This window comes from Mugil cephalus, chromosome 4 (assembly GCF_022458985.1).
Source record: "Mugil cephalus isolate CIBA_MC_2020 chromosome 4, CIBA_Mcephalus_1.1, whole genome shotgun sequence".
Classification (NCBI taxonomy): domain Eukaryota; kingdom Metazoa; phylum Chordata; class Actinopteri; order Mugiliformes; family Mugilidae; genus Mugil; species Mugil cephalus.
This window is the reverse complement of record NC_061773.1, coordinates 6193974-6430141: the sequence shown is the minus strand read 5'-3', so window position 1 is coordinate 6430141 and position 236168 is coordinate 6193974. Positions and strand designations below refer to the sequence as shown.

The 236168-nt window shown below is 41.5% G+C and overlaps 11 protein-coding genes across 21 annotated transcripts; 4 read left to right on the top strand and 7 right to left on the bottom strand.

Moving 5' to 3' along the window:
* Window positions 1-8131: 8131 nt before the first annotated feature.
* On the bottom strand, window positions 8132-37143 carry LOC125006684 (SLIT-ROBO Rho GTPase-activating protein 3-like). 3 transcript variants are annotated; one of them, XM_047582960.1, is made up of 22 exons: window positions 36634-37141; window positions 30509-30704; window positions 26445-26607; window positions 24426-24488; window positions 21412-21603; window positions 21026-21154; window positions 20714-20935; window positions 20486-20587; window positions 18502-18699; window positions 18306-18390; window positions 16953-16980; window positions 15891-15993; window positions 14663-14723; window positions 13394-13471; window positions 12951-13085; window positions 12770-12875; window positions 12474-12701; window positions 12169-12242; window positions 11872-12052; window positions 11174-11320; window positions 10739-11054; window positions 8132-10354 (listed from the first exon to the last, which is right to left on the bottom strand). In XM_047582960.1, exons 1-22 carry the CDS (start codon window positions 36698-36700, stop codon window positions 9890-9892), a joined length of 3339 nt encoding a protein of 1112 aa, XP_047438916.1. In that variant the 5' UTR covers window positions 36701-37141; the 3' UTR covers window positions 8132-9889. The 3 variants fall into 3 exon arrangements, with proteins under 3 accessions (XP_047438916.1, XP_047438917.1, XP_047438919.1); XM_047582961.1 differs by lacking the exon at window positions 15891-15993 and adding an exon at window positions 15074-15104; XM_047582963.1 differs by lacking the exon at window positions 11174-11320 and having other exon boundaries at window positions 36634-37143.
* A 6861-nt stretch (window positions 37144-44004) lies between these two features.
* ptgis (prostaglandin I2 (prostacyclin) synthase) lies at window positions 44005-50141 on the top strand. Its single transcript, XM_047581993.1, has 10 exons — window positions 44005-44152; window positions 44610-44733; window positions 44993-45168; window positions 45253-45402; window positions 45494-45606; window positions 45715-45899; window positions 48135-48300; window positions 48601-48782; window positions 49154-49305; window positions 49755-50141. Exons 1-10 carry the CDS (start codon window positions 44085-44087, stop codon window positions 49900-49902), a joined length of 1464 nt encoding a protein of 487 aa, XP_047437949.1. The 5' UTR covers window positions 44005-44084; the 3' UTR covers window positions 49903-50141.
* A 1354-nt stretch (window positions 50142-51495) lies between these two features.
* Window positions 51496-79432, top strand: kcnb1 (potassium voltage-gated channel, Shab-related subfamily, member 1). 2 transcript variants are annotated; one of them, XM_047584031.1, is made up of 3 exons: window positions 51496-51698; window positions 53929-54583; window positions 74166-79432. In XM_047584031.1, the coding sequence occupies exons 2-3, from the start codon at window positions 53984-53986 to the stop codon at window positions 76089-76091; spliced, it is 2526 nt and encodes an 841-aa protein (XP_047439987.1). In that variant the 5' UTR covers window positions 51496-51698; window positions 53929-53983; the 3' UTR covers window positions 76092-79432. The 2 variants fall into 2 exon arrangements, with proteins under 2 accessions (XP_047439987.1, XP_047439985.1); XM_047584029.1 differs by lacking the exon at window positions 51496-51698 and adding an exon at window positions 51708-52008.
* Window positions 79272-84389, bottom strand: si:dkey-7k24.5 (somatomedin-B and thrombospondin type-1 domain-containing protein). Its single transcript, XM_047584032.1, has 5 exons — window positions 83992-84389; window positions 83510-83701; window positions 82848-82926; window positions 82539-82721; window positions 79272-80904 (listed from the first exon to the last, which is right to left on the bottom strand). The coding sequence occupies exons 1-5, from the start codon at window positions 84221-84223 to the stop codon at window positions 80787-80789; spliced, it is 804 nt and encodes a 267-aa protein (XP_047439988.1). The 5' UTR covers window positions 84224-84389; the 3' UTR covers window positions 79272-80786.
* Window positions 84390-87297: 2908 nt separating this feature from the next.
* Window positions 87298-92025, top strand: rdh20 (retinol dehydrogenase 20). Its single transcript, XM_047582872.1, has 5 exons — window positions 87298-87867; window positions 88700-88798; window positions 89020-89165; window positions 89699-89830; window positions 89962-92025. Exons 1-5 carry the CDS (start codon window positions 87415-87417, stop codon window positions 90080-90082), a joined length of 951 nt encoding a protein of 316 aa, XP_047438828.1. The 5' UTR covers window positions 87298-87414; the 3' UTR covers window positions 90083-92025.
* stau1 (staufen double-stranded RNA binding protein 1) lies at window positions 91563-99907 on the bottom strand. 4 transcript variants are annotated; one of them, XM_047582868.1, is made up of 15 exons: window positions 99726-99907; window positions 97782-98056; window positions 97399-97520; window positions 97158-97314; window positions 96875-97034; window positions 96616-96787; window positions 96397-96492; window positions 96036-96248; window positions 95804-95947; window positions 95534-95680; window positions 95365-95440; window positions 94950-95269; window positions 94734-94856; window positions 94076-94155; window positions 91563-92393 (listed from the first exon to the last, which is right to left on the bottom strand). In XM_047582868.1, exons 2-15 carry the CDS (start codon window positions 97972-97974, stop codon window positions 92306-92308), a joined length of 2091 nt encoding a protein of 696 aa, XP_047438824.1. In that variant the 5' UTR covers window positions 97975-98056; window positions 99726-99907; the 3' UTR covers window positions 91563-92305. The 4 variants fall into 4 exon arrangements, with proteins under 4 accessions (XP_047438824.1, XP_047438825.1, XP_047438826.1 ...); XM_047582869.1 differs by having other exon boundaries at window positions 96875-97031; XM_047582870.1 differs by having other exon boundaries at window positions 97170-97314.
* Window positions 99908-100014: 107 nt separating this feature from the next.
* On the bottom strand, window positions 100015-110826 carry pbrm1l (polybromo 1, like). Of its 4 annotated transcripts, none has more exons than XM_047583103.1 (30): window positions 110680-110826; window positions 110199-110376; window positions 109981-110078; window positions 109662-109809; window positions 109346-109495; window positions 109047-109163; window positions 108884-108952; window positions 108667-108765; window positions 108504-108589; window positions 108295-108386; window positions 107994-108210; window positions 107758-107899; window positions 107577-107662; window positions 107140-107419; window positions 106943-107048; window positions 105872-106511; window positions 105224-105444; window positions 104919-105110; window positions 104647-104804; window positions 104316-104558; window positions 103774-103919; window positions 103509-103666; window positions 103014-103197; window positions 102686-102893; window positions 102388-102586; window positions 102159-102314; window positions 101295-101456; window positions 100909-100973; window positions 100585-100798; window positions 100015-100441 (listed from the first exon to the last, which is right to left on the bottom strand). In XM_047583103.1, exons 2-30 carry the CDS (start codon window positions 110340-110342, stop codon window positions 100278-100280), a joined length of 4944 nt encoding a protein of 1647 aa, XP_047439059.1. In that variant the 5' UTR covers window positions 110343-110376; window positions 110680-110826; the 3' UTR covers window positions 100015-100277. The 4 variants fall into 4 exon arrangements, with proteins under 4 accessions (XP_047439059.1, XP_047439060.1, XP_047439058.1 ...); XM_047583104.1 differs by having other exon boundaries at window positions 104919-105107; XM_047583102.1 differs by having other exon boundaries at window positions 102243-102314; window positions 102388-102893.
* A 1078-nt stretch (window positions 110827-111904) lies between these two features.
* Window positions 111905-130393, top strand: camk1a (calcium/calmodulin-dependent protein kinase Ia). 2 transcript variants are annotated; one of them, XM_047583201.1, is made up of 12 exons: window positions 111905-112841; window positions 114283-114401; window positions 121998-122129; window positions 123069-123143; window positions 123631-123769; window positions 123885-124011; window positions 124284-124359; window positions 124442-124554; window positions 124643-124721; window positions 126384-126471; window positions 126638-126806; window positions 127576-130393. In XM_047583201.1, coding segments are annotated over exons 2-12 (1086 nt in total). In that variant the 5' UTR covers window positions 111905-112841; window positions 114283-114315; the 3' UTR covers window positions 127578-130393. The 2 variants fall into 2 exon arrangements, with proteins under 2 accessions (XP_047439157.1, XP_047439156.1); XM_047583200.1 differs by having other exon boundaries at window positions 111906-112841; window positions 127738-130393.
* Window positions 130394-130400: 7 nt separating this feature from the next.
* On the bottom strand, window positions 130401-137641 carry LOC125006800 (actin-associated protein FAM107A). The gene is made up of 5 exons (XM_047583203.1): window positions 136448-137641; window positions 134617-134668; window positions 132316-132502; window positions 132071-132227; window positions 130401-131198 (listed from the first exon to the last, which is right to left on the bottom strand). Exons 1-5 carry the CDS (start codon window positions 136490-136492, stop codon window positions 131094-131096), a joined length of 546 nt encoding a protein of 181 aa, XP_047439159.1. The 5' UTR covers window positions 136493-137641; the 3' UTR covers window positions 130401-131093.
* Window positions 137642-137781: 140 nt separating this feature from the next.
* On the bottom strand, window positions 137782-140820 carry si:dkeyp-67f1.2 (uncharacterized protein LOC556106 homolog). The gene is made up of 8 exons (XM_047583202.1): window positions 140388-140820; window positions 140171-140269; window positions 139882-140005; window positions 139413-139471; window positions 139118-139168; window positions 138930-139014; window positions 138717-138843; window positions 137782-138589 (listed from the first exon to the last, which is right to left on the bottom strand). The coding sequence occupies exons 1-8, from the start codon at window positions 140398-140400 to the stop codon at window positions 138461-138463; spliced, it is 687 nt and encodes a 228-aa protein (XP_047439158.1). The 5' UTR covers window positions 140401-140820; the 3' UTR covers window positions 137782-138460.
* Window positions 140821-147495: 6675 nt separating this feature from the next.
* On the bottom strand, window positions 147496-176646 carry cfap20dc (CFAP20 domain containing). Its single transcript, XM_047582230.1, has 18 exons — window positions 176436-176646; window positions 176222-176311; window positions 175531-175624; window positions 175349-175421; window positions 174344-174458; window positions 174025-174172; window positions 173430-173576; window positions 170564-170727; window positions 170292-170415; window positions 169000-169074; window positions 167691-167807; window positions 167464-167598; window positions 165769-166091; window positions 160906-161265; window positions 159101-159340; window positions 154041-154102; window positions 148989-149083; window positions 147496-148109 (listed from the first exon to the last, which is right to left on the bottom strand). Exons 1-18 carry the CDS (start codon window positions 176454-176456, stop codon window positions 147991-147993), a joined length of 2502 nt encoding a protein of 833 aa, XP_047438186.1. The 5' UTR covers window positions 176457-176646; the 3' UTR covers window positions 147496-147990.
* Window positions 176647-236168: the final 59522 nt, after the last annotated feature.

The following is a 236168-nucleotide window of genomic DNA, read 5'->3' as shown; positions in this document are numbered from 1 at the left end:
TAAATAGAAGGGAATACAGAATGTGTTGTTTGTCAATAAACATGAAATGAATAATGACTTAAATACTCATATTTACATATGTACACCAAAATATAGAGTATTTTAAGACACCCTAACCACTCCTGGTCAACCTATTTCCCGCTTCAAGATGTTCTTCTTTACGTCTGTGATCTCGGCAAACAGATGCTTTTCTTTCTCCCCAGCTCCATGTCTGAGCATTTGCACATAAATTGAGAGTGTTTGATTTTCCAGGTTCAGATAAAAGTAGTGAAATAAACAGAATATGACAGAATCGGAATGGTTTGTATGGATTTGAATCGATTTCATGAATTAATATCAGCATATAGAATGACTATCTGTGATCAATACATACGTAAATGACAGAAAGGAGGAAAATTACATCTTATCTGCTGAATGTCATGTTGTTCATTCTCTATGGCTATTTTGTAGTAATTGGAAACACAGTTGCCTTACACACTCACTCAAGAGAGCTGTTTTTTCAGCTGTGTTTTCATTTTGTGGTTTGTAGCACTGTTAAATTGTATTATGTTGTACTGACATGCTTCTATTATTCTGACAGTCCCATTTTAATCAGTCGCCTAGGCTGAATAACACAAACACATTTTTCTTTAATTCAATCCAGCACTAACACAGGCTAACTTATCGTTATGTCATTAATTATGTCATAACACAATCAATACAATTGAATTAAGTATATAGGAGTATATGAATAAAATGATTACATCTGCACTGTAGATGATGAGATTAGATGTCTAAGGTAAATGTATACAAGTCTACATCAATCAGCCACAACTTTATGATCACTAACAGTAGAAGTAAATAACATTGATCCTCTTGTGACAATTCAGTGTTCTGCTGGTAAACCAGGTTTACCAGCAGGTGGGCCAGATCAGGTGGGTGATACACCCCCACCCCATAGCAATGACGCTCCTTGGTGGCAGCAGTTATCCCCAACAGGATGCAGCCTGACTCACACACACAAGAAGAGTTTAGAAACAACAACAAAAAAAACATGAAGAACATCACAAGGTGTTGACCTGGCCTCCAAATTCACTAGATCCCAAACTGATCAAATATCTGTGGGATGATCCACAGAGACCCAATAACAATTAAGATGAAAAATCAATCTAATCATATCACAACATTAATGATCATTGGAAACGTTTGTTATAAACCTTCACTGAGAAATGATTTTCCCGAGAAGTGCTTTTGCCACCGTTGCAGAGTCTTGTTTAGATGTAGAGAAGGCAACATGTCAGTTATCACTAGACTATATTATTTTCGCTGTCTTGGTGTCAGTTTAATGAAGTACATGTGCAGGTAATCAAATGTTTTGAAAAGAGGTGAATTAGTCCAAAGTGTATCCTTGTTATGTCTGCTCCACTTGTTCTCACAGTCAGTGTCTGCTCCCAAGTAAAGTTAAATAAAAAAAAAAAAAAAACAACAACTCTTTTTTGTTGTGACATGCTAATGGAACCATGTCTTTCCAAAGGAAGTGTGCCCGTTGCAAGAAATAATGTTCTTGTAACGTGACGTCTACTCTGCTGTGTCATTCTGTTGCTTCTGAACCGACCAGAAAGTGGATGTGCTTGGTCCCATTGAAATACTTAAAAGTCAGAAATCTTATAGTTAACATACCTGTATTTTACAGATTTAAGATGTTTGATGGTTTATCTTATCAATTGTGTAAGCCTCTGATCATGAATGTCATCATGATGCTGCTTCAGATGTTGGCTTGTGGAGCTGATGGACCAGTGGTGGGCCCACCATCTGACTGCGCTGGTCTTCTGGATGGAGCCTCATGCAGACATAAACGTTTTAGATTCTGAGAATCTGAAGAGGAGGACAGTTTCTCTCCCTCCCTCATTTTTCGTTTGCTTCCTGCTGCCACTTTGAAAAAGCATCCCAGTTTGCCATGAACAGCCGTTTTCTTCCTCCTTTGCTTCTCCTTTTTTCTTTTCTTTTCTTTTTAACTTAGATTTTTCTTTTAACGTAAGCCCGCGTCTGCTTCAGGCTGAAACTTCGCAGGGAAACCACACTCCTGAACCCATATGTTTAACCGATCAACACTGTTTACCATAATTGGCAATGAAGTGTTTAACATTAGGAGGAAGTCACTGAGTAGGGGAACAGTTACAACCGTAGCAGCATACTGCTGCAGGGGAAAGAAAAAATACAAAGACACGCGAAGCAGCTGGCAAAACAAGATCATCGAGAACTAAGCCCCAGCTTCCAAAACTAGGACTATTTATGTGTTTCACGTCACCTGAGTTCTGAAACTCCCCACATTTATTTGAATAATATAAAAATACTGTTCCAAGCATTATCTATTTTACTTTTTTAATGTGTACATATTTTTTACAAGTTTTTAAACTAGTACTATGTCAATTTTAGGGTGGTAATTGTCAAGAGTGTCAAGAGTTGAAAGTATCAACAAAATAATCAACTTGTGTTGTTGTGTTAGAGTACGTCTTTGGAAGCTGTCATCCATTGTATTGTCACATGGCACTGAAGGAAATAATTAAGGAATTACCCCCTTATATTTAGTTATAACATCATCAGCATCTGCTGTTATGAAATCTCATTCTAATTACTGTGTAGCCCATTAATGTAAATCCAAATGTTACCTGGAAATTGTCCTGATATGACTTGTCTTTTTTCAAAGATTACATTTGAGCCTGGGCAAAGATTAAATTTTCCATTTTATCTGACCATAAAATCAAAAGTCCAAAACCCACAGCATTATTTGTTTTTGGATTTTTCCATTGTTTGCTCTGAAGGCAGAGCATTTACTTGTAAAGCTGCATGCACGGCATGTCCCATTCTGTCTTTGTCACCATGATAGAACACCAGAAGACCGATCAGTCATTCATCAGCAGCTCAGCACAGTAAGTGACTTTTGTGACTTGACATCAAGTCCGCACCACACAGAGACACTACCTTTTATTGGTGCCCTGCCAGAATAATCTGTTTCATTGTAGAAAGTCTCTCCAGTTCAATAATTTGCAGCACACATCTCTCACACACACTCTTGCAGTGGAAAACTCACACTCTTCACATGTTCTTCTGGGAATTTAAGTTTGAAAACAAGTTTAATCATTTCAGGTACTTTCAGTTTCAAGCCATGTGTGTGTGAATCAGAAATGTTTCCCTGTCAGGCTGGACTCATTTAAAATGCACTGATCAAAGAGAAACATGGGGTTAATCACACTGGAATGACCGGCTGGTATTTGCACCAAAAAGTGAAACCACTGCAAGAACTCAGCTCAACTCAAACTGGACTGATGAGCATGACAGTATTCCCATAAAAGAGAACAGAAACAATTGTAGTGAGTTACTCACTGGATAATCGCGGTTTCAACACATCGATGTGTGTACATGTGTGCTTCAACTATACTTCCGCAATAATTCAGTCAGATGTTTCCAATAATCAAAAGGAAACAACCCACAGGGTGAAACAAAACTTGACTTTTTTAGTCACGGTTTTCTTAGCTGAAATCCCTCAGCGAGTTAAATCATATACATGTAAGTTTTAAGGTTATAAAGCAATTTCCCCTCTACCACTGGTGTCTGGTAGAGGAAATGAATTATTGTTTTACTTGGAAATAAATACTCTAGGTTCAGTGAAGCTTGCAGAAGTATATCTTATCCATTCGTTGACTTTGGATAAGCATCTTATCAATTAATTGCATGTCAGATGACCCCAGTGAGTCAGTATAATTGATCTGCTTAATGCAGACCAATGGATCAAATGAGCGGGAACTGAAACTTACATGTGTTGGTGTAAAACAAATGTTACCTCTAATACAAGAAGCAGACCACATCTAATAACAAAGTCATTATAATGGAGAGGGGGATTCTCTGCTCTAGCGTCAGTGACAAATTAAATGTGGAAGTAATCCATAGATTTATTTTGCTTACCTTGTACAAGGACTTCATTAATCTCATTATTTATCATTTAGAGAACGGATTATCTAAGGTTGGTGAATACAGAGGGTAGGGGCTCACAACGAGGCACCAGATGATTTTAAATCGATATGAAATTAAGTAGAAATTCAGGAAATCAGCAATCCTTGATATACAATTGTGTTATATTTTCACATGTATCTGAAACCTTTGCTTTTTCTTATTGAATTTTGCATAGTCATATATCTCCTATGAAACAGTCATTTAAGATAAATTGAGATAATACTTAATTGATCCCCATTGGGGAAACTCAAAAGTTACAGCAGCAGAAGTCAAGAAAACCAGTGACCAGAAAAGAAATTAAATAGGACAGAGAGCCGGCAGCAAAAAGACATAAAATACGACAAACACAACAGCCAACAAAAAATACACTACACAAGAACAAATTTGACAACAGTTGTGCATAAAGTGACTATATAAAAAAACTACATGTTGACTCAGTGACGTCAGAGCTGTGTGCTGTTGTACAGTCTAATGGCAGTGGGCACAAAGGAGCGTCTGAAGCGTTCAGGTCTGCACCGAAGATGGATGATCCGCTGACTGAATGCGCTGCCCATTTCACTGAATTGTTTCCAGCTTCCATTCTACAGATTATAAATTCTGCATTGCTTATTTGAAATGGTAAAGATAGTCAAACATTGGGCCAGCAATGGTTCACAACTTAGACATGTGGGGACACATAGGGTTCAGCTGAGAAGAAAAGGGGGACTTCTGGCAGTAACTCCAGTTAAGGAGTAGTGTTAGAACCAGGCTAAGGGGAAAATATGATCAGACTCTTTTCTGGAGTTGCCTAGTTCTGCTCACTCAGTCTCAGTGGTTGTGGATGCCCAGTGTAGGAAATATACTGATTTAAGACTGACATTGTGGAAGATGTGTGGGGAAACACAGTGACAGACATGTCACGTCACGTGTGGTTCATCAGGGATGTCCTAGGTGAATTCACACATTATAAAATTATTCACAGGTATTATTAAACACCAGGAAGGCTCTATAAAATGGGCTTGATGCAGAACAATCTGTGTTGGAAGTATAATACAAACTCATTGTGGGAGTTCACATTGTTATTTTCTTTCTGGAAAGAGGTTATAGGAAAATTGGGTGAATGGATTGGAAAGTTCTACCAAAATTCCCCCCAACTCTGCCTGCAGGGAGACAGGTCAGAGTAACCACCAGGAAAATCAAAAGCACGGTTGACACTGTCATTGTCAATCGTGAAAATGTCGTCTTGCTATATTTTTGGCTGCTAAAACTGAAAAATCAAAAACACTAACTTGAAGTTTTGTCACATACCAGCCACTGCCAGTAGTAGACAACTTCGATTTGACTTTGGCGATTAAAAGAAAGGAATGGAGTGAGACGATCAGCAACTACACGCACACATATCATTTAAAATCATCAGTTTGAGCCTGGATAACGTTGTGACTGAAATCACGTTAAGTTAATCATTATTTGGGGGATTTTTGTTACAGGTTAATGAGTTAATGCTAACCGCTAGCTAACTAAACATTAGTTGTGTGTTTCAGGGCTGTCCAAGCATTAGTTGCATTTACTGTACATTGCCTCCACAGTGGTTCCACTTACTTCTTGTAATATCTTTGTTGAAGATTCTTCACTTGATAAAGACAGACCAGACTTCATCCCCTCTGTTTCCTCCTTTGGTGACGTGAGTGAGAGTGTAGGGGTCGGTGAATGTAGTACCATCAGTCAACTTTTTAAAATAAACTCACATTTTGGGGAGTGAGTGTATTAGTATATTCTCTAAAATATGTGTTTTCCTCATCCATTCATCCCAACACAGTACATTGAAATATGCTAACCACTGTTTACAGGCTATAGTGTTTGAGATGTTTTGCCTCCAGCGAAGCCCCATCCCTCAAAAAACGTTACACTGTTTACAAACTATGAAGGGGTCTATAAGAAACTGAATAAAAACTTAAATGACAAAAAATTGTACAACTGATCAAAAGGCCATAACTTTTTATTTTGTATTGATTCCACTGTATCCCTATTTTGATTCTAAGACTGGAGATCAAGGGAGAAAAATGGGATAAAAAGCTGTTGTGAAGGTAATTGTATGCAGAACCTAAACATTGTTTACTGATGGTTTTAGCAAGTTGAAGAATAAAAAAACAAAACAACAATATTCTGAATTCTGATTCATCCACGGAAGGTTTTGTGATACATCCAATATCCCACAGAGAGACTACTCTCCCTCCTTTTATACAGAAACTGTGACGTTATTTGTGCCAGCTTTGGTTAATTCTACTACAGAAGAATAAATTAAGTTGAAATAAAAAACTTCTGCTGCAGTCCATACTTTTTTTTAGCTCCTACGTGTACTAATATCCATCTAAGCAGGGGTCTGTGTGCTGTATTGTGGTCAATTCTCTCAGCTTGGTAGTACTGAGAGAATTGACCACAATCCCCGGACTTGTGTTAGCTTCAACCCTGGTGGCCTTCCTAATCATATCACAACATTAATGAAAAGGCCTTTTGAACTAAGAGGCCATAGCCGGAAAGCTGGGTGTTAGTCTACGGGTGGTCCGTTCCCTCTTGGCAGCCATTCAGGCCTCGGTCAAGGTCATAATCTGATTATATTCCCACTTTAATCTCAATAAACACACCTAAATGAATTAAACCTGACACTGAGGGCTGGGCACAGACGAAACAAAACAGCCAAGGAAAATTACCTTGATCAGGATATGGAAAACAACACAAATGACAAAGAGGATCATTTACTGTCTGTTTTCATGTATTTTTGTGTTCATGTTCCCAGCACCTCAGAAAAGCTGTTGAGGTGCTGTTGAAGAAAACTGAAGCGAGCAGGTTTTTATCAGTTCATACAAAATATCACTGTAACATCTGGTTGGCATTGGAAGGGAGGCACCACTTTATTTTTTAAGTAAAAACCTTTTTTTTTTCATGCTTATTATGTTCATACAGCAGGTGCAGAGAATACATTATTATTTTAGTATTTTAATATATTTGCTTAAGCGCTCTGTCTGTAATAAGATGCAGTACTTTGATTTTACTTTACACCTCAAATTGCACTTCTTCATTATATTTGCTTCCCAGCTAGAAAACCTGGCAGCTCAGCTTAAAATGAATACAATACATTGCAGACAAGAAGCTTTCAAGAGGCTGCCCCTATAAATACAAGTGTCTCATTAAGGCCCCTTGTCTTGTTAACAGTTCCGCCAAAGACAGATGTCTCCTCTAAACTTCCGAGAGAAAAGTCCAAAAATCAATACAGATACTGTATGTGTGTTTTTGTTCCTCCTTCTCCAATTTGTCTCATGACCCAGTGGAAAGGGCAGTGGCCTGTTTAGGAAGACTTAGGTGTGAAGGTGTGTTTCCTGCTGTAATGAGGACTGATTTGCTGCAACATGCTTTTTTTTCCTTCTATGTCTTAGGGTCCCGCTTCTAATTTAAAATTATACGGTGCCACAGTAAAGTTCGTATTTTTAATTTACTCTTAGGTGTATTTTTAGTGTCCCTTTTAGGATTCACTCAACTCGAACCATGCAAGTAAATATCAAAAAATAAGGAGACACTTTCCACCCCGAGGAACATGTCAGACCAGTGTTTCTAGGATGACAATGCCTCCATCCACAGGGCACATGCAGTAATGAATGAGAACCACACAGAATATTATTACCAGTATTTTGTCGCAGCTTTCAGATCCTAATCCAGAGGATTGTTGATAATTCAGTAGGCGAAAGCTTCATCAAAACACCTACTGTTGAAATTAGTTGTCAAGTCATTAATCACATAGTATGGAATGAGTTGGATAAAAAAAACAAAAACTAAAAAAACAAACACAGAGGATAATCATTAGTAAGTCTTGTCTGGGAGCTCATGTTTCATTTTATTTTGGTGTTTTCTTAACTTTTTGATGCTTTCCAATAAGATGATGCTAAAATCCATGCTGACCGGTAGATGGCACTGCAAAACCACTGTAGTTATTGAATGGATCAATACACTGAGCTGTGTTGAAGTTTTAGTTCATTCAACTTTTGTGCAGCATATAGAAAAACTCTCGAGAATGTCTGCATTTGTATTAATATAATGTTGCGTGGTGTATTTTTAATATGGCCACTGTTCATTTTCAGTCACAAGACATACAAAACTCTGGAGAGACCTATTTCGGGTTTCATGGATTTATTGTTTTGCTAATATCTGTGCAAGGATAAGAATTACAAAAATCTACACACTAGAGATGATAATATATCCCGCTCCTATCATACAATGTTATTTTTTTATTTTTACAAGCATCCTTTAACAATATGTATATATATATATATATATTCATTCCAACGTACCTGTTACACTTTAAAGATATAATGATCATCCCCATGAGACAACAATTATCACCGACGGTAAACAAGTTGGGCTAAACATCCGCGCGGCCTGCAGTGACCGTGTGCAACCTAGACGAGTCTAGACAAGCTGCAATGACACTGATGTGCTATAATCATGTTTCTAGTACAACTTTATCAAAATGAAGACACAGAACCTACAAATGCAGCACAGTTCCCTGTTGTGTTTATAAGTGCATTAGACATTTGAATTGTACAAGAGCGTTTACTTGTTTGTTGAGGTAACACAGCTAATCTTTTGTCTTTTTTTTCAATATATATATATGTATATAGCGAGATGAAAAATATTATAATCTGACCTTTATTCCCTGTTTGGGCATACGGATGGCATATCAATAATGGTTACAACTACTGTCAGTGTTAGCCTGGTCTCTTCTGCCACCAGCTGGCCCATTCAGAAATTAATGTGAGAGGACAAAGGAAGGTAGTTAAGTCTTACAGAATAATTTCATTTTATCTCCATATCAGACATAGGAAGTCATTTTTAATATGACGCCATTATGAACTGATAAAGTAGTAGAATCACAGTGGGTTTGTAACAGTCCTGATTCACTGCCAAACAAATGCGACAAAGAGAGGCAAATGAGCTGCTGAATTGAATCCGCTTAACTCGGCTTGAAATCAATTGAACCGCAAACTCGCCAGACTGAATTGGCACCGCTCTGCCGTGGGCCAAGTAGCCACATTTGTGCTTTAGTTGCCAACCAAATCACTCAGCTGATATGAGTTTGACCAGGACAGACTTTGTTAATTATTATGATTTTATGCAACTTCTTACACTTCAACATTTGGAGCATGTGTCCATTTCATTTAAAGCCACTATGCATAGATTCTCTCTCTCTCTCTCTCTCCCCCCCTTTTTTTTTATCATTTACACAATTCATTATGATACAGTTATGAGTCAGCATCTAGTGGTCATTTTGAGAACAGCAGCTTAAGGCAATTCCATGCTGTCTAAACATGTGACCCTGTGGGAAAGGCTCTCTGAGCAAACTTCTTTCTCAATATAAATGGTGTCCAAGGAGCTATAGTAACAACAGACTATATGAACCACCAGCACAGACTGATTGTCTACATGATCAGTGGTGAAATATCCCCTAAGTGTTCCCTCATAATGGAACAGGAAACCAGACGAAAAGTACAAGCTCACAGCATCTTCGTAACCTAATAACATTTCGACAAGATGTTTCATTGCCATATTTCAGTAAACACAAGTATTTTCCAGTGCATTCTTCTTCTTCTTCTTTTTTTCCAGCATGGCTATTCAGCATGGTCTATAAAATAATCCTATTTCTATTTCTATTTATGTTACTGTAATACAGTATGTCGTAATCCTCCCAACAAGCGTGTGGACGGAAACCAGAAGTAGCCGTCCTACACTACACGAGATTAGTGGTCAATATTTTTCATACAGATTAAATGTCAATTTTTGTTCGCTGTCAGAAAGATAGGTAGGGGCGTGATGGTCACAATCAGTCGTGTCCACAGTGTTCTTCATCCACTTGACTTGTGACTGACCGGAGCTACATGTTACCTTGTTTGTCAGAGGACGAGGAGGAGGTGGACGGTGATGGGGAGGGTGCTTTTGGAAAGACCCTATCAGTTGGGGTGATGCCCGGGCTGCCCAGACCCGAAGAACTAGAGCTGCTGGACCGATGTGGCCCCTGGCCCTGTCCGATCACAGGAGCAGGTCGGACAGGTCTTACAGGCGGGGGCCTTAGAGGCGCACTTGGTCTACGCGCTGAAAGGGCTGGCTTAAAGGTGGTCATGGTCTCGGAGGAGGAGCTGCTGCTGCTGCGTCGCTGGACTGCATCCGGATCTCGGATCACCATGGTGTGGAGGGGGCTGGCAGACGGCTCCTGGCCCGCGCCGGGGTGTTTGAGGGGCTCCAGCGTGTCCAGAACAACATCGGGGGCGTGTTTGGCTACGTTCTGCCTCTCCAGCTCACGCAGCTCGTGTAGAGCTGTGTTCATTGTTTTCTCTATGTCCTGACAAATACAAGTGGCGGTAAAGAGAAATGTTAAGATGTAGAAATGATAATGGCTTAATTAAAACCATTGTTAATGTTAAAGCAGGAGAATTCTACCTATTTTCTCAGCGGTTGTGTATTGTTCTGCTACTCGGGATGGAGGATAGACACCTTCTCATTCTATTCAATGAGAAGCTGTGTCCAAACTTTTGACTGCTAGTGTGTACAGGTAATTTATTTAAAGCTTAAAATTGCTAAAATTAAAACGTCAGCACAACCCATAGATTAAGCACGGGTCCAGATATTACTGTGAAGTGCACACCGCATCAGAAAGTACTTTTATTACAATGAATGAATCAATGAATCCGACTACTTCAAAGTGTATTCTAGTGATAACACTCACTTCGGCGAGCGCCTCGGCCTCGAGGGCTTTGTGGTCTCCCAGACTCGCGTGTCGAGTGGTGCTTGGTGACGATCGCTGAGAGTGGCTGTCCACAAACGCTTTCCTGTCGGGGTGGTTGATGCAGCCTGCACTGCCGAATGTGGTGAGACGCCGTTTCTCTGGACTGTCTGTCGGGCCCCTGCAAACAGCCATTTTGTGCGGGCTGCAGGGCCGAGGCATTACCTTCGGGGGGTGATCGGCAGATCTGGTGGGGCTGAGATTGTCGGCTCCGTTCCTGTGGCGTGGAACTACACCGCCATCTGACCGCACTCTCACCCTAAGAGAAGGTGATGACATAGATTCACATTTTGTCATTAGTAGGAATTTCTTAGCAGAATTCCAGTGCCCTCCCGCAAACAAAGTCCTACCCCCCATGGAGTTTTTAACTAACCCCACCTTCCTAATGCTGGTCCGAAGCGGTTCTCGGGTGTGTGTTCACAAGGTGATTGATGCTCGTGTCTGGACGAGGTTCTGTCATCGTGGTGCGGCCCACTGCCCGTCTCACTATCAGTCCTCTGAATGGTGTCTGAGAATGCATCATCCCTGACACAGACATAACACCAGTGATGGCTCTCGATTAATGGCTTCTCTCTTAATGAAACGTTTCATTGGCTTTTGCAGACAAAATTAACTACGTGATTGCTCCCCAGAAGCCACATTTGGTGCTCCATAAATCTTCTTAATTTGGCTTTAATTGTGTCACCTGCAGTGCGATGCAAGGCTGTTCTAAAAGTAGGACGCTTTTGTGGAGTGACTTAAGTACTTGTCCAGTTGAAGAAAAGGCTCCCCTCTAAACCTCTATAGAAGATTATTGAACTTTAAGGGGTAATTAATTTTATTCCTGCAACTAAAACTATGGAAAGAAAATGGGTAGAAGCAGAGGGAGCATTTTAATTACGCTCATCCTCACTAAGGTAAAGTCTTTTAGGGCCTTTTCTGAAAACACAACTCAGCTTGTAAATTTGGTAAGAAGGGAAACATGTATTTTGGCCACTGGCTTCTTTAATTAAAAATGGGATGAAGTCTTACACTAAAATAACGCCTGCGTAAGTTAATAAAATGTTTTTATGGGCTAAATAAAGCTAAATACTCACATGTCTTGTACCACAATGTACTGATGTGGGATCAGCCCATCCACACCATTGTGTCGGCCTTCCCACCAGTCCTGAGAGGCTCGCAGGTAGAGTAGCAGAGAGGCCCCCTTCTTGAAGGACAGCTCCCTTGGACTGCGGCCCACATAGTCAAATTTCGCTATGGCCTCAATCTGCTCCAGCTCTGCGACACAAAGAATGTGACAGAATCCAATTCGAGAAATCCCATTATTTCCTCCCTCGGCTCCTACAGCTGCAGCTGCAATCTCGACAGAGGACTGATTGTGTTTGGCGACTCACCTTCATCGCTCGTGTTCGGGCCGGTACCATTGTCTATCTCATCAAGAGCTCCCGGCTCACTGTGAGGGCTTTCACTGAGCGGGGAAAAGCAGATGCATAAAAAATGAGAGGCAGACAATGGTCTTTTGATTTTATCTTTCTATCAAAAGACTTCTTAATTAGGATTTTATTTTAGTTTAAAAATGTAATAACTAAAATTAAACAGAACTTCTGGAAACAAAGACAAAGCAGCAGTTAAAGCCATGGCACAAAGTGGATTTTTCCGCCTAATTTGACACATTTTGGCCACTTTGCCTTATACCTACCAGTACTCCTCCCCTCCAGCCATGCACTTCTCATACACAGGTCCATCCAGCTCTCGCAGGCTCGGGAAGATGGCCTCATGGTGGATGATAATTGTCTTGATGACCTCATTAACATGCGCTTGGCAGGACACGGGATCTTGGTCGTCCGGTATGGGCATCAGTGTGGGACCAAAGCAAATCGCTAGGTTGTAGGGGTCCATCATGTTTTCGTCGCTGTACTGCGAAAGACTTGGAAAGACGGAGGCAGTGAACATCACTACTTCAGTGTTGCACACATCTGCTGGGACAAGACTTACTGATTCAGAAATGCAAACAGGTATCTCATGACGATGATCACAGGCCGCTGGAGAGTCACGATTATCTGCTGAAGGTGATGAGCCCTTTCTGCGCCAGAGTCGAGCTCTAAAACAGAATCGGTTGTGGATCAGTTGAGGAGCACGTTGCATATTTCAGAGGTCTTCCTGGAATGTGACTCACTGGTTGTGGATATGAGGTCGAGGAAACGCTCTTTAGGGAACAGTGGGTTTTCCAGGCCCCGAAAGTAGAGCTTGAGAACGCCTGCCACCGAGTTGATGTCATGATCATTCTGATCATCCACCAGTGGATCCTCTCCTGTGGATGTAAAATACTTTTAATCCATCAATTTTTTAAATCACATCACATATTTTGAACTGTCTTTCAAATTGAGGAAGTCAGTATAACCACTGGGAGAGCTATGGGTTTCCTCAGTCATTGTTCTGCTGTGCTGATCTTATGCATTATGCATTAAATGGTTTACATGTCCATCACAGGGTCACATGTGACATACAGGCTCTTTATTTGCACTTTAGACTCCTGTGAGACTGACTGTGGGTTTCCAGGTGGCCAAAACACAATTTAAAATCAATCAAGAAGAGATGGCCATGTGACCTGGGACTAACCTCTTTCAAATGCATTTTTAATATCATTGACTTCGACTTGGGATCCTGGAACTCGAAATATACCTTGCTGCTGAAGACCTGTAGACAGATAAAGCCGTTAGTGTAAAATGAAAGTAAATGGAACAAAGATAAATGAATACAAATGACACATCCAATTGAAACAACACTGCACTACACTGTTGTTCTGTTGAATGTCTTGTGCACAATTACTGTGGACAAATGATGAAGAGCAAATTGTACTAAATTCAAAGATGATTAAAAATCTGATATATGCAAAACACTGAAAGCCAGGAGGCTTAAAGCACATTAGCAAAAACAAACAAATGTAATAATAGTAATAATAGGGTTATGTTTACACACAAACAGTGGAAGGTGCTGAGAGGTAGATTTAGAGGGAAATTAGACGACATATTATTTGTTAATTTGCCATTTTTCCAGATGTTTTATGTGCATAAGTATCTATGTTGTTTGAGGTTTCATTGGGTGTTTTTGTTACAAAATCCACAAGCCTTCATTGGTATGTAGATCCTAAGAGATGTATTTTCACCATGAGCGTAATCATCAGCACTGGGGAGATGCTAATTTATTTATGTGATTTTTGTCTCTTAATCAATTCAGATTGCCCACATGGACTCCTGAGAGCACCATAAATTTAAGTATATTTTAGAAGAAAGAGTATTAAACCTCTGCATGATAATAAATAAAACATTAAATGGACATACTGTAGTATTTAAATGTGATCTAAAGAAATCTAACTGTGGGAAGCAACCAATTCCTATAGTTAATGTCCCTAAACTTTTGGCTGGTGATAAAATTGTGGCCATTTTCATCTTAACCTGTACACATAAATTAATTTACACGATGCATCGTGCATATTATCAATTCACTAATCAAGGTATATTTATTTATAACAGGCCTAACTTTAGATTTCTCAAATGTGCCATCAGAGCCAGTTACATCATCTCAGATTTATATCTGACCTGGCTAAAATAAGGATAAATCTAAATACTAAACTAAAAAAAATGATTGCACTGCTCTATAATGAACTGCTGTATGTTACAGTTGCATGTGCTGCTGTTCTGGAAAATCCAAAAGCAACAGAGAAAAGTAAATTATTTAATTTCTTTTTGTTCTTGTGCTTCATACTGACCATAATTTAAGATTTCACAAACCCTTGGCTCACTTTGAAATATTTCTAACAAACAGAATAGGACAGGTTGGAATGGGAAATTTGTGAAAAGACAACATAAGAACCGAATTGGAACATACCGTACAGGTTGATGTATCGAATGCAGCTCTCAACCACCACTGGTATAGGCTGCCCTGAATCCTACACACAGAATCCATTTATTATTATTGGATATAAATAATAATTATAAATAATAATAATAATAATAGACAACATCATGCCAACAAGGTAGTATCATCAGAAGTTCACAGAGACAGCCCCTCAAGCAAATTAGCCTTACATGGTTTGAGATTTTTAATTACTGACTGGTAAAGTAAAAAATAAAATAAAAGTATGCAGAATAAAATCGTGTTAGTGTTTTCACCATGGAAGTTTGCTATCACTACAATAGTATCACAAGAATGCCAACCGGACAAAGGCTCAGGGATGTGAGATGTTAGCAAACTGAACAGTGTGTGAGATAATCACCGCCCCGCTATAAGACAGAGTACCTGACTCCTGGCACGGACATTCCTTCTTCCCCTGGGCAGAGAGCAGTAAGGCACGTAGACAGAGGAAGAGAGGCAACAACAACCACAACAGGTTAGTGAGAGAGAGAGATCTTACAAGAACAGAGAGAGAGAGAGAAAGAGAGAAGAAAGAGGCCTGGCCTGAGAGAATAGCCAAAGCATAAGAGCCTTGTGGGGCGTGAGACATGAGGATATGGCTTGAGGGTGGAGGGGGGTGGGAGGGAAGGTGGTACCCGAGAGGAGGGAAGGTGGGCAATAAGTTGATTTATCAGCCGAAAAAGAGCTGGTTGACTTCAAGGAAAACACTAAATTTTAAGGGCTTTGAACTGATTGATCTCCCTGTAACTGTCAAATAAGTGCCCATTAAATTACCAGGAGTGTAAAAATTCACAAGAACCTATAACAAGAAAAAATTGATATTTTAATTGAAAAGAGTAACTTATTCAATTTTTAAAAATATCAATTCATAACTAACAGACAAAACATTTTTCTGCATGGCCTAAAATGGTCGGTGCACGGCCGATAAACTGCCATAAAGCAGCCAAATTTATTTGGCACCTGGAGGCTGCAGACTGTGTCAACCTTGCACGGGTATCTGCACAACTTGCCTCACTAGCACTCACCTTATCCTATCATTCCTAAACTGGAAAACTGAGAAGACAAGGCGACGAGCAAGAGGAAAGTGCGTGAGTAGACAACGTTTGGGTAAAAAAGTGGTCACAGGCAAGAGAACCCCCAAAGGACTGCTAGCGAGACAGCTGAGCTCATGGAGAGACAAAGGGCACAGATGGGCTAATACCTGAATGAAGGCCTCCATATTGCCGTTAAACAGCTTTTGCTTAAAAATGGAGCGAGGTCTAGACTTCCGCATTCTCTGGGGTTTAGGGGGAAGAGTGGGGGGCCTGGGGAGATGGTGGGGGTTTTAGCATTGGTACATGGTAAATATATGAATAGTAATGCAATAGGCAAGAGTGAACAACATCATTTTTTAACATACATCAGTAATATTTGTTTTCCCACAAAATATCTGTTAATAGTAATTTTCATTTCCAAAAAACATCAAACTTTAACACAGTTTCATGATATGATCAATACACATGTTTGCTTTCTTGTGGAGCTTTAGGTGAAAAGATTAATACCCTTCTTGTCTGACTACAGTTGGAGAATATGAGTTGTTGAGACTAGCTTAGCACAAGCACTGGAAACAGGAAGAAATACCTTTAAACGACAACTTTCTAATGTTTCATGTTAACAACTGCTGCCCTTTAAACTGTGTGGTTTTAGCATCCGTTTAAGGCTAACTGTTCCCCCACTTCTATACTTTATGCTAAGCTAAGCTAAGGCTAAGGCTCACATGTTCCCAAAATATGAAACAATTCAATTAAACTGAACTGAACATGCCGCTAGTCTAGCTAACTTTATCAAAGTCAATGACAGTGACTGTGAGGAGTTGTCTAACACATTATTCAGTCTATATTTGACTGAATTTAATTAAATTTGCAAGGGATGAATCACAGTCAAAATCTTGCATTAAATTTTTCATGAGCCTTACTTGTCAATATTTGTTCATTTCCTCCTCACCGAATTGTTTTTCTTTAGCAAAACAACCGCAGGACATCAATCTCACTGTCATTTAATTCATCATTTCAGTCTCAACACATTTTTATAGATTGAAGCGTGGAAGAAGAACCCAGAGCACCACCCTCTCTAATTTGGATCAATCCATTGTTCTAACAAATACTGTTGAGACTAAACTCCTATTCCCACACTGTGATCTCATTCATCCAACATCCAGGGACATGGGAAGCATTTTACACATCATCGCCTGCTTTATTCAGCCTCTTGTTTCTGGACGTCTTACCTTGTTGTTCCATATTCAGCCCTCTCCCCTAAAAGGACGGAACGTAGAGAAAGAGACTAAATTAGTATACACTACTTCTACACTCACAGAAGTTTGCTGTACGGTTGAGCGCTGGCTGAATATGCAAGGCTGGCAGATGGAGACGGAAAGGGGTGTTATGAGAAAACGGGCATCTATTCAGCCACATTGAATAGGGTGAGCGCCATGGCTGTATTTGACTCACCGCCAGGCAGCGGTCATTCAGCGGTCGCCCTAGAAACGGCACAAGAGCCCCAGAAGGGGATGGCCTGTCTACTCTCTCTGCAAAGTGAAAGTGTATCCAGGGGCAACTGGAGTGGGAGGCTGTGGGAGCTGATTTGTACAGTGTGATGATTTCATGATATCCGCACGCCACATTAGCGCATGCAAACACACACACGCACATCTCTCTGTACGCAAACAAATTAAGGCCTCACTTTGATCAGTCAATCAGAAATATCTGTCGGAGGATCACGTCATGAGCAAAGCAGCTTCCAGCACAATCCTTCTTTATGTCAGACGCTCATAATTCCAACCTTAGAGCAGCGTGAGTCTGAGGTTGAAGTGTTTTCTCTCTCTTTGGCTGAAGGTAATGCATCATAACACATCAAGGTTGAGTGATTTTCAAGTGCAGTGCTACACTGTATTGTATTGGTCCAAGGTTTTCCAGTCTTTTTAGCCCATGACGTGCCATTAGGGCCAGAAATTTCAGTGCATAATAAAAAATTAAAGTCTTTGAAATGAAATCCATCACACGCCACCGCACACTGTTTACTGCTCTACGTTCACAAAGGTTGAACCACTGACATTAGCTGATCAATGATCCTGAGAGTCAAAAACATATGTAATTGGTTATCCAACCAAATAAGCAAGAGCCTGAAGTAGCAACAGAAAAATGAGGTGTGTGAAAATATAAATCCTCATTCCCTCTTTTGGCTCCCACGTCTCCATTGGCTCCAAGTCAAAGTGCATCACGTAAATGTGTCATAGCTTAGCCTCCAAGCAATGTTATTCTTATCGTGAGCTGCAGGGTTTCTGTTATACCAGTGACCTTGCTGCATGTCAAATTGTCAAGTTGTCAAATGAGTGACAGAGAATGATACACTTTTGTACAATATTTCCAAAAGAAGAACGGGAGGTAGTTTCAGATAGAAAATGCTGAACTAAAACATTTTTTTTTTATTATTTTTCTTTGTTTTATGTCCACCTGTATATTGCAGAATCCTACAGGCTTGGAAACATTTATCATGGTGCTGATAAACTGGTGTTACCCAGTTAATAGTGAACTCTCCACTGCTGTAGTGCTCAACATAAAAGCCTTTCAGTAAGTCTCACCTTCTCCTAGCGTCTGCTTCAGAAGGTCGTGCTTAGCCTGCAATTTGATAATGAGATTGCTGCCATTCAAGTACTCCTTGTATTTCTGCGGGCCAAATGGATAAAATGACAAATTATTAAACCCTTCTCAGTTATATTTGTCATACAGCACAGTGCCTCCGCACCATGCTGCACTCTCATTTGTCTGAGAACTCACAGTGAAGTAGAAGCCCTCCGTCTCTTGCTGATTGGCTCGCCTCTTAGAGATGTTTGCCTTGCTCATGTAAGAGTCAGAGGAGGCCGACTTGACCGACTCTGTGGACTGGCTGTGCTGGAAGGCATCTGAAACGTCGAAGTCCTCCACGGTAAGCATGTCCTGAAGGGTCTGCATGGTGGCGTCAAGAGTCTTCCTCACCTGTCACACACACGAGCAACAGACGAGCAACGTGACTGTAATGTTAACAATGCCCAGGATTACAATTTCTTAACCGTATGAAATGAACACGAAAAGAGGAAGGAGGCTGGCGATTCTTATTCACAGAACAAGAAAGAGTATTTATGCCTATTGTGTACATTTTCAAATACATTTTCTCAATGTCACAAACATGGTTTCGTTCTAAACCACGCAGCTCAGTCTTCGATTATACTTCTGCAAGTCATTTGCTCAGCGGTTTGATTGACACGCCGTAAACAACTGAGTAATTAGCTTCCTAGCATGATGCATCGTGACCTGAAAGATTAACTACATTCCTTCCATGTGAGGCAGACAGGAAGACAGTGTGCATTTCCATATTCATAACAGACAAGCACTGACACAAATATATACTCTGGTGACCTTTAAACAGGTCTGTGAGAGCCAGATCGGCCTTGGTGACTCCCAGCCAGCAGGTCAGGGACCATGCTGGGGTGGACCCCCAGGGGAGCCAGGAGATTGGATGAGAGACGACCCCACAGATCAGTGTCAGATAAGGTGAATGGAAATGAAGGGTGACAGTCGTGGGGACTGGTTGTTACATGTCAGTGAGAAGAAAGCGCAGAAGAAAGAGCTGTTGGCAGTCACTTTAAAATAGAGCGCAGCCAAAATCAGAATGGAAACAGGTGCTATGATGAGTGATAAACTGATCAACATTAAGATGTTTTGCTTCTCCGACAGAAAAGGGAACAGTGCAACATTGTTTTTTCTAAAACCTGAATTAGAACTTAGATACCAGTTTAATGTCTGCACTGCACATACAAAGGTAAGCCGGTTAGTGTAGCTGGAAATACAGGAATATACCTGCTTGAAATCTGCCTTAAAGCAACTCTACAATTTCAATGAAGGGTGAACACGACATGCTGTGGTTTTATGAGTGGTGCAGGACTATTGCTCAATGACTCCAGGAAGCCACTGCGCCCTGTCAATAACTGTGTTTTTTTTTGTTGTTTTTTTTTTGTTTTTTTTTGCCAGAGTCAAACAAACAAGACCATTTAAGAGCATCTGATTGTCTGGAAGGTGTACACAGGGAGACTATAACTCTAAAGCTTGTGGCATTTTATAGACTGGTTTACATACAGAGCAGCAGATACGCATCTTTAAGACACTTTCCTGTGCTGCTACATGACATCGTGACTTGACTGATGCCACAGATGATAAGACTTTGCACAGAAAGGAAATTACCTCTCCATTTTTCACAAACCGTTGTCACCGTGTCGCATTGAAGTTTCACAATTTAGTTTTCACAAACCAATGTGTTTTGACCAATTAAGATATGTTTCCCGTGCACTTTTAAGGTCTCAAGAATACTAATAATTACTGTACTGTACTGCAGAGGTAAAAGTTATCTCCCTGCAGTATTTTCCAGCGGCCTTGGTTCACAAAGACCACCTCTCATTATAAAGTTATAAATGTTAATATATTTTAATGAACTAAAACACCTTGAGGGTTTAGGCAGTCATTAGCTAATAAACAGACTGCTAAAAGGAATGTACCAGGTAAATGCTACATATAGAATATGAATGATTATTCACACTGGCCTTAACACAACTAAGAACTACTATACCAATATGTAACTCAGTCAACCTAATATGTACTTAGCACTGTCCTTTCTGCTCAGAGAGGCACAGATGGCTAAGAATAGCACACTTGCAGAAAGCCTGCTTCGTTGTGAAGTGAACAGCTGACACAGGCTACCTTTCAGACATGGATGCACAGAACCTCTCACCTCTTCATTTTCTATCTTCAGTGTGGCCAGGCGAGACTGCAGCTGGTGGTAGCGCATCAGGAGCTCTGTCTGGACAGGCTGCTGCGCACTGACCTGACACACCTGGGATTACAAAAGAACGTAAGCCATCTTTCAGCGGAACGATTTAACCGCAGACAGCAAACACAATGAGAACTCCAACCAAAAAAAAAACTGTTCTAACATCGCTTCCCCTCTGTGTCGGCTCACCTCGTCCCCCATGTGCGGCTGATAGTCAAAGCGTGCTGGAGGACAAAAGATCTGGCTGTGTGTGTCCATGAACTTCAGCTTGTCTCCCCTGATGTCCATGGCATCTACTGCTCCCTCAAGTAAGTCCAAACCTTCATGGCGAGATGTCTCCAGACTATATTCTGCAGATAGGTAGGTCCTCATAGTGCGCCCCAGGCTTGCGTGGTACCCTAAATCGCAACACTGAGGAAAAAGAAGTAAAACGGAGGAATTACGACTCAATGAAGGACCTGTTGCTGTTAACATTGGGACAATAAATGGACTTCTTCTTACGTCTATCATGTCTGAGACATCGTGAATGTAGTATTTGGCCACCAGAGCATTGGTTGCTGCCAGATTGAGAAGATAGTCGTTCCGGGCCTTTGTGCATTTCAGCTTGTTTTCAGAGTACTTGGCTTGTCTCTAGGGAGACAAAGGAAGAGAGACCCATCAATGCAGGATGTAAAATGGCTCCTAATGTACTCCCAGAATGCATTACTGCATTTAACTGATTTCATCTTATATAATATGGTTATAAAATGAATGGAACAATGTAATGTAAATGTTTCTTGTAATGACATTTGAAATTTCAAATGCCATTTGCTACGTCAGAAAACGGCCAAATCCAAGAATTCCATCAGAAATGCATTTCCAGATATTTATATAGATAACTGCTTTACCTTCTCCTTCAGCTTCTCCATCTTCTTCACAGAACTTCGCCGCTGTGGACGTTCGTCATGGCCGTAACGCAGCAGGCCAGAGCCAATGTCGTTAGTCTTGCCAATGTGCTTCTCTTCCTGTTTCTCTGCCTCCTTCAGCTTGCTTTCAGCACTGATGCTCTCAGTGTGGTACATGTGGTATGTCTTCATCACCTACGAGAACATACAACAGATCATCAAATGGACCACAGCATATGGAAGGTTCATACTCCTATGTTAGATTTAGATTTTACTCTTAGACATTAGTGAATTAATGTACCACAATGTGGCGTGAATCAGGCTGAAATACAACACTAATAGCTATAGCTCAGACAGTGTATGCATTCAACTATCACGGCGGACACTGCGGTCCTGTTTAAGGGGGAGCTGTGCAGCAGTGCTTGGGATTGGGCCTCTCCTGTGTCCATGGCCTTGAGCAAGTGCCTAACACCCAAATTGCTCCCCAAGCAAGAAGCAGCAGCCTGTAAGAAGAGTGACTGCACTAAATTGGGAAATTGTTGAACCGCTGTCACTTGGAATACGGAAGGAGCTGATGACAGGCCTCGGACAGGAGAGGCTGACATACATTGTTAAAGGTGAACAGACAAGAGTTTGTATATAATTGGGATTCATTTCTACCTTAAGTGACAATGTAAAGGTACATATTACTTTTAGCAACTGTCCCAATTTCATTTAGACAATACCTGCCTCCTATTAACTGCAGACTTGATCCCACGTGACCTCACAGTGTTTGAGCTCATCAGGCGTGTAAACATTAAGGAGTGTAGCTCTTTCATCTGTCTCACGGGAGGTGTCATATTTTCACAGATATTTCCTAATCGTGCCTGAGCTGTTGTTCTGGGTGTGTCTGTCGGACATGTCTACATTGTTGTTTCTGAATGTCTGACATGACAGCAATCAGGATAAAACAAAATAATCCTAGCAACAGCAAACAATTGTCTGCTACTACAACTTGAACTCTGACGCGTCACCATTTGTTCGCGGTGTTAGTGAAGAGACAAACATGTTAATGTTTAACTAGGAACTCCTGAGTCAACAGTGCAATTACACAACATCTGCTTCTCCATCACGACTCTCAAGTTCCGGTCTCCTAGCAACCGTGTCTGAAGCGGACGTGCAGAGGACAGAGAGATCGATCAGCAGGGGAGGAAGGAGGTTACATAGTGACAGTGAGCAACCTTCTCTGCTGAAAGAAACCCAAAACTACTCCACAAACAGTCGACAGTGGATCAATACCAGAGCAGCAGCCGGATAAAGAGTGTGTGTTTAACACACAAACCAATAAAATGAGCAAAAGTTGCACAGCCTACACATTTTACATTTAAATGCTATATATTACTTAAACAACTTAACTTCACTAAGTTAAACTTAAACATAATCGTGATATTTCCTTGTGCTGTGTGTAGGAGCTGCAGACAGACCATTTAATAATGCATGAGTCAGGGAGAAGAAAAATCAATATCAGTACAGCAGTGATATACCATGTGCTGTATATTGTTGCATGTGAGAATATTTGGTCCTGGTACGGATCACGATGCTATTCTTAGCTCTGTTTGTACTTTACTTGTTTTCAAACATCACTTTCCAGTGAGCGGTCATCAACAATCACTGAAATTGCGATGCCATCATCATACTCCATTAGGTTTTATTTACTGCTACTCTAAGTTAACTGTACGTAAATTATTTGCAAAGTTCATCCAAGGGATTGTATGAACAATGAGCAGCTTTTCGGTCTTTATGTTGCAATTTTTTTAATTAAGAAATCAAACTAGGATTTCAAACACCACTGAGAAGGTTACACTACACTGTAGTTTGAGTTCCTACTCAATTATACAGGATCATGATAAATGACTCTTACTAAAAGACCCCAATTTGCCCAAGATTTTTATTTTTTTTTAATTATCTGTGATTGATGACCTGCGGTACTTGCCCAATAACAAATAAGATGTAAAGCGAGTGATTAAATATTCAGCGAGGGAGCAGCCACGGGTGGAGTTTCTACAATCAGCAAGGATTAAATGAAATAAGTGAATATACTGAGTGGAAGTGTGTCACTAAATGAACCGTGTTTGTGAGACACTCTTATTACAATAAATGTTATAATTATTACTCTTTTGGAAATGAAAACAACAGCAACGTGTGTGGATATTAAGACCTATGACCTGCAAATATAAGAATGTTCCATTAAATTGGGGACTGAAACATTTAAGGAGCGGATTTTGGATATTTTGCTCCTATACTGTATTGTCACCTAGTCGGTTGGTTTCAAGTTAAGTTTTTTTTTTATATTAATAACTGTTAATAATAATAATAACAATAACTAAAGATCATGAAATTACGCCGCAGTAAGACCCAGAAGAACGCACTCCTCTGTATTTGTCCCACGTTCAGCAGATGATATCACTGCATCAGTTCCTTTTCTTCAGCCAGCGAAAGTCACCGCATCACTGAACACAGATGTTTTCTATCTGCACCACCACACAGACCACTTCTGTGTGCTGCATGTCATGTGTGTGCACACACCACCATGACACCACGGTATAACAATCCAGAAAGAGTGACAACCACAGAGACAGAGGTGTTTGAGTGCAAGTAACATCAGGCCGTGCTCGCTCGCGTTCGCCGTGAGCACACTGCACCTCTGCAGCGCACACTGCTGAGTCCGCTTGACGCACAACCAGAGGCAAGAGCACACTCTCCTTCAAACGCTGTAGAAATTCACAGCAGGAGGAAGAATGTAAATTTCCTCCCTCCGGAGGAGGAAGAAATGACCTGTTAAAGGCTGCTCTGCTGATAAGGCGTATCTGTTGTGTGCAGTGTCAGGCCAGCTGCTCCACAGGTTACAGGGTCTGGTTTGACAACAGCCTGGGCCTCAGGACTGACATGCCACAGGCAGCCAACACAACACAGTGCACGGACACGAGAGCGACAGAAAAGTCAGGTGAGAAAGAGACAGAGATATTTGTTTGACTCACTGTGTAGAGTTCATTGGTGACTTTCACTAGCTCTTCGTGCATCTGCACGCCGATGTCTTTACTCTGAGAGGAAGAAAAACAGAGAGAGTTCTGTAGGTGAGAATAATACCACATTTCACAATCAGGATCAGAATCAAAATCCCTTTAATAATCCCAAGAGGAAATTACTTTTCGTTCCAGAACTAATAAAGACAGGTGTTCGCACGTTTAAGACTGGCCTATTTAACAGTAGAAAAAACAATAACTTGAAGGCTGTGTGCCAGTTTTATTCTTTATGTGAGGGATGTCAGCAGCCATTGAAACGCTGTCATTACTCTGCACCAGAAGAGATCTAATACAATGCCCAAAGTGCACATGTCGACAAAAATAGAACAGTGCAGCAACTGCAGAACGTTTCCCATGGAGCGGAGTCACAGCTTCAGCTCACTTACAGGGGATAAGAGCCAATGATGGATAGGACACGTCCCACAATAGGGCTTAAAGTCCAAGAGGAGGAATGGTGCCAGAGGAGAGTGATTCTGGAAATCCTGTTGAGGGGATATGGAGCGACGCTTAGCCCGATCAATCCTGCTTCTCCTCACCTCTCCAGGACCACTTGTCAAAACAGCAACCTGGCTTTTTCACATGTGATGTGAATTAAACCTCAGCCCATTCAGTGCATTTACAGTTTGTCTTAACAAATGCCAGAGCTGATTCATTCCCTCTTGTGCTTGTGTAATTCATTAACCCCGAGACTGCACCATAGATGAACCAGGACACTAGAGTATAGCAAAATAATTGTTTTGGAGAACTCTCTCTCAGTTTGAGCTAACTTTTTCCAAAGAAAGTTTTACTGCAGGGAGTTATTAGTCCTTTTTCCTCTGTGCTGGCCCAGAGCCATCCCATTCCCATCAATGCTACTGTTGTGAGCCCCCTAGAAAATAGAAATCGCTGCAGACTGTTGCTGCTTTCAAATGATACTGATCTAAATATCCCGAGAAGTTTGTTCGTCACAGCTGCTTTACCACAGGCACTATGCAAACCTTACAATAATGAATAATAATAATAATAATAATAATAATATATATGTTAGGTATATTCTAGGAATAGATTTGGTTAATTTGGTTAAAATAGAACAGAAATAAATTCATTGATGACTACATGACTGAAATGAATTAGCATGTCACATGCGCCAATAATAATAATAATAAAAGTTATAAAAAATAAATATAGACATTCTTTAATAGTAAAATTTGATTTACTGATACAACCTTAACTTCTATTTCTGCTTTTACCTGTGTATGTGTGTACCTTCATAATTCCCCCATTAATCTGCTAAAAAAATATAAATTCATTTGGTTTTAAATTTAATTTATTTTGTATTATTTTCTGTTTTGTCTTTCTCCCTATTTATTTATTTCCAAACACATATTTATTTCCATTTTTTTTCTGGCACAGTATATAATTTAATTCATGCCTAAATTTATTTTTATACTGTTATCAGTGAATTTAATGCCATAAAAAACATTATTGTAGCATTTATTTACTTACTCTCATTTTCAACCGTAGTTATTTTATTAAAGATCTTATACAATAATTCTGGAGGAACTGATGAGTCTAATGAGGTGTGAATAAAACCAAGTGGAACATAATATTTAGAATGAAATCGCAAAGGGAAACAAAAGGTTAAGCTTTACGTCACACTTTCTTTAACTGGTGAAGAAACTTTTCATGTTTGGTTCCCAGAAGACCTTTGCATGTATGACGGATTACATACCTCTGGTCTTAATAAGAGACAATGACATGGTTACTGTACTTATTCGAATCAAAAGTGGTCTTCAAAGGGAATGCCTTGACAGAGGACTGAATGCTGTGAAATACTACACAGCATACGTCCTACATTTAAGCATATTTTTACATATTACTGCTGCTGTGACGTCAAGTTCCCAGCAGTGGTCATCAGTCGTGCTGTCGGATCAGTGAGTTCTGTGACTGTTAGTGACGGTCGGGGTGGCATGCCCTCCTCCTTTAAATTCTGACCTTTTTGAAAAGTCTGATGACATCCTCGCCCACGTGTGCCAGACGGACAATGACGTTGTTGTTGTAGATGTCGCTCAGAGTGGCATGGTCTCTGCTCTCTCGTCGGGTCTGGTCCAGGACTAGATACCAGCAGTTTACAGTGGACAGGAGATTTTGGTCCTTTCTGAAACGGCAAAGGAAATACTCTGTCAGCCTGTGAATACTGTATGATGAATACTAAATAGAGCTTATGGCCTCAAGCGGTACTTTGATTTCATATCCCCTAACCTGAGCTGTCTGAAAGGCTTAAATTATTACCTACAAACTGTTGAGAGCAGAAGAAATCATACACATAGCGCATGTTGTATATACTAATCAGGCATAACATTATGTCCACCTTCCTTATGTTGTGTAGGTCTCTCTTGTGCCTCCGAAACAGCTGTGACTCATCAGATAATGGACGTGGGCCTTCTGAGGGTGTCCTGTGTCGTCTGTTAGTGGGGTCTTTGGGTCCTATGTGTTGAGGGGAGGGGCTTCTGTGGATCATCCCACAGATACTTGATCAGTTTGGGATCTATTGAGTTTGGAGGCCAGGTCAACACCTTGTGCTGTTCTTCATGTTTTTTGAGTTGTTCCTAAACTGTTCTTGTGTGTCTGTGTCAGGCTGCATCCTGCTGGGGATGGCTGTTGCCATCAAGGAGTATCATTGCTATAATGGTCTGGTCTAGGTGGGTGTCACATGTCTAAGTAACGTCCGCACAAATGCCAGGTCATAAAATTTCCCAGCAGAACATTGTGCTGTCACAAGATGATGAATTTTATTTACTTCTCCTGTCAGCGGTTTTAATGTTTTAGCTGGTTTGTGTATATTATTCAAACTCTGATTAGAATACTTGGTCCTTGAGGATAGCAATGATAGTATGTGTTTATAGGAGATAGAGTTTCTTATTATACTCCATCCTATTATTTGGTTACAGTTCTGTAGCTTTACTTATTAGAGACCAAGAGGTCACTGCACATGTGGATAGGAATCAAGTGCTCACACACACTCATCCACAGACTAACACACACACACGCGAAGGCAAGCCGACTGCCTCCTCGTCCAAGGGAGCATGTGAGTTCAATTATCCTCACACCAAGGAGTTTTTTTTGTCTTTTTCTCGTGGTCCTCTGTCTTTAGAGAACATTTCACTGAGTTCCTAACCTCAAATTTTTACTCGTTTTAAAATGTACAGCATAGTGTAGGTTAACTGTGTTAAAAACACATAACGTATGCTGCCACGGGCCAAATCCAAGGTAATTAATCTTTACATGTTTAGACAAAGTGGAAGAGAGAAGTTGTCTGCTGATTTACACATATAAGAAGCCTTCTATAAACCACACAAGGAAAAAAAAGACCATGGAAATGTCCTGATTATTAAGAGACAATATAACAATGTAATGTGAAATGCACACACACAGACACACACACAGCAGGACTCTTATTAACCTCTTTAAGTCACTATACATTACATTAACATACAGCCGCACACAACCAGTGTCTTTGCATTACTTTCAAGAACATTTTATGGACTAGCCTGTACATTCTGTCCCTTAATTAATACTTAACACTGGGAACGTCAGTACATTCCCTAGCTCATGGTGACACACCCATGCACAGTCAAACACACACATATATATATATATATATAAAGTTGACGACACATCTAGGTCAGTCGTTGTCTATAAATTTATGATTTTAACCGATAATTGGAAAATCTGGGATTTTGTTTTATTTTGCACTTTCTTGATAAAAAGAAAAACTTGGTCCGTGATCAAATCTGGGTTTGATGTGCGTGAATTGTGCATACAAGAGTTATTCTTGTCTCCTGTCTTGAAAGATCTCGCTGAAAGAGCAGACTGAACTTGTTTTGTGTCAACTGCTTCGAAACTTTTTTTTTTATCCTCGGAGGATTGTATTTGTGCTTTCATGCTCTCTCTGAAGTGAATTTTGGCTGTTTTTCTGCCTCGCTGAAGGTCGATCTCATTTTCAGCAAATGCTGGTTACTAGACTGTAGCACCCCAAAGCAGATAGAAAGTATCCCAAAATATTCCTTAAATGTAACAAACTTCACCTCATTAAGACCTAAATCTCCCTCTTAATGCATTTTAAAAAATTTACATTTCTCTGCTCACACTGCCTCTGACACGCATACATGCATATGTTGTGGCCAGTCACGATGGGTTGAACTTATTTCTTTGATACGTTCCAGAAGTTAAAACCACACTGTAGAATTACCTTTCTTTATTTTAGGTATACATGCCACATTTGCAGTTTATCCGTATTGTCCTTACTTAGATTTATGAATCTATTGTTCTGTCTTGATCAATAATCTCAGGAAAAACGGACGTGAATTAATAACCTTTTAAACTTCTATTCAGTGCTCATTTTGCAGAGTCGTGTTATCAACAGTGCTGGGTATTAACATCTTCTTTTAGCTTTCCTTTCATCCAAAAATTACAAGAACAACCTATCCCTGAAGGCCCTCCTTTCAAGCAGAGCAGGTGTTTGATCCTGGACATGGGATGGGATGAAATCAGCCTGACTGTAAATGTAGGTGCTGTTTGCTCCTCAATAAAGATGAGCGTGGAAGTGTTCACAGGAGATGACAGAAGGAGGCTTTAGACCTGACAGCCAACAAAAAGTACAGCGATTCCTGTTCCACGACAAGGTCTCTACATCAGAAGGTTGCAACACTCAGCTGAACTCGGGGTAACTGACAGTTCAAACACATTCTGTGTCGGCTGCAAAACGTACCTCTTTTTAAACATGCATAGAGCTGTGTTCCCTTATCATCGCCTCTATCTGCAGATTTTCTTCTATAGGGGGTTTTAAAAATGTGAAAAGATTTGTACAGGAAAGAGACTCAACAGAGGCTTGGACCTTAGTCCCACTGTGGTCTACATGTATGAATCTAGCTTTTCACAGACGGACATAATGACGTCCATTTATTGTGACAAGGGAGAATCTGGGACAGTTGTGTGCAGAGAAAAGTCATGCAATGCAGGGATCTTCCTTAGAGGGAGTGCCCCATTTATCAACGCTGCAGTGACGAGAGCTCTCCGCCGTGATTAGGCTTTATGTCCAATCAGCCAGAGAGACTGAAAGAAAGATGGAGAGACCTCTCTTGAATAAACCAGCGCGTTTCTTACGCGTGACTGACACAGCCAGGTTACATGAAGGGAATGCACAACTGCTTATGAGTCAGTTACTGTCTGCTCTGTGGTACTGTGGATGAATGTTTCATTTCATGCAGTGCTGATCCAACACTACTACTGATATATTTTTGAGATCTGCTAATTCAAAATGCATTTTTATCTATTTTCTGGTATTATTATATAAGTTAAATGAATAGGTTGCATTGCTCCAATTTATGTAAAGGTTTGGAAATAAATTGATCCATTTCCAAGCTTTAGAGTCAACTCTAAAGTGAATATACTTTTTTCTTTTATTTATGGTCAGGCATTCTAACCAAACACATGGATGTTGGCAGCACATACCATCTAAAAGTCATAGTGTGCTGCAAGCTAGTCTGGGCATCTATAGGAAGCAGTTTCTCAATGTGCTCCAGGGTTCAATTGTTTCATAACCAGTGAGCTCCCAAACACTAAAAACCACTTAATTAAGTCAGAGTAAAACACGTTCAACTGTCTGTTTCTTCCTTCAGACTCCTAAACGCAGCTCTGCTTTATTTTCTGCATCCATTGAGAGAATATGAGAATTTTGCTGGCAGTCGAGCGTGAAGTTGTTTGAGAATGGAAATGAAATGACAGCCATGGAGAAAAGACGAGGGGGGGCAGATACAGAGTCTGACCTAGTTGGGAGAAACACAGCAGCCCGAGGCCACAACGTTCCTTGGCCCTGGCTTCATTTCAGGTCATTTCTTCTGCTTTCATCCCGCCTCTTTTTTTTTTTTTTTTTTCCCTGTGTCTGTATTTTAATCTGTCTGTGCCAGTGATCAGTAAGAAATACATAACGGTTGTTTATCAGTCAGACACAATCGATACAGACGCTCCACCGCTTAGCGGAGCCCAGTGGGACTCACTTGAAGTGCTGGTGCTCTCTGGAGGTGCGGATCTTGGCGGAGTATCGCTCGGCCAGTTTGTCCAGGCCTCTGGAGTACTCGAGCTGGAGCTCGGCCTTTCGGCGGAAGAACTCCTGCAGGTCCTGCAGCAGCTGCAGGCGGGACTCAGACTGCTGCTCCAGACAACGGAACTGCTCCACCAGCTGGTTACGGATCTCTGCATGTCAAAAAGAGAGACAATCCTCAGAATAGAGAAGCAGAGGGTGGGGAGGAAGGGTTACACGGCGGGCCTCACTTTTGCTTGCCAAACAAGTGGGGCAGGTCATAATTAAACCTACAATCTTTCGCCATTGGATCGAGCAAAGCGTGTAAATAGAAACATGTGAGGATACGGTCGAGCCAGCACAAGCACTAATAAAAGAACAAAGTCATCATAATTGGATAAAACTGGATGTCAGAGTGCATTTGTCTGCCGTCTGTTATGTGCATGGGTTTGCATGTGCAGTGAGAGGGCAGGAGGGGGGTTTGTGGGGGTGTCTAAATGCTGGGGTAGCACACGTGCATATGAGATGCATGTCTGATGATTGCAGCAGACAGCACGGAAAATACAAAATAGGTCAGCTCCTCAAAATGCATTGTGCTGAGCCTTCAGAGAAGTTTCTCTTGAATAAAAACAAATCGCAAGCGTTCTTTCGATTACAAGATTACTGTGGTTTCTGCACATGAAGTCTAGGAACTCACTGCTCTTCTTCTCAGTCTCAGAATGAAGTAAAGTCAAGTTCTGTACTTAACTGTAGAAAATGTATCTAAAAACGTATGTTTTATAGTTACAGAAACTGATATCTTTGGGAACTGTTTCTTCTTCTGTTAACACTCATTCATTCCTTAAAAGATCTTCTTGGTATCAAGATGACCGCAGTTAAATGACTAGACTCCCGGCCGCATGGGCAGCCTGAGCTGGTATTTTAGTAGGCTATTCCGAAACAGCTCTGGGAATTCAGGTAATAAAAAACAGCCAATAAAGTAATAACATCATTTTTATAGTCTTACATTAATAGTCAAAAAGGACTACAAATCACATTCAATGTCAGCCCATATACTGTTTACTACAGGGCTACCGTAAATCCAGTCGCTAACAGGCTGCTGAATGCTAACTCGCATATCATGTCAGAGCCCACAGGGCTGAGTCACATGGTACATTCAGTATATCCTGGTACTGATGTAATGTGTCGATGCAAATGCAGCAAATACAGATCACATTAGAGCTGTCTTGAAATGTTCAGTTCACATGGCAGATGTGTGTGGAAGAATAATAGCGAGAAATCTTTTACACCATCACAACAACCATTTTGGCTTCCTGTCCGGGCGCCCTTTTTTTTTGTTTCAGCTGATGTCTGAGCAGTTAGTTTAGCATATATCATGCAAAATAAAAATTACTGGTGACTTCATGTCTGTGGATTATTCACACTGGCCTACGTACAGAGGGGGAATAAACAAAACTTGTCTTTGTGCAAGACAATAAGAAGCAGTTGGCTGCAGATCCCACTATGACAGACTGCTACAACCATGCATATGATTGCCATGCACTGAAAAGAACTCTGTATAAATTTATCAATGGAAAAGATTGCCCAGTGAAAGAAAAGCCCCCTTTCTTCATTTCTAAATGCAGTTTCTGTACAAAGGATTTCAAAAGTGCCTCCTCCGACGTCTGTGAGTGTGCAAGTGAAAATGTGAATGAGTGAGCAACAGCGGGACTAACAGTAAATATGTAGTCCCTTGCTATCTGGAGAAGTACCCCCTCACGGTCCCCATAGTTGCCCAGTTGCCTGGTTACATGCCTCTAGAGGCATTTCAATGAGAGCAGGCCAGTTCCCTGTTCTGAAAGTCGCAGCAGTCACTCTGTTTAGCATAATGGCCAAGGACAAGGGCAACTTACTCTGCTTCAAAACACTCAACAAACAGCCTGCGATGATGAATGAGGCAGCAATCAAGCTCAAAACAGAGAGTACCATGCTCTCCTGTACTAAAATAGACCACTGGACAACATAATTTGTTGGCCTTTGCGTCTTGAATCGTTTTAATCATGCAGTGCCAGTGTAATAAAGAGGGCAGACACTAGATTGAGCAAATCCAACTTGATTTCACCCGAGAAATTTAGGAGGTGAAAAGGAAATTATCAAAAGACTCATGATATCTGCATTCACTCTCCAGTGAGTGTGTTATTTTTAGATCTTAAACTGTTACTAGGGAGTGTGCAACACTGCACTACATTTGATGAATGATTCAAGCCCTTACACAGTAATGCGTAATTGCAAAGAAGCTGGTAAGGAAATCAGGTGAATCGTATGTCGAGAAATGAGCCTCAAAATGCAATCCTTCTCTTTCGTGATGACACGAGCGTAATGAAATAATGAGTCGCATCCTGGACCAGGTTCTCTGCCTGGTAACAGCGTGTGGCCAAAATGAATAAAATGTTCCACACCCAAAGGCTTGTGGAAATTCACTAATAGGATTTTAGGCATTTGTAATGTTATTTTGCTCCTAACGCATATGGTTTAAGTCCTGACATGTAGTGACGAATTTAAAAAGAAAATTAATTGCTTCCAGAGACTGTGAGAATAACAATGAAGCCGAACAAGGGACAAAGGGGAAGAGAACTTCTCTACAGCAGACCCAGAGCAAACAGGCTGAGCTGCAAACGTCAAACAGTAGTATGTCTACATATCAGACAGCAGGTGGCCTGCATTGCTTATTAATGTACGTGTTAAGGTTTGGATTCTTAAGAGCAGGTTCCTGCTCTCAGCTGCCTGGTCCTTGTTTTTTTTTTTATTCTGTATGTCCACCCACTATTTCAAACACAGTGTATCTGTGGTGGCTATGCTCCTGGAGAGAATTTAACAAATCACTAAGAAGCCATCTGTCAATGATGCCTTGCAGTGTTGCCAGTAACGCTTGTGCATCACTGTAGCAAAGAGCACCAATCATTGCATCACGAAGAACCATTGTCACCGTAGTAACCTGTTAAAACTAGCTTAGCACAGCTATTGCAATGACCAGTAGCAGTTTCTGGGGCTGTGTCTGCAGTTAGCCACGGGTGGCTAGTCACACGGGGGTCTAACCCAGACTGACACGTTGACATAATTTGGTACAAATCAAGGCTGTGTTCTGTGAACACTTGTCTTCTGGATGTGGTAATAGCTATGGCATGCCTTTATAGTCTGTTTGCCCGAGCGCGTGTTTCTTCCTCTCTCACTCCGCACAAATATTTCGAACAGGGAAAGGCATCAATGCGTGTGCAACCGCAGGACAGGAAAATCGAGGAAGCAGCGTGCAGAATTCCAAGCAGTTCTGTGAGCACGTATGTGTCAGCACGGCAACAATCAATGTCTCATAGATGCTGCCAAAACAGATATTGTTTCGCTGTCGTAATGCAACCCTGACATTTCAAGACAGTATCGGTCTAAGGATTCTTTCATTATAATGGCTACCCACAGAGGGGTGGGTCTGCATGCTCCCCGTGGAATGCATATCGGCATTAAAAAAAATAAATAAAAAAAACTGTCTGTATTAAGATGCTGGTGTCTTGCAGTTGAACTGTCACAATGAGGAAATGTCAGGTTTTTGCTCTATTTGTGTTTGTATATATTTGTATATAATATTCCTTAAAGTCATGGTGAATTTACACAAATGCTGTTGTACCATACTATTCCTAAGCAAAGGTAAATCTAATAAGGGGTTTGAATTATTTCACATTAGAGCAATGTGAGCATAAGACTCCAAACAGATCAAATTGCATTAAAGACAATGTGGCTTACAATTCGAAGCAGAGCACAGCACATGGATTAGAGGCATCCCCTCAGTTTGTGTTTTGGTTTCAGGATGGCTTCGTGGTAACATGAAACCAGGCACACTTTAAAAGGAAAGAATAAGTGTAACTAAAGCCACCTTCAATTCAGGAAGTCAAATATTTCTTTTTGTCCAAAACAAATGAACACGTGACAAATAATCCCAAAGTGATGACTTGATTGATGACACACTGCCATATCTCTTCTGAGGGAGACTATTAAGTCATCAGTGAAACCGTAAATCTCAAAACGCAGACTAGCACGCCAAGCGGAGCAGGGACTCCACTGTTGGCTGAAATGTGGCATGTTGAAAAATGCAGTAAAGTGCATTAGGCTTGTGTCTGATTGAACCGCTGTGCAGTCAGCAACTCAGCATTATTGGAGGCCAGTGTCAGTGTCAGAATAAAGCCCCCACAGCACCAAACCGATCTAAACCCAGTTTGCAAATGAGCTTAAGATGTCAGCTTAAAAGCTTTTCCTGAAACTGAGACGAGAGATGGAGCTGTGATGGCTCTCTCAGAGGCCACAGAGCTGGTGTGCAGACCACAGAAAGAGAGAGAGAGACAGAGAGAGAGAGAGAGAGAGAGAGAGAGAGAGAGAGAGAGAGAGAGAGAGCGTGCGTGCGTGTGTGTGTGTGTGTGTGTGTGTGTGTGTGGGTGCTCGCGTGCGTGGCTGTGTGAAAGAGAAGTCAGTCACATAAACAAAGAGAGTGACAAGGAGAACTCACACCACACCTCTGACAACCAAATTCTAATCATACCCTTCATTCCAGGCAGCTGCTGACCGGCATTTGTCTTTTCCAATCTGTGTATGTACAACAGCACTGAGACCTAAATTAAAATTGTCAAGCAAAATTTAACTTTCACCCCAACGCTTTGCACTGACACCCTGGTCACTCTGAATGTCTTCAACTCTCACTGCCTTCATGTGGCATGCATATGAACTACTTCCTGCAAGATTAAACGAACAGTGAGCTATACGAACGCATACTGTGTTTACTGTGCATTTTGGTACATTCTGGTAACCACCAAATTAAGGGGAAACATCTATAAGTGCAAACCAGGCTGAGTGTTTTACCCTCATTCAGTATTGAGCTGTACACACAGGTGAGTTGAAAAACAAGTCTGCCAAAATTAACTATACCTTCGCTGGAAAAACAGAGAACTGGCACTTGATGGAACATGAGTCACTGCTCAAGATTTTACACAAACAAACAAAAAAATATTTCCGACAAAGAAAAGCACAAAATCCTCAAAAGGAAATGTGAAATTTGCCCCTTTTACCATGAAAAACTAAAAACAAAAAACACAAACAAACAAAAAAAAAACTACTTGAACACTTTCTCATCTCTGGCTGACTTAAAGTAATAACTAACTGCGCAAGGAAGCTATATCCTTTCAGTATGACTTGCAGAAAAACCACAAGTGTAAGAGGTGATGCACAAAGTGTCAAGTTTTGACACTGTTTGTAGTTGACTCTAAAAGGCAGCCCAGCCATATACAGTACATGCTGCTGTTATACAGCATCAGTGTTCCTGACTCCCCTCTCCCTCTCTGGGTGGTTGATCCAGTCACATATTTAGTGGCAGACAGTAAAATCCTTTCATGCTTCATAATTCATACAGACAGCATACATTATTTATGGACTTTCTGAACTGTTGGCTGTGTGACCTTCTCAAGCATTCCCATCCTTTTATCACACGTTATCCCTGAGTGTAAATACTCATATATATACATACGTACATAGATGTTATCTATCTATCTATCTATCTATCTATATATATATATATATATATATATATATATATATAATTTATATATATATATATATATATATATATACGCACACACACACACACACACACACAGATATAGTCATATTGTGTAGTGCAGTGGCTGTATAATGCACCCAGGTCTCTAAATGTCCTTTATCCTTGTAAAGGACATATGAAGATGTGGGGAATTATCTACCAGCTGTACTTTAAAAACAAATTATTACGCTATCAATAGCTTATATAGCCAAACATGAAGGGCTAGTCATGTGGGATTGGGGCACAGTCATCTTCAGTACAGATAAACCGCTTCGGCCAAGTTACACCTTCATCATTGTACCGCTGAGTAGTAGTGATGGCCAGTTAATGCCATGCAATTATGAGACATTTTCAAAGAAAGAATTATGACCCTCATCTGTCCCACCCCACAACACTGCACACTGAAAGCCATATAAAGCTTGTGGTAAAGTTACGCAATAGTGCCTTCATGCAGTGAATAACAATTGCGATCGGGCCTGCACGTTACCAACCTTTCACTTGGGTCTCATATTCAGCAATAATCTCTTTGTCCTTCTTGACTTTCGCCTGAGATGACATTTTGTGTGGAGAGAACGGATTGTGCAATCCTCAGGCAGGGATCGGCGGCTCAGTTGCCACAATGCAGCGTTTGCGCGTCTGCAGTCCTCTCTGGATAGTTGAGCAACAATCAGACGCGAACCGTCGCCCGCTTGACACAACTTCGGGGAGCGAACGCGCTCGAGGTTTTGTCGCTGCGCTGCTTCACGGCCACGTACGATCTAAAAGTGCATAATGATCTCCGTCCCTGACCACTCCTCTTCACCAGCACTCCTCAGTGAAAACATTCCCGTTTCGTGTAGCTACAATTCGCACAGCCTCGATTAGTCTCTGGAAGGAGCACAGCTATATGGCAGCCTCAGTGATAATAGCACTGAGCTCCTTCTGCATAACCCTGTCCAGTCTGCCTCCTCCTGTCTGCTTTTTCCCCCCTCAGCCTCTCTCTGCAAGTTCAATGCTGCTGCAGAAAAGGCTGAATGGATGTGAAAGTCAATGTGAGACTCCTCCCCCTACCCCCTCCCTTCTTCCCCACTTTTCTTTTCATGGATGATTTAAGATTCTTCTGTGTGAAGTCAAATGAAAACCCTTTGCCAATAACAGATATGTTGCCTCGGGTCCACAGCTGAGGGAGCAGTTTGAGGGGAAATCAGAGCAGGATTGCTTTGTGTCAGGAACACCGGCAGCATGGAGAATGAAGCCGAATGCGGCACACAGGAATAGTTGGGTCGTGTGGACCGACTACATATTTACTGGCGATTATTATGCCACAGTATATGTTGGTGATAAAGTATTGTTACTCTGCGTGTACATGCATGCATTTGCAGGGTCGTACTGGCAGCAGAAAGAATGACGTTTGCAGCCTGTGGGGCCGCTGCTTTTCAAAAATAGAACACCGAGTCATTTTATCTCAAAAAGGAGATACTGCAGGATCATGACCTACAAGAGGTCCAACTGCAATGCATTACTGCACTTGCATGAAGTGGTCATTCTCAAGAGACACTTTTATCGACACAATGTAAAACAAAAGCCTTTTTTTTCTGTCTGGTTAATACCTATATTTTAACTCCTTTCATATGTCCATGGAGGCCATCCAAGTGGTCATTCAGCGAGAGACCAGGCAGAGACAAACACTCACACTAAACAGCCCTTTTTAAAATCAATGTGTTTCTTTGAACTGTGGTAGGAAGTCAGACCAACCAGAGAAACCCCACTGCGACACAGTTTGAACGTGCAAACTCCACGAGGAGGTTCAAACCAGAACCTTGACAGTGCTAACCACTTCTCCTCTGCGCTGCAAAGGCTCCTTGTAACATTTTTGTACGCGTGAACTCCAAGCTGAGATGACCCCAGTCACACGAATCTTTCAAAAGTGGAGCATCCAATAAGAGATACAGATGTTAAGAACAGACTGGACAGCGTTGGCTATGTAAGCCGTACAACCACGACACAGTGGGTTTGTTTGTTTGCTTTTTATCATTAATGTACAGCTGTCACATTATAGCTTCTTGGATATATGTAAACAAGCAAACATTTGTATCCTCTGTAAGTAAAACAGTATAGAAAGGTGGTATATGCATTGAAATGACACACTCACATTTATCACGCCCTCATATTCATACAATTAGGGGTGTCAGATCTGGTGCCAGTGATTAGAAACTCCTCATGGGATTTTTTTTCAAAGTCTCTGACATGTTTGTTCTGTTGGCTGTGGTGTCATCCTGCCAACATCTAAAGAGCCCTAAGGCCATCAGAGAGAAAAGGTTGCGTGTGCCTCCGAGTCTGGCAACAGATTTAAGAAGTCCTTCAAGTTATTTAAATGATATCATTCCACTGTTAGGAAAATCATCGTGAGGATTTCAAATGACTGCCAATTTGTTCTCAGCAAATTCGGCTTAAGAGCAGAGAGACCCTTTAATACAAATGGAAGTTTGGCAAGAAAAGTGAAATGTCGTCACAGGATCTGCAGGTATCCCTCGTAATGAGAGATCACAGAAATTTGGCCGGCGTGGGAGGGGAAATAATAATAAATACCATCCAAAAACAATATTGGATAAAAATACAGTTTGCCAACACACATACAAGCGAAGACCTTTTGGATACACTCATCTAAAACGGAGTTGTTTAGTCACAGTAACAGTAGACAGTTTGGCACAGACCGAATGCAGCTTTTCAGAAGAACCTCAAACCGACTTTGAAGAATGGTGGTGGAAATGTTATTGAGTGGGGTTGCTTTGCTGCCACAGAGACTGGGCAGCTTGCAGCCATTGATTCAACCTTGGATCCTGTGTCACATCAAAGAGTGCTCAAAGATGATGTGAGGCCATCTGTCTAAGAGGTGAAGTTGTGCCGGAAGTGGACCTTTCACCAAGATATTGATCTTAAATCTCTCAAAAAGGAGAAATTCTGGGTTATGGAACATCTAAGTTGAAGAGCAGATACAAATCCTTTTGACATTCTGACTGACTGGTGACACTCGTGCAAAACTCCTACAAGAGGTTGCTTTGGCAACCAATTTCATTTATACTAGAGTGCACCTTCTGAGACCAAGAGTGGTCTTACTTTTTTCACAGAAAAAAATAAAATTGTTTCAATAAATGGCATGGAAATGCGGGATGATTTAATCTGGAGCCATTGTATCAGGGAGAACTAAATGGGTGCATGTCCAGATTTGCATCCATGGGATGTGCTTCATTTTTCCCATGACTTTAAATCAGTTTAATGCTACAATTGAAATTGAAAATTCACTTTTGGCTTTGAAATCACTAAATACAATGTTAGTATTATTTTTATTTTAACAGACCAGATTAACATAATCAAAACTTTGGTGTTTCAAAAAGACCTGTTCTGCAGCAAAACACACTGTACACTACAAGTGCAACACTGATGGATTATTTATTTACCCAGAGAAAGTAACAGTTGCTCAGCCTGCCCTTCTTTCCCCCGCTCTGTGTACTTCACTTCAGGACAGTTGCTGACAAATACTGTCAAATAACCTCCTGTATCTTCTCAAGAGAAACTATGCGCTACTGCTTTGATCTCACAGTCTCCCAAAATGTGTATTTTTCTCAGCAGAATGTAAACTGACATGTAGGACAGGGATAATTGAGGCTGTGAGAAGATTGTATTTTGATTTGTGTCAAGAAATCCCGATCCCGCCTTTGCACCACTTTCTCAGGAAATCTGCGGGCAACCGTCATCCTGTGACAACAGTTAAAGCTGCGAAGATACGGCTCCGGAGAAATCTGCAAAAAGGACCTTTTGGTTCTCACCAGGCAATCTGCACTCCAACTTCTAATTTCCTAAGAAAATGTTACTCACCAATACTTGGAATAAAAATGTGCCTGATAAAACTCTGGGGTGGGTTTGAAAATAATGTGAAAAATCTGTGTCTCACCAGGCCATGGAAACTTTAACACCATCCACTTACAGGTCTTTACAGGAGGAGTGATGGTCACATGATGCGTGAAGAAAAGATTAGGTTCCATCAAGAGGCTAGTAAAGACCCTGTATTGTGTAAGTGTAGAATTACTGCTGTTTTTATGGCATAGTTAATCAGGATTATAGGTAATGTTCATGTAATGTAAAGATTTAATAATACTGACTTTACACTGAGTATTATTGTTTTACCTTAAGAACTGAAATATGTGATTGAATGTGTTATATCTCACTTTATTTCCATTTCCACTGTAGCGTACACAGATCGGCCACAACATTATGACCACTGACAGGAGACGTAAATAACATTGACCATCTTGTGACGACACAGTGTTCTGCTGAGAAACTTTTGGACCAGCATTCATGTGGATGCTGCTTAGATGTATACAACCCAACAAAACCAGGCCAGGCACCCCCACCCATAGCAATGACACTCCTTGATGGCAGCAGCCATCCCCAGCAGGATGCAGCCTGACACAGGAACACACACAAAAACAGTTTAGGAACAACTCAACAATGTGTTGACCTGGTGTTCAAATTGATCAAGTATCTGTGGGATGATCCACAGAGGCCCCTCCCCTCAACCCATAGGACTACGATGACCCCCACTAACGACATCGTGTTACCAGACACCACAGGACAACCTACACAATATCAGGCAGGTGGTCATAATGTTATGCCTGATCATTTTATACGTAAAATTGTGAATCAAGAATACAGTTCATCCCACAAAAACAATACCCATGTTGATCTGATTGAGCTCAAGATTACAACAGGTAACAGATATAACTGCAAAAAATGTAAATGTTAGACATTAAATATATATACCCTGAAACAACGGTCAGATATAAAGGTTTTTGTCGTGTGTGGTATCATACGTGACGTTCGTTCCTGCGACAGGCTGTTTGTTTAACGTGACTCGGATTGCAGTGCACCACACCCAGTTTTTATAAAGCAGGCTGTTTAGAGTCATTACCATAATAACAGCATTATAGCAGAGAGCCTGCCCCTGCTGGCTGGGTCTATGCTGCGTCCTTCCCTTCTCATGGGAGAAAAATTTGGAGATGGAGGCAGCCCCATACAGACTTGAAATTGAAAACAATACACAGCGACTGCATCCTTTAAATGTAACACATAGCAGGAGTTTATGTTAAATAAATTGTAGATCAAGCACAATTTAATTATATATATAAGGATTGAAAAGAGAAGGAAGTAATTCCAGTCTGACTGCTAAATTATTTTTTAGGCTTTAGCATTTTAATTTGTTACAGGTCAATTTCCGGTCCATCAGCTTAACTAGGAAAGGAATTCGTCACTCAATCAGTTTATTTCAGTTCAATCAATACATAATGTAGGTACAATAATACAACTAAATAATTTACTCACAATGCAAAATGGAATAGATTCTATCTTTGTTTATGTTGGACATGGCCTGTGTATGGTTTCAGGGAAGAAGGAATGAAAGTTGGTGGTTAGTCCTTGTTTTCAGAGCTCTGAAGGAATAACCCTGGATGAGAGAGTAACCGAGGTGAGAGGGGTCATCCATGTTTTTTTTTTTCTTGCCCTCTTTTCCATTGTGGAAGGGCACGGGCCTGTTCAAGTGAAGACTGGATAGACAATAATTTGCTCTGCACATCGCACACAATGCTGATTCTCAGCTAAGAGATAGATGCTGCAGAGCCAAACCAGACAAGTGATGGAAGAAGTGAACATGGTTTCTGTGGTGGCAGCACGGCACCCAAGCATGTGAGTATGTGACAGTTTGAACTTTTTCAGCTGTCTCAGCAAGTGCATGAGTTAGTGGGCTTTCATAGTGATGGATGAAATGTCTTATTTTAGGCTCTGCTGTATGACAGTTTCCGGTAGTCTGGGAGATTCAACTCTGTGTACTGTGGTTCCATGAACTGTCAGGAGAGGGTGGGTTTCCTTCTTACGTCGATGGTCATTTCTTCTGCAGACTTTCTCTCCAACATGACACCAGACGGCTGAGGTCCGCTCATTATGAGGTTTCATCCACAATGAGAACAAAATCAACCACACGGCATCGGCATCATCAAAAGAAGTTTAACTAATGAGCTACTAGTAATAAGATGCAGTCATTTAACTTTTAGAGCTTGATGTTCTACTGTCATTTTGTAATTTCTGTCAAATTTTCACATTGGATGCACTTTTAAAACAGGCAGTTCAGACACTGCAATATTTCAAGTTCTTGGGAAGAAATAAATAATTTGCAGAATTATTGGAACAAAATTGCAACATATACACACTTGCTTCTTTTCCTCGAGGACTTTATTGTAAACCCAACTGCAGTGACCTGAAATGACCCAATAACAGTTATTGCTTACGTGACACTTACGAATACAAGAGCCTTGATCAAGAGCCAAAATTAAATAAAAACTGTAACACAAACAGGAAAGGTATTTAATGAGCATAGAAATGTGCGCACATCATAGTAATATTATTTGGGATTATATGAATATTTTAGTCATGATGGCGACGTAAAGGAGTGACAGATGGAGATCAGATCCTATGGTTGTGATGATATACGTTATGGTCCCTCTATAATCATCCCATTGAATGATTACACTTTCAGATTAATTTAATTTGTTTTTATTTATTTAATTTATTTATTTTGGCTAAATCATAGCCCGCATATAAGTAGCTACTTCAGCTAGGTGCACGACCCAAAAATGAAACGCTCATTATAGAGTACGTATTTGCCGTAGGAACTAACGTTGTATTTGATGTATCTACTCCGGCCCATTTAGGAAGAGCACACAGAATGTTAGCGCGAAGCTAGCAGCTACTTTGGACTGTGAGAGTCACATATTGATAAATAAAGCTTAACTTACTTTTTTTAACGTGCGCAAAGTAATGTTGTTCATTTCCCGTGCCTTTTACTAGCCCTTTCCTTTATCAAACAAACAAACAACAACAAAAAAATAGGTCGTGCTGTCAGTTAAAGGCAACTTCAGTTAAACGGACTAAAATCTGAAAGACTATCTAGTATATATTTCCGCGAGAATTAATTTTCTAAGGAAATTTCTATTGGTTTATTTTTTTTCTTCTGATGAGACGTATCATTTTGACTTAAAGTAACAAATCATTACAGACACTCCCCTCTTCTCTCTCCAGCTGATAAATAGTGAAGCTGCTGTAAGTGCACGACTACCCTCTGCTGGTACAGTTCACACATGAAGCAGAAAACCTTTAATACTAATTACTTTTGAATACACGATTCATTGCATTTATTGCAGTGTCACTTCTGTTTATGTCGTGATTCAGGTTTGATTTACTGATGATTTATCCTCTTGTAAAATTTTAGTATCGTGTGTGATCACAAACAACTTCTCGTGATGATTAATCACTGGTGTCGGTGGTTTCGGTGTGACAGATAGTCGTGGCCGTCACAGACCATAAGTGTTCTTAAGGGAGATAATAATAGATTATTTCACAACTTCAATTAGGAACTAGGTTGTTGCTAGACAGAGTTCACATCAACAAACCATGGGAACCGGTGACTATACCCTTAAAAATGTGTTTCCTGACATCACTTCTTACTAAACCAACATGAATAGTTTAGTCTTACTGATGTCACTGCTTGGAAATGTTATTGCTTGTGATTTTTCCATGCACCTTATGAAGTGACCCGTAAGGGCCACGTGCTACATGGTTGCTCCATGGTAGCCTGCTCTTTAGGGTGTAACCTAATCCGAATTAAGTTCTGAAAAGCAGACATAGTTCCCCTGTAAGTCACACAGTTCTTTTACAAGGGAAGAAGTTGTTTTGTGGTGTCTGACACCATCTATTGTTGGAAATTGTGCAACATTTTTGTGACAAGCCACACCTTTCCACTCCCCCAAGTCGAAGAAGATTAGTTACAGTTGAGTCAGGCCCAGAGGTATAAGAGAGCCGGGAGCAGCTATGGAGTAAATAATCGACAGGGCAGCTCAAGTATCATCACAGAATCATGCTGTGGACAATATTTCTACTCTTTGGCGGACTACTACTACTTCTCTTTGTTACTTCCCGCAAAAGGTAAAGCTTTTCCTCACTATGTTGTTTTCACAGAAATTAAATTAGTACCTGAGGTTAATTTAAAAGGTTAAATGAGTCTAAAGCTTTTGTAAAATACAGGAACAGAACATTTCAAAATGTTTTAATTTAGAATAGTTGTTTTTGGATGAGATCTACTATTAATCAGACCTTGTTGTTTTTTTTTAGCAGAATTAGATATATTAGCATAAAGCTGAAGATATATCACTGATTAAATTAAACACTCAAAACATAACATATTGTTAATACACCTTTATTTAAACTGTGATCCACATGCTTCATGGTTTTTTACCACGAAAAAAAAAGAAAAGAAAAAAAGGAGCTCTTTTGGCCTCATGTTAACTCCAAACCTGTTTGGTGAGATTCGGGAATATATGAAAAGTAGATAAGCAAACCATGATACCGTTCCATATCTAACGTGTTTCCTTGTGTGTTACAGGCAGAAAAATGAGCCTCCTCTCGATAAGGGTTTCCTTCCATGGTTGGGGCATGCCCTCGAGTTTGGAAAAGATGCTCCAAAGTTTCTGACCCGGATGAAAGAAAAGCACGGAGATATCTTCACTGTAAGCTCCGATTATACCTGCAAACACTGGGATTTACATGAAGTGGTTTAAAAGAGAAGGGGACTGCTGGGATATAGCAACTTCATACAAATGTCATGTTGATTATCACTTTAACCTCAATACACTTGTTGTTGCAGTGTTTGCCAGACATATTGACACACCCAGACTTAAGCTTTTTAGGTCAGAATATCCTCTGATCAGCTGAACAAACAACTGTCGAATTAACGACTAAACCACATCTAAAATGACTTCCTCATAGGTCCGGGTTGCTGGTCTCTATGTCACAATGCTGTTGGATCCGCACTCCTTTGACAGCGTGCTGCACGACACAGTCTCCTTGGACTTCTCCCGCATCAGGGGCCAGCTCATAAAAAAGGTCTTCAGTCTGCAGCTGCCAAGCGTGAAGCCCACGTCAGAGAGGGACTGGATGGAAAAGTAATGAATGTGAATTTAGAACATATCACTTTATGGATTTCCCTGAATTGCATGTATTGAATGAGTGTCGCTTTGATGCCTTAGGCATTTTCAGGATCAACGCAGCCTCTGCAAGCTCAGCAGCTCTATGAACACTCACCTGCAGAGTCTGCTCCTGAATAACCACACAGGCGGCAACTCTTTAGAGTGGAAACAGGACGGACTGTTCAGCCTCTGTTACAGTCTTCTTTTCAGGTAACATTTTACATCATACTGAAGATGAACATTTTTATTTATTTATTTTTTAAAGTCGAAATACACAGGAACATTTTATTGTCTTCCTCAGAGCTGGATACCTTACGCTGTTTGAAAGGGGAGACAATGCTGCCGCAGTCTACAAAGAGTTCCGCACGTTTGATGATCTTCTCACCAAACTGGCTCGCTCCACGCTCAAGCGGGGTAAGCCAAACCACAGCAAATGAGAACAGAAGTCGCTAAACTTTGAAACTTTTGAAATCCGGTCGGACATAATATTTATACAGTTGATGTGTGTTGGTTTGCCAACAGAGGAAAGCAAAACTGCCAGGTCGTCACAGGAGCGACTGTGGGAGCTGCTGTCCCCACGCTGGCTGAACAGCGAGTCAGGCGAGTCGAGCTCCTGGCAGCAGAGCTACTACAACTTCCTGCGGGAAGAGGGAGTAGATGCAGAAATGCAGAAAAAAGCTCTGCTCTTACAGCTATGGACCACACAGGTGAGGGCTGTTTTATTTGTCTGGGTTTCTTTTTCACAACACACGGACACACATGCCTTAAAATGATACAAAAACACACAAACTTCCCACACCCAGACTGAATGCCTGATTTCAGCCTCACAGCCTGCCAGAAACCCAGAGGCAGTAGATTCCTCACGGCCAAGTACCTCAGAGCTGCTTGCCTCAACCTGCAGCTTCAGAGTGGATTTTTGCCAGTTCCAATCTCGTGAATCAGTTTCCATGCTGCCGTGTCAAGCTCGAAGTGCACATTTAACTTGTAAACGAAGGCGTATATTGGGAACTGTGGTAGTCTGTTGCTCATTTGGCTGTGAGCCAGCTGGCAATGTTGTCAAACCAGTGAGCGTTAATATTTCAGTTGTACAAATGTTCACTTCCTCTTTTGCAATACCCGATTTCAGATTAATCTCTGACAGTTCAGGTGGCTGCGATGTAATAAGTTTACATTCTTAGCAATGTTGACACAGGTGTGACGACAGAATTACTGCTTCCTAGTCCAGATCAGCATGACATATTTGCTCCTTTCCGCCAGTTGGGGGAGAAAGAGAGCTGTTAATGGTCGCTGCGTTTGCTGCTCTTCTATAACACGTTTTAGCTGTAATATTTATGTTATTCTGTCGTTCTCACGGCAACGCTGCTTGTTCCCCTTTTACACCGGTTATATTCAAGCAAGGAGAAACCTCGACCAAGCTAACCATTGCGGGCTCTCACAGCTAGGCCGTTTGTTTGGGAAGGACTGCCAGTCCTCAAGTTGTTTGTTTGTTTGTTTGTGCATTATCATGTCTGCTGGGACATCAGAGCACACAGCCTCAGTCTTGGGTGGAAACTAGAGCACGGCTGCAGAGAATAGAGGGATTAGACGTGTGACTAGCGAGAGGTGCCAGAGAGAATGTGGCTTACACATGAGTTTCAGGCACATTGATGTGTTACCATGTTATGCCAGACACATCCTCAGCATCATGAGTCCTGCACAAGCTGGGGGTTGCTGTCCTCTTTCTATTTCCAAACGATCAATCTTATTGACTGAAACATATACTATAGGCTAAAATTCATTTATTGGTTATTTACCTTTTAGGGAAGGTTGCTATTATACGTGTAACAATGCCAGTGAACTCTAAACCCCACACATGTACTTTAATTTGAATGTTTTTGAGGGTTAGAAAAGTAATCTCTGGTGGAAATACAGAATAAACCGATCAGCCACAACATTTAAACCACTAACAGGAAAAGTGAATAACATTAACCATCTTGTGACAACACAATGTTCTGCTGGGAAACTTTAGGACCTGGCATTAATGTGGATGTTACTTAGACATGTAGCACCCACCTGGACCAGACCAGACACCCCCACCCCATAACAATGACACTCCTTGATGGCTGCATCTATCCCCAGCAGGATGCAGCCTGACACAGACACACACAGAGACACAAAAACAGTTTAGGAACAACTCAACAAGGTGTTGACCTGGCTTCTAAATTAACAAGATCCCTCAGATCTCCGATGAGTCACAACTGTTTTGGAGGCACAAGGGAGACCTACACAGTATTAGGATTGTGGATTATTAGAGCCAGCAGGTGATGAGCTTAACATGAGGCTGAGACAGTAATTTGGGAGAAATGGCTAGCCTAGCTATAAGCAATTTTCATCTCATTTGTTTCATCAGTACAAGACATCCGTATATATTTAGGTTAAGTGCAATCTTCTCGTCTTACTTTCGATTAATTTTTCAATTAATACTCCCCAAAATACAAGTCCTTTTCCTTAGGAATCCCCACCCTGCAGGTGTTGGGGCTGCCAGACTCATATTATCATCCGTGGCTTTAGATCTGGTGATCTGACGACCTAAGAGGGCAGAAAGACAATGTGATGTACCTTTAGTCACTTTTGGGCCTTTGCCCTAGCTGTCAGTGGAGATCTAACCTGAGATGTGCAGAAGTAAGAAGAACACCTCCCTTAACCCACAGCAATTACTGTGTGACAGGCTCAGGTGTCTCTCCCTGAGAGGTTTGCTGTCTTCATATCACATCCAGACAGCAGCAGCACAAAAAAAAAAAAAATGAAAGGAAGTATTTTTTAATGGTTCAGAAAGAAAATAAATATTCAGAAATGTTTTTAAGTTGTGTGTTCTGTGGACATGTAAATGCAACTTTTCCAGACTTGAAGCCTATGGCTGATGTAAAGGTGTTTATGTGTGCTTTGTGTTTTTTTCCTTTTAGTGTAATGCAGGACCTGCTGCCTTTTGGCTCCTTGGCTTTCTGCTCACCCACCCTGAGGCCATGGAGGCTGTTAAGTCAGAGATTAGAGGCCTTTCCACTCTCCGGGATACTTCCCTTCAGCGTCCCCCCATCAACCTGCTGGGAGCGCACAACACACCTGTGCTTGGTACATAACAGCTGCTAGCAGCCTCTTCTGTTATTGACTTGAGCTCGTCCTCCTTGGGGTTTAGCCAATGAAACGGAAACAATGGCTCACTTGACTTATATAAACACAATGCACTGCAACCGTAAAAGCGACGATTGAAGTTTGACCTTTGAATCGGTTAAACGAAGACCGCCGTTTTCATACATTCATATCCGTGCAAATGTTCGTAGCTCTCCAAATTACGTCCGAGGGCACTGCTGATGTAATTCAAGGCGACACCCGTCTGACATCCTCCACTCTGCTGTCCTTTCCATTCTGCAGATAGCGTTCTGAGTGAGACCCTACGGCTCACTGCCGCAGTAATGATCAGGCGAGAAGTGGTGCAGGACAAGATCTTGCGCATGGCCAACGGACAGGAGTACCACCTGAGACGAGGGGACAGAGTGTTGTTGTTCCCCCTCCTCAGCCCTCAGATGGACCCACAGATACACCAAGATCCACAGGTACTTACTGTGTAAAATGTTCCCACATGTATGGCAGTCATAGACTAGCTATGCTTTCATGCCTCCATGGTACACTCATAGCACACATGTTGTCCTGAGGAGGCAAGATTAAGCACTGTGACTAAAATCACTGACAGAACACATCCTTTGGGATAAGTAGGTACATGCCCACAATAAAACGCCAAGAGGGACTAGAGAGGGGGTGAGATCATTTATCAGTGTCTGTTCTGTTTATTTGGCTTTTAATGTTTACGAGTGCTGTAATCACTGCACATTATTTTTGACATAATATATAGAGCAAGAGACATCAGACATGTTTGCATGATATTATGAAACACACGTCATTAATGATTTGGTTTTAATTGTTTTAGAATTTCAAGTACGATCGCTTCCTTAATGAAGACATGACGGTGAAGGATACGTTCTACAAGGATGGGAAAAGGGTCAAGTACTACACCATGCCTTGGGGCGCAGGGAGAAGCAGCTGCGTTGGGAAAGAGTTTGCTGTGACGGCCATTAAACAGTGAGTGTAAAAAAAAAAATAAAAAATCTCATATCTTTCCATAATGTATCTTGAGTTTCAAAATGATGCATTCATGATCAAAGAGCTTCCTGCAATTTCATCCTGATTACTAGATCAGACCAGCAAAATCCATCTTCACTTAATAAAGGCCGTTCTCATCATTTCAGTCCTGCTTTCATGTTCTCCATCGTCATTAGCAACTGGCTTTAATAAAGTAATTGCTCATACTCTGTATTGATCAGTATGAAAGAGGCTGAGGGAAATAGAGGAGGGGCAGTTGGGAGAACTACATCACAAAGGTTAAAGGTCATGTAATCCACAACACACAAGGGAAGCTAGTTTGTTCTGTTCTCATTTGAGACAGACATTATTAACATTATCGATAGGTCATGGTGTTTAGTGGGTGGTTTGTGGCCGTTCTGAATGGTTTTACCCCTTTGTGACTCTAGATTTGTGCTCCTGCTCTTGACCCATCTTGATCTGGAGATGTGCAACCCCAAGGACGGACTGCCACCATTTAATCCCAGTCGCTACGGCTTTGGGATGCTCCAGCCGGACGGAGATCTGCAGATTCGATACAGACTGAAGAGGACGTGAAATGTGATCAAAGCGATGATGAGCCTTTATCGATTGAGAAACCATTTTTTTCTTGAATGCACTGTAGCGTTATTTATTCAGTTATATTTAATCAGTCCACCTATGAATCATATTTAAGCTTGTGTGTGTGTGTGTGTGTGTGTGTGTGAAAGAAGTTTTTATTTAATAAACGAAAATTAAGAAAACAAACTAATTTGTCACCTCCATACAGTGAAGAGGGAGACACCTTGTGTCCAGCAGTTTGTTTTTGTCTTTTTTTTTTATCGATGCAAGAGAATAAGTGTAAAAAATATTTAATGTTGTCCTCACAGCAACACAGCAACTTTTCTTCTTACAAAGTCCGTTTGACTATTTATGAAGCCTGAAATTTAATGAATCACCAAATTCAAAAATGTGCAACACATTTATAGAATTAAAATTACGTTACATGAAAATCATGAGAAAATCTATCAAATTTGACCCCAAGGACAACAGGAAGGATGGAGGTCTTCCACATTTTTTCGTTAGTATTTTCCTTTAATGACACCTCTACATTTAAAGTACATTGCAATGTACTTTCTACTGTACTACATTAGTAAATAAAACATTTGGACCTGGCCAATGCGATCCATTGTTAAAGATTAAAGTAGTGGTGGCCCCTTATGACAAAAAAACAAGATTTTTCTCTTCTCATCTTCCGCTACCACTTATCCTCACTAGGGTGGGGGGTTTCTGGAGCCTATCCTAGCTGGCATCAGGCGAGAGGCGGGGTACACCCTGGACAGGTCTCCAGCCTATCGCAGGGCTAACACAGAGACAGACAACCATTCACACTCACATTCACACCTAGGGTCGATTTAGATTCACCAATTAGCCTAACGAGCATGTGTCTGGAGGTGGGAGGAAGCCGGAGTACCTGGAGAAAACCCACAGACACAGGGAGAACATGCAAACTCCACCCAGAAAGGCCCGAGCTGGACTCGAATTCGGACCTTATCGCTGGGAGGCATCAGCGCTAACCACCGTACCAAAATACGTGTTTTTTTTTTGTTTGTTTGTTTTTTTTGAAAAAGTAAATAAAATAAAAATCAAGATGCAATGTGTCATATTTAATGTTCTCTCATCCTCTAACGTCTATTAAATGACTGATTGGTAGAGGTCACATTAAACAATATTGCATCAAAAAGATCCAGAAATTTCAGTATATTACAAATCCACCAATCGTTGCCAAATGTCCGTGCTGCCCTCCAGCCTTAAACAATGGACTGCGGAACATACAGTACCTTTATACGAAACACGTGGAACTGACTTTATTTACTACTGGCTAGGACAGTTAACGGCTGCATTGATATGCAGAAAGGTTACTTCTGCTTTGGATACCTAACCTTTTCCTGAAAATGTGCTTCTCATTTCTTACCTCTTAGTATTAAAATGCAGGGCTTATCGTATTATAAGATTATACATTAGTGAATTAGTTCTTGGAAAACCATCTGAATGCAGCGGTGCGCAAACCTATATCCCAAAATTAAGGAGTACTCGTATAAGTTGTTATTAGAGGATCATTTAATTTTTTTTTTTTTAATGAACCCGCTGTCTTGATTTGCATGTTGTTGGCTTCAGATCACATAGGCCAGTGTGATTATGTGCAGTTATCGTGCGTTACAGCCCGACCTACGCACAGCGGTCTCCTGTTACAGCGATGCGTCAGGACGCGGCGCTGAAGGAGTTAAACAGATGTGGAAGAGAGCGCCGAGCTGCCATGGATCCACCTTCACGGAGATGCGGCGCCTCCTCACACAGCTGACTGGGAAACACAGGTAGTCTGTCCGAACAGGCGCTCGGCATACTTGTTGATCTTCGGGCGAAATGCGGAGCAGGAATCCGGCGGCTAGGCAGTGTAGACCGTGCTGAACATCTCTCTGCCATGTCGGAGGCAGAGGAGGGGGACATGGATTGGGTTAGACCCTGGCAATAGTAAACCAATAACAGCGCCTCCTTTTCTTTTCTTCTTCTTCTTTTTTTTTTTTAAATGCTACTGATTCATCTGCGTTTGTGGCAGCGGATTGATTGTTCACAGAGCGGTGCGTGCTGGTTTGATTCAGTGCAGGATGACAACAACTCACTACGGTATTTTTAAGCTCATTTCCTTCTCAGGACTTTGAATCAGATACAACCTTTCGATTGTGATAGCTTATCAGTGGCATGTAATAACACTCTGCATTCAAGCTGCACCAATATGGAGCAGGCGGTCTTTGAAAAACACGAGAAATGCTTAACGATGGAGGATTTGCATTCTCTATAGGTTACTCCATTGTACATGTTTAAACATCAGCTTATTAGCACAATGTGCGGAGCAGTGCAGTGTGTTCACAGGAAGAAGGATGTTTATTTGTGATCTGTTATGCTAAACGGATTCATGGAAGCCTTGACTTGGATAAAACAGGAGGGTGGAGGCTCTTCACATTCATTTCCTTTTAGTGTTTCCTGCAGCTTGTTAAAGCCAACACTTGTGCGTGTTCAGTTATACACTGTGACAATCTTTATTTTGCATGCACATGCTAATCTGTGTTGTCCCACGGCCTAATTGGGTTTGTGAAGTATTACAAACTTCGTGTGACTATTATCAGTTATCACATCAGCAGGCCTGATGTGGGGGTTTCTGTGCTCTTATACAAATCTAAATACAATAGTATGTGCACCTTGCACCAAATCAGAGGTTGTAAATGATACATAAAATGTTGGCCTCTTTGTGAGGAGCTCTAATCTAGGCTTCTCGTCACTTAGCCTGTCTCAGCATTTCCCCCAAGGGAGCTCACCGTGATTCAGGGAGTGAGCAGCGCTTCCTGGTGTTTCAGCACCACTGGACTGGACAGCGTTCACTCCGTACCATATTCATCACTCTGGTGGGATGAACAACACTGCATGGGCATCATATGAGCAGCCAGAAATCCTGGGGTGACAAAAATACAGAAGAAAAAGAAGAAATGTGGAGAGCTTGGGCTTTATTTTCCCCTCATGATTGAGTGCTGCCATGTTAGACATCCTGGAGAAACAGTGTATGATATGGAGGACATGTCTCCAAAAATGAAGTCGGCACATTTGAAAGTTTTAAGAACTTGTGATATTTCAACAAGGTCTTTCCTAAATACCTGCTTCAGTTGGGACCATTTGTTATGGATCCCAAATATTTCCCTTTTAAACCAATAATAGAAATGCATGACTCTGCTGACTGGCTTCAGGCATGACTCATCTTGCAGGGAATGTTTAGTATTGGTTTCGGAAAGAATTTAAAACAAATTCAGAGGAGATTATGCCATGGATGAAGTGATGAAATTAAATCCAGAGATAACAAATAAATGTCACCCGTTAAGCTCCTGTTTTTGTCTCAGCAACAGACCTGAGTGCATTTTAAAGCAGATTTGTAAGTTGTGGGTAATAGTTTTTTAATGAGGCTTTTCTCAGCACCTGGTTTGATGATAGCAATGCAATAATAAGCCAGGCTTCGGTTTCTTGCCTTGTTAATATGTGTGAGTCATCTCAATAACCTCCATCTGTTCGCCAAAGATAGGTTTATTGTTGATTCGGAAAAGGATAAAAAAAAAAAAATCAAACTGTATAAAGCTATAAATAGAACTACCGATATATGATAATACGATATGCATTGGAAATGCATAGAAAAATTCAGTATAAAGCAGGGGTTTCCTGTGTTTTTGAATTTTTTCAATTGTTTCATTTGAAGGATTGATACAAGTCTGAAATGATACAAGCATCAAGCATTTTACAAGAGACAACCACAGTAACCACAACCACAAGAAAAACCACGGATTAGTTCATGCAATATAAATTACTGTAGTGTCTTTCTTGGAGCATCTTTTGATCTGTCAGGTTGTTAGACACCTTCTAGGGTCATGACACTCCACTGGGAACCCCTGCCCTGGGGCCACAGCCATAACCATATTAGTTTGAGATGCATGTGGTCCCTCATGTCACTTGATATGAGAAACCTCATAATACTGATGACGTGTTTTTGTTTCATGATTCTTTTAGATACAACAATGAATGAAAAGAAGATCAACTGTAGTCCATAACCCTGGCTGTGTACATGCTTCCTCAACCGAAAGTCATCATGGAGAAGTCGTTGGCAGAGTTAAATAAAGCTGGCTCCAGGTCAACATCGTCACTGCCACCTGAACCGGTGGACATCATTCGCAGCAAGTCGTGTTTCCGCAGAGTCAGGCTGAATGTTGGGGGTCTCCCACATGAAGTCTTGTGGCGAACGTTAGACAGGCTCCCACGAACGCGCTTGGGAAAGTTAAGAGATTGCAACTCCCACGACTCCCTGATGGAAGTGTGCGACGACTACAACCTGGAGGAGAACGAGTACTTTTTTGACCGACATCCGGGGGCGTTCACGTCAATTCTGAACTTCTACCGCACGGGCAAGCTGCACATGATGGAGGAGATGTGCGCCCTGTCGTTTAGTCAAGAGCTCGACTACTGGGGCATCGACGAGATCTACTTGGAGTCGTGTTGCCAGGCCAGGTACCACCAGAAAAAGGAGCAGATGAACGAGGAGCTCAAAAGAGAGGCCGACAATTTAAAAGACAGGGAGGGAGAAGAATTTGACAACACTTGCTGTGCCGAGAAACGAAAGAAGCTCTGGGATCTCCTGGAAAAGCCCAGCTCATCTGTTGCAGCAAAGGTAATTGAGACGGGATGTTGGGTGTGAGTGTATGGTTGATTTAAACGATCATCTTCTGACATGATCGTAATATGTGTGGGCCAAGAGATACAACTTCTGTTAGTCTGTTAGTTTGTCAACCACTTTGGTCCAGTGGCTTAAACTTCCGACTTCTCCACAACTACTGGAGGAAGCATGTTGTAAACAGTAACGAACCCCTTAGGATAAATTGTTCCAATCCCTGTTGATCTCCAACATTTGATACCAGAATTTCCGGATGAATTGCCCCCGTCGAACCATATATACTATCTATATTTTTCTGCTCTGTTTGTTTTTGTGGGTTGCAAATTTCAGATATTTGGGGTGTGAAATGCAGGAGAGGGTTACCTTGGCAACCAGAGCCTGGAATGTCTACATTCTACAAAACCAAAGTGGCAGCTACGAAGCGTTGGCTGTCAAGCAAATTACTTCATATACAGGGAATTAGTCTTGTGCTATACGTGTATTTAATCTTCACTGAGAGAGCAACCATAGATTGTTTGCACACAAAAATATCACCTTTGTGTGACTAGAACTCCAATTTTGCATCCATAAAATTGACGCTTTTTAAAGGCCATTTACAGTTGCACAAGATTGGCCAATTAGGACAACTCACGAAACTGGTTTTGATTTTTACTTATGTTGTGAATGCTTCAAGCATGGGGAGGAACGAGGTTAGAGAGAACCTGTCAACATGATTTATTAGTACGGGATATGTGTGCGCTATTATCCATTTGTGCCATTAGTGTTACTCAAGAGCAGGGAAGAAAACGTCTTAACAGTCAGATAAGTTTAGCAACAGGAAAATAAAATGAAAATGGCTGTGCGGATAGATGGACTGCACATAAGATTCATCATCTGTCTAATGCTCCTAATATCAACCCCAGTGTTAGGTGTTTACTGTACCCACAAAACAGACTTTCGAATACGCACAGATTTAAATGCACAGATGTGTGCTTAGACTGGCCATACATCAATGTATTATTTTAGTGTCACATAGTTTCTAACACTCTCAACCTAAAATACATTTCTGACTCTTGAAGTAATTTCTTCGCATTATTCTCCGCATTCTGTTAGCTGTTGTCTGTGACAGCGACACTCATCATTCTCAGACAATTGGATTTGAGAGCCTTCGCAGAAGGCTGGGATATTGAATTATATCTCGGTGTGGACGTAAACAAAGAAGTCAGAAATAATTTAGAACCATTGGAATCATTCAGATAAATCAGTGCATGTGAAAAGACGACTTTGACATGACATTATTGTACAACTAGCACATTAGAAAAGGTTAGTTGCTGCGCTTAGCTTAAGATTAAGTCTGAGAAGGCAGCCAAGTCATACTGAGCAGCCAGGGTATGCACAGTATGCGGTCGGGGCATACTGCTCAAACACTTTATTAGCAAAGAATATATAAAAAATCATTTGACAGCACAGCAGCTGTTAGAATTAAAACACCTTTTGGCTGTTAATATTATGCAGTATTTGGTTGAATGGGCACGTAGCCCTGCATTTTGTTTGTAACAGCCATCTGTTGAATAATTATGCCCCTCACTCTAGTGCACATTGTTTCTTTATCTGAAGGCTGCATCTGCCGACTCCCATCAGCTGTGCTCATGTTTAGTCGCTGCAAAAGCTATATTTGACCCCCTTACAGAGAGCCACACCTGCCTCTGCAACCTGGGAGTCCGCATCAGCACTAAAGACGAGCAACCTTTGATCGCGCTCTTCTAGGATGGACTGGAGCAATCAAAGAGGAGGCTGTCTCTTTCCACTGCCGTGTTAGGGGAAGAGCCAGAGCTTGTTTGGTGTGCGGGAAATGGAAATGTAACTATTAGCAATTTGCGCTGGCGTGATGCTTTGCAGCGGGGATTTGTGAGAACTGTCCGCTCTCGGCCACAAAAGGGCTGAGACGAGTGCTGCCAGTCTGTCAGTGAATTGTCTTCTTCATAGGAATCGGAGAGACGCAAAATCAATGATCATTGTGTTAGAGCTAAGAAAGTGCTGTAGCCTACAAAAAGCAGATGTCCGCCCTGATTCAACCACACGTTTGCTGCGTCCATTATCACACCCTGATAAATGCAGTTCATCAAAATATCTGTGGCGAAGCGTTTTGAAGCGCTTGACCCAGATGGATACGCCACTTCACTTAGAATAATGACACAGCAGATTATTCATTGTGCTTCCTGCAGATCTATAGCTCTAGATATCTTCCCACTGATAAGTATGTCCATTAAAAAGTGTTTAGCCACGCCGTTAATTCGAATCATCTCTTGGTTTGGCATCATTAGAATAGAGGAGAGGATAGTGTGCCAGAGAAAAACCTCGACATCACAGGTCGCAGAGTTTATTAATTCCTAATTAGCTTAAAAGGGCAACGTGAAACCACAGACCTAGCTGATAAAAGCACTGGTGGGGTGTGATGCATTGTCTTGGGTATTTTCTTAATAGACTGGGGCAAACTGTGGGCTAGTTGAGTGGTCCAGCTTCAACCACAAACTGTCCCGGTGTTGGCTCATCAACCGTACTCTCCTATCCTGGGTCGGAGATGGGAAGGCATGTGCAACAGCCCATAAACAGTTGATGAATGGTAGAAATGAGCACAAAACAAGTGGTAACCAAGCAACAAAAGTACAATTTTATCATTATTGAAGGAGTGTCTATAGAACATTAGAGTAGGTCTATTTGTAGGTCTGTGTCTGTGTGTATGTGTGTGTAATTGCACGTCTGCTCAGTTCCTGTCTGCACAAAGCAACACTAGAAGGTGGATAACAGCTGTGATATTTCTCAAGATGTTCAGGGAAAAGGAGCGTGCCTGCGTTCTTTCTTCCCCGCCGTCGTCCCTGTCTTCCTCTTTTCCATTCGCTGCCTCATATCTCTCCTTCCTGCCTTTTCTTCAGGCTCCTCTGCTATACCTCTGACTAAATGTCAGGGAAATGTCACATTAATTATTCTCCAGGAGACTCTGGGCCCAATTTGAAGCTTCCCTCTCTCTGTTTACATACTTTGGAAGCCATGGCATTGTCTGTCTCTTGCTCAAATCAGATTTGAGTCATCGTGAAATAAGATTGTGTCTGACCGCTAGGAAAGCAGCTCCAAACAGTCAGGTGGGCACCAAGAAAAGCCTTTCCACCTGCTGTGGCATTCATGTAACATCACCTAAAAGTTGGGTTTATGCCTTTAATAACACCAAAGTACTGTGTTATTGGATTATGAGAATGAGTTTTCATTAATATTAGATTCTGTTGGATGCTTATATGAGACATGGAATTCAGTGTTATCAAGGGGTCGGCTATAAAACGATTTAAAGAAGAAACTGAAGCTCAAACAAATATCTCTGTCATTTTTGTCCTTCATGCACCTAGAGACAGAGAATTAACAGTGCCTACTCCGTCAGTGGGTATTGTGTATCAGATGGCACGCAACAAATTTCAATTACGCTCCTCTCATGTCACACTTAAGATGAGATATAAACGTGATTTGGCTATGGTCCTACTCATAAGTCAGTCTGGAACAGAATCTGTGACATGAAGCAACCACGCTAGAATTTATCACTGTTTCTGAGAGCTGGGAAGTCACAACTAGTCAGATGATGTATGGGAAGTCATAAAAAATGAGACATATTTGTGGGCTGGATCCTCCAGTGTCTGAATCCTTAGAGTGAATAGCTTATAAAGGACCAACATCTTCTTTTTTTATATATAAATATTTTTTTTTAATTTTATTCTATTAATTAGTTTGCAGGTTTTGAGCATTTGTGCATTCTTCAGTATCTATTTTCGGTGTCTTTGAGGCTAGATCGCCTCATTTGGGAAGGACACACAGGTTCAGCCCAACCTTCAGTTCTATTTTAAGAGCCCTAAGTAGTTTTTAACAGCTATGAGATTTAGCTTAGAAAAGCATTAGGACATCATCTGACAAGATTTTGTAGTCTGTCTTTGTTGCTTTCCATTGCTTTGTACTGTAGATGCCACATTGTTATATGTTCCAGTGCAACCCACCTAGCAGTCTAACTCGTGGAATGGGTTTCCATGACTGAGCAGATGCATCCAAACCATACATCACCAAGTGCAATGCAAAGTGTTGGATGCAGTGTTGTAAAGTACCACCACTGGACTCTAGAGCAGTGGAGACGTTCTCTGAAGTGACAAATCACACGTCTCCATCTGATGGATGAATCTGGGTTTGGTGGTTGCCAGGAAAACAGTACTTGTCTGACTGCATTGTGCCAAGTTTGGTGGAGGGGGGATTATGGTGTAGGGTTGTTTTTCAGGAGTTGGGCTTAGCCCCTTAGTTCTAGTGAAAGGAACTCTGAGTGCTTCAGCATACCAAGAGATTTTGGACAATTTCATGCTCCCAACTTTGTGGGAATAATTTGGGGATGTACCCCTTCCTGTTCCAACATGACTGTGCACCAGTGCACAGAGCAAGGACCATAAAGACATGGATGAGAGAGTTTGGTGTGGAAAAACTTGACTCCTGGTCTCAACCCAGCAGAAAAAGCTTTAGGAAGAATTAGATGAAGGCTGTGAGCCAGGCCTTCTCAGCCAACATCAGTGTCTGACCTCACTAATGAACTTCTGGAAGAATGGTCAAAAGTTCCATAAACACACTCCTTAACGTTGTGGAAAGCCTTCCCAGAAGAGTTGAAGCTGTTGTAGCTGTAAAGGGTGGTGACGTCATATTAAACCCTATGGATTAAGAATCGGATGTCACTTAAGTTCATAGGCAGATGACCATGATGATCTTTCTGCCAATTTCAGTTTTATTTAATTTTTTGTGTCTAAATGGAAATACTTAGTGAAAAATACAAGAGTTAATCAGCCTTACCTTGTGAATATTCATCCTTTGCAGTTTATTTATCTAGTACATGAAACATAACCATCTTAATGGCAGTACTTCGTACGGAATAGTACGTTTATGTGAGGCAAAAGCAAAGGAACTTATATATGGAGTACAAAGCACATTCCTAATCTCGTGCATCCTCACAACCATTTCAGGGACTGCTAATGAATATTTTAAGGCACACTGTCAAGTATTTGTTATCCAACTTAGTGGAGATGGTGCTTCATTATCTGCTTTAATGTTGCTGCGATTTAATCATATCATCATTGTAAGATTATCATCATAACATAATGCGTCGATGAAGTAGCTGCAGGTGTACTTTTTAGTATAGATGTGTCTCAAAGACCACAGAGAAAGAGAAGGCAAATATCAAGTCATATTTGTCTCCAGCAAGAAGCTGTGGCTTGACCACGCAGTACTGAACTCATCAATTGTGCGATAGGAGATTAGGGGAAATAACATATCAGGGTTTCCCAGGTTATTTGTCCGGGTTGTATGGGTTTGTGCGGTGCAGAGATGTAAGCTAGGATCATATGCACTTGAAGACTGAGTGCCCCAGCGATTGCTTTCATGCTGGTTGCTCTCTCCGCCTGTCACACCGTCTCCTTTTCAACAGCAGTGCCTCTTATTGTCTCTTGTTACTTGCCCCGAAGTCTGATTAAAAAGCAGCTTTAAACCCTCTACTGCAACCTCTGAAGGTTAAAGTTAAAATAAACCATATATGTTATTTGGCCCACATTAGGTTTTTGCCCGTAATAGCTTTATTGAAGAGGGAGAGCTAAGGGAATTGATTATCCACCCTCACTTTTGAACGATTTTGTTGTCATGATTATGCAAACTCAGATGCACACACACCAAAATTTGCCAAGTGTGCAGTTTCTAACGCAGTGAAATACAATCTGTGGAGTTAATAATGGAGTTAAATGTATAAATAACTCACTGTCTCCTCTACTGTCTCTTACTCTATACCCCCACCCCTGTTACACATGCACTCACAGCCAGCCTTCTCAGGCACAGACTGAAAGGCTCAAAAGATTAATGCTGACATCCAGACTGAAATTGTCTTTAAATTAATACAGTTATTAGCATTACTTACCTTCCTAATGTATGTGTCAACATGTATTAATGAAGTATTGTGACAGTAAAATTACTTACACATCCTACTCACCTACATTAAAGGCTTAAGGACTAAAGTGTAGGAGTGAGAGCTGCTGGTTTTAGACTCAGTGAACCATTTTGGAAAAACAAAACAAAACCATATTTTTGGACTAATTTAGAATTCTTAAGTGTCCAAGAAACTTTTGAGCCAGAGAGTGGCATAACTTTAAGCCAGATGGACGATGGAACACAGAGGACTTGTATCTGCTGAGAAATTATGCCGATGATCTTTTAATGCAGGACGATGGCTCCCTTCCTTATTCTGCATCCTCAGTGCCAAAGTCATTTGCATATCTCAGTCAACAACAGTTTGGAGTTTCAGAAAATCCAGTTTTAAAAATCACATCAACGACGCTTCTGCTCATTTAAAGAGAAGAGTCTATCAACTTTGTTGGAGAACAAAATATCAATAATAAATAAATTTGCCCGTTACTTTGATTGAATTGACAAGAACATATTTGTTGGATATTGTGTCTTGAACTTGAATTTCCAGCTTGGTCATTCTGAGTAAGTGGGACATGCTGGAGACACAACACAGTATTATGGTGTCTCTGTTCACAAATAGTTGCCTATTCATTTGTGAAATAATGCACAGGTAGCAGTACATTGCGCTGCGTTGCTCTGACTACTAAGTGAACAAATGGATGAGTCAAATGCAAAGAAAGAATTTCTCTGTTTGAGATCTGTACAGTAAAATCAGCCACAACATAATGACCAAAGACAGTCAATAACAATGTTCTGCTGGGAAATGTTTGGACCTAGACCAGACCAGACATCCCCACCCCATAGCAATGACACTCCTTGATGGCAGCAGACATCCCCAGCAGGATGCAGACACACACACACACAAAAACACAAGAACAGCAAAAGGCATTGACCTGGCCTCCAAATTCACAGATTCATAGATCCCGAACTGATCAAGTATCTGTGGGATGATCCACAGAGGCCCCTCCCCTCAACCCATAGGACCCAAAGACCCCCACTAACAACATCCTGTTACCAGACACCACAGGACACCTTCAGAAGACCCATGTCCATTCTCTGATGAGTCACAACTGTTTTGGAGACACAAGGAGACCTTCACAATATTTGGTCATAATGTTATGACTGACTGGTGAATTACTTATTGTATAATAGTAACTATTATTGTGTAGTGTGTCTTTAGTGTGGAGAGGGTGTTCGTTGCATGTGGATTATTTTTTAATAAAAAGGGTACATACATTCATTATATCTCATTATAAGCATAAAATTATTTTATTCTACAGAGTAACTCCACAAAATCATAGCAATTGAATGAAATATAATAACATCCACAATCCTGGGAACCCTACTTGAAATGAAACAATATTTCTTCAATTAAAATGAAACTCTAATTGTCATTACGAAGTTCAAGTCAACACTGTTCTTTCCAAAGTGAGTTTCGTGACATCAGGACACCGCAGTTAAGCCCAAAGATAACTCTGTGATCCATTAATCTTGCGTCATGGTACAGGGCCCTGGAGTTGCGTTTCAGTCACCTGATACACATGAGTAAATTTTACGCACCTTTCACACCAATTTTAGTCCCCTCCAACCTGATTTGGAGTTGGAATTGGCATTTGATACATTATGGACAAATTATGCGATACTATTTGGGGCGATATGACCAAGAACAGCGAAGATGGTAATCATTCATGTTATGGATCTAATTTTTATAGTTGTTACTGGTGAACAGGCATTTTGTAAAGGGTTTGGGATCATGCGGTAGCTGTTTTAGCAGTGTGTTACATATTTTATGTTCATTCACTGGTGACTTGCAGAGGTCTGAAGTTGTAAAGCTTGAGCTGTTGTTGGTGAGTGCTTTATAAGTCATGTCATGCATTTTGTAGCAGATTTGTAGCGTCATCTCGTCTTTTTTAGGCTTGCTCTGAGGTGCAGCTTCGCTCTGTTACACTGCAACAGAATAGTTTTAGTGATGTTGGTTTGCTCTATTTCTAATTGGAGGATTTATTTCAGTGGATATTTTCTGTTTGTTTGGACAAAAATGAATACATTGTGTAGTGGTGGTCATCAGAGCAGCAATCCTACATCTAATGCAAAACCCCTTAGCTGTGCTCCAGTTGCATCACTGGTGCATTCAGCGGTTGTAGATGACGAGGGATGGGAGGTAGAGTCAGAGTTGTGCACTGCTACTGCAAAGCAACTTCCATTGTTCATTCAGTTTGAAGTTGAGCTGTTATGTGAGCACTGAGTGAAAGACACTAAGACTTCAGTGTCCCCAAGAGGAGGGAAGCTTGAGGGCCAAAGGCTGTAAGAACTGGAAGAAAGAGACAAAGGGATCTGGAGAGACAGTAAACATGAAAGAGAAAATAACATGAGACATGTAGGCTGCATGTGAGCCAGGCAAATGGAACACGAAGAAGCTGCTTTATGACTACAGGAAAAAAAAATAAATAAATCCAATCTAGAGCTTGAAAATAGCTGAATATCTTCTTTTAGCCTGTGGTAAGAACACATCAAATTATGGCTTATCAGTGTGTGGCATTCGGCAAATTTACGTTTCCTATAGAATCAATGTGCATCATAGGATTGTATCTGTGAGGCTTCGCATGACAGCAAGAACTGTCTCTTTCATATTTCCCTCATTTAACATTACAAACAATAAATCCTTATTTAATTACTGAGGTCCAGTTAGCCTTCTAGTCTTTAGGCCTTCACATCACACAGAGAGTATTTCTGTTATATAAAACATCTTTACGTAAGTAAACTTTGACAGATATCTGGTATTTTAGTATTTCATTCAGATTATGTTTGCTGTGTTTAGTTAAGAATACCAAATTGAACTTTATAATAAGACCTTAATCTGCTTCTAGGCACATTAAAGACAGTGAAACTTACTAGAACATAGAAAATGTCCAGAACATTTACTCCATTTAATCATTGTAAGATTCAATAACATCACTATCATTGGACTACTTTGCACAAGCTAGGATTCTCTGAGCTCACTGCTAATTTGCGGGAAACCCTTACATAATCAGTTTCACGGAGATTGTTTGCCAGTGGAGTTTTTGGTTTCCCTCGGACGAGATTAAATTCTAATGGCTGAGGCTCATATGCGGGACACTCATCCACATTCCCGGAGGTGAAGAGAACAAAAGGTTCTGTTTTGTATCTGGCTTCTGGTATGAGCAAAGAAAAAACAAATCTTATCTATTGATTTCCATCTCGGGGTACCCTGTTTGCAGAAAAAAAAACACCAATCTGGGACACAGATGCTCTTGGGAAAACACACGTATGATTAAAATAATAATTAGGACAATGTGAAGGAAAGAACAATGTTTTTTTGTGTCCTTAATGTGATTTATACAATAAGGCTAATACAATGTGTTAGGTGTTCTTTCCTTTGTGGAAAAAGGGAGTGCACACCACTGTGGTGTATCATATGTTTTTTTAAAGAGATGGTCCTTTCAGTTTTTCAGCTGGAGAGAAGAAGAGGTCATTCACTGAAATGCTGCCTCACTCATAGAACTAAAACCGTGCTGTATAAATCTGTGAGAGTGATTAACACTGAACCACTGCTGAACTGCTGAACCACATGACGTGGTCACGCACCGTTCAAGTCAGAGCTGGAAAGCAGTAAAGGAAAAGATGCATGCGAAGTTCCCAGAAATAAAATCCAAGACTAAATTTAAATTTGTTTGGTTTTACTTCAGTCGTTCACACAAAACTCTTAATTGATAAGTTGCTTAATAGTGCCAAGTGACAGAATGAGTACCGAGAATATTACCAGCAAATGGTAAAAGATGGACATAGCCACCAGGTCTGGAAGGACATGGAAATAGCTAGTGATAATGATCACTGGCTGCCGAAACTCAGTCAGCCATTCAAATGATGAACTAGTCATTATGACGCTAGTGAGTAAATTCGTTTCCTTTGAAAATAATTTCCTAATTCCATGTTAGCTTTCAAGGATGGCTATGTTTGGGTGTGTCCCTGGCTTCATTGACGTGTCTGGACTGGAGGGACTGACACAAAGTTCTTGGGTCCTTAATCAGATCCACGCCTCGCTCGTCCCCAGCTCCTCCCTCTCAATAAAATACAAGCACCTTTGTCTGTAAGGAAGGTTAAAAAAAGCAGGAAACTCAGATACTTAGGTCAACCTAAAACTGGGTGACGTGACTGTGGCTATAGGTCCGTCTTTTACATGGAGGTATTCCTACAGATATCCTGGCATGTCACAGTTGGTTCATATGGATCCACCATGTCATGATATGTCATGTGTAGATCCCCATTCAATCCACTGTTCAACGAAGTAGAACAGTTAGTTACTTCCGTTGGTTACCTGGGGCAAGGAGAGAAAGTACCATTGCTGACTGACTGACCGAGACTGACAGTGCGTAGAAGACGATAAACCCGCTGGGAGTGACTGAGTGAGGAGGTATCTATAATTACAAGATTATGAAAGATTTAATTAAAGGAGGAAAAGGAAGGCATGTCTGTGAAACGGTGATTTTAAGTAGAGGTGCTGAGCCTAGGCTAGCAAGTGACAACTGAAAAGTGGCTCTGACACAGTCGAACAGCTGATTTGCATCATGATAAGCAAATAGGGAACGCAAAGAAGTGGGTCAAAGTGAATGCATAGTATTTACACTATATACAGAATACGTACTCTGATCCTCCACTCCTCACAAGCCCACTTCTCCAGAGTTGATTCCCATGAAAGCTGAGATGGTCTGAGCAGCCGTAACAGTAGCAAGTGTTTGCTGCCACGTGAGCAAAGTATAGCTGTACAGTGTGTAGGGTACTGTCAGTTCCATATGGATACACTGCACGTTGCATCAAGTACAGCTTGTCATGCGCCTTATGTATCAGCACAGCTCAAAGTTGTTCATCTGAACTAGCTCAAAAGCTCCATTCTGCAGCATACTGCGTTATGTCTTTCCTGCCACCCAGTATGAGCGTAAAAAGTGAGGTATATATCGTGACATTTAATGTGTCCCATGGTATGACTGGTCTATAACTGCTGGCATCTGTTAGCCAGGGCACCAGAGAGAGGCCATGTCTTCATTACCTTGGTAAAAGTTATTTGATATATGAGTCTCTGCACGTCACATCCAATCCTCAACGTCTATACATGCGCACAGAACAACAGTTCTTATAAATCAGGAGCCACAGGAAGCTGCTCCGCTTGCTGTAGCTGTTGCTGCTTTGTTCGTCGTGGATTTTACTTCTCTGTTCTGTCTGCGCGGAAAGGTTGGGTGGATGACTTTGAAGAAAGTGAGAAGGCCAGATAGAAATCCACTAAGGTGAAGGGGAGACATTCATCAAGCCAGTGGCTGATTGTTAGGGTATGGAGAGAGCACTTGACTGCTGGTGTGAGAAGCCTTTCACCTTGATCAGCAATTTCACCAGCGCATTCGACTATTTTCAGGTTTCAACATGTAAACCGAACAAAGGCGCACACACGTTATCACCCGCAAATCATAAACACATCGCCACCACGGTGGGATTTTTTTTTTTTAAGTGTAGCCTGTCATCAGGAGTTACTTATGTCTTTTTTTAAATTGAAATTGACTGTCTGATAAACGCTTAATCCACACAGTGATTATTCGATCAAAGCAACTGCAGCTGTGTAGGCATGACAGACCTGTCATGCTTTACCAGAGTGCATGTGGAGTATAAGTAGTTTTTAAGTTTAGACAAGCTGTTATGCTTTTTGTTTTTACACACACACACACACACACACACACACACACACATACATATATATGCAGGAAACAGATAATTAGAGAAAATGTTACCATATCATACTCATTATTAAATACTAATTATGTAAAATAGAAACCTAGATTTAAGTACTACCAGACTTAAATGTTTATGTACTGTACCAGATGGCTTGTACATATATAGAAAGAAGTCTTGATTATATATTAAAGCAATATATTGTTCATTTTGTGGTCAGTTTTGCTACACCAGTATCTAGGCCGACAGCTACATGTTGGATCCTTGTTATACCTAATGGTATTTTAGGAGTATAGGAAAAAAACTGATGACACATCCTGCACTCATTGGCGTAAACTAATATTGCATCCAATTAAATGATTTCTCAAATTTTTGTGACCCTCTTTAACCTTGAGTCTTTCCTTCACCGGCAGCACTGCTGGATTTCTGATTTCTGGGGCAGTGTTGCTCTATTTTTAAAGGAGGCATTGTAATATGCGAAAACAAAGCGCTCTCTTCTAGCTGTGTCACAGGGACATAATAAGCGCTAGTATCTCCAACATCAAAGAAATTCAAACCTTCGCTTTTGAGAAAAATTGCATCTGGCACTGCATAAATGCATAGCAACTGTAACTAAGGGAGGGTGGGTCGATTATCTTCATGTAAGCTAATTTACATTATTATAACACAGAGCCACATGTACTGTGTGCAGCAGTAATTGGATCATGGAATGTTCATTGTGGATACCCCGGTGCTCCATGCTCTCTTGCATGTGTCACATGCTGACATTATGAACTGATACTAAATTGTAGGACACAACAGGGGCTGTTTTAAACGCAGAAATCGCATGCTTATAGCTCGCTGTCCAATTACCAAATCCTAAAAGATTTGCATGTTAATTTGAGTGTAACTCTCAAAGGGATTAACATCGCTGAGGCTGAATGGCCACTGAGCAGAACTCTCTCCAACTGTGAAATATGCAGATATGCTGTTAGTAAGTTGAATATCTGCAGTTAGCATGTGTTTGAGTGCGGGATTAAGAGCAACCTCGCCTTTATTGCTCTTTCCCCGTGAAAAGAATCACATGACGTTCACGTCTTTCAGTCCAGCTCACGTGCCTCTCGTCTTTGTTTCTCTGATTTTTAACGTGTTTATGCTCCGCCCGTCTCTCTCCTTCCGCAGCCATTACTAAAATGTTTAAAAGTTCACTGTCACTATCACCATGGCAACTGTCATTTCTGTGAGACTTGCAGCTGCCTTCTATTCAGGCGTCATTGTTGATTGACTGTGTGTGCAGCGTCTTTCTCTCTCCGCATCTCTCTGCGTTTCAAATCAATTTTTGCTTTTCTTGTGTTTACCTTTTCCCAGTGCTGATGTCTGCAGAGTAAAACCACGATTTCTGTCCTGAATAAATGATCATGGATTGCAAGACCGGGTGAACTAGTAGAAGCAATATCCACGAATGATGTTATCATCTTTATGTTTAAATCGTTGCTAAAGATAAATTATGTTGCTGCTTTTGTAATGGCCAACAGGAATACATTACAACGTTCAAGGATTATCTTTTATTTCCTCAATCTAGATGTGATTCTTCACAACACTGATCAATGTACCTTCCAATCTCCCTCCAATTCTCATAAATGCTGCCCTCTCAAAGCTACAATTCCTGATGCAAACAGCTTCCTTCGGTGCACCAAACCAGACCGTATACTGTTTCTATTTATACAACCACCATGGACCAGTCAGAGTTTAAATATAGATGCTGAGTCTGGATTCTCTTCTTCATCTGAAATGCATGAATAATTGAGAGGGAGAGGAGATGAGGTGGGATTCATTCAGGAGATGGATGGTACAGGCATAGATTTCCTATGTACATTAGTGGTTTACTGAATGGGGTTGTGGTGCACTTTGTGCATGCAAGCATGGCACGAGTTAGGGGAAAGTTTGATGAAGCCCCTCCTCAGAAATGACTTGCTACATACAGTTGCACAGAATTACTAAATTATAAAAACGTAGAAATACAAAAAAGCCAAGATAAGAAAGTCTAAAGAATCAGTTCCCAACACAATATTTCATGTGGAATGTACTCAATAAAAATGTACAGATGATGCAGCCAAAGAGTCTGTGCAAATCAATTAAATTTAATATAATTAAGTCTAAACATTGTTTACATCACGGTAATTTGGTAATAAACTCTTAACTATCACATGATATTGACCATCTATGAAATGCATATAATAACTAGAAGTGCAGTAGCTTTAATGTCCTAAAGAAGCAAGGTCATGATCATGGAGCCACATGCTGCATCCCCCAAGATGAGGCCAGAGGTACAAGTTATTCATTTTGCCAAGTTGTGGGAGGTTAAGATAAACGAGGCTCCGCTGTTCAAAGTTAAGAAGTGATGTCGGGTGGAGAGATTACAGCTGAGCCTCGTTGTGCGTGCGTGTGTGTGTGTGTGCATTTCAAGCTATCATGCTGGGGGAAATGTGGAAGACACAGTCTCCTCCCGTCTCCATGGAAACCCCGTCTCTTTCACAGGCAGAGAGGCAGAGCCAGTCTACATTCAGAATCAGGGGTGTGATTTAGTCCACATTATTTAACACTCACGCTATTACTCGCATGCTATTGACCGTTGACAGTAACATGTCGGAGGAGGTGAAGAGCAATAGTGTGTTCATGCGAAAACATCTGCAAATGAGGGTACTGCCTTGCAGAGTCCTTTAAGACTCCCTCTTTCTCTTTTCAAATAATGATGGTGGCTATTAATTTGGTTTCAGTAATGGGGGCACGGTGCCATGGGCTAATATTAGCCAAGTGAACTGACAACCTATGCTGAAATTCAAAAAGCCACCTGACACACATAAGAGAAAAACCAGCAGAGACTGGAGCAGTACAGATTCAGTACAGTTCAAAGCAGGGTGAGCTCTGAATCAGGTACAAATGGGCGATACCAGGAATGAAAGGGGGGAGGGAGGGTGAGACAGAGAAGGAGACTCTGTCAGACTTGCTTTTCACAAGAAGGTCCACGTAGCCACCTCCTGTCGAGCTTCAAGGGAGTTGTCATGGTGACAGTGGCTGGCAGTCGAGGCCGGGAGAGTGCTGCACGGTATCCCTGTGGCCTCCGGTGTGGCTCAGGGGATGATGGGAAAGCAAGTCAGCTGTCAGTGGGTCTTGGAAATCGAGCGAATCCTGGATTTACTCAACCGAAAATAGATACACCTTTGCAAAAAAGAAAAAAAAAAAAAAACAACTCTTCGGTCAACACCTATTTAAGTGTTAAAAGTTTTAGAGCAGGTTCCCCGGGTGAGCACAGGTGACGCTAACAGAAAACTCAACTGGACTGGGACTCACAGGAACAGGAGCTCCCACTGTTGAAGCACAGCTGTGTGTCTCTTGCATCTGCTGCCGCTAATGAGGAAAGTGCTGCTCAGAGCACTGGGAGCCTGGGAGTTCCTGAGCTCTTGGGATGCCACCAGACTTAATGCAGTGTCAGAATACCAACCCAAGCTGCACCTAACCAAATAAACAGCCCCATGTCAACCTGACTTAACCACCCCTAAGAGTGCAGGAAGATTTAAAGGGGCACTATGTTACTGCTGATGGAAAAATAACATGATGTTCCTCTTACAAAACAAACATTTGACCTCTTAGCAATAATTAACACTCTGGTTTGGAGCGTAATACTCATCATTTTGACATGATTTTAGTATTTTCCAGGATATTGTTTGGATCTTCGCAACTTGGTTGAACTCAGGCTCAAATCTCTCGTCAGTTTTATTTCCAGCCAGGAGCAAGCCTCTATTTTTTAGTTCAAACGCTCTTCTGAGATCAGCAGACAGAAAGATCCTGTGATGAGTTGGTGAATACAGGTTTTTAGCAGTTAAACAGACTCATAGTTCATTGGTGAAGGCAAAATAGAAGCAAAAAGAAGGTGACAAATTGACTTATACACTGAGTATGCCAGAATTATTTTAAATTCATTTATTTATATTCTGCACATTAGGTCATGTGACTAGCCTCGATGACCAGAAAAACTAAATCCTTACTCACATTTGCACCACTGATTTTATAATAAGATTTATAAATGTTACTCGGTTTACTCAAGTCTATATCTATACATAAAAACTGCAAAGTTCAGCGCTCTGTCCCCGTTGGGTAAGTGCCCAGATGAGCAGACCTGACCCCGACAAAACTGGTGTAGCAAAAAGAAAATTAATCACAGTTGTTGGGGCAGAGCCAACATAAAACCAGGCCACTGTGTCTGAGTGAGCTGGTGCCGGAGCAAACGGAAGGCGCAGTCAGAAATAATTGTAAATGAATGAGGTAACCCCTTTCCTGAGCCTTGTATGTGTACACCCCTGGAGGGAGGAACATGTTGTGGTGTACGCATATATGAGCCAGTATTCCCTCTGAGCTGAATGTCACATCTGAAAGGTTATTCCACTCTCCCACTCGTATGTTTGGGTTTGAGTTTTGAGAGCATCCTTCACACCAGTTGTGTCTGGAACGTCTCCTCCTACTGCCTAATGAGGACTGCTGTCACCTTGTCCTGAAGACGACGGTGCTCTGTGTCTATTGTGTCCGCTGGTCCACATGACAGTGTGTCGTGAGAGACACAGGCCAGTGCGATCGGGCTTTGTTTAGTGTCACAGTAGGATTTCCTGTCAATCTGGTCTCTCTGTCTTGCACACATGTTGTCCTCTCCTCTCCTCTGTATATAAATATATCTCCCTCCCTTCATCCTTTCTTCCCTTTATTAGGACACCAAGAAGCATTCACTGATAGCCACTGGCATTTCTGTGTCCAACTTGCAATAACAAAGCATTTGTCGCAGACAAGACATAAAGGGCATCGTCTTGGGTGCGGTCGGCCACTGTGAACATCTGTTTTGTTATGTGGGCCTCCACGTCCGCTGAGAGTCTATAAATAGCCAGTAATTCTGTTGATGCCATTAGAATCATGTCTGGCACTCCATTCAACCTTTTTTCTAGACATGTGTTTGTTTGTGGTTTCCTTTATATGCAGTGAAAGGTCATCTCAGATTTGCAGCTCGGTCGTTTTATGAAATTAGCGCCCTGTGACATTAAACGTCTCAGGGAGAGGAAGAGATAAAGACAGGCCAGACAGCGTGAGAGAGTCCCTGTAGGTGGTTAGAGGCAGGGGCAAAAGGGACATAGAGGCCGGTGGGAAATGTGCAGGATTTCCTAGTGGAACTTAACCTCATAACCATAACGTTACACAGCAGCAGCACCAGTGCGCCTTCATTAAAGGCCTTTTTATAGCTTCTCAATCCTATTAGCTCTGTCCTTTTTTGCCCTGCTTTTCCATAGCTACAATCTCCAATGGCTCCAAGTTTGGGATTTATCAGCAGCATGTCTCTTGTTTATTGCTCATTACAGTTCTGTGCACAGTCTGTTTATGAAGATACAGTAGGTAATGCAACACCTTGTTATTAACTTTATGAAAACAAATTTCTCTTTAGCAGCATCATAATTGCGCTGCCCCCTCTCTGCCCCCTTCGCTTTTGTGCTGCCCTCATCAGCCCACCATCACTCTCCAGTCTGGGCACCTCTCCGCTCTTCAAGGGTTTGATTCAAGTGGATTTTCTCCAGGGCAGGGCCGGGGGAGAGGAGCACAGAGGGAAGAAAATAAACAGATAGGGTCATTATTCAGGTCTGCCATGACGCTATGGCAACAGTGCTCTCCTGCTCTGATTGGTTATAGATAAAGTTGCCTTTTTAGCCATCACATTTACACCTGGGAGTCTGAATTATTAGACCGTTGTCAAGGATCTGGCTGTCAAATAACTTTGTAACGACCCCTGCTATCGCCCCTTTTATGTCACTGTAATTTCCTCTGGACTATTTGTAGGGAAACCCTGTATCAATTGCCGGCCTGTGGTCTGTTTGTTTACACCAGGAACTGTGTGTTTAACCAGTAGAACCAGTTCACCGCTGAGGTTTTGATAAAGCTCAACAAGGAGGAGTGTATTATTTTGCACAGTTTTATAATTCAAATGAAACTTGTACTCCCCTATATTAAATGTTAATATATGCTTACATAGGTCTGAGGCTCAGCTGCATCCATTTTTTCCAAGTACTTTAAATGTGTTCTGATTTTTTTTCACCGTCCCAACCTCTTTTTGTGTGGGCTATTGCCAAAACCGGCTCACTGTAGCTACAACCGCCTACTCATCGTCTAAATTGTTCTGTTTGGAGTTTGGAGTCATTTAGGTTTAATATAAGAAGTGTAGACTATAGTCCATGAAGCAGTCCCGCTCTTGACCCTGTAAATGAGTAGAGGATCAGCTGTCAAATGTTAGTTTATACTAAATACACACAATATAGACTGGATTACACCATGACTCATTGTGACTCAGGCCAGGCAGGCGCTATTCTCTTATACCTCAGCATTATGATCACAAGAGAGCTGTGTGATTTGCGTCCTTCGCAATCGCCAGTTTTAGAGGAAATTTATTAATGGCAACACTAATGTCTGACTGATGTTTTTTCTTCTATAAGCGTGACAAAATAAGACCATTAAAAGAACTACCCTCAGTGTCTCCAGAAGCAAAACACTGACTCGTTTACCCAAAACACATAAAAAGCTCTCTGTAAGCATGCATAGTTAAATGTGTCTTGGTAAGATGACCTTTCAGTCTATGACATGGCATTGATAACACAGAAATATTCTGGTAAGATGTAGATAAGATAATGTAAGATGGCAGTGTCACATGTGGTACACTGTTACTTATTTAGCTCAAACATGCTCAAAACTGCAGGATTAAAATACTTCAGAGCAAGTGAAATGATTTTTTTGTTCATGTTTTGTTTGCTGTTTACGCCGCGAAAGCTGCTAGAGAGGAGAGCTGTCATACAGCGCTAAAAGAGGTGTAGTCTGCCACCACGTACTTGCCTGTATGCATGGTTGGTGGAGTGTGGGTGGGGTAGTGTGTGTGTGTGTGTGTGTGTGTGTGTGTGTGTGTGTCAGGTTGCTGTATTTTTTATTTTTTTTTTGACAGACTTCCCAGTTCTTCACACCATGTAATGTGAATCATAGCATTATCTAATGCAGCGGATTGTGGGGATGTTCTGCTTTTGACTGTTGCATGTTAACTATACGGTAAGGTGACAGTCAGGTCTCTCCTGTCAAAATCTACGTAGGACAGACAGACAGACAGACAGACAGACAGATCTTTTCATCTAGTTTCTATCTAAATACACTCTGGTAAATGTTACAAAATTAAATTAAAACACAATAATGTTACAATTTTTGACATCCTTGAGAGGATGTTCACCAGGATGGATATTAGTTGCTGAGATGCTTTTGTTTCTGTGTATTGCACACTCACTCTTGGGGATGAACCTGATAAGTGAGCCATGAATAAATAAGTGGTGGAAGTCAACCTAGTCCATTAACTCTCAGCCAATCCTACAGTCAGTCAGCCATTTTACTGAAGGTTTATTTACACTGTAAGATTATTGGCGTTCATTTACCATTTTTCGTACCGCAGTCAAAACCTTTTATAAATACATTGGTGGTGCATGGCTTTTATTGTGCACACGGTTTGATTATCTAATCAGAATAAGACATTTATGCTTAAGTACATATTTGACGATCGATTTAAACTATTATACTATACAGTACTATGCAAACGTGTAAGACACAAGAGCAAGAATGTATTTGAAATAGTGATCTAAAATCCGGTAAATGTAAAAATATAACTAAAACAAGTATTTGATGTGGTTTGCATGTAAAACAGCACTACTCTCAGCTTTTCAGAGGTACTTGCGAGGTAGGTTGGTTCAAGCATCTTGGATTTTCTGATAATTACTCATATTACTTTTATAATTTTGTCTTTCAGATCTTGGCCATTATCTCCATACTCTTCATCGTGCTGTCCACCATTGCATTGTCTCTGAACACCCTTCCAGACCTGCAGGATACAGATGAGTTTGGACAGTCAACAGACAACCCACAGCTGGCCCACGTGGAAGCTGTGTGTATTGCCTGGTTTACCATGGAATACCTGCTCCGTTTCCTCTCCTCCCCCAATAAGTGGAAGTTCTTTAAGGGCCCTCTCAACGTCATTGACTTGTTGGCCATCTTGCCATATTATGTCACCATCTTTTTGACAGAATCTAACAAGAGTGTGCTGCAATTTCAGAACGTCCGACGTGTAGTTCAGATTTTTCGAATCATGCGCATCCTGCGTATTCTGAAGTTGGCCCGCCACTCCACCGGTCTTCAGTCTCTGGGCTTCACCCTTAGGAGAAGTTACAATGAGCTGGGCCTTCTCATTCTTTTCCTGGCCATGGGTATCATGATATTCTCCAGTCTGGTATTTTTTGCCGAAAAGGATGAGGAGGATACAAAGTTTAAAAGCATTCCAGCATCTTTCTGGTGGGCTACTATTACTATGACCACTGTAGGCTACGGCGATATCTACCCTAAAACTCTCTTGGGAAAAATTGTGGGCGGGTTATGCTGCATAGCTGGAGTGCTTGTGATTGCCCTACCTATTCCCATTATTGTAAATAACTTTTCCGAATTCTACAAGGAGCAAAAGAGGCAAGAGAAAGCACTTAAGCGGAGGGAGGCCCTTGAGAGGGCAAAGAGAAACGGTAGCATTGTGTCAATGAACTTGAAAGAGGCGTTTGCTCGTAGCGCAGAACTGATGGATGTGGTTGTGGAGAAGAGCGAGAGGCCTCACGACAACCACATCTCTCCGAATCGATGGAAATGGACTCCAAAGAGAGCTCCATCAGAGACAAGCTCGAATCATTCTTTCAACGGCCAGGAGTTAGGCTCTCCCAGCAAGACCAGAGGCACCAGCCCACAGAGGTTAAATGTTCAAAAACTAGAGGAGATGTACAACCAGATGGCCAAAACACAGTCACAACCCAACCTTAATGCTAAAGACAGGAGCTCCAGAGTCAGCAAACAGAGGGATGAGATAGAGCTGGGGGCCATCCAAGACCATGGAGCACCAGTACTAGGAACCAGAGAAGGTGTGGGGGACATGAAAAGCTTGTCCAGCATCGACAGCTACATCAGTTGTGCAACAGACTTCCAGGAGAATACACGCTTCCCCCATTGTCCAGGAATGGACCTTGGTGTTCAGGAAAGCAACCGCTTCTCACACAGTCCAGCTACAGCTTTGAACCTGCACGCCAGTTCAAAAACAGGCCATCACACCACAGGAGAGCGTGAGCCCATGCTGACTCCTGTGTCCGTTGCAAAGTCCTCATGCTCAGAGAATGCAAAGAAATACTTCTTTTCTGGGAACTCCTCAAAAAGCCTTTTTCACAAAGGGGGCTGTGGCAGTGAAGGGGAGTCCGGACCATCCCCACTTTCAGACACCTCGGTTGTGTCAGACCGCTCTCTGTTAAGCCCTGAAGTTTCTGTCTACACCACTGCCAGCAGCAGGACACCACCGAAGTCTCCAGAAAGTGCCACCCAGGCCCCAACTGTCTTTACTTTCCATGACTCCTCCATCAGCAAATACATTGACGCCGACACAGATGATGATGAGCACCTCCGTGACATCTCGGACACCAGTCCTTCAGAGCGTCTGCTGGCGGGTGCCAGCCCAAAACGCAGCATTAATATAAATTACCAGAGGAGCACTAACCATTTAGAAGCAGCCCAGAAAAAGTTGGGCCAGAACTGTCTGTTCCCCCTTGAAGGAATTCGTGGGATAGCTCACGAGAATCACATAGGACCTGAGATGGCACGTAGACCAAAGGTTGAGAGGGGTCGGCAAAATACGTTGGATAAAAACCTTTGAGGCACAAGTGAAAAACAAACAAACAGGAAGCTGGGGAGAGAGTGTTTGTGATAGAGACACCAGAGAAGCTAAAACACTCTATAAGCCAGAGACAAAAGAAGAGGGAGAGACAAGGAGTCTCACCGAGCATTTCAAATATTACCTTAGTATGCCATTAGGTAATAAGCTCTGGGTGAACATGTGTGGAAAATACTCTTTGAGAAAACTGTTTCTAAATTGGAGAATGTCACTGCCCCTCCTTCAGCTCATTCCAATTAGAGGTATTCCGCACCTGCGAAAGAAAAGAGCACTCCCAAGTAGCAACGAGTCTGTTCAGAGAAACAAAGTTAACAGAGAAATTGAGCTGTGCTGTAACCCAACTGAATGACGGTTTGGCTGCAGGGTGGTTGTCACTTAATTCCCCAAAGGAAAAATGAAATCCCAGCAGCCTACTTTCCCCATTACTGAGTCCCAGTCCATTTTGTAGTCGTGGAGATACAGGAAAGGACCTAGAAGCCTATAAGCTACTTACTTGTGCCCACCATTCCCAAACCCGGCCTTAGTCATTTACATATGTAGGGGTGTGGACATCTGTATGTGTGAGAGAGAGTGCGCGAACATTAATGAGTGATCTCAAGGCATAACTCATGTAAACACACTCCTGAGATTGTCTAACCTAATTTATTTTTATATAGATAAGAGGAAGTTCCTTATAGAAACAAGTGATTTGCTTGTCCGCTGTGTCATAGTCATATGTGAAGAGTAATCCTGTATGAAGTTCAATGTCTTGGCACAGAGGCTCCAGCTCATCGTCCATTACTATGACCACTCTTTCAGTATTTTGCTATCCTTAATTGATTTTTCATGATAAGAATGGATGATACTTTCACATCTCTGCCGGTGCATAGTGTCTTAGCACCTCTGTATAATCTTTAAATGATGATAATGGCAGATTGAGGGTTTTCCTGAAGTGGAAAATAGCTATTTCAATTGCTGCTTAAAGTGCATATTTATGAAGCATGCATGCACCCACAAATCAACATACAAAACCATGATGAGTTGCTTGTCCATCTTATGTAGAGATGTAACTAAACATAAGCAAATCCACCTATATTGTTATGTTTACAGCTTGCTGACACAAAGTTTAGTATTCAGTGACAGATATTCAGCATGCATCTGCCTTCATTTGTCCAACATAAAAGCAGCCAAAGAGATCCCGCAGTTTTTTTTATTATTATTATTATTTGCAAAATTGATGTAAAAGATACTGAAAGCAGGGTAGCTATCTATCAAAATAAAATGTATATTTAACAGCACTGAATATACACAAGCAGGTCAGCGTTATCATTGATCAGCTGCCAGTACCAGAACTGATAAAACTCATGCATAAGCACACATATGCTAAAAAGATTGTATGGAGGACAAACATCAGGATTCATTAATACATTTGGTTTTCATGGTGACAGCATCCTCAAGAGCTGGCTATAGCTAAGCAGCAATTTGTTAATTGAGGTGTTGAAGGTCTCTCTCTACGTGTAACATACACTTGCACAACAGATGGTTGCATGTTAGCAGAGCTGCTCCTCACTGCATTTCCATGGGTACTGTGTACATTATGATGTAAGGACGTTTAACCTTATATTTATGCTTAACATTTACTGGGGACTTAGTTTTACTTTCTTGAATGTTACCTGCTAAACTGGAAAACACTAAATCTCTATTGCCCCTTTACACTTGCCACTTTTTAAACAACAGACAGATTCTTATTACAAGAATTATTTTACCCTTTATATAGAATATATATTATATTCCCCTGTAATTACAATGAATGATTGAGAATTTAATTCTATATTAAGTTTTGCTTTATATCCAGATGTTAACATCCATTCAACTTATCTTAAGATAATTTTTCTATATTTTGTGTCACAGCTTTCTAAAACATTAACAAGACGAGCAAAGACGCAACTCCAGCATCAGCTAAATTTGTGGTTTAAAGAAACTGAAAACCTGTCTCAGTCATTTCCTAGCACAAATATGTTAGCAGAAGATGTGAGGAGTAAAACAGGTCACTGCACTATGATATATGTAGCTACTGAGTAAAATTTGATATCACAAGTAAACAGAAAGTGATTGACATACATTTCAATGTGGTTGTTAGGAGTCTAATCACAAATTCTGATTTCATTTCCTGTTTAATCGCAGAGTTGGACCATTTCATATTGCCTTCCCATAGTGAGAGGAGCTGAGGTGTGAAAGGAATATCAATGACTGTGAGAAGCAGGGTGGACTGTGTGCGTGTGTGTGTGTAACTGCTGTAAAGCTGGGGCATTAGAGCAGTGTGGCTGCCGCTTAATAGAAAAGAATGAACTGCTTCCAAAATGAATGTATGCATGTTGGGGAAATCCTACATTTGTTGTTTCCATATTCTGTCTGCAGTTTGGCCTCTAATACATTACTATTAGCAGTAATACAGGTTGCAATACAAACAGAGCTCTGAGATCGGATGTGAAAGTAGGATTACACTTGGCAAAGATTTATTCATAGTTGAGAGAGGGAGGGAGTAACATCTGAAGTACTATCAGAAGCTGCATTCCGCAGAAAGAAAGACAATGTTAAATATTTTGAAATATAAATGCAGGTATCGTCCACATAGAGGAGTTCCAAAGTGAGACATCTACAGGTACTAAACATCCTAGTGATATTTCTTTGGTTATACTCCTACTTTTAGTTTTACAATGCACATTGCATGTATATTTCTCAATTTCCCATCAATTTCCCATGACAGGTTTATTTCCCCAAGGAAAAAAACAAGATGAACTTGCAGTTTAGTTCCTTTTTAAGTTGAACGTTAGTACCAGACTATACTTCTGTTTCATTTTTGCTTTTTGTCTTATAAAAAGAGTCAAGGCTAAAAAAAAGCCAAGCATCTCAAGATACTTTCCCTTGCTACACCTTAATGTCCTTGGAGATGTCATTATATTTACTTAAGTTGAGAAGAAGCACATCAGTCAGACATTTAAGAAAGGGAATATTTAATTCCTCAACACTAAGACAAAGGGCATTCAGCTCGCACGACCCCTCACGAAGCATCACGTGAGCTTCTGTCCCATCAATAAGGTTTTCTATATTATGGTAGTCAGGGACCACTTTTGTCTTTTAACTATGATGACAATCAATATTTCATGAATAGGCAGCCAGCACTCTGGAGAACTGAGATTTATTGCAGGCAAATATGAAAGAAACACAAGTATTAAAATCCTGACACGAGTATGTTATTACGCTTTTAGAAAAGAAAGAATATCAAGCATGGTGTTTTCATTTGATACTTAGACTGTGATACTGTGACACCACCATAATACAAAGAAGAAAAAAAAGGTCATTTGTTTTTACCATACATGCTTGGTTTCATTTTATTTGGATCGTTTGCTTGAGTCCATTTCCACGGGAGCTATTCAAAAATAATAAAATGTGATAGTATACAGGGCCTTTTAATTTCACCAAGATCCTGATGTGAATCAAGGGAATAAACCAAACTCTTTATGATTTTCCGTGTTCATTTATAAATATTAAAATGAACAGCACAGATTCTCTACTATTTTCATAACTAGACTCCCAGTTATCCCATAAGACTCCCAACTATACAGTAAATGCCTTTAGCTGAAATTAAAAATAGAATTTGGTTGTCAGGTTGTAGCTGCTAAATTTAACTGTAAGTCTTTTTCCATTTTTTGTTAGAATCCCACAGGACTTTTTCAAGGACATGTGGTAGTTTCCAAGTGGTCTAGCAAGAAGCCCAGTTCCACACACTCTGAATCTAACACTGTATTACAGGGTTGGGGTCGATTCAGGATGCCTTGATAGAGTGAAAAACACATCGCACATGACACTATAACAGCAACCAGTATTAGAGCAAGACACAAATTAAAACCGAGTACAAATTTCAAACACTACTATTTTTTTCTAAGCTCTCAGTGGAATTGACCCCAACCTTGCCTAAGCCATCAGTCTTTGTAAAGTACACTGTTTCCAGGGAATTGAAGAAAAAAAAAAAAAGATCTTTGAATGACCTTAGCCAGCTCTTATACAATGTTGTTTGTAGGTCCCGAGGCTGTCTGTTTTGTAAAAAAGATAAGAAAAACATTTTTACCTGTCGACTTTCTATGCTGTTGTTTCTGTATAAATGTTCTATTGTTCGGTGCATGTTGTAACTTTGGCGTTGTGACTGGTTGTGATTCACACAGAGCCAGTACTTGTCATGTAAAAAAAACTAACAAAAAAACAAGTGTCTCAGTGTCCCAAGATATTTCTATTTCTTAACAAAAAGCAACATTTCCCTTAAATGACTCAAAATGAAATAAATCAGATCACTTTACATTTTGATCCCCGAATTCTTGACTTTCATTTCATTTTCTGTAAGTTTTCAGTGGGGAAATAGGACTGGTATTAAAGTCTGTGTTAATAAGTGCAGTAAATGATATCCTTACAAAAATGTGAATTTTCCTTGCCACATATTCAGCATTTACACACAAGATTACGTCTGGCACCATTAAAACGCCACAAATGAGCCATGACCAAATCTCTTTAAGTGAACAGAGTCAGCATTCAGTATGTGTACCTATTCTGGCTGTTATGTTATTTTGCTGGAATATTCTGCCTCTTCCCACATAGCTCAGTAAATCCGTACAGGATGGAGGCTTACAGAAGGAAGGAAGGAGGTTAGATGAAGAGGAAGCTGTGGGCTGTTGGACAGGAGCACGCATCCAGCCTCCCCACACGTCTCCACACGCCCCTGCATCGAGGGTTTCCCACCGCCTGCCACTGGAGAGATTGTCTTCTGCAAGGGTGGGGAGGGAGAGACAATCACAAAAATGATAGATGGTGTTGCCATCTAGTGGACGTACTCATCTTTGCAAATCAGATCCGGTAGGTTTCAGATCACTGGTGTGGGATAAAAAAAAAACCCTGGAAATGTGAGCCTGGCTATGCTATCACGACTGACCCAATTTCTGTACTCTGTCTAGCACTGAATACACACCCAGATATTGTGTCAGACGAAGATATATACAGTATATAGATTTTGGCAGATGTCAAGGACAGTAGCTGTCTCTGGAAAATATTTGCTGGCTGCACAGTAACAAAACCAATTCAAAAGCATAGGGTTGTTTAGATGGCTTAGATGTGTTTTTCAGAGAAACACAGTTATTTCTCATAATGCGATTATAAAATGCTCCAAGATCAATGTCTTGCAGTGTGCCAAAAATGTATATTAAGCAAATGATGCTTTAAATAAGTCGTGCAACATTTTGGTATATATGCTAATGTATTTAAGACAGATGGGAAGAACAATATCACTTCTAGTCTGTAAATGTGAAGATATAGCAAGCAGCTTATTCATTATTAGGGCTGTTTGTAGGCAAGTATATAGGACTTAGGAAAATATATTTACAGAAATAAGAATATGTTATTCACAGGTATGTTATAGCTCCTTTTCTTTGGAGAGCATCACACTGTTCCATCATGTATCCACAGCAGTAGCTCTAAAGGTGCTTTTACAGTACTGCTGGACCAAGACATAGTGATCTACGCATGGAGTTATGCCGGGAAGCTCCATGAGCCATTTATACTTGTCAGTCTTGCTCGCTCTTTTAAAATGCCACTCAAACATTATTTGACGCTGTGTCTTTTTTGCCAGTTGGGTTATTTTTGTTTCTACTTCCTGCTTAACTTTCAACAATGGCAACTGAAACTTTCACCGAATTTTTGGCTGAATTCCGCCGAAATTTCGCCAAACACGCAAATTCAAATGCCTGTATACCCATAGTTAACCTTACCAATTCTGGGAAATGCAGTAGCAGCCAGAAATACTAAAGCGGAAACACGCTTCTACCAAGTGAACCAATCACAGCTCTTGTGCTCTGAGTTTCCATGCCGTGTTGTAACATATCTGGGGAGCTGTTGTAGCTTCTGCGTCAACTTAACACAGAAACATAAACTGCGGGTAAGGAAGGGGTGGGGGTGAGTTTGGTTGCAATCATCACTTCTACTACTAGATACCACTGAATCCTACACACTGGTCCTTTAAAGTTTCTCAAACATCATTCAGGATCTTACCTTACATAAAAGCCATTAGAGTACACACGTTGGATGTCCAAGTCACTTTTTGGGAACATTCATAACATTGCTCACATCCATTATTAACCATCTTTAAAAATTATTTTGTGGACTCATTGGTATGGTATATGCCCAGAACCCATGGTGTTGAAGGTGTGCAATTGTTGAATTTTTAAAAAAGATGCAATCACTCCAGAATTTATTCTTCTGATGTTAAGATGATAATAAATTATGGATTTTTCCAGATGAAGTGCAAGGGTCAGTTCAATGAAATGATTTCTGGACATATGCAAAGATTTATAACTGCATGTTCAATGTGTCCTAAATTGTTTTGATCCTTGATTGTTCCAGCTGTACCTGTCCTTGGTGTTTTCTTCTCCATCTCCTGCACAGTGTGTCTGTCCAGCAGCGAGAGCAGGCGGCTGGCACTCGACACACACATGGTGGCCCTCCCTCAGGTACCGCATCCACAGGGTGTGTGGGCCCTCACTTTGCTGGCACCCTTTTGTCAGAGAGGTCAATTGGAACTGGACACAGTACCTGTTTTAGACAAACACATGTAGGCAGACACACAGGCTCGCATATGAACACACAGACAGATTAGATTTAATGGAACAACACTTAGAACACATCAAAAGATTTCTGTACACTGTCTAGATGTGTTACCCTGCAACATCACTGCTGTCAGGGATGTCTCTTTTCTTCCTAGCGTTGCCATAGCCACCTGTGGTAATAAGGGCTGGGACTGCAGGAGTGAAAAGAACATTACATGTGACCATATGTTGCGATAATGGGCCTCACACATTTCAAACAAGCATGTGCTGGGAAAATGCCTGTGAAATTAGGATCCTCTATTGTGTGAAAGAAGAAAGGGAAGAAACAAATATGAGCAAATTTGCACTTTGGAAATGACATATGGTTTCATTTAAGACATATTTTCATTTAATTGTCACTTTCACAGACAAACAGTCATACAACACAGTTTAATTTAATACACCTGAATGCAGCATGATGATGTTCGTAAACCTATTCTATTCTCATCAGGTGTGGATCTGTAATCCACCTGAGCTGTCACTAATGTTTAGATTATTGTTGAATTAACAATTAGAAGGACTTTATATTTCAACACTAACAAGATAAAAAAAAATCTATTCTTCCATACCAACTCTTTCTTTAGACATGGCCTGGTCTTGCCACACATTGGAATGACCATTCCTTACCAAGGTAGGTGGTAGCTTCTTACAGATCTGAGAGACTGACTTTCGCCTGTGAATACTATAATGACCAAATGAGAGGAATGTCAGATGCTCAAGTTGGATTCCTCTCACCGAGTGAGTTCTGACAGTGCCCGTGCTGAGACCAGTACTGCGCACAGCCCGCATACTCCTCCAAGTGAGGACAGGGGGTCCCTGCATTGAGTGGCTCCTGCAGGATGGTCCTGCTCCGTCTGCGGACCGTGGCCCTGCAGGGCTCAGCGCATCCTGACCACTCCGTCCACTCACTCACCACACAGGACACGGCTGCAACACGGGGCACAAAGCACATCACATGCAGATTTCATGAGTGGGAGGATTTCAAATGCATACATGGACAGGCCACAATATCCTGCATTGCCTCTGGTAACAGGGTTCAGGCATATTTCACTGGATTTAATTATTTGAAGTTGTGTAAGGATTCAAAAAGCATTCTCACAGCATCAGTCAGTGGCCTTATATTAAGCATTTTCCCAATGTCTTCAACAGCTCAAGCTCAGTTGCCAATAGCTTATCACCACAGGTTTCAATTCTGAAAGTGAAAAGTTTCAGTCTACCTGGGCACGCAGCCCCATAGTCGTGGCAGCAGTCCACGGTGGACACGCAGGCTTGGTCGCAGTAGCAGGTGCCATACGAGCGGTCAGATCTCCATCCCCTGCTGGTGCACGACGGGTCCCTCCCGGAGCAGCAGAGAGCCGCTTCCCGACAGCCCGACCAACACTGGCCGACGAGGAGTGAACACATCCCGAGAAAGATGAGCGTGACAGAGCTGGTCCCCGAGACGGGCATCACGACGGAGCGCGGCGCGCAACTCAACAGGTTTCAGGACGTTTGGTGCGCTTTGCAGCAGTTTCCACAACTTTGCTTGAAGCCCCTAGTTATTCGCCAGAGCAGTGTTTGAAGTTTAAATTCTTCATGAAATGAATTCCTGTCATGTCTGGTCAGTGGTGGGTCATCGCTGTGACCAGCGGGAGTTGAAACACGCGGTGGACTGGAAGTTATTCATCTGTCAACTCTGGTTCTCTTAAAGGAGCAGTTCACTGAAAAACACTGAACGAGCGACAGGAAGTCCACTAAGTTAGACTGACCACACCAAACAAATGCATTAAAGCACGAGACAATAAATAAATCTCTTTTCACCTTATTTACATTTTCCACACATTGGGTCTCCTTACAAGGTGTTGATCATTACACTGAACGTGGTCACAGACAAGAGGAGACCATGAAGATGTTTGACTGTAGCAGAAAGACAACACAACATGTAAACTGTTGACATGCTGATCTGTATTTGCATTGGACTTTATTTATCACGCTTTTGACAAGAAGCCTTCTTTAGTGCAAATTGGCTAAAACAATGTAACAAATTGACTTCTCTTCCCCCTTCCACTGCCTCTCTACAGCCATGTTTGTGAAGTAGCCCGCTTCTGTGGCCCATGTGTGCCTCAACATGTGAAAGCCGTGGATTAATGAAACTCCTATGGCTGAGGTTATTCATGCAAAAAGAACAACACTGGGGACAGTGCATGCCTGCTATTGTGTGTAGACACAGAGTGAGGATAGAAACAGAGAAGGGTTTGAAGCAGAAAGATTGTTTAGGCTGATCAAAACTAAGAGTTGTCCTGCACGTAAGAGGGGAACATACTGTATATAGATCAAAAATCATGGGCGCAGCAGAATGTGTCCCATAGTGTCGGCTTGTTGCCTCCTTTCTGATCAGTAAAACTGTGTGGCTCACAGAGGTGTGACCTCATCTATTTGCAGCTCAAACTGGATACACTCTTGCTTTCTCTCCTTTTCTCATAAAAAGAGCAAAAACTTCAGTTTCAAGATCTCAAAATGTCCACGTTCACAATAAAACAGAGACAGACTGTTCATTCAGTTACGTTGGATGTCAGTCTTGGACTTTGTACCTGTTGTGTACATTTGGACTCAAGCTTGTTTTAGTAATTTCTTGCATATGCTCATGCATTTGATGATTTAACTTCTGCATGTTCTCTCATTGAGTTCCTTTCAGCATCCCTGTCTGTTTGTTTTACTTAATCATTCACTGTGGGATTAAGTACTATCTTATCTGAAAGGATTATCTTTACTGAATGTTTATTCAAGATTTATTGACCAAGTATAAAAAATATTCACATATTCACAATATACACATATAGTCTTACAATCCCAACTTCCCTTCTCTAACCACTTCTCCACAGCTCCTCCCAAAGCAGCTTGGTCACCATTTGTGACGTTTAAATGTGCTTCGTATAGACTCGACTCAACAGTGAGGTCTGGAAAAACATTTGCTTGCTAAAACTACTCTCTTCATTCCAGCTACTGAAATATGCAACTCATTAATGCTCTGCCAGTGGAAATGATGGGAGACAAACTCTACTGTCCTCAGTAGTTTTTAAAATAAAGTTTCTATTTTTCCAAGCGGGTGTGACTTTTTTGATCTGCCTTTTTCCTGCTGTGCTGCATTGGAAGAATAATATTAAAAATCACGTATCCTCTAAAACACTGATTTAATTTGCTTAACAAATGAGCTGGGCCAGTGCTGAGTGTCTCCTTCCAGCAACACTACATAACACTGAAACTGGTAATGTATGTTCCTGAAGGCATCCTTTTAGTCTGTATGCCAGGATTCAGGTTTTAGTATTAAGATTTAAAGGATGTCTTTGATGTGACTAAATTAAATTTTTTTACAGCCTTGGCCCATTTCTCTTAATTCATTCTGTATCTTAGGGTGGAAAAAAGTTGACTCATTATATTGTGTTGAGATACAAGGTCTTATTTATGTAACCTCGTCCTTTAATTACCTGCCAGCCCCTGTCTTCTTTATCAATCAAGTGTTGAAAACATTTGCTCTTATTAATCTATCAACCTGTTGTCTCATTCTACCGCTGGGAAATAAATGTAGGTTTCTCATCAAATTATTGTATATACAACCTTTATTAACATCATAATAAAGGCTGACACACTGCATCTTTAGCAAGTTAAGATAAGAAGAAATACTACAGAAAGAATAGCTAACGGCCAGAATACGTATATGCAGTGTAATATACCCCATGCATGTGCCACTCATTGGTAACCTTCATGCCTCACATGCCTAACGCTGGGAGTAAACAAGGCTTGCAGTGTTCACCCAGAAGGCAACGTGATGCCCAAGAAGCCGGCTCCGTGGGACATAAGCATGAGATTTATAGTTCATAGAGATAATCTTCTTATGTTCTCATTAAATACACTTCTCACTTCACAGCCGAACAGCTGTGCAACTGGTTCAATCTTATCCTTGAACTGAGCTGAATTTGAAGCTGAATACTCAGTTTGATGAGACTTTAAGAGCTGAGGTTTCTTTCATTAACATAACATCTGTGTTACCCATCTCAGATAAACAGAGTAATGATCAACTTTTAATTAATGATCACTTTGTTTACAAGCTATATTACTCGGGTAATGAAGCTTTGGACTCGCGATGAGAAAACTCTAATTTATATAATCCTATATGCTCATTTATCCCATCAACAAAATGCAAGCTCTGCACAACCATCTCTCATATTTTCGTTTTCGCTGTTTGCATAGATACAATTTAGATCGTTCACATATATGAGCAATTAACTGAGTGTGTCATGTGCATGAATATTTTGTATTACGGTGGATTTACATCTGTGTATATGTTTGTGTGAAAGAGTATGAGCTGTGACCTTTGCAAAGCGTTCTCAAACTTTAATAGTCTGTACCTCTGTATAATGACGTTGGTGCATGTTATTCCCCTCATATTGGTGAAAATGCATACATTCACAGCTTACAATGCTGGTTTATTAGGAGCTGAAGGTATTTGCTCTAATCCCGGAGGAGAGTACTTAAACGACGGAGGCTGAGGGGGTCACAGTAGGTAGGAGGGTGAACACCAGCTTGGCTGTCTGCACCTTTGCTGGATGGTATAGAAAACACCGCTTCACAGTTAACAGACGGTTAGTGTAACGTTCAGCAGAATGATTTTCCTCATGGACCTCCAGATGATGCTGCTGGACGTGATTTATTTCATCCTGCGCAATTCCGTGCGTGCCATCCTGCGCCCACGCACCAAGCCCATAGACGGCGAGCTGGTGCTGATCACCGGGGCGGGAGGCGGCCTGGGCCGTCTCTTCGCTCAGGAGTTCACCAAGCACGGGGCAGACGTGGTGCTGTGGGACGTCAACAGCAGTGCCAACGAGCAGACAGCCAAGCTGGTGCGCGAGACGGGGGGCAAGGCCTACACCTACACGGTGGACGTGACCAACCGGGACGACGTGTACCGCAGCGCGGAGCTCGTGAGGCAGGACCTGGGCCGGGACGTCACCATGCTGGTGAACAACGCTGGGGTGGTGGCTGGGCGGCGCATGCTGGAGTGTCCCGATGAACTGATGGAGAGGACGATGAAAGTCAACTGTCATGCCCTCTTCTGGGTGAGAACTTTTTAGTCGGCATGAAACGCTGAGTCAGACTCCTCAGAGGAGTGGTTAGGGTTAGGTTTCAGGGCAGATATATAGCAGATACTGAGCAGATGTCAGTGCATCACTGACTCATATCTATCTGTGTGTAGTCTGGAATGTTTGTTTTACGGGTACTTAGTGTCTTTCTTGTAACTGTCTCATTAATCTGCTCATCCAGAACAAAACTTGCCTCTCTAATTACGGTCTAATCCTCCTCCTGCGTCTTGATTCTTGTTGTAAACGACAGCCAGCTATTGATTAAAACTCTGTGAAGCTTGGAACTATTTGGCCTTTGCCAATATTAGTCAAATCTGAATCAAAACAAGTTAAGCAGACGTCAAACTGTAATGAAATTGCCAAAATAAGAAAAGGCGGACTAACATTAAAGAAGCTGCCATGTACATGCAGCTTCACATTTTCATCAGAGGATACGGAGCCTTCAGATGCATCTACATCTAGAATACACGTTCAGTACTAGGCCTGGTTTTCACTTCCTGCTAAACACTACTGTTTCAGCAGACTTGGGGAGCACTCTCTCGTACTGAGCTGAAGCATATGAACTTCGTAACGTATAAGCCGCTGCTTACAGAGCAGGTTATTGTGCACAGGATGTGTGACTCATGACATGTAAAACGTGTTGTTCAAATACCATGATCCCCCTCACACTATAGACCCAACATCAATCCTCTTAATAAGCAGCCGCTTGTGCAACGTAAGCCTCCTTTCCACTCAAGTCACATTTAGGTCACATTTGTTGCCTCATTAGAACTGGCGCTGTGTTACAAGGTGTGTACCTGTGTCTCAGACAGTGAAGGCCTTCCTCCCTCGAATGAAGGAACAGAACCACGGACACATCGTGACCGTCGCCAGCGTCCTCGGCCTCTTCAGCACAGCTTGCGTTGAGGTGAACCAGGAGGAGGAGAAGCACCTCTACAACAAGATATGACAGCTTTTCCTGTTATATTGTTTAACACAGTTATCTGCTTCATCTGCTTCAGTTGGGGCAAAAAAAAAAATAACCCTCAAATGCGTGTCACAGTATTCATAGCAATGCAAATCACAGATTTACATTCTGCAAATGTCACGACGGCAGCCTCTGACGAGTGTAGCTTTTGTTTGTGGCAGGATTACTGCGCCAGTAAGTTCGCCGCAGTGGGCTTCCACGAGTCTTTGGCTCACGAGCTGCTCGCTGACGAGGTTGATGGAGTGAAGACGACCCTCGTGTGCCCCTACATCGTGGACACGGGCATGTTCGAGGGCTGCAAGATACGGTATGTGAGCAGAACTGTCACCCTTAACTTCCTTCACCATTGTGTCTGGTTTAAAATATATACATCAACCACGACAGACTTCATTCGCAGGGCGCATTAAAGGTTTTATTATATAATATGTAAAATAGGGGCAAGAAATTGACGATAACATAACTCCAGACATAATCAAGATTGGGAAGTGGAGAAGGTAAAGCTGTTCAGGAGGAGTTGAAAAGAAGAGAAAGCTGGAGATATGGATTCAATGAGGGAAGAACTGAATATTGACACCCTCTTAAAATAGTGTCTCAAGTCAAAAAACTGATCCAAATATTAAAAATCACTTTGTCATAGAAAATGACATAGGCCGTTATTTTAAGAAGGTGATGATATTATGAAAGAGAGGGAGACATCTGAGGAGGTAAACAAGACCACAAGCCTCTGCGGTCACTGTTCTGGAGGCACAGGAGAGAGCTACACAATATCAGGAAGGAGGTCATAATGTTATGGCGGATCAGTGTGTATTCTATGATATGTGTCTTTGATGCCCCCGTCAGGGAGGAAGTGGAACTGCTCCTAGCTCCTCTGGATCCTCAGTACTGCGTCGAGCAGGCCATGAACGCCATCCTGATAGACCAGCCATTAGTGTGCATCCCCCGCCTCACATACCTGCCCGTCCTGTCAAGAGCGTGAGTACCAGAGCAGCGTTCATCAGTTCATAAATAACTCTGTTTTTGAACATTTGGTCCACGTGCGCTTTTGGATTACCAAGCAGCTGCCGCTCAGTGTCTGAAGGTCTACCGCTCGTGTTCTCTTTCAGGTTGTTGCCATGGGAATCCAACGTGGTCGCATATCGTTTCATGGGTTCTGACAAGTGCATGTACCCGTTCATCGATTCCAAGAAGAATCAAGTGACTAATGGCGCGGTTGCGGTTGCATAAGAAACCTTCACTTCTCGAGTCAAAACCTTGGAAAAAAAATAAAATCAGAGTTAATTCAAAAAGCCTGATGATATAACAAACTGGACAAATATATATATATATATATGTATCTGCTTGTGTGTACAGCAGCAGACCAAACTGTTCACTTACTGCCATCATTTAGTCATATGGACGCTCAGAAAAACTGGAAGGGACTGTACATTTTAAGACTGACCATTGAGAGGCGGGTGCCAGATGACAGCTCAGCCAAGTGGTCATCAGCACCTGATGGGATTTCGCTAATGTTCACATAAAATTTAGAGCCCCTTCAAAATCACTTCAACACAAACCCGTGTGAGGAACAAATAAAATGGGAAATGTGTCTTTGTTATCTGTAAATGAATTACTAAATGTTGTGCTGTATTATGTTTACACGAAATAAAATGACCGAAACCAAAACTGCTGTCCTTGAACATCAAGTCCTTACAACACCGGACTGTTCTCGTATCGGCTTCCAAATAAGCTAAAGGGAGCGACACGGCATAAAATTAATGTTAAAAAGAATTTAGTCACTACTTTTTAGTGCATAACATCATGACCACATTCCTAATATTGTGCGCGTGTTTGTGTCAGGCTGCATCCTGCCGGTGCTACATGTCTAAGTAACATCCCCACGAATGCCAGGTCCATACATTTCCTGGCAAAACACTGAATTATCACAAAACGGTTAATGTCATTTACGTCTCCTGTCTGTGGCTTCAACGTTGTGGCCGATCCGTGTGTAACTTCAACAACAAAAAAGAAAAGGGGGGAAAAGTGTCGCTAATCTCACGTGACAGCATGATGCAGTGTAACATTAACACTGCCCAAAATTAGCTTCATGCTGGAGAGAAAGTGTGACTAATGATGAAGCATTTGCTGCAGCACAATGCAGAGCTGGAAATGTCTCCAAGTCTGATGCCCCAGAATGAGAGCGTGTTTGTGCACTTAAGTAAGAATAAAAACAACCCACTTCTCTTCTCATAAAAGAAAATATACATTACTAATATATGAATGTTTATGGCATCAGATGCAAAGAAAGGAAAAGTGCTTGCTGCTAAAGCATTAGGATTCTGACTTAAATAATTGAAATGGCTGAGATTTATGTGAAGAACACCCTCACAGTGTGTGCAATATTTCAGAAACAGGAGCCTACAACTATATCAACACTTAAAAGTGATCTGGAAATGGGGAAATCCTTAAAGGAAACAGAGTTGTAGACGGACATACAAAGGCATGTGTGAAGGGGAGCCCCAACAGTTCAAGAAATGGTGCATAACACAAAGCTAATGCTAAAAGCTAACTACTGACCTAGCACCAAAACGAGTTAAAACCTGCTTATTTTCTACGCAAGTTATATAGACTTTTCCCCCCAATACCACCACAGAGGTACCGCTACGTACTAGAGTAGTAAAAGGTGTCACTACTGGCAAATGAAGAAAAAGATGAGACATCAGCAGCCTTCGTTTTGTGCATGTAAGCACATCAGTTTAATTACCATGGGGAGCGGAGAAAGAAGGGAGGTTGACATAAGGGAGGAAAGGAAGGGAGTCAGTGAAACCGATGCAACGGGGACACATCCTCTGTCACACACAGCAGGGGCAACATCACGGTACGTCACACGCTACATTGAACCACAAATTCCTCCCAGCCCTACATGGTAATGTTAATAACACTTCACTTGTGGTTGTTGATATAAAGCACTCTAGGAAAATCAACAGAGGTTCACCAGCTGCAGCCTAGACAACGATGAGGTCTGAACCTTAACAAGACCGTTCTGTAATGAACTACCTCAGCGGGGGATAAAACATAAAACACTTAAAAACAAGAATTAACGGGTCTCGCAAAGAGGAAACGAGTTCTACTCAAAACAAAAAAAAAACCTTCACAGTTAGTTACTTCAATTTTTTTTTTTTTTTTTTTAACCGAGTAAACCCCCTTCACTCGTTGACTGGGATGCAGCTACTTTTTCTAAAGAGCAACAGAAAAATAAATAATGTGTACAATTAAACAACATCAAAGAGTAGGAGCTATGTTTCCAACCAATCTTGTTTAACTGTGGACATTTTGTAACAATGAACAATTATGAACAGTGGTGGGTTAGAGCCTACAGCGCTGGACGCGTCCTGTAGTCCTGTAAATCTAACTAAGAACACAGTGTCTGAGTTTTCTCTAGTGCTTTTACAGACAACCAAACTTGATATTCTAAACAGTGCCATCCAAGGTCTGTGCCAATGTGCTTGAGTTAGCCTGTTTGAGGTGCAAGTCACCTTCCATTTCCTGTTTGCCGCACCTGCGGAAAATAAATCACAATTAGAGTCAAGTCACCATGTGCTGTCACCTCTACTTTTGAAACGTCATCACTGGCAAACACACACAAAGTACACATCTGACCGCTACATCGACGATGTATTGGGAGGTAACTTGTGTGGATTTGGGACAGCCAGCTATCCCCATCAGAATATATTCAGTGCATATTCATGCATGTTACAGTATTCGTAGCGGTCTATGCAGGCGATACAAATCACAGATTTACATTATACAAATGTCACAGTGAGCTCTGATGAGTGTAGCTTTTGCTTGTGGCAAGATTACTGCGCCAGTGAGTTCGCTGCAGTGGGCTTCCACGAGTCTACGGCTCATGAGCTGCTCGCTGAGGAGGTTGATGGAGTGAACATGACCCTTGTGTGCCCCTACATCGTGGACACGGGCATGTTCGAGGGCTGCAAGACACGGTATGTGAGCAGAACTGTCACCCTTAACTTCTCTTACCACTGTGTCTGGTTTAAGATATATACTTCAACCAGGACAGACTTCGTGCACAGTGCACATTAAAGGTTTTACTATATCTTGTGTAAAATAGAAAAAAAAATGAAATCTTTGGAGAGAATCAAAAGATAATTTACAAAAGTCAACGGAACGTGTAGAGTTTTGGGTAAAACATGCTTGACTTGTTTCTATAAGAACCAACAACTAGTGCAACTAATTTCCATTAATGGCAGGATACTGTTTGTCCCTTAACCACTCTCCTTATAAATGGTGCTCTAACAAAGCCAATGTCAGTGAGAGGCTCTGATCCCAGGGTGTGATAGACAGAAGTTAAGACTGCATTGTAAATTGATGGCAGATTAAATCTCAGTCCACCTCCTCTTTTAAGAGAAGGTTTCTCCAATCTGACATAGATAGCTGCCTTTACTCCTGTCTAAGAATTTGACGTTGTCATCTTTGTTCTTCAGGTGCAGGTGGACCACTGAGTCATTTCCTGATGAGCTGGTTCTCCTGTGTTGGTTCATACATTTGTGGATGGGTTGTTTGGTGTCCCCAATGTACAAGTACCCAGTATTACCTGGGTACTTTGTCTGTGAGGTGGACCGGTTTCTGTCTAAGTGTATTACTAGTTTTAAATAAACAGGATTGCAGTGTTTCCTGAAAATTCTCCTGAGTTTTACGATACACCAGCTACGTAGGCGTAGGCACCTTGTTGTTCTCCTCCTCCCTGTCCAGTTGGGATATACAGGCGTCTTGAGGGTTTGTTTGATGTGTTTTTCCTCCCTCTCCTTCCTTTTCATCCAATTGCGATCAGAATATATTCACTATTCAGTACAATAGTACTTTGTCACTATATGAAATCTAGTCTCACTATTATCAGCCAAAGTCAATACTTCTATTTTGCAAGAACAATGACTGGCGAAGCAGAACCAAAAGTGCCATTTTTGTTCCAAACAATCGTCTTCCTTCTCTAAACTGGACCCTCAACTTAAAATTTATTGAATTACAATTAAATAAATAACACTAAAACTAAGAGAATAACAGGAAAGAGCTTTTTAAGTTATGCAAGTTTTTTTTTTACACTAGAAACACTATTTTGACTGATGAGCATTTTTATCTGAATTTTAGTCTGTACCTTGATTGTTGCTAGAATAAGAATAAATAGAACCAGTGGAGTAAGTAAGCAGAAAAAGGTTTTTGGCTTACCCAGAGACTGGCCCATTTCCTGTCCTTTCGTTTGACTGCTGGTCAAACTCGGAGAGCAGCTTCAATATATTCAGTGCAGCCTGTATAGGTGAAAAGCATTTTGTATTATTCAGCCGACCCGTTTCAGGAGATTGAGTTCTCTATTGAGTTTTATTCCATGGTCTTGGTGGCAGCAACTTTTTTGGATCTAGTGAATTTGGAGGCCATGTCAACACCTTGTGCTGTTCATGTTTTTTATTTGTTCCTAAACTGTTTGTGTGTGTGTTTCTGCACCCTGCTGCCATCAAGGAGTGTCATTGCTATGGGGTGGGGGTGTCTGGTCTGGTCCAGGTGGGTGCTACATGTCTAAGTAACATCCACAAGAATACCGGGTCCAAATGTTTCACAGCAGAATTGTCTTAAGATGGTCAATGTTATTTCCTTCTCTTGTCAGTGGTTTTAATGTTGTGGCTGATTGGTGTAGACCCCAATGGGCTTTTTGAAATTTCTCAAAATTGTCAGCTTTAGACACCCACTACCGCATTCAACATAAAACACAAATATGATGCACTTGGTGAGTATGTACTTGTCTGATGTGTATTCAGTTAAGCATTCAGTCCATCAGTGTAGTCATGTGTGGCTCAGTATTAACCCAGAGTAACATTTTTAAAACACTCACCATATCATGACAGGATTCTACATCTTTACCGATCCCATGACTGATGAGTGGTGGCTGGGAGGAGCAGTTTATCAGTGACACAAACTCATTCTTATTGTTTTTGGGAAAATCCTTGTATTCTACCTGTAAGAAAATGTTATACTTCGTTTAATTTTTTGCTGACTTTTAGTACAACTCGAAGGCAAGGTTGAAGAAGGTGAAGACGTTGTTTGTTACCTGTAGGCCCTGCACAGAGGCAAGATAGCTGAGCTGTTCTGAGGGTCTTGTCAGGGGTCCGTGGGGCAGTTGGTTCAGGTTGTTTTTGTTTTTCAGGATAGTCTCAGCAGTCATAGATGTTCCCGCGTAGAGCAGCTCATTGGCAATTATGGCAGAGATTGTGGCCTTGCCTGGGTTGGGAATGGCTCGACTGTAGTCCTTGGCCTGGGATCCCTGGAGGGCTCCGACTGCTTGAGCCACCTCAGGGACCATGGGCAGGATACCTGCAGGAAGCTGCTGGAGGCTTGGGTAAGGTAGGCGGAATTCCTCATCCTTGGAGCCTTTAAAGAAGAAAAGAAAGAAAGAAAGAAAAGAAGATGTTACTTCAAACACCATTTGTTTCAAACATCAAAATATTTGAATGTGCTACACGTACCCAGTGACACCTCCTCTACTGAGCCAGGTTCAAAGAAGGTCACTTTGCGCCCATCACCAGGTTTCTTCACTGGGGTCTAAACATTGCAAAAAGACAAACTTTTACATAGAGAAACGTGGGCCTGTCTGACGTATTTACAAAAACTGCTCACTAAAAGCTCCACACGTACCTTCTCATCAGTTTTGAGGGCCGGTTTCGGGGGCTGAGGCTGAGGCACTTTGTATCCCAAGAGTTCCAGCATTTTCTCTGCTGCGTTCCTCTTGGCCACCTTCTTGCTAGGCCCCATTCCCTCTGCAGACTGGCCACACACCGTCACCTGGACCAGAACGCACGGATAAAAGAACTGAATGAGATGTGAAATTAACAAGCAAACACAGAGTAAACAGAGACAGATGTGGGAAGCCTTGCTGCCAGCGTGCCTCATTTACATATGATTCACCTGCATGACGAACTCCCTGCGCCGTGGTAGCCCTCGCTCTGTCACCATGCTGTACTCAGGCTCTTTCTCCTTCTTAGCCTGCTGGATCTGAGCCAGGCGGCTAATGGGATTCATTCCCTGGCCATATTCTGGGCTGGTCTGCAGCTGTTGGCATGACAGGGCAATCGTTACTTAGTGAGGAGTCTTTAGGTCTTTAATGACCATCATGACTCCAGTTAACATGTCATAGTACCTTGATGATGGATTTGGTTTTCTTTTTGATGCGTGGCAGCGTCTTTTCCACACTAGGTATATGGGGTAGCCTCTTCAATTCCCCTAGCACCGCTGCTGCTGCCAGCTTCTTTGCAATCTTTTTACTTTTACCCTCGCCCTCTCCTGTGAACTCCCCGACCGTAACGCGCACTACAAAACTCTTCATATGGGGCGGGCCCTCTTCCTTTAAAACCTGGAAAACATCAGCGGAAATTCCAGTATTAAACCTATTTAATTAACGCGGATGAAATACCAGGCTTCAACATGCACCTTGTGAACACAACAATGAACTTTGCTGACATATAAAAGCTCTTGGAAGATACACACAAATCCATTCAAACCTCAAAGTTGACAGGCAAGTTGCGTTTAAGTGCAATTTCAAACACTTGACTGATTTCTGATTTGTTTAGGTTTTCCTCCTCGGGCTCTCCGTTCATCTGTCAAAAGAAGGAAACATTAAATAAATAAAAGCAAAGCAAAGAAAAAGCAATAAGTCTTTCAGATTGCATAAAAGCTCCACGAAACTATTTCATGCTGAGTGCGCATTTTATTTTTCTCACCGCTGGCAACTGTTGCAGTATTGGCTCCTTCTGCATCACTTTCATGGCCTTGGCAGCAGCGTCGTGTTTGGCCAATTGCCGCGTGCGTCCCTTCCCAAAAAACTGCTGGCCTCCTATGTTAAGCTCCATGTGGTATAACATTGGTCCCACAGGTGGAAATGGGTAGTAATACCTGGACACACAAGAAGGTTATATGCAACCTGTTGTTCACTAGAAAATGACTTCATTTAAATGCTAAAAGTGGGAGAAGTAAACTCACTGTTGCATAGAGCGCTGGTACGGCCCTGGAGTCCGGACATTGTAGTTGAAGTTTGGTGGTGGTCTCATGCCCGGGTATGAATCAATGGGTTTATACATCGGCTTTTTCCCAAGCTTCATACATAGTGCATTCAACTCCATAGTATGTGTAATGCCATCTACTGCAAGGCAAATACAAACAAACATACAAAAGATAAATATATATATATATATTTACTAACTGTTTTCTCAAAAGTGTTTACAAGAATTAAAAAAATGCAACGAAGCCAGTGGGAACAGCCCACCTGGGGGCTTGCCTGTGTTGCGGGGAGTCCTCAAGGTCGGTTTGGGAAGTGTAGTCTCAGCGAGAGCAGATGCAGCAGCTGAATGCTGGGCTTTCTTAATACTGGTCCCTTCTGCCTCCCAGTGCTGATCTCCCAGTGTGAGTCTCACGGAGAAAATCTGGAACAGATTCTCTGTCTTTAGCGTAAAATTGGAACACAGCGTAAATGACATTGCACGTCTGGCTGGTTACACTCAACACACCTTTGAATGAGCTGGTCCTTGCTCACAAAGCAGCTTATACTCGGGTTGGATCTTGTTGAAACGGGCTAACTCATTCACCAAACACATGGGGGTCTTCTCTTTAGGGTTTGCCATGTTAGATACTGTACCGGAACAAAAAGAACCAAAATGCTCATTATCATTAACCAACAGATGTCATCGCATATAAAAGGTTGCTCCGAGCAACATCATCCCACATCCAGCACACGCCCCATCTGGTAAAGAAACGTTATATTAAAAAAAAGTGTAATTAAAGTATAAGAAATACACAATCAATACTGAACATCCGACAATAAAAGAAGCGTTTAAACTTAACTCAAACAATGAAAGTTAAATTATTTGCCCTAACAGCTGATGAAACCAACCTGTGGTGGTACTGTAGGGAGTGGCTGAGCCTGCAGGGAGAGCGGAGCTCCTGATGGGCTGGCTGGCGCTCTCCGACGGATGAGTGCCTGAGGGACAGGGGATGCTGTAGCCGGGCTGTGGCTGCCCCAACTGCAGCGGGGCAGAAGCAGCAGGCATGGGACTAGCTGGACACTGAAACTGGAGCTGAGACATCCTTGTTGCTGTAGCTTGGTAGATTGTAGGCTGAAGTCACAGTAAGAAATTTACAGAGTGGAAGGGAGTATGTAAGCTCTGTCTGCAGAGAAAGAAAAGAATAGGATGTAAAGACAGAACAATGAGACAGACCACTATCTGCATATCGAGAGAAGTACATTTTAGTCTTTTAGAAAGCTAAATGGAGCCCCCGTTCGGTGGCCAAGATTCATAGGCGTGTCAAGCAAAGACATCAGTGGGTGATATGCGTTTAACCTAACCTATGTGGGTACGGACCGCGGGGGAACACATCACACAGAGATGGGAAAACATGTGAACCACACACAAATGACAATGCTGCGGATCACATTAACAGCCACTGCCTTTTTGCAGCCAATCAAAATTGTGGGCAACTACACTTAGGGTTTGCAGTCACAGCTTCAAAATCGAGGTTCAATATTCAGTCAGTTACACTGATAACTGGGTTAGCATTTTGAAAATACTACGGTTCTTTACAGTGTACAATCAGCATCATCGATGGATCGTCTGAATCCAGTAAATGGACAACGCAGTCTAAAAGAAATCCTGGACTATAAACTGTATGAACAGTTCAGTTCAGTGGATGTTTATAACCAGTAAGTATTCATTTGAACAGTTTTGTTCATCTCCGGTTCCTGCACTGTCCTTATTGATCAATATCATATATGCTGAGCCTTTGTGAAGAAACTGCACACAATGAGTGAGAACTCCTTGTTGAGTTATCTTCATTAACACTCTGACTAACCTTTATTTGAGCACCGCTGGGCAAATGAAAACTAAGAGCCTTTGAGTCCATGAAGGTTCTCAGTCACCCAGGTCACGGTAATCCAAAAGGAGTTTAAACAAAAAAGGCAACCGGACTTGTGGAGTTTTGAGAAGACGTGTCGCCGCTCATATGCGTAGCTTCTTCAGTTTGCTTTGACATATTTGTTAACCTGAACATTATCAGCATTTTGCAGCTACTGTATTGCGTGTAACAGACCACCAGGGCAGGGACAGACAATTTAACCAGAGAGCTGGCATGAACACTACCAGTAACACATTTGTTACCATGACTATCATTTAAGGAAGCTGGCAATATGACACAATTGTTTTCCTCCATGGTGCACAGACTGGAGGTGTCTTCCAGTCTGGGAGGATGTTGTTGGGCCCTTGGAGCCTTTGCAAGCTGTGACCTAAAATGTACATGCACGAATCTGACCATAAACTTCAGGCATCAAAACGTTGCTTGACAACGTTAATCAACTCGCTGATGACGTGTTAACCCACACATAGGTTCGTTTTTTTTTTTTTTTTTTTTTTAATATTTACCCAGTATGCTGGACAGCTGACACGAAGGCGTGATCTTCTTGCAAATACCAACACAAAGGAATGTCTCGTGCATCACTGGACTTGCATGCTTTCTAATAATTTGGTAACATGGGTGTAGATGAATATAAACTAACATGGTCTTCATAAAACCAGGCCACCAGCTAGAAGAGCTTTAACCACTTAGCCAGCTAGCTTACTCGCTCCACTAGCAGGGGCCACACATAATGGCTCATACTTAACGGAAACAAAAACCTTACACAGTAACAGTGGTATCGCCGTGAAGGCAAACTCGTAGCCGATTAGCAGTAGTACCTGACACCGGTTTGCTAAACGAATTAAATAAACACGCCACGTTAATTCTCAGCGAGTCTCGGAGCAGCCGGTAAAACCGCTAGCAAGTCAGCAGAGAAAATAATCCTCACCTCGTCGCTCCTTTTGCTCAGTATTTTTTTTTCTACTCCATATGGTACGTTGATACAGTATCGTTTGATTTTGCCCACGGCCACTTTCAAACGTTAATGTATGTTATTTTTATAAGAAAAGTCGGGCAGTGGAGAGGAGGGCATTGGGAAGACAGGGCAAACACTAAAGAGAATGAGACCATCTAGACTCACTGGCCCGGAAGTGACATGGCCAAGCAGGAAGTACTTCCATCAAACAAGTTTCCAAAATAAAACAAGATTGAGAGAAACACAATAAGACACAATCGTACACAGTGTAGCTATTATTTTATTTTTGGTCGTATCAATAAGCCAAAAATCACACGTTTTGCAGAGCTATTAATCCAAAGGGTGTAAAAAAAAAAACGAAATGCACACACAATTAACTATTAAGCTTATTATGTTAGCTAATAAATATAAAATTGATCGTGACACACTATAAAATATTGCTTCAACAGTCTATAATGCTTCCTAAACTCTGTAACTTAAGGACAACAGCAGTGTGTGAGTTGAGTGGTTCATATGCCCTAGAGGTTACAGGTTGTGAGCCTGACACATGTTCAGAGAGTCTCTAAGCATGAGGTCACGCAGACGCCACAGCGCATCCGCCATAGTGGTGTGGGCTCCTTTGCTCTTCAGCCAGTGAGCTGGCAGCCGACTCTCCTGCTCTTTGGTCAGGTGAGCATCTCGCCTTTGAGCTGTTTTGAAAACAAAGGGTTTTTCATTAATGTACTTTTATGTACCAAATACTTCATACTTCATAATTGTGTAATCATTGTGCCACCCCTTTAAGAAGCAGTAAGTAAAACCAAAAACAGAAAGAAAGACCTGCTAACACCACCTTTCAGAGTCTGGTCCCACTTGCTGACGGTGCCGGACTCTGAATGTAAGCCTTCAATGTACTTCAGGTAGGCCTCTGAGTGGAGCACCCTCTGGGTCTTTGGTGGTGGAGCCACAAACATTGGAGTGGTGGGCTGCAAATGTGAGGGCTGGCCCAACTGACCCTGTCCTGGATATGGTGGAGGAGCATGTTGTCCTGGGCTGAACATCCCAGGCTGAGCAAACAATGACAAGCGTTCTGTTAGCATGTAGACTTTCTGTGTAAAGCTGTATATGTACTCCATTAAAACCACTATGTTCGGGTATGTCCTGGATTGGAGCTCACCTGTTGCATAAAGTTTCCTGTTGCTGGACTTCCTGCCATGCCATTCATACCAGTGCCCATCATACCTGTTAAATGACAACATTTAGCTCATGTGCATCAAATAAGTGTGCTGAACTAAAATCATGCTGGCTCTTATAAAATGTGGAATGTTAGTTTTCTAGTATCAGTTTTCACATGCATTACACTGTTTATGTGTGAATGTGGAGTTTGTATATTTTAGGTGTGGGATGTGAGTACACTTTGCGAGAGGACGCTGAAGACCAGAGAACTTTGACTGCTCAGACTGTAGATGAGGCTGCGCAGCCTGTGGACCAGGTAAACCCCTCCAGCAGGAGAGACACGACTGGATGTGACTAAGCAGATGTGGCTAGGACAGTGACCCTTACCCTGATGAGGCATGCCAGGGTACCCAGGCATACCTTGCTGGAGATGGTGAGGTAGAAGGTGAGGACCCCCTGCGGGGTGAGGTGGCATTGGGGCCACACTCAGCAAACCCTCATGGGGGCCCTGCATGGGCATGTAAGGTGGGCCGTAAGCTCCCATCATGCCTTTGGGAAGAGGAGGTGAGGACAACAACATCCATGCATGAGTGACATGCAGCCTATAATAACATGCACTACTACTGCACACAATGGCCCCTTTCACACATGTACCTTATGCCATCAAGCTAAGTGTGTGTTCAAATTCAATCAATCAAAGATGTATCAATCAATCTAATTCAAAATCGATATCTTTTATGGTATGTATGTAAAAATAAAGATGCATACTGTACGCTAGGAAAAGTCGCTTGGATGTTGCTATCTAACAGGCCTAATGTGTGAATATGTGTATGTGTGAGTATGTGTGAATGACAGAAATCAAACCCCGACACAAAGTAGCCCAACCTGGTGATGTTTAAGGATCAGTGTGTGAAAGGGGCAGACAACACAAAACAAGTTTGAGAATGTTAGCAATACAAGCATGTACGTTAAATGAAATCTTAAAGAAAAAAAGGCATTCGTGGTTGAAAATAAATCATGCAGTCAATGTCATGCAATATCAGATATGAAGCTAGTGATAACAAAACTATAAATAAAATAACACGAAATGGCAAATAAAAGAAGCAAAAATGCAGTTTTAAAAATGTAGTTTTGGGATAAACATGTTTTAGACTGTTAGAAAATTAAAGGGATTACGGTTTTTAACAGTCCAGCCTCATTTCCCTGCTGCCTTGTTGTCAAAACACTCGTGCTGTCTCTGAGAGGGGTTACCTGACACAGGTGTCATGGTCTGGTTTATCATTCCCATAGTGCTAGGCGAAGGCACCACCCCCATCAGTGCCCCTACGGGGGTACCTGCTCTAGGGGATGCTTGCTTCTGGGGCGGCCTGTCACGTTCTTGCTGGTCTACTATTTTGGCTGCACGTTCTGAAACGGTCAAAAAGAAAATTGTTGACCCAAGCTCACATGAAAAGAACTTTTAACTCCGCCTCTATCTCACCTTCGTATTCCGCTTTCTTAGAAGCTTCGAGATTCCTCCACTCTGTGCCGACCAGACGACTCAGCTCCCCGAATGAGAAGTCTGGGTGTCGAGCTTTGATGACGGCTCGCATTTCACTGCTGAACAGAATGTAACCGCTCATGTTGATCTTCCTCTTTGCGCCTTCCTTCTTTGACAGGCCCTTTATTTTAGGAGTGGCCTTCATGAAAAAGACACACGTGTAAGAAAATATTGTGCATTTTTTAAAACTGCCAACAGCTGTTTGTGCATATATTGGGTTAAGGTGTATGCAGGGTACCTGTGACGGCGTGTATGGCATGACGTCCATGTCTACTGCATGAGGGGTTTGCAACTGAGGCAAGGAAGGCGTCTCCGGAGCCTCCTCCTCATCATCCATGTCGTCCATATCTTCATCTGCATCCTCCATATCAGCCAGTTTAAGCTCCAGCTCATCAATCTTCTTATCCAAAAACGGCGAAGCTTCCTTCTGTGGCACTATCAACTTCCTGTTAACGGTACCAGCACATGAGAAAATTAAACAAACAAACAAAAAACAAAATACAGAAAATTAGAGAAAGAAATTGTTTGGTTCCAAATAGAATAAGTGCTGCATTTAACTGACAAACCTGAAATAGTAGATCTCATCCTCCACCACTTTGGAGGAGAATGAGAAGCGCTTCAGGCCCTTGAACTTTTTCATCTGTTTCTCACTTTCAATGTAGCGGCTCTCGCACAGCAGGACGTCGTCCTCCGAAAACTCTGTAGGTCTGCATGACAGGTAGTCCTTAAATGAGGACACTGTGCATTTTCCTGGTGAGGAGACAGGCAGAATGGGAGATGCCGGAAGTTACTTTTCAGCCAAGTAGATAACCAACACACTATAAAACGTTACATTAACAAAAATCACAATCAGAATTTCTTTATTGATGCCAGGGGGAAATTGCTTTTCGTTAAAGCAGCTCCTACTCAAAGTGTAGACATTAATGTAGACATTATAATTTATTTCAAGCCATTGTCATTGTATTCATCATGTCAGAGAATAATATTAAACTTCGTAGCTAAGTGGTCCTTAAAATGCACTATATGATGTGTGAACAGAAGCTGTGTTGTCAAAGCAATACCTATGACACAGGTCAAGGGCAAGGTCTCCTCCAGATGACTCAAAAACACTTCTCTCTTGTAAAACATCTTCGTGGGCTCATGCTCGGTTTCTTCAGGATGAATGAAGATGGGTCCGAATAAGAAAGCTGTTCCATTCTGCACCCACAGCTTTTCCATCCTGCAGAATCCAGTCAAGCGAGCAGCGTTACCAACAACTCTGTGACATCTCCACCTCTCAGTCAGGATGCCTTCCATCACTAGTTAGCAGAATATACGTTTACCGACCTGGCAACCCGTGGTTTGGACAGACCATGTGACTGGATGTAAACACAGTCTCCCACTTTAAACCACATGTTGTTATAGCGTAACTGTTCATAGTGCTGACAGCCGGGATCGGCTCCGCTCATCTCCATCGGGACGTCTTCTCTCTCCTAAATACATCAGCATAACACACACAGAGGACTCAGCTGTTTACCTGTATTGTGATAAACAAAGTTTTGTTCTTGGAAATAAATACTCATCTTCCGCCCGACTCCTTGTTAAGACACGCACCCTACCTACCTCGGAGTTAATTAATCCCTGTAGTCGAGGTCAAATAATAGTGTTTGTGCTGGGCAACAATACACTGTAGGAGTTTTCATTTATCCCTGGACTCCAAAGTTTTCCTCAACTTAACTAGAAGATTAGTCTCCTGACTTTACAGCACAAACAGCTCAAAAATATGACTAATTAATAGGAAACATTTTCACAATAGATGGATAAATACACAAATAGACTGCACTATGAAGTGTAGTGTTCGAACCCTAGAGAACACGGTGTCACCTTACCTTCTCCACGAAACCGCCACTCGCCACGTAGGACATTGCCAGTTTCTCCTGGTTGGGTTTGGCAAACATGGAAGCTACGCGGACAACAGGCAGAGGCACCTCCCGAGGGACTAATTTCACAGAGCTCTCGGGCATGGCCCATATCTTGATCTTCTTGAAGGACTTATTTCTGGCAGCGTAGCGGGACTCGCACACGTACACATCCTCAGCTCTGTAGCCCTCGGGCTGCATTTTGAAATAATCCTAAAACAGGAACACAGAGTCGTGATTAGGTTTAAATTTGTGTGTAACTATTTTCCACATGTGGTTCACTTGCTCCAGAGGGACTCACCTTCACAAAAATAACCACACATTTGCCCAGGATTTTACTGATGGACACTTTGTTGTAGTAGTCGCTCTTGAAGACCTCTTTCTCCAGGAACTTACGAGTGGCCAAGTGAAAGGTTTCACTTGGTCTGTAGAACCAGCAGCCATACACCCACTTCTCACCTTCACACGCAAAGACAAGCTCATTTTAGGCGAAGCGGGTGGTTCAACATTCGCTAAATGTTGCGAAACCAAGAATATTTATGGATACATTTGCAGAAAACAAAAGACTTTTACCAGCTTCATCCTCCCACAGACGTTCGATGCAGACAATGTGAGGCTGCAGCTTTGCTTCTGACGGCTCCACGTAGACGAAGTCTCCAACGTGGTAGGTCACATTTTCAAAGCTGCAGTCCTGAACGTACACGCGCTCAGACTCCGACTCCGACTGCCAGTCCTCTCCCGGCAGGTCCTCGGCTTTCTCGCCTTCTTTAAGTGAGAAATTAATAATGATTTCAAACGAGTAACACGTCCACATATGTAATATTCTTCACACCTGTGCGTCATACTAAACGTTAACACACACACACACATACACACACCTTTGTCTTTATCCTCGTCTTCCTCCTTCTTTTGCTTGTCTTCCTCAATCTCTTTGGGGATTTTCTCCCTCTTCTCCTGGTCTACGTCGCTGTGCAGGTGTTTGAACGTGTAGTTGACCGCAGTGGACAGCAGGATCTCTCCGTTTTTGCATAGCTCATCCCTGATCTTGATGAAAAACTGTTGCAGCTCCACCGAATCCTCAAATATCTCAGAGTCTGTCCTGCAGAGCCAAAAAAATACATCATGTTGCAAATTATTATTATTAATTTTTTAAGATATGAATATATAGCCTATTTGAATGTGTATTGATATCAACACTTTGCTGCAAAGAGTCAAAAACAAAACTATTTTCTTTTTTTGATATTTACGAATGAGTATAAGAATATAGACTTATACAAAATCCACATATAGACTAATATATAGACTTACAGGCAGCTTTTCAAAGTTGAACTCTCTTACCACTAAACAATAAAATAGTTTTCTGCCACTAAGCCGCTCCTAACCTTCAGTAAGTCACTGAAGATAACTAATAAGTGCAGTGCTTTGGTCAATGTTCCTTAGTTGAAGCTGTGAAGCAGAATCTTCAGTTTTATGTATAAAGTCTGAAACTATTCCACAGACGGCCTCATCAGAACGGGTTATCGTACCTGTTCAGCCTCCTCGCCTTCTCGAGCACTTCGAACATGTGTTCCTGGAACACGTCCAGCCTCCTGTAGCGGCCGCGCTCCACATTCATCCTGATGATATCAAAGTTAAGTGGCGGCTTTTCAGGGGAAGCTGGATCCACAGCAGGAACCTCAGCCAGTGAGTCACTATAGCATCGGCCCTCTTCGTCCTGGTGGCCCATCACGGACACAAACAGGTTCCTGATCAGCTCTCGCACCAGCGATCCCACAGCAGGAGGCGCAGAGTCCTCAGCTCCCTCTTGCTGCTTGCGCGTCTCCAGCAGCACTCGGTGCAACACAAGAGCGTCCCGATAGATCAGAGATTCGGGCTCATTGTAAATGCAGGCATTATTGAACATGAGAGCAAAGTCCTCCACCAGAGCTTCGACGTCCTGGTAACGACCTGCCGCCATGTGGCTCCGCAGGCGCTCCATGTCAATGGGTCTCTTGATTGTAGCATAGTAGTCGGGCAACTCGGCACGAGAGGGCAGGCGGAGGAAGATTGTACTTAGGCGGCGACCTCGGCGGTCGGTGAAGTTTCGGACAGCATCGTAGAGCTCATTCAACCTCTGCTGAAGAGGGGTGAGGTATTTGGATTTCTTTGGAGACACACCACTCTTTCCTGTATATAAAAAAAAATAGAATTGAAGTTCTGAAACCAAGCTTAATAATCTCTGAGCTCGCCACCATTTTTACACGGCGAGTTTGGACTGATTCCGGTTGTGGGCTCCAATAATGTGGAAAATAAACATAAAACGGCGGAGCCATAGGGGGTCATACTGCGAATGAATCGGTAAATGGACGTAAGGATTTAAGACTAAACTAAATGCATTGTGGGTCTCTACATGTAAGACCCACAATGCAAAATATGCGCGTATTTAAGATGTTTTATGGCCTTAAACTGGCACTGACACATTTTAGACTTTTTAAGAGACTCTGGATTCTGGTGTGCTATGATGGCTTCTGCAAGTCAACAGACAACATGATCTGGAAAATCTGTAATGTTATGATACATTTAAGAAACATGCAATACACTGACAGAATCACACTCACTGAGTTTCAGTTTGGGAGATCCCATATCATCCTCTTCAGGTGGTGGGCCTAACTCTTTGCGCTTATCTTTCAGTATCTTCTCCAGAATGTCAGCATCATTGTAAACCTACGAGCACAAGAAAGTGGGATGTCAGAAGAAACGCACCAACAGCAACAAAGCTGTTTACCTTAATCCTTGACGTATTCACACTACCAACCTGAGATCCCTCCTCATTGTAATGCCGGGCGTTGCGAAACATCAGTTTCATGTCGTCCATCAGAGCTTCTTCTGTGACATAGCGTTCATTGCGAATGTTGTGCTCAATGGTTTTCATGTCCATCGGTTCGAGGATGACAGTGTAGTAGTCAGGGTAGTCCTTCTTGGATGGTTTAACCATAAAGAGCTCACAGAGACGTCGACCGGTGCCCGCCTCCCTGGCCTCGGTGACCGCAGCGTACAAGGATTTCATTCGATTCTTTTTGACATTTTTCTTGTGGCTTCACAAAAAGAAAACACAGGATAAAGATTAGCCAGGAGGGCAACACAGAGACACTGACTGAAAGTGCATTAAAAATGTACTGTGTTGTGCTGTTAGTTGGCAAAAGATTCATCATCATAAAAATATAATAGCAATAAACATAGAAGTAGGAATACCTTTTCCTCTTGATGCTGCCTGCATCAGACGACAGAATACTGTCTCCATCTTCTTCATCTCGCCTTAGAAGCTCCCTCTTTTTTGCCTAAGGAGACAACAGACAGATGGTTTGTTTCCAATATGTTTCCCTTGAAATAGCTGTGCAGCAACACAGACATAGAATAATTGACTCGTCATTACCTGCATAATCTGCTGGAGTCTGAAGGCGCGTTTGTAAATGCTTGAGTTAGGCATGTTGTAGCGCTTTGCGTTCTCAAACATCAGATTGAGGTCAGCATCTATCTGATCCACACTTTCATACTCGCCATTCTTCATCTTTGACCTAAAAAAAAAAAAAATACAAAAATGTCTTTTTGCTTAGAATTGGTTAGAAAATGTGACTCTCTAAACTTGAGCATCATGACAGTGATCCTGACCTGATTTGCTGCAGAGAGATGGGGTGTTTTATTTGCTGATAATAGTCAGGATATTCCCTGCGAGAGGGCAGTTGCTGAAAGGGTTCAGAGAAGAGTTGGCCCTGGTTATTCCTGGCACCCCTCACAGCTTCATACAGTTGGAAGATTGGGTTGCTCATCTCCATGCTTGAACTCTGGCTCTCAGCCTCCGACTCTCCCTCATCGTAGCACACGGAGCCTGAAAACACAAACATTGTTGCCTGTTTACGACTTTTTCCTACAAGAGGTTTATGTCTCTGTTACCTGAATCGCTGTAACTTACCCGAGAGCACGGGGTCGTCCTCACTCTCCGAGCCATACTGAAGAGCTACGCTCACACCAGAAAGTTGATCCCCCTGGCCAGACCTGCGATTTCTGAATGGCATTTGACGCAAGGACACATTGTGTACATTTTAAGAAGCATCTTGTTTGGTAATGATTTCATTTTCACAACGAGAGCACACTTAAAACCATGCAATTTCAGGTTAATACCTGATGCGAAGACTTGATTTAGTGGGTTCCGCGTGTTCAAGCTCTGTCTTCCGCTGGATGAAGACTTTCTTTATGGTGTTAGCATCCTACACAATAACATAATGATTGTCAATATCTGGGTAGTTTTATCTTACATGGAACAAAATCAAGAAAACTAATTTACCTTAAAAACCTGAGATCCTGGTTCATTGTATGTTTTGGCATTTTTGGCCATTAGGTCTATGTCCTTGGCCATGGCATTGACTGTTTTATAATATCCTATCTGTACAAATAAAACAAAAAGGAGCTGGTCAGAATGTACGACACTAGGCAGGTATTAGTCACAACATATTTTAAACAGATGTACAACACAGCAATGAGTCGGGAAGTGAATTGACTACCTGTATTCTTTGAGAGATCATTCTCAGATTTATTGGCTCCTTTATAACGGCATAGTAGTCTGGATAATGCTAGGAAAGAGATTCAGAGTCATGAAATACAGAACAGGGCTTCCGAGGGACGAAAACATGACACGTGTATCGATGTAGAATTTGTTGAACTTACCACTTTGGAGGGCAGTTTCTGGAACAGTTCACTGATCACGCGCCCTGAGGGATCAGTGTATGACACTATGGCCTCCAAGAGTTGCTCGAGCACTTCTTTCAAACTGCCAGCTGAGGTCTGAAAGGAAAATGTACGTACATTAAAAACAAATTTCCTTCAAAAACATATTAATCTGCATAATGCAAAATGGCGCTAATTTAGAATAGGTTTCATTCAGCAAAATAATTTTGTATGTTGAGATAATAAGCGGCAACTATAAATGTAGGGAAACCAAGCATGCATTGGAGACAAAAAAGTACCTCATCTTCAGGTGGTATTCCTGAATTATCCATCATGTCATCGCCATCTTCATCATCCTCATCTCCATCTCCAGGCTGCACAAACTCATTCCTTGTTTGTAAATATACCTCCCAGAGCTTGCACGCAGCTTGATACTCCTCACTGTCCGCCTGGAAAACAGCATTGATATTTCATGAAGCAATGAAAGTATTAATTGTGATGAAAACAATTTAAAAAAGTAGAGTACTACGAGCAAGCCAAATTATTTCAATAAAGTAATTTCAAATGACATACAGCCTGCAGTAGGAATAAAAAAAAGAGCTGTTCCCATTCTACCTTGTAAAATGACCTGGCATTCCTGAACATGAGCTGAAAATCTGTAGTAAGCTGCTCCACATCAGTATAATCCTCAGACTTCAGTTTGTATTGGATTTTTGTCATATCAATCGGCTGGGACACCACTTCATAATAATCAGGCTGATTCCTGAAAAAGACCAAGGGAAATCAAACGTCACCACGAGTTTACATATTATTCTGTGTATTATGTGCATTTGTCTTAATAACCCAACTTATGTAATAACATAGGAAATATACTGAATACAGTGGTTGGTGTAACTTCAATGCAGAGCTTAGAAACGATGTCTTATTACAATACCTCCTCTTTGGTACCCTGAGGAAAACTTCACAAAGTTGCCTCCCTTGATCGTCCTTGTAGTCCCTTACAGCATTGAACAGCTCATGGCACACAGCGACCTGCAGGAAAAGTGATCAGCTGTTACAAATGTACACATCAACTAAATGGGGGAGGATGGGGGGATTTTGAGATCACTCATACACGCATTGCGGCGAATCAGTTATATATAAAAAAAATACCGTATCTACTGGAGGAACATTGGATATCCTTCTTCGTTTCCTGCCACTTCCAGGAGTAGAAGAGGAGGTATCATCGAGGTCTCCTCCTCCGCTGATACTGCTGGAGGGAGAAGTGGCTCGTCTCCTCTTGGAGCTCGATGACATCGTTGCCCGATTTAACCACAAGCTAGCCCGCTAGCTGCACAAACATAACAAAAAATATTTTTAAGTTACTGCATATTTCGACCGTGCTAGTTTAATCGGAAGGGAGCGTCCGTTGTTTACGCCTCTCCCATTAATAACAAGGCTGAAATAAGAGCAAGTAGTCGGACAGCATTAGCACCGCTGGGATGTATGAAACAAAGCAAACAGAGGAGCTGCTGTTAGCATGCTATCCTCGCTCTCTAATTAGACGAGCAGGTTACGAATTCTAAAGCTGGCGAGGACACATGCGAACCTGTAGAAACAGGCAAAAAGATTGGCGTTTGGAAACAAATCTTACCCAAATCTCAGCAAAGTGTTGCCGTAATTCCCTGAGCAAAAATGTGTAACGGCTAACTGGCTAGCTAGTGTTGTTTGAAAACTCCAGACCGGAAGTGAAGATAGTATCGCGTTTGCGGGTAGAGAGAGGAAGAGCGCCGACTGGGGAAGTGTTGACCCCTACAGTTTAGGAGTGATAATGCACCCGCATGTGTATATCTGACAAAAGATGCACACTAGACGAGACACTAGCCATCTGGATTTAACTGAGCAAATAGGTACGAAATTCCTATTGGATAATTATTGCATGGGCGATTATCTTTCAGCTGGCAACACGTTATTTAACCCCAGCTAATGCAATGAGTAGCTTCACATTTCTTAAATAACCATGTAAAAAGACACATCCTGTGTGTAGAAGGGTCAAATCATTGGCTAGCATCAAGCAGAGAAAACATCTGAAGGAGACTGAAACAGAAACTACTAAAATTGGGTTAAGAACTGTCCAACGCATTATTAAAAACTGGAAGAATAGTGAGGAACCATCGTCTTTGAGGAAGAAATGTGGCCAGGCATGGTGTATGCCTGTATTTTTATTAATGAATTAATATTCATTATTATTCAACATGTAAGAATAAGTCAAAGTGCCTTAACACAGTGACTTGAAGCCAGCGTTTAGCGTTTTCTTTAAAGTGTTGTTGCGCTTACAAGTTTTATATCACATTTTTAATGGACCAATACTGTCATTGCTTTCTTTTTCAAGTGTGTGTGTTTATTTCACACATATGTGGTTAGTCGACATTTGAAGTGTTAGTAGTGAGTGCAGTTCATGATACAGAAGTTTCCTGTTCAAGACTGGTTTCAGTGTGTTCAAAAAACGTGCTTATTTGCACTGAACTCTGCGACAGCAACATTCTTATGAATGTTGACCTCAATCAGAGCATAAATCTGAGTATTCAGTGGTTTGCAACAAGCCTACAATTTCCAAAGAATCCAAAAACAGTCTACACCGTGTAACTTAATGTGTCATGGTGCATTCGGTCATTTTAAATAAAGAAAAGACAAAAAATATACTAAACTAAAAGAGAGTATGTAGACGTTGTAAATGTATATACCATAAATGGGTGTCCTAGGGAGTGTATCTCTGAATTTATTTTAGAATAGCCAGTGTGCCCACATCTGCTTTTTATTATAAACCTAGCTGGGATAGTGATTTGGGGAGTTTTTGGAAAGGCAGAAAGAAATGATCTGTTGTGTTAGTAACAGGATGTCCAGTCCTTATTTACAAATGGAAAGCACATTTTTCAACTCTTGTTATCTACAATTTGTGGACAATATTTGTCCTTATCGGAATGGTAGATAAAGCCTTGCACGACAAACAGACCAAAGCTGACTGATAAATGAGACTGTCAAAGAGATGGAGAATAGGCCTCTGTTTTCTGGCATCCTAGAGCCTGTAGGTGTTTTTGTACACTGCCATCTGTTCACATCCTTTGGCTTAGTTGTCTTTTGTCTGATTACATCTTATGGGCTGACATGTGACAGCCAGTGCCAGAGTGGGCTTTGGAAAGTGTGGGAGTATGTGGAGCTGTGAGAGAAGAAGGAAGCGGGCGTTGCCTTAAGATCAGTGGAAAAGGAGCTTTAACACTCTGAAAGTTATATTAGGCCTACTACATAAAAAAAAAAAAAAACACTAATCCTCTGTCATTCCAGAGACATGTTTTCAGTGTAAAAAGACTTCCACTGAATACAAGCGTCTTGCAAGCACCGCTCTTTGATCAATTATTCACACTGACACGTTATGCCAGCTCTGAAAAAGCCCTATAAATTGTCTGCATAACCTGCACACTCTGCTAAAGCATGCGCCCCAGCCCCTCTCTGCTGCAAGGAGCTATTTCGGAGCATGACAAGCAGATGTACAAAATAATGATAAAAAAAATAAATAAATAAAACAAATAAAGCTCTTCACATGTAACAGACGGTGGCTCGACTAGCATGAGGTGAATCGCGGATCACGCGGTTCAGAGAAGAACAGTGAGCGATTTTTATGGTGCACTACGTCCACAGACGTCTGGTTTTCTTGACGTCAGGAGAAGTCTGAGCGGACCCAGCGCTGCGCACAAGCACAGCAACCACATCGCTCCCAGAGGGAAGGAGAACGCACCACAGCTACAGATCGCCATTCAGGTATGTTCTGCGTCTCCGCTTATGTGTTTATTTTAACGCACACTCAGTGCCGTGGTTCTCTTTTGACTACAAGACCAAGTGGATTTGGCGCGCCTCCATGTCCGCAGCCTCCTGATCTAACCCAAAGATGCTGCCTTCGTTTGACTCAGCCATACCCTTGAGCGCTGCAGTATAATGCTTTTGCACACCCACACCGCCTGTTCTTTATGTAGCTTATATACTTGCATGATCGCCACCGCGCATACGCAAAAAAAAAGACGGAGGACCTCTCCATGGTACAGACATATTGCACTGGCAAAACGTTTTCGTTTCCATTCAAACTCTCTGTTTTCTTGTCATTCACGCCCTGCAGCCTTAACGCAGAGCGGATCACTCAGCTAAATAGAGTTTCCACTTGACGGGATCCCTTAGTAAGTGTGGTTTCTTCAGAGCAACCTATTTGTTTGGAGCAACATTTGTTAAATATAGCACAGACAGGTCCCCCAGCTGGTTGTCTTGCCTCAACTGACCGTGCGTTTGTTTTTTTGTTTTTTTACGACTGTTATGTGCGGTCCCTTTCTTGCGACACTCTCCGCCGCTGCACTGTTTGCCCTACTTTAAAGCTGTCAGTGTTCGCTATTTATTGTTGTCAAAAGAAGAACAAGAAGAAGGAGAAGAAGAAGAACTCCGTTGTGTGGTGTGGCTTTTTTGGGGGGCGGTTGCACGTCTTCTTATCTGTCTCTAAGCTCATTTGGTCTATTTCCTGTTAATGTGTCTGTTCTCCACGCTGAACATTGTTTGTGCAGCCTCAAAAGTTGCATCTGTAATTCTGTTTGATGAAATAATCATCAATGCAAGAGCAAATATCGCAAAAATAATAATAAGAGACTGCAGGCGGCATTAGTGTTTTCATTTATTGGATCATTTTTGTCACGAGGCACGGATTCTTCTAAGTTGCTGTCTTGTCATTCACTGCAGTTCAACTTGCTTTTAAAAAGCAAGCAAGCAAGAGCAGCAATAATTACTTAATCAGGGAAATCAATGGTTGGTTTAATGGGGGGAAGGTTTGAGGCAGCGGGCACAGCAGTCTGCCAATCTATTCAGAAATGCTGAGACTGAATACTTTTTGCATTTTAAACACTCTTAATTATGTACAGTAACCATGGCAGGGAAGCACAGACTGCAGGGTAATGTTTTCTTAAAATATTTATTTCGGCATCATTCATTTTTATCACCATTTTGTGTGTTGTGTCATGTTTGTAAAGAGATAACATGAGGAAGTGGTTAAAAAGTCTTCATACATAAATTACACCCATTCGTTGCCATAAAACAATTCAACTTCCAAAGTCGGGGATGTTTAAATCAGGGATGCCGTCACTGATTACACTTTAGAGTCATTTGAATCGGTCGGCAACCTATTTTCGTGAATGCTCCTGAGTGGTGTTCTTGTTTTCCCATGTAGCTGTAGTGTGGCGAATCCGACCAGCCTTGTAGGATGCCTCTTGGAGAGGAAGGAAATGGATGGAAAAAGAAGACATCAGACATCAAAGAACATTATGACTTCAAAGAAGTCCTGGGAACGTAAGTAGCACTGTTAGTTTAATCAAAGTACTGTTAAGGCCAATGAGAAAATGCACCGGTGCATTCCCAGATATTCTTCAGGACCTTCTCAATGACACAGTTTTACTGTGTGTCACTTGGCATGTTGGGTAATGGGGGATATGTTTCAGAAAATGTGCAATGTTCCTTTAATTTTAGTGCAATTTATCTTCATTGCACGCGCTCTGCTAGAGTCTCAGCAGGGGGTGGCTTGAAGAAAGTGAAATCTGTACGTTTTTGTGTGATGTGAATTACCGTGCCCTTTATAGTTGCAGAACCTTCATTAGCACAGCGTGTTTTAATCAATTTCGCACCAAAAAAACACTACTAATTGTGACAAGTTTCTGGATCCCATTGTGCCGTAATTGATGGGAATATGCGTGTAACCGAGCACATGCACACTTTACAGTTGAAGAAACAGAGAGACAGAGAGGGGTTTCATCCCAGCTCCATCCTGGCCGTCAGCACAGCACAATTTGCAGGCTGGACTCTGGAGATTTTGACTCAGACTTCTTGTCCTGTTTTTGCCCTCTTGTTCTGTTGAATGCTGAGTCAACAATTTGCACGCACGGACGCACACACAGACACACGCAACTTTATTCAGCAGCAGTGGCTGTTGTAGACCGAGAGCTTTAAAAGACATCACTTCTGGAGGTGCCGTTTATTGTTTGCAGACACGTGTCTTCCTTTAGTTTGTGTGAACGAAACAAAAAATCACCGTTCACTTCTTCACCTTCAGGACACTACAGGTCTAAACCAACGATTCCAGGTGCTTGGTTCTGGTGCAACAAAGGTGAAAATCTTTAGGGCATCTCCTGTCTGATTTAGTTTCCTGATTTGGCGACTGGTCCTTCAGTTTTTGTAGAAAAGACACTAATCTGTTCATTAAACTAAATTTCATATATTTTTTATTTTAAACATAGAGATCAGTTGTCATTTTGAATCAGACCTTTCTCTCTTCAGACCCCTCATATGTAGGATTTGATCATGTGATAGATGACCCGGGGCATGTAAACAAAATTTAGTGTGAATTCTTAACTCGGGTACATTCGAGAGAAAAGTTTGGCCGCAGCGAAGCTGTTGAAGCTCAAGTTCAATCCACCCATGCAAAGTCTGGCGATGAATCGTCTTCCCTCCGCCTTCTCGGCGACCCTGATTACATTTGGTTAGTCCAGAATGTGAACCACATTTTAAATCTTCACTTTGTAATAAACTGCAAAATTAATCCGCGGCTGGCGGGGCAAAAGGTTTCCCCGCAGTCAGTAATGATGACCGCTGGGCTGGCGCAGACCTGCGACTTTTTTCTCCAGACGGACGGGATTGAGCCCAGATGGTAAGGGGTCACCTCTCCACCCCACCCCCAAACGGAGTACAAGAGACCTATGGCACGTCCACCTGTGATGACACGAGTGTGCCATATGTAGTGTGGTTGTTTTTCTTTCTTCTTGGAATCACACCTGCTTCCCCAGAGAGGCAGCACAGAAACAGACATTAATGACTGCACGGCTCTGGTCCACATCCAAAAAAGTGAAAAAGCAGTGGGCAGATGAAACTGTCTAGTTATCTAGAAATCTGTGAGAGGACAGCAAATAGGACTCCATGTGTCTGTTTGACTACCAAACCGTATATATATATATATAAAATGATATATATATATATATATATATAATGTATATATGGGTGCTGCTAAATGCTGATAATGTCTGCTAAGGCTCCACTAAGACTTAACATGAACTTCAAACAGTGATCGTGCTGAAGTGTGATATTAAAGGTTATATAACAAGGACTGGGTGAGGGAATTTGCATTTACCAGGATAGTGTGCTCCCTTATTTCACGAAGGGAAAAACTGTAGTAATATTCCTTCCCTGCTGTCACTGTAGCCGGACCTGGCAGAGGGCAGAATTAATGTGTTGACGGAAAGCTCCTTATGCTCGCAGAAAAGATTACAGAGGAGCTTTATCCAGGAATTCAGTGTGTGAAGTTAATTGATTTATGTTGAAATATTATATTCAGATCCGGCTAATCCTCGCAGTCCTACCTCTGTTTGGGGTCCACTTGAGGACAATCCATCCTCACAGTTGGCAGATGAAAAAGAAAATCCTTGCGCTCCACAATTTTGATGTCAGCGTCGCTTCGGAGACATCCTCCTACTTTTAGTTCTCGTTCTTGCGAACATTTTTTACTTATATGCCTCTGATGAAATGAATCTACGTAGAGTTGTGACGGTGTGTCTGACCTCTACGGCATGAAAAGACGGAACTGTATGTGTGAAATAAAGCCTAAAAATGGATAGTTAACAGGAGAATTCTACTAGAAATATTCTAACATGTTGCTGGGAGTTAGATCGTAAGATAAGAGGTAATGTAGAAGCGGCTGCTTTGCCTATCTGTGCACAGGCTGGAAACAGGGTGGGGGGATCTAACCCAGTTTTGTCCAAAATGAACAAAATCCACCTACAAACAGCCTCAGGGCGCACTAAATAACACGTGTGCATTCATTAAATGCAATTATTTCTATTTATATCTCATGTTACGAATACGCACAAAGACAAAAGAATCAGCAGATGATTGCACTTGTTGGAGGGCTTATTTTCTCCACAAATACCTCTGAGAAATAGCTACATTTGGTCATTTTGTCCTCCTTCATCCCCCATCGCCTGGATGCAGCTTTATTTATTGCACTAAAATGAGTGTCAGGTTCCTCTTGTAGCCATAATTGCCATCTCCAAAAAGATCAAAAGTTGAATAAGATTGTGTGTTGCAGAACATTAGGATTCCCCTCACTGGGAGCAATGGGAAACATCATTTGACAAGAAGTCCTGAGTGCCCTGCTTCTATCATGGGCGTCTTGCTTCGTATGTTTGCACTCAGGAGTTAAGTTGACAGTCTGCAAAATTGTCCGTTTGTCTGTTTTCATTCGTCAAATGAGGGTGTGACTCAAATGAATGGATTCTGTCTTTTTCGATGGGCGGACACCTTCACCCAGAGAGTGTTTGTTAAAAACCGAGGGGACGGGAGGCGAGAGGTGTAAGAAGCTCACCGTTGCCACAGTTGTTAAGGTTTATTGCTGCCATCAGTGTAATTACAAGCAGTGTTGGCATCGGCAACATCTCAGTCCTGGATCGACGTTGGCGTCTCTTTTACAGTCTGATTAAATGTCCAGTGCCATTACTCGTTTGATGTGTTTGCGTATGACTTTATGTTACGAGCGGTAACATAATATTGCACTTGAGCTTTTGTTAATTTTATGATTCCCGTGGACAGAGGTCCCCCCACCAGCTGGTAGCACGTCTGACAGAGACGAAGTGCACAGGGGCCGGTTAAGAAAATCGTTTTAGACCATAACAACAGCTTTAAACTTCTCCCGTTGGAGCACTTCTTCAAATATACTGCTGATGCTTGGTTCTCCTTTCGGGATCTCTCTATTATGAAACGAAATAATTACATGACAGAGAGCAGGCTGCAGGAAAAGAACGCCACACGAGCCCTTGTGATGTCGTCTGCCAAGCAAAAACAATGAGCGTTAAGCAACCACAAAGCATGTTCAATTGGGCTTTAACAACAAGTGGGACCCATCTGACGATTCTCAGGGATATATCTGACACAGAGCGGGATAGGTGGAGCTGGGAAAGAGAGCTTCGGCTGACTTTAAATTCAGATTGTAACGAAAAGGAAATGTACGTAACGTATGGGACAGGTCAGCTGTAAGAACTACTTGTGCAGTCAAGATGGATAATGACCAGGGGCATAAACATTGTGACGGAGCAGTACTGAACCATGCTGCAAAGCACTCGTGCTGGTTTATTTGCACAGAAGAGCAGAGGAGTTAAGAGGTTTCACCTACACTTTAGCAGAGTGGATGGAGGATGTACAGTCATACATTTGTCAGTGAATCCTCACCAGCTTTGTTGATATGTAAAAAGTGTTTTTTTTTTGTTTTTTTTAGTATAAAAATGGATCTAGAGATTGTTTTGAATGGGATTATACTGTATGTCCACACATATCCTTCTCCCTCTCAAACCCACACATACACAGAATGGATTAGTCTAAAAAGGGAAAGCCTTTTTTTGGGACTTGGAGGCATGTTGTGCATGAAGGCAGCACTTGCATCAGGTGTGATCGATAGATGCTTATAGGTGTTTGCAACAAGTCCAAAGATCCAGGCTCATCCTGACTGAAAGTCCTTCGCTCTAAAGCCAATAATAATAAAAAAAAAGGACCGGCGTGACTAATATTTGCCATTGCAGCCAGCATCCACGCTCATGAGCGAAGGCACAAGCAACCGATTCACGCATTGCTAAACCTTGAATATAGTTTTATTAAATGTTAATGGAAGCCATTAGTGTGCATCCTCCCAGGGCTTCGCAAACAAACTCAATAACTGACGTACAAATAGCTGCACCTCCGGAGAGTGTGCTCGTGCCATTTCATTTAATTTCTTAGGGCCCGTCATGTTAAAAATCATAAAGATAAATTGTCAAGTGAGGCCACGAGTACGGCAGCACAGCACACTGATCACTGGGAGAGCAGTGTGAGACACTGATAGCGATATGAGAACGTGTGAATCAATATTTGCCCAAATAGACAGCTGGGATTACAGTGTCTTCACTGAGTTCTCTCTCTCTCTCCCTCTCTCTCTCTCCGTCTCTCTCTCTCTCTCTCTCTCTTCTTCTCTGAGTGTGTGTGTGTGTGTGTGTCAGAGAGAGACTCATGCTGTGGTGCATGTGTTCATGTTGTGCCGATTGCTTTAGGCCAGACATCATGACTTTGCTACAGATGCTTGATTCTATCTATCTATCTATCTATCTATCTATCTATCTATCTATCTATCTATCTATCTATCTATCTATCTATCTATCTATCTATCTATCTATCTATCTATAACGTCCAAAAATCTCAAATGTTCTGTGGCAAAAACAGCCGAGCTGACAGATGCATCATCTATGAGTCTTGAGACCAGTGACTCATCTGAAACTTATTTATTTTAATTTCCTAACAGCAAGTTAACGCGCGTGCCAGGATTATTTACTGGCACCGGATAGATTTCCGTGGTCTGTTGCTAATTGCTGGTGAAATATGAAATATATGAATATGAAAAATACAATTTTAAAAAAAAGTTCAACGACAGCTTTCACTTTCCTTTCATCCCCGTCTCACATCTGTCCAACGTCGAGACGCGCACATTAGCTCTTCGCAGAATCTCATTAGTCCAGAGCAACGGCTACAGTCGCTTCCTGTCTTCCTCCGTGTTTCTCTCCCAAACCCGTTGAGAGCCCACCCCTACTATGTCTCCAAGGAGAAATGAGCAACTGGATGGTTAATTACAGCGTGTCTCACGGCAACAGTAGAAAAGTGTGTGTACGTGTGTGTGCGTGTACACATAGAAATACACATTTGTGCACATCCTTTTTGTGGCTCTCTCAGTCACTCGTGTCATCCCCAGATGTTCAGTGACATGACGCTTGTCTTATTTGTTGCTTTTTCAGCCATCGGTCCAGCTCGTGCAGCCACTAATATTCATTTATTTGGCATGTTTACTTCTTTTGAAATAAAGATTTGCATAATATAAATAATGAGGACGTATCAGTCAGGATTTGCAGTTTTGTATTTAAGGAGGCCATAAATCTAAATGACATCTTTCAGTTTAATGGGTCCGTTGAGTTATAGATGTGGGGAACTTTTTGCACGGCGAATAGGTTTTTGCAGATATGACAAAGGTGAAATGACAAAAATATACACATGGGTTTGCTGCCGCTGTCTCTTTTACTTCCTGTGTAATTGAACACGTCTGTCGTATTTTAACAAGATTAAGAGAATATCTGTCATGTCATAGTTTGATGTGAATACATGCTAACGTTTGCTAATTAGCATTAAAAGGCTGATGTTGAGGATACAAGTGATTTGTGGTAATCCATCTAATAAGTGACAGTTTACTGAGAGCTAATGCTAGCAGGTTGGTTTCGTAGTAAACAATGCAGCAGTTCCAGAGATCTTGACTGGCTAAGTTGGCCGTGAAAGTAGGTTTGCAACATCTCCAGCATGCGGTCTGTCGAGGATTACATCACTGTCATTTCAACACACTCCGCTGCCCATCAAGATGAGCTGAACCAGATGATTTGTCGAGCTTTAGCTCGGTTTTCTCAAACAACTGCGCTGCGTTTCCAGGGTGGACGTGTTCCTCACGTTACGTGATAAAGTCAGTTCATCAACGCATGACGGGCCCCTCCTCTGCGTCCCCACACATCTCAGGCCGTTGACCTCTCATTTTAAACACCCAGTAAGACTAAATGGATTTTAACTGACTGATAATTGAAGTCTAACACCCTTGACCCTGTGATGAAACCCCGGCTATAAATGCAGCCGAGTTAAACGCATTAAAATGCTTTTATGGGTCGATGAGAATCTGAGCTTTATGCGATTTCGCTCCGAGATTATTTTAGGGATGTTTTAGAAATGAAACCGGAGACGTGTGTGAGAATCGAGCTCTCCCCTCACGCGTCAGCGTCGCTGTGTTTCTGCCGCGCTGGTTCGTTGAGCATAAGATGGCCACGGTGCAAAGGCATCTCAAGGATTACCACAGAGTCACACAGAGCATTTATTATGGAAAGATGATGAGGAGGGGGAAAAAAAAATGACACAGAGGTGCACTGAGAGAGGGGCAGGTCGCGTGCTAACTCCTCGGCTCTGTAATTAAGTGTTAATAAACAATAAAAGCAGAATCTAAAGTGAGAGGAAAGGAGATGTTTGCCTTCTTATGAAATGGTTGCTGCTGGCAACGACACAGTGAGGTCTGTATCATTTCATTTAAAGGCGCAGACTTAAGTGAAGTTATCCCGCATTAAGATGCTCGCGATCAGGAGGTCTGGGCAATGTTTTCCGCAACTTGAAGGTTGAAAGTGCATTCAGTCGTGAGCGGCCGTGTTGTTTCACACACATGGAAAGGATCCCTGTGGTTGCTAACAATGTGCGTGCATTCAGGCCTCCTCCTGAGCTCCCTCCCACGCTCCTGTGGGGAGACTGTGTAAATACACACTATTCTCCCTCTCATCATCACCAGACCATAATCCATAATGCAGTCTAGTCTCCCTCAGATACAGCTACACTACATTTACTCTATCTATTATTGAATGGATTAAAAATAGTTTCAAAAAAAAAAAGGGAAAAAGCAACCTTGCTTCACCTCAACAGCTTTTCCTCAGCCCTCCAAAATCTCTCGGTAATGTCACCGTTTTGAATTATTCATCCGAACACCGCTCACTCACACACGCACCCATGCCACACGAACACATGCCCAGGTGGTTGAATGCAAGGTGTTTGGAGATCTGGTGCCGTTGCTGAAATGCCCAGTTTTAGAAGACGGTGTTAAGTGTGGGAATCAACTGAAACAGCACCTTTGCTTTCGATATTAATAGAAATGTTGTTGCTTTTTTTTTTTCATGCATTCAAGGATTCATTCTGAAGTGCACCACACTCATGCCACGTTGGCCTGTAGCTCAAGAGGAACGAGTCCTATGTTTGCTTTCTTGCCACACACCCACACATTTCTTATTCACAGTCTAATGTGTGTTTGTGTTTAAGGGGCGCCTTCTCCGAGGTGGTTCTAGCAGAGGAGAAGAGGACCCAGAGGCTGGTGGCCATCAAGTGCATCCCCAAGAAGGCACTAGAAGGCAAAGAGAACAACATCGAAAATGAGATTGCCGTACTACACAGGTGAGGCGGCGTCGCGGCAGCTGCTGCTCCGTGTCCAGCAGGAGGAATTAGTCGCTGGTGCCCCTCGCAGCGATACAGATGCAGCATACATATAAGGGGTCAATTGAATGGGTGACTAAATGCATGGTGTCAGTAGAAACAGTAGGATTGTGCACCGGAAATGTCAGGAGTAAAGAAGATAGACCTATTTTTAGTGTCCCTGTTGCCAGGGCAACAGCACACAGAGGCGGAGATGGTGTGGAGTTCCCCACAGCAGTGTGCTGAAGAAAGAGAAAGAGACATGGAGGGTGGAGAAGTGGAGAGGGGGGCAGGGTGCGATGGAAGGAGAGGGAAGGACGGGAGAAGTGTAGTTTGGCTAAATATTTAAAGTCCTAATTAAATAAAGAGGGGAGTCACGCGAGAGGGGGGACATCAAGAAAGTTTAATGTGAGAAATGAGAGAGGGATTCTCTCGTTCTGCTGGAAGTCACAACATCCCCTCTCAGCTGTCGCTCGTTGCGTTAGCGATGGTTCATATGCTCTCAACTTGAATCCAGAGCCAGGAGAGATGCTCGAGCGTCTGCGAGCTAACAATAAACGATCCAAATCAAATTTTCTCAGAGGGAGACTTGGTTATTCTGTTAAGCCCCATATAGCTGCTCCTCGTTAATGTTTCCAGCTGCATAATACTAAGCAAACCATCTACATGTTGACCGGGGGGGGGTGTTGGTTTTATTTGTCATTTTGTATTTTTTTTTTTTGTTGGAGAGCATTGTCAGTACAAAATCTCAGTTGTGCTTTCTGCAGAGAAGGGAGAGAGAACAGACCTCTCTCAATGTGAATTATGCAGCAAGAATGCCATCTGGTGACGAATTAACAGTTAGCAACGGATGAATTAAAAAAAAAAAAAAAAACAATGCTGCAGATTTCTGATGATTTCTGTCCATTCTTCTTCCCGCAGAATCAAGCACCCGAATATTGTTTCACTGGAGGACATCTTTGAAAGCACATCCCACCTATATCTTGTCATGCAGCTGTGAGTTCTCCTTCTTATTCCTTACGCAAGGGCCAGTTATGTAACAGAAGGAGCACAGATCTCTCACGTTTATGCTGTAAAAGAGCACCCGTTGACAGACGGTTAATCAGCATGAGCGTTTTCTGACTCGCTTGGTGCTTTCCTTTATTATTTTGGTCGTTGGCCTAGAATTAAATATGAAAATATGAAAAAGCTTACAAAGAAGACCCTTTACCCTTGTGTTCAACCGTATAATTTAAAATATCCAACCTGCACCAAATGATCTTCTACATGTTTATTAAAATCACTTCTTCAGGATCACTTCCGAGCAACGTTTAGCTGCACAAATGTTTAAGACTGGCCAGTACAGGTCCACAAAGGCCACCACTAGTTAACTTAACTGATGAATGAAACAAATGTGAGGATAGATATTACAGTAAAGTACTCACAGATGCCATAGTAAATGTGGAGGAATATTTAGCTGCTTTCTGTGATATGTAACTCCTAGGGTGTCCGGAGGCGAGCTGTTCGACAGGATTGTGGAGAAAGGCTTCTACACAGAGCGAGATGCCAGCCAGCTCATCCACCAGATCTTGGATGCAGTCAAATATCTCCACGATATGGGGATCGTCCACAGAGACTTGAAGGTGTGTTAACGCTTGGGGAAAAAACGGCGCAGTTACGGCTCAGTGTGCCTTGCGGACGGCCTTTGTTCCTCCGTTTTCAAACCGCCCCCTTTGATCCTTCCTCTCTTCTTTGCAGCCAGAGAACTTGCTGTATTACAGTATGGATGAAGACTCCAAGATCATGATCAGTGACTTCGGACTGTCAAAGATCGAGGGAGCGGGCAGCGTCATGTCCACGGCCTGCGGTACTCCCGGTTATGTGGGTAAGGCGTTTATTCCTGCGGAACGTCCTCACTTCTCTTTCATGAGAGCTCAGAGCTCGCCGTTTCCACTGATATCCCCTCTTTATTCACTCCATTGTGAGAGGCTCTTTCATCCACTACTGAGTCAATTGCAAGTGTTTCAGAAGTGCTCTCCACCTGTTTAACGTGACCTGTCAGATCACATGGTATTACTGAAAGGTCAAGACTACTTGAATTCTCCCTCACTGCTGCTCCGTCTCATATATTTTCCACTCTGTGAATGCGTCTCCCAGCTCCCGAAGTGCTTGCTCAGAAGCCCTACAGCAAGGCAGTGGACTGCTGGTCAATAGGAGTTATTTCATATATTCTGTAAGTCCCCTCATTCACCACGAGAAGCATGGAAAGTGATAGCCTTTCTAGTGCTGAATGTGTTCCAATATTGCTCCCCCAGGTTATGTGGATATCCTCCGTTTTATGACGAAAATGATGCCAAGTTATTTGAGCAGATTCTGAAAGCAGAGTACGAGTTTGACTCTCCGTACTGGGATGACATCTCAGACTCAGGTACTGCCGAAGTAGCTTCAAAATAGAGATGCAGTGAAGGGAAAGTGAGAGTGGATTGTCATGACGTGAACGTAACCTTTGTTGGCAGCCAAAGACTTCATCTGTCACCTGATGGAAAAAGATCCTTTGAAGAGATACACGTGTGAGCTGGCCCTCCAGCATCCCTGGTAAGCGACCGAAAGCGCTCCCTCACTGCATGCACATTTATTTCAATGTTATTATGGTACGGTAGCACTGAGACCTTTCAAGCTAGACACACAGATGTGTGAATATGTTTGTGTATGTTTTATAAAATTGGGGTGTCTGGACAAAACCAGAGAAAGGAATAGTTCTCATGCATCCAGGTTATGGTACATTTAGAAATAAACTGGTCGAAACAGGGGTAGCTGGACTTATGGGGTTTCTTGAATTCACGGCACGTCAAAGGACATTTATGTCAAATTGGAAAACTCCCCTCCAAGACAGGCGAAGTGGCTTAAGATCTAATCTGCCATCAGTTTCCAGCAGAAATCTGTCCTCAAAATGTTTCACCCTTGTTCAGGCAGACTCTGGCCATTAATGGGTACTTAGTGTAAAAAAAGGATCAAAACAGTTTCCTCCAATTACAGACAAGTAGCTGACATTGAACGGGCCCTAGTCATGAGAGATTCAAGTGTACAACTCCTGCATAAGTTCCCATCAAAACCCCAACTCCAACAGGTTCAATTTACAACGGAAGAATCCACAAGCTCAAGAAACCCTACGCGCCCAGTTGTTTGCTTTTATGAATGATATCACCAACATAATTTGGCTTTTTGACGAGGATTTACAAAAAGTGATTAACTGTCAATGTGAAAACAGCTTTCTACAGAGCAACACAAATGAATTAAAAGTATATAACGTATCGCCAGGGGCCAGATAGCTCACATTTTGGTCTCATCGCAATCATCTCCCACATGCCTCCGGGCAAACTCTAATGGAGGTTTAATGCGAGAATTCTTCAGCAGTGGTTTTGTCTGTGCAGCTTGCCCACAAAGCTGCAACGGATCACGTTTACCCGGTCTCTTCCAGCTCAGCTGCTGAAGCTTTGAACTCTTTCAGAGCAGTCACATGTGTCTCGGTGGCCTCCCTCATTAGTCTCCTCCTCTCACTGTCACTCAGTTTGTATGAGCACCTGCTCTAGGCATGCTCATGCTCCTGCTAATTCTTCATGACGGCTTTAACTGAACTCCAGGCTATATCCACTGACTCATGTTTTTGTTCTGTATCAGTGCCCTGATTTAAGCTTTTCAATAACTTATTTTTCTGAGTTGCTTGGAGATGTTTTGTCATCATGTAATTGTAGACAGGAATGCAGGTTAACCAGTGACTGGACCTGTCCATGTCCATTCTCTGATGACTCACAACTGTTTTGGAGGCACAAAGGAGACCTACACAATATTAGACACGTGGTCATAATGTTATGCCTGATGGGTGTATGTTTTCGTTTGACAGTAAATCAGTAACCATAGACTATATACATCGACATTTGGGCTGAAATGTCCCATAGAAAGTGTCATCCTGCCTGTTTAAAGCAGCCAGCGCCGCAAAACAAAGACACGGCAGAAAACGAATATGAGAAAATCCCCCATAAGAAGCTCCAGCTAATGTTTGGATTTCTCCCCAGCGAAATGACTGGAACAAATAAGCAATTACTGCAACACAAATAGTTGCAGATTAATGTTCTGTAAGACTGACTCATTCATTAATGAACTAACAAGCTAATCAATGGATCCAATCAATTAGAAACCCGAGCCCCAGGCAGGTGTCTCAGATGCCTGCACATTCTCCTAATTCTTGGTGACTTGCAGGATATGCGGCGACACGGCCCTGGACAAGAATATCCACGAATCTGTCAGCGCACAAATCAAGAAGAACTTCGCCAAAAGTAAATGGAAGGTCAGTGCATCGGCGGAACCACGGAGCGTCGCGCTGAAAGAGAGGAATTAAGATTGGCAGGCGCTGAGTACGCCTTCGCTGTTTTTCTCTCTCAGTAGCTGTCAGACGTTAGAGGGTCTTACTGTTTTTTTCCCCCCCTTTCCCTCCTGTCTCTCCCTTCATGCAGCAAGCATTTAATGCAACAGCGGTGGTGCGCCACATGCGGAAGCTGCAGCTGGGCACTAGTCTCGAGGGACCCAGTCAGATTACTCCCACCAGTCCCTGCCATGGACATCTGCTCCCAGAGGAAGAGGAGGAGGAGGAGGATGACTTGGGGAATGGGGAGGAGGAGAGCTGTAAGTTAGCAGTTCATAGTGAATGAACAAATATGATTTTGAATATTTCTCTCTCAACTGTGTGAGAGACAATGCTCTGACAGAATATGTGGGGAAAAAAATTATTTATATAGTGCTACCTGCCGTACTTTGTTCATCTTTTAGTCGATCATGCAACCACCTTAAATTGTACAGAGGTGTGAACCCCGATAAGTTGTAAAGACGTTTTCTCAGGTGTCCCAGGAAAGAAGGCCACAGAAAACGCTAACGATATAGAGAGTCTGTTCGAGACGGCGGTTTAGCTACATCCTCGGCTAATGGTGAAGGGGCTCTAATGTGTTCTGTGTGAGTAAGGGAACTCCTCACTGTGTTAGCACCCCGCTCAGTTTGTCTGGAGCCAAAGCGTTATTGGTTTGTATCAGGACAAAGCTAAAGATGATCAATAGCTCAACAGCTACATTGTGATTGAAGCTTAAAGTAATGCCCTGTAAATCGTAGCTGTGAGGAGGGCTCCGCTACTAAAAGCTACTGATTCTAATGCCGGCGGTGTAGCGAGTTCACACTGAAAAAGCCTTGATAGAGATTCACATATACATGCACTGATAACATCTACTAGCAATGAGTGATGGGAATCTGCCTGAGGCGACGTATCGAACGAGCGTTCTCCGAGCCTCAGACGAGACGTTAGCGAAGGGAGAGAGTCAGACGTGATTGCGGCCCGTGCCAGCACGTCAGAGTTACCCTGTGAGGTAATAGGTGACTCCTCTTGTGTTTACTTCTGGTCACTCAGAGAGAATCGTGTCAAGATGAGAAAGCTGGCGCTCTTTTTGGAAATGGCTATGAGGTCTGTGGTTCTCAGTGCGTGTGCTGTTGAGGAGAACGAGACGTACGAGAAGGGAAATGCTGAAACGCCCCCTGTTCTGCTCTGCTCTGCTCTGCTCTTAACATCCAGTGTCCCACTACGAGGACGGTCGCCGGGGAAGCAACGAGGGCAGCACAGATCGGGACAGCCTGAGGAGCTGCACCTACTGCTGCCGGCCAGCCAGTCGCATCTGAGCACAACCTCCTTTTTTTTTCTCTTTTTTTTTTTTTTGGTCACGGTGACATTGTCATTGTATCCCTGGAGCGCCCAGAGCCCGTTCGCCCAGTCTGGCCAGGAATGCAGAGTAGATATGAGGCAGAGAACATCCACAGCCAGCAGGTCAGCTGTTACATTGTGGATAGAACATACTGTAAGCCTTCATCCAGAAAAACAACAAAAACAAACACAAAGTTATACAACATTTTGAACATTTTGCAGAGTGGAAGAAGTTTTAAAGGGCCTCACTGTACGATTATCCGCAAGTAAACCCCACCAGTGCAATTTCTATACCAGAGTGTGGCCATTGGGTGTGTGTCGTGCTAAAAGAGCTTTATTCTGGATGTTAGCTTCAGTGAGGAAAGACCAGGGCCCAAAGGCAGCCTCCTCCCTTTATTTTTGCCCACACATCATCTGTCACATCTACCTCTAATCACAATTAACCGTGTGTCCACATCCATCTGGCCCGCACATGCTCTACATGACTGGCAGCTTTGTCCAAGAAAAATAAATAAAAATTAAATAAAAAATCTGGCCAGACAGGGCAAAAAGAGAAGGGGGGTGCTTTTATTTAAAGGGAAACAGTGCTGAAAGCTACTCCTGCATGTCTTTATACTCTTCACCCACCCATCCCAGTCAAGTAGCTTTTTTTTAGTCCTCAAGGTGTGTGTTCACTGCCGATTCCACCCGTTTACTTCTGGTTTGATCGCCCTAGCCCGCTCATACTCGTCATTATTAAGTGTTTCTGTCTTTTATTTATTTTTATTTTTTTTATAAGTATTTCCTCCTTTTGCTCAAAGCCTTTCTGGAAGGGACAAAGTGGATTCTCGGGGGGGTTAGGGACTCTCTATATTCTGGCTCAGACTGGGTTTGTTGGAGGGCGGTTCTGACCTGAAGTGTGTGCATGCTTCTGTTGGGGTGAGGGGTGGGGGCACCGAAATGTATGAATATCAAAAAGGAGACTCTTTTTTTGTTTGTTTGTTTTATGGCTGTTCTGTTATCAGAGGCTCAGACTGAGATCCCCGTAAGCGCGTTAGGAATCCATCCCTCCTCCATCATGTTGCTCTGAAGGGGCAATTACATGGAGAATCCACCGCGCGTGGGAAGATTAAAACAGTCGCATCCGTGTGTCGCCGCTCATCCTCCCTGTTCTGTTCCTGACGAGAGCCCAAATATCCGCCAGCCCTGACGGTCTCTGCGTCTGGCTCCGGCCCGGCTCGAGTCGGGTCGGAGGGATCTCAGTCTGGGCGCTCCGCCTGCTCTGTGCTGTGCACCTCTAGTGGAAGAAGTTTTGGTCTACTGTTTGCATGACCTGGTTAAATATGTTTACATGAATGATGATCAATTAGTATAAACACACATGATTATTATTACTCTGTTGTATTGAAAAAAAAAATGATGTAATACTGTAATTTTGAGCTATATAATGTGAAGTGAGTAACACCAGAAGTAATGTTGTTGAGAAAATACAACACAGCACAGTGGACTTTTCATTTGCATCGACTGTGAGGGTCAAGTCTCTACCTGAGTGACATTTCTCCTGTACTATGTTTATTGACAACTTTCTCCTTCTGTTTATTGCTTTTTCCTACACAGAACCTCTCCAGTTATTCACTCCTAGCCGACACCCAGACACTATTAGGGGAAAAAAAAAACAAAAAACATACACCAACCACAACGCACACTATGAAAAGAGAAAACACATCACCTGCCTGCCCGTATGCGAGCTCCACATCTGTCCTCCCGAGTAAAAGGCCTGCAGTACCAAAGCCATACAGCAAAATGGAGGGATTTTACTGTAGATTTAGACACGTCGCCATTTTCTAAATGCACGACTCAGATGAAGGGCAGCCATGACTCTGCAAGAGATTTAACATGGAAAAATAATAACAGCTATCAAAGACTCTTTAATTCTGATCTGGATCATAACGTGCCATTGTTAAATTTAAGCATATTACGACATACTGTGTTTTATTGCTGAGCTTAGAGAGCTACCAATCCATCAGACATCCCCCCCTTTAGTTGAATTAAAACCACAAACCTAGTTTCCCTCCATTTATAACTGACACGTGCAGGTCCATAGTACAGTAAAAGAAGGCAATCACTCTGGATTTTAATGACTGTAATTGTGGAAAATATGCAAACTGTGTTTGAAGGGCTTCATGTTAACTGTAAGATAGCCAATGTTGATGACTTTGATAACCTGGCTATTATGTGTTTGGTAATGACCTTCTGTTGAAACTTTCCTGAAATTTGTTTCCACTTGGCTGTGTTTTGGTTTTTTGTTTTTTAAGAGAGAGAAAAAAAAGCTTCTATTACCCATTACAAACACATCTAAAATGCATAAAGAAACACATGTATATTATATATATAAATATAAGTATATATTGTATATCCTTTTTTTGTAAAAGCTGTTTTGAGCTACAACTGTATGGATGCAATGCATCATGGGTTATTGAACAAGAAAATATGATTTGTACCCACAAAGATATGATTGCAGGAAATGAAATAAAACTTCCTTGTCTATGCATTGTGGGTTCTGTCATTTCTCTGTGACTTTATTTTTAAATGCAGTAAAAAGGTGAAACAGTGAAACGGGTTCGACCCATGAAATAACACGTACAGACAATAAAGTTATGAATTATTTCACATATTTGCACCTTTACTTATTTACCTACTCATTTCATGGTCCTTCTAAGTGAACGGTATGCGACACAATCAGCACATGTACAATATAATGTAAAGGAAATACTGCAGGTTTAAAAAAAACACACAGTTAAGGAGTGTTACAGCAGGAGCCAGTGTTCATTGATTATCAGACGTCATATCGGGGAACCTCAGAACATGTACGTGATTCGTAGTCAAATATATTAAAGATAAAATAATAAGCACTAACATTCCTAATTGATGCCATTATTATGTGAATTTCATTTGCATTGTTAGAGAAAAAGCCACATACACAGACATTAAACATTCAGGTGAACATTCAGATTATATTATCTTATCATGATATCATTCTTTTTCACTTCTCCTTGCACCTTTAAAGTCAGCAACTCGCACCACAAATGGATGACATGCCTCGACCTGACCGGAAGGTGTCGCCTCCGCCGTGAATACTGAGCAGCCTTATCTATTCACCGTGGAAGGCACTTAAGCTCTAACATCTAATCCCAGCGTCTCTTATTCCCAGCGGTCTACTCCGGTGACGACAGTCAACGTGCTCTTATCTGTCACACTTGTTTTCCTCCCCCGTCCAGCGCTGCGGTTCTCCTCAGTCTCTCTTTGACTTGGAGGAACTCGGGCTCCTCCTGCTTGTGTCTCTCGTCTCTCTCCAGCTGTGGAGAGATGGAAATGCACTTGCATCTGGAGCTCATGCGTGCAGTTGCACTGAAGTGATCATCATTTTCGTCACGAGACATTTTCCCGGCGTCTGTCTGGGAGCGGTTCTCTAAATGTGGCGGTGTAATGTGACTAAGATTTGATGCGTTTGTTTCTTTCAGTGGTGCAGGAAATATGGATTTTGTTCCACCCCATTACATGTTTGACAACTTGACAAAAGATAACACTGTAACAACCTATATTTAAAAATGATTCTTGCACAACTGCAACACTGAAATTGTAACATTGTAACATTAATGCAAGTTAAAAATGCTCACAGTAGTTACCTTTACATTTGACTTCTTTCACCCTAGTTTTACCTGTAGCAAAGTATTTGTGCAGAGCAATATTTCTGCTTTTACTTCCATAAACAAAGTAAATACCCACTCCACCGCGGCCTGAATGAGAAAGAGTCTCTCACACCTTATATTTATGTCCTTAAGTCCACAGTCCAACAACATGAAAATGGCTTTATGAGCAATTAAATAAATAGATTCATTCTCCTCCTGTGATGTGGACCAGGAAGCTGCATTTAAACTAATATGAATTTGGTGTAGGAGCCAAGACTGGACTGCCCTCCACTGGCTGACTGCAGAACGACGTGATATTCCAGTAGCAGTTTTACGTTGTATAATCATAAGATCTCGAGAGGAATGTCACTCTTCTGTGTGGGGAGGAAAGAAGCTACACCACATCTATCTTACATGATATAATGCTTCATGAGAAGTAATTCCCAGAAAAAAATGAACCTCATTTAATTATAATGATTATGTTTTCTCAGGCAGATATAATTGGAATTATGAAAGAGTATTACATATCCCACGTGTACCTTTTCAAGCCTGCGGCGTCTTTTCAGCAGCTCTTGATGAAGAGGGGATGTGTTCTTCTTTGCCTCCTCCTGGTCCCTGCTTGCCTTCACCCTTTGATCCCATTTCCTCTTTTCCAGAGCCCTCTGGAGTTCGGTCTTCCCTTCCTGAGACACTCTCCTGTCAGACACACAGACAGCCTTAATGATTTATATAAATAATGAAACTAAAGTGTGGCCGTTTATGACTTTCAGAGTGTCCGTCCAACCTCTTGTGGGCCATCCGCAGTTCTTTGTGGAGCTCCTGGTGGCTCTTGGAAGCAATTAAATGACTGAGAGGTTTTGGGGGTCTGATTAGATTACTCCCCTCCCCCTCGTGCTGTAGTTGGCATGGATGAGCCTGAAGCTCTGGGAATCGGTCTTCCTGTTCAGTCTGATGTGCCTGCATCATGGAGGCTTAAGAAGAAGCAAACGTGCCAACAAACCTAAACATTTGATTTAGAATAGCTGAGGCTGAATATTATTAACTGAAGAAAGAGGAATTTGTTAAAGACATCTTCTGCAAAAGGAGAGAGGAAATGGCAATTGTCTTGTCAAACTGTTCCCAAATGTAATAATGAATGTTTAGGTTATTAATGTTTTATGGTGTATACCAGGGGTCTTCAACATTTCCAGGCCAAGGAGATTAAGTAGGGACCCCCTACCTACTACGTGTGTTCTATATTAAACTCGACCTAGTGCCATTTATAAATATACAACATTATCATCATTTTGCATATTATTAATAATATTAATCAATCCCTTATCCCTTAATATGTAGGATTCATGTTAATGTGTATTTAAAGAAATTTATATTTTTGTAGATTAAAAAATATATGAAGCCCATGTGGAAGTGAAAAAATCTGCAGTTCATCAAGTGGCCGCTTGAGGGCGCAAATCCCTATAGACCCTCATGTTAAAAAAGCCCAACTTTACAGCATTATTAAACATGTTTACAGCCTGGTACAAAAATGGTTTCGGTCTCGATGGTTCATTTCACTATTCATGACAACTATACAGGGAGTGAATTTTTTTCTAACTCATTAGTTTATTTTTTATTAAGGTTTAATTAAAATCTTACATAATTAAGGGCGTTCCTGCTTTGAGTGACTGGTGGTAGCCTGAGCTAACAGATAGCGGAGAGTTGAGTGGGCGGGTCTCAACGTCCGACATAACCCCCATACGTCCTTATTTGGAATATCCGTTTGTGGGTGGAGTAAAGCTCATCAACATGGCGACCACAGGCTCCGCCCACTTCAGGCTTCATTTTTGAGGTTCAGAATCCAATGGGTGACGTCACAACGGGTTTATCCATAGTATATACAGTCAATATTGAAGACCTATGGTGTATACCAATGATCTACTCACGACTTCAACATCAGCACGTCACATTTACTAACACAGCAAAAGCTCACAGCAGCCTTTTAGCACAACAAGCAATTTCAAAAAGAAACAATTAGCAAAGCGTTAGCTATTCAAACAGCAAATCATCACATTAAGTTCAAATTTCAGAGGAAAACAATTATGACGTTCAGATTTTATTGAGCCTGTTGCTGGAGTAGAGAGTTGTGCACGGAAAATGCTTCACGTGGCAACTTTGATGTAAGTTGTGAGAACCACCGAGGTCAATAATTTAGCAAGAATCAGCAGGTAGCACGACGCACAGATGAAATGAAAAGATGAGGCTAATTTGAATGATCAAAGTTTCCTCACACACTTCATAAACTCAGAAACTGGTGTGGTTGTGAATAAGTCAGGAACAGTAAACACGACTCCATCTGATGTAAAATGCTAGCCGTGCAAAAAGAAACAAACAAAAAAAAACACTGTTCTTAAAATAACGCTTAACAGTGGAACAAAAGCAGAAAAAATGGGCTGAAAGTGAAGCCTGGGCTTTAAAGTCTACGCTACATTGTCGGACGTTGCTGCACGTCACACAGAACTACATGATGCAACTGTAACAAGAGTCAGCTGACTGTTACATCACCACAGTGTTCTTGTTGGCCGTGTGAACGCAGACAGGGAGAAGGCCTTTGAAGGTGTGTAGTTTAGGGGGAAATCCCCAGTGGATAGTTACCCTCAGAGAGTGTCCAGAACAGATTGGTCCGAGGGCACTGACTGTGTAGTAGCTTTAAAACACAATTCACCGGGAATACCAAATGTCACTAGGCAAATGGTTTATTGACAGGAACATAACGGTTCATTGACTTAACAGATTATGTCTTTTCCTTTTACTCTTTAAGGATAGTCCGAATCAATAAGACAGTCTATTCCGTAAATAAGAACAGCCACACAATTTCCAACACTTCCTCTCCGCCCCATGCCCTTGTTTTTCCCCGAGTCACACAAACAGGCCAAGAACTTTACCCTGCCCCTTTATGACAATAATAATAACAGATATTATGGATACACCAGTGGCTCAGCGCTGTACTGTGCTGGCTCACAGCGAGAGGCTCCCGCGATGGATGACATTTTACGGGCAAAATAACAACTTGCAAAAGACAACAATTGCAAATGGATATTTTTCTCACCAGACCCATTACGGCATGCCTCACTTCTACCGGGGAAATGCTGGAGATCTCTCTGTCAACAGAAAACAGTCATGTAGAAGATAATGTGCCCCAGTCAAAAAAATAAAACATAAATAAGATAGATAAATAGAAGACTTCCCCCCCGGGTCAACATTTCATGCAAATGGAAGCAACACAAAGCCGTATTATGATGCTGACAGATAAATAAAGTGTCGGCTCTGCTGCTACGTGTTCAGTGGAGCGAGCAGAGGTGAGGTGGAAGGCTGCCACATCATTAATGACGGTATTAAACAAAACACAGTTTGATTCCCACTGCGTTACTCATTTGCTGGAGTTGGTGCAGAATTAATAGCGGAGACGGGAATGATTCCCCCGTGGTTATAAGGCTGGACAGCTGAGCTAACGTTTTCCTCTCCGCTCCTATCTGTTTTATTTCATGAACGTGCAGGAAAATACTGTCTGACTGTAAAATGAAAAACTTTTTCTCTGAGCATTATTAGTCAGGATTTCTCTCTCTCTCTATATATATATATATATATACTATATATACTATATATACTGTATGTATACACTGATCACATCAGATCATATTTGTCTGCTACAAATACACTGATCAGCCACAACATTACGACCACTGACAGGAGAAGTAAATAATACTATGGTCCCACACTAGACTATGGTCACAGTACAATGTTCTGCTCGAACACTTTTGGACTTGGCACCTAGACCAGACCAGACACCCCCACCCCATAGCAGTGACACTCTTTGATGGCAGCAGCCATCCCCAGTAGGATGCAGCCTGACACAGACACACACACACTAAAATAGTTTATTTTATTTGTGTTGTGTGAGTTTCTGTATGTTCTTAATTGTCAGAACTTTCCCAGGCTGCTGTCTTGGCCGGGCTTCCCTTGGAAAGGAGGTCTTTGTATCTCAGTGGGATCGACCTGGTTAAATAAAGGCTAATAATAATAATAATAAAGGAACAACTTAAAAAACATGAAGAACAGCACAAGGTGTTGACCTGGCCTCCAAATTCTCTACATCCCAAACTGATCAAATATCTGTGGGATGATCCACAGAGACCCACACCCACTAACAACATCCTGTTACCAGACACCACAGGACACCCTCAGAGGACCCATGTCCATTCTCTGATGAGTCACAACTGTGGGAGGGAGACCTACACAATATTCATAATGTTGTGGCTGATCAGAGTATATATAGAGAGATTTTATCTGTATAGATAAAGATCTATAGGTATTGTTAAATGTTCTCCTGTTCCAATATTCAAATAAGATAAAACATTTAACAAGGTGACAGTAAGCGGTCAGAGTGAGGGGGAATCAAGAAGAGCACTGAGAGAATTTTAATGACAACTTTGCTGCTGCTGCTGTTTGGCTGATGAGAGAGGAGTCGTGCTGTTTGGCTGAATCTCACACAGTGGCTATTGTGTGGAGAAGAATTAATAGGACATGACAGGATAAACAGTCTCCAAGGCCCACTCTTCAGAGGCCGTTTTTTCACTTGGATAAAGACTTCTATTCGGTTTAGGCATTTGTGCATGGGTAAAAGTTAGAGACAAAACAGAGAGGGGAATATTACTTCAGTGTTATCCTACCGTACTGTAGAATAACACTGAAAATAATGTGCAATTTACTGTCAGGCATGCTATAAAAAGAGCTCACTGTAATGGAAGATTTTTCCATTATCTTTCTTTTAATCTTCCCTAAAACACACGCAGCGTGCTGGATTATGACTTTTAAAGTGACTACAGACATGACACACGTGCAATATATCTTGGAGAAAGAGCAAAGAACAAGAAACTTACCTTCTTCCCATGGGTGACTCCCATGTCCTCAGTATGAATCCTCATTCGGAGCCTGCACAGATGCCTGCTGGGCTTGCAGTGGACCAGAGTTTCAGCAATAATTCGAGGTTACGCTCTCTCTGCTCCAGCGGCCAAGAATGTCACAGAGAGAGGAACGTGCTCTGCGTTCGGACCAATGGTGATGCTCCCAGGGAAGCAGCAGCTAAGTAGAATACAAACTCCGGAGAACAGGCCCGACGTGCTCAAAGAATATTTAACGTGGGTACAGGCAGTGTAGGAAAGGAAGCAAAGCACATTTGCTTCAGGAGAATCCTACGGTTCTCGTGTTTTATTTGAGTGTTTAAAGGGAAAATTACTCACACTTTACAAGTTACATTTCAAATGAAGATATAAAAATGAAAATAGAAAACATGATAAGCATATAAAATACATCTTTTTTTTTTTTACACTCGTGTCATCTTGTAGAAGAGTCCATCAAGCTCCTTAACACATTTCAGATCTCCACGAGCTGTTAAAAGTTCCATCAAAGAGACCCAGATCAAAAGGTTTAATTTAAATAACTGTTCTAGGCAAAGACAAATCAAGTTATCCAGCAATCCCCACAGAGATCTGAGAAAAGTCAAAGGGAACTTATCAAAAATTTGTAAAGGAGAATTTCTTCTTTCCCTTCCCATTAATCTCACCCCAAGTCAGATTTATCTCCCCTCCCTTGTCATTTATCTTGTCGCTCCAGGTTAGGAACCATTCCACTGAGCTAATGCTGGTATGTTGAACAGTTTGCACAGTAAAACGCTGCTTAAACAGTACTGTTATTGTGCTGTTTGTCCCAGAGGGAAGAAAAAAAAAACTGTTGGCATTTCAATGCGTACCTGATACTTGCAAAGAATCAAGTCACACTCTTGAGGTGTCGGACGACGTCCTTGATTTCTAGCTAACATTTATTTAGCATTTTCTATCACTAAGTAGTGTAGCCAGCTTCGTTTATACAGGCAAAATCAACAGCCTCAGCCAACAATGCTATGCATAGATCCCTTATTCAGGAAAAGGAAACTCCAGGCAGACTCCATTAACAGAAGGCTGTTCAAGGTAGGACAGCCGTAAGAGATCCAACAATAACTCAACAGTAATAAACTCACAAATGTGCATGAATTCAATGCAATAAATGAAACAATAATACAGTGCCTACAAAAAGCAGCCATCCCCTTGGATGTTTTACCTTTTTTTTTTTCTTTTTTTAATGGTATCATTGTCAAACGCGCAGTCCTGTGAATATGAATCTGTGTCTGGAAGGTCCCATCCCTGGTTAATCAGCATTCCTCCTGGCTACAATTACACCACAAAGACAAAAGAGTTATTGAAAAGCAATGAGTCAGGTTATGGATACAGAAAAATGAACATTGAACATGCCCTGGAGTTCAGCTGAACCCATCATTAGGAGATGGAAGGAACACGGAACATGCGTAAATCTGCCTGGAGCGGGACTGTGTCAGGAGGAGACAAGTGAGGGAGACCACCAAGACATCTATGACCAGTTAAAAGCTTAACCACCCGAGATGGGAGAGACTCTGGACATGTTCTTTGCCAGACGAAGCTTTACGAGAAATCCTGACTGGAGTTCCGCCAAAGACATGGGAGAGATTCCACTTTCAACCGGAAGAAAGTTGTTCGGTCCCATCAGGTCCTCAGGAAAGACGCAGTGTTTGACAGACACCAAACACTGCAGACGGCCAGCAACACAGCCTGTGAGAGAACTGGAGTGGCCCGAGTCAAAGCCCAGACCTCAATCCAATAAATTACAATAATATAATAAATTTGTAAATGGACTTTGAGTTCGTGCAACGTGACCGAGCAGAACAGAGCAGTTCAAAGAAGAACAGAGTAAAACTGCAGCGTTCAGATGGGGAATGGGGGTTGAATGCTTTTTTTTTTTTTTTTTAAGGCATTGTACAATGTGTTTCAAGCTATTTGTTTTATAGAGACTGATAGGTTTTTGGAGAGGCCCTTGAGCTTCCATCACATTCTGCTGTCCACCAGAGGTTCTTTCAAGTTTCTGTCAGTCACCGTTCTCGGGAAACAGCCGCCCACCTCCGCCACCCCCGGCCATCCTTCGTAAGTGTTGGTTTTCTCATTATTAACAGTCCGCTGACAGGTGAGCAGGGGAGAAAACAGGTTATTGTTATTTTGTTTGTTTTTTTAGCATAATCTAAAATAGACGGTCATTTCTGACACGAGCAGAACAAACAAGACTACCCACAATGGGTTCACCAACCTGCTCAAAGAGGCTTTTGATTTTCGTTCCAGCTCTTCCGGCAAACACCCAGTTGTCTCTCCGTTTCACAGACTGGATCAAAGTGCTTCCCATCCCGACAAATATCTCCCTCACTTCATTTGTCATCCTGCCACAAAGTAGTAAAACAGGTCCCATTTCGATACGTGAAACCATTTTTTTTTTAAACGTCGAACAAGTGAGACTTAAACTTACTTTGTTGTCACATCATCAAACGAGGCCACCAGGATGATCATTCCAGCTTTTATCTCCTTCAGGTACGCCAGGTTGTCTTCTGGGTCTTTTGTCAGAGTTAAAATTGAAATTAAAAAAATAAAGATGCATAAAGCCTTCAAAAAGGTTGAAATTGAAAATGTGATTAAAAGATTTCAAAAAGCTCTCACTTCCTGTTTTCATGTTAAGACTGTCAGATTTTTCCACAGCTCCATTTTCACCTTTGATACGGGAAAAAAAACACAACACATTAGTACAAGTCACTGATGTAAAAGACACGACGGTCATGTTGTGCACGACCATGAAACTCCATAAAACAGATGATAAATGACCCTGACTTTTCATTATAAATCTCACTCTTAGGGAAAAAAAGAAAGCTTCACCAGATTAAATTATTTACCTGGCACTACTTGACACGGCGTGACTGTCTGTGTTTTGAGGGGGTGAAGGTGTTATTTCACTCACCATTTACCACCACAATGTTCAGCCCTGGTTTCACATTGTTCAGCACATGGCTCATGATGCTGTTGAGACACAGATAAAGACGTAACACACTGTTTATTTACCACACGTATGGGAAATTCCCTTGTCACAGTAACAACGGTGAATAACAATATCAAATTTAAAAGAATATACAAAATATACAATAAATAAAAGCACTATATAATATATAATATAAGAATATTCTCTATATACAGTGTGGAACGGGAATTAATAGTGCTAAAAAATTGGTAATATAATATGATTGCTGAGATTTGAAAATGTAAACAGTGAGGTAATTTGTGCAAAATAAGGCAGTGCAAAAAAAAACATTGGATTTTTGTGCTCTGTAAAAGAGATTCTTTTTGCACAATAGTCCAAATTAGCGGATAACTAAAGGTGAGATCCTCTCTGTGCTTAGCTATTTGACCTGAGCCGCCGCACTGAAACATACATTTTACCATTGAAACAGATCTTTGGCCCGACGATATCAGCGGCTCCGCTTGTCACATACAAGGCAAAGTGGTCTGGGGGGCAGACTCTGGAGAGGCTGCACTTCGGCACAGGTGCACGTGTGGCTGAAAATGGAGAACAGATTAGCATAAAAGACAGTGATAGATAATTTGAGCTTTATTCCATTCAGAAAATAACGAGAATCTTTGACCTGCTTTGAATTTTTCAAGCGGCGCACACAAAAAAATGCAGTTTAGGGTTTCAGGTGAAACAGTAATAGAATATCTCACCGAGGATGTCATTTGCTTTCTCCTGTGCACCGAATAAATTGATGGAGATTCCCCATGTGATTAGGAGGACAACAGTTACAGCAGTGAGGTGTAAAGCAGCTGCCAACAATCAAACAGAGGGCAGAGAAAGATTTGCAGACAGAACCAAAACAACTATTTTTTGTTTGTATGTTTTTTTTTTTTTAAAAAAAAAGAAGAAAGAAAGAAAAAGTCTTACTTCGATGCCTCATATCTGGAACGAATCAGAGAGCTTTTTCTTTTTTTTCCCCAGTCCTAAGAGGAAGAGTCGACACCTTTCAAATGAAGCACTCCACGAAAAATGCTGTAGACACAGCAGAGCTTTGGTGTCATCTCCGTGAACGGGCTCCCTGACAACTCCTACAACCATGCCTTGAAGGGAAAGTGTTCGGATATGCAAACAGGGCCGGTGTGTTGTGGGCCTCCTCTGAACGCGACACACAACCCAGAATGTGTCATTATATACGCGTACACACCTACAGTGAACTGGACGATCAAGTTCCTGTTCTTCACAATGTCAAATAAGAAGAAGGTGTCTACTGGTAATAGATACTTGTGCCGAACAATGGGGCTTGCTAACAGGAAATAGGCCTCTGCTAATGGTGCGAACCAGCATCCGAAACCTACGTAGGGCAAAGTCACAAAGAGTAGGAAGAAAAAAAACACAACAAAAAAAAAAAGCCAAAAAAAAAAAAAAAACGCCTCGTGTTTCAAATACGATGACTGAATGAAAAAAAGAAAAAAAAAACAGGTTAAAAGAATCACTGAACCAGTCGTCAGAGTTTTCTATTTGTATGTAAATTTCAGTAAAACCCATATGATATACGGAGCCATCTGCATAAAGCAGCTCACACACACACACACACACACACAAAACCCCACTACAGACTACAGAAAGAAAAAACAATCAAAGGATTTTACACAACAAAATCAGCATGGAATAAAAAGAGGCATAAACGAGTTTTCTGATAAGAAACTAAAAACACTGTAGAATCTGATGTGAAATTCATTTGCAAATCCTGGAGACCCGAGCAAGACGGATGAGAGCGAGGACTAAGGTTTATTGGAATGAAGACAGCATAAACAGGGCGATGCATCCCTCGCGTTTTTTTGTTTTCGTTTTTTCGGGTGAAGTCCTCACTCATGCTGTGCAGGTAACACTGTTTACAAAAAGCAGCAAAGCCATTAGCTGCATTTAGATGAAAGTTGCGATAATCCCTTAAAGCGGAGGTCAAGCCCCTGTGTCAGCGAGCATCCGCCCGGGAGGATCCCCGAACAACGGCTCAGTCTTTACCTGTCTGGAGAGCCTCTAAACAAAAACAGCTTTTCTTGTTTTCCTTTTTTCTTCCTTGGACATATTTTGACACATAAATCGCACAAAAGGGATGGGCGAAAAACACACAAACACACACACACATACAAAATGTCTCCAGAACAGCTTCAGTGCTTCTTGACATTCTCCAATCCTCTGAACTCAAGTGGCACAAAGTGCACCTTTCTTTTAGAAGATATTCCCTCACTGTGTGTGTGTGTGTGTGTGTGTGTGTGTGTGTGTGGAGGATGGTGGTGGATAGGACTCCACAGAATGTAGTTGATAACCTCTCCTACTTGTTGAGGCGTACTCCGTCCCACAACTGGATACTCGGAAGATGAATAGATATTAAATATTCAAAATCTGAGCGTAGAAACAACTTAAAAATTAAAAGCAGGGTTTGAGAAGGGGCCCCTTAGATTATGACGGCAACCTGACATCAAAGGCCCTGAGGATGAAAAAAAGACCAAGATTTAATTTCCCCCTGTGTTACTTTGCAAACCTTTGCAGCATTTTAACTTAACGAGGTCCTCGAACGCACGACACGGTGTGTGTGTGGTACCACAGGCGACCAGCAGAGGGTCTTTGTGCACCACTTACTGACCAGGAGGAAGGACATTAAACAACCAAACAGCCATGTTTAGTTTCATTCTGTGGCTTTGCAGAAAATAAATAGGCAGTAATGAAACAAACAACGCTTCACCGCTTTAGTATTTGTCATTTGGATGTGAGCAATTCTTAAATAAAACAATTCCTCTCTGATGAAGCTGAGATTCCCTTTCAGATAAAGAGTAAATCACCAATCAAGGTCAGGGTTTGGACGAAAAACACACACTCCACTTCAGCCACGGGATCACTGTATTTAATGAACACGTATCTGTTAAAATGAGCACCAGCATATAAAAACACACAGTAGACAGCGGTAATACCATCAGCATCAGTAGCAGCAGAGAGCACTTATATGACGTGCAAATGCACAGTAACAGTTTGAAGTCCTAACAAGAACGGACAGGTGACAATACATTTGTTTCACTGTTTAATTTGCTAATCACGCAAGCGATAATTAAACTGCACTGAGGTGATTTCTGGTTAATCATTCATCAGTTGGAGCTGCCAGTGGCCTCCTGTGACACCGATACTGACCTTGTAATGTTTACAGGCAACGCACAACCAGAAGGAGTTGCCGGTTTTGGGGGGAGTGTAGGTGACGCAAAACGCCAAGCCACAAAGCCGAGCCCGGATTTACTTTTTGTGCTCCACCGCAAATTGACTTCAAGTGGGTTCACGTAGCATTGAAAAGGGAAATCATCTGTGACTATCTTTAGCTGCGGATCAATTAGGGGTTTTGAAATCCACGAAATGTCAAATTGCCACTTTGCGCTTGGTAACAACTGGCTGCGAGGTGTCATTATGCTGCGTATTCAGACACAGGTTCACACTGGCGACTCTGTGAACGTAAAGGCATCTTTTGAAATGTCCACATCTCATATAATGACATTTACTATTAAGACAATTTTTGTCTCGAGATAAATCTGAGTGTCAAGGAGCTTAAACGACTCCAGAGCTACGATCGACTGACACGACACCGACACGAACACTGATCCTACAACATCTTACTCTACTGACTGACAAGCTATATTCGCTTCCATGTTGTTTTTTTGGGGGGTGGGTTTTAATGGTCTGAACTTGAATTCATCACTTTTTTTCTCAGTTCCGAGCAACGATAAGAACTATTTATCACACATGTGCGGTGGTGTCATAATACGAAAACACAATGAAACAGAGATGAGCATTCACTGTAATGACACATATCTTATCACCGCACATGTGGAAACGATCCAAATATGTCTGTGACAACTTCTGAACATTTGTATTGGTTGTGTCAGCCTCTTGTGATGAGTCACTGTACCATTATAGATTTCAACTGTTGTTTTTTTTTTTTTTGCTGGTTGTAAACTTGGCAGTTGTCATTATGCCATGTTACGACATTACCAAGCAAAATAAGCACCAACTTGTCGGGTGTTCTTTAAGATGTTTTGCCTCTTAGCGGTGAAACGTCTTCAAGAAACACCAGCTGGTCCAGTTAGGCCCGTTTCAGGTTTTGTTTTTTGTTTTTTTTCTTTTAGAAGCCCCCCCCCCCCATTTCAAATTAAAGGTAGTCTAATTTAGAGAAGAAGTGAGGTGTAAAATATTGCTTTAATACACTGACTGCATCACATTTCATTTTATTGATCCTTTGTGAGCCTTACCTGTCAGCTCTAATATTAAATATTGGATTGAGGTTGTACTGAGGCACATTTTGGGAGAATACTGGCTCAGAAAATAAAGATTAGATTTTGTGCTCATAAAAAAAAACACAAAGAGGGTCCTTCACTTCACTGTGCTTGCAGGTATAACCTCCACCTATGAGTGTGTCTGGAAGTAACCTGCATTCACCTGAGAGGTAAAAAGCCCGGACAAAGGTAGTTGTTTGTAACAGCCCAGTGATGATGCAAACAGAGATAAACACTTTACATAAATCATAATGAGAAATAACACAATACATGTGGCAAACTAAAAGCATAAACCACAGCGGAGCCGTGACTAGTTCGGCGGCTGCATTCAACATCAGTTGGTTTGGTATCTGATGGTTCGAGCTTGTCAAACACGAGCTTTCGCTGTATTTCACAGCAAATTTCAGATTTTGAAATTTTGCACAGCTGGAAGTAGACGGTGCATTTGAAGTCGACACGGGCTGTTGGAAATTGCAATATGTATTTTTAACCGTTTTCTGATTAAATGGCTAATGTTAGAGATTATCTGCACATAACCGATAATGAAATAAACAGTAGCTGGAGCCCTGAAGCACAGAATCCATCTCCAGTAAACCCCTTTGCAGGCGGTCCAGCAGCCTCCCAGTTGGGGACTTATTCCAAAAGATCCTGTCACAAGAAAAAAGGAAGTTGCAATTGACGTGTGATGTGATGAGGAAGGTTACAGCTGTGTTGACTTGTGCTCGGGGAAAGATGACAGCGAAAGCTACCATCAGGGAAGCCGTGATGCACTGACCTCATCTGACTCCTCTCCCACTGTGCAGGGCCCTCTGTCGCCATCCTCCTCCGTCAGCGGTGACTGCTGATCCTCCATCCTCCTTAGCGATGAGTATCTGTACGTCGCCTCGCTGAAATAAAGGGTGATGCGTTTTTACTGCGATAAGAGTTTAAAATAATCACGTTCCGCCTCCTTAATCAAGGTCGCTTACTTGACTGGGAAGCAGTATTTTCGGATGATCAATACAGCAGCAGCCACTGCCACCACGGCGACGAAGATCACCGATGCAATAATCCCAGGGTGAAGCCTTAACCCGGCCTAAAAAGACAAATGAATCCAATAAGATCTAACAGTGGGGTAGTTAAAGAGCCCATAAACCTAACAGCTCAGTTCATGATGTGTGGCACGGATAAAAAGGAAATACAGGCAGGAGATCTGACAGCTGAACAGCGGTGCATTATAAATCATACTGGTGTACAACTCAGAAGCTCAGCAGCAGGGCTGGGGAATCTCTGGCCAGGCACAAAAAAAATTGACTTAGTGGCAATCACTGATCACACGCGCAAGATTACTATAGCATCTTTAAAGTTAGCTGTAATGTTTAGGAGCCGAGTGTGGGAACATTAGTCTTCCCAGCAATAATTAGGAGTCTCGCGGAGCGTGGCCAAAAAGCAACAATTCGACAGGAACTATTTATCACGAATGTGCGTTGGTGTCAGGAAACACAGAGAAACAGCCACGCGCTCTCTTTGCAGCGACACATATTTTATCACCGCGCACAACATTATTTGGCCTTAGATCGGTAAACATTATATTATTCTACAAAGACACGTCTAGAAATGGAAACAAGGACGCACGTTCCGAGAGGGCCTCCAATAACCCTTTACGATGCATAACAACAATAAACATGTTTATATTCGAAAAGTTTGCGCGGTTGAAAAATGCTAAGATCATCTCAAAGTGTAAGTTGTTTTCACGTGGAGACACACGATGGACACACAAGCGCAAAGTCAGCTCCAACTATTATTAATGCCACAGCACAAATTTGATCATTTGACCAGTGCTGACTATTGCTGACGACCATGAAAGTGAAGTCACAAACTCAGAAGCTCAACGAGATGATGGATCCTACATTAGAAAGTAAGTGCAATCAGTGTCAAAAATAAATAAATAAATAAATACGCGTGTTCACATGATTACTTCTGGACTATATGGGCTGCTGTTCCTCCGGAGTGCAGAAGTCTTAATCGTCCATCCATATGATGAACAGCCCGTGTTTGACCTTCGCGTTTAACCTAACACAACACACATGCGTCTTTAATCTCCATTATCTCCACTCCGCTGAAGTTATGAGCGCTCCTATCCGCGCAGATTAGAGATTAAAGTCTGCAAACCGGTTCCGCTGCAAGCAGACATCTAGAGGCTCCAACCTGTTTCCTACCTGTTGTTCTGACATGTTTGTTAAACTTCAGAGCCCGGTTGACACGCCGCCACTCATGCTAAAAACCTAAAAACACAGCACTTTACAACCCATACGACGTCAAACTAGCCGGAAACATTTATGTTTATATACGCGTATGCACTTAATAAAACTCTTTTCTATCGGACAGTGACAGTGACCATCCGAACGCCAGTTGTTTACTTCCTGGTTCCCGGTGCACCTGTTTCCACGCCCGCTTTCATGTCGCGTCATGTGATATTTATTTGAGCGTCACGTGACCTCCCCCAATGGCACGCCCTCAAAAGTATACACTCACTTGTTAGTCCATTAGGTACGCTGGTGAAAATGAAAGTGTTTTAATATAACAGTCCCGCACTAAAGCTTCGTGAAGGTCATGGCATTCAGAATGAATTTAAACTAACACAGAGAGCTGTTGCTTCGGCCATGTTTTCCTTCTGGAGGCTGTGCTTTGTTGTAGCCTATTGAGTTGCATTGCACCAATCGTATTCATATAAACTTGGCAGTCCTATTTTAGTCAGCGGACCAGACCAAATGACGAATACTTTTCTGTTTAATTCAATCCAATTTAACAGCACCGCAAACTACATCCCTTCAAAATGGTCATCCAGTTGAATTACCATAATCAACGTTATAAGAGTCGTGGAGGGAGATTTAGTGCCAGGCTGTTATGTTCAGTGTATTCTGGTTCACTCTTGTACCTAATGTTTTGTCAAGAGACTGCATTTTCACTTCTCTTCTTTAAAACAGTGGTTACATATGTTAGGCCACCACTTTAAAGAAGAAACGTATTTCAGTCCCTCGGCATATTTCACAGTCAGTCATGCATTCTGATGTAAAGCAGTGAGATCCTTCTTAAAATGCAAGGCTCTTAATTTAGGACAGTTCCTTATGTAATATTTACATATTCAAGACTGGTGCAACTTCTAGCTCCAGTTATTCGAGAATCACCATTTTAGCTGGTCATAACTATTTGCTGGAAAAAATACGAAAAAGAACGTGTGTTATTTGTCCATGTAAACAAAACATAAAATAAAAAATACTGTTGTGCACACGCCGTCCCCTTTTTCAGATTACCGATGAGGTTTACCGTCGCTTAATTAAAACTACTGGGAATGTAGCAGCACGTGATAAACAAATGTTATTTTTCGCTGCTTTTCTTTAATTTTTCCCTTTCATCGTTAAGCAACAGTTTGTTTCGTGCTGAATCAATCTCACATCAGGTGTGATGAGTGTTTTGGCAAGAATGATGAAAAGACCTGCCAGCCTCGTGAGACGCCCGCCTGTTGTTACTCCTAGTCAAAGTTACAGAGCATGAAAAAAAAAAAAATTTAAATCATGGTTACGGGTCCATCTGTGAACACAATTACCACAACAAAGCACGAGCATGTCTTTGGAATATTTTGAAGGTAATCAAATGTATTAAAGTGTATTGTACTCTCCTTGTTGGACAGCTTGTCCAGCTTCTCATTTAAAATCCAAGCAAACACACAAAATGGGATCCACTGCCACTTTCAGATGACATTTAATTCACATCACATACTCACATGTCAACATATTTTCAATGACACTTTCTTGATACAAATTAAGATTAAAAAAAAAAGAGCCAAAAATGACCTATACTTCAATAAAACTCCCTCCAAATTTTAAATGTCATGTCAAAATAAGCTCCAGGATGTTCTTTCACAAGACTTGTATTTTAATTTGCCAGTCGAGACTCCTGAAAACCCTCTTTCTACCATCAGATGTGCGGCTGAATGAGCAAGAACTTTCAAAGAGCATCTGTCTGATTTTACCCAATAACATGACACTGCACACGGAGACACAAAACTCCCATTCCCCCCAAAAAAGCAGTCACAAACAGTTTTTTTTTTTTTTTTTTACAAATGGAGAATTCATTACTGATCAATAAGCTTGGGCTCAAAATAATTTTAAAAAATCCAGAATCCATTCAATCACTGTCAGTGTGATTTATTAATTCTGATTCTCACTGGCTCTGAGTCAAGCTAGTTCATAGTACTTCCCCGTCTTTGGATCAAAATAGCAGTTCAGGCAAGGATCGTAGAGCAGATTCAAATACTCGTCCTCGTTCTCCCCTTCATCCTCTGGCTCTCCCCCTCCTGTAATTAAATCAGTCCGCGTCACTGAGAAGTGATTGTTCAAGATGTACATAACAGCAGAGCAGTAAATCCAATCAATTTTGCGCAAATAAAATACATAAATGTAAAATTGTATATTTTTTATGTATACTAGCGTAGCCACGCCAGATATGAATAAGGGCCTACTCAGTCAGCTGTTACTGGAATAAAATGAAAAGCTTAGTAGGTGAGGTGACCTTCAGACTCCGGTGGATTTAAAAGTTTTCTGCCGCTGCCATTTTTTTCCTCATCAATCATGACCTAAGACACCCTAGACCCAGTACCACATTATGAAGCTGTAAAGAGATTCCCTGTAATCGCCACTACTTTAAAGCATGAGAATTTGGCTGTTAAACTGACAGGTAGTTAAATGCTAAAAAGGTTATGGAATGCTCCGGGACGAACATTTTATCTTATCAGAACTCGGGCAACAATAATGAAAACTAATTATAAGACACAGTGTGTGAGAGGTTTAAAGATGATGTTGTAAACTGGAAAGGTTTCATCAATTAACCTTGTCGATGTGTCTTGGGGGTTCAGACCTGTAATGAGCCTGTCTCTTCTGACCTACAGTGTTATGTGGAGGACAGAGAGCTCCACTCTCACTTGGATTTTTCTTTTTTTTTTTTTTACCCTTAATTAGATATAGTATTCACTTGCTTTCCCACCACGCTGCCCGCTGTCTTTGTCGGAAGTGTAATGGGTTTGTAAGCTCTGACACCAGTGAACGTTTCCGTTAGTTGTAAGCATTTGTGCAATTAGTGTTAATGTTACAGCATCGAGTTGTTTGCTGTCTTCCTGACTTCCAAGGACATAAAAGGCAGTCTGGGGGCAAAAGGACTGAAATGAAGGTTACTGTACCTCTGACTAGATTTTTCAGATTGCTCCATGTGTTGCCTGACCTTCTCTGCTGGCTGGGAGGCATAATAGGGGGGCTGAGCACGTCCATCCACTCCCTTGGGAAAAGACCATAAAGGCAGACAGTCATGACAACACATGCCATTACACGCACCATCCTACTATATGACATTTTAACAATGAAGTCCCATCATAATGTGCTCTCAGAAGCCCATCTAAGCTTCCTTTGTCCTTGAGCCACTTCTCCTGCACACAGCCTCTCAGCCTCACAGCTTTACCTGATAGATCACTTATTAGATTCTGACTCAAGCTGTGACTTCCAAGTGTCCACATTCTGGCGCAGAGTCTTAACCTTGCCTGTTTCTGTGAGTGCAAGACGTCATTCCTCTTCAAATTATTTTATCCTCCCTGCCTGTGATGTTCGCAGGCAACAGCCATACATCGATCACGCTCCCGTAAATGAAAACACTGCTCTTTAAGTATGGCTGAAGAGATTATAGCCGCAGAGGAAATATCACAAGATGAATTATTACTTGGAAGCAATGCGGGATTCATCCGTTAAGCAGCATTCGTAATCATTTTTGCCATACATCAGTTGTGCAATTACCCATTAACATCTTTTGCCTCTGGACAAAACATCTCAGATGAGGACGTTGCAGCATATTTAAAGAAGTACAGTATAATCTTCTGTGCAATGTTGACACGACGACTAAACGCTCGCCTCTGCTCGGTTTGTATCGGTGACAAATAACGTCACTTACTTTGGGAAGCAAATACCATTCACAAAGGTTTGTTTACTGCTATTCCTTACACAACATGGAGGACTTACTACTACTGACAAAATCTTAATGTGTTAATAATTTAACACTCCTAACAAAAAGCTGCTTGGCATAGAAGTCATTTCTACTGACTGCAGTGTTTGGATCATAAAATTCTAATTATGTATGTTTACAGTTCCATCATTTTCACTGATTAATTTAACGCCACCACATGGATGTTGGTCTTAATGGGAAATTGCTATGTGAATATATTAAAGCACAATAATAAAGTGAGCACACTTAACCTTAGTGGTATGGTCTTTTTATAACGGCTATAAAAAAAAAATCTCAAGACCAGCCATTTGTCATAACAACTGTGTTCAATAATCAAGAAAACGTGCACCAATGTAAATAAATAGACAGCACTAAAGAGGAAACACATGGATATGATACACTCAACGTTCAGCTTACAAACAGGGCCGTGATCTATGGCATCTCTCTGTGCGCTTGAGCATGAACTCATTTCATTTGTAACCCTATGCCTTTAAATTGATAAAGTACATTATCTCTGTAGAGGCTCTGATTTTTTTCCTAACAAAAGCCCTTAACTCACTCCGACGCCCTTCTCACTATGTGATAGGCAAGAACATTGAACAAAAGTTAATGGAAGCAATTTTCAAGGACAAGGGGCTTTGCTACTGAACTGTAAATTGGACCTCAAATTGTTAAGTGGGACTTGGCAAGATTGATTAAATTCTTAGATTTTTCAAGTCATTATAACCCAAAAATAGACTTGTGATAAAGGGAATAAATTGGCTTGATTTAATTTCAGCAAGTATACTGCTCTTGCACGACAGTCAAGTAGAGTGAAAATAAGGTTTCCAGATACACTATTTTGCCAAAAGTATTCGCTCATCTGCCTTTGCACGCATATAAACTTAAATGATATCCCATTCTTAATCCATATGGTATAATATGAAGTCACACCCTTTACAGCTACAACAGCTTCAACTCTTCTGGGAAAGCTTTCCACAAGGTTTAGGAGTGTGTTTATACTCTGTGCAGGTCAGTCAAGTTCTTCCTCATCAAACTCTCTCATCCATGTCTTTATGGACCTTTGTGCACTGATGCACAGTCATGTTGGAACAGGAAGGGGTTCATATCCAAACTGTTCCCACAAAACTGGGATCCTGAAATTGTCTAAAATCTCTTGGTATGCTGAAGCATTCAGAGTTCCTTTCACTAGAACTAAGGGACTAAGCCCAACTCCTGAAAAACAACCCTACACCATAATCCCCCCTCCACCAACTTCACACTTGGCACAATGCAGTCAGACAAGTACTGTTCTCCTGGCAACCACCAAACCCAGATTCATCCATCAGATGGAGTAGAGTGATTGGTCACTTCAGAGAACGTCTCCACTGCTCTAGAGTCCAGTGGTGGTGCTTTACAACACTGCATGCAACGCTTTGCATTGCACTTGGTGATGTATGGTTTGGATGCAGCTGCTCCGCCATGGAAACCCATTCCATGAAGCTCTCTACAGACTGTTCTTGAGTTAATCTGAAGACCACATGAAGTTTGGAGGTCTGTAGTGACTGACTCTGCAGAAAGTTGATGACTGTGCACTATGCGTCTCAGCATTCACTGACCCCGCTCTGTCATTTTACTTTACATGTACGCAGTTTTTTATGCCAAGGTGCTTCATTTTATACCCATGTAGCCATGGAAGTGATTGGAACACCTGAATTCAGTTATTCGGATGGGTGAGTGAATACGTTTGTCTATATAGCATACGTCCTGATGAAACAATATCAAAGCAAGTCTTTTTGTTTGACACCCTGGCAACTCCTCTAAATTCCTGCTAGTCTTTAGTACGAAGCAGTTCTATTGCTTCATACAATACAGTAAGTCTCTCTGACAGCGTTATTTGCGGTTTCAAATTTGGTGTGGCAGCCAAAGGCAGACACAATTATCACACGCAAAGAAACATGCTAAAATGCAAGAAAAGCCCTGACAACATTAAGCACAGCAACGGGAGCATTTTAGCTGTCAAGTAAGCTGAAGCTCTCGACAGCAAGAAAGCCTTGCAGTGGTGCCAGGATGCTCTAAAAACACCATGATAGAATTCTCTGTAAGGACGTCTCAGGATGCAGTGCCTAGAAGAAAAGAAAGAAAACAACGACAAATCCTGTGCAGCTGTGATGGAATATGTAAATCAAGGCTGGCTTGGAAGTCTAATTTCAGTACGTCAGCTGTGGATGCTGTGGAGCTGCGTGAGATACAGTCGAGGAGTGTGTTTGAGGTGGCTGCCAATAGTAATATTCATTTCAGTGGACATTAAATCAAACTGCGTCACTTCAGTGAGCATTTAAACAGGCGATACATGCTAGTACTGTGCAACCAAAAAATAAACAAGCTAAAATCCACCCTCCTTGTCTACACTGTTGATCTTAAATAATGATCTCAGACCAATATTTTTAAATATTGAGAGTCTACATGTGTTCACACCAGGCTATACCTTGCTTTCATCAATAAATCAAAAGTGTTACAGAGCAGGAGACTGCATAATTTGACGAGCAGAACTGTGATGCAATTCTTTGTCTTGGTTTGTAACATACCACACAGTTGTGTACACACACAAAGAGATGGAGATGATGTGCAGAGACAGGGCTGTGCATTAGCAGACCATGGGGCAATAGGATGTCTCCAGAACCCTAAAGGCAAACTGTATCCATTCATACACAGTTGGGTCTAGAGATGGCTACTGAACATGAAAACCAGCTTTAGATAATGGCTTGAATTCGATCAGTGAGGTTGTACTGTATACTGTAATATGGTCCCACTGTTAATCGCTCTGAATGTATTATTAATGGCAGTACTGAAAGTATTTTAAAGTTTCTCTTACCTCGTACGCTGCTTGTTCCCTGAGCTGTTTGAGTCACGCCTTAACTCTGAGCTATTTTCCCTCTCAAGGACATCACAAAAGGAAAAAAAAAATATATCTGACTTAAATGAGGGCTGTACAAAACATAGTTTTATTTCAGGTTGCCTTGGCTGCTACAAATCCTATTTAACGTATTTGAGTGAAAAAAAATTCTAGTCATTTTATTTCACTGCAGTCTTGTTCAATGCATGTCAAAGGACATTTTTTAAATGAAGTGTTACAACTTAACTTTTGATTTGCCCACTTTTTCTTATTTTACTTTGTCAAGCTCTGCTTCATTTGGTGGATTTTCCCGGTCGCATTAGGTGTATTCTTTTAAGCACAGTATACGTGTGGAGTTGATATTATACAACACCTTTTCCTTCTTATTCTTTCTCCTCTAGCAATATTATTGAGCCCATCAATGAATAATGCTTTATTTTTGTTTTGTTTTAAACTGTAGGTAGGCAGGAACGAGGAGGAACATAACTCATGGCTGTTTTACACTTTGAAATACTGAAGCTCTTGCTGTGCAGACAGTCTTGTATTGTGATTTTTGAGAACCACAAACCCGACGTCTACTATTAATTAGACAGTGAATAAGAAGCGCCATAAAACATTCACAGTGTTGGATCTGACAAGCACAATAATGAGTGAAAAATAATGTGCAATTGTGAGAATGACAACAGCAGTTTCAGGGAGAAGAAAGGCACAGTTCCTGGCACGCTCTCGGTTGTTTGTACTCATCTGTGAGCGAGATAAGCTCCAGTCTGCATATCTATCTGACAGCTGACATTTAGCCTAAATATTGCAGTCACCGGTAACCATCTGATTGTGACTTTCTGGGCGGGTTTCATGTACATGTAGCAAAATACAAACACAGACTTCAAGGCCTTTTTTTCCTCAGGTAATATATATATATGACATAGTACATCAATGGGGATTGCAATTTTCTGAACTATTATCTTCTATTCACCAAGGTTATTAAAAACCCAGTAGCTAGTACCGAAAGAAATGAGGTTTTTGGAGACAGAGTGCCAGTTCTTTTTAGAGAGAACTACTCACTTTAACAGCCAGACCTGTGCAATAGGCAGGGATATGTATACTGCGTTTTGTGTTACTTTTTTACATTTTTTGTTACCACGGTCTTACATTTAAATTAGTTTGATGGTCTGAAACATTTAAGTGTGACAAATATGCAAAAAAAAAAAAAGAAATCAGCAAACACTTTCTCACAGCACTGTATGTGTTTTTTCTTCTGCTCTCAGACTATGGCCACTTTATGTTACTTGCAGAGCAGATTTCATAATTAATTTACAAAGCTGGAACACATGTGTGTGTGTGTGTGTGGGAGTGACTCATGCTTCTTACCTGGGGTTTGATTGCTGGAGGGTTGTCATTTCCCTCTGATAGTGGTGGCCCTGATTAGCTGGCTAGAACAATAACAGACAAAAGCTCTGGTAGAATGTCACAAAATGTTCAAATTCCACTCACTTCCAAAAACACTGTCATTCAGTTATCAGTTAAACTGCACATTACAAAAGACTGTTTTTAAGGCTCAGGATGGCGTATGTCATGTCATCGTGTTCATCACCATCAGTCTACTAGCTGAACCAAATTGTTTTTGAAATGATGATGTCTTGCAACAGAAGAGTTGTACATTTTTGTGAATCAATATTTCCCTGACTTTACTACTTTGGTTCCATCCTTTAGACTAAGATACAGATCCAAATACTTTTTATTTCTAATATCTATTCATATATTCAACAAATGTATAGGAGACCCACCAGAGAGCTTTGAACTTTATCATCAGGCGACTTACTGAATAATTACTTACTTAATTTATTAATTAATTTAACCTTTCGGCCACTCTGCTGTGAATGTAGTATGAGAAGCATGGTGTCCATAATAATGACTCGGTTGCATAAAGTGCTTGAGATGACACATAAAGAACTTTTCGACAAAGAGAATTTTTCATAATAGCAACAACACAAACACACACACATACACACACACACAAACACAAACGTGCTTCAGTCTTCAGGCCTGTGCTGTCTGTTCAGGTCAGGGCAAAAAGGCCACTGCTATGCAGCGTGCCATGGTAACTGGAAAACAAGTCATGTATGAAAGAGTGTCTGGCAAAAAAAAAAAAAAAAACACAAAGGAAAAATGGAGGAGGCAGCAAGACAGAAAATAGGGGGTGAACAGTGAAGGCTGAACAAACCAGCGTCAGGGAATCCATAAAGTCTATTCAAAAATGTTGATGCTATACAACAATTGTAGGGAAACAATTTAAGTTGTGTTACAATAGTAACTGGAGCCTTTTAAAATGCTAATGGATGCATTCTTTTCAAGCTGTGATTATAATAGACTTTAAATGTAGATTGAATTTGAGGCAGAAGATAGCAATGGTTTTTCCTTTCAACATTTTCACTTGAAAAAAAAAAAAAAACACAAGTGCAGTAGCCTCTCCATCTTGTCAAAGCTAAAGACCATATTATGGCCTCGGGAGGCTTTTTAAGCGTGCTGCCTGTTAAAGGCTATTACATTGCATGACTTTGATGAAGAAGACGTCATGTTGAAGCTATCGTCCAGGCATTGCTCGAGTTAATTTTAGCTATCTGTGTGCTCCCCTGCCTCCTTTATGTAATCCCTTCTTAAAATAAGACAGGACCTAAAATTGCACCCTGAGGAATTCTGCAGGTAATATGGACTGATGATGATGAGTTACCTGCAGGGCAGTGGGGAAAATTCATGGACCCAGGAACTATTTCTGTAATATGTAACTGCAATATTAAACCATTCTTTGGCCATTTAAACTTGGATGAACCACAGTTTCAAAGAGCACCTTGGTTTACAGGTACTCAAAGTACATCTGCTGCTAAAGAACTGCATCATCTCTTGCTGGACCCTACAGCAAAATGTGGTCAGGAAGTTCAATAAAGCAGCGGGGCCTGCCTCAAGTTTGGGAGTCAATGCGATGACTTACCTGACACACTAATTGTTCAGCTGTGCAGCCTCACAGAGAAAAACCCACACACTGGGTATGGCTGAGACTGGGACCTCAGCCCAGTTCAACCTCTCACTGGCTCTTAAAGCTGACATCTATCTCGTTTGTATTTTCTCTTTGGCTGATGCTCAAACATCTTGGCACTCACATATTACAATCCTTCACCTTTGCATTGACCCTTATACATCATGTTATCTCATATTGGAAAGGATCACACCACAATCAGAACTCCTAAACATCTTCCATTATCTCTAAACAACATTGTCTTAGAGTTCTTTTCATGCTTCCAATTACCTTGGCCCTTGTGAATCCAAAACATTCTGGTGATACGACGAAGCTGCACTAACCCTTTTGGCAACGATGTCTAGCCAAATGATGGCCAAAGATTTCAGTGCATCTTATTGTCCTTTTCATTAAGGCAGTTTTCACGAGATGAGTTGTGCTCTCTGGTGGTTGTTTTGCTACATTTTGCTCTGTGCATGCACTTCCTTTTGTTTAACCCCACTGCACATATGCCCTGGCAAACACTGCCTGGGCTCTCTTACATTAGCGAAGCTCAGCCCTCTCACCACTCTTCCTCCAAATAAATTTTTCTCTCCTAACACATATAATATTAATAATTCTCCCTTGATTTGAAGAAATGTCTTGCACTCGGCCTTGCACACCCCTTAAGGAAAACTGCACCAGACTGTTTTATCCTCTCAAAACCTGGCTCTATACCAGCATTCAAATAAAGACATTACTACTGCTGGGTATAACTTGCTAGTCATGACAGGCTAGGCGGCGTAAAGAAGGCGTGCTGATTTCAGTAAAAAGTTGTTTTCCCTTCTTGAGGACAATAACTATGTTTCTTTTTATTTTTATGCTAGGTGGTGCACTCAAATGGTTGGTATTGGTATTTACAGTTTTCCTTGGGAACTTACGTTCAAAACCGTAACAGCAGAACAATGCTGTTATTTTAAAGGGGAAATTAAATGTACATGTATTGGTCCTGGTACTGTGAACTACATCTGAAATAACCTTTGCTAGAGTCAAATATTAAAAAGTTGCTAAAATCAAAGATTTAAGAAGTTTGCTTTTCGTCATTTCCACCAGTCTTGTCTGCTGGGGAGTCGCCATTTTGAAGTGATGAAACAATCACAGGGCTGGTTGGATCCCTCTGAACGCTATTGGAAACGGACAAGGATAAAATGGAACGATCTTGAGCCCAGTATAAATCCTATCGGATATACTTTGGAACTGTTACTGCATGGAAACCGAGCAGTGGTATGCCTAAGCATGGAAGAAGGGGAGAAACCGGTGGTTTGGAGACAAGAGCGTGTTGGCAACACTACCTGGTGTCTATTGTACACGATGTCACTATTTCAGAGCCCTTCTGCTAAACCATTTAATCTACACACTACGTGGTGTTGGATAAATACAGGAATATAATTATAAACGGTGCAAACAATATAACTGTCTTAGTTTTTTTTAGGCATAGTTTTTGTGTGACCGATGCGTACTTGCTCCATCTGCACTAATTACTAGCTAAAGCAAAACCTTTGGTAGTTTAAACTAAGCTGCTGTATTTTCTCCTTATATGCTTACATTTGTCAATAGTGTAATATATTGGTGATAAGAATGGAACTCTATAAAATGCTGTTTACTTAGTTGAATGCTTTATCTCCCCTTTAAATAACCAAAAGCTAAAACTAATAATTATCTACTCTCAATTTCAAGATGTAACTTTGAATTTTGTTATTAAAAAAAAAATAGCTTTACAAAGCTTTCATTGAATAAGGACATGTACTTGATATCTTAACTTTATGTTTAAACTAATTACTGAACATCTCTCTTTAGAGTGCATTAGAGTGCAATGTAACTGACACCAGTCCAGCTGAGCGCTGCTTCTTGTCTATGTCAAAAAAAGGAAAAGAGAAATGCAACCAATGTCTTAGGCCAGAATACTAAAACACATAGGTGGGTGAGGTTTTACTAATTGTGCTTTATCTGTCTTTTTCTTTGTCTGACTTTTGTTTGACCCATTTGTAGATGTAATGGGCGCCGTTCAAAGGAATTAGAATTCTAACATTGCAGTTATACTTCAGTCTCATGTCCGCAGAGAGAATATGTATCAAATCTAGGACCACATACCAATGTGTCTAAAATCTAATTTCACACAATCATTCCATCTATAAGTTGATTCTTTTGTGTTCAACCTTGTAATGCAAGCATAGCACACAATTGTCTGGGGGTGAAGTTCTGCCTGGGCTGGTATAGCAGCTGCAGCAGGGACAACAGCAACAATAGCGTGAATGACAGCAGTGGGGACCACTCGAGTCACGGTATCCAGGGACAAGAAATGGCTTGTCATTTCCAGTCAAGGAGTCCCAGAACAGACAGTGACTGCTCTTGTCTTAGATCCCTTAATAGCCTCTTGTTTCTATCTTTGACAGAAACATATTTTACGTTCTCTCTGTTTGAAGTTTTCTCCGAATCTGTATCTGTATTAATTAGGTTTATGCATGGTCTCTTTTTCCATCTCCCTTCCTTTCTCCTCGTTGGCAAGCATTTTCTTAATTTACTGTTGGTGGTGCTGTTGCCATTCAGTATGTATTTAGAACTGTAAACACTGCAGATGAAAAAAAAAAAAACATGACTTCAGGGCTTGATACAGTCTAATGTAAATCTTGTCCAGTCCCAGTTGAAGACTGAACCTAATGTGTGGTCTAAAGATACATGTTTTTATTGGTGACCGCATCACTGTGTCCTCAAAACGAAACATGACACGATAATCCCTGTGGTAAAACCTCTCTCCATTGTGTGCTGCCTGTTTCCCTGTAAATTAATGGATACCTACACACAGAGAAATGCCAGAAAGGGGAACAGGCCTGTAAGTCGAGCATTTGTAATGATTGTGTTCATCGGGGATCCTACAGTGGACCCAGCAGGGCCAGGCAAGGGAGTGCTCACTCTTTATAAGTGCAACGTGCTTATGCTAATGGACCATAGATCTGAGTGACCTTCAATAGCCAAGAGCAAGCTACACCATCTTTGAATTCTAAAAAGACTTCTGGGGATAATTTCAAATGACCTAAATAATTTTTAGTCACTGGGGGAACTGTGGATATTATGCCAGTGTACTTCTAAAACCTGGAAGAGGCCAATTAATGTGTTTCCATCTCCATAACCTTTTGTGATGCAGAAAACACACTGGAGAAAGAGATGCATTAGCACTTCATGGTGGCGTGAGTCGGGGCTTGAAATGGAAATTAGCAAGAGTGAGGATCAACCGGGGTCAGGAAAAAAAATTCCAAACAGGGGACACAAAGAGAGACAAGCTACTAATGATTGTAAGTGGCAGGAGAGTTGCACATATGCTGCTTGTTAGTAATGACTCAACAATAGAAGATCAAGAGCAGTGAAGGGCGATGGTACAGACCATGGAGACGTGGGTCCAAGTAGAGGTATCGTCACTGCTCATGCTGATGCTGACATTACACTGGTGGATCTGAGATGAACTGAGGCCCGAGGCTCTGCATTCATCTTCCTCGTGCTCTCTTTTTAGGCTTGCCAGCATTCGGAGTTCCTCATCATCATCCTCCTGCATCCGCAGTCTGCCAAGCAGGTGTAAGTCATAATGACTGGAATCAACAGGCTCCGCTGTCTCGTCTTCTTCTTCCTTCAAATGTATCATCCATAAAACAGAGGTTTCATATTTTGGAAGCAATCCAAAATGCAACGCTCTTTACATAGTGACAAACACACAGAGTGGAAATCCACAAAGCTGATGTAACGCTTTGTGCAGTCAACAAAGTAGGGAAAAGGTTATAGTCCCAGACAGAGCTCAAGGCAATGCTGGACATAAGCCATTGTTTGACCCTCTAAGGAAATGTCTTTTCAACAGTGGGTCTATTGATTTAAGCGACCGCTATAGTAACTTGATTTGTCTGACAATGCACAAGGAAGCCTGGTGATGCCCTGGTGGTGAATCAATGGCAGTCAATATACCAGGGCTGCAGGGAGGGAAACAAACTCCTTGTCATATTTCTCTGACAACCTTTCAGTCAAAGCCTTCACTGCATGCTGCCTGCTGGAGTTGGCACAAATCAGCAGTCAGGAGCTGCACTGATGAAGGATGCTGTGATGCCACTCAGCAGTGAGTTGTGTAAATGCAGAAGGCAACAACCAAGTGACAGATCTCCCCTCAGGCCGTGTGATCGCTTCAGTTGACTATCCTCTGATCCTGTTTTTTTTTTTTTTTTTTTCAAACTGTAGCAGGGGGCTACCTCAATTTGTAACAGACCATACATAGTCTGATCCTACAAACCTTTTCACCGGTTCTGCTGTCAAAATGAGCAGCGATCAGACATTTCTACGGGCAAATAAAGGCACCTAGACATAAGTAATACCATCAGAGTTTTGAATGAGCTACAGATTTTGCCACAAGGCATCCATAAACCACTCCACACATCTCAGCGAAAGATGAATCTAATTTTAACAGCAAATTGTAAGAAGTGACTCAAGTCAAGCCTTTGAAGACTTTGACATTCACTGCAAAGAAGCACTTTGAAATGAAATTTAATCAAACTAATGTTCATTTAACCATGCTTCATTGATCAATTTTAAAGGAACATATAAACATTCACTCTCATTATAATTCTGCTATGCTCTCCACCAACTCCTGACAAACACGTCTGGATCTTTGATACAGCCTGCCAGGTGTTCAACTTTTTTGTTCTTGTCTCTTCATAACTTCGTCTGTCTGATGCTCGGTGATGGACAAACAGTGTACGGTGGACTCATCAAAGCATTTTTGGTGGATATAGTTTCCTACAGGGATTGTTGAGAGTGGCTCAGATTATAAACTAAATTTACTGGGCATGAAACCAAAGAAGTTATAAAGCCCGGCGGAGCAGCGATGTTAATTCTCCTTGAGCACTCCCTTTGATTTCAGACAATAATTTGATTAAAATTGAAAAAAAAGTTAATGGTGATGCTGAATCTTGAAATAAAACCAGCATGTTCATTACACATATATCAGACATTTTCTTGGTCATGCTTGTTTTTTATAGATAAGTTTGACACCTGAAGGAGCATGTTTTCCTTCTATGTGTGGACACAGCAAGTGTTCCACAGTAAAGGTAATTATGGGAGGTGTCCAAACAACACACGCAAATTTTGAGCAGAAATTTCTAAATAATAGTCATTAATTCATTATGTCAGTAAGAACTTGAAGAGCCCTACCTTGTGCTGCTGCGAGTCACCCAGTTTAACTTCCTGCAGGTACCTCCTACAAAGTGATACACTGCTGTTCGGATTCAGCAGCCGGTTCACTTCCCCTGACCCCCTTAGACCAAACTTGTGTTCCTGCCTGTCAGGTGAGAGGCAGCGTGTGGGAACCATCCCTGTCGGTTCAGTTCTCCCGGCGGATGCATTCTGCAAACTGATGTTAGGTGGACTGAGCTCTTCTGGTGACGTTTGGTTGGCGTTAGAAGATGCAGGCGGCCCCTCAGCTTCAACACCCGAAGTTGGATCAAGCGTTCTGGTTGTGGCCTGGGTTGACCGACTAGTGTTTTGATGCTGGAAGATGGCGCAGCCCTTATCCTGAAGAACACAAGGACACCATGAGCAACATTTTTAAAATCTTTCAAGGGCGAGGTCAGGACGTAAGCATACACGGTAGTTTCAGATATTAGTTTCAGATATTAGTTTAACATCCTTAATGTGCTATTCCTCGATAATGACTGCTTTGTAAATAACAGAGGAGGCAGTCACCAGAGACGATCAAGTGTTGGTGGAGGCTTAGCTTTGAATTAACGTGATGACATTCTCTTTCAATCTGCTAATCTGTCCCACCTTCAGATTCATATTTAACTCTCAGTGTCGCAATTTAAAATCTGTCGGCTTTACCACTGACTTTATGTAAGACACTGCATATACTAAAATGAGTCTTTTGAATGTTACCCCTTTTAGCTTGGAGGATGAGCCTGTTTTTTGCAACAGTAATAATTTTGCATTTGCATTTTTTCCATTTTTCTGTAGCAGTGAAACTATTAAACATGTAAAATATTTTTTCATATAAGTTTAAAAACACACACACACACACACACACACACAACAACTGGATCTACTTTATTCAACCATTGTTGTATGCACCAAGGTCATGCCAGCATCAGGTGTAAATGACTAACCAGAAAAGTAAGACTAGGACACCGTGTACTCAGCTATTAGAAGATACCGCACACATAATGTTCGTGGACACAGCATGAGTGATTATGCTTAAGAGATGGTGGAAATTTTCCCTGTACGTATCGACACATCTTCGTTCACTGTGAAACTGGGTCAGTCAGGATTCATTGCAGCTGATGGGAAACAAGTTGCCACCATCTACAAAGAAAATAAGCTACAAAGTTCTATTCAAGACCACAGTGGCTGAAAAGCCTTGTATTCAAAACTTGGATTTTTGGTGGACCTTCACTTTAATTTTTCCGCATTACAAGATAAACACACTGACAGCGTCAAGAACAATGAACCATCAGTAGATTTAATATCTGAACTTGAGAAATGCATCAGGTTTGATTTATGTTTTCATAAACCCAATTGAATTTAAAAATTTAAAACAAAAGATATTGTAATACTGTGCCCTTTCTCTTTTCACACCAGCCTTTCACACCAGACATTATAATACAGCCATTGTTTCTCATGAATGAAACTGCTTCCAGGTTTCCTTGGAACTTCAAGATTTTCCATCTTTCTAGTCTTTCATTTCGCTCTCTTTCGCTCACATGAAATGAACACACTTAAACTCAGCCTGCTGATACTTATACATTTCAGAATAGTTCATACACTACATTTTATTGCTATGTTTTTCCTTCAATATTTCTGTGTGTTTAAGAACAAATGCTTGGTCAAAAGAACTGCATGATACTGACGCAACGCCTTGAAAGATGATTTTGCTCCAAAATGAGAAATGAGCAACCTGTCATAAATGAATCAACATCAGGCTAAGCGGTGTCAGATATTAAGTGAGAACAGTCTCACTTCTGCCATGGTCGCAGGTCATGACAGCTGAGTAAGCTAAAGCGCTGCCTATTTATTAAGCGAGTTAAAGAGGATCCTTAGCCCCAACAATCCAAACTCCTATATTGACTCATGTGAAAGGGTGCTACCGGGCATGTAACTGTTTAGAAAAACATCCTCTACGCTAAACACCTAATCTGAGGCCAGTTTTCGTGAAATTACAAACGTGCGAGCCAAGAGGCGACTTGCAACGTTGTTATTTCTGATGCTTCTAACTCACCGAAAGTGTCACCACATTATTTCAGCGTCTTTTTGTTCCATTACATTATTACAGTGTATGTACCCGAAAACGGCCAAATCTTCGCGGTTAAGCACATTTACGTTTATATGAAAAAGAAGCCTTTTTCCTCCCTTATATTTTTCTTCGTAAGATAAGAAAACACAATATTCTACTGAGCCTTGAAATTGTATTACAGCAGGTTTTCCTGTTCAGCGGGATATCAAGGCACACATCACATGGATGCACAAAACAAAATAGCAGGTAGTAAGCCATATACATGATGGAACATAATGTGACATGAGTCATCCCAGCTTCTCTCCCAAATGTGTTTCATGACAATGAGGTGAGATTTCTTACAAGCTAACATACTGAATCTCTCCCATTATGTGCACATTTCATCATCTAATGTGTGATGCAAGTGAACATCTACAGCATATGTAATCTTGTTTAGCCTGATGTCGGCTAATGTCCTTTAAATCCCCTTATGAAAAACACTCTGACGCCTCATTCACAGCTGGTTAACTAACCAACAATCCTCAGTAATGTCACATATGTAAGTAAAACAGTGAAAGGTTTATTCATATTAATGTTAAACATTGGCAAATGAGTCAGCGTTGCAAATAAGTTGTAATCAAGCTAAATTGAATATTTGAAAGAGGCTGCAGATGCTCTTAAGTCCAGTACGGTTTCAGAGTTACTCGTGCCAACACTGTATATGGTTTGCAGCTTTGTACAACACATTGTTCCATCACCTTGTTCCATCAGCCATCATAAAAAAAAATCAATCACAGAAAAACATTTCACCATACTCTAGCCAGTTGCAGAGTGCTTTATACCTGAAAAAGTTGTGATTATCCATTATATGACATTTTTGGACAACTCACACGGAATAGCCCTCGTTGTGTCCATTTAAAAAAACAGGTTTTTCTATGGATTTAACAAAGTCTGTTCTCCTCTGGAGAATAAAAGTCACTTTGAAAATTACTGGAAAACACAAAAAATGTTTTTGATGTGAAACCAGAAAACATTAAAAAGAAATGTTCATCTTCCTACGCTGATTTAAAAGTGTAACTGGTTACTCAGCCTCTTCTTTATCCTCTAAACCTAGTTCGTACTGGGTGAAAGCTGTATTCATCCAAAGAGGAGTTTTTCTTAAAACATCACCTTAGACGGTGTTGTTTTCATTTTGCTATTTTATTGTTGTGTGTATTAATTTACTCTCAAGCTCAGCTTTTAAATACAGAACTTCAGCGGCTAGTCCTAATAAAGAGCGTTTTTTTTTTTTACATGTTAATGTTGAAAAAAGAAAGTTTAACAATAATAACTTACATGAATATAGACATTAAATGCATGGTTATTAACATGGTTATTTAATTAGATGGTCGTGTGTTTAAACACATTCCCGATACAGACAGCAGGGCACAGCAGTTCTTTTGAAACAAAAAAAAAAGAAAGAAAGAAAAGAAATAATGATAGAAAGAAAACAAACCACACATAATATTGTACTACTCATATATTCCTATGATAGTGTTTGTTTCTCTTGAAATGTTCTGATAGACTCTTCATTAGGCCAGCGTGTGAAATCAATGAAAAGGCTACACGATCATTTGATTACACAGAGCGAAAAAAGCCTGCCTCTAACAATCTCTGTGCATGCGTGAGTGCGTAAGCGTGCGCATGAACGTGTCGTGTGATTTCACCGCACTTACAAAGCAACACTTGTATCGGTCACTGCCTCTTCTTCCTTTGTTTCTTTTTCTTGTTCTGTGACGTCGCACCAGGCACGGCTGCTAATAATACGCTCTAATAATATAAATCATATTGTTTTGTGACAGAACAAAGGGAAGTGGCAACAAAGGAAACTGAATAGGCTGTGTACTTTCAGTGGAGATGAATCCAAACCAACAGGTAACGCAAAGTCTAAAGAAAAATGTCAAATCCGAATAGAGCTTCATAGATGAAAAAGGTTATGTCTGTAGTTTACAAAGGTCACCGCAAATAGATTCACTTCTTTCAAACCAGACTCCTTTATATTGATTTTCTAATAAGGTCTCCCTGGTTTCTGGGAAGTGAAAATGCACAACTGCGCATGCAGCATTAACTTAACCAAATCCTGAAATTTAACATTTAGTGTTTCAGTGATGACCACCAGAACCTGTATTTAGTATTTAGGCAAACTAATCCTCCGCACAAGAAAATGAGGTTCTTAACTCTGAATTATCCAACCTATTACAAAGTTTTAAATAAAAAATTTAAATAAGTAAAAGCAATTAGCATTTCTTTGAAGATAGTTTTTGAATAATCACACTTCAACAGCTTCATTTCACTGCTCAGCATAAAGAAAACGCCTATTCTTTATTGCAAGCCTCAGAGTCATTAAATGATCCGATGATAAATAACCCCGGCGACCTTTGAAGTGAAAGTATACTGCTTATTGTGAAATGTGCAATGTGAAACAATACACTTCAAAATATAAAATATAATCTGTATACTGCAATCAAATTAAAGTAAATCTAATTTAATCAAATGAAACCGAATCAAATGAAACTGTGGGTATATTGTAAATTAGGCTATACTGAATTCTTTGACAATAAATTAGGCCGCTATAGTAAAAAACATTGCACTCGAAAAACAGACCCAATACTAAATCTGGTCTTTGTTAAAGCTAGAAGTGGATGTGATAGTGGATGTAATACAATGCAGCTAATTTTCTGCTTCTTCTTGATCATTAGTGTCCTAGCAACATAAGAGCACTTCAAATGTGTGCGCATTCAAATTACAGTGTGCTCGTGTCTCTGCTAACATACCTCATCACTTTCACTGCCAATAAAGTCATCTTCAGGCTGAGCATCATACCGCCTCCCACGTTTGCTCTGAATCCGATCATCTCCCGTCTCCATCTTCTCCTGGTCACCCTGGCCTCGACCCCGTTTGGGTGAGTGAGGCTGGGACGAGAAAGTGAACACCTCCTCTCGCAGAGTGAGCTGGGGCTCAGACTCCTCATTACTCTCCCAGCTGCTTCGGACCCGCGGGTCAGAAGATAAACCTGGCCGGATCGAGCCGAGTCCAGCCTCTGCTGGTGTGGGAGTGACTCCTGAACTTTCCTTGGCAAGACTGCTGCAACTCTCATCTAAAATAAAAGATACAACAAGATGAAAGTGATACAGTTTCACCCCTGTTGCACATGAATGTTATAAAGAGTTTGGGCTACTGAGTACACAATTCCAAAATAAGGCTTTCGAAACACACATGGAGGACACACATGGTGTGTAATTACACCGAGTAATAAATCCCTTTTAAATGTTTTTTTTTTTTTTCAATCATGTGGCTAATGTCATTCTAAGTTCATTTGATTACACGCACATAAAAATTCATAATAACAATAAGCAAGGTTGTAATTAATTTCACTGCTTGCCAAAAGTGAGCATTAATTTATCCTACACTGACATGTTTGTAGGTTTCATTAATGGCCCTGTTATGCTAATACCTTAATGAGAATATAAACATAAACATAATCAGTAGTAAGAAAACCCGTTTACTGCTAAGTCGTCAATCACCGAATGACAACTTCATCCAAATATCCTGAGCAAGCAATCTAACGTAGCAACCTACATATTTTCCAAGCGAAATTGTTTTCTGCTCTGGTCATTTGGTTTAGAAATAGAGAATCTTACAGCACCATTAAAAGGTTGGGCGTCGTCTTCCTTGGTGTGTATTCAAGAAGGTAAAAGCCTTTTCAGCCTTAAATAAAAGTTGCGTCAATTTGTGTCTTGGAGCAGGAAACACTAAATCCTTATAGTCCAGGATAAGGGTCAAGATCAGGGAAAGAGGCACCTAAATCTGAATGAGTGAGCACATTTGAACCTCTCGACAGTATAATCACTTTCTCTAATTACCCACTGTGTGGCAAACCCTGGGCCCAGGAGATGTCCCTCTGACTTTTATTTAATGTGCCACATTACCATTAATGAACTAACTACTTTCCATCTGTGGGCAGGGCTGCAGCAAAGGAGCTTACTGCTGTGGAGAAACATCCATAATTGAGCTTTCAGAGCACATGCACTCATTTTTGCGCAGACAATATGAGTGTAGGTGCGTGAGCACGTGTGTGCATGTTCTAATGATGGGGGGGGAGAGCTCATGGGCTGGACTGATGGGAGGTCCTGCAAGTGGTCTTGATATGGGTTATACGAAATTAAAAAAGAGAACAAAAGTGCATATGCGGTGCAGGATGAAGCTCATTAAAATTCATGCGTTACGTTCAAGTGGACCAATTTACAAATTGAAAGTAAGAATAGGTATTTTTCTCAAGTATAAAAGAGCTGCTTATGCAATCAGAACATAGAAAGTAGACATCACTCAACGAACAGTTAATTCTCTTTTGTCTTGGTCTGCTATCGCCTGCCGCCTTTTCCAACCAGAGTCTGGAAGAGAACATGTCGTCCTGCCGTGGCGTCCTGTTATCCTGAACCCTTTCCACACACAGCTAACGCGAGGCTCACCTGCTGCTAGGTGCTCTGACTTTTCTGTCAGGGTCAGAGGCTGCTGTCTGCTTTGTTGCCCACACAGTGGAGGGGTTTGCTTCTCCCTGCTCTTGCTCGTATTTCTGAGGTCACCGGGAATGCCACCTGGAGGGGCTGTTAACCAAAATTAAACACACTATGATATTAAAACCAAGCCACATTTGACACCGCTGAACATAATACGATACGAAGTGCACACGACTTACCAGATGAGGCTTTCCTGTCTCTTCCTGCGCTGAGGACCCGTAGCTTCTTAGATCCCTGTTTCTCGGACGCTCTTTTTTGGGGGGGGTGGGGTTGCAAACTGGCAGATGCTCCCAGTACTTTCAACATTAGAAAAGCGTCATAACGAAAAAACATTCAAACAACAATGCTATTAAAGCTTGCCAGAAGCATATCTGTGAACTGATTATGCACCGTGAAAATCCCTATTAATGAAGGCATTTCAGTAACTGAGCTTCTTACATTCATTCAGTGCAAAAAGAATATATCCAGCTACATTATGTTCAGCTGAATTAAGGAATTTTAATCATCCAGTTTTTTGCATTCAGTCATGCTCAATGGATGGTGTATTACCAACCATAAAATCTCTTATTAGGTGCTTGGGGAAACATACTCTGTAGAAGAAGAAAGGCTTTTATTTTGTTGGTTTGTTGGTTCATACAGTATGTAAGGCTTTCGCTGATGCACCGGACTTGGAAGAACAGCATAGACAGAATAATTACCTACACTCTTAAAGCCAAGATGAACTGGAGAATAGGACATTGTGCACTTGCACATTCTATTCATATTTCAGGAAAAGTAGCAGAACTATTCCAAAGTCCTAAGGCATACAGGTATTGAGACAGCGTTAGCTAGACATGATAGTGTTTTGGTCCTCTATTTATAGATAGAGCTCAAAAATATAAAGGAACACTGGAAAGACATCAGATCTTAATGGGAAAAAAAACATATTGGATATCTATATTATCATGTACTGGCTAACGTCATAGTAATGAAAGGATGCCGAATCGGACGGAAATGAAAATCATAAAGAGGGCTGATTTCGAAGACACCTCAAAAAGTAAAAAAAAAAAAAATGATGTGGTAGGGCAGACCATTTTGCTGAAATTTAATTATAGCAACTCAGAATGGTACTCAGCGGCCTGTACGGCCACCAGTTGCTTGAATGCATGCATCCCTTACAATTTCGGGAGATGCTCCTAATAAGATGACAGATGGTGATGTGGGGCATCTCCTTCTTAGATCTGGACCTAATGTCCCGGAGGAACTCTATTGGATTAAGGCCAGGCGAGTGTGTGGGGGGCAGTCAATGGTATCAATACCCTAATCTTCCAGGAATTGCCTGCATACTCTTGTCTCATAACGCTGGGCATTGTTATGTGTACTTGAAGGAACCTAGGACCCACTGCACAAGGGTAGGGTCCAAGGATATCCTGATACCTAATGTCAGCCAGGGTGTCATTGTTGAGCCTTTAGAGGTCTGTGTGTCCCTCTACAGATTTATAGTCATACTGGCAGCAACAATCTCCATGGCCTCTCCAAACTCTTTCATGTCTGTCACAGTGCTCAGGTTGAACCTGCTCTCATCTGTGAAAAACACGGGGTGTCAGTGGCGGATATGCCAATTGTTTAAAGTGTTCCATGGCAATTGCAAAATGCCAATCAAGCTCCATGTTGCCAGGCAGTGAGCACAAGTCCCACAAAAGGACATCGGGCCCTCAAGCCACCCTCACGAAGTCTTTTTCTATTAGTTTGGTCAGAGACATTCACCCCAGTGGCCTACTTGAGGTCATGTTGTAGGGCTCTGGCAATGCTCAACCTGTTACTCCATGCACAGAGGAGCAGATACCGGTCGTGTGGATGGATCACATCTGGACAAGATCTACTCGAGCCGCCTCCTCCGACAGGCCACAAAGATCCGTAGGGACCCCACTCACCCAGGACACCCAGGACACCTTATCAGCAGCCTCTCCTCAAGTAGTCTCAGAGTCATGTGGGCCCACACCAACAGACTGAAGCAGAGCTTTTTCTCCACCAGCTGGTTTCTTCTTAACCAGTACAATTCACTTTATCGAAATTTCAGAATTACCACTTATATTTTGCAAATAATTGGTAATGGAAACACAGCTGATGGCACGTATTGATGTGCCATCCTGGAGGGGTTGGACTTCTGTCCAGGTATTGCCTCGTGCTACCAGTAGTGACACTAACCATAGGCAAATACAAAGTATGGAAAGAATGTCAGTGGCCTCCAATGGTATATTATGGTTTGTGGCTGTGCGTGGTGAAACCGGTTAATAAAAGTAGATTTTCCACAGAACCGTTCCTTCCAGCACATGTCAGTTTGTTTTACGATCCCCTGATCAGTTAATAGGTATTTTTCACTGCATTCCAACAGGTACAAGGTGAAACAACTTCACGCACTGAGCTACACAATACTATTTATTTGCTTTGTTGGCAAATGAGAAAAAGCGGTACTTCAACTGTGTACTGCATTTAAAAAAAAAAAAAAAAAAAGATTTCAAAAAATAAAAACAACATGGGATCGCCTCGGTTCAACTTCTTTTTCTGTGTGGATGAATATTTGACAAAAGAACTACACTTCTGTTGAAAACATCTCATATTATTCCCCATCTTTTCTTTGTCCCATCCATCTGCATTGACAATTTCAAATTCTCTAACCTTTGTCTCACAGATGTAATAGTTTCTTTTGTGTTTATTTTCTGAGCACTTATATTCCCATACAAATATAACATGACTTAGACGCAGCCATTGACAGAGAACACAGCACATTTAAATGACACTATGCACTCTGTAAAATGTACCTCCATGGACAACGTTGGAAGGTTCTCGTGATATATTCTCACTCAGGTATGAATTGTTCGGACCTTCTGTAACCTTTTGCTTTATCCTGCTGGACATGAATCCCTGTGGGACACAGCCAAAAAAAAAAGGTTCCTACAGGTCAAGTTCAAAGACAACATATTCTGTTTTGTACCCACTGTAATTTTCAAATTTCCCACAAACTAAAAATCATTCAGAGCAATACAAGTGTTTGTTGGAACCATTAACTCACCGTATTGTTAATATGGTCATCAGTTGTATCTGAGATTGCACTGCTTTTTCTTTCTGTTTGGGGACAAGGTCCTGGAGCTCTGGAGCCCGAGGGTGCGTGTAAAACACCCTGAGGCCTGGTTCTCCGATAACTCACTGGTCTGGCAGTTGCAGAGTGATCAGAAACTGTAGAACCAAAGAAATTAACAGTACTCACTGACTGCCATTGACTTGTACCTTTAGGATTTTTTAAAAAATCTCTTGCAGCCACATGATGGCCTTTCAGTGGGAGGACCACAGACCAAACCATTTCTAAAGTTTGCTGCTGGATTCTTTCTCTGCCCCTTCTAGCACGGAAAGTAATTCCACAAATACACATTCCATATAGTTTACAGATAAAAGACATGATGGTTAATGGCACATCAGCAGTGAAGGGTCAGGCTGCTTGACTGATTGGACTGCACAACTCCCCACCACCTCAGGGGTAGAGGGATTTAACTTAGTTTGGCTATTGCGTTTAATTTCTTAATATAATTTCAGTATTTCTTTTTGTGTTTTTCACAATTAATTAATACCTTTGTTTGGAGAAGATTTTTGGGTTTTGTTTAATTAGATGTTACTTGTTAGTGTAGTGTGTGTCTATGTGGTCTGATCAGCCACCATATATGTGCCCCACTACTTTAATTTTGGTAGGTCTGTAGTTTGTTTCAGTTTATTTTTTTTCAGTTACAGCCTTAGTTATTCTGTTGAGTTGACCTCTTTTATGGGCCTAGAACCGTCATTCATTTTTTTTTTTTTTTTTGTAAAATAATTCTTTTTGCCTTTTGGTCAAATAAAACTCCTTCTCTTTAAACCGCTTCACTATCCTCATGCTTTGGCCAGCTCAGTCTCTACCACTATACATGAGACATATGTCTACAGTTATTAGTCCCTTCCTCTTATTTGTTCTTGCTCTCAGTCACTTTTACTTTAAGACTATATATCTTTGTGCAAGTTTGTTTTTAAGTTTAGTCAATTATATCGAGGACTTGTCTTGGACCATTCCTTCATAAATCCGTTATATTCTTCCTGAATGCCAGAGACAGATTTTGTAGAACCAGTTACAGTCGTTAACTATTCTGCCATACTCCAACTAGCTGTTGGTGCTGTTGCTCACCTCTTCAGCATTAAGAAGTCAAATTAATCCCAAAGAAAAATAAAAAAAAAACAGTATGAGATGTCACCACAGACAACAGCTTTAAAACTCAGATATGGTGCTAAATACATTGAGATTTACCTTATGCTCATAGGCTTAATCAGCATTGCGTGGACTTGTGTTGGCAGGGGCTTGACTGTAATGGACATTAATATGTAAAAGTCCTTCAATCCAGCTTTAATCTAACATTCCGTTCCATTTCATCCTGTGAAAATAATGGGCTGCAGTGGGAGTTGGTATGTCGAAAACCTGACCCTGCTGTATCTGTGCCAGGGCTCATCAGAACTACCTTGACTGACGCTAACAGCAAAATACACTTTCTGTCTGATCCTCATCAGAGCAGAGAGCAAACAATTCCACTCCGCAAAACACACATGATTGACAAGATGATAGACGGGGCTTAGTTGGAATGAACTGAGGGAAAAAGAGGGAATCACACTTCTGTGATACATCAGCTTCAGTATACTTATTTAAAACCGCAAAAGCACATAAAATAAGGAATAAAATGAGATAAACCCGCAAAAGCTGGTAAACAAAAAAATTTAGATGCATGAAAATTTACTGACCTTGAGAACAACAAAATGTCTTTGAGATCAGGGCTTGTTTGTTGCTGCATGACAAAAACTGCTGGAGCTTACTTTTAACAGTTTCTGACAGATTGGGTACTGAAGCAACAACATTAACCATGCAACTTCGTCACAGTTTAAATTGGATGCCTACTTTAATAGCAATCGCTTTAATTATGATTATGAACGTTATGCTAATAATGCAGATGCTAATTATGAAAAGATATTCTCGCGTGTGGTTACTGCTCTCTTCCGTGGGCATTGCTGTTTGACTCAACATGACTTAGACAGCTGTCAGAACAAATAAATAAGCGCTGATAAAGAAGGCCACAAAGGCGGCAGAACCAGATTACTGGTGCATGTCTATTTTATATGAGGAGATAATTGAAGCTCCTTGTGCACAGGTGAGGCGCAAATGAACACAAAACTGAAGACCGCAGGAATTTCATACTTGGAAAAGCGATAATAATCGCTGTGTCTTAGTAAAGCAGTTCTCTACGTGCAACCATTTTGGCACCATTTTCTGTTTTTTGGTGTAAATGAGTTATTTCATGGGTAGACTCTGGCGTCTGGTGTCTTGTGCTCTATATGTATAAATGGACATCTGTTGCACACCACCGCTGAAGTACTCACAGAACAACACATTCTCTATGAACTCGATATGATGCATTAAATGTAGACAGCCAAGCAAAGTATGCTGACCCTCTGAAAATTACATTAACCCTGGGTATTTTGCTGCTATACAGCCCCATTCTCTTCAGTGAGAGCTCTCCAGAGGTTTTTAAATCTGGCTGCAGGGATTTCACTCACAACAGGGTTGTCGAGTTCAGGCACTGATGGTGAAGATAAGGCCTTGTCTTTCTTTGTACACTCCAATTCATCCCGGAAGTGTTCACTAGGATTGAACTTAAGTCATTTGGAGAAGAATTAGATTTCTATCCACCAAACACGGAAAGCTGCTTTCTTTACAAACCTGGCTTTGTGCATGTTGAAGGGTGCAAAGATGAAAGGCCCAAAAACGTGAGAGGAAAAGGTTCCACTTTAGGCCATATAAAATCAATTCTTGTACGTTCCAATAGATGATACTATAATAACAATTCAGAATTGTCTAATTTGATCTTACCTACCACAGCCAGGGCTAAGAAGGCCAGTCCTCATATCCGCCTTCCGTAAGTTTTCCATGTTCAAGACTTGAGTAACTTGGCTCACGTCTGGTGGGTACTGGCAACTGCGAGGTATAAAGTCCACGAGACCAGCTCCACCGAGAGACATATCTAGATGAAAAATGGGAACAAAGTCAGATTAATATTAGCTACAGTATTAGCAAAAGTGCATTATAACGGCATACAAGAGACAGACCAAGCAACCTAAGAATACACACTGATAGAGCTGTTTCCTGATAGGTAGAGTTAAGTGTGCACTTGACGGCCAGTAATGTGCAGCTGTTATCACTGCTGAGCCATATCTGCCTAGAACAAAATCTACCAATTCTCAGCCAACCATAACAGAAAACAGCCAACTGTTTGTCTCTTTATCTCTCCAATCACATACACACAGTTTCACATAAACCCACAAAAAAAAATCTGCTTAAAGAGAAGACCACCGACTTTCTTCAGTGGCAAGCACTTAGCTACAGTATCTCTTTAATAACGACATTCAGAGCAGAATTTATAGCGCGCTGATAGGATTCCACCATTTGCAATCAAAAACCAATTCCATTACCATCATCTGATATTCCTGTAGGCTCCATTTTCATAGTGAAGACTCTCCGAATTTTACAAGTAGCGAATAATGTGATGCCATCCAGGGTCAGAAATCCTTTGAACAGTTCTCCAGTCAGTGATACAAGGTCAATGCATAAAGTAGACCACTGAGACAACAGACACAAAATGAGTTTGTAGTTAAAAGGATACCGCATCAATACAGCTGGACACCTAGTGTGAAACACAACAGACCACGATAAAAGGTATATATCTAAAAAATAAAAATAAAAAAAGGGAAAAACGGAAGGGAAAAGGGAATAACTGACTGTAATACTCACAATGTTGCGCTTCAACCCTGCAAGAGGTATCTTTGCATGCAACAGTGTCGCAGACAACTCTTTATGCACTGTTGATAAGTAAAGTCTTCTTTTTTGGTGCTCAGAATCAGTGATCCTGTGAATAACATGGAAAAGAACATGAATGATCAAAAGGCGACACGAAAAAAGTCCTGACCAGAGAAAGCCACAAGGTTTTTTGGTCTACAGTTGTCAAAGGTGTTTTCACTTTATTCATGAAACCGGCTATCATTACAAGGGCATTAATATAGCGTGCAAGTAAAGCAATATGTGTACAGCAAATAGCACAGCTTGTGTTTGTAATAAAGTCTAACATGATGTCAATTCACACATTACAAGTCCTGAACTCAATAAAGACTCCGTAGAGACATTTAATGTTAACATAAACTGTATTTTATGGACGGTACAGCACTGGGGACTAGATGAAGGATTATCAGTATATGCAGACTGGACAGCATTAAACAAACAAAGCCACAACCTGCATGGAAACGAACCAACAGAACTTGACATTAACATTGTTCTAAATTTTAATAATGCGGTTTATTATGAATCTACAGTGCCTGACAGGATAAAAGCCTTATTTGCAGCAAACTGTTTAACAATGCTTTAACAATAAATGGTTATTTGAGCTGTTACATAACTGTCATTGCTGAAATGATGCACTTAATCTTTCAAGTGGCTCAAGAGGGTTCGTGCTAGATGCAAACAAGCCGTCTTGTGTACAGTTTCCAACAGGAATGCGCTGCCGCTCCATTTATCACTTTCTGTTTTATACTGTATGTGACTAAAAAAATAGACTTTTATTATTTTACTGTAACTGTTATTTTGCTCCATCAAAGATATTAGTCCTTACTTTATCAGTCAAAACCTTGAAGTAAATTTATTTTATCAAGACACTTAATAGTGCACAATACTGCAAAATGTTGATCAAGATGAGGTATCACTATAAATTACACAACGCCATACAACCTTGACTCTTCTACTTACACAAGTTCAGTAGAAAAATCATTGAACTGAGGAATATTCACTTGAAGGACCAGAAATCTTTGGAGAAGCCCAACTACAAAAAACAAAACAAAACAAAAAACACAGTGAAATGCTATTAACACGAGGACATAAAACCAAATAAAGGTTTTAAATGGATGTATGAAAGTATGATAGTGACTTACGAGACATTTTTCCATTTTCTGGAATTTGCATCTTGACTGTCTGGCTGCTTCCCTCCAGGCAGTAAACGAAGCCTTTCACTTCTTTATTATACTCCTAAGGCAGAAAATAATTCAGAGGAGGCCTTGCTAACTCCCTCACTGACTACGAATGGCTTGGTGTACTTGTGGTGTAACTGCTCTCAGAGATGGCGAATGTTGTTTTTTTTTTTCTTTTTATGCGAGCCCATCTAGGAGGTTTGAGCTGTAAAGTCCGCGTGTCAAGAAGAGCTCAGATTGTAAAAACTGTATAGTGTGCAGCGTTGCTTGGCATCCACACATATAAAAGGAACGATTTTTGTCACTTCTCTCTGCAATTGATTTAGACTTTTTTACAATGTGAGCTCTCGCATTGTCTTAAATTATGATCTGAAATTTTCAGATGGCAAACAACTCATCGGCTCCAAGGCTGTAACCAGGATAGTAATGGGAAACTGAACAATACGAAATGCGTTTTGAGGCAAGGCAATTTATAAGCCCTGCTTCATTCAGGGCTGTGATAACAGCTGATATGTTGTGGACTGAATTAAACTTCATATGCATACACCCCCAGGCCCTGTGGTGCTAACCTTCTGTAAAGGACACAGTGGCCAGTCAAATTTAAGTGTAAAATAGCAATAGTGCGTTCAGTTAAAAAAAAAAAAAAAAAACTCACTTTACGTATGGCTGACGGCCCTCCACATAGTTTCCATTTAGCAACAGGGTCTTTGCCCTGTCCACTGAAGATCTCAACCACAGCTCCACCCTATAAAAACACAATTACTCTCCAATTATAGCCTTTAGTTAATGTTATTAATAAAGTCCCTCGTGCTACATCGGGTTTAACCTATATACCCGAAGAATGATCGTACTTTTTAAAATAAACCTACCTGATAATTGTTCCTGAACATGTTGTGACGTCAACGGTGAAGCCTAATAAGTTGCCTTTTCACTCAGATAAAATATATTTCGACCACAATTCATCTGCTACATTATCTGGACGCTTTAAACGCGATGCGCTAAAAAGTAGTTTTTTTTTTCGTTGCGTATTTTTACGGAACAGAGAAGAGATTGACTTGAAGGTGTAAACAGGACACCAGTTTGGCTAACGTGTCTCCATGGTTACCAGACGCCATTGTCGCAACCTGCTGCCGTTAGGTTAGATTCCAAAGCTCGCGCGACCCGTGGGTCGTCCTCTTCCGTGTTTACGTGGAGCGTAACCACAAGCTAACCTTAACCTGTGGTGTGTTTTGTCCGTCTCTAACACGACACCAGACCCCCAACACACACACACTAAAATATTATCTGAACAATGCAAGAACAATTGACTTGTAAGTGTAATTGTTTGCATGTACATGTGTTTGTCCATGACAATAAATATGAGATGCGTTGTCAGTACTAATTTATCTGACAGTACATTTCAGTTTAGTGAATAGACCCTGAAATACAGACCCCTAGATCCCTAGAAGTGGAATGCAACCATCATTATCACCCGGCTTTCTAATGATGGTTGCATTCCACTTTTTATTCTTTGCTTTTTATGCATGCTGCTGTACTGTTATGGTTTACTGGGACACTTAATGGATTCAAATTATAATTAACACACATGTGCTTCCGGACTCATAACAAGTAAAAATGTGGGACTTGAAACAAATCCCTTCAACACATTTCAGACCCACTTCTGAAATATCACAATAAAGTGAGGAGCTCTGACCAGCCTGAGCCATTAAAGTGTAAACCCAAAATGCTGATCATAAATCAGTCAAACATCAGACACGGAATCCAATATTATAGAAGAAACACTGAAATGTCTTTTCATCATGCCTCTTTTATTTATAAAATTCCAGTAGTATTTGTTATTATTATTTTCATTTGTAAGTCTTCAAGAGTTGTCTGTTATGCTGCAATGCCATTTTATTTCATCTAACTTATTTTTGACAGGATCTCTATATGTCAGTCAAGGCAGGTAGTTAACAGCAATGAAAAAATCAAGAACGTTACAGTATATCTGCCCAACAAACACTAGCAGAATGTGGGATAAGATGTTTTATTTATGCCAAGAAGAGTTAAAATTAATATCACACGTAAAGATGTCGCTAAACAAAAGAGTTAAAAATAGACCTGTATTAAAGTTTTATCCTCTCTTGAAATGCTAAAATCCATTATTGTGTCATTGTCACTTGCTTTGTTTACGCTGGCAGCAGGGCTATTACGAGATCAAAAAGATGTCTTTTAATTAGCTACTGAGGGAGAATATATCCGGAAGTGCAACTGTATGTCTTACCGCTTATTAACATTTTTGCATGTATCTGACTTCAAACACTAGTTGGTCTCAGTTATTTATGGATATAGAACAAAAGAGAGCACACTCAAAAAAACTAAATCTGTCCAATTGCGCCTATGACTACAATGAGTTTTATTTTTCTTGAACAAACTACTACAAAGTATTCACTGTCATCATTTTTCTGTTCAGTGTGGTAACACCAGCGTATCTGTTCATATATAGCAATGGAACTGACTATTTCTGTAAATAAAGGATGCTCCGAATGAATTACGAGAACACATTTAACACAAAATGGTACATATTATGCCACGTGTCCTACATCCACATGCATACTCATGACTCAACACATTTCAACACTTCCTGTTTGCATCATATAGTCATCGGTACTCGTACAATTTATAGTCTGGATAATATTGTGCTTTTTCATTTCTACTGGGAAATTTCTAAGTTTGCCGTTCACAGTGTAGCAAATGCACGGCCACTTGTTTTGATCTTTCAGCTTCACAAATTGTGCTTTCCTGGTTGATGATTTCCTCACGGTGATGCCAGTTATTTCTGCACGTCACATAGTAATGAAAGTACCAATTTGTGCTCCTCTGTAGGTATCTGCTTGTCAACCTAAAATGATTGAACTTAATGGCCACAAAGATCCGCCTCACTCTTGCTACTCGTTGTTAAGAGATGCTTTTTATTCTCTGGAAATAATTAGATGTCTTTACAAGTCTGTGCAGCACACTAAAGCTTTGTTTCAAAGACCAAAAGACAAATCTTCTGCTCTCAGTCCAGGTCATCTCAGTCCATGTCATTCTCTGATGAGTCACAAGTGTTTTGGAAGCACAAGAGAAACCTACCCAATACAATGAAGGTGGTCATAATGTTATCCCTGTGTATACATACAGTATATACACAGTATATGTAGAAGTATTGCCCAAAAGGCCAAACAAGTGTACAAGCTCATTATACTCTTTACTTAACTTTAATGAAGAGCACTTAGGTGAAGTAAATGCATCAACCATGGACTTGCAATCACTGTAAGGACTGACCCCCCTGAATAAGTGCTTTATTATGGCACTGAATGCAGAATTGTGTAAGATAGAAATAGCGTCAACAGACCATGGCGCTTTGAAAGGTTCATAATTGACTTTTTTCTCTCTGCAGAAATGGCTTGACGCTGATTGGGACAGACAGCATCATTAAAATAAAGCCTGGCATGCAGTGAACGCTGACGAAGCCGGTATGGAGAAATCAGTTAATAAATCAGCTCTTGTTAGCATACTTAATTATGACTAATTATTCAGTCATTATTTTGAAAAGAATCTATTCATTTACATCAGTCAAAACACATCCATTAGTGTTGACAATGTTAGTTTTGACGTACAGTAGAGTTATAGCCAGTTTTCTATAGATGACATGGTCACATCTATGTCTTTGATATTTTTATGGTGAAGCTATGAATGCATGTACCTTGTATTTTACTTGTATTTGATTACAGTGTGGCCCTTACTGATGATCTCACTAAAACTCAGTTCATCATGGATACATGACAGGAACAAACATATACCTTAAAGCTGTTTGTATTGATTCAGGGTGGGTGGGATTCTCCTCCAAATTGTCATCAACACTAAAGCTTAAGCCTCTTTCATCAGAAATAATGTTAACATTCCACACAGGACAAGCATCAACCAAAAGGTTACATATATGTCCAAAACCCCAACCATGTACTTCCCATGGTAAAAGCTTCCTAGATAGCAAGACGTATTATCATTGTAAATGGGCTAATAAGCATCATTTGTCAGTCTCCTATTTACCGCATGTCAAATCTCTATTGTTAGTTTTCAACTTGTTATTGGGACGAACCAAATTGTCTTACTCCCAATTTACCTATTTTTTGGGATGTCAATGTTATACTAAATAACTTTGCAGTTATTATCTGCTTCCTTTAATCATATTTGTATTAAACAACCTAATACCAGCTACGGTGGTGTGAAAAAGTGTTTGATTCCATCCTGATTTCTTATTTTATGCACAACTAAATGTTTCAGATCATCAAACAAATTTAAATACAACACAAAAATAACACAAAATGCAGTTTTTAACTTAAGGTTTTTATTATTAAGGGGGAAAATCCAAACCTACATGGCCCTGTGTAAAAATGTGTTTGCCCCCCTGTTAAAACTGTGGTTTAATACACTTGAGTTCAATTTCTAAACAAATGGGAAAAAAAGAAAAGTAATTGAGATCTATCAGTCTAGATATGGAACAGTGGTGACTCTTCCCAGGAGTGGCCGACTGACCAAAATTAACCCAAGAGCTTATCGATGACTCATCCAAGAGGTCACAAAAGACCGCGTAACAACATCCAAAGAACTGCAGGCCTCACTTGCCTCAGTTAAGGTCCGTTTTCATGACTCCACCAGAAGAAAGACTGGACAAAAATGGTCTGTATGGAAGAGTTTGGAACCACTGCTGAGTAAAAAGAACAGGCTGACTCAGTTTGGCCAGAAAACATCTCGATGATCGCCTGTTTTGGTGTAATGGCTGCTTTGTCTTTAAGGTAACTGGCTGGTAGGCGGAGCCTAGGTAGGCGAGCACCTGGCCAGCCTCCCAGTGGGTGGCCCATTTACCTATTTAAGAAGCGGCTGTTCCCATCTCTTTGTCTCTTGTTCCATCCTGAGGGCACCACATTTTTGTTTGGTTGGCTTGAGCCTGATTCGTAGTTATTTTACTTCAGCCAAACACTTTATATTCAATACCAGAACATTCACCCATCAACAGACACACTGATAAACACTGATGTCCACACCCCACCTTTGTGGTGCACTTTCATTATTATATTATATTTGTTTGTTATGACTACATTTCTTTAACATTATGTTACTGTGTATCTTCGCTATTTGTTACAGCCCATGAGCTGGATCATGACACTGGCGTAAAAGTAACCACATTTCAGAAAAAGTACATCATCATAGCAGTAAAATCTGGTGGTGGTAGTGTGATTGTCTGGGACTGTTTTGCTGCTTCAGGACCTGGAAGACTTGCTGTGATAAATGGAACCGTGAATTCGGCTGTCTACCAAAAAATCCTGAAGGAGAATGTCTGACCATCTGTTGGTGACCGCAAGCTGAAGTGAAATAGGGTTCAACATTTTGTGTTTACTTGTGTTACCTTTGACTAATAATTTGTTTAATGATCGGAAACATTTAAGTGTGACAAACGTGTTAAAAAAAAAAAAAGAAGAAGAAAGAAATCAGGAAGGAAGGCAACACTTTTTCACACCACTGTATATTTTTAGCAGTGTCTGCAAAAGAGATGGCATTTGACAATTAAGGTCCTCGTCTTGGAGGTTTTGTATTTTATGTAGCCGATATGCCAGGAACATTAGAAAGGTTATGCACTACACGTTTGTTTCACTTTGACATGTGTGACCCACTTTAGTGGAATTAAAACAAGACCATGAACTGTTGAAGTCACCTTAACACTAGCGCATAAAACTGTCTGGACATGGTAAATGTGCAGCCTACGTCTACTTGCCACGAGACGTCATCCGTTCAAAAAGACAAACTAATCAAAGTGAAGAGTCAGTAATCGGGGTCATTAACATCATCACGTCCTGTTCTCACTGGTGGCGAGTGGGACAAATTCCTGACAACTATGACCTTTTGTATTCCACAAAGCCATTAGTCTGCGATCAGATGGAAACTAATTGGGAAATCACAAAGCTTCTCATACGCTGTGTCTGCTCATATTCTCCAACCAAATCCTAATTTACTTAAAATTAAACACATTACATTCTACATCTCAACTCCCTCTCTACCATTAAACCAAGCTTTTGTTTTAGATTAATGCTAATATATGCTCTGACATACTGTCCCTTTATGGTCTGAAGCAGGAGTTTTAGCATCTACTGCATTGGATTCAATTAAACTTTGTTTACACACAGTGCCACGTTCTATGGTGAGTAATTTAACAGCGCACTGGGAGCTTGAGCAAAGGGGCTCAGCCTCTGGTCTAATAAACAGTATCACCTTGAAGGCTAGTTCTTCTTTTATATCTCAAGACATATTTAGGTCACTCTGTTCTTTGTTTTATTCTTTACAGGATTGCATTCAGCTAGTTGTCTAGGATTTCCAGTTGTTCTCTGTGACCATGTGCATTTGGACTCTTTTGTGTATTTTACAGCTTTGTTTTGAGAAGGCCACTGAGATAATACAAGCCGAGGATATACAGGTATTAGAGTTTTGCAGAGGTTTAATTAAATCCAAAACTTTTACAGCCTTTAAACATTTAAACATCATTCTATATAGGCCCTTTTTTAACATAAATATTCAAAACATTAACATTATTAGTGGCACAAGCGCTTTTGAAACATCTGCTGTGAAAAATGTTCTAAGATTTACTCAGTGGAGCTTAGAGGGAACAATTTGGCAACTTTAAATTATTCATTAGTTGAAATGTGCATACATTTTTTTTTTAAGAAAAATACATCCGATTTAAAAGCTATATAAATTACATTTTATTTCTGATTTCCATGAATCGTTTTTCTTTCACCTTCTGTCCAGTTAAACTCAGATTCCGAGAATAATAATGTTTGCCTGAGTCCACAGAGACGTAGATCAGACTGTCCTGAAATATTTTTCTCGTACTGCAGTTCCCAGTTGATTAAAAACCGAAATCATCATGTCACAATTTGATTTTATCTTGTCCTATTTTATAGCCATTCTGGCTTAAAACCTACTGTGATTCAATCAAGTATCACTTGAGGAAGAAAACCCACCAGAAAGTGGGCTGGAGACATAAAATGAGCATAGGACTGTCATTCAGCAAAATTAGCCCGAGGCACATGAACCAAAGTCAGTAAAGTCATAAAGGAGAGCGTTGATTAAGTTGTCAAAGTATGCTGTTTCCAAATTGCATTTCACTGTTGCTCAGAAAAATGCAGGTCACCTCTATGACAGGTGATAATTCACATGCATGGTTGAAGACAGACGGGCTGCTTTCTGTATTTAAGGAACAGAATTTGGATAATAATCATGTCTGTCATGATAGATGTGTGTTGCCCGGGCTGCAGTGACAGCAGATAAATGGTCAGAACACACACATTAGTGCCTCTGAAACACTGCCGCTGTGTGTGTTTCATCTTCAACGCAGCCAAGCTCTGAGACAAGATTTTGGAGCAGCAAAGACTGATGAATGTGCCTGTGATATGTAGACACTAGGCCGGTGAGCTCGGCTTGGACCATGAGGCACATGATGAAAATGCATTGCCTTGCTGATGCTTGGGAAGATAACTGAAGAGCTCTGCAGGTTACAGCTACTCTCCTAAAAGAAAATGATGAAAAACGGACTGTACCATATTAACTCACCCAACCCCCTCGGTATAATATTATTTTCTACCCTGGAAGATAAAACATACCACATAAATCACACAGTTACCATGCGTGCACAAAAACCCTCGATTCTTATGAGGGCCTTGCCTACAGTCTGTTGCAATGTGATCTTATAAAATTTGACATTATCGTCCTCTCCTTCTCAAGGCAAAACTCCTCATCACACATCAGGGAATGAGCGGTGCAATATCTTAGTGTCAGTGCTTCTGACTCCTCTTGATGTTAACACAAAAAAAGAAAATCATATCTCATGAATTTTCATGGCACTGATGTTGAAAAGGCGAACATTTAAAAATGTTACATATATTTTTAATACATCAGGACTGTGCCAGAATGTATTGGTGTCTGCAGGAGTAATCTAATTGAGGAGCTGGTATTACATGGTATATGATAAGATAAAAGATCCCCCTCATATGTCCAACGAGCAGGTGTGGGTGGATACAATTTTTGCATTTAGTGGGATAAATGTTGAGCAGTGTTTTTTTTTTTTTTTTTTGACCCGCGGTTGGAGTAACAAATATTCACATTATGTGAAGTCCCTGTAAGTGCTGCTCATTCCACACAAAGCCAAAGCAGACTGCGAGACTGTGTTGACTTGGACTGCAAATATTGCATCCAGAAAAAAAAAAAGAAAAAAAAAAAAGGTGCATTTACCTGGAGGATTTTTATGGCGCAAACAATTACTGTAAAAACTCACGCCTCAGGACAAGAGCTGCCAGTACCAAAACTTGTTGGCAAAGCTAATACCTGTCAGCACGTTCTAATAATGTTCTGGCAAGCAGACAAATGGCAAGCTAGAAAGATGGGAGATTTACAAGCCTCATTAATTTCCACTCTGATTTCCATTAACGGTTGTTGTTTTTTTTGCAGGAGTTGTTGAATCTGAACATTTGAAGGCTGCCCTGAATATTGTATTCAGAATCAATCAGGTTCTTCATGTCTGATCAATACTTCCCCCATTTTTTTTTTGATTAATCTATTTGTGAGGATTCATATGTTTATTGTAATTTACATTGCTGACAGGTGGTGATGGTGGGTTGATGAACACCTCATAGTTAATAATGAAGCTCGTTCATTTGTGCTTGCTGGTCCGTTGAAGTGTGCGAGGAGTGAACAGAACAGTTAAACGGCTCAGCGGCCGGTGAATGAAGGCAAGACGCTCTGATAGAAATGTATGTAAACAACAGTCGCAGAATTTAATCAATTGATTTGTGTTTTGTTTTTTTTTTCATGTCACAGTATGCAACCTTGAAAATAATGTATTTGACTTGGCAGTAAGTTACATTTACCGTGTCTTGGAAAGGCAGCATATTCTCATGGCATTTTGTGAAATAGTCATTAAATTTCATCACTTGTGTACATGGACACATATTTTCCTGTTTTTTGTTTTTTTTTTCTTAATGATGCAGAGCACAACTGTGTGAGGGGTTTGAGTCCCACGTGGGACAATTACTCAGTTGTTTTATTTTTACACTTCAGTTTTCTCTTGTTTCCTGTCACTACTTGGTTAGGGCTAGGCAACAAAAAGCACTTGGTTGAAAAAAAAAAGGGAAAAGTTGGATTTATTATGATGTAACATAATGATAATAATTATGTCCAAAAATGGACAGGCATGCTCACACTGGAATATCCATGTACTGTAATATCTAAAGATTTTCTTTAAAGCGCAGCACTGACTGTGCACGCCAGCTGTATCCACAGCGCACGTAATGGGATGCTCTTGCCGTCCCTGGTGGATCATTAAAAATGCTCTTGCTCCTTCTCGTCCTGTGATTTCTGTTCATGCGTCATCCATTATTTCCGTTTTTGCAGTACTTAAAAATGGGGACTACCGGCGCTGAATATACAAAGTTAACTTCACGAGTCCAAGATCAAATTGCAAACCTTCAGATAAAGCACTGGGATGCAGCAACATGCTCCGTGGCACTGCAGTCAATGCGCCGTGGAGGGGTTGAAAAGGGAAAATGATAAGCTGCTCATCTCGCTGATGTTCCAGATATTTTTTAATTGTATAAGTGAAACACCGGTCTCTCTCTCTCGCACTGTAATTGTAAAGAGGCTTTGTGCTCATTTAATGAGGGGTATGCCGCTGCTGCTGGACAGTTGAGACAAGCGAGCAGTGGTACGGGGAAAGAATCATTTTTCTAACCGTCTCACTTCTTTTCATGTTGTTGGACAGCGGTGAATAGATTCAAGGTTCATATCCGAGCATTCTTTGTCAAAATTACAGTTTTGTGGCAGCTTGTGTGTGTGTTGCGAGTGTGAGGTGGAGAAAGAAAGACGGGCAGAATTGGCTATTTTCTGTGGTAGTTGGCATGGCTTGACTGAGAGCTCAGTGGTGGTTTTGCTGAACCGTGATATGGCTCAGTGGTGCCGACAGATGCACATTACTGGCTACACACACACCTACACTACCTGCCAGTAACCACTGCTCTGTCATTTTGTAATTTTCAGGTGATCACAGTGTTTCTTTTGCCCTGTCTTTTTTGGCTTATAGATAGTTTGGGGTTTATATGTCAGATTTATTTAAACACTTGTCTCGGTGGAGCTGGCCTCGTGAACTTGAACCCGCATAGATAGATGTCAATTTGTTTGTGCGTTTGACTTTGTAGACCCGGAGGTGAACTTGGCAGTGTGACAGTGCGGTGGTTGTTTCCAGCTTCCTGCGGGTTGAGATGGTTTGTATCGACAGAATAAAAAAAAAAAAAAATTGCACCGTGTTGCAGTTCGGTCTGTGCTGCGTTTTTTTGTAGTCAACAAACTCCCATTGTTCAGAACACGGCACCAAACCGAGAAAGAAACTAAATCATAATACAAAGCACCTTTTTCCTGAAAATGTGCACATGTAACCTTGAGGGGTCAGGAACGCTGAACCACTTATAGCGTGTTCACAGGGGTCCGTGCGTGGCACCTACTTCACTGGACGTGGCCCTGGCAGCAGAGAGCCTCTTGTGTGAAATAGAGCGGTTACACATAATAACGTCGCTTCTCTTATCAGCAGCTCCGAAGTTGCCAGACTTAGTGGATTCACGAAAGAGTACATTGCGGTGTTTAGCAAATTTCACAGCACGGAAGGAACTATACGGGCGTTTCGAGAGAAACTTATGCAAAATGTGAACTGGAGTGAAACGACGTGGCGAGGCACAGCAGCTGTGGTCACCTTGAATGAAATGAAGGACTGAGGCTCAGTCAACATTAGACCGGATTATGTTCTTAGCTGTGATTTATGGCCCGTATTTTGGTTTTAGGTGTATATAGCCCTCAAAAAGGCAATGTCTGTCAATCTTTTGTTGTTTATGGTGTGACTGAGACCCAGTCTAAATTCCCCTGCACCTTCCTCGAGGAAGGCAAATATTATAGGTCTTAAAACATCTGCGTGTAAAGATTAATAGCTATAGGAAGGAGACCAGAAGTCTTGCACCTTTTAATATAATGCAAGGAAATGGTTGCTGTCAAACGGGGTGTGGCTGCTTCTCCCGCTCACTTTTAATGAGACGCTGCCAAATAACACGGCGTGCCTTTGTTTTAAGTCCCTTCATGAAGCCGTTCAGTTGAATGCAAACGACAAGTTAATCTAAACATGACACATGCTTTATTCTCATTAGTGCCAGAAACAAAAATTGTTTAACTTGGCTCATGCTACACTGTAATCTCTATTGGTCATTTTAATTTAATTTGCCACCGACTAGGAGGTATTTGCTGAAGCAAGCTATATCTTGAACACATGCCTGCACATAATATAGAGTCCGCCGGGGGAAATGATTCATCTAATATGCTTGCACTGCCACAAACTGAGATTGTCTAATTGTCTAATGTGATAGGGTTATTCGTGAGTGGTATGAAGGTGAGTAAGTGAGGAATAATCCGTGATGCGCAGCACATCGAGGTTTGTGTTGAGGGGTTTGAACACAAGATGGGTACATTTTGGACTGAGAGGCTACGAGGCAGACGTTAATCATTCCATGTTAGTCATCGTTCTGCGTGTTGCCATGGTTACGTAGTAAGGTTGGTTAGTCAGTTATTTCCATGTAAATAAATAGGAACAGCAATTAAGACACACACACATATATATGAGTATGTGTGTGTGTATCTTTTTTCAAAACTTGAGAGAAGAAGAAAACTTCAAAAATCATTCTGTAAACTTTGTAAAGCCCATTTCTTTTCCTTGTAAATGTAGTGAGTTATTGTTAAATGATGATTTTATTGTCTTTAACAGCCATTGGGTAATTGTTTGTTTTGTCTTTATCGTGAGAGATTTAAGTCTAATTGTATGTGATGTGTGACTAACAGCTCACTAACCATCTAGTTAGAAAAAATGAAAAGAAGAAAAAGTGCTTCTTGCAGACTTCTTTGTGGCGCATAAACAAAATATATATAGAAAGAAACCTGTGCGTTAAGACAGCAACCAACTAATTCAGAGCGAATAAAGATATGCTGTGTATATAGCTGTATTTTAGGGCTCAATACGAGGTGGTAACTGGGAGAAATAAAATGTTTAGTACAGGGACGCGGTGCATTGTTGGCATTTCGTAGAGCTCAGCACTCGGCAGCCATGTGACAATAAAAGTCATGTTGGCATCGCTAAATTAACACTTTCTGCTCTTTGCGTCAGTTTCACACAATACGTACATTTTTGCCATTCACCGCGCTTTTGTATGGAATCGATTGAATGCGTCTCATACCTCCAGGTGTATTAATACTCTGCAGTGTTAGGCACAAAGGAAGTTCTCATTGTGTTGCCTCTCGGGCTGGATTTTGCTAGGCTGCTTTATAGTAGCCTTCCGTCTGTCTGGGGTTTAGCTCTCTGAAATTGTGGATTCCTTTGCTATATTTATTGCTGTTTGCCATGTTGCCATGGTAACCTAGATACAGTATGTGTGGTGTCTTGGGGTCAGCTCATTTGTATTACTAATGCTGCCTTCATTTTATTTGTATCATATAGACGCAACCCATGTTTAGAGAGATAGGGACACAGAAAAAGACATTTAGAATCTGAGTTATTCTCAGGAGGCTTAACCCCAAACTGTGGTTATTACAAATACTTTCCCAACTGAACAAAACCAAAGCAACAGGATCTCCAGTGATAAGAGGCATTTTTCCATCTGCTGCTCATATTTTGTCATAACGTACCTCGGACGGACTAAACAAAAAGATGGAATTCATATAAATGAGATATTGTATGTGATAGTTGACGCACATCAAACCCAACATCCAAGAACTACTGGCTGAACTGTGGTGTCAACCCCTGCTACTTGTCTCTGGGCCACTACGGCAGTCAATGGCCGTAGTCTGACTACTGCCAATAGAGCGAGACCAGAAAATGTACGACACGTTCGCTCACCAGCGTCTTGACACGCTACACGGTATATTCCCCTCAATGTTCCATATTAAAAAAAGACCTTGGTCCTAAAAGAAGTCGCAAAAAAACAACAGGAAAAAAAAAAATAAATAAATAACAGAAATACATACAGTAAACTGTATTTTCAATAAGTTAAATAATAAAATACATTATGGCCTGCACTTAAAGTTATTGATAATGTTTTCCACTCAGTGATGACAGTAGAGCTGACATACAGACCGCTCACCGGCAGCAATTTCGGGTTCAGCGACTTGCCTGAGGATGCTTCAGCTTTAAATGTACAAATTGAATGTGAAATAAAGGAAAATACTCCTATTTATTCATTCATGTATTTATTCATAGTACTTTATATAAAGAAGAAAGTCATTCATTCGTTATTATAGAGCAACAAAGTCCATGGATGAGATGACGGACACTTTAATGTCTGAACCTAACCATATTGTGGTTGAATCATTTTCAGCATTAATTAGTGAGACATTTGAAAGGACAAGGGCATCAGATCAGAATATGTCTCAGTGTTATTCTAACTGAATAATATTGGTTTAATGTGAAGGACGTGTTGGATTGAAGTCACTTGGAAAAGGCAGTTAGAGCAGTAAACATTTCGAAGAGGTATGTTTAGAAGTGAATTGAGGACTGATTTGTTGGTTCTCAACCACTTCAAGGTGTGGAGAACTGCTGTTACATCAAATAGGTGAATAAATAAGTTTAGAAGTCCAAACACACAACTCTGATTTATGATACTGCAATGCTAGCTAATATGACCACTTGGTTAACAGCTGAGGTTTTATTATAGCTGAGTGAGACCAGGCCGTGTGGTGGAAATGTATGCTGTAGATGTTCCCAGATTTTCTTTACTTTATTTCACAAGTGCAACAGTTACTTTTTGTTCGTCTTGAAGTCCTCCATTACACAAACAGATGCCACATAGTAACACATCCTCCGACTATAGTGTCTAATTTTGGTGCTGTTATAGAAAATCCGTATGGATGACTGAATTTGCATACTGTGACTTTCGCTGGTGCAGAAGAAAAGGGTTAGCAATGTTTAAAGTCTGGGAAAAAAAGAAAAGAAAAAAAAATCCAACACATTTGATTAACTAATCATTGAAACGGCTTCCTAAGTGTTGAGTCATTTCTGTTACGAGTAATCCCCTGTCAGGCAGCATGGCACCTTTGGCCAGAGACAGCGGCCCTTCTTTCATCATTAACCTTTACCTCACTTTCAAATTACTGTATAATAGAGTAAGGTAATCTTTTGCACTGCTTAGAGGGGACCTTATGCACTGCATTTAGTTCATCGGTTTCGACAGTCTTCTTAAGATAAAAAAGTAATTTCTAATACACACAAAGATAAGACCCTACGGAAACTCTTTCATTTTTTGCTGTATGGCATTTTGAACTTACGGCAGAATCTTTTCTTCACTATCTGTGAGTCTGGAGACTATTAGAGAATGTTCCCTGCATGTTGTTAGTTGCCCTGTTCTCCATACCTTCCTCTTTCACACAGTCAACCATCACTCGCACGCTTTACATCTGCGCCTCGCTGTGCATGGCAATAATAATTCAATAACTTGTGTCCCGAATAGACGTTCACTACAACAAACCCGCTTTATTCAGTGTTGTTTAACATTAGCGAGGAAGTGTGGGGGAGACTCCTTCCTGCAGCTACACAGATTTAAGACAGCGTGGTTCACAATTCTCCAGCCCCTGCAGACATAACGGTATTCTCAGATCTGCCTCAAAGTGACTCATCAGCCCGCGGGCCCTCCGACGCTCCTCTTCCCAAAGCAGGCCTGCCTGTGCTAACGTCTCTTTTGGGGATGGAGATTTCTCATGAGCCCGAGAGCATCACAGTTATTTTACTTCAAGGATGTTTCTTCAAGGGAAGGGAAGGTCATTGCTTTGCTTAGTGTAGACACATAATACACCTTGTGCTCATACACCGTTTTAAGTGATCCCGTGGGCTATTCTCGAGTTTGGCCAACACACAAAAACACAGCGCAGTCAGGTGCTGGATGAAAATCTGAAGCAGAATTAAAAGGAAACAAAAAATACTTATCTAATGCTGGCTCTATCCATCCTTTATTTGATTTTTTTTTTTTATTATTTTATCCATCATCAATCTCCCATGTATCATGCATCACTTGCGTCATGTACTCTTGTTTGTGTACAGTGATCAGCCATAACAACATGACCACCTGGTCAAGTGAATAACACTGAATGTCCAGCCACTGTGACAGTGCTGCACAGCGAATTGCATGTAATATCCTGCACTCTGCCCTTTTGTTCAAGGTGCTCGCGTATTTCATTTATCTATTTTGCTACAGTAAAGTTTATTTCCTTCATTTTAATTTAGTTGTTTATTTTAGTAGCAAAGTAAGAATTCTCACTGTTCTCATCAGTGTAACCTTTGATAATAAACTCCTTGAATCTTGAATCCTAAATCATAGTGCCTGTCAGGGTGGGTGGGATATATTAGGCAACAAATTACATTTTGTCGTCAAAGTTGATGCATTAGGAGCAGGAAAAATGGGCAAGCGACCAGACACCAAATTATGATCACTAGACAACCGGTTCAAAAGCCGTCCAACTAAGTGAAAGCTATGAACTGAAGTAGTGAGAAAGGTTCTGATAGAAATGTGTTTTTCAGGTGGTGCTACGTGTAACATACACGCGTGCATTCCAGGACCCCGGTTTCAGAGTATTTTATTGTAACGAGATGTTACTCACCACCACGTGTTGGTGGTTTTAATGCTGCGGCTGATTGGTGCTTGCTGCATTATGCTCCAGTTCCTGCTGGAATCATTTTGTTCCTAAATCCACGGCTGTGTTTGCCGAACATTTGAGCACAGTCAGTTTTCCCTTTTGTTCAAGTCCTCTACAGCGCCTTAGTTCAGGTGAACTCAGGGGGAAAAAAAAGAAAACGGTAACAAACAAAATGAAATGCTCAGTCTCATAGCCATACATCACACCGATGAGGTTAACTACAGGGGTGAAGGAGGGGAATGGGTCGATCAGCATCAAAGTAAATGGTCGAAGGAGTTCAATAACTTGACTCCTTTTCAAAGGACGGGATGCAGGACGCGAGGTACCTTTGAGGTCTGAGAACAAAAAACTGTCCTCTACAACAACAGACCTGTAGTCACACGTTTGAAATCACTGCGCGACGCTATAAAATACTAGTAATTAAAAGAGGTGCAACACAGTTCATGTCCATGTTGTGTTAGTTCTTTTTAGCTCTAATTGAAGCATCTTATTTCTGTGGCTGCTTGTTTGTATTGTGTGTGTGTGTGTGTGTGTGTGTGTGTGTGAGCGAATGAACACCTCACTCTCCGTTAGCCTCTGTTGTCTATCTGCTGCCATTTCACTATGTTTTTCCAATTGTAAATTCTAATCTGAAATCCAGTATCTCACATTTCCAACATCATATTGATACTGTGCATTACGGCTAGCCTGCACCTTATCTGAAGAGTGCTGCGGTGGTGGCAAGACGTCCTATATATCAAACCACAACACATGCCTTTGATATGTCTGTGGGTTGCAGAGCGACACATGAAAGCATTTTCTGATCTGACGCCGGGTGACAGAACAACACTGCAGTTTAAAAAGTAACACAGCTGTCCGCCCTTACGCTGTTGTGCTGGAGTTTTGGTCAGGCTCACAGAAGCGTCGTACTAAAGCCAACGTTATTGTTGCTGTAATGCTTGGAGACCTTTATTGTCATAATAATAAGCACTTACAGTAGGGAGGTCAGGGAAGGACCGCAGCCATGATCAAGACCACTGAAGCCACCCACCGCCTCCTAGCTGTGGACATAGTGACTCCATAAGACATGGACCAATGTTTAATTGGTTTAAAGAAACTCATGCACTCCCTTTCCCTTCTCTGTATTTGTTCCACACATGCGCCTTAATCAAATCCACCGAATTCCACCAGTATTTCTACGAACAAATAAACAAAAACGAACCTCTTCAGTCGAGGTCAGATCAGTCTCTGAGTTGACGTCTCTTAAGTCTTCGTTTTAATTATGACATGTTAGACGGGAGCAGAATAATAGAAATGAAAAACAAACAAAAAAAAAAGATGAAAAATCAGTCACGAGGCAAGGCGCATTATCCCAGATTGATCCAGCGCGCTGACTTCCACGAATGAAAAATAACATTTAACAACAGACTTGTTTGTGGGAAAACAGGACACTCTACTCAACAGGATATTACGGTGACGTGAATGGATAAAGGGCTTTGAAAAAGTCATGAACTCATTTAACCGTTTTTCTCTTCATAGCTAAGACTATTCTCTCTAACTTTAAAGCCAGACATTCAAAGAGCAATTTACAAGATTGCTGGCAGTGATTTATCTGAAAGTAGTGTTTAAGGGAAAGTACATTTAATACAGATTTTCTTGTCTGATTTTTCTTTCTTCTTCCCCTGCTGCTGGTGTCATTTGTATTGGATTGGTAGATGAGATGCGTCGCGGCTGAAAACCGCTGAGGAGACCTTGATAGTTCCCTGCATATGCTCGTCGGCATGAGTTCGTGCCTTATGTAGTCACTTGAGTGATCAAACAACCCGTCACCGGTGAATGTTATTAATGTCTCATTACAATGAAAAAAAAAAAGAGGTACCGATGGAGTGCAGATGATCCCGTGATAGGGGTCGAGACATGAGACGTCAAACACAGCACATTCTATGACATTTTTTATCACACTGAACGATGTGCCTCTTCATCAGCTAATTGAGAAAATGTCAGCAGCGGGAAAAAAAAAAGCAGCAAATCAGTCGTTTTAAATAAATGCAGCATTCAGACTGAGATGAGAATATGCACATTATGCAACTGTACAATAATAACCGGAGAGTTCACTTCTCAACAGTCTCATTACAATGTGTTCCATTTTTTTTTCTCCATGCAACTTTTATAACTGATTTCCGGGAGACTATAGAACCTGTAGGAAAACTGTGCCAGCGTCTGTTTGTTAGAAAAATGAATATGACCTGATAAGGTTGAAAAAGATGCTATTCTCACTTTAATTTATGAAGCGTCACCCCGAGGGTAAGAGAATATAATATTTCTCATTCTGATTTACTGAAAAACACTGTTATTATACAACGACAGTGAATAATTGTGGCGCCTATGTGGGTGTTTGTTTGTTAAAAACCTAAAACAACAGATTTCCGCAGTTGGCACTGCTGGTGTGCAGTAATATGTAAACACTGTTTACTTGGCTGTTAATTCGCCAACTTGCAGCTGTGCAATCCACTCATTTGATTCACTAATCACGCTCCAGTCACACATGATGCCTTCAACCACCCCCCTCTGCCACATAACTCCCCGAAACAACATGCTGGGGAGTCATTCAGCCAGTGACTTACTCTCCACTGTGCCACAGAGTAAGAGCAAAAATCTGTAGCTGCCGCGCGCCGCCCTCATCTAGACCTTCCCTTCAACCTGCGATACGTGATGGGGTTTTTTTTGTTGTTGTTTTTAACACTTCTGGGCAACGGAAATAGTCGCTTATTTGCTCATCCAATATTTGCGTTTTTGCAATCCAATGTTCTAATTCGTTCGGAGCCGAGGCTGTTGCCAACATTCAGCCTCATTTAGCTCTGTTTTTGGTCCCTACCAACTCCCCAGCAAACAGAGCTGACAAATGTTTTGTCATGTTTACTAGCTAGTCACTAACTTTTTTTTTTTTTTTTTTTTAGCTTTGTCAGTGAAAACAGCTCCGGGTGCAGGAACTAAGCTATGAGAGTGGAAAACATGAACTCAAAACAGTGAAGGCCAGACTGCAGGAAAATTAGACGAAACTCTGTAGAGAACTCTGTAAACTTGCGGGGGGGGGGGGGTAGAAATGTGCCAGCTTCACTAAAAAGACAATAAACAACTCACATGGACTTTGAAAAACTTAACTTTGTGGAGAGAGAGAGAGCTGATTTCTCCTAAAGTCTAGGGTAGAAACAACAAAATTAGCTCCGTTTGTTCACATTGTTGCTGGAAATAATCGTGGTGATCTGGAACATTTTTAGCATCAAACAGTGTGAAGCCGATCCGTCTTGGTGTAGTCGCCCAGAATACTCTAGACTCGGTGTACAACGTAACTTCATTCACATTAGCCAGTTCAGTCTTCTTTTCCTTATCATCATTATTGCATACGATGTGTTTATCTACACGAAAGGAGGGGAAATGTGTAAAGGTTGTAGCTTTTGTGCTGATATTGGGGATCTTCTAAGCTGCCTTCCACACTGTGGACCAAACATGAAAAAACTACTACTACTCACTACTACTTCATTTCCCATCCATGTCACGATTAGAAATGATGTTGCTGTTGAAACCGGCACATGATGTCCACAAGGTTAGAGAATCCTGCACCACAATGGAAACAAAATGCACATTTACGGGGCCCTTCTTTTAAACATTTGCTGCACCTCATGCCTCTTCCAAGTAGTGGGAAACCGTGATGTGAGAGTGGCATCTCCGGGAGATCAAGACTGTTGTTTTACTCAATATCCTGCTGTGCGGCGGTTGTTCCCTTTCCTGTGGAGAGAGTAAGTTGTCCTGTGATGTTTGGGCGTACTGTATGCGTGTGAGGTCCAGGGTATATTGAATTTCAGCAGTAGAGGGCACAATGGCACTTTCAGAGTAGGCCGCAGATGGACTCTTAATTAATTTGAAATAATTAAAAACTGGTCTGAGGAACCTTCAAACCTGCAACATACATTATGCCCTACCACCTATGCTGTCTCCAGATGTAAGGGTCAGAGCAGTGCTGCCAAGGTTTTCAAGGCTTGGGTGAGACATATCTCTTCACGTTACTGCCCTAACTGATGTGTGACTGTAACATCTGGACTAAGGTCATGCGAAAACCGTACTACTTGGTATTCAAATCAAATTAAATAAGAACAGATTATTCTATTTAAGGACGGCAGTGATGCAAGTGCTTGAAATATTCTGCCGCTAATTCATTAAAAACCAACATGAAAGTATTTAAATCTTTTTTATGTCTGTCTTTATAAATATTCAGAATCATTCAGAAATTAAATCATTTTCTTGGAAAGGGGTTGTGACTCCCCTATCGACTAATGACTATATCTGCATTTTTATTTCAGTGATGCACACTGCGGAATGTATGGCAAATGTAAAATGGGCCAATGCGTGACATTCAGCTTTCTTCATGCCTAAAAGGTTAACGCATCATTATGACGTGCACGATTTTTAAGGCTAGATTTTACTGAATAGTTTTTTTAATGCTCCCAGGTGTTAGGATGCGAAAGTGTTATCATTTGTAAGGATTTCCCCATAGTGTTACTGAAATAAAAGACAGATTTAAAAAAAAAAAAAAGATTTTAAAGTTGTAACAACTTTTTGTTGCAGTTTCCCGATTCAACCCTAAATGACCAAATTAACTGAATAAATACTCTCTCTAAACTCCGGGCTTGTATTGTCGGACGTAAAGCCCTCAGACTGCATTGCCTATTCTTGTGATGTGTTTAAACAGCAGCGGGTGAATTTCAATCAAGGATAGAAAGAATCAATCCAGCACAGACTAGATGGTCTTTTTCTCCCTTTCTCCTCATTTTGCCGTGAGAACCTTCTGCATGTTCCCTGTGGACCATGCCTGTCTAAATGTAGACCCTCTCACTTGATTAAATGTGTCAGGTAGTAGTTGGCCTTCACATCACTGCAGTGTTGCCAGCTGCCTGGGGGCATCCAGTGGGTGTAGTTTTTTTCTGACAGCCTCTGGATTTGATCTCTGATCTCAGTTTTTTTTTTTTTTTTTTTTTTTTTACAGACATGAGCACAGCATTAACCGTTATATGTTATGATTAAAGCTACCTAACACTGTTTTATTTAACAGACATGTCTGTTTGCTATTCAGAGTGTCGATGGGTGTTCCTGCTAAAATTCAGGGCGGGGTTTGGTAACACTTGCTGACTTTGTCTGTCTGCTGTTTGGTGCTGTGTGCAGCGAATCTTTAAAGCTTTTCGGTAAAAACAAGCTGCCAGACACCACGCTGAAAGAGCGATAAGGCGAAAAATACTGAAGTTACAACAGCAGGATTCATTTTGCGTCGACTCGGTCGATTACGTGGATTTGAGGGCTGCGTGCAGCGTGTTAGTGTGTTGCAGCGTTTACGTTAATTTCCAATTACGGCTGCTCTTGCTTCTGGCATGCGATGAAAATCAGACATTATCCGAACTGCGATGTACGAGCATCTCAAGAGAGAATGTCCTTAGGCGTTCCAACCTCAAAACAACTAGGCAACACCCCCAGTATCTGGACTGCCACATTGAGTTTTATCTGAGTCTTGGCTGGTGGTCAGTGCCCGGGAGTCGTAGTCGCGTTCTCATCTGTTGTTTTTCTTGCTCCCCTGTAGCAGACGCTGACGGCTAGCATGGCGATTAAACTAAAGGACGCAGACTTTCATTCATTTTCCGGCTGTGTCAGCAACCTTTTGCCAGTAAATTCAACAAATTGTTTACTCAACGCGACATGCTTATTAAAAGCAGAGTATACTGGACAATGCATTTCCCAATTAGGCCTGCGCTGCATAAATCTTCACTTTTGTGATTATTGAGTGAAACATAAAGTTTGAAAAGGTTTGTTGATGTCTCAATGTTGAGGTTGAGCTTAATCCAAAAAAAAATAAATAAAATAAAAAATCCATACATGAATAAATTCAAAAAACATAATCACAGGCCTATATTCATTATACAAAATGTCCCTTTCATATGAGCAAAGCATGTGGTCATATGGTTAAACATAAAAGCATTGATTACAGCCACTCCAACAGGGACCTATTATTCTTTACATATTAATTTATTTTTTCAGTCTTAAAATCTACATAATGCTGAGGCTTTCTGATCTTGGCCCATCAGAAAAAAATAGGGGCTCTCGTGGAGGGGGCTTAAAGAGACAGGAGCAAAAAAGGCAAATTTTCCACAGAAAATAAACTGAATGGCTGCTAAAAAAAAAAGGCCAGTGAAGATAAATAAAGATATATAAATATATATATATTTTTTTTTTTGAAATGTTAATCATGCAAATCAGCTCCAGTGAAGTCCCTGAATAAAAATATACAGCTGGAAATGAGCACATTAGGTCCCCTTTAAAGTGTGTCCTGCTTTATTTTTTGATCTTGAAGCCTCAACTTGAAGACTTGTCCGGGTGCCATATTGTTTTAAGACCTACATTATTCTAATTTTGTCTTTATATGTTGCGTATTCCCCAGTCAATCTGTTTAATCAAAGTACTGCACAGCAAATCTGGGGCAGGGTAGCATTCCGCAGCAGGAAAACCGGCCAAGTACGACAGGAATTACACTCATATCGGTGAAATATTAAGTCCGGCGCTGCCATTCAGTGCCTGTGCAGGAAGAATTGTACTATTTATATAGCATCAAATTGGATTTAAGAGTGCGCCGGATGTTTCCTGGACCTTAATCATTTCAGAGTTGCCTTGCACAAATCTTGTAGTAAGTGAGAATTTTTATAAGAAGCTGGCAGTTCACTTAAAAAGGTTGCCACAAAAATATAATTGAGGGTTTGGCAAAATCATTCACTGCTGGTGTTCTTGTGTGGCGGTGGCTGATAAAAAATCAAACTCTACCCAAGGTTGAGATAGATTACTAAATAGCAGGGTGGCCCAGTGGCTCATTGTGCACTGCTTACACCTTAATCCATCCATTGATTATATAAAGTGAGCACACCTGACATGTCCTGTTCTGCACTGAATGTGTGTGCACACACGCGCAACGAGAGCCACGTTGATTCCAGACTGTGATATGAGATGTAATGGGTAATCATTTTACAGGTTGGCTTCTATTAAAATTAATTAAATCGGTCTGTTGGTGTCTCCAGCCTTGTATGACTATTTCTTCTGCGGTAGTTGATGATATGTTCAAAGATCCCAGCAGATACCACGGTGAGTGAATCTTATTACTGATCAACAAGCACACACTCTTCACTGGTTTTTCACCCTTTCCGTAATTAGATGCATGTCACGTTTCCCGTCACAGGCAGCCAAGTTGTTGACGCGCGTGTTCAATTTTTTTATTTTTTTTTTAGTTGGTGCGGTAGTAACTCTCCCTAGGACTGGTTGTCTTCTTATTGAACCACATGAGTATTGTTTGTGATTATTAGATGCATTCATTTCTCCAGATAAAACAAAGGCTGATTAGTGTATATTCATATGTGTGGTCACTGTCCCCAGGTGGAGTCAGTCAATGGGAACTGTCACGGGCTGATTTAATTTCCATAGGCTCGTTCGCGGGGACTGTGGGAAAAGCCTGCACCCAGCTCTCTTTCTTCATTACCCTCCCAACGCTCATTCCCTTCATTTCTACAGACAATCCATCTGCTGTTCTAAACCCTGTTTTGTCAAGAGTTGTTAGCCGCCTGGCCCCAGGGATGAGCACCGCAGGCTATTATTAATCTTGTTTGTTTCGTGTTTCTCTGTTTCTGTGCAGTCGCGGGATTGAATGCCCGGCGGACTCTCTCTTCCACAGACATAATCAATGATGTAAGTAAGTGCAGATTATCATTGAGACTTGTGAAGGAGGGCCGCCTCTGAGGTCTACAAGTGTCACCTTGTGAATGATTAGATATGTGTACAGGAACAGTTTCGCTCTAAATTTCTGCTGAATTAGGGGGAGAAAAAATACAAGGGCACACAAAAAGAGAGACATCTGGAGATAAATCCCGGCCTATAGACATTTGAGCTGCGAGAGGTGAATTAATTGTCCTCGTGTACAGTATATAACCCCGCAAAAATGCTACACTGTGTTTTTTGTGTTATAGTTCTGGTTTGTGGATGTAATACTGGGGGAATACTCGTGCAAATGGAATTTGTAGCTATTAATTAAACACCTTCCATATGTGTGATTTCCAGTAAAGTTATGCTGACCGGCTGTTAATGCTGCGAAGCCAACAGTGGGAAGAGCTGACAGAATCAGATCCCTGATAATCACGATCATGTCAGAGAAGGACGAGGCCAGAGGAGAAGGACACTGCTGATTCTGGCTCCAGCAGCTTTAAGCTAGCCAGCGGCACTGAGAATTTCTCAGCACTCATAATCAATACGTTTACACCCGTGTTTCTCATGTAAGTGAGATCTGATCTGGAATCAATTCCACTTTGGTGACTCTGATGCCTTGCTGACCTCATCTTTTTTCCATCACATTAGCATCGAACAAATGAGCTGTAGGCGATCCGCTCGCGCTGCCTTACAGTCCGACAGACACCTCGGGGATCGAAGTCCAAAGAAAAATGATAAAACTGCACCATGCACCACTTTCTTCCCTTTAATCTTTCCTTTAATTCCTTCAATCCTGCGTTCATAAATCTGTAGTCGCCAGAAGACTGAGTTTCTGCAAAAGCAATGCACTTAATAATAATAACATCCATAATCCACTTTGAGAATTAAGTTTGAATGGAGATAAATGACACAGCACTTTTTTACTGAAGCCAGGTGGAGGAACGATAAACCACTTTTTAAAGTTACACTAAAATTCAAAGCACTGCAGAAAAATAAAATTTCTTGATTGAATTTATGATAATTTAGCGACACCTCATTTGTCAGTGAGACTAAATATGTGAAACACCTCTTGGTGCGACTCAGTTCAATGCCACAGCCTCCGAAATGACCGTAATGTTTAATTAACACCTCGCCTTTCAACATAAATTGACCATTAGAAAAAGTGGGATTTATTGGTGGGCCGTTGTATTAGATTTCATTAGTTTCAGCGCAGTGTGGTTTATAAACTGGAAACGCGGTTTATTTATTAACCGCCGTAAAATAAAACCGGGACTGATATTGACCCCAGTAAAGACGACGCCAAGTATTATCTGCTTGTGCTCACATGCATGTGTTGATCTGTTCTGTTCAGTCAGTGCTGCTGCTGCTGCTGCTCCTTTGATGAAACTGTTAGGAGAGGCTCGCACAACTTCTCACACTGTGTATGGTACAACTTTAATCCCCGTCTTTTCATCTCGGGTTAATTTATGAATAATCTTTAAAACCAAATGCCGCATAATTAACCTTAGCCGCGCAGAGCGAGCTCAGAGATACTGGCATGGCAGCCCAGTCCTGTTCTGTTCTTTGGCAGTTTTGTTGTAGCTAGCATGCTACTGCACATCAAGCACTTAGTAGGGACCGGGCCACACAGCAGCTGCTGCACAGTCAGCACTTAAGGGGTGCTTAATAGATCATCTGTTTCCTGTGTGGTCTGTGGTGTCCAGTTGGGGTCAGCTGTTGGTTAACTGTGCTCTTTTGGAAACTGAGGTGACACTGCGGCTGTCACCTCATGCTGCTGCTCAGAAGGCGAGCCAAAAATGTACGATCCGTGCGAGCGGAACGTCAAAATATCTTGCAGCGTGTTATCCACTTACCCTAACATCGGGCAACCTTGGTTATGTTTAGGCACTCGCAGCTTCAAAATATTAAAAAAAAGTTAATTGACTGTATATTAATCATACACTGACCAAGCATAACATTATGACCACCTTCCTAATATTGTGTAGGTCTCCCTTGCGCCTCCAAAACAGTTGTGACTCACTGGAGAATGGACGTGGGTCTTCTGAGGGCGTCCTGTGGTGTCTGGAAACAGGATGTTCACTTCTACCGAAGGCCCAGTCCTTTATTAACTTTAACCATCACGCTGTTGCTGCCTGAACGTAATCACAAATTGCAGATTGCATACACTTGATATACATGTCATCTGCTCCAGTCTCGACTGTGCCGACTCCTATGGAGTTCATTCAGAGATAACGTTGCACTTAAATGTAAGCGGATAAGGAATTTACCAGGGTTAGGGCGTACAAATATAATTTCCAGGAGACATGGCCGGATAAAGTGGTTGCAGAAAAGAATTTAATAAGAGGTTTTAACTGTTACAATCTAATCTGGAGCTTGTTCTGTGCTTGCTTCCTACAGCAAAGTAATGTCTAGTTTAGAGCTCGTTTTTAAATAAGTTACATTTTCACTAATCATTGTTAGATGGGTTTGATTTGTCTGAAAGTCAGATTCCTTGGCTAAATACCCAGTTTCATTTCTTTGCAGTTATACAAAGTCACTTGTGAACCCCCGTGGAGTTTAAAGAAGAATACCTCATTAAAACAGGTCTGTTCGTGACCCTGGTGTGATTGTTCATAGAGCGCTTTCCAGCTGCATGCATGAGAAAGCGATTAAAAAGGGGATTTGAACAAAAGACTGATGTCTCCCAAAGCATTAAATTCTAATTGTGTCCTCCAGACGAGCAGATGTGATTGAAATTTTCAGTATAATTTGATTTCCATGGCATCTGCATCGATATGAATGTATGGCTGAAGTACTATGGTCACTTTGAAAATCATTTATAATAAACCAATACTGAGTCGTATTAGAGCAAACCTCGCACATTTCTTTACACGGTGGTTTTTGATTTTTTTTTTCTTCTTCTTATGCTAGCGCAGTTTGCCCAAATATGTAAAGGTTTTGTCTTCGCTTTGCCATTATTCCACTGTTTCTAAGGTTTAACATGCCTGCTAACACATTTCTGTGGACCTCACTTAGCGTATCAACTGTTTATTATCCTCCAGATATTAACTGAGCTCCAGATTCTTACATCAAAGAACCTGCTTGGGGTTCAGTGATGGAAATGTTTTTTTTCAGATTTTGTCATGCAGAGTCTCAGTTCGAGGTGCAAAGAGTCTTGATGCACCTGTGTATATAACCTGAGGCGAGGTTTTAATGAGCATTTACCAAACAAAGAAAGCATTGCATATCAAATGAGTAGATAATGTCCCTCAAGAAATAAATAGTTTTAAAGCATGTGACAGTTAAAGATCAAAATCAGCTGTAAGGAAAAGTACACATGTTTTTCTTTAACAATTAATATTCATATATGGATCTGTATTCAGTGTAGAATAGAAATTAATCATAGGAATTTCCCCCTCACACAGCAATCTCATGGCCACGGGGCTTTTTTCCCTGTGAGATCTAAGGACTTCTTTCTGTACAAGCCGAGAGGAGGAAAAAAAAAAATTAACTCTGAAGTGTCTGTTCCGAGTAGAAAGACCAGCTCAAATAATGAGCTCTGTGTAAAATAACAAGGAAATGTCCAAGCATATAATGTACATGTCAAACTGTAAAAGTACTACAGCCACTGGAAGGGGAAAAAGCCTGTCTTGCAAAACCAGCTTCGAGGGATTTCCAAAGATCTGTCAGTGTCACACGGTGCACAAGCTTCATGTTTACGTCTGTACCTCAATCACAGTTACAGCCTACGAAAGGCTTCACAGCGCTGACGTCCAGAAAACAATGGGACCCGCGGAGGAACAATACTTCTACATAATTTAATTATCTCGCTAGTGACCGCTCTCTGACTACGACTATGTCGGCTGACACTAATTCAAAAGAGAGAGTGTCAAGATCTCATCAAATTAATTTCCACAAAGGCAGCTGACGTGGAGCTGTCTTTAAACGCTGGAGCGCAAGCTTAAGAGTACGACCGGGAAAAGTTCTCAACCGGAGACGTCGAAACTTGCAGAGACACGCAGTGAATATGAAACTTTGTGCTTATTGTGGTCTTATATCCGAACGCATTACATCCACCTGCGCTGGGAAGATAAGCTCGATAAGAATAACAACTCAGTTTTGTAATTCCAAAACGCTACCCTGTGTATCCGTGTTTATATGAAAAGCTTTATTTTTTGTTCTTTCTTTTTATTATTGGATTATGGTTTGCTATAGAGTCACAATGATCTTCAGGATTTGTGGTGCTCATTTTATTTTTGGGCAGCGCAACAACAACACCGAGGGGCCAACAGGGCATGCAGCAGCCAATTATCAAGCACAGTGTCAGTGGTGGCTGGTGTCGGCATTGTTGTCCAGTGTGGATAACCGTGATAAGTTATTCCTTCTGTGGGAACTGTTTACTCTGTAGCTTGTGTAAGTTGTTCTGCCAGCGGGTCAGCGGGTTGCCTTGTCGATCCCCCAAACAAAGACTCGCTGCGGGATATTACACTCGTGAGTTTGTCTGGCTGCCACACTTGTGCAGCACTGGTCTTTTTTGTCAGGTTCAGAGTTCACGATTCCTTTGAGAGACAGCCTTTAGCAGCTATTTTGATCAAGTGCAGACGAAAAAAGAAAAGAAAAAAAAAGTAAAAATAAACCGTACTGTGGATTGCTCGAAACTCATTTCTTTCATTGCTTTTCTGAGAAAACTGAGATGATGAGATTTACTGGGCTCTCGTGGCTGTTTTATAGACATGAAGCCCAGACAACTAATCCAAAGCTCAATATTTTTGTTAATTAATACAAAAAGCTGAATACAGGGTTACGGTGGTGGGTGACACATCAGTACGGAGCAAGTTTCTAGTCCTTGTGAGCAGTTAGCAGTAGCTGTCTTTTCTCAGCATACTTCTTATAAAGAATCACGCGTCCTTGGTCAAGACACTAAACATATTGCTGTTCCCAATGCCAGGTGAGCCCATTGCAGTACAGCTTCTGCCACTGGTGTGCGAGTGATGAGAAACATTGTGAAGCACAATGAGTATGGGAAAGGTACAAAAGGACTTCATAAGTGCAGACCATTTATCGTGGATACGAGTATCTTCATACACAGTTGGGTCATCATTATGAACACTAACGGGGTCACGGTCGGCCAAGGCTCAATAATGCACGTTGAGGAGGAAACTGCAGCTGTTGGGGGCAGCATTATGCCTTGGTCAACCTTCTGCTAGGAGACGTTGGGTGCTGCCATCAATGTGGATGTCACTAAAACACGTACCACCTACCTACGCGTTGTTGCAGACCCTTTCATGTAAACAGTATTCCCTGATGGCAGTGGCTCCCTTCAACACGATAATGGTCCAGAAGTGAACACAATAACAAGTTCAGCTTGTTGACTTGGCCTCCAAAGTCCCCACAATCTCGATCCAATTAAACATCCGCGGGATGTTCTGGACAAACAAGTCCGATTTATGGAGGCCCCACTTTGAAGCTTGGGGGACTTAAAGGATCTGTTGCTAATGTCTTGGTGCCAGATACCGCAGCCCACGTTCAGAGGTCTAGTGGAGTTCATGCCTCAAAGGGTCAGGGCAAAAGGGAGATATACACAATATTAGGTATGTGGTTGTGATAGAATTATTATATTTCATAATTTTACCCAAATTATCTGCATTCTCTTTGCATATTGGTCATGCAGAACTGTACAGGTGCACACATACAATAGATCTAATGCTATTCTTCATTTTAATTGATGATATTTTTTCTTCAGGTGGCAGGAAAAGGTTTTCATATTCTTGTTTGTCTTTATTTTAGAGGATGGTAGACTTTAGACAATGCACCTATGCCCCAGTGTAATGCTTTACGTTAATATGTTCATTTGCATGCAATACGTCAAAGTTTCACAATCATCCCCAGGCATCTTGACAATGTGTCTTTATTCAAGTGATAGAGTGACATCCAAGTAATAAAGTGGCCACAACACACAAAGTACAAGCAAACCATTTGGGGACTTTCCGACTTCAAAATGTCACGGCATACGTATTTGGACTGTAACGCTCGGTTTTGTCTGATTCTTGTTTGGTGGTCTGTGCCTGGGAGAAATTGTTTCACCCTTATCTGTTGTTCCACTAATGTTACGGGTAAATAATACAGGCGTGCTTTTAATTACGTTCAGCCTGAGCCACTTAAGTGAAATCATACACAATAATGGATGTCTTTCAAATGGGGGTCACAGTGACAGTGTTCACAAGTAAACCCTTCGTGATATTCACAAGCCTGTGACTGGAAATTATCAGAGGGGTTCCAGTTCACCAGCTCTGACGTGTTCACTGATGTTTTCAGAATTGAATGCGGAGGGATAGTTAATGAATGTATTTCAGCTTTTTCTGTATAATAATAATAATTATGATAATTGTCTGAGAATTTATATATTAAGTGTATAAGTGACACGGTTGTCAGCTTAGTAAACTGTTCCACTGCTTCTACGTGTTGCCTAGCAGTAGTGTTTTCACAACTTAGTGCTAATGTTAGTATCATTGGGTAAAGGTTGATGTTTGAAATGGTTCCCTTCATTTGTAGAGTTCATGTCAAAGCACTGTCAGAAAATGTTTGAACAAAAGTTTAGTTAGTTTTAACCTAAGAATTTATAGACAAGTGTAATTTGTTCTGTTTCTTTTAGCCCTAGAAATGCACAAAAGCCCAAATATCGAAAAAACACACACAAAAAAAAAAACAAAAAAACAACTGGTAATGGACATTTTGAAAAACCACTCAAATATCGCTGAAACACTTTTACGCTCTCGTGAGGTGGTTTTTCAGGCGTATCGATACGAAAGTGTATCACAAAGGTGCAATGGAGACACTTTTTCCGCAACTCCCCGTCATCGGAGATGACGCAGAGTGTCATGTGACCAGTTCATGTGAAGTCCAGCTTCCTCTCGCATCATGAGGATTTAAGAGGATTATGGGAGACAAGTGAGACAAGACTTTATGAGAGTTGCAGAACACCCTTCAATGGAAACACGTACAAAAACTTCATCAATTTCAGAAATGTCGCTTTTATTTTGCAAATAAATGTAATGGAAACGCTGCTATTGATAGATTGGTTAGAAAAGAAATTGATAATTGACTACTGCCACCCTCTTATCTTTTATAGTGTTTGTCCGATAGCAAAAATAGTCATTTTCTGGTACATAGCGATGGGCTTTTCATTAATCAATAAAATAACACTCAGACCCTAAGATATTGAAATGAAGTACATCCGCGGCCATGTGTTCTGGTTTAATTAACATGGTCGGACAATTTCATATGGGTCAGATCAGCATCACAACACAACGCAAGCTGTGTTTTCAGGATTTTTAAGCGTCAGTCAGTCGATAAATTATCCCCGTCACAGCCCGTTAAATGAGAAAGTCAAACCTTAAGCCTTCATGTACAAATATAAACAGACAATCCAGTTTTTTTTTCTCCCCTCACATAAGCTGTAAAAATTAAAATGTGCCTGCTGTTTAGATTGCCCATTTCACTCTCAGTGATTCATTATACATGCAATGAGATATGTGATTACCATTTTGAGTATCAGCCCCCCTTTAACCACCCGCCCACAGATACACGCACACACGCACGCACGCACGCACGCACCACGCACGCACACACACACACACACGCACACAAACACACACACACACACACATTCAAGGTCAGTTTTAAAGGACAGGTTTGCAGTTTTCATTTTTAAATCAGGAGAGCGTAGTATCTGCTTTTTACCGCAAAGATCATCTCTCTGACTCAACATCAGAAGCAGCATCGCTGGCACCTGTTGGGGGTTAAATGCCATCCTGATGGGCACGTTGCCAGCGTGGATTTCCATCTTAGTGTTCAAAAATAAATGCTAATGGTTCTGCTTTTGCAGTGGTGGTGCTGAAAACAGTAGCGCCTAATCTCTGACATGATGCCGTATTATTTATTTTACCGTGCTCGGAGGACTTTAAAAAGCCATCTGTCAGCTTACCTGTCAGCATCTGTTACTGTGACTGTTTAGCAATCACTGCTACGGCATTATGTCCAGAAACCTAAAGGAAAACAACATTTTAAAGGGAATTTTATGCCAAGATACGGTGGGAAGATTAAGAGAAAACAGGCTGGGTCGCATTCTTTAAATGTGTCATTCTTTGACTATAATTTCTGTCTTCATTCCCATTGTTTCACATCAAAGGAAACGCTCTCTTTCTTTCTCTCTCTCTCTATATATATATACATATATATATATTTTTGCTTCTCTGGGAAGCAGTTGCAGCAAGAAAGGGTACTTTTAAGAGCTACATTATACGGCTTTTCTCCTGCTGCCCCCTCCCCCCTCTGTCATAACTTCCACTTATGTGTCTTCTTTACCCCCCTCACATATTGTGTTTCTGTATCTGCAGAGGAAATAACTCAGATGGAAGGAGGGACCTGCCAGCTTACTTCATCACAGTCTCTTTGTGGGCCCCGCTGCATGCAGCAGGTGAGTCAGCAGAAACCTGTGTATCGGAGGGCGAGACTGCGCCACGACTCCGAGGATGACTGAGGGGGCATTTGCGGTCTTCAGGAAAGTGGACAGCTGTGCTGCTTTTGGCATGCTGTCAGACATCCCGCTCGCTCGCTTGCCTGTCTGCCTGCCACCTCTGACCCGGCGGCGGCGCGGCTGGAATGCTAATGCGCGCGGTATTGAGCACGGCCATTTGAGCGCGCTCTGAAATGGCATTAGCGACGAGGCCGACCCGTGCTAATCACGGACATCTTGAAAACGCCGCTCCTGACATTGGTGCGGGGGCTGAAAGCGCCGGTGATGGCTGCCGATTGTTATCTGCGCATGCTGCACCTATGAATGCGCCGTGACAAGAGAGCTCAATCTCACACCCGGGCTAAGAGGATTGATAATGCGGCCGAGGGTAACGTCAGTGGCATTGAATGGTCGTACAGAGTATCAGGCAAAGCTGTTTATGCGATGATTTGGTGAATAAGCGATTTGTCATAGAAAATCCAGCTGATCCAGGTTGGCTTATTCATTGAAGAATTATATAACTTCGACAAAGCCCTTCCTGCGTCTCACATTGAATTATGTTTGCAAATGAGCGCTACATTTTTATTCAAACCAGACACCTGTTCGGCGAAAACCAAATAACTTCCTGATGCGTACTCCCCGCGTTTCTATTTCACACAGACACACGCATGCATATTGAGTAAATGTTTACTAATTAACTTTTCAAAACAAAAGATAATACTAGAGATCCTTATCGTGTGTGTCTTCCTAATGGATTGCCATTTGGCTCACGTTGCCCCAACAAACATACAGCGAGCACACAGTGCCGCGTGTGATTTCACCACGGCTGCACAGCCTCTGCTCAAGGACACTACGGCAAAATGTTTCCATCTGCCTCATCTCATTATGAAGCAGGAGAGTCCGCTAATATCAACAACAGATCAGATTTTTTTGTTTTCTTTTTGCCTTTAAATGCACCCACCAGTTCACGTGAACGTGTCGAGACAGGGCTTAAGTCTCTGGCGCTGATACCGAAACAATACTTATCACAGCACCATAAGGTGCTCCGACACAATTACCGCCTCATCTGCCGACTGAAGATTGTGGTGTTCTCTATTTTTACACTTTTAATTTGTCGCAAGTTAAAGAGAATTCACAAAAGAAGCGCTGAAAACAAACAGAGTGAAGCACGAAAACCAGTCGGCTGTTTTCTTACATATATAACTAAATTACCCTTCGTTTGCTCCTCGGTTGAGACGGGGATGATCGGCTTCTCACGTACTGTGGGAACGGTGGCCTCATTATTCCTCAGTGGTGGAAACATCAGGTTGTGTTTTTTTTTTTTTTTTTTTACTTAAATTTATTTATTTTTCCCGCTATCACGCACGTACAGTGGGCGTTCTTTGTTTTTGAAGAGAAGACAACAGCTGCAACACGGAAACGGTTGCTGACCACATCTGATCTCGCGGAAAAAAACGCGCAATACGAACAGGTGCCGACTGGCTACCTACTCTCACCTCATATAGAAAAACACCTGCATAAATTTCTCCGAACTATATTTAAAATGAAATACTGTCAAAGACTCCGAGAAAGAATTCAGAGCCTGGTTATATGCTTTGTTGTTTGTTTTTTTTTTTTAGTTTCTATCCTTTCTAACTTTGAAAATAGTTTAAAAAGTTAAAAATGGGGGCACTCAACGCAGGAAAAGGAATTTATATTCTACGGTTAACTTTAGTCAACAACGAGCAGTGCCTACCGCAGCACGGGTGTAGGGGAAGTTCACATAATGTACTTAAAACAACTCACTAGTGAAGGTCAAAGTCATTACTGTAGCAAACAATTAATGCTAAGGTGAAGAAGAGGATACTGGCAGGCCCATATCTTACTTTATGCATACCAATGAGATGATGATGCGGATCCTGCGGTACCCTTTCACTCAAGCAGAACATTACTTGCAGTGTTAAATTATTTCTTATACCGGTTGTGTTGACGCTCATATAAATGGACTGTTTGGCTCTTTAATTGAGACGCGCGCCGCCTGCCAGGTTTCTTCGAATTAGGCCGGGCTAAAAACACTGACCTGTCCTAATGAAGCAAAAACACGCAATCAGACGTCCGGCCTTGAAATGCCCACACGGAGGCGACGGCCAGCCCGTTTAATCCGTCCACCCTCAGCTCCTCATCTTGCTGGCACAACGAAAGGGAAGAATCAGAATAATTAATTTTAATGAAAAGTTACACACACACACACACACGAAAAAAAAAAAAGAAAACAGAAGAAACATTTTTTATCACCAGTAATATAAAATGAACTCCCCTCTCTCGGTGTGTACTTTCTGCCAGGGAGCCACAATTACCAACATCCACATTTACATTGATGGCCCATTATACTGCAATTACCACTACAGCATCATGCCATAACTTAAAGTAATGATCTAAATCTGGCCAGCTGCACTTACAGCTTCTCCTCTGTGACTCACTGTATTTGCGACCAGATTTTAATGCTCAAACTAGCCAATAAATACTGACGTTTATGTAAAATGTGCTCAAAACAGGTTCCTCCGACTCTTCACTTCCTCACCGTCGTCTGTATAATCGCGCTTGCATATGACCTGGCTCACTCCGAGAAAGCCACTCTCCATCTGCTGCGGTGGGAAACGAACACAAGCTGTTTTCAGCCCAACACATCTAACTCACACACCTGTTACTTTTAGACAGACTTAGGCTCCTCTTGGCAGCTCACGCAACATTATAAATTGCCGCTTGCTGCCTCCACTGAATGTAATGGGCTATATCAAGTTTACCCAGGAAAATTGCTCTACTCCTTCATGCTACTGTGATTCTAAGTAATTGTGACCTTTATAAAGAATAACTCGTCATTTAGATTTTCTTAGCAACAAACTTCATCCCATTTCCTCCCGTTGTGTTCCCACAGACACAAAACAAAACCCCCATTAGCACCTAGCGAGCAACCCAATGAGAACTGATGGAATATTTTTGCGCAATCACTATGTATAAAAGCCATTTACACCCACAAATCACTCTTACCCCAATCTGAAGCTGAGAACATTATCTCATTAAAAATGTTCCATCTACGCATCTATCAGCTTTACCTTTCTGTCGAGCACAGCCGCTTTGTGGAAACTGCCTTAAACGTTTTTTCTGCCGACTGTACCACACCGCTGCCTACGATCTTTTCTAATTAACCAAGTGATGTCAGCGATTCATTCATCAAACCTCACCGAAGCTAAAAGAAGACAAAAAGCCATCTGGTACCCTAAACCGAGCACTCTCGGAGGTTCATCCGAAAGTTTATAACCGGAGTTGTTTCAAGTCAGTTAGGCTGCTGCTGGGGGGTTTCAAAGCGTTTCTTTTCTAGAACACTTGATAAACACAATTTCCTTTGCATCCAGGCTCTGCCCACAGATGCATTATGAGAGCTAGATGCAGTGTTGTTACGAGCTCCCGCTCCCCCAGTGACCACCCGCAGTGCTGCAACAACAACACAGAAGCAAACTCAGAAGCTGGAAAGCGTTTATGGCTCATGAGCTTGGCAAGCGGCTTTCATTAAAATACATGGGTGCCATCCATCTTAGTTTGGTATCAAGTTTGAGTTACGCAGCCAAGGTTCTGCCTGACTGCGGGACGATCCAAATATCCACCACTGTAGATGGCGTGGGCCGCATCTTTTCGGCGACACTGTGGTTTTTCCATTCGAGTCTTAGGCGTACTGGTAACTGAATCAGCCACAGCTCTCGATTCTGGCCCTCGGCACCACGATTACACCTGGTGGATGGTTAACACGTGACCCGCGTTTGGATATTCGTTGGGGACAAGGAGCCCACGCTAATGTAAGGTGTAAATTAGGCTTCGTTGGCTGCCAGGTGATAAAATGGCAGCGGTAGTCGGCTCCACTTTACAACTACTCCTGCTGTCCATCTGTAAGCTCTGTGTGGTCCAAGCGAAATGCCTCACACACAAAACGGTTTAGGAAAAACTCAAAATAAAAACCATGAAAAACAGCACAATAACCCTCCCCTCAACCCATAGGACCCAACTAACAACATCCTGTTACCAGGCACCACAGGACCTTTAGAAGACCCATGTTCATTCCCTGATGAGTCACAACTGTTTTGGAGGCACAACGTAGACCTACGCAATATTAGGAAGGTTGTTTTAATGTTGCTGCTGACAAATACACAATGGACTGACTGCACTTTGACTGACCATTTTTATAAAAATTGAAGGGAAACTGCACACAAAAGAGACGAGCAGAAACGTATTGATCGCATTTTTAAGAGCGCGCTCCGCGTCCTGTCTTTTCAGCCATGTCTCCGGTCACCGCGAAACAAAAATGCAGTTTAAATTCCCCAAACAACCCCCCCTCCTCCCAAACGAGGCTCCGCCGCTACGCCGACAACAACCCGAGAGCAAACTAGGCCCCGTCATATTTTGGATTTGACTGACGTGTTTGCTTGATGACCATTATCTGTCTTTCTTTGATTCTCTGTCACGAAACTGTCAGTCTGGTAATTTACTTGTCACTTTGCTGTCGGAATAAATCTGCTAACCTGAATTTTAAAAGCCTCGCCGACACGAGAGGCCGTTATTCCCAAATGAATCGAAAAAATCACAAAGCTTTATTTTTTTTGCCGGGAGTCGGCCTTTCGACCTGTCGCGGCGAGTGCGTTACAGTAGAGATGCGTACGTATTTGTTTTCAAACTAAGTTTAACTCTGCATCTCTGTGATCTGCAGTGCAGTGGACGTAAGGACAACGAGGCCTGTGTACGAGGAGGAGGGGGGGGCAGTGCGATGGTGTGGAAGAACACAGATAAAGCGGCCCTGTAGCAATGCTCAGATAACAAACTGTGCCTCGTCGATGTGAAATATTCGGAGCCGCACATGAGGCTGGGAGAGCTAATTCAGCTGTGGGTGTAGTGTGGTGCTAAATGAGCTGGTTAAAGGTCTAAATATAAGACTGCTGTTATGTTACTGTTTTCCCTAATGCAGTGCAGTATGTGATTATCTGGAGCACAGAGGAACAAACCAATGAATCAAAGTGTCTGTGTCGGTCATTTGAACTGTGGCACAGAAATGGACTGCTCAGTGCATCTTAAAGGGCAACAGTCGAGGGGGTTTCTTCTTCGTTCAGATGATAGATTGGAGGGAGGCGAGAGGGGAAAAAAAAGAAAAATATGTTCTGATTGCCCGCACGGAAACTTCGGAAAGAAACAAAACTTTGAATGTGAGAAAAATAGTTTGTGACTGAAGTTCTGCAAATGATGACAGCGCTCTGACTTATGTTCATAAGAAATGCTTTAACCAGACAGCACAATACTAATGTCCGGCAAAGGTAATACAATATATTCAGTCAGTGGAAAAGAATAAGAAATCTGAGATATTGCATATTTAGAGGTTTTTCTTTTTTTTTTTTTTAAATATCACTCACATCCAGTTTATACGTGTTCATTGTGTTAGACTGTGTAGGATTTCTTGGCTGTGACCAGCAGAAAAACACCTCTCGAAAAGTGAACAAACTGTTCTGTAAACAACAGCGACAAGTAAGCAGATTAAGAACTGGACGATTTTAATATTTTCCAGACAGCCACTATAAAAACTATAAAGGAATCGCTTTCAATTACGGAGCCTTTCAATCAGTTCGACGCTCAAAAGTGTAAGTTTACAATTAAAAAAACAACAACAGAGAGAGCTGTCTGTAATTGTTTCTTATCTCCCAAACTGCCTTTTCTTTCATTCTAGTAAACTGATTAAGAGTTTAATCTCCTCTGTGATTGACACGATTAAACAAAATTACAAACTCGGGCTTCCTTGTATTTAAATAAATAAATAAATTTTAAAAAATGCCATTTTTGTACACAGTAAAAGTCTCCCCTCCCCCTGCCCTCGCCTTCCTCTGAGCCTGTAGCCTGGAGCTGCGTGTTTCTGATCCGCGGTCCTGGCCCCACCGCCCTGCCCAGTGTTCATCGCGCACATTATCCGTTCCTGCTTAACTGTTTACAATTTTCCTATCTGCTATTGCAATTCTTCGATAACGACTATCATCACTGATATGGTTTTCCGCCCCGGTGCTCCTGTTCACTCTTATAATAGTAACTTTATGAGCACGCTGCATACCCACTAAGCTTTTCTACTGTGAATGCTCCAAATGCTAGCTACTACGAATCCCTTTAATCCGTTTTATCTCCCGTGTATCGTACATCACCTCGCGTACGCCTGCTGGTGTTTTGTATTTTAGTGCACGCGTGCTTTATACAGATGTGTAGATTTATCTGCTCGTTCCTGCTCCTCGCTCTGTTTTTCTGTCTCTCTAAAACCGGCCATCCTCGAGCAGATGGGTCCCTGGTCCCTTGAGCTGGGTTCTGCTCAAGGTTTCTTCCTGTTCAAAGGGAATTTTCTTTTGCCGTCGTTACGCTGGTGCTTGCTCTGGTGCTGTCAGGCTCTGGGTTCTGTAAAATATCAGGAGACCGTGTTTGATTGTCCTTAATAAAAATAGTGCTGGATTCGCCAGTTCATTAGGTACAGTGGTGAAAATGAACGCGTTCCAGATTCACGGTGCTGCACTAAATCTGATCTTCATGGACATCACGGCATTCAATTTCCGTCTGGAATAACTGGGAGACCTTCGAGTCCATTGTGTTTTCTATTATGGAGGCTTTGGTTTGTAGTACTATTGAATTGCATTGTGCTGTACCGACATGTTTCTATTATTTTGTCAATACCGTTTTAGTTAACGGTTCTGTGTAAACTACATCCTCCGGAATGATCATGCCATCAAATGACGCGCTGTGTGACAATAAATAACATTATAAGATCACGATGGGGGCTTTGATGCGGGACTGATATATCAGGATGCGTTCGTTTTCTCTTGTGAGTGTGCATCATGACAAGTAAATAACATTAATCATCTTACGACAATTCAATGTTCTGCAGGGGAACTTTTGGACCTGACATTCATGTACCACCCACCTAGACTAGACCAGACACCACCACCCCATAGCAGTGACACTCCTTGATGGCAGCATCCCAGCGTCCCAGCAGGATGCAGCCTGACACACACACACAAATGATTTAGGAACAACTCAAAAAGAACTGATCAAGTATCTGTGGGATGATCCCCAGAAACCGCTCCCTTCAACCCATAGGACCTAAAGGCCTGGAGACCCACGACTATTCTCTGATGAGTCAGAGCTGTTCTGGAGGCACAAGGGAGACCTACGCAATATTAGGTTAGGCGGGTGGTTTTAATGTTATGCCTGATGGGTGTATATGAGCGTACTGTATCCACTCATGTAGAGCATTAGCATGTATACCGAATAACTTGAAGCCTGTGAAAAATAAAATGCCCATAACATTTGTTTTTGGGTTGTTTTGTGTGTCAAGTGGAACCACAGTGAAGTGTGTAATCTTTCATTTATATTCATTACAGGATATTGCAGAAGTTGCAGAGTTTAATAATGAGCATATTTTCCTTAAGGCCTTTTGAGCAGATTCAGATATTTGTCACATTCAGCTCATGGACACGACCCACCAAACCCTAACCTCATCTCAGTTGTTGGCTCGAACAATAGACTAATTAATGTTTAATAATCATGTTTAATTTTCCAGGGAGACAGCTATCTTTTTAAAAGTCAATAGAAAGAGTTTCTCCAGAGAAACCTTTTATCATCAGGCCAATTCCTCAGCTTTGATGTGAGATAAAGCAATTGAGAACCGTATTAATACCAAAGCATGGTTGGGAAGATTTATCTCAAGCAGCTAATGAGGCTGGGAGTGTTTCCAGTGTGCATAATCAAATGCAGAGGAAAAATACAATGGATTATTAGCATAAAATAAATAAATACTAAAATAAGTCTGTCACCGCAGGTACAAAGGAACAGGTAGACTGTGACAGGACTGGAGAGATTATGGAGGAATTATCTGAGTATGTAAATGCCAAAGATATACGTGTGTTTCATCAATATTTATTATAATTTTCTAGGAAGGGAAAAAAGAAACAGCTTAGACATTAAGAATAGTTTGCTGCTCACTTTTGAGGATATAATAATAGTCTGGGCATATATTAGAAGTTTCTGGTTTATTACAACTTGGCTCTGATTTTCATAGCCTGGGAAATCATTTATATCAGTTATGATAACATTGTTTGAGTTAATTGTAGACTTTGGCATGCTCTACTGAGTAAGGCTCTCTAATAGAAAAATTAGCAAACAAGGTTGTGATAGCTTGATATGGAAGGCAGGCTAGATTTAATTTCAAAAATCTCTTTCCATTTCAAAGTATCACCAGGCCTTAATTATTTATTTATTTATTTATTATGCTAAAGTGCAAACAAACTCAGATTCTGCTAGCTTCTCTAGCAGGTATTAGCCCCAAAGACTAAACTGTGGCCACAGCGAAGGCCAACGGTGACTCATATCACGTCGCCTGGGTCTGGACTAAAAAGTTGCACTTGAACAGGCCGACCGCAGCCAACGCCTAGCTGGCACATCCCATCTGCTCCGGCATGAAAGGAAACGGCTCTTTATAGCAGGAAGAGGTGGCGGTAGGCTGTGTTCGTCATTCAAAAGTGGAAACCGGAAGAGCTATTATTAGCCCCGAGGAGAGGAATTGTCGTGGAGAGAGCTGGCCTCTCCTGAATCGCCCTCATCGCTCGGTCAACACTTTATGCATTACAGATATTCACGTTGTGAAATGAACTCTGTAAATTGAATTAGATTAAGAGGCAAACATCTTTCTGTGTGCCCTTTTTCTTGGTTCGGTGCTCTGATCAGCTGATCAGCCAGTCACAAGTGCATCTCTGACTATCTCCTGAACATTACGTCATGCAGACAGGTATCTACGACTGGGGTAGGTGTGAGCAGGAGGAATCGCGAAGAGAAAAGGCGGGAGTTTATTTATTCGCGCTGTCACGGCGGCAGCGTGAAAGCAGACAGGAATGTTTTATTATGTATGGAGAAGAGCAAACTACGGTTGTCTCGTATTTACAGAGTGATGTAAGCTGCACAAAAGAATGAGGTGACAGCAGACATGTGCTCCGATGCCAGCTTAACTGGAAAGCAATTTTACATTTCCGGTGAAGTTTCCTTTTTTTTTTTTTTTTTTCACCTGCTAGCGTTAGCATTATGCTATGACGCTGCCTGCTGTTCAAATAACAAAACAACCTAATCCCTGTTTGAACTGAAAAACCTGATGTCAGTCCTACGACAAAGGCAGAGTATGTGTACGTATTAATACGTTTGCTTGTCTTTTCTTTTTTTATACGTATTGATCTGGTAAGTAATAACACTAATGGGCTTCTCTGAACCCTCTCAGCTCCCTCCACCATCAAGTGAAAGCTCAGCCAGCGTTCACTCTTGTTTTTCTCTGGTTACTATCACTCTGCCTCTTTCCCTCTTTAGCTTCCTCCGACAACAGGCTCTTTCTCTTTTGTCGGGTACATTTTGCACGATTGTTATTCCACCACTCTCTTTGGAAAAGCTACTGATAGCTACCGGGGATGCATTTCCTTTGTGCCTTAAATCGAGCCTTCATTTTCCCGGGAGATTTCGTACCCGGTGGCAGACAGAATTGCTTAGTGAAAATGAGGCTTATAGGGAACTAGTCTAAACACAGATGGTGTCATTGTTCTACAGCAAAAACTTGTCCGCATCCAAACTGAACAGAGCACATCATGTTTCAGGATTGAATACTGTAACACCTGCAGAAAAAGTCTAGATGGGTTTGTTAAGACACGTTGTTTTCACCATTTATGTATGCACAGTAAAGACGAAGCGCTGCCTTCGCATTAAAATGTGTTTATTATGTATCACATGCAGGAATGAGCAGTCACGTTACACCCATTAACTCAGGGCTGAACGTGAACAGACTGGAAGATTAAACTGTATTTATTGTAGATCGGTGCTTTCTGGCTAATAAGCGGATGAGTTCTCAATCCAAATACTAGAAGCCACTTCATTCGGAGATAAAACTGAAAGCGGGTGCACCTGAAACGTTGCTGGTGTGCCACAGAAGGTAGTTTGCATTGTGTATAACTTAGTTAAATTCACTATTGACCTTTGTTTTCTCCTCTTGATGACGAGCTGTAAAACCTCAGTGTTTGCCCGTGCTCCTCGCCCTGCAATCTCAGATCTCAGCAGTGAACCAATCTATAAAAATCGACAGCCAAGTACAAAAATAAAATCCAAGTCGCGGAGAAAAAGGAAAATTGGAGTTATTGTTTAACTTACCCACTAAATAGGAGACAGTTTGGCTTTTGTAACAAGTCTTAATTACAAACACAAGGAGACTATTGTGTTAGTCTACATAACAAGGAAAGGCTTCCTCGAGAAACTCTTCTTTGGGGGCATAATTTCCACAAGATCAAGAAATCGTGTCACTCTGCTCATTAATCATCACCACAATTAGTGCCTCAAACGTGTCACACAGTTAGCGTTGCACAGTCACAGCATAGGCTTTAATGTAGGTCGTCAGATCACAGCTAACTGCCCGCTAAAGTGAGAAAACACTCCCAAGATATATTAATGATTAGATTAGTAGCCAACCAAATTACTGCGAAATGTGTCTTTCAGCCAAGCATCAAAAAGATCCTGTGAAAACATTCAGAATTGCAGATGATACTGACGGGGATAATTAAGCCGTGGGTGTTGCGTGGCGCTAAATGAGCCGGCTACAGGTTCCAAATGTAAGGCTGCTGTTGTGTTACTGTGAACTCAAACTGTGATTATCTAAAGTGGTTGTCGTTTGAACCAACCTGCCACAGAATTTCTCCGCGCAGTTCATCGCGAGCGGGAGGATAAGCAGCGGCTGTTAATTCTTCTGTTTCCGCGTTTGATTAAAAAAAAAAAGAAGAAGAAGGAAAAAAAAAAATCAGAGCCGTGATTAATTGAAAATACGTGATTTATATCTCCCCGCTCCTGTCCCTCCACCTCATTGATGCATAATTTGTGTACGCGACGAGAGCAAGATTAACGACTCTTGACGGTGAAGTATTAAATGATCCAAATGCAAATACACTGTATGGCTGTGGCCGCTTTTTGTAATTCAATTCAAGGGCAGAAATTAGACTTGCAAAACTTCACCCATACACAGTGAAATTACACTGGGGTGTAGCCTCGCTGCAAGTGGCAAACAACAGGGAAATGAAACATGCACCGAAAAGAAGGGACCATCAATCTAATGGGATTCTGCTGCAAATTCCCTGCATTTCAGTATTCCTGGCTCTCGCTGGGGGATAGTCAACAGAGGAATAGCCTTCAGACACTTCAGCACACACACACACACACAGCGGAGTAGCTGTGTAGCTCTCCGGATCCCACGTAACAAGCATTACCGCGTGTAAATCTGTACAATGAAAGTCATTTTTTAATTTTCTATAGAAAGAATAACAGCCGGGAATAGAATAATGTGGACTCCAGTAAAAACCAAATCAGCTTCATTAGACACGGTAATAGCCTCACTTAGTGATGGCAGGCACAATGACTGCGGCAAGCATTAACTCTGCTCGTTAAGGAGATTTGAGCCTCACTGTGATCAACACATGCCAGCACATGATGAATGGCAAATTATGACCTATTTTTATATCACGCCTGTACTACACGGTAATTATTTCATACCCATCATGACGCGATGTAAATCTCGGGTTCGTGTGAAGTTAGCGTTGTCACCTGAAGCGTGACAACTTCTTTTTTTCCCCCATTCTCCATGTGCAAAAAAAAAAAAAAAAAAAATGGGAGCTCGAAAAGCACGAACAGATCACAGCGCTTCCTGTGTGCTCACTCATTTGTGGTGGGAAAGAAAATGGGGGGTTGGATGACAAATTTGGAAGGGGGAACGCGATTGCTGAGACGCTGGCAGCCACACTCGTCACTTGTGCAATGCCTCAGAATTCGGCCGTCCTCTCCAAAACTCCCAGCTCCTCGCAAAGTCGATGGAAGAGAAAGGATGACAGCTGCTTACAGATTATGACTCGTCGTAATATATCCTCACATTTGACCTTCTTACCACTTCGGTAAGCGGCCCGGCGGATTCATGTCACGTCGGGGGCCCGATGAAAGTCCAATAACCTTTGCATCATTCTTGCTCTCAGCTGCAGCGAGACATCCTGGGAATGACTTATCTGGGAAGAAGTGTGGGCCGACTGGTGAAAAACTCCACCGACGGCAGAAACAGCTGTTACATTGGAGGCGGCGGAGCTGGAGATCTGCGTTCGGAGTTGCTAAGGTTATTTTTCTAAAGCTCAGTAAATCCCTGTTAAATGGTATTACTTGTGTGGTGTTACATCAAGTAGTCGGTTCCCATTATTAGGCTCACATTTTCACTTTCCTCCTTTCTCTTTGGCAGGCGGGCTGTGAATGGAGCTTATCAATTTACTCGGAGACCCTTACACGCTCATGTGTTGCAGCATTTGGTCAAATTAGTTGTGCTTCCGTTTGATGCCAAGTCGCACCGAGCCCCAAACAACCCGTCGCCAGTCAGGGAGATGGCGAAAAGTAGTTGTTTTTCGCCAGCATCAACAGTTAGGTTGCACTAAAATGCACAGGTTTACACGGGAAAACCGACGAGTAGAATCTGGCCGACGGGACTATTATTTGAATGGTGAATGAAAACATTTATAACTGCACACAGCGAGTCAAGGATGCTCTCCAGGGTGTGGGCGTGCATGTTTCCTCGGCAGCGATCAAGAGAAGGCTCCCTCGCCAAAACAGCAGATTGACCACAAGATGCAAATCTCGGTCAAACAGAACGGCCGCAATGTAGTTTTCAAAAACATGCAACAACAAACCGGTCGAGTTGCGAGTAGTGTTGAAACTAAAATCAACCCCAGTCTAGAAGTGACGGGAAGAGGACGTTAAGGGAGTAGTGCCTCGGCTACAGTCGTTGACGTGTTCGCGGACGGATGCCGTACGGCGTCCCGTACAAAAGCGTTCCGCGCACTCGCACGCAGCCAAACGCATCAAGACTCGCCACGCCGCGTTTTATCCTTCAGCAGAGGAAGGGCCTTAAACACACCGCCAAAGCAACCGGAGAGCTTCTCGGGGTGAAAAGGTGGAATATCCTCGTAGTGGGCAAGTCAAGCGGCCGCTCTCAGCCCGACCGTGGACCCGGCTAAAAGCAGGGAGACAACAAACGATAGCTGTGGCAAGGCCTCGGAGCGCGCCACTGGCGAAAATACAAAGCGCCGACTCATGTCTTCAGGGTCGGAGCCTTCAGTCGGCCGCTCGCTGCAAAGGGTTTTCCACAAAACATTCAAGATGAAGATTCTGTTTGACTTCCTGTGAAGAGTCTGTGTTAAAAGGGCCAAATGTCCCACACAGTCCTTCCTCTCTCCGCCGATTTAAACCCGCGAACATTACAACCAAGACCGGGCACTTTAACGTGGAATCTATTATTTGATTTCAATTTAAACTCGCTGAAGCACGGAGCCCTAGGGGAGCTGTAACTGTCCAAATATTGATGATCGGGACTTCAGGTGTAGACGGAACAGAAATAAACTGATTTTAGGTTATTTTTCCTCAACTTCCAAGTTAAACCCTAAAATCGGTGTCAGTGTTTCTTCACAACGCATATCATTAAGTCTGAATGTAAGTGTGATTGCAATTATTATTCTCAGCAGTATGCTGATCTGAAAATGAAAAGTGAACAGTGGGGCAATTAAATAGTTGTAATTGTTGCAGTCAGAGTCCAGAAACTTATTTGCTGTATTTTCCTCCAGCGTGATTGTCAGTGGTGTTTGGGCAGCAAAGTGAGTTCCTTTCAGTGTTCATTACGGTGTCGTGGCTTTTTCCGTCAGCCTCGGCTTTGAACTCGCCGCGAAGTGCTGAAATCATGTCACCACCCGCAAACTCACCAAGTTAATTTGACAGGGCTGAATGGAGAGAACATCAGCTCAACTGTGGTGAAAACACTCGCGCTCACAATTCAAAACTAATGAGAAGATGTTTGGAAATAAAAGAAATTACTACACAGACAATTGGCAATCTCCATCCATTGCAGTTAGGATGATTCTTTTCACCGCGTATCTGATTTGCACGGCTTTTTATGGATTCGCTGGCGCGCTCGAGAGGGAGAAAGCAACATTTAATTTCATATACATGATGTTTTTACTCAATTGAATTACAGCGTTAGCCGAGACATTAAGTCATATTATAGGGTGCCAGTGTAGATTTCCTTTAGAAATCATGTGTATTTACACTTAAAATTTGTCTTCACCGCTGTGACTCAGCACATCCATTTAATGTAACATCTGTCTCCCTGTGCAAACATTTCTTGATTTGTCTGTGTCGCTGTATCCGTCACTGTCGAGCCAAAGTCGATCTGAAGTCGTTTAGTCTCATTTGCAGAGTAAACTAAAAAAAGAAAAAAAAAAGAAAAAAGCGCTCTCGTCTTAAATAGCTTAAATAGGAATAACAATAAGGAAGATGTAGAGAAAATATAATAAGGATTGTTTCCAGTGTACGTTAAGCAAGGGTCAGTGACTCGAAAAACAAAGCAGAAATGGCTGATCATTCGCCAGTATCGAGAATAATTAGACAAAAATCAATACAGCAAGTTGAGCTGAACGGAAAACAAGTGCGATCTCGACAGTGCCGACTTTTTTTTTTTCCCTTTTTTTTTTTAATCACCCGACACTATTTGAGGAAAACGTCAAATGAAAAGTGGAAACAAATGAGACAATAATCACCACATATTGTTGCATTTCAAAACACTTCGCAAACCCCCACATCAGTGTGAGGTGCTAATTGTTGTTACATATGCATCTTGTCGGGGGAGGTATAACCAGCCACCAGGGATCACATCCATAATTCATTATTTTACCTATGAATTTAGAACACAGAGGAAGAAGGGGAAGAGGTTGCTTTGGTGAACTTAAAATAACAGCTTGGGCGTTTATAAACACGTGAACTGCGTAAAGCGCGGTGCCAATTGGTTAAACGCAAACATGAAGGACTGTTAACCGATTGGAGGGTCGACGGTTCCTCGGGCAAATGGTAAATACTCAGAATAATGTGCATGATTTTTCCTCGAAGATCTAGGAGTGTGCACATCCTGACAGGTCTCCTGGAGAACACTGCGTTTCCTTAATTTTTATCGTGCCTTTAGTTTCCAGGTTAATACGTGTTCTCTACACACCACGACAGGAAATTAGTGAGATTAGAACGAGGCAACACATAACATAATTGTTTTACAAAAATCTTAGCCTCGGCTTTATGACGCACTATATCACACACTATAATGTAGCTGTTACCAATGGATGTCAATAACTATAACTCCTCCTTTCAAGTGTCCATTACTGATGGAGCAGCAGATCATGAATAATTGATCATTCAATATGGCACGTTTGAGATAATATAAAATTTATATTTTTATTCACACAAACATGAAACCTGCAGTTAATGTAAGTCTCTATGATTGTCATATGTATTCTGTTACGTATACGAACAGATATTTAATTAAAGGGTTGGTTATTTATACGAGTGTGGACTGGTTTAGTCAACTAACGGCGGATCAAAGCCATGAAATGTGACTGAAAGCACCGGAGGAGGAGGATGTGCGTCTGTTTCAGCCGGAGAATAGTTTTTTTCTTAACTTTATTGACAACACTGTATTCATTCAATAGAAAAGTTGGATCCTTCATTGGGCTGCCTACATAGATTCTGTCCTTGGGGATCTTTTCATTAGTTTGAACAACTCGAACAACTTGTTGTTTAGCCGTCGCGGGCATTTGTGCAGACAAAAGCACCCATATCAAGGCTTTACATGCTTGTTATGGCGCTAATATTTCCCTATTCCCATCGATATTTCTTCCGTTCTGGTCCGATTGAGGTGGGCACACAGGTCATTTGTGTTCTGATTGTGCTTTTTAGTTGAGTCGTTAGCAGAATACTGGTGTAATTCCCCAATGGGGATCGATAAAGTCTTATCTTAAACGTAGCCATCTGTTGTTTATATGCCAGTTATGAGTTTTAATAAGAGAATATATAATAGGTGGTAATTCATGAACATTTAAATATGTCCTTCCAGCTCCACTTTATACTGTGATAACCGGCGTGAAGCGTGTTGCATTCAGATGCTCAACAGGAAGTGTGAAAGTGACGCGCTACGCAAAATACAGGGGAAAAGGGGGGCGACGCTAAAATCCTCCTTACGGGGCGGAGAGACCGTTGTTGGCAACTTCACCTCTAATATCCAGCCCCTGCAACCTGAGCCAGATTCTTTTTGCCCATTTGTCAATATCTCTTGCCATTTTTTCTTTCAAGGGCACATAAATGAAAGGTTGAGTGCAGACATTGAACCCAATTATGCTGATGGTTGTGGGACTCTAAAAGCCGTGGGTCATTAGCTCTCATAAAGGTCTACATGCCGTCCCCTGAGTGACGTTTTGCTGAGGACAGGGAGATGCATCTGATGCATTTTTATTATAGACTTCACAATGACTGCAGAAGGAGGTTGGTCGATAAAACAAAGGCTCGGGGAGCGTCCGGACTGTATTGTTTTTTCAACGGTCGGGGCCTGCCATCCCATGTTTATATTGAATCTGCGCTCTATATGCAGCCCTGTATCGTATATCTGCAGAGGGAGGCAATATTGTCGTTGCAGCGGTAGGCAGGAGAAAATTCAGTGAAGGATTTCTGCCACGAAAGGGGCTTAAAATCAAGATAAATGCGCGTCTGTCTGTTCTTCATCTTAACATATTTCCACTCAGGATGTTTTCCGCGAAAGTTTTACAAACGCAAGACATCTGGACGGCATAATTCACCGAAAAATGCTTCATTTATTGCTTTTGAAAACTGCAGCACTTCGGCGTACTTCGTTAAATGCGGAATTCTTGTGCATGTCTCGAGGTGACAGTTCCCCCCTGGGACATGTATCCGTCTCCCCCACACAATAAAGCTTGATTTATTTTCGGTCTACTCTCTGCATTCGATAATGTAGTTTAATCTGATTCGAGGCAGAATCTTGGCATCCAGGTAGAGAATGCTTCTCGCTTCTATTTGTCTGCTCTTGGATTTGGATCCGTCTTTTTTCTTTTCTTTTTTTTCTTTTTTTTTTCCCGGGACCTAAAACAAAGCATTTGCTGGATGCGAGCCACTACACAGACGAGTAGCTCAGAAAATGATCTTCAGCATGCATCAATCCAGCGATGATTCAGGTGTTGGGGGGGGTGGGGGCTGAATGGAGCTCGTCTGCAAAGCTCTCATTGCAAAACAAACAAATTAAGGTGTCTGGGTAGTCGCTCTGGGCATCTCATTGGAAGAATAAAAGCCCATGGCAAAAAGAAGCTTTACGATAACACGTACCATGTTTAAACTGTGCTGCATATGCAACACACGATAAAAAACACAGATACAATCAACACCGGGTGGCCTTCCCCTCCATATGCAAACACCGCAACAACTCCTTAAAGGTCAGTTTTAATTAATACGACCAGATCAACACAGAAAATGCAGCAGTATAAGACCTTTTAAGGTTCATAAGGAAGACTGTTGAGGGCGTATTGATGGTCAAATTGATTTATTTTCCTTCCACCTCTGCGAAACATCGCGTCTCCCATGTAGAGAAATACCACGATTTTCTGTAATCTTGCGCTCATCTGGTTTTTAACACGGTTTTATCATGTAATCCTCCGCCCGTGTACAGTGAAATGCCCGCAGGGTGCCTCGAATCCAGGTGATAAATTGCGCAGGGCCCGCAAAGATTGCTTCACAGGTGACTGTGCTTTAGGAAGAATCAGGTAGAAAACAAACTGGGGGGGGGGGGGGGGTGAAAAAAAAGAAAAGCGTTCGTTCGCGCTGCAAGGAGACATTAAAAATATGCTTTTATTATTTACCTTTGAGTCTAAAGCTCGACGGCGGAGCTTCGCTCGACCGCCGCTCGGAGCAAATAACACGAGATGTGCGGGGACGAACAACACTGAAAGACGGCACACACAAGCAACGCAAACACAGCGGCGGCAGCGGCGGCGGCGATGCATTAAATGTTTCCTCTGGATGTGTGAAAGCTGTCGTGTCTCTGAGAACACCGTAGGACGACTGCACACTTGTCCAACAATGCCGACAATAGAGCATGGGATTCTCACAAATTAAAAAATGGAGAAACGATAAAAGACGTTGCTCCGCGTGCCAACGAAACACCTATAATTCTTTTTGGCAGCCGTGGCCTTCTGCTGAGGTTGTACGCGGCGCGCGTGTCTTTGACCCGTTGCGAAAGGTTAAATATTTAAACTAAAACAGATACAGAGACTATAAAAAAACAAATTGATCGGTTCAGACATTTAACAGTTTGCCAACAACAAGAGAGAAAAGATGGATTGTTCCATTATGAGAGTAAAGAAACCTAATTCCAACTAATAAAGTGCTGTAAGCAGTCTGACCTTGCTGCTGGCTTGGTTTGTTGTGCACTGCCCGGCATAGCCATTGCCTGGAATCCATTTTCCTCTTCTTGCAACTCAAATGCATCGTAGGGACACATAAGAGGCGTTTCTGTTTAATACGAAAAAAAAAGAAGTGTAGTTTCTACCAAAACATTCGTTTCGGCTGATTTAAAAAAAGAAAAAAAAAAAAACATTTATGCCGTGAATAGAGGACAATGACATATTTCCCAACAGCAATCCTTTTGTTCATCTGCATAACTTCAATTTTCATAATTGCTTTGCTCAAATGGAACTCCAGGCACCTGCCCAGCAGCACTATTTGGCTGCCTTCTCCCATATGCTGCATTCAGATTCTGGCTAGTGATTTTTCACACTTGCATCATAGATTAAAAAAGAAAAAAAAAAAAAAAAAAAAAAGCAGGCAGGCTAGTAAAATATTCATCCCTCAGTTTTACATAAATTACATGTCATAATAGGTTATGCATACAGCTGCATACAGATATTATTAATGCTCGAGCACTTTCATCTGCGATTGTGTAATTAACTTCAAATCCTAAACGGCCTCTAATTTTTGTGATTTCACATTTAACCTTGTGTCAGAGAACATATTAAAACTTGATTTTTTTTCAGCATAAAATGTCACATGTTTACGCTAATTTTCTAAAAAAAAAAGAAGAAGAAAAAAACATGTAATGCAACATATTTTTTCTAACTAAACACAGCACACCCCCATCCCTAAAATGCCTTTCCTTCGTTTGGCGCTCGCCATCAGCGTGACATCTCTGTTACGTAAACTGGAAAAAGACTCGCGTCACGCGGGCTCAGACGAGACATTCTCAACATTGTCTACATTTTTGAGAGGGTTTACTTCGCCAATTTATTGTTGCTGTGCAATAACGTCGTCGGACTTTAAAAAAGCAGCAGAACCAGAGATGCGGTCATTTACATTCCGAGCATTCTTCTTATGTTTTAAGAACCCGCATAGCAACCCCTGCCGCAGAGGCCCTGTTGATGCCAGGTGTAAACATGCATCCTGGGTGATGCCGTTCTCAGGTCGGCGGCTTTAGGTAAAGGTGTGAAAAAACGTCCGTGATGCACTGAGGACATGTTGAGACCTGAACGTCCACATCACATTTGGAGGTGATACTGGCTGCTTGTGGCCATCGCTGTTCTTCGAGCAGTGTAAAGACTCGGCGCACAACCGGCCTCCTCGCTGTCAGACCGCCTACTCAACTAATGTCCTCTGCACGAGTGGAGTTTTTGTCTCATTTGTTCCTTGCAACAATTTCTGCTATTTAAAAAAGAAAGGGAAAGCTTGAAATTATGACAAAGCAAAAAGCGACTCGCATCCTGAGTGGGCTTGTGAGGATAAACGCGCGGGCCTCATTATGAATGAAAGGGCAAAACCACCATAAACGCTTTGGTCGGGGGGACCTTTTGCCATTTTTGAGAGAGAAAATATAATGGGCTTGCTAAAAATTGTGTTTTTTCTTGTTTTCCAAAAACATTCAAATATGACTTTTATGATATTCTCGGTTACTCTCAATCCAACAGGCTTTCATTTACGTTTTAGTGCAGCATCCCATATTCTTATTTCTGTGACACTAAATCGACATAAAAAAAAAGTAGCGGTGTTGAAGGCTGAGTGTGGGGTAACCACACGTTGTCTTGTGTCACATTGTCAGGGTTAAAAGTTGCACTAGACTAAAAAAAGCCAACTAGCATGTATGTTCATGTGGGTGCATGAAAGGGAATTCACTCTCCAAACCAGGAGGCAGTGTTGGGCAGGCTACTTAGAAAATGTAGTGAGCTAAACTACAAGTTATTCTACATTAAATGAAGCTTCACTACACTGAAGCTACCCACCAGAGAATGTAGCAAGCTAAGCTACAATACAATGACAAAAGTAGGTTTACTACATCAAAGATTCTTTTTTATCGAACTTACAAAGCACACACACACACACACACACACACACACACACACACACACACACACACACACACACGCACACACGCACGCACGCACGCACGCACACAACGTTATTCGTTTGCTTCCAAAGGACAAGTTGCTAGTGACTAGTGCTATGTTAGTTAGCTGTTGATGTTTGCTGGCTGAGTTGTGATGATAGCTTAGCTGGTGATTGTGTTAACTTCGAGAAACACCTGTGCGTCCTTAAATTTGTGACAGGAGCTTCCTCTCGTGTTTGCATAGTAAACAACGGAATGTGAAACTGCTCTGTGAGGTCTCGAAAAGTGACATAAACTTGTTGAGGTATGGCCATGTTGACTCACAGGGTGAAGATGACTCTGACTCGGCCTTCCCCTCCATTATCTCCGGCTGCCGCGCGCTTTCCATCTCGGCTGCATCAGACAACTCTCGCGGGCATGTTTTTATACGAGTCGCACCAACAGGATGACAGGTAGGCTACGTGACGTTACACGGGAGAGATGCGTTTAAGGTCTAGAAATGCCTGGGAAAATGTAGCGTAGACTGTGGACGCTACCCCAGTACTTGGCCAACGAAAGTAGCTTCACTATTTGATGTAGAAAACAGCGACGTTACGACCACGCTACTGGGAAATGAAGTTAAACTAGTAACGCCGCTACTTGTAACGGCGCTACTGCCCAACACTGCCAGGAGGTGTCAGTATTTGTCATTCGGCAGTGGAAAATTAAACAGTGAGCGCAAGATAGGAACTAAGAAGACCTATGAAAGTTTTTTATTTATAATTTTAAAATTTCCACAAAACGCAAAAATACGATTGCAGTAGACTACATTATTCATAAAAAATAAAGTAATAAAATATCAAAACAATTTGAGTTCAATCCATTTATTTGTATAGTAGGCGCAAAAGTATTTAAGAAGTTTTATCCTAAAAAAAGGTTAAATAAAAATACGGCTTTCATCAATTTCTCTAAATAATAAAAGGAGAAAACAAAACCAATAAGTTGCTCTACTTCGATAACTGCTAACCGTTTCTGCTTCTTCCTGTTGTCCAACCAATTATAAGACGCAACGTCAACATCCCCTACGTCGTGACGCAACCACATCTGGTACCGACATTTGCCCTTCTTGAACATGAACTGTATAAAAAAGTGGACACTATGACATCTCCTCAAAAATTAACCCAAAGCACGTGGTGCTCCCCCCTAGTGGCTGGCTGCAGTATAGGTCATAAGCTCCACTCCCCCCATGTTAGTGGATGGAACTTGGGCCAAATAATGCTAAGATGGGTTTGGTTATTTGAGGAAGTTCATATAATGCTGACGTATATTCAAGTTCACATTTTTCTTATAAGTTTTATTTTATTAAGTTATTAGATTCTGCAGAAACAGGATGTGACATAATGATAGACAGCTGTAATTGACAGCTTGCACTGACAACCACCTTGTAGAGTGGTTCTGAATGCACCTGTGCAAAATAACTGTTTGAAACCTACACAATGAGTTCTTGTGCTGTAAGCTGTGCTAACTGGCTTCAAGGATCTGAGGGATATTTGCAGCTGAAGTTTTGTTTTGTGAGATTATTAGTGAATATATGTTAGCTAGCCAAACAACACCCCAGCATAAGCTATGCTATTATCTATTTTGCCTGCTTTAAAAAAACAAAAAAACAATAAGTGCAGTGTATAATCCAACACTTCTTTTTGACTGGTGGAGGTTGAGTAGAGAGCAGTATTAGCCAAAAGCCAACGTGAGTAAATCTAACGATTATATGGGTGGGTCTGGGTACTGTGCTGCCTATTTTTACAGCCTCTACTCCTGAATCATGATCAGTTGTTCTGTATTCGTTCCAGATGACCATGTAGTTGTGAAAGTATTAGAAAATGAAATATGTGAAGAGCCTTCTGTGTTTCTTCTCCTGCACTGGTTCACTCAACTGAACAGTCAACAACCCTAAACCTAACCGGCTCTGCTGTTGGTTCAACATGCTCAATTTACTTAAAAAAAAAGAAGAAGAAAAAAAGCCACAGACAATGGAAAAACTAGTGCCAACAGTGCAGGACCCACCACCAAAAACAGGGAGCCACGGACCCTCACTAAGAGCACGACCTTGGCCGGCCGTCAACCGTCGGCTCGGTGTGTCACAGCTCTTTGTCACTTCCACCTGAGTGGAGGAGGGCAAGGGAGAGAAACGAGGAGAAGAGTCGATTCAGCAGACATTTAACAAAATGAGACATCCTTTTCCATTTAAACCCACGTCAATTAAATCAAACGACGTGTGGCATCATCTATCCATTGTTCTGTTACAGCCCACCACTGTATTTTATGATCTATGCGAGACGAGCGTAACAGTGTTCATGACAGCTTATATATTTGCTTTAGATGGGTGACGGGAAGATTTCCGAAGAGGATACACCTGTCCGTCTTCGTTTACGCTTGTGGCAAGCATCATCGCTCTCCTCTCTGAGATGAGATCAACTTCGGGGTCGCAGGCAGGAGGACAGGCGAGAGAGGACACGAGGTGGCATGAATTGAAAAATGAGAAGAGCCGAACATAGGAAGCTATGTCACTGTTAACTCTGAACAGCCAAACCGTTGGAAAATATAATTAATAAGACCTTCACTTCTCATACATGTAACACTGACCAGCCGCACAATTATGACCACTGACAGAAGAAGTAAATACCATTGACCATCTTGTGACAATTCAGTGTTCTGCTGGGAAATGTTTGGACCCGGCATGAATGTGGATGCTGACACCCCCACCCCATAGCAACGACACTTCTTGATGAGACAAACGCACAAAAACGGTTTAGGAACACCTCAAAAAACATGAAGAACTGCACAAGGTGTTGACCTGGCCTCCGAATTCAGTAGATCATAAACTGACCAAATATCTGTGGGATGATCCACAGAGACCCCTCACCTCAAGACCCAAAGACCCCACTAACAACATCCTGTTACCAGACACCACAGGACACCCTCAGAAGACCCATGTCCATTCTCACAAGTCACAACTGTTTTGGAGGCACAAAGGAGACCTACACAATATTAGGTCGTAATGTTATGCCTGATTGGTGCAAATGTCAGTTAAAAATATATATATTTTTAGAGATATATAAACGAGTTATGGACAGAACTTCGCATTCAATGTTTTTTTCATCAGTTGTATTATTTTCTTCATTGTAGATGGAATTATGAAGTTTAAAAAAAAAAATTTCAACAACCAACAGAATATATTTTATATTTTCAAATAATTTTTTCAGAATTTCAGATTTGTATTTCAGAATACAAAGTAGCCACCATCACGCAGGGCTCCATCACTCACCTTCTCGGTGTAACAGCCCTTGCATTGCCTGGGGGTGAGTTCGGGGTCATCGTCCTGTTGAAAAACAAATGAGTGTCCCTCTAAGCGCAAACCAGATGGGATGAGCATCTCGCTGCAGAACGCTGTGGTAGCCGTGCTGGTTAAGTGTGCCTTGAATTTTAGATAAATCACCGACTGCGTCAACAGCAAAGCGCCCCCACACCATCACACCTCCTCCTCCGTGCTTCACGGTGGGAACGCACGCATGTAGAAACCATCAGCTCACCTTTTCTGCGTCTCACAAAGACACGGCTGGTGGAAGCAAAAATCTCATTAGACCAGATTTCCACTGCTCTAATGTCCATTCTTTGAGTTTCTCGGCCCAGGCAATTCTTTCTTCTATTTGACCATGAAGGCCTGAATCACGCGGTCTCCTCTGAACGGTAAAAGCTGAAATGCGTCTGCCACTTGAACTATGAAGCATTTATGTGGGCTCTAATCTACAGAGCTGTTAATTTGCGGTTTCTGAGGCTGGTAAGTCTGATGAATTTATCCTCTGCAGCAGAGGTAACTCTTAGTCGTTTCTCAAGAGAGCTGGTTTCATCATAGCGTTTGACGGCCGTCGCGGCTTCACTTAAGGATATGCTTTCTTCATGTCTTCAAGGGCCAAGTTGATATGTTCCTTTCAGTGGTATCGCTGTTACATGCTTTGGTTAAAAACTCTTAATTATTGTGTTAAATCACAGGTCTCTTCAACAGGGGGTCCATGACCCCCAGGGAGTCCGCGGAGGTCCCCAAGGGTGGGTCGCAAAATCCTTGGTTGATTAGAAACCTTTTGTATATATTTTTTTAAATTTTCCCCCACACATTTTAAGATGTATGTTTACAGCAGCTGCACGGCCACCCTACTGTTGCACATGTTTGAAATAAAAAAATAACTAAATAAATGAATATTTGAACATGTGCATTATTTGAATCGCTTAATATCGAATGCAAAATGCTAATAATAATGTATATTTATAAACAGCACAAGGCCAAGTTTAATATAGAACACATATAGTAGGTAGGGGGTCCCTTCTTAATCTCTCCATCACTTTGTGGGTCCTTGGCCTGAAAAATGTTGAAGACCCCTGTGTTAAACAACTTCAAAAACAGCCCTTGTCACGGCCATCCGTCCCCCTGGCAACCGTTCAGTGTATTGGTGGAGTACGGCAGCATGGGGCTCTGAAACTGCATCAGTCCAGCCATTTGTACCGGAGTGGAACCTAAAACAACAGAAGACCTCTGATGAACTTCAGCAATAAAGGTTTGAACGTTTGGTGAACTTAACTCGAGGATGAAATGAATGTGATGTTTACTTTAGTGCAGTTTATTGACAGCTACGTTAGTGTCTGCGGTACAGTCGATGGTCAAGATGAGCAGAGTTTCCAGTAAACGTACCCTAAGTAATGCCACTTTGCTCTCGTTTCCCCTGAGGCTAAGATGTAAAGATGCCTGGGAGCCTTTACAGCCGAGCACAGAGCAGCTTACATGCCAGGGCTGCTTCCCTGTTGATGTGTGCCCGATGCTTGCTGAAATGAAATGTGGCTCCGCTAGTGTAGTCATGGTAAGCGGGGCAGTCTGAAGCAGTGACGGGACAGGGCGGGTCTTCTGCTCAGAACATCACATCTACATCACAAATGGGTCTAATTTGAAACGTCTCTCCAAATGAAACAATTTCACTCTTAGTTCCACTCCTAACAAACTGACTGGATGGATTTTTATCAGGTTTTCTCAGCTGGCAGACATGCCACACCCTGCTGAATGTAGAAAAAGCTCCAAAAGTGAGAATTGCATGCTGCGTCCCCTTTAAAGTAATGATGGACTGTCGTTTCTCTTCACTTAGTTGAGTGCTTCTTGGCATAATATGGACTAGAACATCAGTCACATAGGGCTATTCATTGTAGAGCATTGTGTAACAACCCCACCTCTGCACAACAGACTGATAAATGCAAGAAACTCCATAAATCCACTCTTGACAGGGTGCACCTTTTAACTGAAAACCTTTCCAGATGACTACCTCATGGAGCTGACTGAGAGTGCAAAGCTGCTACCAAAAAATAAGGGATAGTATTTGTACCACATAAAACATGTTGTTTTTTTCCTTTTGTATACTATATCCTATATCAATCCAGTGTAATTCTTTGTAGCTTTAATGTCTTCAGTATTAACATACAATGCACACTATGGTCATAAATTCATTAAAAAACATTGAGCGAAGTGTGTCCAAACTTTTGACTCATGCTGTGTGTATACATGTATATATATATATATATATAGCAAAGAGGACCAGAACCCAGAACATTCTGAAGTTATCAAACGGCAGCACGGTTAGGAGGAACAAAACTGTGTCAGGTCATCTCTCCAGACCTCCTCGGCCCGTTGAAGCTAATTGAATTCCACTGGAAATAAAGGCGCCTGATTGAGAACGTCGCAGTTCATTTGAGCTGGAGAAGGACACTTAAAAATGTACTGAAACGGAATATGTAAAGCTTCTATCTAGACACACGAGGTTAAGGTACTGTCCTTGTTTATTGTAATGAAATTCCGCATCAGGGTGCAGGTTTAATAATTGATGGAATAAATTGTCTGTAAGTTCACTGATGGGATCCGTCGCCAACTTTGCAGGCTTTCCGGCGCTTTGTGTATGCAATCATGCAGTTAAGCGGAAATGTATTTAAATAAAAGGTTGCGGCAAAACCACCCCGTGATACCTGTGATGCTGGTGGGCGGCTGTGGATTTACACAAATGCGAGAAACACTATCGTCGGATATCGCGCTCAAATTATGGATGTGGTGCAGTTGATGCAGTTTTCCGCTGTGGTGCTGACAAGCCGATTTACTTTTTAAGGGCGCATTAACCTGACAGCTTATTTTGTTCAGCACTGTCTGACCATGTGTACAAACATCTGCCAGCTCTAGCAGTCGCTCTGTGCCTAAAAAGACGCCAACTATTGCCAGGAGGGAGACAAATGCAGCTTCAAATGCAGCTTCTGAATTATTGACAAAGTCAGAGGTATCTTAATTTTAATGACTCTGGACATGAAGGGGAATTTGAGGATTGTCGTTGCTCTGTTCAAGCACATAAAAGCACTCTGCTATTCAAAAACGAGCCAACTTCTAATCTATTTCAGAAACGGTGGAGCAAATAAAGTCAGGCCCGACGATGGATTGCGCAACGACGACCAAGATGCAGCAGCCGCGACGTTCCGCTGACACCGAGCCATCATTTAGAAACTGTCGCGGGTGAGAAATTACATTTGTATGATGACAAAATGTTCGGCGCCGCAAACCATGACCACGCCGTTTTCCCCTGAACCTCCCGATTTCTACAACAATTTTGCATCCATCCTCCGTAGCGCCTGAAATGAATTCAACCGGAGAAGATCCGCGTTTGCATGTATGCAAATTCCGCGCTTTCGCTCCAGCCGTTTTGCATCGTGGCGACGGTGCTCCACAATCCTCTGTGACTTTCAAATTACTCCAGATTTGTGTAAGTGAAATGAAAATTGATCCCAGAGCTTTGTTAATCCTGGTACAAATTATCCGTAAAAGGGGTGGGGAAGGAAAAAAAAAAAAAGCCTCACAAGTAGACGCTTGTCATTGAATACTCTGAAAGGCCTATATTTCTTGGAAAAAGACAGCGGTGGCTGCATGTTGGGAACACACACAAACAAATGCTCTGTGCGAGGCATACATAACGGACATCGAGTAAATTATTGTGCCATCAATACAGCAAATTAAACATGTTGACACCCCGTTCTGGATTCTTTTGGCTATTAAATCATCCACAAGTTCTTCGCTGGGATTCGCCGCCCTTCTGTGAAAAATGAATCTATTATATTCTTCAGGAGCTTCACTGATGCTCCTAGGTGGTTTGGTGATTAATGGCGACATGAATTTTGCACACACCCTCTACTGGCTTCAAATAGTAACTACTACAGCCTCAAATCCTTCACGTCATAATTCCCCCCCTCTCTCTTTCTTCATTTCATTTTATCTAATACTGACCACCCAAATCTAAAACTTTCCATGCTCCTCTCGTTATCTCCGCATTACAGGAAAATTATTCTCCAGCCTGAGAAATTGGGTCAACCGCACCAACGCATTACATCACGGCGAAGCCTCTCTGCATTTGAGAGTACGGAATTACTTTGACGAATGAAGTAATTTGCACATGTGAATCAAGTGTGTGATCGGATAATGGTGTAAAAACTAAATGCAAAAAAAAAAAAAAAAAAAAAGTGAATCGGAATGAAGAGCACAAGAAGTGCCCGAATCCATTTGATTTATTTTAACAATGGCTGCCAGCGACGCTGGTACACCGGGGGAGACAGATAACAAATAGAATATAATCTGCAATCAGTTCAAGTGATATTAGCGGCACGTCGCATCACAGTGGAGTAGTACCATCCTCTTTCCACGGGAAATTCAGAGGGTCCCATCTGCTCCCAGGAAATCCTGTTTGTTTGAATATTATTGCTGTCAACACCCGTCTGTTCTCAGGTGCAACTTTGCTTTCATGCACAGTTGCAAAAGTAAAACACAGACACAGCAAAAACATGAACACATTCATTACCCAAGGCTTAGCCGGCTGCTGAAAAAGTAACTACCTCACGTTATCTTTTGCAATCTGGGCCTATTTGCTTATTGATTGTGCTCGCAGCTTTCTATCGGCATAAATCATGAACACAATCTCGTTTGGCAGCCGTCTTCCCCCGACAGCTCGTGACCGCATCACGCGGGGCCGACTTTTCAAATCTCTCCATGCATTTCAGCGCAACATAATGTGACTTTGACAAAAATAAAATCAGACACGATGTTCTTTGTAATGGATTAAGTTGTCTGTCATAGCATACGGACATGAAATGGAACCAGTGGCTGCCAAGAAAGCGGCAAAACACATC

Coding starts and splice junctions, on each gene's coding strand:
- LOC125006684 (XM_047582960.1), bottom strand. CDS start 36,700: ATGTCATCTCAGGCGAAAGTCAAGAAGGACAAAGAGATTATTGCTGAA. Junction 21,155..21,411: donor TGGAGAAGCTGAAGGAGAAG/GTAAAGCAGTTA, acceptor TTGTCTCCCTAG/AGACAAGCCAAGTACTCTGA. Junction 18,700..20,485: donor TGAAGATAGAAAATGAAGAG/GTGAGAGGTTCT, acceptor TGTGTGTGACAG/GTGAGGAAGACTCTTGACGC.
- ptgis (XM_047581993.1), top strand. CDS start 44,085: ATGCTGTGGACAATATTTCTACTCTTTGGCGGACTACTACTACTTCTC. Junction 45,607..45,714: donor TCGCTCCACGCTCAAGCGGG/GTAAGCCAAACC, acceptor GTTTGCCAACAG/AGGAAAGCAAAACTGCCAGG. Junction 48,301..48,600: donor GCACAACACACCTGTGCTTG/GTACATAACAGC, acceptor TCCATTCTGCAG/ATAGCGTTCTGAGTGAGACC.
- kcnb1 (XM_047584031.1), top strand. CDS start 53,984: ATGCTTCCTCAACCGAAAGTCATCATGGAGAAGTCGTTGGCAGAGTTA. Junction 54,584..74,165: donor GCTCATCTGTTGCAGCAAAG/GTAATTGAGACG, acceptor TTTGTCTTTCAG/ATCTTGGCCATTATCTCCAT.
- si:dkey-7k24.5 (XM_047584032.1), bottom strand. CDS start 84,223: ATGCCCGTCTCGGGGACCAGCTCTGTCACGCTCATCTTTCTCGGGATG. Junction 83,702..83,991: donor CTATGGGGCTGCGTGCCCAG/GTAGACTGAAAC, acceptor CCCGTGTTGCAG/CCGTGTCCTGTGTGGTGAGT. Junction 80,905..82,538: donor GAAGAAAACACCAAGGACAG/GTACAGCTGGAA, acceptor CCACCCTTGCAG/AAGACAATCTCTCCAGTGGC.
- rdh20 (XM_047582872.1), top strand. CDS start 87,415: ATGATTTTCCTCATGGACCTCCAGATGATGCTGCTGGACGTGATTTAT. Junction 87,868..88,699: donor ACTGTCATGCCCTCTTCTGG/GTGAGAACTTTT, acceptor CCTGTGTCTCAG/ACAGTGAAGGCCTTCCTCCC. Junction 89,166..89,698: donor TTCGAGGGCTGCAAGATACG/GTATGTGAGCAG, acceptor TGCCCCCGTCAG/GGAGGAAGTGGAACTGCTCC.
- stau1 (XM_047582868.1), bottom strand. CDS start 97,974: ATGTCTCAGCTCCAGTTTCAGTGTCCAGCTAGTCCCATGCCTGCTGCT. Junction 96,493..96,615: donor TACTGCAACAGTTGCCAGCG/GTGAGAAAAATA, acceptor TTCTTTTGACAG/ATGAACGGAGAGCCCGAGGA. Junction 95,681..95,803: donor GCAGGGAGTTCGTCATGCAG/GTGAATCATATG, acceptor GTTCTGGTCCAG/GTGACGGTGTGTGGCCAGTC.
- pbrm1l (XM_047583102.1), bottom strand. CDS start 110,342: ATGTCATCGAGCTCCAAGAGGAGACGAGCCACTTCTCCCTCCAGCAGT. Junction 106,512..106,942: donor ATCTCCCAAACTGAAACTCA/GTGAGTGTGATT, acceptor TTTTATATACAG/GAAAGAGTGGTGTGTCTCCA. Junction 104,805..104,918: donor TCTGTGGGAGGATGAAGCTG/GTAAAAGTCTTT, acceptor TTGCGTGTGAAG/GTGAGAAGTGGGTGTATGGC.
- camk1a (XM_047583200.1), top strand. CDS start 114,316: ATGCCTCTTGGAGAGGAAGGAAATGGATGGAAAAAGAAGACATCAGAC. Junction 114,402..121,997: donor TTCAAAGAAGTCCTGGGAAC/GTAAGTAGCACT, acceptor TTTGTGTTTAAG/GGGCGCCTTCTCCGAGGTGG. Junction 124,360..124,441: donor GGAGTTATTTCATATATTCT/GTAAGTCCCCTC, acceptor TTGCTCCCCCAG/GTTATGTGGATATCCTCCGT.
- LOC125006800 (XM_047583203.1), bottom strand. CDS start 136,492: ATGAGGATTCATACTGAGGACATGGGAGTCACCCATGGGAAGAAG. Junction 132,503..134,616: donor GGCATGCCGTAATGGGTCTG/GTGAGAAAAATA, acceptor CTTCTTCTTAAG/CCTCCATGATGCAGGCACAT. Junction 131,199..132,070: donor GACGCCGCAGGCTTGAAAAG/GTACACGTGGGA, acceptor ATCTCTCCACAG/CTGGAGAGAGACGAGAGACA.
- si:dkeyp-67f1.2 (XM_047583202.1), bottom strand. Junction 139,169..139,412: donor GAACATTGTGGTGGTAAATG/GTGAGTGAAATA, acceptor CCCGTATCAAAG/GTGAAAATGGAGCTGTGGAA. Junction 138,844..138,929: donor TTTGATGATGTGACAACAAA/GTAAGTTTAAGT, acceptor ACTTTGTGGCAG/GATGACAAATGAAGTGAGGG.
- cfap20dc (XM_047582230.1), bottom strand. CDS start 176,456: ATGTTCAGGAACAATTATCAG. Junction 174,173..174,343: donor CAGGGTTGAAGCGCAACATT/GTGAGTATTACA, acceptor CTGTTGTCTCAG/TGGTCTACTTTATGCATTGA. Junction 169,075..170,291: donor TACATTTTACAGAGTGCATA/GTGTCATTTAAA, acceptor TGTTTTTCACAG/ATGAGAGCAGGTTCAACCTG.